A 255,813-nucleotide genomic window follows, 5' to 3' on the forward strand; every position below is an offset into this window, starting at 1 on the left:
GTAGAAGTGTTGCCCAAACCTTAACCAATAGAGCTGGCAGATCAGGAACTGTTTGTAAAAGTCACAAGGGTCACTGTGTTGGTATGACAAATTCAAAGACATGTGAGTTAGGCACAAATGTGAGGTAGTGGTGGTGAGTGTGTATGTTCAGTACTGTGGAGTGTAAAACCAGGTCATGTGCGTGTATGTGTGTGTGTGTGTGTGTGTGTGTGTGTGTGTGTGTGTGTGTGTGTGTGTGTGTGTGTGTGTGTGTGTGTGTGTGTGTGTGTGTGCGTGTGTGTGCGTGTGTGTGTGTGTGTCATGTGTCCATGTAGCTGTATACTGTAAGTATGAGTGAGTGTTTTGATCTGTCATTGGGGAATGGTAGATATGGTGTCTGATCTTGAAGTTGACATTTATAGCTTTATGTTGTCATGAATTAAAGGACAAAGAGGAGAGGTTGAGAGATTTACTCTATATGTCTGTCTATGTAAGTATTCCTCTAGTGGAATAGGGGGGTCAGCGTATGACAGATGTTCATTTTGACTCCATTGTTTCTGGGTCACAGTCACAAGCCACTGTAGGATGTCTTGTAAATGGGCAACATAAATGCGAGGACAAAGTCGGAGAAAGTCTGAGTGGAGGACAAAACTGGAGGGGGGTACTGAGATGGAAAGATGAAAAGAAAGATCCACATTATTTGTAGCCATGCTTGCGACAATGTTACTCTGTCTATTGTTCCGTGCACCACTTTGGTCCACCCTGAAATATCTCAACAACTATTGGATGGATTGTCATAAAGCCATGGTCCCCAGAAGAATCCTTTCTTTGACGATTCCCAGACGTTTCCTCTAGCTGTCCTTCAGATCAAACCTTATTTTTTGGAAGTACCACAACATCTACTAGCTTATTTGACATACATTTATGCACGACATACATTATTCCCAGACAAAGTATCGTAATAACTTTGGTGATCCCATAAATTCTAATCTAGCACAACATTTGTCCATTGTTTTGGTTTATTATCAAATATGTGCGGAGAGCAGCAGGCTTCTGCAAACTCTAAAGTCAGTTTCTTGACTACAATTCAGACTGCAATTGTTTCCCAAATTTGCAGGACAATGACATTAGAAACGACGAAAGCAAAAGCACAGAAGAAGTCAACATGCCAATTGTGAGTATGGGGCTAAACATGAAAAATCAACACTATGATCGTTTAAACTCCCCCATCTGCTTCCATCAGTCTTTGCCCCTTGGGCAGGCTTCAGGTTGGAGGTCATGTACCAAGACAGGGGATGCTGTTTCTGGAAGCCCCCCCTTATGGATTCCCATCTGTCTGACAATTAATTTGTGCCATAATCTGTCCCATGATCTGTAAAAAACCTTCATGTCCTATTTGTAACTCACCTTTTTGTCACATGGAATATGGGATGAATATCGTAACACTATGAAAACTGAGTCAAGGTACTTACAGCGGACTTTAAACTGCTAACAAATATGTCACATACAAATACAATGTCCCGCTGAGTCACATTCTGAGTTTCTCTTTGACCCTTCGGATTGTAGTGGAGAGCAGCAATCTCTCCAAATGTTGCTTCTTATTGATTAAAAGTAAGATAATTAACATTAATGTAAAAAAAGAAACTTAATTAAAAAAAAAGCCAGAAAATAACTGAGATGTAGAAAGTGATGATGGAGGTTACTTGACATTTACTTTACTTGAGTAGTTGATTGATTAATGTATCCCATTCATTTGGTTTGACCTTATATAAAGGTTTTGATTGATTTATTACTTGGGAAAAAGGATTTTGTACTGAATTTAGGACATTGTTATAAGGTGGCAGTAAAATATGTGTTTTATTAAATTTGTCATTTGTTTAGTAAAACAAATGACACGTAGCGACTGAGTTTGAACTGATATTAGTTCAAAAATGGCACAAACCAGAAACAAAAATGGCTAAATCAGAGAGAATTGTGTGTGGCTTGTTGTAAAGTTGCTGACTTTAACATGACAGTTGTTAAGAGAATAGCGGGTGGGGAGAGCGTGAGAGCAGAGAAAGTTTGAGATGGTGTTTTATTTAGAAGTCGGGGGAGACAGTCCTCTTCATCTGTCGACTGCTGCATCTGTTCTCCGTTCACAGCAACCAAACAGGACCGACACTCCACCGCCCCGCATGAAGCCACTGTGGGGAAGGACTGGAGAGAACGTATTGTGTATGACTCTGTGTGAGTGTGTGAGTTGTGAGGCTTGGGTGTGTGTGTTTGTGTGTCCTCCGGTTCTGCCTCAGGACTGTGGTGTGTTGGGTCACTTTAGGTTCAGTCAGTTTGTGTTTTAGAGTGAGGAATCTATGAACTATCGCCCTACATCCACGCAACGCTCACTTTGTTAAGGAGAAGAGCTATTATTGAGCTGCCCTAACATAAGTTACTGTATGTTTGATTTTATGGTTTTCAGCTCGTTTTGTCCTTCGATCTGTCTGTCAAACTGCTGCAGGGAATGAAGTCTTTTTAACTACACTTAAAGATGAATTTCTTAAGGTGTATTTGTGCTCCCCAGCTAAATAATCCTGTTTTTTATTAGGAAAAGTTGTGACAATTATATTTCCACATAAGACATTAAAATCTAAAGCAATAGTTTGCCATGGATTTTACTAAGCACATTTATTCTCACCGGAGGAGGAACCTTTTTTACATTTTGTAGGCAGTCCACAAGTTTTTAAACTAATCGGTTATGACATTTGCTCTATCGTGCTCTCAAGAGGCTGAATTCTTTTAATTTAACAAACTCATTGCCTCTCACAGCTTAGTGTTTTAGTCCTACTGCAGCCAATAGGCTGACATGTTTGTTGAGACCTTTGGACGTGTTTTTGTGCAGAAAACTACCGTTACCCAGCAGCCCGGCGACCATCTTAATGACGATTATGACTTGACAGAATCCCTTCAGCTTGTGGGGGCATTACAACTGGTAATAAGCCCACTTCTCTCACCACTACGCAACAGCGACACACATTTCCTGTTTGGAAATGTGTGAAGATACATTATTTTTGTTTGCATATGTGTGTGTGTGTGTGTGTGTGATCGGGCTCAATCTTCTAGTATTTGGCAGCACTGGAGATGTTTTGGCTGTGAGCAGCCTGAAGAAAGGAAACCTGCCAAAGATAAAAGCCAGGCAGCTGGCGAAACATGGCCACATCTCAGATGTCTGTTTGTGAAGATGGTGTTATTTGTACGCACATGTGTATGTGTGCAAACACTGAAAGTGCTGAAACTTAATCGTACAGGGCCACCCCATCACACCACTGCTCGCTAAATTTGCACATTTGTCGTTTTAGGGATTTGCACATGGTACTTTTTGTAATAGGACTACTGGACTGTGACTGAATTTCAAACTCAAATGTGGTTACTCTTTCTTACTTTTGTCTTATTTATAATTCATGGTGAATGTGGCGAAGCAAAAGACAATTTTGCACATTGTGGACAATAAAGTTTCTAACCCAACCTAACCTCAAGAAAAACTTGGAACTCTTGACACATTTATACAGCATGTCAAAAGTGTGTGTATGTGTGTGAGCATGGTGTGCCAAATCAAGTCATGCCCATTGTATTTGTAAAGCCCGTGATCACATACAATATATTCTTGGCTGCAGCAGTCTAACTGAGAAGTTATCTTTCCTCCAAAAATACAAATAGGTTCATTTTTTTTATTCGCCCGACCCAGATTTTGTAAATTGGCAGCCTGTAAAACAACGGCATACAATTGTGGAAGCGCAGATGTTCCTCTGTTTGGTTGACGAAGTCCCTTAACTCAATATTGCAAAATGCAGGTAGCTATACACTGTTCTGCTTTGTTGCTAGGTGGTTGCTAGGTGGTTGCTTGTGTGTTCAATTAAGGTAAAATTGCAATATGTATGGTATTCTTTAAGAATCTAGTATCTGTACAATATTACTCATCATCCCTCTCGGTGCCCCACCTCACATCTTTTTAGCTCCTCGTCCAATCTCACATCCATTTGCCAGCCTGTGATCGCCTCGTGATCTCTCTTAACTCTGCAAACGCATCTACTGTCCCTGTGGTGCTGCTGTGTGGCAGCTCATCCACACATTGCAAATGTGTTTGACCCTCTGTGGAGCATCAACACCCTTCTTTGTATATCTGTTGCTTTTTTCCTCAAGGCAAAAGCTTTAACCTCGGTTTTCAAACTGTCTGTTATTTTGTAAAGATACAAGGCTGTGAATTTATTTTATTGATTGTGGGTTATTCTCAAATCCTTAAAGCTTGACTGCTTTTTTATTTTGTTACTGAGGTGTTATTTTTTAAAGGAACAAAATCTAAAAATAAATATAAAGATACATAACTTTACTGGCTAAATTGTCAGGTATTATATATTCAAATATACATCTATAATTACTCAGAAAATGTACATTACATCGTGTGAATGATTATTTTTGACAATAATAGTGCAGCAGCCAGGCCGACGAACAGACAGGCAGTTTACGAATGAAGGATTTTACACTTTTTACATTAAAAAGAATGATCTGAAAAGTGAATTGTGAATTTTTTGGTTTCAAAACAAAGTACAAAGTGAGTCTTGAAAGCCAGGAAGCTCAACTCCTGCTGAAAAAAAATATTTGATTGAAGTGTTGGTATAACTGGAGTGAGGATAATGTGAGGTAATGGAGGTGAGAGATAATTACTCCTCGCTATATAAAAATAGATTTGGGTAATAACACATATTTTACCACTATTACTACCACTAACACCACAATAGCATCTGATAATCCAATAGCTTTATTACAACCAGTAAAAACTAGTACCACATTAAGTTCATGAAAACATTCCTGACCTTTTCTTCTCCCTCCCCCACTCTGTAATAAAAACTTTAATTCAATGAAATGGCCAAGGTCGACTCTCCCCTCACTGCGCTGCACTGACCTGTCATGTCCTCTCACACCTCTGCACAAGCAGTATAGCAGCACACACACACGCACACACACACACACACACACACACACACACACACACACACACACACACACACACACACACACACACACACACACACATACACACACACACTGGTCCCTGCTAACCTCTCTTATTCTCCACACGCTCCACAGACAACACAATTGTATGATGACGGTGTAGCATTGGCTTCAAGGTTAAATTGTCCTACTGATCTGAACTGTGAGGACTAACACACCTACTCACTAATTCTTTGTCTATTGTCCTCCATCTTATACAAGTAATACCATGACTTCTGTATTGTCTACCTTTTAATAAAACTGATTGGAATGTCATTAGTTTTTCAGGTATTTGGTAAAACCAAAGTATTTGGACAAATTAACATTTTAACATAAATGTCAACACCAAATGTGTATACAATATACAATACACTTTACTCAAAACCTCAAATGTCAAAAACCTGGATGAAGGCCAGATGGCCGAAAATGTTTAGTGCATAAAGTATGGTGTAGCCTACTGTAGAAGAGTTGTGAGATGTGTTTTTAATGGACACAGTGGTCAGCAAACTTCAACCCAACCAACAGTTGTTGAAATATTTCAATCTGGACCAAAGTGGACTAACCGACTCACCGACATCATGGCATCCCTACATGGCAGCGGAGTAAAAGTCTGCATTCCAGGCTTTACTTCCTGAAATAGTACAAATCAGGCAAACAATGTTTATTAAATAAAACATTTAATAAAATCAGCAGCTCTGGCACTTATAGTCATTGGCACCATTATTGCCAGAAACAATACAGAGATGCAACTTTCAGAAAGAAAAGCTGTGACTGTGTTAACAATCAGGGTAGAGAATCAACACCTAACAGCCAAATGTTGGTAAAACTTGGTGTTGGTGTTACCATAACACCAGGCACTTCTGCACGTGCAATTCCCAGTCCAATAACAACTCTGGACAAATGACAATAAAGTTACTATCATATTTTTTAACTGAAATTGCTTTGAAATAGATAAGTATATGCTGATCATGGTGTAACATAGAGCAGGTGTTTCATAATTCTCATCATTTAGCATGCTATAAATATTCTTTGCAGGCTTTCTGACAAAATAGAGACATTTCATATAATACCAATATCATCTTGTTTTAAATCTCTGTGTCTTTAAGATAATCTAGAAGCTCCATTTATACAAACTTATTTTCACCATAAAAGCTCAGTGCAAGTGTGATTTACAGTAAAGGAGAGTCCGTTCTCCAATGTGTTTTTGTAACCATTGTGTGTGTGCGTTGGTATGCATGTTCACTTAAGGTTGATTTACCAATACAGCCAGCCAGCTCTTCCTTCTCCTCGTTAACCTCTTACTTTTCCCTCTCCCTCCAAGCGAAGCGAGAAAAAGATGACGAACAGAAAAAGGAAATAGAGATGGACGAGTGTTCCCATTACTGCTCTGTTCATTTGAGCCCGGGAGGGTAAAGAGAGAGAGAAAGAGAGAGAGAGGGAGCGAGAGTGAGAGAGTGAGAGTGAGAGAGAGAGAGAGAGAGAGAGAGAGAGAGAGAGAGAGAGAGAGAGCGAGTGAGAGAGAGAGTGAGACAGAGAGAGAGTGAGAGTGAGAGAGTAAGAGAGAGTGAGAGAGTGAGAGTGAGAGTGAGAGAGAGTGAGAGAGAGTGAGAGAGAGAGCGAGAGGATGAGAGAGAGGTGAGAGAGAGTGAGAGAGTGAGAGACAGAGAGAGTGAGAGAGAGAGAGGGTGATAGAGAGTGAGAGAGTGAGAGAGTGAGAGAGAGAGAGAGAGTGAGCGAGTGAGAGAGAGAGAGAGTGAGAGACAGAGACAGAGACAGAGACAGAGAGATAGAGACAGAGTGAGAGTGAGGTAGTAAAAGAGAGAGAGTGAGAGAGAGACATTACAGTTATGAACAGCACATGTATTCAACATGAATTCATAGTTTTCCTATATAATTAATCTGTTAGCATCAGTGTGATCTAAATCTCCTGCAGGTGAAAAATTAATTGCCTTTTTCTCACATCTCTGATTTTGCACTCGAGACAAGACATGACTGGAAGACAGATGAAAGGCTACTTGAAGGACTACGTTTCAAGAGATGCTGTCAAACCTTCTGGTTGGTTTGACAAGTGACCACATACACCTCGGTGTTAGCCGAGTGTGGATCGCTTTTCATGAAAAAAGAATATAGAAGGTACTTTATGTCAGTCAGTCAGCGGAGGAGACAACGCTTTTAAAGCGGGAGGTGTTGGGGTCAAACAGCTTCAAATGGTTTATTATTTTTAGAGGAAATTATGCAGATATGTTTATCTTCATTTATAGTAAGAAGATCTGTTGAATGGTTGACCTGAATGGCCTTGACAAAGCGTAAATTAAAAACCATGTGGAAATAAAGGCGTGTTAAAAAGAGACCAAAGAGTGATCATCAGAAATAGTTACAAATGTGATTAGCTATATTAAAATGAAGTTATTGTGGATTCAATGTAGTACGTAGAACATATGTGTTATAATTATCTTGTATCTTATGATTCTTTTGTGTTGGTCAAAAAGAGGATAACTTGTAATATGTATAATAGACAGAACAGACTAATACTATTAATTATTTTGAAAGAATAGTAGCCTAAACAGATACTCTCACTTTTCAGACTAGACCTGAGAATTGAGGCTATATTATTTGTATTATTTCTTCTTCTAAGACAAAGTTATATACATTATTACAACGTCTACTTGCCATTAAGCTATACGTTTGAAATGGACTTCCCTTAATCACAATTATTGATTCTACCGCTAACTTTCCGGCTTAAAGCAAGGCATTGGCTGTACTGTCTGTCTTCCTGGAACATTTACAGATGCATTACATATCTACTTGACACATGATACACATTGACGCAAAATGATTTCCAAAGTCAGAGAGAGAATTGTCTTACAGTTTAGGAAAAGGAAGGATGGCAGAAGCTATTAAAACAGAGTCGTAAAGAAACACATTTCCCTTAAACAAAACCTCTTTAGTTATTATTATAAACTTAATGGGAACAGAGATATATCAGCAAAAGTCTATTTATCATATACCCATGAGTGTACACACACACACACACACACACACACACACACACATACACACACACACACACACACACACACACACACACACACACACACACACACACACACACACACACACACATATTTTGGTTTAGCATAGTTTTAAGAAATTTATTTAGACCTTGAATTCCCTCCCGGGAGGGGTAGCCTGACCTTCACCCCAATTACTAACCGTAACCTAACAATTAAGACAGAATCCACTTTACATCGTGCTGAATGTAGCCGCAGTAAAAACCAAATGCGGACCCCAATTTTGTTCCCAATTAGACATGCTGTCTCCAGTCAACTGGTCCAAACTACCCCAGAAACCACACGCACACGCACACACACACACACACACACACACACACACACACACACACACACACACACACACATACACACACACACGTATACACACACATTTACACAGAACAACTGAAATGTCCAGGTATATCATGGGAAACCTCCCACGGGCATGGTTTAGTTTGACTTTCATTTTCCAACTATTGCATAGTCCCATTTTTTGTTCCAGAGGGCAGGGCACACGAGATGGGGAGGGTTATAGAGCGTGAAGCCATTTAAGTGGGTTTGGGAGTCACACTGACAGTCGACAAACCTCACAGAGATATTCATTACCTCTCCTCTTCTACACTCTCAGTTAGTGCCATTATTTGACTTGAAAAATATGTAAAACATGTATGATACCCTTTTTGCAATAGAGTTCAATTAGAGACAGTCATTAGGAGAAGGTTTTGTAGCATTTATATAATTTTTTTAATGATGAGTAATAGTTTACTTTGAACTGTGCTTCAGCCTTTTTTCTTTTTATTCAATGCAATTTAATCCTTTAACACCTGAGCTATTAATCAGGTCGATCAATGTCTGTTTATGATGGGTAACTGTCTTTGATAGCCTTTCATGTAGATGTCATTGGGCCCTTTATACAGAGGGTTTGTCTCTAGCCCTACGGGTTGGGTATCATTAATAATTTTCTAGATTAATGCTGATACTGTTACGACTCGGACACAGGGAAGGAAGACTCAATTACAAAGGGTAAAGTAATAAATAAACCAAACCAAAACTTTACTTCCAAAAAACAACAACTCAAAACGTTCACACGGAGGATATACAAATTTCTCTGAAAATCACACTTCATGGAACACTGGTAGTTGCACATGATCTCACAAGGATATTACCAGATGAACTGGCACAAGACAAGGGGAAACAGGACAATTTATACAAGAGGTGAATAGGAACAGGTGGAAACAATCAGGGGCGGGGCAGACGCTGACGATGGTGGAAAACCACACAAAGACAGGAAGTAAACACAAGATATGACACAAGGGAGGTGAACTTAAAAAAAAAAAACGGGAACACAAATCCAGAGTCATGACAGATACCGTATTTTCCGCACTATAGAGCGCACTGGATTATAAGGCGCACTGTCAATGAATGGTCTATTTTCGATCTGTTTTCATATATAAAGCGCACCGGACTATAAGGCGCATTAAGCGAAACAAAACAGTCAGATAAGTCAGTCAGTCAAACTTTATTAAACGTGTTCACAATAACTCTCAACATTGTTCAAACGTTAATGAGCGTATTCACAATAACTCCCAACCTTGTTCAGTTGTAACACGTAAAAAAAACACTCTGATACCGCGAAATGGTCTTCTTTACTTGGCGCAGGTCATCTTCTTGCTTCCTCCACTTCCGTACCATTGATTCATTAATGTTGAATTCTCTCTATTCCCATGTTCTACTGCGTGACTGATAGCCTTGAGTTTGAAGTCCGCGTCGTAAGCGTGTCTCTTGACAGGTGCCATTTTGGGGTCCTTATACACACACACTGTAATATTATGGTGAAGCACAGTATGTATTACTCCGCGACGCGGACTACGGTAGCCGTAATGCTGCAAGCGGTGTGGCTTTGTAGTTTACCAAAGTCGTACTAAAACATTTTGACAGAGCGCCGTGTACCACACAAAATCGCTTCGTGATCAGTAACCACAACCAGAATTAATCCATATATAAAGCGCTCCGGATTATAAGGCGCACTGTCGCTTTTTGAGAAAATTAAAGGCTTTTAAGTGCGCCTTATAGTCCGGAAAATACGGTACTAGCTTTTTAGTAGCGACACACACACATTTTTTATTTTTTGAGAAATATCAGGGAAGACGTGCAACTGAAGAAGGAGTCCTTCCGGGTAATGTTATCCGGGAGGACTCCGGAAACAGTTGCAGGGTATTGAAGGACTAGAAGGGCGGCAGCTTCTGCCGTGTCAGAGGCAAAGCAGTGGGTGTGGGAGAAGTTCGGAGAAGCTATGGAGAAGGACTTTCGGTCGGCACCAAGGTGCTTCTGGAAAACCATCCGGCACCTCAGGAGGGGGGGAGCGAGGAACCATCCAAGCTGTGTACAGCAAGGGTGGGACCCTGCTGACTTCAACTGAGAAGGTTATCGGCCGGTGGAAGGAGCACTTTGAGGAACTCCTGAATCCGACTAACTAACTAACTCTATGGTAGAGGCAGAGCTGGAAGCTGATGGGGGATCATCGTCAATTTCCCTGATGGAAGTCACTGAGGTAGTCAAACAACTCCACAGTGGTAAAGCCGCAGGGGTTAATGAGATCCGTCCAGAAATGCTGAAGGCTTTGGGTGTTGAGGGGCTGTCTTGGTTGACATGCCTCGTCAACATTGCGTGGAAGTCTGGGACAGTGCCTAGGGGTTGGCAGACCGGGGTGGTGGTTCCCCTATTTAAAAAGGGGGACCAGAGAGTGTGTGCCAACTACAGGGGTATCACACTTCTCAGCCTCCCTGGTAAAGTCTACTCCAAGGTACTGGAAAGGAGAGTTCGGCCGGTAGTCGAACCTCTGATTGAAGAGGAACAATGCGGATTACGTCCTGGTCATGGAACAACAGACCAACTCTTTACTCTTGCAAGGATCCTGGAGGGGGCCTGGGAGTACGCCCATCCGGTCTACATGTGTTTTGTGGATCTGGAGAAGGCGTATGACCGGGTCCCCCGGGTGATACTGTGGGAGGTGCTGCGGGAGTATGAGGTGAGGGGGTCACTTTTGAGAGCCATCCAATCCCTGTACGCCCAAAGCGAGAGTTGTGTCCGGATACTCGGCAGTAAGTCGGACTCGTTTCCAGTGAATGTTGGCCTCCGCCAGGGCTGCGCTTTATCACCAATCCTGTTCGTGATTTTCATGGATAGGATATCGAGGTGTAGTCGTGGAGGAGAGGGGTTGCAGTTCGGTGACCTGAGGATCTCATCGCTGCTCTTTGCAGATGATGTGGTCCTTATGGCATCATCTGTCTGTGACCTTCAACAGTCACTGGATCGGTTTGCAGCCGAGTGTGCAGCGGTTGGGATGAGGATCAGCACCTCCAAATCTGAGGCCATGGCTCTCAGCAGGAAACCGGTGGATTGCCTACTCCGGGTAGGAAATGAGCCATTACCCCAAGTGAAGGAGTTCAAGTACCTCGGGGTCTTGTTCGCGAGTGAGGGGAGGATGGAACGAGAGATTGGCCGGAGAATCGGAGCAGCGGGGGCGGTATTACAGTCACTTTACCGCACCGTTGTGACGAAAAGAGAGCTGAGCCAGAAGGCAAAGCTCTCAATATACCGGTCGATCTTCCTTCCTACCCTCACCTATGGTCATGAAGGCTGGGTCATGACCTGAAAGAACAAGATCACGGGTACAAGCGGCCGAAATGGGTTTTCTCAGACGGGTGGCTGGCGTCTCCCTTAGAGATAGGGTGAGAAGCTCAGCCATCCGTGAGAGACTCGGAGTAGAGCCGCTGCTCCTTTACGTTGAAAGGAGCCAGTTGAGGTGGTTCGGGCATCTAGTAAGGATGCCACCTGGGCGCCTCCCTAGGGAGGTGTTCCAGGCACGTCCAGCTGGGAGGAGAACCCGGGGAAGACCCAGGACTCGGTGGAGAGATTATATCTCCTCACTGGCCTGGGAACGCCTCAGGATCCCCCAGTCGGAGCTGGAGGATGTGGCCCGGAGAAGGGAAGATTGGGGTTCCTTACTGGAGCTGCTGCCCCCGCGACCTGATTCCGGATAAGTGGTGGCCGATGGATGGATGGATGGAAATATAAACATGTTTTTATATAAAACCTTTTACTCTTTTAAAGCAGAATTAAAAATGTTTTAGTTTTTGGCCGCCTGGGGGAAGCAGAACACAGAGTAAACACATTAATAACATATTATCATTAAGTTAATATGGCAAATTAGTGGCTTATTAACACACCTCACACACAAAGCAATATATACTTTTATCTCTGTTTTGGGTCTCCACCAACCAATGAAATTAGTCCAAAACTGACAGATTTATTACTTAAACCAGAAACTATCTGAACAAAGAATAAGTAAAAGTATAAGAGCATAAATCTTACCAGACATTCCACTCCAGCTTTTGTCTCTGGACAGTTTTTTTCCCCAAAAAGTATTGATGTCAGAAACCAGCCAGTTCTGGATTAAACAGTTTTTGCTTTAATCTCAGGTCAATTTCTTACAAAGACGTAGAGAAAGTTATACAAGATAAACAGGAAGAAGCCTTCTGGAACCGACCCAGACATACTGGCAGTGCATAATGTGATTACAGTGAATTAAAGAGTATTAAATGCAGTGCTGCAATTACTCCCTTACTGTGTGAGTGTTGGTAATAGATGAATACATCAGGCTTTATTTAAACGCAGCGAGGCGAATGGCTCTCTCATCAAAAAACGAAATCAGCATGAATAAATAAGTAAACAAACTGGAGCAGCCAGGCTCTGTGATGATGAGAAGTGTCTACTTGCTGGATATTAATCGATAGCAGCGGTTTTCATCTTCGACCTGGTGTTGTTCAACAAGACGAGAACAGCAGCAGACGATTAGAGATTTCAGAATAATCCTGCTCACGCTTGCTTTGTACTTCTGTCTGCCGTTCTGTCTGGTTACTTTTTAAGAATTGTTCACTCTCAATTGCTCCCCAGCTTCTTTAATTCATGTCACTTTCTCTCTTTTCTATTCTCCTTGTTTTCTCTCTTTTCCTTGTGTGACCTATTTGAAGTCCTCCTCTGTCTGCTCTTTCTCTTCACTCCACCTTTCTCTCTCCTGTTGTAGCTGTCCTGTCCCTCTTATCACCGTGTTGTTGTATCAGGTTAACGGTCGATGGCGTGAGGTGACAGCAGACGGGTAAAGATGAATGGAGTTCTGGCTCGGCTCTGCGGGCTAAGGCGGTGCTTTGTGCACGGATCACTGCCGCTGCTAATTCAGGCATAAACAGATTCAAAAGCACACAAAGGAAGTAATGAAGCATGGCTGATTGGACAGTGCAGACTGAGTCCCCGGACACACACGCACACACACACACAGGCACACACTAGTGATACCAGAGACACATGCACACGTTAGAGTTGTAGGAAAAGGCTGGCAAGTGTGCAGCAGCTCTCTACTGGGGCGTGTGCATGTTCACCTGTCAGTGCTCCAGGGAGAACTGATGTGTGTACATCTGTCTCAACCTCCGCCTCTCCTTTATTTTTTCTTTGCAATCTTTTGCTTCCTTGTCTCCTCCCTTTTTGAAATTGCCTTTAATATATCCAAATGTTTTCCTGTTGTTTGCTTTCCTTTCCTCTCCTCTCTTTCCTCTCCTTTCCTGTCCTGTTCTTGCCCTCTCCTCTTTCCTCCTTTATTTTATTGTCACTCTCATACCTTTGCTCTCCTGTCTTCTCCCTCCACTCCTTTGTTTCCCCTTTCTTATAACATTTTCCTTTTTTTCTTTCCCTTTCCTTTTCTATCTTCTCTTTTCTCTCCCTTCTTTCCACATCTTTACTTCTCCTTTCTTTTTTTGTCTTCTACCCTCACCTATCCCCTGCTTTCCTTGTTTCCCCTTCTCCTCTTTTCTCCTGTTTCCAGTCCTCCTCTTTTTTTTCTCCTCTCCTCTCCTCTCATTACATCCAAGCCAGTGAGTTTGGTTTGATCTCTGCCTGATGGTGATCTCTCTCCCCAAGCGTTGACAGGTACGATGGGCTTCACATCGTCGGCTCAGCGCCCGATGACTCAGGGAGAGTGATCAGAAAGTGCAATGTTCTCTCCCCTGTAAATGAACGGGTTCAGATATATTGAGAGTGGGAACGAAGGAAGCAAGCAAGTGTAGGTGGAGACATGAGAGCCAAAGGAAAGTGAATACGAGTGTATGCGTGGATACATGTGTGTGTTAGAGAGAGAGGGATTAAAACCTAACCAGTAGAGACAAAGAAACTGAATTACTTCAGCCGATGTCTCTTTTAGTGACTTCAAAGGTCATTGAAGTTTACCACAAGTTGTGTGCATTCATTTTTTACACATGAGTCTCTGTCTTTTTTTGTTACAGTAGCCTACATATAGTTTACATGCAATAAAGCAGCTCCCTCGTTCATTACTACGCGACCTCTGTGTTGCCAATACAGCGGGTCGTATTACTGTAAGACGGGGCACGGACCAGAGGTTTGTCTGCAGCTGTTGTTTTCACATGTAAAAAGCTTTTTCAATGTCTTAAACTGACCTGATTTAGTGAGCAGGTGGATGAGTGTGTTTGTGTAGCAGAAAGTAGAGAGAGATGTTCACTGAGTGAGTCTGTATCACACGCCTGAAACTCACTCTGGAGAAATTGGTCTTGTCTCTACAAGCAGCGATACTATCTTCCCTGTCTTACACACACACACACACACAAACACACACACACACACACACACACACACACACACACACACACACACACACACACACACACACACACACTCAAGTGTACACAAACACACAAGTAGAAAACTCTATCAGTGTTGTCAGAGGTGGTTTGTGCTGACTCAGATAAGGTGTACCCATCTTATCATCTCCCTTAAAGTGCGAACTTGTACACATTTATCTGCTCAGCTCTGAACACACACACACACACACACACACACACTAACACACACACACACACACACACACACACACACACACACACACACACACTCACACACACACACACACACACACACACACACACACACACACACACACACACACACACACACACACACACAGTTGCGTAAGACATGACCTTCCACAAGCTGTACTTATCACCTCCTATGTAGTGATAGCACTCACACTATCAGCTGACTTTGTGATGTATTGATCAATAAAAAGGGACAAAATGTGAGAAATTGGAAATAAGTAATGAAATAATTTACTTTTTTTCGAGTAAGTAAATTACATGTAAAGTCCCTTTATCACTATTAATGTAAGTATTTCCGGTGCCATAGTGTTCCTTATAACTAAAGTTATCCAGTAATTATGTCCTGTAGACCAGAGGGTACAAATATTAAAATTAGATTTCTTTTTAAATAACAATTTGTTTAGAAAAAGAAATCCCAATATTGAGTCATCTGTAACTTGACTTAGATGCTTTTTGATTTTCCTGTAATGCCAGTACTGACAAATCACATGTTAACTTTTTAAAAGTTTTTTTTTAAGAGCATCTCGATTTTACTACTGCTGAAATTCTTCTTCTTACAGCCTTGTTTTGGTGGCACCTTCAATTTAGGAGGAATTTACATGACAACTCAACACATTAGAGAAGCTGCAGAGTGAAAATGTAAGTGAAAGGTCACATGTACATTTTCTGCAGCAGTGGACATGTCCTTCCCCTCTGAATCGCCCTCGCTCCAGAGTTCAACTCCTGTGGTGAAGGAAAGATCCTCCTAACTACTGGTTGTCATATTTAAAGGTTTTGAATGAATAACTATCCAGCTGTACAGAGGAAGCATGTCAAATGCATTGTATAACAGAAAATCAATGACAAACCCGGAGGTAAGAAGTTTCTGATATGTTTGGGTTGACATCAGACTTGTGTGTCAGCCCGGTGTGTCAGAGGAGTCTGTATCCTGTGTTCACTTTCACCTACACAACAATCGCACAAATTTCCCCTGCCATTTATCGACTGATGCCTAAAGAACAATGGATGAGTAAGAGAGATAGTGTGCCTCAGTGTGTCTGTGAGCTGACAGACGATGACTGTGGTCTTAATGAAGGTCGCTGTGCGCCCGTACCCACTGGGATGGAATCATTGTTCCGAATTTCTAATAGTTGCTGTTTCCTCCTTTAAAAAAGGAAAACGATTGATCCGAAGGTACTCGGATTGTAAATGCACCACTGGCCTTGGCCAAAGTCTCGTTTCTTTTGCACCACTTTTAAAAAACATTACATTACAGTCATCATAGTTAAACCTGAAACAACAGATTGTTTTGGCCACTTGGAGGCACCAACAAAAAGCAGTAAACACAACAATGACAAATAATCACCTTTTAGGTCGATATAGTGAACATGCCTACACATCTAGCAGTTATGGAGCAGCATTAGCATTCATTTGGAGTCGTATTTCTCGCTGTCTGTCCAATATAAGTCTAATATTCACTCTCCTTTCAGCGCTGCCTTTGGTATTCAGCAACTCCTGAGAAACATATCTGGCTCTTTACCTGCTGAATGCTGGTTGCTTGTTATGGAAGCATATGTCATTTTAATTCTTTCAACAGACAACCAATGTTGTCTTATTTCTGGTGAGGACAGTCTCAAATGGACACCCGGCACATAACAACTATTTAAAAATAAAACACACATATTTCTTTAGCCTTTGACAGTCAGAAATAAGCTCATAAACAGAGGAAAACACACGGTGTGATAAGTACACTGACATAAATCTTAAACAGTTTGCTGAACAGGTAACAACAAAAGAAAATCAAAATGCTAAATTTGAGTTTGATGGTGGATAGTGAGATGTGGGAATAGAATTCACACAGTTCTTATGATTGCTGGGTTGATAATAGTTTGCTTCCTATGCTTTTGTTTGGTAACATGTAAGAATTTGTGTGCTCGCAAGATTTGACCAACTGAAGCAGCTCTAATCACAGTCTACCTGTTCGTTGTGTTGCCCTCTGTATTCAAGACAAAAACAATAAAACAAAGTAAATGTTTAAGGCAGGAGAAATAAAAAATTTTTAGAGAGCAGAAAATACTTCTCTTCTCATTTGGTGGTCTTCCTCCGGGATATCAAAGGGCTGAACCTCATTTTAGCAGCGCTCAAAGACTCCGAGAGGGGTAAAGATCTGGCTGATAATAAGGCTGCTCTTGGCTACTGGGTCAGTAGGCTGGGACTGGTTAATTAGATGGCTACGGTTATGGCTTCTGTAGCCTGCAGTGTGTGTGAGGGTGTCTTGTTGGCAGATTGGAGGATGTCTGTTCACACTCACATGATATTGCGTATGTGTGTGTGTGTGGCCTGGGTCCTTGGCTGTGCTGTTGGTGGCTCATCGTGGGGTTTTTGTTAATTTGCTGAAGCAATCATTGCCAAAACACCCCAGGAGCTGTCACCTTGGAAGGACAAGAGGAGAGGCGACAGTGTGTGCTTTATAGTGTCGTTCACAGAACGTCAGCAGCACGACACCTGCTAATCACAGCTGCGGCTTTCATCTGATGACCTACAGGATCTTTTCAGGCAGAAATCAAGATCCCCCAAAGAGCTGATTTATTTTACACGAAGTGGCTGTGAGCACAGAGGACTGCATCCTCAGACCAATGATATATAGGCTGTGTACACACAACCCAGACCTGGATGTACCACACCGAAATTGCTCCTCGGAAAACTCATTGAGAGACTGGTGCGCCTCAGGATCGGAGCCTCTGGTCTAATAGAGATTGGTGACAGTTTGGAAGGTGATGAAAAATCAGGATGATCCATATGAGGCCACATGAGGTGCAGGACGTAGAACCACATCATCCGTCAAACCTGCCTCATAGAAATAATATTTATATACTACTAATATGTTTTCAAAATTACACTTTGGTGAGGAACAAAAATAGCTGCTTGGGTTATTTTAAGGCAGCATTTTTGTCCTGCACTGAAACCCTAGAAGTTTGCCTACCAGCACATCTGAATCTCACGACATGCCACTAACACAACACGTGTTGTGTTGCGTTTTTTAATTAATTCAAACAATTATCTTTTCCTAACCAAGTTTTTGAGCCATACGCTTACCTTAATGCAGCTATAGTATCAACGTATCAAATGACAACGTGATAGTGTTCAAGGAGTGATGAACCTATTAGCCTTTCCATCGCCATGTCTAACTACAGAGAGGAGATTCGAGAACTTCTGTCTGTAGTGGCTGACGGCGAAATCGTCAGACAAATTCAAGGAACGGCAAGAGACTCGGTTGTTTATGACCAAGTTACAAGCCGGCTACGTGACCGCGGTGTAATCCGCATCATGTCCTGCCTACTGCATGCTCTATCCAGGCGCCACCCCTCAACCAATGAAGTATTTCCAGGAAGTGAGATCGCGATCGAAGAGTGGATATTGTCGTAAAACAAATCAGAATGCAACATTTCTGCGACATCAGTTAACAGTATTCCCTCGTTATGTTGATAAAAAATAATAATAATTTGAGCATCACTTATCCTAAAGTGGAGACAGGTTTACATTCTTCCGTCATCTGAATTTTGACATAGTTATTAGGCCTTATACGTGAAAGAGTAGCATCTGTAATTTGACTTAAAAATGGCTCCTTGATTTGGTAATCAAGATAGAATCTATCTCATTAAGTTCAAGCTTCTGTTAAAATCTTTGCTGACGACCAAAATTGTCAACATTACACTCAGAAGTGATGATTGACATGAAAGCAGTTATTATGCATCATTGTCCCAGCTGTTTTGGAAAGTGGAAAGTATTTTTTTTTAAGAGCAAGGAGAGTTACTTTTCCATAACGAACATGTTCTGGCCTCCATCTGGATTGTTCTGCCAATTTGATTTCCTTCCTGCTTGAAACAGATTTGAATCGAAGGCTCGGTCTGGATCTGGGTTTCCTCAATGGCCAAGCTCATTCCCTTCCCAGAGATGGGAGCGATTGTGGGAAGTGAGCCTGAAGATTGCTGAAGTAATTAACGTTCCTGCTGGCTGGCAGATCCAATCGTCTCGGATAGGAGCGGAGTTTCTGCACACACACACACACACACACACACACACACACACACACACACACACACACACACGCACACACACACGCACACACACACACAGACTCTCGAATGCAAAGTTTAATTGCGTACTAGCACAATAAAATGTGTCCTCATATGCACAGACAGCTGTCACACTCAGGGTGCTCTACTGCTTTGATGATTTAGTTAATGTGATGGTGGAAGGCAAAACAACCAGCGCGGCTGTCATTTACGTCACGTTTCTGCATGTATGTCAGTGAAATAGTAATGATGTTGTTAGTTTGGTTTGTGCGTCTCCCTTTAATAATGCTATCACTGTAAATAAATTGTACATTTGCACAGTGTGTGGGATCTTTTAAGGTACTCATGGGAGTTTTTCTCCATATTTTCCTGGTTTTCTTCACCATCATCATCATCATCATTGATTTCTAAATCATTTATTTTCTCTCTCTCTCTCTCTCTCTCTCTCTCTCTCTCTCTCTCTCTCTCTCTCTCTCTCTCTCTCTCTCTCTCTCTCTCTCTCTCTCTCTCTCTCCTTCGTCCCTCTCACCAATGAGGGCAGGGCGGGCCGGCCTTTTGTTTCAAGGTGACTCTGAGCATCTGGAGCTGCCACGATATGTGAAGCAATTCATTCGCAGGCGGGAGGTGTGAGAAGACCTGACTCCGGCACTCTGGTGACTCTGGTTGTCGCTGCTTGTTGTTTATATACATATAAACAGCATATGTGTGCTTAAAATCAATTGGACAAGCAGTCTTAATTTTAATTGTTGTCATTAATCTTTATTAAAAAGAGGAGATCGAATAAAGGAGTAAAATATCCCTGGTGGCAAATAATGAGGTGACGTGTGTCAGTGTGTGCACGTAAGTGAATAAATGAATAATGTTTAGCTCGGAGGGTGGTCCTTATAGATGTCCCCCTGACATGAATATTAACTCCCAATGCATGTAAGCTAGATGTTCTTCATTCGTCCTTCGAGTTTGAGCTACTGTATTTCAACTAAGAGTGTGTTTGTGAGTGTGGATGTATGTTAGAGAAAACATTATTTGAATGTGTAAATGTGTATATAAGTGAGTCGTGCTGTTAATATATCAGTCTCTGTGTGTGTGATGTCTGCAGCCTGTCCCAGGTGCTCCATTGATGTTTTCATATGCGTGACTCACATCTTTCATCATTTGGCAAGACAGGCCCTCCATCAATCCTGATGCAACCACCACACACATGTAGCCTGGACTCACACACGCACACACACACACACACGCACACACACACACACACACACACACATACACACACACGCACACACACACACACACACACACACACACACATACACACACACGCACGCACACACACACACACACACACACACACACACACACACACACGATGTACGTGTACGCGGTGGAATAAGTCTCTTATTATTTTCAGGAACATGGTGAAGGAGCTGTTTTTGTCTGGTGCTAGTGCTCTTGCAAGGTTTTCAGTATGCAACAAGTAAAGTTTTTTTCTGTAAATGTTAAACCCTAAACAAGTCTCAGATTCAAATACGTCATCAGCGCACTCTTATGCATTGTTCGCTCCATGTGAAAGCATTTCTTGTCAGGCGGACATAACCCTTTACCTGTTTGTCCCTGCAATGTTACTGCTTTTATTCACAACTGTACCACCATTTTCCCTGAAATGTCACTCGGTCTTTAGGTAGGACAGTTTTCCTTGAATATTGATCCCTGCTCCCATTCACACATAACTCTATGCAGGAACTGTTCCTGAGCATTTCAGGGATAGACTGCATGTGTGAAAGGGACTAAAGGTTCATCCTCTGGGGGTCATGATTGTCAGTACCAAATTCCATGGTAATCCATCCAACATGTGTTAAGATTTTTCAGTCTGGACCAAAGCGTTGGTTTTACCAGTATGTCTAAAAAAGCAGGATTTAACAACCATAACTAAACATTAAATATAAGAATTGTGCATGGATTAAAAACTGGCAGTTGTACAGACATAAAATAGGTGAATGTGACACTTCGACAGAGCCCCCGCTGTAGACTATATTTCCTGTATGATGGCTGTTGAAATGAATGGCTTCCTTTTCTCCCCTGGAGCAGCATGGCTAAGCTCTTGTGGATGATTAGTATGGAATAGAGGGGTGACATGTACAGATCATGAATGCATCCTCTTCCATGTGCCACGTGGATTATGTTTTTTTTTCTTTTATCTGTATAACAATGAAACATTTATACTGAACATGCAAAATGCCTCCAACCTCCACTGTCAATATTTGGTAATGCTTCAGATTACAGCCTGTGAAAATATATTTTTTACTTTCGGGCTACCAGAGAAATACTTATTGGGTACTTATATGTACAAGTGAAGAAGTTTATATGTTTAGGGGGGTAGGAAGTATGCATATTCAATATTACAAGGAACAAACAGACTCAGCCTGTATTTCCTTTCACAGCAGCTATAATATGAATAGAAGTCAACTTAAACTTAATTTAAAAAAGACTTTATAATAAAGTTTAATATATCCTGTCACCAAACTGTAATTGCAAAATTAATTGAACAAGGGACCTCTTTATTTCAAAATCATTTTAAAAACCAACAAAACATAATTTTGTAAATATATAATTATGATAAAAATGATAATATACATGATTCAATTTAAATATCAAGTCTTTTACCACATTGTTCAAAAATACTACTGTAACCCACAATTACTAAATAGGTACTCAGTAAAAAAAACAATTAGTGTAATTTATTTCTAAATAACTCTTAAAAATATGTTTTTTATATCTCTTATGTATTTTATTTATTCCCTGTAAAGACTAAATGATTACACAGTAACTTCTGGGATGTCATCTAAAGCGTTTCCAACATTTTTCATTTGCAATCATATGTGGCCCAACAGTGGATGGAAATCAGAACAATAGTTGCAACACAAAACAATTGTTGTCATCTCTTGCAGGATTTCTCCCTGCAGAATGTGTCTCTTAGTATGCATGTGCAAAAACAAGCTTCATTGCTCAATATTTAATTAACTAATTAACTACTCTGGCTATGTGATGATGGTCTACTGATTTTACTAATTGATAAGCAAAGTGCTCAAGGGAGCCAACACTAACCAAGTTCAACAAGTAATTAGTTTTAAGTGAAGTTAGTTGTATTCTTTAAATAAATGGGGTGATTAAAGCCTTCAGAGTGTGTGATTATCTTTGAAAATAATTTGTTCCAAAAATACTGAGTTGGGTTTAACGTAACTTTCATTTACTCTGTTAACCTTTTAGGAGAGTTTTTTATATTTAATTGCACCTCTATAAATAGCAGGTTTAAAAATATTCCCAACTGTTTCATTTAGAAATCTGTTCAGTTTCTTACCACTAAAAGCAGATGTCAATAATGATGACCCATTTCACTTGATAAAAAAAGCTTTGTAGTGTAAACAGAGACAGATCCTTCTTACTATACTTTGCTTCCTTCAGTCCTAAAAAGAAGATAAAAAATCCATGTGTACCTGTGTAAATCCAGGCTGTATGTCTTGATAAGCGAGACATGCTGAGCCCCTTTTTGCTCTTCAGGGATGAAAAGAAGTCCAATTACCTTGAACTAAAAAATATGGGATCAGTCGCAGAGCAGAGGATTAAATCAATATTATGGTCCAATCAAAGGCAATGCTCCAGTAACAAAGCAGAGTAATGGAAAAATCAAAGCGCTCAATGTTTGGACTCTCCAACATTACTCATCTGGCATCCTGAATGGAGTCTTATCTCGTCATGACAACAACATAGAGAGAGCGAGAGTAATTGCCATGGCAACAGGTCACCTTGAAATAGAGTAGCTTATCTTTACCTAAACTTGCTTCAGGCGAGCGCTTTTTAAGATGTGTCATGACTGATGCACTCAGGTTCCCCAAAACTGACAGAAATCTTGTTAGAAGTTAAAAAGATTGGATATAAAAGAATAATCTCTTTTCTGTTCTGTATTTGTGTCAGTTACCAGCTGTGACCTAAACACCAGAAGGATATTCCACCAGGACGCTGCAGCAGATGACTGACCTCCATATGACAAGATTGGAGAAGGAGGCTTTGATCCGCGACCAGACCGTTCTTCATGTCCTGTGTCGCTTTATTCTTTCCTTTTACCTCCTTTATTTTCCATCATCTGTTAACCCCTTAAAAGAAAAGTTTAGTTTGAGAGTTAGATGAGAAGATCGATACCACTCTCACAACTGTGCAATATGAAGCTACAGCTGTCAGATGGCTAGCTTAGCTTAGCATAAAGACTGGAATCGAGGACAGCTAGCCTGGCTCTGTCCAAAATGAAACAAAAAGTACCACACACAGTCGCCCATAAAACCACAACTTGTCATTCTTACAGATGCAGATTAAACAAACATAGAACGTGTAAATTACCGTTTCCAATCATTATGCTAAACATTAGCTAAAATAAGCTAAGCTAAATTAAGCTAAGCTAAGCAGCTAACCAGCAGGCTGTAGCTTCACAATTACAGCACAGACATGACAGTGGTACCAATTTTCTCATCCTACTCTCAGTAAAAAAAAGTAAATGACGGCATTTCCCAAGATGTCGAACTGTTCCTTTAAGACTTTTCTCTTAAAAACTCTCTACAAAGTAGGCATGGTCAGAAATATAAAGAAAGATAAAGGCTCTACAAAGAAGAGGCACATGTGCAAGTTCATCCAAAAAGGCTCTTTAATTGGTCTAAGTGATTAATTACAGGGTGAGGGAGCTAGGTAATATAGATACTAGAATAGCTTTCATTACCTCATTTAAATTTGATCATTTAATAGTTAGGGGGGATGGGAAAACAGGGATGATGAGGTAATATAAAACATCTTAATATAGGCCAACCGATAGAGTTAATACAGTAATAACAAATATTTAAGTAAATCGGCGACAGTTTCACAAAAAGAAAAATGTGCTAGAAGTGTGATTAGAAATGTTTTAAGAGTGACGATAAATTCCTATCATATGTAGAATACATGAATATGACACTAACCAGCCTCAAATAACACATTTTCTCTGTATTGATATAGTATTTAGATGCAAAATTGATTTATTGTGAGGCCCTGTGTGATGTTGTGCTGTACTGCAGCCTCCACTGAGACTCAGTGAGGAACAAGAATCCATGGTTTAAGACACCTAGTGCTGGTCAGTGCTGTCTCAATACTTTCATCATTTTGTAGATTGTGTTCATATGGACTGCTTTCACAAAGTCTCTGCTTCCTCTGACTCATCATTAAATGACAACTTGAAGGGTTTAGCTCCAAAACATTATAAATCTTTAAAGAAGTTACCTGAAATTCATTAACAGATGTCTCAAAATTATTATTTCATTCTGTTTTATGTTTTAATATTGAATGCGTTATTTTGGAATTAAACTCTTCACATGTTCGTCACAGCTGTCTTCACAAATCTTGCTACAGTGGCTGCTTGTTTTTGGTGGCTGTATTTAAAGAGACAATCCCTTATTCCTCCACTATTTCTCCCTAGCTGTAAACAGTTCATCTACTCAACGACACCCAAGACTTATCTCAACCATCCACAATGAAATATACACAACACACACAGCATGAAAACTCTGGTTATACTTTAACCATGTGCCAACACCGTGACCTGTTGTAAATCTTAGTGCACATTAAAGCACAGAAAACACACAAGCGTCGTAGGAAAGTAGCAAGTGAGTAAAACCTGCCGACCCCAGCTTTCTACAACTTTCTCGAGGATAAATTGGTAACAGTGCAGGCTTCTTATCTCATTGTAGTATACATCAAAAAAGTCCTAAACATCTGTGAAATTTGCAGACCCAAACTTCTATTCTTTACCACACAAAGTCACATAGAAAAATCCACAATTACTTCAAGTTACAACTTCTTCCCCTTACATTAATCTAACCATTTCCCCCTCTCAACGGTGGCCATTTCTTTAAGAGTCCTGTTCTCTGTTACTCCATATATCCATCTTGAAAGGTCCTTTTAGATTCACATCAGACCTCAGACTCCAGACTGGACACCCGTCGCCAGGGACGAAGTACGCAGGGGCTCCCCGCTGGCTGGCCCCCTGCCCCCTGACTTGCCAGCACCTCTGACCCAGTCTGGGATCCCTGATAGACACCATAGGCTCCATACAAACTGTCCTGGTACAGCAGAGCCCGCTGACCTCCACATCTCCCGCCACCACAAGCCAGCAGCTGGCACACTGGGCTGCTGGAGGCCTGGCTGTGGTGCTGCAGGTCTAGAGGGCCGTGGTACAGCGGTAGTCCAGGGTATGAGTTCAGGTAGTGGGCGTACTGTCTGCTGAGCAAGCTGGTGGCTCTCCGTACCATCCCCCGCCCTAACCCAGTCCCATGTCGCACTGCTTCTCCGTACGTGGGGAGATGGGCGGAGTGGGAGTAGCGCAGCCGCTGGCCCTTACGCCCATTGGGCCTTCTCTGGTCCTCCCTTATATGGAGGTAGGCCTGGTTCCGTGGGAGGCACAGGTTGTTTCGAAGGTGGGCAGGGTTGTAGGGCTTTGCAGGTGTGGTTTGTGTAAGAATGCATGGGAACAAGTCCGGCAGGGCAGATGGTGATTGGCTCGACAGAGATGACCGGGATTCGTCCAACTGGCGCATCTGCTCACTGCCCCAAGTCGCTTTAAGGAAAGAGGGGCGACGGTGCCTGCGTCTCCCTCTGAGGACCATGTCCTCTGGGGGCCAGGAGCTGTAGTTCTCTACCCGTGGACACTTCCCCTCTTCTGAGTAGATGCAGTCAACGCTGGGGGCGGAGATGTGGTTTTCTTGGAGGTGGTTGGCCTTGAGCTCACTCAGATAGATTGGGCTTATGTTGTTCTTTTCCTGGTCCCTGTGTTTTCTCCTCTCTACATCCCCATCCTCACACTGGAAACTCTTGGACCTCCTTTTACGTCGGGAGAAGCCTGCTTGGATGTGCTGGTTTTGAGGCGAGGAGACTGAGTGAGAGGCATAGATGTCAGGTAGTTGGAGATCGGTGTATGGAATGAAGGGCGAGTGAGGATGTGTGTCTACGTAGAGTCTCCCTGTGGTCTGGTAGTGGTGCGGGTGCTGATGAGGGAGTGGCTCACCCATAGCCAGGTGGGGGCTGCTTAGGCTGGACACAGGAAGTGGCCGGTCATAAAGACATGAAGAAGAGCGAGTCGGGAGCGTGTAGCGCAGTGGCGTGGGCCTGCTCATTCCCCTCTGCTGTTTCAGAGAGGTAACAGCAGTCAGAGGTGGAGTTATGGGGCAGTGATTATCTGTAATATAAGCAAATCCTCCTGGTACGGCCTCCGTGGCGAGTTGTGGAATACGAACAGGCAAGCTGCCGCCATGACGACTCAAATGCTCTATGGTCTTGGTAGCGTGGTCCAGAGATGTCTCAACATTGGCAGTGGAGACCAGGTCCTTGGCAGTGCGAAGCATCTTCAGCATGTTTTGTTGAGCATAGTTGGAGGTCAGGTCAGGCTTGGCTATACCAGATGAACGTCCAGGTTCCTCCACTCCCTTGAAGCAACTGTAAATACCCTGAGAGATGAAAGAATGATGAAGAAAGAATGAGGTGAGAACAAGAAGTGGGAACACAGACAGGAGAAAAAAGAAGTAAATTATAAATGATCTTATCATTTGAAATTAAATCAATATTTAGCCACAAACTGTTTAACCTTAAATCAACCTAGCGGTCCTAAGGGGACAATTTCACAGACGAAATTTCAATCAATTTGTGCATCTCAAAGTGACGTTCCACCTTCTAACTAATAAAAACCCCACCAGCAGTTAAATAAAAACTGATTTAATTAATATCTCATTTTATCACTGAGGCAAGACTTAGTCACAAATTCATTATGCATTCTCCCGGGACTCAAAGAAAAACAGTTTAAGCTGAAAGGATTGCCTTAACACACACACACACACACACACACACACACACACACACACACACACACATACACACACACACACACACACACACACACACACACACACACACACACACACACACACACACACACACACTGCAGAACAAACCGCCTCTAACTGCACAAACCAACAGATAGACAAATCCCATGACTGCTCTGTGCTTACATTTGGCTGGGAGATCCTAAAAGAGACACATTTAATTTGGCCCTTGGGGCCACCCATACGGATTAATAATCAGATAGTCATTTAGCCGTTAATCTGATAAAACCCCGATCCAGGCACAATGGTGTAATTACACGGCAGAGGAGCACAGAGGCTGGTGTCCGTAGACATTTCCCTGGCTGCAACTTCAGCCAGAGCTTTATGCCTCAATAACCACATTCCCAAACAACAGCATCAACAAACTGGGTACTGATTTAGGCTAATTGCAAATGAACATTAAGCAGTCAAAGTTAAATGCTGAGAGTAAACACCAGAATTAGTGCTGTATTTATTTATTTATCTCATTTTTAACAACAATGCAGTGCCATTTTAGCTAATATTTTAACAAGGCCCTCTAATGATACCATGTAATTACATGCAAATACACATCAATTTGTGCTTATTTATCATCCCATAAAAGCCACTTGTAAAACAGCATATCACACTGCAAGCAAGCCACTTAAGATTCAAAAATAATCAACCAGACAATCTTTCAATCACTCAACCGAGCTGTTACTAATCCAATTACAGGCAGCCAATCCGCTGTTATGAACTAAATAATCAATGTTAAAATCAGTGAAGCAATCTCTCAACCCGACTTCCATTAACCAAGTAACCAACCGGGTATCAATACAAAACGAGCTACCCAGCCTACAAAAAACAACAACAACTAATAAATCAAATGAATAATTTGCCAATCTCACCCTACTGATCGCCAACATGTAGTCAAGTTTGTGAGACTTGCGGAGGGAGTGTCGCAGTTTCCAGTAAAGCAGGTGTTCCCAGGCAAAGACCAGCAAGCTGAGGCCCATGGCCACTAGCAACATGTAGAAGACGCCCGCCATGTTGTCAATGTCCAGCTTGCTGCTCATCACTTCGTTCTTCTCGTTTTGGCAGATGCCCGACAACCACACCGTCTCCAAGCGCTGGGTGTCTCCTGGAGGGATGGAGGTTTAATAGGATAGGGGGAAGAAAGAGAGAGTATTAGATGATTAGACAGTGTTACACAATGCATTCAATAATTCTTTGTGGTTTTAGCTCTGAAAAATCAGGAATTGATGCTTCATGTCAGCCAACGCAAAGGAAATGAAAAGCTAATTTAATGGAAATAGTGCTGTGTTGACCATGCACAGTATGTTCTAACCCTTCCAAAACCAACATTCATACAACAGTCTTTAATTCTTTCTTTAAAAAAAATCTGATTTTATGATTTCTTTATTTTCTATGTTGAATATCCTGGTCCTGCTCCATTGTCCTAAAATTGGGAGAGTCCGTATGTACACAATGTGGTACAGGTCCTACACTGAAAATACCCTCAAACTAAAGCTGAAAGTCAGCACTTAAAACTCTTCCATCCGACTGGTCCATTCAAATGATCACAGAGTTTCCAAAGGTACCCAATATGCTGTTTACGTTTGGGGAAATGTCTTTTCGACAAAACACCTTTTAAATGAGAATAATTTACAGTGCATAAACACATCTCCATTAGCTCTCGCTGCCACATAAGCTACTCCTCCAGGCCTCTGAACAGGTGGCCACCTCTTGAGCTGCGTTCTCCCTAGTGTCCTCCAGGGAGCATGGCCCATTTTCTCTCTCAGTTAGCATATGTTGACCGTAAACACATTGGTTCTTATATCATCCTGGAAAGCTCAGAGTGAGTGTGCGGGGTGTTCTTAAGCTCTCAGAGGAGAGGAGTATATTAATTCCATACCGGCAGCTGTCATGGTGAGTATGTTTGTGAGCATATAGGTTGGAAGTATATGTGTGTGTGTGTGTGTGTGTGTGTGTGTGTGTGTGTGTGTGTGTGTGTGTGTGTGTGTGTGTGTGTATTGGAGATAATCATATCTTTTACACCCCCTGCTGTTCTGCAGGATATTAACTCTTCCCTGTAAGTCCACTTCCCTGCTGACACAGCACATACTGAACTGGACTGACGCCAGTTTCACAGTTCACATACAGCGTATTATAGCATGTAAAGTTTGGATCACCGTCTCCAAGGAACTGCAGCAACGCAAGGTCAATAAGCCGTTTCCAGCGGGAGTCCTTCTGCAGAGCAATGCCGTATCCTGTGGTGGCAAACACTTTCCCACTGCCAATGGTCACCAGCTTGCAGCCCTCATCCTTCCCGGCCATGTAGTTTAAAACAGCAGCGTCGTAGATGAAGGCGTCCAGCTTCCTGCATGTAAATAGAGCATTTTTGTCTGATAAAAGATTTAGCTCTTACATCTGGTGACCATGAATATATTTACCAATTTCTTTGGCATTAATCTAATAGTTGTAAAAACAAAGGAGGCAAATTGTTCTTATTGATGGATTAACTATTCCAGTTTTAGGTTAATGTCATCCCACACTGGCACAAAGAAGTCAATCAAAAGAGATAAAGTACAGTGTACACAACGCGTACTTAATGTGCTCAAAATATGCAACATCACTTCAAGTGTTTTGAGCTTGTTCTTAGAGAAGCTTTGGGTGTTTGACAGCATATTTCTATACAAAGTAAACTAGACTTTAATTTCTTCATCTAATAATACACCCATCACATCGGCCTGAATCACAAATAGTTGCTAAAACACAAAGAACATCAAATCTCTGCCAGTGTCACCCAAATTATGATTATTGTTACTGTAGCTTCTCATATATTAACTGGCAGAAGGGTCAGTTAAATATAATCGCTTTTCTAATTGTGTAACAAAGTTATAATGTTAGTGAAACTGTACCCGGTTTTGAGGCTTTCTAGAGCTTCTTCCACTCCCTTCTGGTTGTATTTCGTCATGTGCATGTGCATGTCGGGGTAGTTGCTGCGGATGTTCCTCTCTGTACTCCCATTTGGGACCGTCCCGAAGCGAAAAGGAGGGTAATGCTCATGTGGTTTCTGGAACTGTAGGGAGACACAGGATGAGAGGAAAGGGAAGGGGGGAGAAGATATGAGAGATGAGGAGAGGGAGACAAGAGAATAGAGGGAAGTAAGAGAAAGAAGTTTGGTAAGGAGAAGGCGGGAGAGAGAGAAGGGAGTAAGGATAAAATGGAAGGAGAGGAGAGAGACTGAAGGGAGCGAGAGCAGAATAGGGGAGGATGGGAGCGAGGAGACAACAGAAAAAAGAAGTGACAGAAGAGGAAAAGAGAAGAAAGAGAAAAGAGGGAGACAAGAGATTGTAAAAAGGAGAGAGGGAAGAGTGTAGAAGAAAGTAACAATTTGAGTTAGATGAAAAGAGGGAAAGAAGAGAGAGGGGAAAGTTGGATAAGATAGAAAGGGGGAGAAATAAGAGGAGAGTAAGGAGAAAGAGGGCAGGAAGAAAGGGCAGAGGGTAGGAAAGCGAGAAGTAAGGAAGTGGAAAGAGAGAGAGAACAAAGAACAAAAGAGAGGAAATGAAAGAGAGGAGATGAGAAAAGAGAAGAAAGGAAAGAAAAAGAGTAAAGAGTGAAAAGAAAAGTCAAAGAAAAGAAAGGAGAAAAGATGAGATGAGAGAATAAAGTAAAAGGAAAGGAAAGAAGAAAGCAAAAAACAGAAGAGCAAAAAGGGACCAGAATGAAGAAATGGGGTGGAGAGGAGTAAAGAGGACGAGGGACTACTCAGTTAAATGAAATCCATTTTAGAGTCATTCCCTTTTTTTCTAAGAGTGATTTAATCAGCAGCCAAACTCAATGCTGTTTAAATGGACAGGACACCATTGGGCTCACCTCCTTCTGATTAAATCTGATATCAGTCAACACACATCTGTTTGAATCATTTCGCTTCCCGCAGATGATTCTAATCCCGTAAAATTTATGCCTGATCGAAGCTGCATTTCACAAGCTGACGCATTAATGCTGGTTGAAGCAGAAATACCTCTGTTAGAGCTCAATTAGACTGTAAACAGGAAAGATCTATTCATCTTGTGTATGGCATTGACCTTTAAAGCCGAGCGCAAATGAATGGACCAATCAAAATGTGAGCGTGTGAGTGCATGTGTGTAATATAATAACTCTTCAGCTGCAACGGATTCAGTTGAGATGCTAATGTACACATCTTTTAGGCTTCTTTTAAGAATCAGCTGTTCGAACAAAAGGAACCATCACCGAGGAGAGAATAGGATAAGTCCTCTTCGATCAAGTCTATCTTAACACAATACTCACATGCAGGTATGCACAATCAAAAAATGATTTGTCGCTATAATTGTTCGTCCTACTGGCGCCAAAGAGATTCCTTCCTAAAGCAATTTCATATAAGTGATGAGGAACAAAAATGACAATCCTTGTTGTATGCAAAAATATCTTTGCCTTACCCAATTCCTGCTTTGGTTACGTCCAGCTGCCACGGCTAAGCATGAAAACACTGTCTGCGTTGGCAAAAGGCAGAATTTCATACTAAAAAGTTAACATAACCAGTGTATTTGAATCATGTTTTAATGTATTTTTAATTTTGGCTTTTACTCCATGTACCATGTGTTCTTACTTGTGAGCCGCACCACAAAACGTATCCCCATTTGACTTGTGATGGACAAATTCTTCAGAATCTGAAATACTCATTAGAGAATCAAGTGTGTATCAATGCATGGCTGAAAATAGTCCCCAACAAATGCATATTTTACGTCCGTTTGAGGAACTGTGAGGCACTTTACTTTACAGTTCCGTAAATTCTAAATAATTTTCTGCTAATTTACAATATTTATAAACAACCCATCCAATTAATGAACGCCGATAGATTGAGTTTTTTATAGGACAGTGAGCAGCTGTCAAAATCGATGTAAATGTACCAGGGTCTCTCAATAGCTCATCTGCACCTGAAGTCCCGACACAAAACCTAAATAACGTTCCCATACATCTAAACTGCATTCTCAATTAAGTTTCCATCGTAACATATTTTCTCCCGGATTACGGTCTCAGTTTTAAACGCGTGGTTAACGTTGTAAATAAAAAATAAGAATAAAACGCAACAAAACTACTTGGTTTGGTTCGGAAGAAAGATGGTGGTTTGGCTTAAAGTAAGTACGTTTTATACATGGTTTAAATTACATACGTAAATTAAACCACATTTTGAATTAGGTCTGATTATCCTCGGCTCCGTTCAGATCAGGTTCTGAATTTATTCAGGTCCCTTATAGATCGAGTCTCTTAAAAAACTTGACATACTTGTCAAGGTTTGAGATGATTTTCCACAGTTGTGCTTCATATCAGGACTTAGTCACGGTTGGGAAGCAGAAAAGTATTGAGACACGGACTAACGCATTGATATTTATCTTTTCATGGCAATTATTGACAATAGGGAAAATATAGAATAACACTTATCTTATCCTTTAAACCTGCGAGATGTGAGCCCAGCAAGCCTACGACCTAAACCCACCTAATCCTCTGTTGTGTAGGATGTGTTGTGCAGGGTAATTTACATTAGTCCCTTATGCTGTGGGACAAAATGCATCTGCATAAAGTTAATATAGTCAGCTAATACAACCACAGATCACTGAGATGGAGCTGCTGATCCCTGCCGGGGAGTTGTTTTTCGCTATCTGTGAAGAATGAAATGCTTTCTTGTAAAGCTCCTCTGAGGCCCCGTTTCCAGGTTTAGTGTGTGTGTGTGTGTGTGTGTGTGTGTGTGTGTGTGTGTGTGTGTGTGTGTGTGTGTGTGTGTGTGTGTGTGTGCGTGCATGCGTGCATGCGTGCGTGAGTGTGTGTGTGTGTTATTAAGTGGTAGAGAAAGTCCGTAGGTGTTGTTTTTCCTCGGTGGCTTGACTGTCTTAATCGCTTGACATTTCGCCATCTTGTTTTAACAGTGTGAGCGAGTCGAGAGATGGAGACGGCACAGGGGGAATATTGATAGACAGACCAAAACAGTGACGGGACAAGTGGAGACTCAAACACCATCTGTATTGACAGAAGGCAGTAATTGATTAGTCATTCATCCCCACTGATAGGGAAAGGACAGAGACTTCCACAACAAAGTGCTTTTACTTGACTTCATCTTGAAGGCCTTGAGCGAGTCTTTTGTCTCTCTTCAGTTCATGGTTTATTAGTGGATGCAGAGTGATGAACAAAGAGAAGAGGAGAGGATGTAGCTGGATTTAAACACAAAGACGAGACTTGCTCCATATTTCACAGCTGAACAACAACAGCCTGCTCTCTGTATGTCTGCATGAACTTTTAATAACGATCCCACCTCATAATCAATGTCAGGTTATTATTCCAAGTGTTGTTTATTCAGTCTCTTACCTTCTTGTCAGAGAGCCCAGACACTGTGTCGATATATTGCTCCTGGATCATGAAGGCAGCCAGGTTGGCAGTGTAAGACGCCAGGAAGATGACAGCAAAGAAGGCCCAGACCAGGACCATGATCTTACTGGTTGTTCCTTTAGGGTTTTCAATGGGGACCGAGTTGTTGAAGACAATACCCCACAACAGCCACACTGACTTCCCGATGGTGAACGTCGGGCCACCAGGAGCTGAGGAAACAGAGGGAGGAGGCAGTCAGAGAGGCTGTTTCTGCATAAAAAGGTCTTCAATATGGCGACATCCCACAGTGAGAAAAGAAGAAGCGCTGTGGAGGAATTTCTTTAAATGACCAGTCTACAATCATCTCTAAAAAGATAGTGGTGTGCTCAAAGTATAAGGGGGGTTTAAAGTTTAAAGGGTTTAAAGGGGACATATCCGTTTTTCCGAAAAAGCCCAGTGTGCTCTGATTGGCTTGTGAGAAACATGGTAAAGGTAGTTCTCAAGCCGTGGGTGGAGATACTCAGATTGGGGGAGGTACTGTGTATTCTAATGAGCCCTGCATGTGACATAGGAAAGGAACCAAATCTGAATGCTTTGTTATATCCCATGTTTTCTGATTGAGGCAGCCCACAGAAAAACTGCCTGGGCTGTCTTATTTCACAGTTTGTGGGTTAGTAGGAACTCCAGATACTCAAATGTATGTACCAAAGCACTGGAAAAGTGATATGTCGAATTTAAGTCTTCACCCGAATACAAGAGAGGTAAATGGAATTCAATTTTTTATTTGCTCAAAAATGACAATAATAAACTGCAGCATCTCTTCCCAGAAACAATACCTTTGTTACTTCAGTGTCTATCCATCAGCAGGACAATAGATAGACATTGTCAGTGCCCTTTCAAAACCATTACAAATGGTAACAATTCTAACTATTTTCTCACAACAACTTTTGCCATGGATGTATTGACTATGAGTTTGATGATTTTAGGTCACATTTGTTTCTACACGTTCTCTCATCAAGCAAAACATGTCTACTGACAATGTAAGTATTCATGAGGCACACCATGCCCTTCTGCAAACTTCCAAACAACAGAACAATTTCACAGCCTCAGCCCATTTCCATCGCTCTCTGCCACTGTTGCTCATGTGCAGCAACGGAGGGTGCTATAGTCATCAATCACACTTCGATTAGCGCAGCGACGAATGCTAATTAAAAAAAGGAAAATGACCTTTCGGACCCGGAGACGAGGCACGGTCTGTCAGCGCTGCATTCTGGGATTGATTAGCCCAAAATCCTGTTAAAGAACTCTTAACGTTGCAGGACATGCAGACGCTGCTGTATTTAACGGCATGCATGCAGGCTTACTGTGACGTGCTTTGTGAGAGGCAATGCTTTGATAATACAAATCAAAAAATAAAATACAAATACCAAAATGTATTTGTGTCCAGAAAACCGCAGACATTGCAAAATATGTGAGATTAACAACATATGATATTCCTGGAACTTCCTTTACTTTTCAACCGTTTACCTCTGTAGTCATTATGTTGTAGTGATCATTCACTGTACTTAGAAGGAATACGTTGTACCGGTAAAAGTGAAAGAAAGAGGTTTGAAACTCACTTTTGGCGCTGACCAGACTGCGGTTGTAGCCGACCGGACTTAAGTATTCGAACACAAAAACTGTCACCGCCACCACGGTCAGGCACATCACAAACATCATGACCCAGACTGCTGGGCTGTAGGGCTCTGAGGAGGAGGAGGAGGAGGAGGAGGAGGAGGAGGAGGAGTGAAGGAACAAACATAAAGGATTAAAGTAAGTCTCTTTTGTACTTCCTGCTTCTGAACCTCGGCCTGTGATGGGGGTCACCATATGTGGTAGGAGGATAGTAAGATGAGAAAATGAGAAGACAGAAATACACTGTAGGATTGTGTGTTGAATTTTGTTGTTTTGGATTTGGAAAAGGGATTTAGGTGTGTGTGCGGCACGTAAGGGGATTTAGTTGTAGGATACAGTTATCGGCGGGATAAAAGCTTAATGGGAAGTTTCCTGAAGCGTCTGCAGAGACAGAACTCGTTTAAGTAGGCCATCCTGAGAGAAAGTGGTGAGACAGAAGATGGCAGCAACATTGGCTGACACTTACGGTATATCAAACTCCAGGATAATGAATGTTATGATCAGTTTGAATGGATGTAGAAGAAGCTGTTGTTTTTTTCTTACCAAGAAAGGCAGATGGGGAAACTGTCCCGTTGCTGCGGGCTACCATGACGCTGATGCCTGTCTCAACAAATGGCACGGAGAAGTCAATGATTTCCGAACGCTCCTCGTTGATAGTGAGAGAGCCAATTGCCATGTCAGCTCGTCTATATACAACCTGAGAGAAGAAAGACAGAGACAGGAAATGAAGTAATGCACTGTAAAGAAAAAGCGAGGCATTGATAGTGGTCAGCGGTATAAAAACATACTTTCCTGTATTTATTTTCCATTTGTACCAAACTATTTTTGGTTACTGTATAACTTTGTTAAATAGACCTGAATGAGTATATTTTATCACAACTTCCTAGTGTCCCAAAGGACACGCTGCCAAACTCCAATTTGCTGAAATGAGAGCAAATTCTGAATTTCATGAGCAATCCTTTGCGAACATGGAAGCCACAATGCAGCAAACACTTTGTGCTTACAGTAAGACATGACTTAAATAACGTCTGTCTGCAGAGATATGAAAAATATCATCCGAGCATCCAGAGATAGAGAGAGCATGCTGCATCTCAGGAGTGCTTACATCCAAACTTGCTTTTCTAAAAAGCAGGAATTTTGCAGAGAGAAATATGTTTTTATAAATGTAGCACACACACACACACACACACACACACACACACACACACACACACACACACACACACACACACACATACACGTACACACACACACACACGTACAGAAACAGACCCAGAGCAAAGCGCCTGCAGGCACAGAAACACAAGCAAGAAGGCTCTCCTGAGGAACACCTGTTCAGGGTGTTTCACTTTCAGATGCAGCTGCGTTTGATGTGGCTTGGCGTGTGAGAGAAAAGTGTGTATTCACTCTATATGTGCATGCATGGCCTCACCCCACTGACCTACCTAAAAACCATCAAAGAAACTCTCTCAGTCATGCGATGCTAGTATCACTAGCGCTGTGCCTCATTAATACCACCAAACAACTGTACAGGGGAGTCACTACAGTAGGTACGTCAAATGCTTACTGTCCTTCTGTACCGCTTTAAAGTACTTACACCGCTGTGTGTGACAGTGGCAACGTTTCTTCATATTTTACCATTAAAACATGAATTAGATAAAATATGACTGTTGTTGGATCGAAACCTTGTATCATCAAAATCTTGACTTTTCAGGAACCAAAACTTAAAATCCGCCCGGATTAATCTTCTAATACATTGCATTTTAGCCCATATCTGAAGAGTTTAAGAACTTATTCTCAGTTTGTAGAGGAGCAAAAAAAAATGTTCACAGTTTATTTATTGTTTATTTGGTAATGAGATACAATATACAGGACTGTCTCAGAAAATTAGAATATTGTGATAAAGTTCTTTATTTTCTGTAATGCAATTAAAAAAACAAAAATGTCATGCATTCTGGATTCATTACAAATCAACTGAAATATTGCAAGCCTTTTATTATTTTAATATTGCTGATTATGGCTTACAGCTTAAGAAAACTCAAATATCCTATCTCTAAATATTAGAATATCATGAAAAAGTATACTAGTAGGGTGTTCAACGAATCACTTGAATCGTCTAATTAACTCGAAACACCTGCAAGGGTTTCCTGAGCCTTGAAAAACACTCAGCTTGGTTCAGTAAACTATATCACAAGTATGGGGAAGACTGCTGATCTGACTGCTGTCCAGAGGACCATCATTGACACCCTCCATCAGGAGGGTAAGACACAAAAAGACATTTCTCAAAGAGCAAGCTGTGCACAGAGTGCAGTTTCAAAGCACATCCACAAAAAGTCTGTTGGAAGGGGGAAATGTGGCAGGAAACGCTGCACAACCAAGAGAGATGACCGCAGCCTTAACAGCATTGTGAAGAAGAGTCGCTTCCAGAATTTGGGGGAGCTTCAAAGACAGTGGACTGAAGCTGGAGTCCAGGTATCAAAAGCCACTGTTCACAGACGTGTCCGGGAAATGGGCTACAATAGCCGTATTCCCATGGTCAAGCCACTTCTGAACTCAAGACAACGGAAGAAGCGTCTGACTTGGGCTATGGAAAAGAAGCACTGGACAGTTGCAGAGTGGTCCAAAGTCCTCTTTTCAGACGAAAGCAAGTTTTGTATTTCATTTGGAAGTCAAGGCGCCAGAGTCTGGAGAAAGGCTGGAGAGGAGCAAAATCCAAGTTGCTTGAAATCCAGTGTGAAGTTCCCACAGTCAGCGATGGTTTGGGGAGCCATGTCAGCTGCTGGTGTTGGTCCACTGTGTTTCATCAAGCCCAGAGTAAATGCAGCTGTGTACCAAGAGATTTTAGAGCACTACATGCTTCCGTCTGCTGAAAAGCTCTATGGAGATGAGGAATTCATTTTCCAGCATGATCTGGCACCTGCCCACAGTGCCAAAACCACCAGTAACTGGTATACTGACCATGGCATTACTGTCCTCGATTGGCCTGCCAATTCCCCTGACCTGAACCCCATAGAGAATATGTGGGGTATTGTGAAGAAGAAGCTGAAAGACACCAGACCCAACAATGCTAATGAGCTAAAGGCTGCTATTGAAGCATCCTGGGCATCCATAACACCTCAGCAATGCCACAGGCTGATTGCCTCCATGCCACGCCGCATTGATGCAGTAATCCGTGCAAAAGGATTCCCAACCAAGTACTGAGTGCATTAATGGACATTTTCAAATGTTTGATTTTGTTTTGCTGTTATAAATCTTTTTTTTTACTTGGTCTGAGGAACTATTCTAATTTTTTGAGATAGGATTTTTGAGTTTTCTTAAGCTGTAAGCCATAATCAGCAATATTAAAATAATAAAAGGCTTGCAATATTTCAGTTGATTTGTAATGAATCCAGAATGCATGACATTTTTGTTTTTTTAATTGCATTACAGAAAATAAAGAACTTTATCACAATATTCTAATTTTCTGAGACAGTCCTGTACATTGACAGACTGAAGACAGCTATCTGATGCATGTATCATAGTGTTTGATAGTGTTTAAGCTAATGTAAAGATTTGATCTGGTGAAATTAAACTCATACAGGTTCTGGAGGAAGCTCTTTTGTTTGTTTTTGTTTTTGTTTTTGAAGGTCGCTTGTAGTGATGTATGCACAGATAATTGTCACCCAACTGTATTTTCTTTCAGCTCTACTGAGCATTTTAGCATCTTTCAACAGGTTTTGTTTTTTTTCGGCCCTCAATTTTACTATTTGGGCTCACGCTCACCGCTCTCATCAACCTCATTTTCAGCGAAAAAGCTCTGATAAACCCACTGTGTGCTCTCTGCCCAGCACTAAACAGCATACTGATGAAGTTAGCAACTGGATTGTGAACACATTTAAGCATTTAACTGTTAAAGAGCCAGATATTTCCCCCATGAGTTGTTGGAGACCAATGCAGAGCCAAAAGGGAGTGAAAGGGAATATTGCACTTATATTCGTCAAACTTTGTCAGAAACATAACTTTAAATTAATAATAATGTTGCCTCGTGCCTCTTGGCTCAGGAAATAAGCAACCATTTGCTCGCACATTAGCCAAAATGACTTTATGTAGTGATAATATATAATATGTCAATGTTACAGTTTGCTGCCCCCAAGAAAGTGTCAATTAATCAGGCTGTTCTCATTCCCTGTTAAAACTGAGAACGGTAATGCAATACAATTCAGCTATGTAATCTTACAACCCTTGTAATCAATTTGTATGTAACCCATGGAATTGTGAGTCAGGACATGCAGGGCTGCCTCTAAGGAAGTCAGGTCATGTAGTATAAAGAGCAGCAGAGTCTGCATACTTAGGAGGTTGGGTGGATGGACAGGTAAAAACAACACAAAACTTTCTTCTAGGTGTCCACTGTTTGTGTCCAGAGTGAAAACAAAAGTCAATGCTGACTTATTTGAACATCATTTTGTTATGTAATGTACATACCTAACTAACGCCAAGTACGTAAATTACGTAACAAATGTAGGCTACTTATTTTAACCCGAACCACAACCTTTTCCTAAACCTAACCAAGTAGTTTTTGCTTGTGCAGGCAGACTGATCACTCGTGTTGATGGACATTCATAGGAAAGCGCACAATGAAATAATACTTTTATGTAAGATATCATGAGTATGAGGATATATTGAATTAATTCAGCTTTAAAATAATGTCTTGCTTTTGTTGTGTGACTTTGCATTTGGACTTCATAATAATAATAATACATTTTATTTAGAGGTGCCTTTCAGGACACCCAAGGTCGCCTTACAGTGCATTTTAAAAGTTAAAACTGCTAAAACAAAGACGGAAAACAATTTAGTCAAACCATCCATACATCGTCTACCGCTTATCCGGCAGACTCAAACTTCCCTTCTCCGGGCCACATCCTCCAGCTCCGACTGGGGGATCCCGAGGCGTTCCCAGGCCAGTGAGGAGATATAATCTCTCCACCGAGTCCTGGGTCTTCCCCTGGGTCTCCTCCCAGCTGGACGTGCCTGGAACACCTCCCTAGGGAGGCGCCCAGGTGGCATCCTTACTACATGCCCGAACCACCTCAACTGGCTCCTTTCAACATAAAGGAGCAGCGGCTCTACTCCGAGTCTCTCACGGATGGCTGAGCTTCTCACCCTATCTCTAAGGGAGACGCCAGCCACCCGTCTGAGAAAACCCATTTTGGTCGCTTGTACCCGTGATCTCGTTCTTTCGGTCATGACCCAGCCTTCATGACCATAAGTGAGGGTAGGAAGGAAGATCGACCGGTAGATTGAAAGCTTTGCCTTCTGGCTCAGCTCTCCTTTTGTCACAACGGTGCGGTAAAGTGACTGCAGTACCGGCCCCACTGCTCCGATTCTCCGGCCAATCTCTCGTTCCATCGTCCCCTCACTCGCGAACAAGACCCCGAGGTACTTGAACTCCTTCACTTGGGGTAAGGGCTCATTCCCTACCCGGAGTAGACAATCCACCGGTTTCCCGCTGAGAACCATGGCCACAAATTTTGAGGTGCTGATCCTCATCCCAACCGCTTCACACTTCAACCGATCCAGTGACTGTTGAAGGTCACAGACCGATGATGCCATAAGGACCACATCATTTGCAAAAAGCAACAATGAGATCCTCACTGCAACCTCTCTCCTCCACGACTACGCCTCGATATCCTGCCCATGAAAATCACAAATAGGATTGGTGATAAAGCGCAGCCTTGGCGGAGACCAACATTCCCTGGGAACGAGTCCAACTTACTGCCGAGTATCCGGACACAACTCTCGCTTTGGGCGCACAGGGATTGGATGGCCCTCAAAAGTGACCCCCTCCCCCCATACTCCCGCAGCACCTCCCACAGTATCACCCGGGGGACCCGGTCATACGCCTTCTCCAGATTCACAAAACACATGTAGACCAGGTGGGCGTACTCCCAGGCCCCCTCCAGGATCCTTGCGAGAGTGAAGAGTTGGTCCGTTGTTCCACGACCAGGACGGAATCCGCATTGTTCCTCTTCAATCAGAGGTTTGACTATCGGCCGAACCCTCCTTTCCAGTACCTTGGAGTAGATTTTACCAGGGACGCTGAGAAGTATAATATCCCTGTAGTTGGCAAACACTCTCTGGTCCCCCTTTTTAAATAGGGGAACCACCCCCTAGGCCAGGGGTGTCAAACTCAAATACACAGTGGGCCAAAATAAAAAAATCGATACAAGTTTAGGGCCGGAATGGTTCAATGTTTATTGCAAAACTTATTGAAATGAACTTATTGCACATATTGAACCTGGAACTAACAAAGCTTAAGTTATTGCCTATAAAAACAACATTAAATATTAAATAAATGAAAAATCAGTTGCATACATTTCTTATGGCTCTATCTGCAGCTTAATTTCTAATGAAAACATTTTTCCACAGGCCAAACAGCCAAAAAATAATTTCCTTCAAAGAAAAACCCTGTAGTAGCAAGAAAAAAGTGCAAAAAGGAAACACATTAAAGCTCAGTTCGCTGCTCTGTGATGCACACAAGTCTAAGCCAGATACCTGGCATCTCATTTTGGATGCAAGTTCATCAATGTTTGGGGTCAGGCTCTGAGCTGAGGAAATCCTCAGGATTGAGTGAAGGTGTTCATCAGTAAGACGAGTCCTGTGTGATGTTTTGTTTATCTTCATCAAAGAGAACAGTTGTTCACACAGGTATGTGCTGCCAAACATAGAGAGCATTTGAGCAGCTTGGGTACGCAGCTGGGGCATTGTGTCCGGGATGAAACGTGGAAACTGTGCAGCGCCCACAGAGTCATACGTTGCCTTGAGTGAGTCACTACATTGGAGTTCAATCAGCTCCATTTGTATGTTGGTTGGTGCGCTTTCCACGTCAGCTGCAAATGGGTTACTGAGCAGTTCAAACCTGCTTTTTTGGGCTTCAAAGTCGACAAATCGCCGTGTGAAGTGGCCACCAAGTATGCTGAGTTTTTCAGCAAACTGTGCACTTGGGAAAACGGCGGTAGAGACCTGCTCTTTCATAGTTTGGCAGCACGGAAAATGGCTCAACTTTTCTTGCAGCATTTGCGTTTCCAACAGGCGCAGCTTGGTTTTAAAAGCCCTCACAACAGCGTACATGTCTGTGATCACACAGCCCCACCCCTGAAGCTGCAGGTTGAGCGCATTGAGATGGCACACAGAAACTTTTGATCCCGAAGCTCTGTTGTGTCTTTCCCTTTACTTTCCATGAACTGACAGATTGAACTGACACGCAACTCGAAACATCTTTGCAGTACTTTTCCTTGGCTTAGCCATCGCACCTCTGTGTGATAGGGCAAGTCACCATATTCTGAACCCAACTCCTCCAGAAAAGACTTGAACTGATGGTGATTTAAACCTTTGGCTCTTATGAAGTTGACTGCTCGTGTTATGGTGCCCATTACATGTTCCATTTTCAAGGCTTTGCCACACAATGCTTCCTGGTGTATGATGCAGTGATAAGTTGTCAGCTCACCTGCGCCGTTTTCCTCCCGCATTTTCTCCTGAATCCTGCCTACCAATCCACTCTTTTGACCGCACATCGCAGGCGCTCCATCTGTTGTCAGTCACACAAGGCAGCCTCATATCATTTACACACCTGAATACCTCTTCAAATAGATCTTTTCCCGTAGTCCACTCCACAGATGAAAATGGACAGCTGGGCAGTTTCAGAAGTGTCGCTGCTCTCATCCACAGCAAGGGAGTATGCGATGAAATCTTTTCCTTTTCCTACCAGCTGTTGTTGTAGATTGGTGGCAAGCTCACGTACACGATCAGCAACGGCGTTTCTGCTCAGGCTCACATTTGAAAACCCTTGCCTTTTATCTGGGCACACGACGTCGCAAACTTTCATCATGCAGTTTTTAACAAATTCTCCCTCGGTAAAGGGCCGGCCTGATTCAGCTACCTCTGCTGCCACAATATAACTAGCCTTTACAACATCATAGTCCTTCGGTACCCTACAACTGTTTCCGGAGTCCTCCCGGAAAACATAACCCGGAAGGACTCCTTCTTCAGTCGGACGGCTTCCCTGACCACCGGGGTTCACCACGGTGTTCAAGGGTTGCCGCCCCTTGAGGCACCTAAGACCTTGAGACCACAGCTCATCACCGCAGCTTCAGCAATAGAGGTTTTGAACATCGGCCACTCAGATTCAATACCCCCAACCTCCACAGGGATGTCTGAAAAGCTCCGCTGGAGGTGTGAGTTGAAGATCTCCAGGACAGGGGCTTCCTCCAGACGTTCCCAGTTCACCCGCACTACACTAGTCAAACCGACATAGATAAAACAGGCAAGACAAGAGTGTGGAGTGACAGAGTGAAAGGAGGATCTGTGATAACAAGTTGATTGTGTTTTAGAGTGAGTAGACTAGGGATTTGAAAGTCGTAAGGGAGTCAGACTGTTTGATGTGTTCATGATGCTAAATTCATGGCTGCAGTAGGTATCTTTCAACAAGGTTTTTTTTATCTCCCTCTTATTTATTTAAACTATGTATATAGATATTTTTATTATAAGTACATTTTGACCCAAACAGGATTTTCTTTTTTTATTTCAGAAGCGTTTCAGCATTAAATAAACTGAACAGATAAATAAAGAACTAGTAATAAAGAAGCTACTATCCCTGTACGCCGTGTTCCTAAAACTACAAGTTTAATGCTTTTTTTGATGATATCTAGCACGCTACACACAACACTTACCTCTAATGTAATTACGGCATGTCATAGCCATTTATTTCAGTTAGTTCTGTGGATGAACATTTTAAAACACCTTGCGCTAATAATTGTCTGTAGATGGTCACGAAGCGACTCAACCCAGCTGCTCCAGCTGCTGCATTCAGGGACTTATCCTTCTTTAAATAGCTCAGCCCTCAGTCTTACCTCCCCAATCATGCCGTTCCAAGTCCCACGGACCAGCTTGCCATGTTTTCCGTTGGTGACTAGGTAGAGGTCATATGAGAACTTGATGGTGCGGGACAGTTTCTTCAGGATGTCTATGCAGAAGCCCTTACAGCACAGTTTGGTGTAGGACTCTGCATGGCCGATAACACTGAAAGAAGGATGAGAAAAAGCAGTGTCACACATAGGAAATGCAGTGTTTGTTTTTAACATCTTGTGATTGAAAATAGCCCTCTCTGGCAGCCGGGACTATATTTAGCTTCTATGACTTAGGCTGTTGTTTTGCTTCGTTTCAGAGAGTGGGTGCTAAATAGTGTTGGGCTTTCATGCTGACAGTGACCATTGTCTACGACAGCGAAGTGAAGGGCAGGCGATGGCTGGTTCATTTGCTAAAATCAATGTCTGTTAAAACTGTGTCGATGGAGACAGAGGAGATGCCGAAAGATTGCAAACACACACACAGACAGAGGCGTGTGTGGCACAGGCACAGTGGATGGTTGAGTGACTGTGATGGCTTCTAATCAAAGGCCATTAAGGTGTGTAGTATGTGAGAGACACTCCCTTCCTCTCTGTGGCCTCGCTACTTAATGGGGTGTAGAACAGAACAGAAGGACAGGAAATGGTGAAAAAAATATGAAATAAAAAATGACGGAGAGACACTAAAAGCAACAGTGGACAATGAAATTTGAAAGCAGACAGATTGAAAAAGACATCGCCAAACTACCTGGAAAAAAAGCTAAAGAGTGGAGGCCTAAAACCTACAAGGGCTGAATCACGTAGCGTGTTTGTGTGTGGTTGAGATAACCTCAGCATCAATGATTCAGCACAAGAGCGATAAAAAAGAGCATGTGAATGAGCGAGTCAATGAATAAAAAAGAGTCAAGCGAGTAATTAACATTCAAGTTGATTATTTTCAACAGCGTAAGAGTTCATTTCTGACAAATTTGAAGTGTTTTTGAAAGGCTTCTTTCACAGGAGTCAATAGTTCTGAAAAACGCTGCAATAATTAATTGCTGCAGGAGCTGGCCACCTGTCTTCATTATACACACTCCACTAACAATACACACAAACACATTTAAATTGGGCCGTGTCTCTCCGCCACACACACACACAAACACATGTAGTACAGTATCCTTGGAGGATTAGCAGCAGTTGTGTTGTTAAGTGTATTCTTCATAAAACTCCCCAAAACTAGTGCAGCGTGGAGGGCAGCACCATGAGGGAGTTAGAGAGAGGGGATTTCTAAGGTGAACGGTAGACAGGAAACACACAGCGAACTACCAGAGGCGGGCTGACAGGGCGGCAGCTTCAGTTTGGAAAAGGAGGGCAAGAGCAAAGGAGGACAGATGGATGAGGAGGAAAAAGAGAAGAAGGATAATTAAAATTAAAACCGCTGCGATCATTTAAGAATGATGAGGGGGAAGTTAATGTCCTACAATCAACGTTAACAGGAACACTGTCCTGTTGCCACAAAGATGCAAGAAAACTACTGTTCAAAAAATAATTGTATGCTATAGCACGATGATTTACCTTAATTAAACCAAAGGGACCAAACCATTATAAAGAGCCCCAGACCAAAAGCAAACAAAGATACAAGCAGTGCAGTACATTCACATGATTTACTCCCAATGCCAAGTGCCAGTACAGGAAGTTATGCACCCTTTATGTAGAAAAGGGTGGAGGTCAAAGTGGTGAATTGACATGTAGCTCACTTGCCATCATCAACCCTCTTGTTTTGCTTGTTTTAACTGTAGTTAGTTAGTTCCCTAACCGTATAGTTAACTTGCCATAACCAAGATCTTTCCTTTGCCTTACCTGTAGTGTCCTAGTGCAGTTATTGTAGAAAAAATTAAACATAGTTTAAAAATATCAGCATAGGCCATTAAAAAACATTGTCATTAATTGTTACACAGGGTTTTGTAAAATATTCCAATTCATTCATTATGCCAAAAGATTTGAGACAACATGTGCCCACATACTTTTTGCAATATGATGTGTTAATTGACAATTAAATCAAATGCGGAAAAGATTTCAGAACCAGCTCATTTTAAAAAATACTTAAGGAACATTCATTGTGTGTTGATTGTGTCCCTGTGGACAAAAGTGGTATTGTTTCTGAGCAACAGAGTCCCTTTAAACAAAAAAACTAACATTTTATTGCAGCAGGGTCTGACAGTCTGTCCCGCTCAGTGCTGATTCTGGTTCGGGCCCAGCAATACAGCAAAGCTTTGCTCCTGAACATACTTAATCACAAAGTCTTTAAAAGTAGAGTTTTAGGTTGGAATTCCTGCTCTTAATCAGGGCAGAGAGGTAGGCTCAGCTTTCTGGCAAATAAGGACATCATCTGTCCAAAGAAAAGATTTTTAATGAGCAAGACAAAAAAGTTCTAATCACGCTAAACATCTGCTCTGCAGGGAATCTGCTCAGACCACACAGCAAGATTAACTGATTTATATGGCAGCCAGTCCTCTCTGCCTCTCTTTCCTTCTCCCTGTTTGTTGGTCACAGTCCAAATGGAACATGCCAGCCTGAGAGAAATGGTAAAAGAGAAACAGAAAGAGGGTAGGATGGGATAACATTGTCCCATGCTATGACAGATGTCTCCATGTTGGACAGATAAATCTTCTTTACTGGCAATCAATGTGCCATCGCACCCAACAACAGCCGCTACATATCGCTCTCTATAATTAATGTGCCAGCGATGGTCAGCTCAGCAATCTGCATAACCGACACACACACACACACACACACACACACACACACACACACACACACACACACACACACACACACACACACACACACACACACACACACACACAGATATGTGGACATGTGATACATGTGGCATTTACAGGCTGAATTGTTTGTTTTCTGTTTTTCAGGTGATTAAAAGGTGATCAATCTGTGCATATTAGACATTAAATCCATAATAATTCAACACAATTTATGGTGGTACATGTGAGACTGGCTGGGTAAAAGTGACCACACAGTCAATCACATTACATTCTACATCAACATTTAATTAAATTAAAGAGGTAGTTTGACATTTTGATAAATACGTTTATTCACTTTATTTCTCTCTTAGATGAGAAGTTCATTACCACTTTCATATCTGTGCATTAAAGGTTCAATGTGTAAGATATGCCAGAATTTAAACATTAAAACAATTAACTAACATTATCTACAGAGTGTGACGAGGTAACAGTGTTGACGCCATCTCAAAGATGTCTAGGTATTATGCCGCTAGATATCTATCTGTGCGAGAGAGACAGGAGAAAGAGAGATCTTCTGTTAGCAGTCAACAGAACTTGCTTGAAGTTGCTGCCGTTACACAGGCTCACACAGGAGTGAGCAGGAGTCTCAGAATTACACATTGCACCTTTACTATAAATATAAAGTTGTAGCCAGCAGCCCTAAACTAAGCTTAGCTCCGTCCTGGGTCCCCTCCTGTTTTCTCTGTACACCAACTCAATTGGCTCTGTCATTCACTCTCATGGTTTGTCCTACCACAGCTACGCAGATGACACTCAACTGATTCTGTCTTTTCCCAGATCTGAAACCCAGGCAGAGGCACGGATCTCGGCTTGTCTTGCTGACATCTCTCGGTGGATGGCTGCACATCACTTGAAACTCAACCTTGACAAGACCAATCTCCTTGTCCTTCCAGGAAAGGTCTCTCTCATCCAAGACCTTACCGTCAACATCGGCATCTCTGTTTCCCCGACTTAGACTCCAAGGAATCTGGGTGTGACACTGGACGACCAACTGTTCTTCGGCGCCAACATTGCTGCAACATCCCACTCCTGCAGACACACTCTGAACAACATCAGGAGGATACGTCCCCTACTGACCCAGAAGGCGACACAGGTTCTGGTCCAGGCTCTTGTCATCTCACACCTTGATTAATGCAACTCCCTCCTTGCTGGACTTCCTTCATGTGCCAGCTGACCTCTACAGCTCATCCAGAATGCAGCAGCCCGACTGGTCTTCAATCTACCCAAGTTCTCCCACACTACACCGCCCCTCTGCTCCCTTCACTGGCTGTGAATGGAACAGGCTATTCCTACATCCAGGCCACGGTCAAACCATACACCCCAGCGCGTTCACTTCACTCTGCGTTGACCAATCGGCTCGCCACTCCCTCACTGCGAGTGGGACCCAGATTCCCCTCAAACAAAACCCACCTGTGTGCTATCCTGGCGCCAAAATGGTGGAACGACCTCCCCATTGATGTCAGGACAGCAGACAGTCTACACACCTTCCGGCGCAGACTGAAAACTCACCTGTTTCGACTGCACCTTGACGAATGAAGAAAACTAAATAACTGTTCTTTGTATGTTGCACTTGTATTGATTTGGCTTATTTGGAGCTAATAGTTGAACTTGTATTCTGTTGTTTCTGTATGTTGCACTTTTGTTTGGATTATTTGAAGCTATTGTTCTGCACTTAAAGGATTGTACCTATTTGAAGCTATTGAACTTGCAAGATTCTTGCTGTTCGGAGTTGTTTCCTCATGATTGTTTGCAGTTTTTGTAAGTCGCTTTGGACAAAAGAGTCAGCTAAATGAACTGTAATGTAATGTAACATACAGACATGACAGCAGTATCGATCTTAAGCTTATTTTGACATAAATCAATATGTTAGCGTTTATTTCTTCCACTCTTTCCCTCTCTATTGTAGTTTGTCCTTAAAATATGATACATTTAGACACTTTGCTCCCATAAAAACACATATGTTACAAATGAAAGGAACATGCATGAAGGTTACATGTGCATGTGCCACTGGATGTATTTGTTGTGCATTGTGTTTGACAATGTGAGGCAATGCCCAAATGTTATCTTCAAAAAAAAATGTTTTCAGTATGATCATACCGTGGTAAATTGAGCTGGCTGTACAACTTTCAGGTTTTGTCTGTTCTCATGTGATTCCTGCATCTCTTGGTATGCTGACCAATATCCTCTGTTCTTTCCATGGATCTATTAATCATGTATGAATGTGAGCACTTTTCTTCTGGTGTGCTGTTCGTCCAACGTGAACAAACCCAATCTTCTTCAAGTTGCAAGCAGCCACACAAAATAGCTGGAGATGTCATTGCATTCATTAAATATTTTATTCTGGGCCTGTTTCATTAAAGTCCATAATTCAAACAGTTGTTCAGAAATCATATCTTAGTTTCTCAGTCGCAGTAAACTATTGTCCACAGAAAACACAACATGAAATCTTTTAGAAACCTAATCTAGATGTCTTTAATGTGCACACACATCCTAAAGAACCCCATAATCAAGAATTAGCATTTCCTTTCATGCGGTCGATAAAAAAAAAACCCACTTGAAATAAATACAAAGATATTATTCATTAACACTATCTTGGCAGATCCTAGCAGAAACAACAATAATGTGTCCATGATCAGAAACATGTGTGCCACCTCTGACTCATTATTCCAACATGAGGAACAACAGGTTTTATGCATTACACTTTGTCTCAAATGCCATTAGCAAAGAACTGACTTTCAAATGCAAATGATGATGAACTGCAGATAGAAAGATCCTGAGGTGTTACTGGCCATAAGGTTATTAATGAAAAATAATCAGTTGTAATGTTCAATTTGAAAACAAGAAAGCCATCCGAATGAATAAGAAAAAGAGCCAGGAGATAAAATCACATGTAAACTTGAAACAACCATTAATCTGAAACAAGGATACAATTCACATCTGACTCCAAAGACCAGACATCTCCGTAACATCAGGGTTGACATTTCCAGAAAAAAAGCCAGAAAGTGGATGTTGAGTTAATATTGATTTTAATCAAATGTGAACCAGTTTGCGACGGCACAGACAGGTTCAAGACACGCATAGCTGAGAGTGTTTTAGTCATAGTCAAAGGATATACACTATTAATAGTGGCAGGATTTCAGAAAATAGTATCACGTTTCCTAATAGTGGTTATAAAATATATGATGTGTTTTGTCAATGTGGAAACAATAAAGCTAAAGTAGTTGACACTAGTTTAACAGTGCAATTAAATTTATGACAGACTTGAACTTGTATTGTCTAAACATAATGAAGACATTGTGTATTCCTGATGTTGTAAGTAGTCAGAGGTAATAGCTGTTTAATGGCTGTCTTCTGCCATGCTGCGCTCGGTGTTTGACACCGGAGGTGTGTTTTTAAGGTGCTTAGACACTCGGCACACACAATTACTCTGTGCTTAATGAAGTGTGGAGGTTTGCAGTGTCGACTCAGAACTAAACTGGGGCAGAGAAGCGCAGGGGGAGGGTGCAGATGTCTGTGAGTATAGTCTGAAATGTTTAAATACTCGTGCTGACATGATAACTAAGTTTTGGAACTTTGTTTTTGACAATAAAAGCCAAAATGTTACATTTAAATTAGAAACAGAGTTTGACAGCTCATTCTTGACCTTAAAGGAATATTTCACCCACACAATGACCATTTATATATCAATTACTCACCAAGTGTAACCTTGAATTCTTGAAGAAAACTTAGTTTTAGCTTACTTTGTAATACACTTCGGACCCGCATGGATGAGTAGCGCACATGCGCAAACGTGAGACTGTCTACTGTTTGGGAAGTAGTGAGCATACGACTGGATAAATGAGACTTGGATTATACTGCACGAGTTGTTTGAGAGTTTGTAAACGAAGGTTTTGATATAGTTTTGCTGTTGTTACACTTCAATTCATCAATACCTTTTTCCATTTTTGGATTCTTCGTTTACCCTGGAGGCATGCTAGAAAAAACAAAGTTTTCTCCAAGCATTCAAGGTAACACGTGGTGAGTACTTGATATACAAATGATCATTTTGTGACTGAAGTATTCCTTTAAAAACAGGTCAACTCAAGGTCCGCTCACTTGCTTGTTTTAGAACTTGTGGACTAAATGGACCTCGAGCTTTGTCGTTGTTTTGTCAGCTACTGTTTCCAGAGTCAAGAGTGAGCTCAACTTTGAAGTCAAGATGGATGAGGGGATGCTCTGAATCATATCTCCATGGCGTTGGTCCCAAAATTGTTGTTAAATCTGACACAGATTGCAACCAAGGCTTAAGTAAGTGGACCTACAGTTTAATTTGTTTCCTCAGCCCGTACTGTAAGTATAAATGACCAGACCTGACCAACATTCAATACCAGCTATGGGTACTTGACAGTTTTCGATACCCCAAAATGTATCGAGGTTCAAAACCCAGCCCCATCAGTCTACATGTTTGTGTTGTGCATCACATTTATGCAGATGTAACAAGCCGTATGTGTGTTTGCTTTGCTGTGCGTACCTCTCTGTGTAATTGGACTGGCGCCTGCAGGGCACTGTGTTGCGGACACATGTTCCAGTTCCCGGGTCCACATTCTCGACCATGACGAAAGGATGCTCCTCCAGCGTGGCCACCGTAAGGTGACGGTCATCTGAAACCTGCTCCAGGAAGCTGCCATATCGAGGCCAGACCGGGTAGCGAACCTGAAGGATCCCTCGGGCGTACGTTCCGACCTGGGGAGGCAGAGTGACGGACAAAGAAACTCAGCGTTATCTTGCACACGTGTTTGAATCTCAGCCTCGACCTGCTCTGCATATCAACCCCTTCTCTCTTCACCTGTCTTGTCTTTCCCTACTTAACAGGATGAATGCTTTTTATTTTATTTAAAAAGGGAAATTAGCATGTGCTGACCTGGAGGAAAAAGGATTAGAAGATGAAAGAAGAGCAGAGTTTATTAATGCATGAGAGAGGAGACTTGAAAGTGTTTGAGTATAAGACATTTTGAAAAAAAGGCAGAATATAAAACAAAGCGCAAACGGACTGCTTCATATTAACAATACATCCCAGCATGTGTTGCCTTCAATCTGTGTTCATTTTGTTGACTGATTATTAAATTATTCATTTATTTCTTCAGCTGAAAAACAAATTGAAATGTCACTGTTCATAAATGTAACCTGTTAAGTGATTAGTGCTATTTATTATCTTTGTCTTTATGTCTTTGTGCTACTTTAATTATTAAAGAAAATAAATATTTTGTGCTAACAAAGCTCGCTGAACTAATGGGAATCGACTAACAGATATGCTGACGGACAAAGAAATATTGTAGCGAGGTAGTATTGAGAAAAAAAAGCAGTAGAGTAGAGTAGAGTTTTTCAAATTCATAGGGAGCCACTTTGGACCTGAATTGCTGTATAATGTCGCATCACACAGAGAATAATCCCATCGATGTCGGCACTAAACTCAGTGAAACCCTCTCTGTGAGAGCCAGGAATGTTTGTCATATCAACCCAACCTAATGAGCCATAGTGAGCTCAGCCAGCACTGACTACTGCATGTGAAGCTCAGTCCCTCACAGCTTTAATGAGAGCTCTTTTTCTTTCTCATGATTTGTTCTTCTGCTCGCTCATACTAACACTCTTCCTTCGTCATACATGTATGATTTACAAATCTGCATGAAGGTACAGTGTGTTGTGCAAGACGGTGATTTGTTTCTCTGCACCATCTGTGAATGACAGAATCGCAGAGACGCCAGTTGTGAAGATCAGTCATTTCAATCTGTTTTTTATGGGATGTCTCTTCCTCTCATGGAGCATCTTAAGCAGAAGCTCTGTCATACGGTGCCAACACTGTTATTGATTTTTTGATATTGGGTTAAAACACAGTATGAGAATTTGGGAATTTCCCCAATACTTCATGTTAGAAATCAAAGTTAATACATTATTAAATGTATTTTTCTCAGATTTGAAACTTCTTCCCAGGGCAGCCAATGATGAACATCATAGAAAGGATTTATAGATTTACTCAAATTCATGTTTTTTAAATACATTTTTCAAATTTCTCGTAACAGTCGTGGTCTCATCAGAAGTCTGCAGCTAATCCTGAATGAACCACCCCTCTTCTTCATTCACTACGCTGGCTCCCCGCTGCTGCTCGCATCCAGTTCTAAACTCTGGTGTTGGCCTACAGGCAGTGAAGGGAACCATTACTCAGAAAAATCTGTGGTTGCTTATCTTGGTCATGGCTCTTCTTAGTGGTGGAATGAGCTCTGAAGTAAGGACAGCAGAGTCACTGCCCATCTGACACCTCCTGCTAAAACTCCACCTCTTCTGACTACATATAGCAAAAAAGACCCATCTCTAAGGACTTGTACTGTGGCACTGAACATACTTTTAGTTATTTGTTTAAAAGGGATACACTCCCCCATGACTGTAACGTAATGATAGATTTTAAAGTCTCATGATACTAAATAAAAGTACAATCATTTTATGTAATAATTCATCTGTACAATATTCTGGTTTACTGGTTTATTGCAGCTTTCAGCCTTATAAAGTATCTTTATTATCTGTGTTGATTCGACGAGGGAGAAGAACAGGAAAAGGAGAAAAGAGAGGACGAACTACAGGACAGGGTCCCAGCAGAGAAAAGTGGTCTTTGCTGCCCAACATGTCAACCAGCAGCACCCTTCAAACACTGCTAAGGCACAACATCATGTTAAACTGTCAGGTTTGTAACAATGCAGGACTAGAAAAGAGCAAATACCAAAAACCTGTCGTCATTACGAATGAGTTACATGACGTGAAGAGGATTGGAAGATTAGCAGTGAGAGATCAGGTTGTAATGAGGACAGAGCGAAAAGGATTCACAGAATTTAGAAGCTTGTTTTGAGTCAAGTCATGTTGTCGATAGCGTGTGTGTGTGAACAACAGCAGTACACCTGGACATGGGGACATAAGAAATAGATGAAGTGTTGGCTGCACAAGTGTGACCTTAAGATCTACACACACACATACAAACCAAAACCCCACTTCAGCACAATTACATGTCTATGTTCATACACACACACACACACACGCAGACATTCGCACTAGCCAGGAGGTGACATTGATAAAGTAGGTTGGTCTTTCCAGGCCAGATATAAATGAGTTCAACTGTAGCTGTGAGATTACGTTCAGGTCTCTCTATTTAGTCGCACTTTTTCAATACACCCTCGGGCTTTGAAAAGTGTGTGCGCGGTTTTTGTGTGTAAAAGGGAGTGAAAATAGTCAAGAAAATTGCAAGGCATGGTGACAATGAAACCAGAGTAAGAGAAGGACACACAACATTATTGATTGGAAATTACGCTTACAAGTTCAGAGTGTTCGAAGAGTTTTTTTTTGTGATCAATTGTTTGAGATTAGATTTTTTTATGTATCTACTTTCCCTCAAACAACCTTTTATTTTCTGCTTGTTTCAAAAATGCATCTTGACATCTGCAATGCAACAGGCATAAACGTGTTGCATCCAGACAGATTATATGTCAGAGGGTATCGAACGGTAAAGTACAAGTTAAAGAGGAGAATGCAGAGGGAGAGAAATGAGGCAAAGAGACTGCGTGAGGGTAAAACAGACATGCTGGTGTTCTAAAAACAACGGGAATGTATTTTTTTGGAGTTAAAACTAAACTCAACTCTAAAACTTAAAGTTCTTTCCGATGAAGGACGTTATGTTTTGGGTTTGGTTTGTTTGGTGTTTTGTTTGTCAGCAGGATTACATGATCACTGCTGGTCAAGAGGCTCCGAATCACCAGGTGGATACACGCAATATTTTCACTTATGGAAAAAGCCATGGCGGAGGTCTGCACTCTCCAAGCGCCGTCTCTCAGTAGTTAATGTTACTCTCAGCCGAAGTAATCTGTGGGTCCACAATGTATTTGAATCCTCTGTATGTGCAGTTTACAAAGCACACAATGGTACAAATGTCTCATTGTTCCTGGGGCATCAGTGCCAGCATGTTTTTGTGATCTAGTACCTTGTCCCAGAGTCTCTCCCGGTCCAGAGCGATAAGGACCATGGAAGGATTGGAGAGGAAGCCTCGGTTGTTGAATGACAGATCTCTCCTTTCCCACGTCACATTCAACATGTGCCTGCAAACATAAAGTCATGCAAAAGTATGTTGCATGCAATCAAGGACTTTGATTCCGCATCATTACACAGATAAACACAGACAATGATCACCTCCTAATTAAACCTAAAGATCCCCTGGAGGGCTTAATCTTACGTGGGAAGCTGGAAGTATCTCATTAGGGGATGAGAGAGGCAGCTGATTGGTGAAGAGTGTTTCTACTGAGTGATTTCGCTGTCTGCTAAAGTATACATCCTTGACAGACAGGGCTTGTGAATAATGAATCCAGGTCAATTTGAATTTCAGAACACGTGAAGAGGCGTGATTTAATTTCTCTTCATGCCGTGTAGCCGAAGTTTAAATTGTGCTCATTTGTCCATGCGCCAGTAATGATATAGGAATATCCTAAAACCCCAAAAGGAGTTAGCATTTTGGACTTTCCTGAAGATTCCTGAAATAGGTTATGTGGTTAACACAATCTAAGAGATATTCATGTTTTGCTCTACGACATAAAATACGTCAGGAAATACCCCACTCCTGAATCTTTAAGCTTGTAGGTGTCTTAAAAAAGGTATATCCTGCCTGAGGTTGTCGGGGACATGAAACGTCATCACACCAAACACTGAAACTCATCGACTCAGTGACTGTGAACAGTAGTTTGTCAATGACCTAATGTTAGCTTTTTACTTCTGTCGATTGCATTTTAGCTTAAATAAAAGTGGTGTTCGTTTGTGTAAATTATCTTGCTGAACAAAACATGAAAGTATTCTTTTTGTCAAGGGAACCAGTGACAAAAGTGTGACTCACCTGAACAGAGTATTATTCTCTGAGTGTTTAGCCAGTTTGTTGCAGTCACCATGTCCCTCTGGAATAAACCCGTACAGCTTCTTGAAACTCTCAGCCCCTTGAGCTACAATGGCGACACCCTCCCTAACCCTCTGCCGCAAGCTCTTCCTCCACTGGTCCGTAATCACACCAATAACACCGATAGGGAAGCTGACAGGTGGAGGGCTGTCGGGGTTGCCCACGGCCTGACTGGGGAGGATCCAGATGTAGCCTGGCCCCAGCAGACCCACCTCAGCTGCCTGACGGAACAAGTACTGTGCCTCCTCATAGGAGCAATACGCCAGCAGGACCTGAGAGTCCACCTGCAGACAGAAAACAAGTCTGTCAGAGAGAAAACAGCCTGAACATGCTGCAGGTCATTGAGAGTCTGTAGCACCAGCTGTTCCTCAAAACTTCAGCCTGCTTATTAAGTTGTTTCTAAGGGGAGATTTTAGCTTCACAAAATGAAAGCGACACAATTGAAACATTAAATGAAAAGATTCAAATCAGACAGACTAAGTTCTAACACAGACATTAGTTCAAACTAAATATTTACACTTGGTCACTGCCACTGTTGCAACTGAACAAACTTACGCAGTTAATGTTAGTTTGCCATAATATAACCCATTTAGACTGAATAGTAAAATAAGTATGGAATATGGTCAACATGTCTGACCCAAGGGGCGGGGGGGGGAGTGCTTTAAACCTGCATGATCTCTAATATCCAGCAGACTCCACTGGTTTCAAAAAGAAGTCTAATTGTAAAGAAGTCTATAAGAAAATGACTCCAGTTCTCACCTCATTTACTACCTCAATAACAAATGTTTTCTAATGAGTGCTGAAACGTAAAAAAAAAAAAGATCTGGTGTATATGGACTCGCAAGTGGCTAGGAATTCTCTACACTGCACGCCAAACAACGCCAAACCAATCTGAATTTAAAATGAGTCGTTCGTCCAAGGATCGTGTCAGAGACAGGCTCAAAGTGTACAGTGTATGCCCAGCTTTTGGGCAGGACAAATTACACCTTTGTCATTCTAATTGGTAGATGGAGATCAGTCAGAGTAACTGTGTAAGTGTTCAGAGGTGTGACAAGTTTTAATGGCGTAACCCCACTTTGTGATGCATTTAACATGGTGCAACCCAATCTGAGATTCTTATAGCTCATTGTACCTGCTGCAGCATGCGCTTCGTCCTCGCGTCATTCGACCCGACAGACATTTCCAGAGACAAGATATCTTGTAGGTTCCACAGGAAATAGGAGGTATCTGTGTAGGACTCAACTATATCCACAAAGGTGTCGTAACCCGGCAGCAAACTGGTGATCACCGCAAACTCGCCCCAGTCATACTCCTCCATGAGCTGAAACATGAATATATATAGAAATAAAGATGTGAAATAACACATAAAATCTGGGAATCAAGAATGATTGTAAAAATAAAACTGAAGGACTCATGTTGAGAAGATCAGTGCTCTCACGTCTGCACAGCAAATATGAAGCTTGAGCCTCCAAAACAGGAACAAAAAGACCAGAAACAGGAAGTTATTGTGTTGACACGTCTGTTTTTGTATGGATTTTTCTAAATTGGTTTAACATTCATTAGTAAACTTTAGAGGTGCTGGAGGGCAGATGTTGTGACATGTGGACAGAGCCAGGCTAGCTGTTTCCTTCTGTTTCCAGTCTTTATGCTAAACTGAGCTAACTGGCTGTTTGGCTCCAGCTACATTTATCGTAAAGACATGAAACTCTTGCTAAGAAGTGTAATGATTCATCTTTTCTAATTTCTCTTCTAAAGATGTATGAAGTCTATTGTTAGGGTTGACCACATCAGTAACAGACAGGAACAAACTAGAAATAAATTCATTTCAACACAAATATACCTCAATTTCACACTGGTTTGTCAGTTGTGGAAATGCTGCCACTAGATCAGGGGTCACCAACCAATACTGAGAGCTACTTCAGGGGTACTGAACAATACGAAGGGCTACTTCTTTGATACAAACTTCCTGAATAACATAGTTGTACGGTTCAACTTTAATATTATCATTAATAATAATCATAATAAATATTTATATATGTGAAGAGACTGTCTGATCACATGTTAATGTTAATTATCCCTCACAATGATTATTAACAATGATTTACCATGGTAGGAAACACAGATATATTTAAACATGCAACATTATTTATTTATGTTCTCAATCTATTTCAACATTTGAAAGTCAGAGTTATCACATCTCTGATAGTTTTGTAAATATCTTTATTGACATTTTTGTATGAATGAGAACATTTGTAGCATTTTGTTAAAGATCACACCAGTTATATTTTAGTACAAAGTATCACTTCTGTAACATTTTATAGGAAATCATTAACTGTCACATCTTCAGATCATATCCTGTTTGTACAAACACTAACTTTGTAACATCGGAGAGTGGAGATCACATCAGAACCTTTCTTCTCGTCTTAGAACAGTGTTTTCAATAACCATCATTGCACCTTTCAAGACCTCTCCGTCCGAAAAGGCTTTCTTCTTCTTTATTAAAAATGTGAAGCTCTAAATGAAGCTTCCGTTGCTTCCTGTGACTTGTTCACCGGCCTCGTGTAAACAGACTGCTGCTGCTCAAAGCTGCCTTTAACTCTCGGCTTGTTCTGCCCGCAGTGCTGCAGCTGGTAGTTAGTTAGTTAGTTAGTTAGTTAGTTAGTTAGTTAGTTAGTTAGGTAGCTTCTGTGACACGTACCAAAGTGTCTCCACAATGTGCCGCTTTGCCGTCGCCCCGCAAATGAGACATACACACTTTTCTTTCACTGTTGTAAAACATAATTCTTCCTCCCAATCATTGTGAAAATCGTTCGTTTTCTTTCGCTTTTCTGCCATGTTTAGCGTAAAAAGTGCACCTAGCGCCCCACCGTAGCTGCTCCCGCTAGCTTGTCTCAGCGAAAAGGTAAATGGAGATTTAGTTTGCGCGTGGAATTGAACTCTGACCCCAGACAGGGTACAGAGTATACATAAAACATTTTTGTTTTTTAAATTCTATATTCAATATTGTCATTTTAAAATAAAGAATAATTCAAGTGTTATTGATTTTTTTTTTTAAACAGCAAAACAATTAAATACATTTTTTAGACGGAGGTTCATGGTGACTAGTGCTATTTTAGAACATGCTCTGCGGGCGACTCACGTTGTCCCTGCGGGCGAACAAGTGCCCCGCGGGCACCGCGTTGGCTACCCCTGCACTAGATGCTGACCATAGACTACAATCTATCATGATGACATAAAGTTGGGGTGTCACAGACTGAACTGAGATTATCCTGTTGACTGGCAAAACATCAGGGACATTAAGCCCCCTGATCTCATGAGAATTATTCTGTACAATCTATCATAAGAACAATTAGTTTAGAATCTACTTTGTTGAAATTGGACCAGGAATTCAGATCAGGGATTCCCCGCTGATTGTTGTCCCTACATGGTGTTAATCAGCCTGAGAGGTCCCAGTTGTCTGGATTGACCCGATAACCATTTGGTATGACAACCTAGATTTTAATCCCAAATATTTGGTTTAAATGAGGTTTGACTGTCACTCTTAGTAACACTGAAATGCTTTTCTGTACCTTGAACATACAGACAATCTGCTGCTCCAGAGACGCTCCCATCTGCAAGAAAGAGGATCCCTCAGCCTGTAGAGAGTAAGAGAGTCACATTTAAGGATTTAGATGGGGGAAATCTTTCATTGGGTGAAAGGTGAATGACGCAGCATCTCCGGAGCTGGTTTTTCTCAAAGACGCATTTTGGATGCTTGCTGTAACAGTTGAAGCACATTTATTTCTTCTCACTATGCTACTATGACGCCTTTTTGTCGATGCATTTCTTTCAAAAACCTAGAAAAATACATATTATTTTATTTTAAACCTGTCGGACATGCATGCTTGAATTGGATATATGGACTAATATCTTGAATAAATCAGCAAAAGAACATCCAAGTACAGTGTTGAACTTTATGCCACAACAGAAGCAAACTGTTTCAAATTAACTCACCTGCTGCTCCTCATTTTAGCAGCACCTTTAACATACATTTGGATGAAACTTTACCACTAGTAGGACACTGCATTTTAATCATTTGTCCTCTTCAATAAGCATATCACTTGTAAAAACCTCACTGGTAAAAGTCATGACTCTTTAAAGAAAGGCCATCTAAAACCAATTAATTTGATGAGAAGTGACAAAATGGGGGAAACGAAAGGACTACATTTTAAGTGGACAATGGCACATGAATAGGCTTTATGAAATGGGTTTTATGAAATGCTTAAAAATCTTCAATAATATCCACAATGTCCTAAAAAGTGTAATTGGAACATTTATATAAACAATAGAGCAACAATTGGATAAAAAGAGTGATGGGTAGAGTAATAAAAACGCAGATTCAGAGTGATGTTTCGTATAAAGGGACGGTTACCATGAATATTTATATTACAGTTTCCATCTTTTTTGTCTTTCACATTGAATGATAAAGCTTTGATTGTCCATATTCTGCCTCAATCTGGAACAAGTGTCTCCAATCTGCAGATATCAGTCCTGCTGCTCTCTTTCTGTCAAGAAGGGGTGGTCCAATGTTGCATGCGTCTGTGTGTGTTAGCATACATTTGCATACCTCACTGTGTGTTGACAGATAAGATGGACGTTATTAGAGTCCACTGAACCCATGTCCTTCAAATAGCATTCAAATAAAGTAGGCTACAGGGATGAGAGGATGAGAGCTATTGGAGACAGTAAAAGGGACTGGATATAGACACAAAGAGCAGAAATCAACTGATAAAGAAACCTTAATTGAGAAGGCAGCTAGCAGCACTAACAACAAAATGTGTATCAAGAGTAACAGGCATAGTCCAAGCAATGATTTAGGGATTTGCAGGTCAAAAGATTTCTCGTTTTATTACAATATTCTAGTGTGAAATAGGTCCTAATGTTGAAAGTCAGTCATTTAAAAAAGCACATGATTAATATTTTCCTAAAAAAGCAAAACAACGTATAGACTCATACAAAAACAATCCCTCTCAATCATCACTTATGACCCATTAGAAGTGTGTGGTGGTGTGTGTGTCTGCAGAGAACCAGCCCTTTGCCTGGATTTTCTCTTTTCTTTTTTGTTTTGCTAAAAACAAATTTAAACAGATTCAACCAATTCTGTCCCACAGTCTGCACGCCCTGTTCCTGCCTCCTTTTTTTTGTTTGTTGATGGAACTGTGTAATAATAGCTTGGATGGGAGATCTAAAGGGCCGTACAGTGCTACAGGGCAAAAGTGGACCTGTGATGAAAGCAGGTGCAAGACCATGCAGGGCTTTTATACAAGTAATAATATTCTGAAATTGATTTAATAACGGACTGGGAGCTGGTGCAAGAAGGTGATGATCAGGGTAATATGTTGTTGTTGTTGTTTTATTACACGTGTACACTGCACATCCTACACTAAGTGGAGACAAGAAATGTGGGAAATGTTCAAATGCAGTGACACACATGCATAAAGAGAGAAATCATGCATGAGAGAGTGAATCAGGAGGAGAGTGAGGGAGAGAGCAGATAGTGTTAAACTGTCAAAAGCCATTTGGGAGCAGGTCTCAGATCTTCTCAGTCTGTTCTTGTCTCAGAGGTGACTAACTGTCATATCTCCTTCCTGTTGCTCTTCTCTCTCCCACAGCTCAGAGGCTCCGCAAAGCCCCAGAGAGCCGTGCAGCCCGAGGAATACCACAGGAATATCACAACTAGACTCTCCTTCACTCAATTTTACCAGTTTTATCAGTGTCTGAGCTTGTTTGAGACTCACCTCTGGAGGACCACTGAATGGGCTGAGTACCAGAATAGCTGTAAAAATAGCAGTACACAACCATGTCATGCTGTCACTGAATAAATAAATAAAAGGGTCTGGATTGGCAGCCTCGGTTAACTATAGTGTCCCACTTCATGTGACGGAGGAGTGGTGCATTATTTGAAGAAGTGTAATTCAAATCCAATTAGTTTTGTCTGAGCTATTAAAACAGGCAAATCATTTAGTGACCTCCGTGGAGCCAGTAAGTGTTTCATCCTCCAATTAGCAGCATCTTAAATTGTGAAAAATCACACAAACGCAGAAGCAAATGTGATGAAAGACGTCCATCTTCCCCTTCAAAATGAAATCAAGCAAGAATTACAACAAAATTACCTTCTTTTCCCAATCTCTCACAATCATACGCTCACATGAGAAGACAGAGTTCACCCCCCCACCCCTCGTCCTCCACTTCCCAGCCGTCTTCTTCTCACCACCTTGGCAGTGTGGCTGTCACACACAGACGTAATTAGCAGTCCTACTGCAGGAGCGTATGGTAATGTGACAGGAAGACGGTTGACATGGTGGTTGCTCACACACTCCCACGAGGAGAACTCTACGCTGTACCTCCCCCGTCGGTGGAGAGGCTGGTGTGGGTCAAAAGGGAAGCAGGTCGCACACACAGATGCTCACTCACATCATATGGGCTCAGATACATCTCCATGTGTACTGTATATGTCATTTGTACTTATGCAAGCTTCCATCTCCAGTGATGGAAAGTATTTTTAATCAAGCTTGTTTTTCTGCTACTTAATACTTCTACTCCGCTACAAATCAGTGGTAAATATTGTATTGTTTACTCTTCTATATTTATCTGATGGCCAGAGTTACTTTGCAAATGGAAGATTTACATGCAAAGCCACTACCCAACAGTATATAAAGTACTTAAAATGTAGCTCAATCAACTACAACATTGAAATACTGCTTACACGTAAATACATAAGTAATAACAATACAGAAAAATAAATACTGTACAGTATATACTGAAAGGGGCTTTCCTGCATAATGACTTCACTTGATTGTTTTTACAATTATGTATTCCTCCACTAGTGGCTCTGTAAAGCTACACACCTTTGAGGCAAACGCTAGCATGCTCACAATAACATGTTTACATGCTTCTGTTTAGCAGGTACAATGTTTACCGTGTTTACTCTCTTAGTTTAGCATGTTAGCATGCTAAGAAGACATTTGCTAAATAGCACCAAACACATACCGGTAGAAAGGCTGAGGAGAAATCTCCATTAATAGTAGGAGGTAGAAAGATATGTTTGTTTTTATCTATTTTTAGCAATTTTGGCAACGTATACTAATACAATGTTCATATGATGTTCATATGAAAATGGTTCATATATCTTAAGAAAGGTATTTCCTCGTATTTTTGTTCTCCGACGAATGTCCAGCAACCCGTGTCAATTTCTGCTCATTAATAAATGCAGTCGTTTCAAAATAAACTTCCGTCTTCACACAAAACAACTTGGTTAGGTTTAGGAAAAGATCCTCTTGGTTGCGCTGCTTCCAGCCTCAGATCAAGATTTGGAGGTCTGGCCTTTATGTTAGAGCTTTTATCCAATCATATTTCAGCCATCATGTGTTGCCAGGGTCCAAGAGATCTGCCCTGAGGCCTTCAGAACCAACAGTGCGGGCGCCTGTCGCTTAAAGTGAACGGAACAAAACTGTAGCGTTGACCAATCAGATTTCGAGTTGGGGACACCGGGGCCAGCTAGCAGGCGTACGATAACGTCAGCACGTCCACGTCTTTTGATTGGATACAAACTATTGAGAGGCAGAGCTATGCAGAGCTAGCAAACTTTGAACGAGCTAATTTGTGTAGATTTCTACAAGCTGGTTTTTTTCAACCCACAATGGCTGAAAGAGGAGAAGAGATCGATTTGGTCGCAGATATAATTACAACGCCATTTTCAAGATGAACTTTTCAAGAAAAGATAGACATCGTGAGAAGAGAACGGCCAACCCCGACGCTAGCGAGCCTATCACAGCCGGGAAAAGGGTTTGTCCGCCACTTTCAAATCACTAACTACGAGCGGTACCCCCGGCTCACAGCCTCCGAGAGGCACTGCACATTGTACTGCTGGGAATTCCTGCTATTTACAACTAAATGTTTCGTAAATATAAATATAACTCTGTTGTTAGGGTGATGCAACGCCCGGTTATACTGCGTTTCTAGAGCCATGGCGTCATAATGATGGTATTAAGAGGTGGAATAATTCAGGTAGGACTGTGTAGGACATCACTGAAGGCCTAGGTGTGAAATGCACGGCCCGCCACTGGGTATAGCTATGAACAGTGTATGAGAACATCATGATTTGGGTGAACTGACCCTTTAAATAGAAACAATCCCATTTGAGTCAACAAACAGATAATGTTGTTCTATTGTGGTGAAGTGAACATTTCGTGTTCTCAATATGTTGCTAAACAGATTCATTTTCAGACGTGGAGGGAAACCATCCCCCTGACTCCCAACGCCACAGCAAAAGTGGTTTGACTGACTATCTTATTGAAATTATTAGGCCATGCTGTGAAGCTCGGAGGTGCCCTGGCTATTAACGTACTTTCATTCCCGGAGATAAAAAAACAGTTTCTAGTGGGAATACTTGGCAGCGAATCTGGGTGTCTCATGACCTGTTTATAGAAAGTCTGGTTTCTGGACCATGAGGCCAAGAGAGACAGAAGTCAGGAAGCGGAGAGAAGAGACAGAAGTACAGAAGCACAAATGGAGAAAGCGGGTCAGTCTGGCCACAGAAACAAATCCCAAAAAAAGAAACTGTGATCCAATGAGACACGTCTGGCTCATTGCATCACTTCAGTCCAATATCACAAACACAGTGTGACCTTAGACTGCAGCCAGGACTGAGACTGTAACTCCAGAAATATAATCTTCTACCGACAGCTTCAAATTGTAATAAATGATGTTATACGCTCCAATACTCAACGTCAACAGTTTCTTTGCTTCAAAAATCTATCATGTGCACACTTAAAAGGCACTTTTGTTCCTGTTTACTAGCAAACACATAAAGCTCTTGGCTTTGTTTTTTCCAGACTTTCGTCTACAACCACGATCACTCCTTATTTGATGTTTGTAACTGTAATGAACAAAAAACTGGTTTGTGAGTGATCAAACATTCACTATGTAGTCCCTCAAAAACAGAGATTTACTGTTTTAGTTCCTTGTCATCTCTGGTTAAATTATGTTCTCACAGCAACTGCATTACTACACCCTCATTATTTAACAAGAACTAAAGAGTAAATCTGACTGGTTTTACAAAAGTCTGTGCTCTGAAATCATTTATCTACAAAATGTCACCTTTCTAAAAACTCAGCCGTATTTGAAGCTCGGTGATAATTCTTTTTTTAGATAGTACAGTGTGTTTTCAAAGGGTTTTAAAATCACAAGTGCCTGTCTGAATGATCTTCGCCATTCATATCAAGTCAGAGCTACACAGAAAGTTATTTTATTGCACTCCTAGCAGCCTTTACTCAGTGAGATACATTAAGGTTTTACCTCCCTAGGACTGGCACGAACAGGTGTGTGAGGTTTTTTACTCCAAGTAGAATTTGGGCTGTTACCTGCATGTGACGGGGGGTCTTATGGTTCATCATTGCTTACTTTCGGATGGCTTTGCTGTTCACGATGGAGATGTCAACCTGTGTATTACAGTGTGTATGTATTGCTTTTATTTTGTTTATTATTTATTGCTGTTTTTTCTATATATGGCCATGTGAGTTGCCATCTAGTTTTATAAATTGCCTTGAAATGTGGTACAGATATATATGTCCAAAGCTTTCCATCTACCGGAGCCTGTCTCTGCATTCATTCACGCTGAAATGTTCAAAATGGGTCACAAATATTTAGTTCTTTTTTTAAAGCAAATTGTTTTTTTTTAACAGCTGGACACTGTTGTTTTTAGCAAATGTTTCTCAAACAGGACTAAGTAGTGCATTTGTTGGGGACTATTTTCAGCAAGGATTAGTGAGTATTTACAGCAGCAGGTTGGTGTTGACTTAAAATAATCTACATTGCCCATGTTCATTATAATGAAGAAACATGTTGCCCTATGCAACAGTGTGGCTCATTAATGTGTTTCTAATAGTTTTTGGATAACAGTGGAGCTCTATGAGCCAGCGGAATGGGATATATCAGGCTGCACAGACAATACTTGTGACTAGGATGAGTTTATTGTTGATTGCACTCTTACATTGGCTCCTTAGGCTCTCATCTAGAGGTTGCAGTGCCACGGCACACAATATTTTAGTGTGCTTGGGGCAACAGTTAAGGGATACAATTTGGTGCAGAAGAACTTCTCTGGTCTACACAGAGCTCTGACCTCAAACTCACCGACACTTTGGGGATGAACTGGAGCACAGACTGTGAGCAACGCCTTGTTGCCCAACATCCGTGCCCGACCTCACTGATGCTCTTGTGGCTGAATGGGAACAAAACCCTTCTAGCATCTTGTGGAAAGCCTTCCCAGAAGAGAGGCGGCTGTTATAGCAGCAGATGACTGCCCATGGTTTTGGAATGAAAAATTCCACTATCACATATGGGCGTAATGTTTTGGTGGCCACATACTTTTGGCCAGCCAGCCAGCCAAGAACACACAAACATACACACACAAAGACAAAACACTCTAAACCTTAGATTGCCAGCTCCTCCGAGAGACACATTGCAGTATTTTGTCTCTTTCCCTCTCAGGCCCAATTGAACAGTCTTTATGCATTTTCTCAGCCACTCCTCGCACTTTCTCATTTCCTCCTCTTTGCCTTCGCTTGATGTGTGTATGTGCCGTCTGACAAAAGACACACTTCCTCTCCTCATTTCAATCTTTTCATCTTTGTCTCATTCCCTCCTTCCTTGTTGTTTGCCATAGAGAGATCACTGAGACAGGAACCATAAATAGGTGGCTCGGGTGCTGCTTCTTTTCAAACCCGCCATCAAAGATATTCATCGTCATCAGGCTATTGATAATCAAGCACTATTGAGCTCTTTTATCCCTTAAGAGAACCATGCACTCGCACATATGTCTTTCTCTGTCCAATCCACCTGTCCCATTGTGCCAGACATCTCTGACAAGCTTTTTCTCCTCCATGCTGACAACAAAGGAGTGTATAAGAGAGAGAAAGAGACCGAGGGGGAGTGTCTTCGACAGGCAGGCCTCAGAGGAGAGTGCTTTACTCTTTGCGCTATATAGAGAACTGTCACTCAACACTTTGGGCTCGTCAGACAAACGGTCGCTCTGTATGAGAGATAATGTCCCATCTGTGCGTTTGTCTTTTGCCGCTGTCTAGCAGAGAGGTTAAATAACCCAGACTCAACACGTCGCAATCGGCACTGCAAATCAAGATTCAGAGATTGTTGATAACTGACAAACTTTGCCCCAAATATTTTGGAAGCTCAGATATAGTTTACACTGTGGAAGAACTGCCTATCAAAAGCACATCTAGGATAAATATGAACACATCCTTGCCAATTTAAGGTGAAGCAGCGACGGGTAGTGGGAAGAAGGAAGTTATGCAAGGCAGCAAAACAGAAAAATAGAAGGGAAAAAAAGAGTGAATAGTTTGAATTTGTGGGTGAATGATGAGCGTTGTCGGGGGCCTCAACCTCCTGAAGGGTCTAATTAACAGTTTAATGGGATCCCGGAGCTCAGAGAACGCAGAAAGGAGAATAGGCCTCTCGCTTCTAGCCACAGCCGTAATGGATTCAGCCAGCACACAACAGAGCCAAAAAAACTGGATTGAAATACTTTGGTAAAAGGTGATGGAGTGGAAGACATTTATGGGAAATATTGAAAGGAGGGTGAAATGAGACATGGTGAGAAGTGGACAGAGAGTAGGAGAAGTGGTAAAACAAATGACTGTTTAACTCATGAAAGAGGAAAGGTAGACAGTGAAACACTGCCTTCAGGCTGCTGTCAGCCAAGCTTCATCGAAGCATCTTTCCCCCCTCACTCTCTCTCTGCATTTCCCACTCCGCCATCAAAATGCAGCAAATCAATCTTCCTCCTGCAGCTACAACTCCTCCTGTTTAATACCCATTTATGTCGAGACATCTTCAGATACCTTTTGATTAACAGGAAGCTGATAACATAGCTATGGTTTCCATAATGTTGCACAGAGCGGTGAAATCGTGGCCACATAGCTACAATTTTCAATTCATTTTGGATGCTTCCTGTGGTGGATAGGAATCTATTTCGCTGTGTGCTCTAATATGTGAGGGTGTTCAATTGCATGTGTGTTTCTATGTGTGAGGAATGGCTCTATAAATACAAGGTGTTAATGATGGCAGTTGAATGAAGGAAGGGAAGACGGGCGTGGAGCATGAGAGGAAGAAAGGATGAAGCCATTTTTGAAACTCAAAAAGTAAAGGGAAAGTATACATTAAGAATCCGTCTGGTGTCATCAATCTCCTCTTTACAATCTAACGACGGAGCTCACTGCTCTCCATCTCCATTCATCAATGAGATACATGCTAAACCATAGCAGGAAAAACCTGCTGCTCTTCAAGTGCGCAGGGATGATTGATTGAGGCGTAGATTGCCCGTAGCACTTGTCTCCCATCGCAAAGTTTCTCTCCCCACAACTCAGACTTTTCCCAGACAGGGATTAGAGGAGCTGATGAGGGTCGATGGTTGCGTGCATCGCTGATAATTCACCCATCTGTACTGCTCATATCCAAATATTTGCATGCAGCGAGTTGCTTGCCAAAGTAGGTTTCACCGCTCTGACCTACTTAAGTTGTTTTAAGCTGAATGACGCCGGCGTAGAATAGTTCTGACTAAGACAGGAGTCTGTGAGAGGGTGCTGCTGCTGCTGCTGCTGCTGTTGCTGCTGCTGCTGCTGCTGCTGCTGCTGCTGCTGCTGCTGCTGCTGCTGCTGCTGCTGCTGCTGCTGCTGCTGCTGCTGACGGCGTTTACATTATAGGTTGTTGTTCATCTTATTACTAAAATCTGTTTTACTTACTTCCTAAATCGCTAATTATATTGTTTGTGGAAAATGTTATATCAACACCTCTGGGACACAAAAAGCATTTTTTGTGTGTGGCATCACTGTGGCATAGCAAGAAAGCAGACTACTCCAGCTCCAGCTCCAGCTCCAGCTCCCGGGTGCTGATGGGCCAATGCTGAAGTGACGTGCTCATTATTTTGACAGTACCTTGAATGGTATGACAACTGCAGAGCCGCCACTGATGCCCACGATTGGCAGAGCTGTCTGTGTGGAGAGGAAGTCCAGGATCTGTGCCACTTCTGCCACCTGAAGACAAAAACAGAGAGATTCAGGATTTGCCTACAGAAAGTAGAATTTATTTCTGCACCAGTGATATAATTTTGATCAGGTTGTACAGTTAGGGAAATTCAGATTCAATTCAGAAACTTGCATGATTGTGGCATGGTGAAAACAACCGAAGTCAAGGGTCTTTTTCTGGAGCTTTCGACCATTTCACAGAATGTCATTTCAAACTTCAAATTTCAACTTTTAATCTAAATTTTTAAGGCAACATGGATAAAAAAAGTCCTTAAAGGTATCCTGTGGAGTTTTTTACCACTAGCAGCGCTGTGGAGCGTTTTTATGAGTGGGTCCCTGTTTTGTTCGTTCTTGTGCACACTCACATGCAGGTGACAGTTAGACTAACCTACAGGTCTACTACTCTCGTTACTGTAACACCACAATTTTGTGTAGTTAAAATCAGTAAAGCATGTTTGTAATAGAACTGTTGTAATTCGAAAGCTCAATGTAACTTTTTTACTCAAGTAATTCTACAGATAAGTACAATTTGTGTGGCAGTGAAAGTGACAGTACGTTGAGCAGTTTCCTTCCCCGAGTAGGAGCCCTGTTTAGGGGACTATTTGCATTTTGCTTTTACGATTTGATATCACTTCTTCTCTCTTTAGAATCATACCATACCAGCACTATCATTTAATTTGAGCAAAGATGTACATGCTTGGCATCTCAATCTTTATTTTTTTTTTGTAAACCCACTTTGTGATTCAAGCTAGACAGTACAAGTGTTTCTTTTCATTAAAAAATGCCTTGTGCAGCTTTCGGAAACACGGATGTGGGTGACTGAACACCGTTTCATCAGAAAACCCCAAAAATGCATAAATGCATTTTTACCTCAGTGTCGGCACCGGAGCCCACATCATCCTCAAACACTACGCCGTGCAGCTTCTCCGTCGCCATGGTATCGCAGAGTCGTGTCAGCAGGTCACGGGGATTGGTGTCGTTGACCAGCACGGTCACTGGGCTGACCACTACCGGCATGTCGACAAAGTTTTCCCCGCTCAGACGACCTCTGACCTCATTTTGGTAGCTGGAGCCGCTAAACACCACCGCCACGTTGATGGACTGCTGGAGGAGGAGCGGCCGGGCCTGCAGGGGGAGCGGGGAGGAGATGAGGAGGAGGAGGAAGAGGAGAAGGAGGAAGAGAGGAGGCCAAGGAGTGGGAGGAGGATGTCCCCTGGATATGGCCATGTTGGCAGCCTACTGCCTGCAAAGGAGGGGATAGAAAGAGGGAGAGAGAGGATGAGAGAACAAAAGGAAAGAGAGCAACAGTCAAACAAACAAGCTGCTTTACTTTTATGATGTTTTTGACATAATTCATCATAATCTGTCTGTACATATATGTCCCTTACTTCTACCTCCTGGTCTCTTTCTATGACCCGTTTATTTGACAGTATTATCCTGAATTTCGACTTGTGTGCTATGAGGAAAACTGTGTGTGTGTGTGTGTGTGTGTGTGTGTGTGTGTGTGTGTGTGTGTGTGTGTGTGTGTGTGTGTGTGTGTGTGTGTGTGTGTGTGTGACAGTGTTAGCAAGCATGCATGCATGTAATCCTCCATAATCCAACCCCCAGTGTCATGACTGTAATCACCTCTCCATCTCTACACACGCACACACACACACACACACACACACACACACACACACACACACACACAAACACACACACACACACACACACACACACACACACACACACACACACACACACACACACACAAGCACACACACACACACACACATACACACACACACACACACACACACAAGCACACACACACACACACACACACACAAGCACACACACACACACACACACACACACACACACACACATACACACACACACACAGACTGCAAGCAGTATGCCAAAACTGCCTCACAGGTCCTCGCCCCTCATCATTTGGATTACATTACATTACTTCAGCCAGCCTCTCTCCACGTGGGTTGATCATCGGCCACAGAATTACAATAAGTGAAAAAGCTGCGACACTAACTGCTGTTGAAATCTGTAAACTTGTATGGCTGGTGTAATGGAAAAATCCCAGTTTTAGTTTTCAAAATAAAGCTATTATAGTGTTGGACTACGATTATTGATGCCTTAATGTATTCATTACTTTATTGTTGCAGCTGGTAAAGGTGGCGCTGATATAATTATTTCATGTACTGCTGGGTAGCTTGTGAATGTCCCTCGGGGGATCAATGGAGATTAATCTATAACAATACATCATCATTTATTTGTTAATTAGTTTTTGTATTATTAATCTGAAACAAATACGAGTACCCCACATGTCCCAAGCATGTCCCACAAATGTTTAAAGGTCTTACTAACCCTCTTTTAAAACGGGTCACTGCCATAATCAACACCTGATTTTTGAAGTGCATTCATCATACAACTCACAGGATGATACATACACCTTCAACATTTGCATCAGGAGCACAACACTTCAATCAAATGTTAGCTATTTGAAGATCTTTCCTTATGAATCAATATCTTTGAAGCTTTGATAATGGCAGGTGGGCTTTCTTATAGCAAATAAAGATCTCCACATATTTTGTAGGGGGTGTTATATAGAGCGTCGGTCTCATCAGACACCCTGATAATTAACAACACCTCTCAGCTTTGATTCAAAGCTCCTTTCAAAGCAACACTGGGTTAAATGTGTCCCACCTCTCCTCACTGTTCATGCTCCAGGCATATCAATCATTCATCTTAATAAGTTTTTCAGCTCCTGGGCTTTAGGTGCCCTTAGAAATAAATATCTAGTTTAAACGTTTGAAAGGCAATCCATTCCTGTTATTAGATGCTACTGATAGATTTACCTTTAGTCAATAAAGGGTTAAACCTGGAAGAGTGTTCCATGCAGCTGCCTTTATTACAGATCGCTTCATAAATATGTGTTGTTGTTAAATGTTTACGTTGTTTGGATGATATTTGGTTCCATAACTCAAATGCATTTTGTTGAAGATATTTGGTAAAAGGTAAATTATTTTGTTTTATTTTGTACAAACAGAATTATGTAATAGAAATATGTTGAGCATTGTCATCTGTATATAGTGTTTTTATTTTTGGCCATTTTAGCTGTAGTATCAAGTCTATATAGACATGGGTTTATGTAAGGTCAAACATAAAACTACATCTTGAATTTGAATATGATTTATATAGATCCCCTGGGGAGTTTATGCAGATTTTACTCACTGCAAATCCTGGGATCACTTTATTTGTATCCAATGAATCATTATGTCTTGATGTGAGCACATAGCAGTCATTAACCCACCACCCACTTGCTAGGTGGAGACTAAAAACAAACAACCCCCCACGCAGCATAACTAAAAAAGGAACAGATCCTAAGTGGCAGACATGAGACAAACAGTATCTTGAATAATTTGTGGAATAAATGACAAACAATTAATACTGTAGATTTCAACATTTATGTAAAGCTAAAGCTGAAAAACAAGGTAACACGTAAAATCCTAAACCCACTGTATAATTTACCCACTGCTATGCTGCATATCATTTTACTATATTTTAAAACCTGGGAAGTACAGAGGTAGAGTAATATTGTAGACAGAGACAACCTGATATCCTCAGGGTTGTGAGATGCGGTTGTTTAACATTATTAAAGTCTGTGGATCAGAATGTGTTCATATTCTGAGGGAGATTTATAACCAAGCTACAAACATACACAAAGTAATTACACTGAATGACTGAATGAAAGAGTTATGTGGAGATGCTTGGGTATTGGATTTTTTTTTTTATTTGATCTTAACTTGAACTTTCTTTTCAATTAAGTGGTGTATGCAGAAATAAGTATGTGGGTGTAAAATCACACTGCACTACAATTAATGAATTATATTTTTATTTAAATCATTTTGTAATATTGATATTACTTGTTGTTACGTGTTACCTGAATGACAGTAAAGCGACAAAAGCAATGAGTTGGGCGATTTGTTCTAACACTCACAAAACATAAGTAATAGTAAAAGAGTCGGAAAAGGTCATTGTGACGGGAGAATGATAGCAAATGGCAGTAACAGCGCGAGAGAACAGACGAATGCTTACTGGGTGGATCATATGACTAGAGAGCAGGTCAAATGTTCATTTAACAGTGTAATCGCTGGAAAAGGCAGCATAATGGGGCCTCAGATTAGCAGTGTGTGTGTGTGTGTGTGTGTGTGTGTGTGTGTGTGTGTGTGTGTGTGTGTGTGTGTGTGTGTGTGTGTGTGTGTGTGTGTGTGTGAGTGGGACTGGGATGGTGGTGGTGCACCTGAATTTAAAATCACACACAAACACGCAACAATCAGCTGATTATCTTTAACAATTAAATAAATGGAACAAAACAACTGACTGGCAAACAGAGAGACAGACAGACAGACAGACAGACAGCAACATGTCCGACTCCATATTATAAACAATTGTGTAAACCTTAAATCCTGTTTGTGTTTGTGCACTTACTTTCCAAAAATATATTTACGAGTACAGATTGCGTGAGTGAGCGTGGTGGTGCATGCACAGGTTTCTCCTATTATTATAGAGATTTCCAGATGGAACGTCGCCCTGCCATGTGGGACAAACTCTCTCACTGGGACCCGTGTCAGACTGAAACTGCGTCAGCATCGAAATGACTACACATCCAAATTCATCCTACAATGTACTGTTAATGAAAATAACCATCCAGCTGCGGTGATACATTTTAGAAGACAGCATGGGAGAAAATAACAACAGGATTACTGTGTGACAGTGCCGACAAATGAGGGAAAGAAAGGCATGACAAGAAAAACCTGTAACATCAAATCAAAACATAAAAATGCTAAATCACTCTTCTATTGAACTGTCAACCTCGCTGCCCATGAGACCTGTAGCAGACCTGGATTACGGTAACCCTAACGTGCCAGATGGTTTGTTATACAGAACCATCTGAGAAGACGTTGTTGGAAACTGTTTGGAAAAGGGCAGGCACCCTTAAGAAACGACTTGGTAGGTGATCGGATGAACCATCTGTCAATCAACTCAATCAAAACATATTTTCTATCAAAAAAATCCTTCAGTCCCGTTCTTTGTTATGCTTTAAATTAAGAAATAATCTCCAATTCTGATAGAACTATGCTAATCTCTTCGGGACAGTCGCCTCTGAATCCCCGCCCGCAGCTGCCACTAGCTCCTCGCAGGACGCTGATTTGCCATGTCACTGGTGGTTCGGACACAAACGCACAACTTAAAGCCTGACAAATTGGATTTTCGTGATCCGGCGATTCTTGCATGATCTAGTGATTTTGTGATGTTTACTGTGCAAGGGAAGGATTAAGTTTTACCAGCCAAAAAAAGTTAGGATTATAAACACAAACTGTTGTTTTTCTTTGTAAATCCTTCGTCATAATGGGCAAAAAACATCAAGATTCATTGCACAATTTACTACATATGCCCAGAATAATGTTAGTCAACATGTTCAGTGGATGCTTTACATCTGTTAAAACACCACATACCTCCTGGATAACACAGTATATATATACAGTAGGGAACATTAAGTCATTTAACTACTTAGCTGGGATATGATGGAGTCCCCGGGGGGTGAAGAGGAAATGAGCAGAGAGGATCTACTTGATGGGATGAGCATCATCACCAGAGAATTATCAACATGTCTGCCTTGAACCTTGATTTTTACACAGCACCTTCGAAGCTGATTTGATTGCATTAATTAGGGAGCTTGAATTAGTGGGCTAGTAATAATGTAGTAGACGGCCTTCCTCTCAACAACTTACTGCAGGCGCTCTGACAGCTGCATGAAACATCAGGATTCTCTAGAGCCTCATTTATGCAGACCTGAGATCGGTCCAAGACATCCCAATGTGAAAACTTATTCTGCAGCAATGATTTAATTTTCTGGTGCTGGTTTTCCAAATGATGCTGGAAATTCCTGATTAATGTTTGATTGTAAGAGTTCACTATGCTTTGCTCTGATGACTGAAATGTTTACATCAAGTGGTGTCAGAAGTACTTAAGTACAAATATATAAGCATCAAAATATACGTAAAGTACCAAATGTAAAAGTAATTATTATGCAGAATGGTGCATTATTGATGCATTAATGTTGACAGCACTTTAATGTTGCAGCTGCTAAAGCTAGGCCTAATTTTGATTACTTTATATACTGCTGCGTAGCTCGAGAATTTGGATCAAGAGAGTCTTATCTTAACTGACATCATAATTTATTTGTTGGTTTAGTTTTGTAGTATTAATCCAAATCTGCAAAGTAGATTATGTGAAATACATGTAGTGGAGTAAAAAGATCAACGTTTGCCTCTGAATTGTAACAGAGTAGAAGTAGAAAGCAGCTGAAAATGGAAATGCTCAAGCAAATCATATCATAATACTTGAGTAAATATACTTTCCACCACTGGCAATACTGATGTAGGAATATATAATATGTTCTATATCAGGGGTCTGCACCCCGCGGCTCAGGAGCCACATGCGGCTCTTCAACCCCTCTGCAGTGGCCTCCTGTAGCTTTGTCAAAAGAAATATGGAAATATATATCATTTATTTTAATATATTTATTGTTGCACAGTGGACAATCTTTCAAAGGGAACACCTCTTATCTTAGAGTTCCAGGTGAAATTGTGACACTAAAATAAAAAATAAAAAAATAATATTTTTATATTATATGCGTCACATTCTCCTGCGTCTACGTGCGCGCCGCCTTTCCCTGCAGGTGGCTAATGTTGAGTTGTTGGTTATGCTAACCATGTATAAAACCAAAGAAAGAGTTTCATTCTGCGTGGACAGATACATTTGCTTTCACTGCCAACGATGCTAGCTTACCTGCATGCTTGATATGTGGCGAGAAATTAGCAAACAACAAAAAATATAATGTTGAAAGACATTTCAAGAACACACAGCGTTTGCTGAAAAGTACCGAGCTGGAGATGCACGAAAACGAGCAAAGAAATCTTTGAGTTGATACCGCTAAAAGGCCAAACATGGGAGGACATTTGTGAGGCTGTTGTGAATTGTTTCAAAGCCAAAGAAATGAACACCACCACCATGGGGATGAAAACACATTGACACATAATTAAATAAAAACTGGCCTATTTTTTTATGTTTACTCTTTTTAAGCTATTAGGCTGCAGCTATATGTTTTATTTATTTCAAAGAGGGATACTTCTTTTATTAATTTTATTTTTATATCGTATTTCTTATTGTTTTGTGTATTTAAAGAGGCATACAAAGTTAATATAGTGGAGCATTTCCCTCAGGAACCAAAAACGAGCAAAAAGGAGAGTGAATATTTGCCTGAAATTCAGAAACACAACCCCATATTAATGCTAATGGCACTCCCTATCTGCTGGATGTTTAAAGAAGTGTTGGAGGATGATAACATGGTGTTGTGGTTACAGCTTGTTTCTGCTGCCCCGAGGAGGCCAACAAATCATAACTTTAGCCTTTAACACAAAAATAAGTGAAAATGAAATGGCAACTCTGATTATCAGCCTACACCTTCTTATTGGTTTGCGTTTTCAACATTCTTCCATTAGTAAACTTTATGAGTAATGATGTGTGAAATGGGAGGTTTCCCTCGGACACCACTACAGGAGATGATCAGCCCTACATTGTCAGTACACCAGGAAAAAAGATTTCAATCACACTCTGGATTAATGAGACTCCACTCAATGAAGCACTTTCATCACTCTTCCCTGAAGTCATCATTAAAACAGTTACATTAACAGTTATGTGACAGTAAACACACCATAGAGACACTCTGTCAACGTCAACCAGCTCAACCGCTCCACCCTTCTTTTCCTCTTTTTATCCCTCCATCCCTCCGTCTTGCCTCCATATGGATGGATAGTGGAAGACAAGTTGATTTGTGATTGCAGCTCTAACAAGTATACGCTCATGTGTGCACACAAGCCACAACACACACACACTCACACACACACAAACACAGCTAATAAATCTTCCACATACAAATTAAACTCACAATATGAATAACCCCAGAGCCTATTATTAAACATATCACATAACGTCTGCCACATACATTCATCATAATAAGGGGTTTTCACTGCTAACATTGCAACCACATCTCTCTGTGGGTTCCTGCTCTCACACATAAAGATCTGACAGCTTTACAGGAAATCGTTGCAGACCGGACGTATCAGTCGAGATGAGTGACGTTGACGGGACGGGGGCATTTCTACATCGGTTTGGCCCCACGTCAAATCAAACGTAAAGCAAACGAAATCTCAGTGACGGCCAATCCTCTGACACACTCACAAGAACATACATGTAGTGATGCAAGTATGCATTCATTCACTCCGTCACAAGCATATTCCTGATGTCTGTCAATAGTTCCCACCCCTTTCTCACTCACAAATCACAGTTTTAACTCCTTATTATTAAAGTTTATTAATGTTTGTGAAGCATTTTCAGAAGCCAGAAGAGGTCAAAGTGGCTAGTATTTTACAACAAGGCAAGAATTAGACAAAAGTCAGAAAAATATATTATTTTTTAATAGGATTTCTTCCCACTTTTAATCATCTTCAGTCCCTTTAGATTTATTTTAGGATCCCATGTGGTACATGCTGTACCAATATGGACAATTCTTCAGTTTTAAAGAGGATTTTCAAAAGCCTCCAGTAAGTCACAATAACACATTTAAAGAAAAATATCTTTGACTTTTATTGTCCCGTTAATCATCTTGTGACCCCACAGGTGTATCTTGTGAGCTCTTTGGGGGGCCCCATACCCCATGCTGGGACCCGCTGATCTATGTTACTGTGAACTATGCAGCTCAAATAAATTGTAATACATTATGCTGCAACATAATATATGTAAAATCGAACAGAAAGTCACTAATGGAGAAAAATGAGAGCTGCTACATGCAGTTTATGGGACCAATCAATGAGCATTACGAGATCACTAACACGACAGTGAAGCACTGCAACTGTAACATCTATAATCCATAAGTCATATTAAGTGAGCGTGCAGGTATGGAAGGATTGTGCACACACACACTTACACACACTCCAAACAAGCAGCTAACCGCCAAACCTCAGAGTGAAAAATGCTAATATGTCCTCCTACAGTAGTTCCTGTTATAGTAACAACTGGCTGCTCTGTTTCTGTCAGCAGCGAGATGGGAGCTTTCTCTCGAGGAAACTCTGCACTTATGAAAACTGAAAGTATGACTGCACTCGTGCTCTGTATCTATACTCATATTGACACACAGTAGTTGTTTTAGTATCCATCTTTTCTGCTTCCATATCACACTTATATATATGTAAACTATCAATTCCTGACAGGATCATATTAAGTGACAGAATAAGTGTGAGGCAGTGTGTGTGTGTGTGTGTGTGTGTGTGTGTGTGTGTGTGTGTGTGTGTGTGTGTGTGTGTGTGTGTGTGTGTGTGTGTGTGTGTGTGTGAAAGACTTACCTGTGCTTTCTGCTGTCATCCAACTTGAACTCCTGCTGCTCCATTGTTCCCCGACTGCTTTCCTCCAAATGTCTTTCTCTCTATTTTTGTTTCCTTCTCACCTGGTTTCACCTGCCTCTCTCAGCACCTGTCGGAGTACGCATTTAGACCAAGTCTCTGTGTGAGAGCGAGTGTGTGTGAGTTATCAGTGACTGTGTGTGTTTGGCAGCTTTGGATGTCTGCACACTCCCCCTGGAGAACTTCACAACGTGACAGCGAGTTATTTTCTCCCAAAAATCTCTCTTTTCTAACTCCTCTCTTTCTTTGCTCCTTCTCGCACTTTTTCTGCGTGTGATTTACAAGTGGTCATGAAGGTGACGACAGGACATCAAAAATGTGGAAGGAAAGTGAGGGAAGAGGGAGAGAGATGAGAGGTGCGGGAGGCTCTAGAAAAGCAGCCAGCCTGTGTGTGTGTGTGTGTGTGTGTGTGTGTGTGTGTGTGTGTGTGTGTGTGTGTGTGTGTGTGCGTGTGTGTGCATATGTGCATAAACCCACTGTGTTTAGCTCTCTGTCTGTATGCCTCGGGCTCCCTGCTGGTCGGATGAGGAGAGGAGCGAAAGGGGGGGGGGAGGAAGAGTGATAAAATGCCTCTTCAGCGGAGGAGCACAGACGCCGGTAACACTTCAGCAGCAGCGGCGGTGACGCTTCCCCGCCGTCTCCTCCTGTCTCCCCCTCTCCACCTCCTCTGTCTCCTTTTCCCTCTCCCTGCCCGGGGGTAAGAGACACCACAGATCCATGGAAAGTTAGAAAATCTCACAGAGAGATAAAATAAGGGTCCTGTGCACGCCTCTGCATGTTTGGAAGAAAAGTTTTTCCCTCCTCTGGTCCAGTTATCAGCCCCTGAGGTGATGGTACTCCGCAGCAAGGGATCCCCCTGGTGATGATGTGCCTCCTCAGGTCCTGAGTGATCAAAAAGGATGAGGGGAGGATGAGATTTGGGTTTTTTGCCCCCCCCTCGCCCTCTTTCCCATATGGATGCAAGGTGATCCAGATGTTTGTGGACGGTGGGAGCGTCAGGAACGCGGAGAGAACAGCGGGACAGATGGCAGGTCTGCGGGGTTGGGCCGGCTGTGCACTAGCAGGTCCTCATCCTGTTGCACTGATTTGTTTTTTTTTTCTTTTTCCACCAGAGTTTCTCTCTCTCCCTCACCGCTGCGCTGCCGATCATCTGCCGGTGCTGTCACACCAGTAATCCTGCTTTCCATTTCCTCTTTAACTCCATCTTTTCTTTATCTCTTTCTATCTCCTCTCACTCCATCACAGGAGGGGCTGCATGTGAGTCCTGATAATAATGGTGTGAGGATTTAGTCAGCCTCCCTTCCTCTCCTCCCTCTCTCCCTCACTTCAGAGCAACCCCTCCTCCTCTCCCAGCCCACTTTTGCTCCTGTTTTCTCAGTATTATTCACCTTCATCCTGTCACGTATCCTGCCTTCTTTTCCTTAATTCACCTCACTGTAATGCTCTGCTGTTTCATTCCCTATCTTTGCCTTTTTGTTCTCTTTCCCTTTACCATCAACAGGTCCAAAATGAATCCCATTAATAGCATTGTTTTTCCAGTCTGGACCCCTCGGGCTCTGTCCATTGCTTATTAGTGTGAATACATTTTTACAAAGTCACTAAGCTAACACACATCTCATTTACCTTAGGCTATTGCCAGAAAACACACAAGCCAGTTACAAAGAGACAAACGTTGCGATGATCCTGATGAAACATTAAATCCATTAAATGGGAATTTCCGCCAACACACATGAAGTTCAGCTCACTCATCATAAGGAGTGTTCAGAGTGAATACGAAGCACATCTCTTGCCTTGTGTGATTTGCATGAAGTTGACTGGGACTGTTTGTATAGTCTGTGTTTGTTCGGACAATATACCAACTGTGCAGACATTTGCTAAGCCTAGCTAGCAACATAGGCCGTGTGTGTATGTGTGTGTGTGTGTGTGTGTGCGAACGTGTGTGTGTGTGTGTGTGTGTGTGCGTCTGGCAGATCTCAGAACTCACCAAGTGGAAAACATGTTAGAACATTTGTTTTGTTTCAGTTAGCGCGGCCTAGTGAAGCTCGTTTGTTTCTATTGACTTTTGTATACAATCATGTCAAGTCTAAATGTGTCTGCACACACTTTAGTGAGTGATGCTATCATTTTGCATTATAGGACATGTGGGATTTTTCCAAATTTGTGAAACTGTAACAATAAATTGCTGAAGAATCTTTTAATTCAACAACAATATTGATAATCAATTGATGTTCAAGCAACGGTGTCATATATTCACTCGTTACAACTTCACAAACGTGAGAATTTGCAGTTTTTCTACATTTCATATCATTTTAAAATGAATATATATAGATTTATCACTACATTCGTTGATTTTTATATTTTATTTAAATGCAGCAAATAAAACACAAGCAAATTAACAAACCCATTCACCAATATGACAGCACACAAGCTGCATAACAAAATACGTTGCAAATAGAGAAACTGTCCAAGTCGAACACAAAACGCTTCTGGACGTTTATTCCAGGATTTGCAGTCCTACAGTACGAATAGTCGAGCTGAGGGTTGTTGGGAAATGATGGAAGACTTTTTCTATCATCATATGATTCTGGTATTAATGGAGACATTGGAGATATATACTTTAAGTTAGCCTTGAGCTAATTAATAGCATGTTCATCATCTTTTGTGTCCACTGGAAACTGCTTTTGTTCTTGTGTTATCTACTTGCAGAATTATTTTCTAAACGGAGTGAATCGATAAAGTCGAGCCTACAAACATCACATTTACCTTGGGTTATCGACGGGGCAAACACACAAGCCAGTAAAGCCAGAGAGACAAAGCAAAAATGGCAATGAACCTGGAAGTGCTACACACATACAAATGTGTGTCTCAGTTGTGTATGCTGTCCGTCTCATTTAGGATCAAAGTGCTCATTGTGAATGTGCCTAAGAGGAAACATAAAACAAAAATCATTCCGTCATAACTCTCTCTCCTTTCGTTCTGCAGAGAGCAAACACATGGTGTTTAAGTAATGTTTACTGGAATCTTGTTGACATGCATAAATGTGTGTCTCTGCGCTGAGAGGAGAAAGTAATGCTGAATGCAAGAGAGAGAAAAAAACTCTGATTGCCTCTCACTCCCCCCCCCCCCCCTCCCCCCCTCTCTTCATGGCTTACTTGTGACAGTAATTTTGCGGAGGAGAGCCAAACAATTCCACTTTGCACTCCTCCTCTCTTTCACTCACATTGCCAGACAGGCGTTTTATAGTTTTAAAGAGCACTGTCTTTTGTAGGTTGCTATCACTCCTAATAAAAACAGTTTTCTTCTTTTTGCTCACTCGGCAGCTTGGTCAGGTGACAGGCCTTTTAACACAGCGCTATAAATACAGACGAGTGTTAAAATAGAGTGTTTGAGATGTGAGACATGTGACTGAGGCGTCTATATCTGTATGGGATGTGTGTAGTAGATACAGCGACACTTCTGATGAATGGAAACAGACAATAGAGGACAGATGTTTCAAAGGATAGTCTCTCTCAGCAGCTGGACACTGTGTACAGCAGCCAGCAGAGAACATATGTTCTCCGGCCCGGAGCTCGATCCCGTCCACAGATTAACTCAGACTGATTCAGCAAAAAAATTGAATTATGTTTAGCTCGCTTGCTAGCTTTTGAGTTTTGTTAACGAGGATTTATTTTACATATGTCTTGTGAAATGCGGATTTGGTGAGATCAAATTATGTGTGCTGATACAACATTAGTTCTTCTGAGATTGTTCACAAATCCTCAGTACATGCAACTCCTGCTGGGAACATCTGCAGCTTTACGCATTACACACTCATTGTATAGTTATATAGAGTTCATATCTGAGGATGTCATGTGAACAACTTAATTACTTAGTTCAACAACAGAACATTTATAATATTGATAATCAATTTATCGTTTAAATCACTTTTTCAAGCCAAAACGCCAAACATTTGCAGGTTCCAGCTTCTCAAATGTGAGTATTCTTTGATTGATTTTTCAATGTCAATTGAATATATTTGGGTTTTGGACAAAAGAAACAATTTGAAGATGTCATCCTGGGATCTGTGATCACTTTTCACTACTTATGACACTTTGAGACTGTCCTCCAAGGAAAAACAATAGCATCAGGAGGAATAGGAATTAAAATGTAAAAAAGAATAGCCATGACACTATTGATTCTGCTTATCGGTAGGGTTCTTTATTGATTCTTGCTCATTTTTTCTGTGTAGAAAAAAGAAACTTACACAGGTTTTCGGCGTCAACGCAGCAGTTTTATTATCTCTGAGTCTGCGCAGAGTGTAGATGCCTGATAACATGAGAACACATTAAAATAAACCAAGTTATTTTGTTGCTTAATTTGGAGAACTTGGACGACATTTTAACAAAATAAACTATTAAGTTAACCAGAAAATCATCAACATATTATTCCATTGTGAAAATAAACTTTAGTTGCAGACCTAATCATGTGTAAAGTAACCTGGCAACGGATTCAGCATGGACACTCAAAAGACTTGAGGCGAGACACAATTCCCCGAGGTCTTGGCATGTTTGGTGAATCATCCTCCTAGTTGACAATTCTGTTATTGTGCCAGAGGTCAGGCTATTTTTTGGGGTTAGTTGTGCAACTTGTTTTTCAATTCAACTCAAGTTGTTCTGATACATTCATACTCCACTCGCTGCAACACATTTCCAGTGCACACTTTACTATTTGGGGGACATTCACCTCAAATCTCTCAAATCTTGAGAGTGGCATCAATCTGCTCATCGAACCCTCTGACAGAATTCAAACAAGCGTATTTCCCAAAATGTCAATGTTTTCCTTTGAGCTTCTCAAATACCAAAAAGTCCTCCAAACTAATCCACCAAATATGTTTAAGGACAGACTCCGATGAGAAAAGGTAAAAAAAAAAGGTTTTCCTTTATCCATGTGCTCCAGTATACTTTGTACCAAATATCTGAAATCTCACCACATACTAGATTGCCCTACACTGAGAGCACCGGACAGGCCTGCAATTTCTTATTAGGTGGTCGAAGCGAGTTTAACCTCTTTCCACAAAATATGTTGTTTGTTGTTGCTTTCCAAAAAAGCATATATGAGTGTTTTCTGATCTGACTCCTTTATCAGCAGGACAACTGTTTTTAAACTGTTTAAAAAAATAAAATAAAAAGATTCATATGAGCCTTTAATCTGACAAAGCAATGATAAAGTTTTTGTTAAATTTAGACACAAAAAAACTTTTTTTAAATTACTGTCCTTTTTTGAAATTCGCACATGTTGTTGGGTTTGTTGGCCAAACCTTTCAGTTCGACCTTCAGAAGTCCCAATTCTCTAAAAACACAGGTCATTTTAGTCATTTGAACAAACAGCCCAATGCTGTGGTTTTTCTTGGGAGGACAGTCTCCAACATGCTTCTTTCTCATTCTGCTCTGTCAGTGCTGCCACTACTTCACTGCTCTCTGCAAGTATCTCTGTCACTTTGCTTTTAAATCAGTCCCACCTCAACCAAGCATCCACCTGTAAGCTCTGACTCTTATATCTTCTATCATCACTCCCCGATCTCTCCCTGTGTCGGCTGCAGGGAGTGATGAAATCAGAGCTGCTGTGCTGTATTCTCATATCAGCATTCTTCAGTGTATAAAGAGACAGAAATGATCGGACTTATTGAGTTTAACCTCAAGCGAGGGAGCTAAGGGACCACAGTTTTTCACAATAAAAGATTGTAACCGTAAAACGGTGAAGTGGCGCAAAGTTGGTGATCAACATTACTGAAATAAAGAACTAAAACAAAAATGAAAAGAAGTGCTAAAACAGAACAAAACAAAAGAACTAAAAGATAAGGGAAACATTCTCCTTTCGGTTAAATGAAAAATCTGCTTTTTAAAGAATTTTAGACAAAACTTTGCAAGAACGAAAAGGAAATACTATAATACCCTGACTGCTAAAGCCGGTTTCTCTCCGGCTTTAAACCACAGAAGCTCTTAAATGGCAAGACAACCAGTAAAGGACAGGCAATGATGCAGATAATATGATCCATCTATGAGTTAGATAAAAGCCCCACAGGGATGAAATAGCCTTGATAGTGCAGGAAGTTAGAATAGTCTGTGATTAAAGAGAAAACAGAGAAAACTTTCAGAAGTGCGGCCTAAGAATGAAACTCTAATTTCAAAGATGGTCTACAGCTAAGACAAAACTGAACAACCGCCTCGCTCTGACAAATGAAAGACAGCTTCAAGCCGAGACAAGAGTCTCAACCATTGAGACTGTGGTGGACCTTGTTGATGATAATGGTGTTAAAAATGACAAATTAAACCATCTTAAAATGTAATATCACCGAGCTTGTGGAAGTTCTAAAAAATACATGAGGAACAACAAGCCTGCACCACTGTGCATCAGTTAGACACAAAGCTGTGTCATCTGCATAACAATTAGAAACAATTTTATGCCTGCAAATGTTCATGCCTACAAATGATGTGCCCTAAAGGAAGAATGCAAATTTAAAACAATGCATCCTAAATTTGGGCCCCGGGGAACAAAGCCAAGTGCAGAGCAACAGAAATGAGCAAATATTTCCAAAACTCTGACTCATTCTTACGGGAACAAATCCACAACAGCTACACGTCACAGTCTGTGTTGCCATCACATCGTTTTCCCAGGCAGTTGATTAGGATTGTAAGGTCAGTTGTGTCAAAGGCAGAGCTATGCTTTAGTAACATTACAATGTGTGAAGAATAAACAGAAAGACCATAAACATCTCTGTAGAGCTGAGTGAGGAACCACAGAGATGGGTGATAATGCTCTGGGAGTTTGTCACTGCAAGTAACCACTTTTACATTACATTATTTGTCATTCCTAAAAATGACACTGAAGGTCGTTGTTGTTTGTCCACTCGCAACAATTTGCTTTGACTTTAATCGCTTGACTAGCGAAACATAATGAAATTGAATATCCAGTCTAAAAAAACAACATTACAAGTTCAATTTGCAGGCAGCATGCAGCTAAAACAAATTCTCATTTGATTTAGAATAAATTCAGATTAAAGGGTATATGCATCAAATATATAATTCCAGGGTTCAAGAGCAAGTAGACACTGATGTTACTGGCTGTACTGGGATACTATCAGACATGACGACGCTGTGTGTGTGTGTGTGTGTGTGTGTGTGTGTGAGTGTGTGTGTGTGTGTGTGTGTGTGTGTGTGTGTGTGTGTGTGTGTGTGTGTGTGTGTTGTGTGTGTGAGTGGCTGTGTACACTGGTGTGGACAGATGTTTAAACAGGCAATCATCACTCAATGAGTAAACAGCTCTGGAGATTGGACTAATATGTCTGACTGTGCAGGTGAATACTAAGAGGAGGAGGACAGAGAGTGAGAATGAGAAGACAACGGGAGTAGACAGAGGGAAGAGTAAATAAACTCCATCGGCTTATGTTAGAAAGCATCAGGGCTGAATGCAGATTTGTGATTAACCCACATTTGTGGTATTTTTATCACCCAATTCAACTCTTTGATCACAGGAATGTGTCAGGAATGTGTCAGGAATGTGTCAGGAATGTGTCAGGAATGTGTCAGGAATGTATCAGGAATGGAGGAATCATCCTACGGGACATTTTACCCCAAGTGTGGTTTAAAATATCAACTCCTCAGGGCTTCACTGGCTGATCTCTTTGGCTGCCGACACACATACACTTTTCCCAGCACTCGGTCAGTTTGTCTGTCTGCATCTTCATCAACGTCCCTCCTCCTTCTTCTAAAGACACACTTTGAAAACAAAAATAGCTTGAGAGCAGAAGACATGAGAAGTGTCAGATCCATAAATAAATTGGGTCTTTGTGCACCTTGTTTAAGACTGGCTGACATTTTAAAGCCTGCCAGGTATTAATACCATTTCTCATGAGACAAAGATTGTATGCGTGGGCGTGCATAATTGTGTGTGTGTATGTGTGTACGTGTGTGTGTGTGTGTGTGTGTGTGTGTGTGTGTGTGTGTGTGTGTGTGTGTGTGTGTGTGTGTGTGTGTGTGACGGAGAGAGAAAATGGTTGTTTGGTTTGTTATTCTGGTGAAACTTCACCCTCCGGCATAGCTGACAAAGATTTTACTGTTTTATTCTGGCTGAAATTCACCGAGCATCCTGACATGGTCTCTCTCTCTCTCTCTGTCTCTCTCTCTCTCTCTCTCTCTCTCTCTCTCTCTCTCTCTCTCTCTCTCTCTCTCTCTCTCTCTCGATCAGGATGTTGATATTGCACGTTGATCGTTATGTGCTTATCCCTATAAAATAACCATTAAAATAGGTCTCAGTCTCTCAAGGTCTCACCTCATTAAACCTTATTAAACATTGTATATGAAGAACAAACTCAGCCTAAATGTCAATGATGATAATACCACTTTGTGAGTAGCAGTGTTTAGAGGGTTGGGCAGGCTGACAGGTTTATGGCTGACTTGAATCAGCAGAGTAGGAAAGGGAAGAAGAATTAAAGGAGGTTAAAGGCCAACACAAAGGGAGAAAAGTAAGGAGGTGCGAAGCGGAGGCCATAAAAGGTGACCTAAATATAGTTTCAAAGTAATTTCTCCTCTCCTCTTCATCGCCACTCTCTTTCTCACCTTGGTTAATTTTACAAGGTGGGGGGTCACTGGTAATTATCTGCTCTTGTCAAACCTAGGTCACCTGTGATTCTGATTGAGGTTCTGGGCACTCTCTCACACACACACATACGTAAATGCATACATAGGGAAGCAGCAGCAGCAGGTGAATGTGCAGCGTTTCATTACACTTCTGATTTGGTCATTCATCATGTTCCAGCGAGGTCACACACGGCGGCCGACACATGTTTATGTCTGCCGAGACAATGCCTGCAGCTGTGTGTGTGTGTGTGTGTGTGTGTGTGTGTGTGTGTGTGTGTGTGTGTGCGTGTGCGTGTGCGTGTGTGTGTGTGTGTGTGTGTGTGTGTGTGTGTGGACATGAAAGGATGCTTTCTTTTCCTGTTTGTCCCGGTCCGGTTTTCCATTCAGGTCAGACAAAGAGGAGGTGGACCTACTATTGTTCGACTCAAATCAAAAAGGGGCAGGGGCAATTGCAGAGAAACTTTGACAGTTACGAAGCAGTGTAACTGTACAAATAATCTTTAAAATGACATGTAACTGTAAAATCCTAAAATCAGTGCAAGCTAATTTGCTTTATTGGTGAATAAATTGTACGTCGTCTAAAATCTTAAGACTCAGATTTAACATTCATCAAGTGGCCTACAACACAACTCCAATTGGATGATTTTGTTGCTCTGTCTGCTGGATGTGTAAATATGCTTTTTTGTAATAAGGTAATAATATGTCAGTAGTATTGTAGCTTTAAACGGAATAATGGAAGTGTACATAACGTCAAAGGTTGACCTCAGGAAGCAACGCCTCTACAGATGTATCCAGACAGATTCTCATCTTGTGGTGTTTATGCTAATTACACTGCATTTCTATATACAGACTAAACAATGTTAATTAGTGAGCTTTAGGGGGGGTGCTAGGTGAGCTCTTCTTCCAGTGTTAATGCTAAGCTACAAGCCTGAGAGATGAGAGTGGTATCGGTCTTCTCATCTTATTGTCAGCGAAAAGGTTCATTAAGTGTTTTTCCCAAAATGTTTAACTTTTGCTTTGATGAAGGTTAGGGGGATTTCTTAACCTTTTTGACTCATCCTTTTAGTGTCTAACCAGATATTTACGTCATAGAATCAGATATTCCTTCATGCTTTAAATGCAATTTCCTGCTTAAAATGTTAATTTATTTTATTTTCTACTTTGCATATGCAGTTAAATAATTCCAGCCATTGGTAACTGTGAAATCAAGTCAAAGGCAGAAAACAGATAATGGACTAAATGTACAAATCAAACGGGGTGACAGAAAAACACTAAAAATGTGAAAACAACTAAATTAAAGCCATGATAAGAGTGCATATAGCCTACCTTTTGAAAACTCATTCAGGTCTAACACCAAAGACCAAGGGCTTCATTAAAAGATGCTTGCACACAAATGTATTTTAATATATGCACACCTCAAATGAATGTTAAATGTCTTGCATAAATTTCCTCTGCCTTGGTGAGCTAATGTATGAACGGCCTGTTTGTGGACGTCCCTGTGTGGATATTGTGAGACAGCTATTGGACGGTTCTGCTCAGAGACACTAACCTAACACACACACACACACGAACACACACAAACACACACAGATCAAAGCTGTGCTCCGTCCTCAGATCAGTAACCCCGGTGATGGCAGAAATGATGTTGACTACAAGCACACATGTTTGTTTTTATGTATTCTGCAGTAATATCTGTGATCATTGGAGCAATATGTCCTGTTCATACTTTTAGTAAAAGTATTGACCGTCTTCTTGGTCAGGTTTATGTGGAGTTTTAATATAAGGAGATCTGGTTAAATTCACTCAAATCTATAGACTGTTTAAAATATTTCACATAAGTAAAATAATAACGAGGAAAAGCTGTTTAAAAATGTTCTGATAAATGGTAAATGCAGATTTTCTATTTTAATATTTCAGGTTTCAGTGAAGTAATGCACCTGGATATTTGATTCCCATCTACCAGCTTATATTACATACAGGTAAATGTCGCCTTTATCCCATTGCCGTTGCTATAATGCCACATTGTGGTCAATCACTGTCATCACTACTTACTGAGGCTGGAGAGGAATGTTTTTAAACATAAGAGAAACTATTTTTAGTTAGTATGTTGATTTTTTTAGTATACTAACAGAAAATTATACAATATGTATAATTTGGTTGTTTTACATTGTTATTTGTAATTATAGATTTCTTTGAAACTGTCTCACCACCAATTTATTTTAATTTGTTCCAGCTCTGAGCAGCTCTTCCATTTCCTTTGTGCAATGCATTGTGGGGGAATAGTTTGCATTTACAACATACTTGTATTTAGTTTTGCATGTCATCTGCTTGGAGTACCCGTATAGATGCATTTGTGACTTGTTTTATGAACATACTTCATACTAAAAGCGTGCTCTGATTTTATACGCGGCTGCAGTTTGATTGACATGTTCCGGAGCAAGTCTTCCTACCCAACAGTAAACTATGTTTTTTTATATACTAACTGCAAAAAGAATATACCAGGACAATTACTATAGTACTTAGTGTGTGTACTATATAGTAACTGGGACATATACACAGTTAAATCAAATCATAACAAAAGCCTAATTTCTCACTTCCTGCGTTTTCATCCAAATACAATGGAGGTGAAAGGAATTGTTTTTGTTTATTTGTTTAGTCAGCATTGAAAAATTACATTTAGAACATTTTACAGCAATGTCTCTTGTCCAAGTCACTCTGGATAATTTACACCATGAACAGTTTTCCTTGAAATATACTTTCTATAAAGAAAAAGTCCCTCTCAAAAAACTTCTGGATTGTCTGGTAACCAGGAAAGAGACACATCTATTCCCCTTCTTGGGCACATGAAACCAAAACGATCTGCATGTCCAGATATTTGAAAAGTGTTTTTTTTTTTTACAATTTGGATGAACTGACCCTTTAAGTGAACATGTAAAGGCAGCATCTCATTAAGAAGGGGGACCTTTTTGTGTTAAGACAGTCATTTATTGAGGCACTTCACACAAGCCGTGGAATGTACATATCAAATACAACAAATTTAAGGTATTTTTCACATTCTTGCATCTGTAAACATGGTAAAGATAATACACTCTGACAGATTCATTCACATTGTACTGTTCCCCCTCAACGGAGAGACGCATGAGAAAAATATCAAAACATCGCTCAGAGTAGTGCACAGTATACGACAGCTACAAAACAGCAGTGGAGCTAAATACAAAACTATTACACCCCCCCCCCTCCCCCCTCTCACTTTACCTGAACTGCATCTACTCAGTGATTTTCACATAATGTTTTGTAAGAGGTAAGTAAATTGCGGATGCGGCATCTAAATCTATTGAGCAGCACAAGAACACTTCTCTACTTCAGAAAACTGATCATTATCCAATAAATATATAAATACATTATCCATATTTTTAGCAGGCATATGCACAGACAGAGTCCAAATATGTCTGTCTGCTTTGGCTCATCACAGTTTAGGAAACATGAATGTATTTTTTGTAGAACTTTTATTTACGCTCTTTGGCAATCACAAAAATAATGTATTTCTCTTCAGTTATAGTTTTTGTTATCTTGTGGCCCTGAATGTCTGTGCACATGCCTGCTTTGTAGAAACGCCAAAAACAACACAAATTAGTTCAGGTATGTGACGGTGGATAAGGCTGCTGTCGGGCTACTGTTCATTAATAAATACAGAATGAGGTTTGAATGTCAAAGCTACAGCTCAAGTTTCCAAAGCGTGTGGATGTGCGTTACACCCTGTAGTCCTCTAGTGGAGCTGCGCCTCACAAAACTAAGCAACCAACCTCAACAGCTGGCTCAGCTGGTGCTCACATCAGGAAGGGTTAAAGTCAATAAGGCTGTAGCTAAAGGAATACTCCACCAAAAACAGGTTCTTTTTACATTTTGAGTAACAAACTCTTAACTGTCTGTTGGCTTGTAAGACGCAGGTTTGTTCCAAACACCAAATGTGCCAAAATATGGTTGAATGCAACTTCTGCTGCCGTGCCATAGGACACCAAGATTATGTCTTCTGTAAGAGCCAAAACACAATGTAAAGAACATATCATTCACCAGTTAAAGGAATAAACCAGAAGGGCTCTTGGAGAGTGCAGAACCTTCGCCAAGGACATGCCCTATCTTGCAATGTTAACCGAAGTGGGGGAAATAAATTCTATACTATACGTGATTTGTATCCGCTCCAAAGGTTTGTGGGTTCTTCCTTGGCAAATTCTACACCCTTCCACCAAGTTTCATGATAATCTGGCCAGTACCTTTCCCGTAATCCTGTTGACAGAAGGACAAACAAACCAAACTGAAAACACAAGCTCCTTGGTGGAGGTAGTAATACACAACGAGTCAAGCATTTCTTAGAGGGAAAGAGTTGCACTGGAGGAATTAAGGCTCAATGGTAAACAGCTGAAAACACTGTATTTAGCCATATTTTGGAGAAATATGAATGTGGTGATTTGTTTTTAAAATGTGGACGGTGGAGAAGAGGATTATGCTGCAGCAGACATGACACTGGGTGCTTTCAAGCATACACACATTCAGTGTGCGTCTGACTCTCTTAACATACAGTAAGTTTCCTTTAAGGAGTTAAAACTTGATGCCAAGTCTAAACAGCCATCTCTGGAGTGTTACAGAACCTTATGCGTCATGTTGTTTGGTATTTACGTTGTGGCCTGGTGGTGAGAATGTGGCCACATTTACACAGGGATATAACCCCTTTATGCTCTGTATGAGGTCGTGTATCTCTGTCACTGTTCATGGGAATATTCCGCCTGCTAAAACACAGATAAAAAAAATAAAAAAAACATTTTCTTTTTTTGATACATGTGTAAATGCAACCAATTAACCCGTCCCGTTCTGTGGAGTAAGGCTCTCCCAGGGGCAGATGATCTCTTTGGCTCCGACTCCTCCCCGAGAGGCAGATCTGCTCTCCTCCTCCTCGTCCTCAGACTCTATGGGGTAGATACGGCACTCTGGAGGAATATCCACTTTAATCTGGAAAAAACTGTGCAGGGTTTCAGAAAGGACTTGGTAAGACATGTCTGACATCCATATTCTGTTCAAATACAGTGCAGATAGCTCACAACAGTGGATTTGAAATGTAAAAATAAGTATGACCTTAAAAGGGCCAATGTTCATCTTTAATTTGAGGGTGTGGACATTCACAGGAGACACCAGGAAGCCTTTTTGACATTTTCCTGGATTCATCCAAACTTTCTCTTTTCCAACACAACATAATTTCTGTCAAATGTTGTATTTGTACTATGTTGTTTATCCTGTACACACGACATCTATTGCACGTATGTCCGTCCTGGGAGAGGGATCCCTCCTCAGTTGCTCTCCCTGAGGTTTCTTCCATTTATTCCCCTTTAATTTTGGGGTTTCTTTTAGGAAGTTTTTCCTTGTGCAATGTGAGGGTCTAAGGACAGAGGGTGTCATAACTTAATATATATAATTTATATTTATATTTATATATATATATATATATATATATATATATATATATATATATATAATTTAAGTACATTTTGATATGTATACTTTAGTTCTTTTACTTAAGTATTATTTTTAATATGTTATGTAATATTTATACTTGGAACAGTATGACAGAGTAAATGGATTGTCTGACTGCACAGTAAGTGAGAGGACTGTTTGTTTGTATGACTGTCTTTGTCTCACACTCACTTGCCGATCCGTCTCGGTGGAGGCTGACTGGGTTGATCCGGGCTGATCGGCTGAATGCGGCTACTTGTCCCGGCAGCTGAGTGGCATTTGGGCGACAAGCTGGCGAACATGGTGGCGGGGGTGCAGCCGCGCTTCAGCAGGCGACGCAGGGACAGAGCCATGCGAGACTTGGACACATTTCCACATACCGGGGCTCGAGCCGCAGGGTTCCCCTCGCCTTCTCCTCCACCGGCCTCCACTCGCCGCTCAGAGGCCGAGGTGCTGTCCAAGGCCACGCTGATGGGGGACGGGCAAGCCGGGGTGTGGGCCAGGAAGGTGAGGGAGGGTGAGGTGGTGGCAGTGGGGAAGTCAGTGATGCCAGAGTAGACGGCGAGGTGGGGGATAGGAGTGGTGAAGCGGCACAGCTGTGAGGTCAAAGGTCAACAGACACAGTCAGAGAGAAAAAATGTGTGTGTGCATTTTGTAAAACTTTCAGCAGGCATCGTTTAAGATGTTATACTTACTTAAACATCACGGTGTTCAGAACACTCCGTACAAAAAGGACAGAGCAATTATAAGCAATGCCTAACCTGGTATTAGAATCATACTTTAACACACATTAGGCTTCAACCTACTATTGTCGGGCTACACGACAATCAAATGAGAACAGAGAATGAATGACAACTCAAGACAAACACATAAAAATGAGGTGGTTTGTGGGTGTTTTATTAGTTCATGACTGATGACAAAGAAAACATACAGTACAATACAGAACACTGTATGAGTGGAGATGGACAGTACAATATGTGTATTATGAGAAACAACATGACACACAACAGTTATAGCTTGTATGGACAGAAATGTAACAGATGTCTCAACATGGACGTTTGTCTTATGCCTTTAAGTTCTAAATGTGACAATTTTGTTTAGACGTGAGAAATTTAGGATGAGTTTAAAATCTCAGTTCAGTAACGTCTTATGTTGTATGTACGGAAGAGTGTTAGGGCGGGTAAGAGGGGAAATGAGAAGAGGAAGATTGTTTTTTATTTTGCATTTTGAGAATTAAGTTAAAATGTTGGGACTAAAACCGAAATGGTGAGAATAAAGTTAAAATGTAGCCTTTAGTGCATATACTGAAAGTTCAACTTTATTCTCCACATTTTGACTTTATTCTCCACATGCTCCTGGCCCTAATACTCTTCCATACATATGAGATATTTGTCTGGTAAATATATTTATTTTCATTTCAAGTCTGAGTGAATACATGTAAAAGCACGCTGTGCATGGCCAGATACAGAGAGAGACATGTTGGGTGAGCTGACCCTTTAAAATAGTCTTATATATTAGTTTACTATTTATACTTCTAGAACCTAATGTGCATATTAAACACTGGCTTTAATACCATGCAACTAAATTACAACTGCATTTTCAGTATTGCACGTTACCCATTGACTAATAACTTCACTTTTCTAAAGAAAGTGACTTTGTGCAGCACGAACAAACACGACAACATGGCAGCGGTTTGCAGGGTCGGGTTTGGATAATGTTGATCTCTTTTCGTTGCATTTTGAGTTATTGAATCCTGAGGAAAATATCTTGCTCTTTAACGGCTAAACGCTTCACTATGTTCACCAGCTAGATGCTAACTGCGTCTGTTTGCAGTTTGGTGCTGATCAAGTAGTGTACAGGGGATTTTTAGTTGCCAAATACAATGCAGTAAGAGCGGTGAGAGTGCACCAAAACGTTGCGGACCGTTAAACCAGAAAAAACTAACTGACTAACCCCTTTCACATTAAACATGATCAGTTGATCCATTATTATTATTATTATTATTATTATTATTATTATAACAATATTGATTAGTGCACGTTTCAATTTATAGCGAAATGGGATTCAAATGTAAACATTATCATTTACAAACTGCGGCATCTATTTAAATAGTTCCACTATATAATTCAATACAATCACTGAATGTTTATTTCTTAGGAGGAGGGGGTGCCTCCTTGCCCTGCTTGCTGAGTTTGCTCATGACCTGTGTGATGTCAACATTGGCGGCCATCTTTGCCCTCTGCTCCTTCTCCATCTGCCGGAGGATGATGGGGCTGAGACTGGGCCGTCTCTTCTTTGCATTCTGCTCCAACTGGGCAACGCTGGGAGAGAAAAGATAGTGAGAGAGGAGAGAGATGAAAATGAGAAAAGAGATAGATCAGCAAAGAGAAGTAGGGGGGAGGGAAGGACAAGGTGAAAATTACGTTTTGGAGAGTGATGGATGTGATCATCAGGAAGCTACAGGGTCACTTATATCAGCCAAAGAGATGAGAGACATAAACGTTGTTTTTTTAGATGAATGTCACTCCTAAAAATCAGTAAGTACCACTGCTTTCGTGATGCACTTGTTCTTTAATCGGACTGGTTGAGATAATCACATCAAGATTCTCCAATTAGAGTAGATTAAAGCTCAACATCGTCTAACAAAGTGGCATTAAATAAATTCAAAAACTTGTGAAATAAAGGCTGTCGCTTACCTGAAATTGTGCTCCTCTGGACAGATGGCTTTCTTCACGGTATCCTTAAACACCGGAGATTTCTGATATCGGCCGTACGAGTCCTGCAATATACAGACAAAGTGGTCATGAATCAGGGCTTATTTGATGATGGTGAGTACAAGCGTGTGGGAACTATAACACCACCATTATCATGTGTTTAAAAACCCAACTACTGGTGTGTTCACTGACCTTCTTCATGAGCATGTAGATGTGAGTTTGGGCGGGGTCCAGGACGTATCTGTGTGGGTGTTTCAGGCCTTTCACCGTGACTTCCATCGTCTTGCCGTCGATGTTGATCCACCGCGGCGCACCACGTGCCAGGAATGTCCTGGGGGGGGGGGGTCAGGTAAGAGGAAGAAACTAAGATGAGGTACTTTTAATTTACTAAATTACAATATAGTTTAGAGAGAAATATTGTACTTTTTACTTCATTACAAATATCTGACCGCTATAGTTACTAGTTCATCGTCAATTAAATGTTAAAAAAAGAAAAGAAACGTCCAAAATATCTTGTTTTGTCTTAACAGATATTAAGTTTACAATTATTTAAATCCTCACATTGGAGAAACTGCAACTGGAGAATGTTGAAATCATTAATGGATTATCACTCGACTAATTGTTTCTGCTTTATCACGGACCTCCATCAACAATCACCAAAGAAGAGTAATATATTCTACACAGAGAATAAAATGAGACATTACTTGTAGATATGTTCTGCTTTCTCTTTGATTGTCGCGGCTTCGCCCCACTTCAGATCTTCACAACCCTCCCAGAATGCCAAGTTCTCACCTAAGACGGTTCAGAATAGAAGAGAAAACTATTTAAAAAACGATTCTGAGCCCGTTCTAATGGCTGTAATATTAACATTGTGTGACCAAACATGCATCTACAGTGCAGCAATTGTGCAACAACAATCCTTCTGTAATCAATGCTATTCCACTTCTTCCATCTTTTTTTCCATGATCTAATTAAAATAACACATTTTCGTACCGCTGAATTCTTTCTTCAAGAAGAGTCTGAAGTCATCTCGTCCTCGAGGATCTGACAGCAGCTCTGCGAAGCTGAATGTCCACCTCTCCACACGCATTTTTGTTGGTATTTCCACACTGTTACACGCACACAAAATAATGACCAAAATGAAGAAGTTATTTTAAATGATTCTCTACATTTAGATTATGCACTCACCAGGGCATGTTCAAGTTCCAGTATGTGACATCGTCAGTGAGCCAGGGGTTGCTGGGAAGACACTTGAAGAGGAAAGGGTCGTGGTTGTTGTAGGTGCCACAGTATTTCACCAATCTGCAAGAACGGGGAGAAATAATATACGGTCTGTAATGTGTGAAAGAAAGAACTTCAACATTACAGACAATGATGTAGCCAAATCATTCATAAAAGCAGTGCCACATTACATCAGTATAAAGGGAATTATTCCCGTACAGTAGGGGCCAACTATGTTGATCACACCACTTAATGTTAGCCAGAATGTTACGTACAAGAGTCCCCTCACTAGCTGGATCACGAAGTCAATTAGTGACCAGAGCAACTTATCCTTTGGGCCAAAAGTAAAAATATAAAATATATGACCTTCTCTATGAAGTTTATGGGTTTGATTTGATTGTCCCTTTGTTAGAAAGCAGGATATATTTACCCTCATTATAAGGGACATTTTAGGCTTTTTAATATTTCAATGAGAGAAAATCTATGTTGTAATAACAATTGACATAATCACGAGCATTTAGTGAACATAAAATAATTGAATTTCTTTCATAACAAACTAAAGCAAATTTACGTAAACCAACATTTAAACAATTCTGAAAATGACTGAGTATTTGGAAGTGATGATCAGGACTGAAACTTGGTTAAAAGAATGATCTCAGTGAAAGTGGAAAATAATATTGAAAACATGTTTGGCAGTTTTTTGATGTGAAAACTTTTGAGCATCAGAGCAACTTGATATGTGATATGTGTTGCAAATGTTAAGAAATATATTTGACATATGAAGTTACACTGTATATTCCATGATTGTCCATCACTATGCATTTTCATGCTAACCACTTTCAAATATTACAATAGATTCTGATGATTGTGCAGCCTCTAAGTACTTACTAATAATAACATGATAACAAGTCACTGCACCTACAGTTATTGTATCCATTTCATCTTTGAATGACTTTCTCCTCTCTTACATCTGCAGGTCAGCCAGTGGAGATGCTATTTTGAGACCAACACTATATGAATGAAACCAAACTAAAGCGGTTTGTCACAGACACAAGCAGACTGGGAATATGAAGGAGTAACTTACGCGCCAATGGACACAGATGACTTCACTCTGGGCCTCATGATGGACTGCTGGGTAAAGATCATCTACAGGGAGGCAGAGGAAAGATGACAGCTATTAAAACGTAAAGAAAACACACGTGTCTCTGTGGCTCACTAATGGTTAACAGACATGGTTAAGAGGAGACAATAAAATCTCACTCACGATTCTCTCATAGAAGTCGGGTGTTTTAGCCTGGGGGAAGAAAATATATTAAATGTTACATTAAAGATTGTATATCACAAAAAGATCTAAATATAAATCTACGTAGACAAAGAGGGATGTATTTGGGTATTTTCTGTGTTTGTTTACGTGCTCTTGTATTCTTTCTTTGAGGGTTAAGACTTAAGTACTCCATCAATTTAGCCTTGCACTCCTATACATCCATAACATTGTCAGATTCACAATGGACAGTTAAAACATGTTTTTTTAATCAAAATTGATGCTGAAGAACCAGTAATGTTAAAACCTGGCGCCAATATTACCCACAGTGCAACTCGACCACCAAGATGTGCTACTAACAGCTAACGTAGCTTCGAGCTACAGAGGCCTCACGTCTTTCTAACTCCACTCATTATTTTCATTTTCAATCTCATCTTCAACCACAACCCGAGCTGACTCAGTGTCCTCACATCACATTCATCAGACTTCACACAGCTCCCTCTGCTGCCACAAAAGGCTTTAGACAACCTGTTATCATACAAGCAGTAAACATATTTCGATGTGTAAAATTGAAGGAATTCCCCTTTACAGTTGGAATTAGGTTTAAATCCAGGTGACATTAAAGGCACAATGAGTAGGATTTGTCAGTTACAGTTTGTTAACACAAAATTCAAAGTTGGCACCTCCTCCCTGGTTGTTTGCAAGTGGGTGAAAGCCAACCCTAAGCCTTTCGCCTCGCTATATTAGTGTTTTTCCGGCACTGTTTCCGCCATTTTTGTAGCTTCCTCTTGGATGCATGATTACGATCTGGCATCTGGTCGCTACATTTGTATAGAGGTTGACACTCTATCCAGGTTTTCTACAGATACACACACCGCCACACAAGTCTTGGGTCATAAGTTATGATTGAAATGGGTTATTTATGAGTCTATACATTGTTTTTTTAAGGAAACTTGCTCATTGTAGCTTTAAGGGTGAAGCGTGAAGTTGTGATGTTCAAGGTTAGGGATAGGACATAGGCAATGTGTCAAGTACAAACATGGGGGTTGTGTGTGCGTGTATGCGTGTGTGTGTTCATAACCAGATAACCAGTTTAAAAGTCAGCACACACAAAGAGAGCCATGGGAAATGCCTGCAGAAGAGAAGAGAAGAAAAGAGGTGTACGGTTACTTTTAGTTAAAGAGAAGTTAAATGATGGAAACAGTCAGGGGAAGGAGAGGGAAGACCAGCATCCTTTGCTGCACCCAGATCCATGCATTAAAGCCTCTTATTGAATATAAGCTGATTGGCAGGAATTATGTTCCTGCGGTCACACAGAGACTCACCTGTTACCTCGTCTGAGTTTGGATCTGTAAGTCGATCCAGTCCATAGTCCATGGCGCTCACTGTCCCTGGCTACACGCAATAACAAGACAAATAGTTCACAATTTGTTTTTTAAAAAGGGCTCATTAAAATAGGAGATGGCTGTTTTATAATTATAATCACAGGATGCTAAATAAATATAGATATTTAGAAAAGTAACCGATACATTATTAAAGAAAGTGCTTTAAAGGTTGTCTTTTAAACGAAGTCCACGTTAGAATGTTGTTCACTACCGAGCCTGTGTGTAATCGGTACCTTAACTTCACCTGTCCTCTGCTCCGTGTGTGTGTGGAGAGGCTAAGACCCGCACTCGGTGAAACACGAGTGCAGAGGATATTAATGATCGTATCAAATTTAACCAGCGCTCATAATTCTGCAGTGCACCGCTGCAGAATAAATATAATAAGTTCACCGACATTATTCGCTACTACTTCTGTTACACTGTGTTTTCAGTAACTGCCACTTATTGTCTTGAACTTTTGCAGTTTAGCAAAAGTTGCATTTAAAAAGTTCTCATTTTAAGTGCCCATTAAGCACAGTGCAAACAACAGACTACTTATGGCAGCTTCATTACATTATGCCTAAGTGCTGCGGCTGAGCTATAGGCCCCAGGTTTCCTTTGTGTCAATTAGTTTGAGATAGTTTCATAAAATACAAATGTATTTAGGAATATGCATCATACGAACACAATTTGACCTGAAATAATAAAGTCTGGGCCTCAAGATGATGTCATGAAGCAGGACCTGCATTACCATGTCCGTTGATCTTTGCTTTAGTTGGTTAAGAGGTTAGTCTCCTACCTAACCTGGTCAGTAATCATGACACACAATACTGCTAGCATGAGGTGCAAACCACTGCCCCACATTACATCACATTACATCACAGTTCATTTAGCTGACGCTTTTGTCCACACAATTTTCCATTCTCTTACGCAGTGTGAAATATTAATCAGCGGTGGCCTTTACCTCTGACTGGACATATAATGGTAATGAGGCATCATGGGTAGAGATAATGAGATACCCTGGGAAGTATAGTGGTGGAGTGCAGATTATTTTCAGACGTCTTGGCCTTCATACACATGAAACTGTATCCTGTGTGTGTGTGTGTGTGTGTGTGTGTATATGTGTGTGTGTGTATGTGTATGTGTATGTGTGTGTGTGTGTGTGTGCGTGTGGGTGTGTGAGTGTGTGTGTGTGTATTCTCACTGGAGGTCTGTGAACCACCCAGTAGGCTCTCTCCTGGCAGTCAAACACCACACGGTCCGGTTTCTTCCTCTCCTTCGCAGCCCTAATGATAACAAACACCGAGCATCGTAACACTTTCTTGTTCTTAAAACTGAGTGATATCTGTGTGCTTCTCACACACACCTACCTGTACTGTTCTTTAGCTTGCATCACTATGAAATCCCATTTATGATTCATCCACTTGTGAAGACGGTTATAGTGCTCCTGTTGAGGACATAAAACAACACCTCAGTAAATGCCAGCAGACTAAATTAATCACTCTCATTTACTCTTGTTCTCACCTGCTCATGCAGCTCCAGGATTCCCTTCTTACGTATGTTTCTTTTTGCCAGGTAAATTGCTTCGATAATGAAAAGGAAAATGTGAGTGTTGGTCACAGGAAGTGAGATAAAACGTGTATGACTTCAGTCGCACTCACCATAATCTGTATCCTCAACAGGCCACTGCTGTGTGGGCCAGAAGTACGGTGTCTGGAAAGGACAAAAGTCAGAAGTGTTACTGTGATCTGTTTGTTACAGACCAGAGGCAAAGTAAGATTCATTATCATTGCTCAGGAAAGCAAAAGCAAAAGCAAATCAATTTAAGGTTTTGCATCACAAAAAGAATACGGGCAGAATATCTTTATGTTTTGAGCTGTTAGTTGGACAAGACATCACTTTAGTCTCTGGGACATTGTAAAGGCCATAACAACAAAAAGTTTTATAGACTTAACTATTAAACAATTAATTAAACAAACTAATCAACAGTTTAATCAATAATGAAAACAATCATTAGTTGCAGTCATAATTATCTCCTAAGAAGCTACTGCGTCAATGAAAGATGTACTGTGGTCCCTTCCCTTACTTTGTAATTGTCAAGTCAATATAATTATAGAGCACATTTAAAGCCAACACATGTGTGCTATGTGCATTTTCATTATCATTCAGCTTTGACCGACTCGGATGAAAACGCGCATTGAATAGAAACTTTAGTCCTTGCACCTAATAAAGTGAATTCATATTTAAATGTAATAAAATCATAATGGTACATAATATAGCTCATCTTTTTTTTTTAATGTCAGTTAGTGAGATTAAAAATGGATGTCCAGAGCTGCATTTAATATTTAAAAAGAGTCCCTGGAGCTTTGAGGTTTTTTAAACAAAAAGAAATGTCTCTCTTTCTCAACAAAATGTGTCCAACAAATGTGTGGAAGGTTTTTCCTTCCATAACACATTTAAAAAGCCTTTTTTTTCCCTTAAATATATTTTGAATTGTGCATTGTTTATATGAGGTCCTCTTCCTTACTGCCTTTGTTGGTGCATTCCTATGTGATTCTGCACATTACCACCACCAACTGTTGTGCATCAACTTGCAAATGCACGATACAACAAAAACGGGGACCCACTTGGAAAAACATAGTTTAAAACATTTTAGTGGTTAAGAACCCCAGACGGCTGAAGAAGTGAGCTTCCCTGGGTCTAAGGTGTTTAAATGTGGTGTGTTTACCTGGAAGCGATAAAGGGACACGTCTGGTTTGATCACTAAGCGTTTGTGGTCTTGTAGAGGGTAGATGTATCCCAACGCCACCAGCATAGAGCCAAACGTCCTCGCCTCTAAAGACAACGTGCAGAGACGAGCAGGAATTTAACAAGAAAAAGACACTTTCAGCTGACGTGCTCTGTATTTCATGAATATAATATGAACGCTGCCTCAGCTCTCACCTTGTGTGTCTACTTGGAATCTGTCCGCTAACCACGCAATTATGTCTTCACCTGAAGAGGAAAGATGGAAATGATAAGTCAGAGGTGACAAACTATTCACCACCAGTTACAAAAGAAGCTATCAAAGCAAACATGGAAAAATAAGTGTTGTTTGTGTGTCAATAGGTAGGTGGGCTTCTAAATGCCAGACCTCTGCTACAACAATACTGAATGTGAGCCTCTACAGCCTATGTGGAGGAGGACGCACAGCAAGAAACAAGGAGGACAAGAGAGACAGCAAATACAATGAGAGTAAAGGAGAAAAGGAGGGGAAAGGAAATAAAGGAGGAGATGAGGAGTGAGGAAAGAAAATGAGGAGAGGGATCGGAAGGAGAAGAAATAAAAGGTAATGGGAGGATGAAATGAAAGAGGAGAGGAGAGATAGGGAAGAAAAGGGGGAGGGAAGGAGATGAGAGAAAAGAAAAGGAGAAAATAGGAGAGGAATGAGAAGGAGAGGAAAGAAAGAGGAGCAGAGCGGAGAGGAGAAGAGACAGAAAAGGAAAGGAAAGGAGAGAAAAGGAGAAAAGAGAAGAGAAAAGGGAAGGAGAGGAGAGACAGGTTAGGAAAGGAAGATGAAAAATAAAATGAGATGGGAGGAAAGCAATAGGGGAGAGACAGGAAAGGAAAATAAATTAAAAGAGATATAACGGAAAGTAAAGGAGAGGAGAAGCTGTTTGCTCGGTTTCATTCAGCTGTTTTAACCAGCCTGGATTCAAAGCTTGCAAATGACGTAAAAGTCGAGGTTTCCTCTCTTCTCCACCACCTCCTCACTGTGTCTGTCTTTCTCTTGTTTCTGTCTTTGTTACTTGCTCTGTTCCTCTGGCCTGCTCAATCATCATCCTCCTCCTTCACCTCCTACTTTTTCCATCTCCCCGACTCGGAGACGGCGGGGGTTGTCATGGAGATTAAATCTGTAGCTCTCCACTTTGGTATCCTCCAGTGAGACTATGTAGGCACAATCACTCAACCAGCTGCTGAATAACATCAAGTGTGTGTGTGTGTGTGTGTGTGTGTGTGTGTGTGTGGTTTACCAGTAATAGCGTGTGGTATTGTGGTGATAACCAGTCTCTGAGGCTGGGACCTCACTCCTGTTTTGGGGTCCTGCATCTCCAACAGCACCTTCTCCGTCTGCAAAGGAATATTGTATATATTGGAATATTGTATTTTATTTATATATATATATATATATATATATATATATATATATATATATATATATATATATATATATATATATATATATATATATATATATATATATATATATATATATATATATATATATATATATATATATATATATATATATATGCTTATTATATAGGGGTGATAGGAGGTTACCACGACAACTGATTGTGAGTTGCAGGGGGAAGGGGTCACCATGCCAACAGGTTGCTTTGACAACAGGTTGTGGGGGCAGCTGTTATGAAGGAAATATATTGAATAATTTGTGGGTAAAAAAAAGCAGGTTAGATGGATTTCCAGTCCTTTAACAACCTCAACCTGGCCTTTTGATCATTTATTAATATGAAATAAATATATAGATTTATTAATATGAAATAAATAAATAAATATATATATATATATATATATATATATTTATATATATGTGTATATATATATATACATACATACACATACATATATACATATATATATATATATATATATATATATATATATATATATATATATATATATATACACACACACATATATATACATATATATATATATATATATATATATATATCATATTAATAAATGATCAAAAGGTCCGTAATTAATACTTCCAGCTACAGCATTATTTTGTAACTCTCTCAACACTACCATTACAATTAAGTCTGAACCTTAACGCTGCATTCGAACAAGGGGAGAGGTGAGATGAGAGGCTTGTTTCATGTCCTGATCTCATGGCTTTTCTTTGGCTTGTGTGGGAGGTTTGCGATGAGTCACTGCCCTCTAAACTGTCTTTTTGAGTTCATATCATCTGATCCCACAGCTTCCATGTCTTAGGTGTGAACTGGAAAGCAACAAATCATGCAGTACATTAATTTGGAGTGTGTGTGAGTGTGTGTGTGAGTGTGTGTGTGTGTGTGTGTGTGTGTGTGTGTGTGTGTGTGTGTGTGTGTGTGTGTGTGTGTGTGTGTGTGTGTGTGTGTGTGTGAGAGAGAGAGAGAGAGAGAGAGAGAGAGAGAAAGTGTATGCGGCTGACTCCCAGGCCTGTTTGAAGTGGCTTTGGGCTTTGAAGTCATCCTGGAGAGGTTATAAGCCGCAGACTGAGGCCGGACCAAAGTGGGCTTTCATGGACTAAAAACACAAAGTTCTTCTGGAAATGAGTTATCATTCCCCTGGAGAGCAGGACATTGTGTGTGCTGCATCTGCGATCAATAGGAGAATATTCTGCTAGTGAAAGAGATGTTATTGAAATTAATTATTTCCACCAAAATGTTTCGAATGCTTGTCAGTATCAAAGTTATGTCAGTGTGATAAATATTCAGCTCCTGAAGTGGATGAAATTGTAATTGTGAGATGATGAATCAAGACCCGCTCTGGCCACATTGTTGTTGTCCAATGCCTGGATTAACTTCTCTCCAGCGACTGGTTGGTGTAGATGGAAGCACTGATAATGATCCAGGCTTAATGCTTATTAAACTGAATGACCTTATCACTGTGAAAAGGTTGCAACAAAACAAAGTCTAACATTTAGTGTAACAGACAGATAAGAGTGCCCACTGAAACCAAGATGACATTTGTTTGTTGTTTTGATGTCATTTATTTCTGAATGCTTGCTTGCTTCTTAATGAATGTTATTTTCTCCCCTACTAATTCTGATCAATCAGGTATCTCAAATTCAGAATTACATACATAATTAAAACATAGCATATTTGTTATCTGTTGCATTTCCTCAGAGCATTCTGTAGTCCAAATGACACCTGTGAGATTCCTCTAAGGACCTGTGGAGAATACAGTTGTTCTAGGCTAACGCAGTTTATAAGAGCAAATGCCCATACAGTCGGGGTTTACCACTACACCACTACAGCCCAAACATTGCGTTGGAGAATTTAATTAAGTGACCCATCAATAGGTCACTTAAATGAGGTATTGTCTACAAGCCTGAGCAGGGGTGTGATCATTATCTCTAAAAGAATAGCCTACCTTCTTGAGACAAGCCATCCGTGGTCGATACCTCTGTCCATGATCCCGGAGAGTGTTTCTAATGGTCATGGTGTCTGATAATTACTCACTCACACACATATACAATGCTACTGTCGCCTGTGAGCCCTGTGTCGTGTGGGGATGCTGGAGAGGGGAAGTGAAATGATATACACTGATGCTGCCTTCATGTGTTCCCCATAAGCTCCTGTTTAGAAGGTTGGAAATTGTAAACATGCTGCTAATTTTCGCATTAAGTGATGATTAAATTAGTTTCTTGGCACTTCTGGTAGGTGATTAAAATCAGCCATGCAAATGCACAATATCAATTAATGTTGTAAAATTATAGGTTAAATAAAAGTCCAAAATAATACAAATGTAGCACTTTATTCAACACATATTGACATTTATTATGTGATAGTCACCTCATAAATGCCCAAAAGACTCTTCTCACTCACTACTGAAACTCGAGGGTTTTCCTGTATGCATTTTCCCTTTTTATTGACCCTTTGAAGTGCGTTCAAGTAAAACTTTTCATATTCCCAACAGTCTTTAAATGCAGCATAGATAAAGAGAGAGGGAATCAACCAATCAGACCGCTGCTTTTCTATCAGTTATGCAGTTACCAAAAAGAGCCAACAGGGGGCGACATGGTACCGCCAGTGTTTTACATTTCTAGCGTTTTACAAAGCTAACTCTTACATTTTAGATGATTTTGTCAGTTAAACATCGTACGGAACATTTAGATTTAGTTTCATAGGTCCATAGAGCGTTTTAATTACAAGCTGTGTGATAGCGTCGTTCAGACCGCTACGTCTAATTATTCATACTTCAACTGACATATTCCTACACGAACCTTATGTATTTATATTTGTGTGTGCCAAGACAAGCGTACGATAACATTGTATGTGTGTGAGTCAACAATGCATACATAACAAAGCATAAAGTGATTTAAGATTGATAGTAAACTGTCAGCACCGCCACTTCCTGAGTTTAGGGAAGGGGCTTGGTCCCGTGCCTGCGCCCCGCGAACGCGCATCAAATTAGCATCGATGAAGTTTGTGCGAACATGGCGGATTTCCTGCCGACCAGGTCCGTGTTAAAAGTTTGTCTACCCGTCTGCTTGCTAAACGGCGGCGAGGTGGAACAGCTTCGAAGGTCCAAGGAGATCGACAGATGTCTCTCCCGGGAGAAAACGTACGTGAAACGGCTGGTGAAGATCCTGCTGCTCGGCGCTGGCGAGAGCGGCAAGTCGACTTTCCTCAAACAAATGCGGATCATCCACGGCCAGGACTTCGACCAGCAAGCCCGAGAGGACTTCAGAGCCACAATTTACAGCAATGTTATCAAAGGTAACCCCGCTGCTAACGAGAAGTACAGTAGGAGGCGAGATAAGCCGTGTTTCTGCGACAGAAAGGCGCTTAAAATGTGTGGGAAAGTTTCCACATCTGTTTAGCAGCGCTGGGCTGGGTGAGAGGACATAAACAGTCTACATCTGCTGTCGGCACACCCATGAACCGTGTCTCTACTGAAATATCGCTTTTTTAAAAGAGTTTATTGCCGTGTAGCCATCACGTAATTTAAATTGGTATTATAGCTATGGCCTACACACGCCAGCAGTTTCAAATAACGATCGGCAAGTTGTGTTGCTCAACAACTAACAGGGATGTAGCTAATGGAGGGTAAAACCCACCACTGTGTTGTAAGGTGTTCCTGTTTTTCCACTCTATGTATGTACAGGGAGTACTCTAAATAACATGGACAACTTACAATACGAAATCATTTAGTGTAAACAAAACGACCTATAAATGCAGTTTACAAAATAAATTCTTCTCTGACTTTTACAAAATAACTATTGAATGAAATATATGACATATTATAAGCTTTAAAAAAGTATTTATTTGCGCCGTTTGCCAGATCAAATGTTGCTGTAACTAGGGCTCGACAATTAATATGTATTTTATCCAAATCACAATATGAACTAGTGCAATATCCAAATCGCAGCAGGCGCAATACTAAAGGGAACATGTGTATTAAAATACCATTCTGAATGAAGTATGGCTCCAGAGATGTCCTAGCCTACTACTTGTATTCTACGGATTTAATAATAATAATATATATTTGGTACAGATCCTCTAAAACAATCACGCCATGGTCAATTTAAACATTTTTCCAATGAGAATAAAGATGCAACAATATTTGTCAAAATAATCTCAATTAGATATTTTCTCCAAATCGTTCAGGCCTAGCTGTAACTGTGTGCAACCCTTTACATGTTTTATGAGGTCAATTATTATTATTACTGAAGCAGTTTCAAATTAAAGTAAATCTTTGAAAATATTTCTGTTATAGGTTAATGTTAATCTTGTGGTTGTGATACCTGCAAATATCCGTTTTTCACATTCCGCTACATTCCCTTGTCATATAAAACAGGTTTGTTGGGCACCTGTTATTTGTGTTCACCTGCTCTTGTAGTCTCTCTTCCACTTTAGGTTTCATTCACATGTGGCCTGCTAGATTTTAACATATGGGCCTCTCTTCACTTCCTCTCCAGGTGTACGTGTGTTGGTGGACGCCCGGGAGAAGCTGCACATCCCATGGGGTAACCCGGACAACCAGAGGCACGGGGACAGCCTGATGGCGTTCGACACCCGGTCGGCCAAGATGGCCAGTGGGCAGCTGGAGACGACCGTCTTCTTGCGGTACTTGTCCGCCATCACAGCTCTGTGGGCCGACTCGGGTATACAGTACGCCTATGATCGTCGTAGGGAGTTTCAGCTGGTAGGTGGATGTACATGCATTGATGTAGCTTTACTGAAAGATAGTGATGCCGTTTTTTGTACTTTATGTGGCTCTAAAACATTTTTGATAATGTCAGAGTTGAATGGCGGTGGTGAAAATAGAAAGTGAAACTAGTTTTCTTCTTAATTTATCCTCCCTTTCCTCTCTCCATTTAGTTCTTGCTCTGGGTCTCTCTCTCTCTCTCTCTCTCTCTCTCTGTCTCGCTGTCAGACATGTGATTGACTCAGCTTCCTGTTTATACCTCTCCCTCCTCCTTATGTCTTGGCTGTCAGCATGCATGTTTAAACACACTTAACATTTTAACCACGAATAACAGCTGTGGTCGCCGGTACGTTCGCGCGGGCTTTACTGGGACCTTCCTGTGCTCTTATTTGGCCTGGTATTGCTTTCACGATTTTATGAAAGAAACAAAATGTGTTTAATCTTATGTGAGCTGTCGGCTCATGTGATGTAGGCCTACTCTCCACATTATCCAGCTGAGAACTTCTCCAAGTTGCTTTCAGTAATGCCACACAAGCAGAAAATGTACATTTTCCTGTCTGTTGCGTAATGCTGAACAGTTCTCAATGGCGTTTTGTTAACAGCCTCACACACTCGGCTTGTTGGTGTGAGCTTGTTTTGCAGACAGAAAGGGGAATAAGAGTGATCAGAGCTGGAATGTTGATCTGTAGTTAAACAGCTTTATGCTTACAAACAGAGCCCTGGCTCTCCACACTCAGCGATATGGGTGCACAAACACGAGTATCACACCTCTAGTTACACAAGGACACACACACACGTGTACATCCTGTACTATTTTCTGATATAGATATGTCTATATAGATATAGATATCAGAACAAGTTGACTTCTTCAAATTGCTTATTTTGTCAAACCAACAATAGTAAACGCAAAAATATTCAACTTACTATAATAGAACATAATAAAGAAAACGCATATATTACATTTTGGGAGCTTGAACAAGTGATTTCTTTTTGTTTGTTTTTACTTGAATGGCAAATGATTAATCGATACACTTTTCAACAATTTTTGGTCAATTTACATACATACGTACTGTCCTTTCCAAATCTGTCAACCCGGATGTTACTGATCGTTTATTAGTCCAGAAAACAATTAGTCAATTTGTTTAAAATTATAGAGATGGTGATACTAAATTAGTCATTTATGAAGCACAAATACCAAACATTTGCTGTATTTTTATTCTAAATGGTAATGGTGATGTAGAGCCGCTCCTAAATGTAATGGTTTCTTCCTTGGTCCATGCTACATCCTGCCATCAAGTTTTATGAAAATTGGGTCAGTAGTTTTTCCATAATCCTACAGACAAACAATACAAACCCAAAAACATTGCTTTCTTGGTGAAGGTAATTAAATATCTTGATTTTTTTTTTTTTGTAATAAGCAAATTAAAAAAAACTGAGATTTTAGATATTTTGATAATTTTTATCTTTTGATCAGAATTTACCAGTATTATGTTTGTTTGAAGAAAAGAAAATCATAATACTTAGTTACAGTCCATTGCAGGCATAACAAAGACTAGAACTATTTTGGTTAATGTTTGTGATTTATGTCACGGTTCCAGCTTCTCAAAAGTGAGAATTGCTTCTTTTTAAGTTTTAGTCAACTGAATATTTTGGGGGATTTGGACAAAACAAGTCATTTGAAGATTAGACATCTCAAACTATTTTCTGAACAAACTATTGAATGATTTAAATAAATTAAAAAAATCACCAGATGAATCGATAATAAAAATATTGATTTAAATATTGATCTAAAACCTGAGGGCCTCATCTCTCCAGAACGCAAACGTTCCCATTCAGACAATAACACATAAACCCAGAAGCAGCAGCTGAAGAGTTGTTCTGTTGGGGGCTGTTAAAATCTTCCCAGCTCTTGTTTTGCGAGAACTAATTTGTTTTTCTGCCAGCAGATACAACCCATTGTGTTTTGAACATGCCCTTTTTTTAAGTATTTGCATCACAAATCACACGCGCCCCCAGGCGTGCTTGTTAATTAACATTAAAAACACATGTACCGACTGAAAGCACTCATAGATCCTCTTGCTTTGCGTACTATCAAGTTAACAGAGCTGATCTTTACAATCACCAAAAAACATTTCCTCTCCCTTCTTACTTTATATTTTTTTCTCAATGTAACAACACAGACTTATGATAAGATGGTAAAACATATAAAATCTGCCAAAATATGAAGTGTCATGTGGCTACAATTCAAATGACACACTGACATTGTTATGTAATCTTATGTTTCAGTTTTGCTTTTGCTGTATAATGAACAGAGCTCAACATGATTTGCTCTGGTTTCTCTTCTACTTTTTTTCCCTTTATTTTATCGGACTGATTTAAAAACCACCTCCTCCTCAGATTTGAGCTTCTTTACTCAGGCGAAGCCAGAAATGTTACCGGAATTAAAATTAGCTTCACAGAAAGGTAGCTCTTTTTTTCTTTTGGCTTTTAGCGGAGCACCACACCATTCTACACCTTCCCCGCTTAGTCTTAGCCTTGCACACACACACACACACACACACACACACACACACACACACACACACACACACACACACACACACACACACAGGTTTTTCAGGTCAGGTTAGTTTTTTAAAAGATCAAAAGGTGAGTACAGAAGCTTACACGGGGAGAATGAATGGTGCTAACATGAAGAAATAAAACCCAAACAATCACTACCACTGATAAAATTTTAATTTTATAGCAAGGGTGTTGGTCTACTGTGTCATTAATGCAAAATGCATGCAAAACAGTCCCCTGAAAAGGTGTATCATGCTATAGTAGAGACACCGTGGGTCACAGGAAATATGGCAAGTAAAATCTGCTTTTCTTTTTGCAGTCAGGTTTTGGTTTAGATTGAGTAAAGGACACACTCAGATAAAGGAATGCATCTCAGTCTTGGCAGCCTCGTGTCTGGGCTTGCACTAATTACGCATGAACAGCGTCAGAACAGTTGAGAAAAAACAACCCTACATACAAACACACACACACACACACACAGTCGTGTTTCCATCACTTTAGAGTATCTTACACTGACTTACATTCATTTCCTCTGGACTTACCCTAAACCTCACCTTAAACCAAGTCTTCACACTAAAATCTAATGATTTACGTTATGGGGACTTACATTTTGTGAGGGAAGGCCAGCCCCCACAATGTGACTGTATAAACAGATCCATGTCCCCACAACATGAGTAACACACGCCCTCACATGCAGAGGTGAACACACTTCTGTATACATGAAAGTCACACTTACAAACTAGCATCCTGCCTCAGCTTCTTGGTGTGCGTCAGCTAAAGAGATAGTTAGTCCTGCCTCTACAACCACAATACTTCTATTTTATTTAATGCAATATTAGCAGTTAGTAGAAGTGCATTGCATGCAAACTGTGCTGTTTATGATTTAAAATGAGTGAATCTAATAATTTGTGTAGAATGAACAGAAATTCCTCTGTCCTGTCGCAGGGTGAGTCAGTGAAGTATTTCTTGGATAATCTGGATAAGCTTGGCGAGCCGGTAAGTTGTTTCTGCCTGCTCTGATTGTTACAATGAGACTTATACATGTTATAGTTTATATTGCAGCATGTCTAGACAATTCAAGGTTTGCTGACGAGCAACTACGATGGTTGTTTGCCAAATATATTGCTGACGTTTTGCCGAAGAAGCTCTGATCAGCTGGACAGTACATAGAAACTCAGATGTTTATACAAGGGTATCTGCAGGTCCCGTTTATAAATCACTAAATTCAGTTTCTTCAAAAAGGTATACCTTTACCTTACTGGGAAGTGCATAATAAAATGGCTACAATACAAAATACATCGAGGTCATATCAGCCCTGCTAGTTTAAAAAAAAAAAATCATACTTTAGGTATTAAAACCTTTTAGCATTGAAAGGGTCTTAAAAAGTCTTATTTAATTTGGTAAACCCTACTTTTCTTTGATTTCCCTCAAATTGCTGCCCAATAACCACCTTCTATACAAACACCCAAATTATAAAAAAAAGAGAGAGATATTTTAACAACAACAATCATCCTTTTATACTATAACATTTATATTCAAGCATCATATAATCATACATACAGCAGAAGTTCCATCTTTTGTTTCTCCAATGGAACCAGATATAAGACGGTTATAAACTAATGATGTTGAACTTCCACCAGTGCCATTTTAATGATGATCTGATTGATTTGTTTCGTGCAGGATAAAAAGAAAACCACCGGCATCTTCAAATATTTAAAATAGGGTTCCCTTGTAATGTTTTTATTTTCTGTGATTTTTACTCGACTCAACTCACGGCTTAATAAATGTGTAATAATCATAAAAGCCCTTGACCGCGATTGAAAGCCGACATGAAATGTACCCGGCTTGTATAAAATGTTGCCCAAATTGGATTTAAAAAAAATTCTATGTGCTTGTTATTATTCATATAGACAAAGTCGTTTTGTATTACGATATCTCGTCGTATGATTTCATATCTATACGATTCCATTGAAAGATGTTAAATTATCATTCTGAATGATCTCCCACCCGTATCTTTATTCTATATCCACCTTAATAGCTTAAACAAATGTTTCAACAAAAGATTTCCTGAGGACCTTAATAATGTAAAGACGGCTCTCCTCATCACAGGTCTCTTAATTCAATGCAAAACAAACTTTCAATACTTTCAGCTGTTACGTTTTTCTTATCGTCTACAAACTCAATCTTTGTCTTCATCTTGAGATTATTTTTTTTGCTCAAGTTGATCATGAATATATTAATTTGTTGTGTTTTCTCATCTCCCCCAGGAGTATCTTCCCACTCAGCAGGACATCCTGCTGGCTCGTAAACCCACCAAGGGCATCCACGAGTATGACTTTGAGATCAAGAGCGTTCCCTTCAAGATGGTGGACGTGGGAGGGCAGCGGTCAGAGCGGAGGCGCTGGTTTGAGTGTTTTGACTCGGTCACCTCCATCCTCTTCCTCGTCTCCTCCTCTGAATACGACCAGGTGAAATCATGCCGCTGTGCCGAACGCTGGCCTGAGACTCATTTCAAATACAATAACAGTACTAGCAGCAGTAGTAATTGTACTTAATCCCTCCGTGGTCTTTAACAGGTGCTGATGGAGGACAGGCAGACCAACCGGCTGCGTGAATCGCTCGACATCTTCGAGACCATCGTCAACAACCGCGTCTTCGTCAACGTTTCCATCATCCTCTTCCTCAACAAGACGGACCTGCTGGAGGAGAAGGTGAAGAGCGTTCCGCTCAAGGACTACTTTCCCGAGTACACTGGGCAGGAGCACAACCTGCCAGACGTCCAGGCGTTCATGGTGGAGTGCTTCCGGGCCAAGAGACGCGATGCCACCCAGAAGCCCCTCTACCACCACTTCACCACGGCCATCAACACGGAGAACATCAGGCTGGTGTTCCGGGACGTCAAGGACACCATCCTCCACGACAACCTCAAACAGCTCATGCTCCAATGACCCCCGTCAACCTGTGAAAATAGACAAACCAGCCCCTCGCTCCTGACGAGGACTTGGGAGAGACCAGCCTCAGAAGAATCCGATGGACATCAGCATTCTTCTTCAGCCGTTTTTAGATTAGTTTTTACTCTCGTCTTTGAAGAGTTAGCCTTCTTGTTAGTTTGGTAGGGGAACGAGTCAGTATGGCAGACTGTCTGTGGTTATAAAGAAAGACGAGCAGGCGGGTTGGATAACATCTGATCTTTGCTGCTTCGTCTTGAGACTCTCTCCTCTGGCCTGAGCGCTGCCTTACAGCACAAGACTCGCTTTTCCACTCGCAAGGTGCCGGCAATGTCAGCGCCTGGCTGTGGAAGCCAGCAAAACTTTTTTACAAACCGGGCATATGGTCTCTAAACCAGATACACAACTTGCGAAGCAACAAATACAGGAACAAATGTTTAAACATGTAAGCAAACGACAGAGTAAGATGGTCAAAATGTACCAAGATCAGCTGTGCCAAGGTGGATTTGCCAGTCTGTGTCCAAGCACTGAATTTATCTATTCCAAAAATCACTCCATTATTTCTGTTGCACCCTCCAGTACTGCTTTGTGAACGTTGTTTCAAAGCCCCTGTAGTTTATAGAAGGGTTTGCCAACTTCCTGAGGATCTGGAGACTGCACAATTGTCCTTTTTTTCCTCATATTTCAGAATCGTTCCTGCCGTCCCAGTCATCACTTTTTCATGGCCTCGAGAGTAGCCGGTTGAAAGTGCCGGCACAGAGCCATTTTTGCCGGGGCAAGGACCAGATCATTTTTGCACGGAACGGTTCATAGTCGATGTTGAAAAGGGCTCCAGCACTGGCACCTTGTCTGTGGAAAAATGCTAGAAAAGGGCCGCAAGACTGAACCTACAATGCCTTTCCATATAATGTCTTATGTAGACCTAATCACTGTTCAAATCCTGCGTTTGTGCCTCTATAGAAGTGAAGCCAATCTTAGCTGTCTTCAACAGATAATTAAGACGCAAGTTGTCCTTTTTAGTTTTTGGTTCTTTAGGACAAAATTACCTTAAATGGCACATTAGGCAGGCGCGCCATCAAGTGAACATGCAGTCCACTGTTTTCTCAGGTTTGAATCAAAACCAGCGTTAATGCTGATATTGTTGTTGGTGAACTAACTGAATAATTTAATCTTAATCTGGGTGGCAGAGCGATGAGACTCAGCCGGGCCTCAGTACATTTAGCTGGGTGGTGTTTGGTACTGTATCCTCCTGGCTTTGACCCCTGAACGTTGACCCAGAATCCCCCCCTCTCTCTCTTTGTTTTCATCTCTGATTAGATGCCTTGTAAAGGGACACACCTCCCCTGTTTGCCTGAATTATGAATGTCTGTTAATAGATGTACAGAGATTTACTCTAGATTGTCTAAAAATACTGTAACCAACATTGTAAACTGTAATTTACCAAGTTGTGACTCCAGGCGTCTCTGAAAAATCCTTTAAGGTTTGTTTGTGTTTTACATGCCATCTTGTCCCGTTTAGAAATTCCCTTTTTAAAAAGAAAAAACATTTTGAATTTGTTGAAAACAAATGTAGACAAAAAAAGCCACTTTAGTCAGACTATTCTGTGGGGGGCCGATCTTTGTTAGAGGACAACTTCCAGGCACTGTTAAAATCTGTTTCTCTGCCAAATCACCCCACGCTTTCACATCGACAGTCTCTAGCTTTTCTCCTAAAATAATTAAGCTCCTGTGAGCTTCAATTTGCTTCCAGTTCTGGCTTTGTACATACTGTAATCTGTTGCCATGTAAATAATATTCAGGTTTATGTCCGTATATGTAAATGGTTGTAGAAATGGAGTATGTTTTTTCCATTCTGATTGTGTTCCAAATCACTGCTTTTCCAATGAAGATGGCCTTTTTTTGATTTTGATGTATTTTTGTGTAATTCTTTTCATCTCCTTCTTGAAATTCATTCCTGTGCCAAGTCTCATGCCACTCTAACCCTATCAATAAAATACACTTTTCTAATGAGAGTAGACTTTGTTTTCTCTTAATTTTTAAATAATATGATGATGTAAATATAAATGATACAAATGCAGTTGAGTTGACATTTTGAGTGTTTTGCACCATATCCTCTCTGACATTAGTTTACAAATCTATTTGTATTTTGCTGTACATATATTCATGTTTCATTTATTATTTTCATCTTAGATTAAAGATCAAGCATGGTTCCTGTTCTACTTAACACAAATACTACTTGATTCATAAAACTTTAGGACACATCAGCAACTCATTTGCATAGGAAGGCCGTGCGATGAGTCAATTAAAAAGTAAGTGGAGTTTTTTTTGTCTATTAAAACATGCTCGTTTCAGATTATGTAAGGAAAGGGCGCTAATCTTCTACTGTTTAGTACCACCGAGATACAGTTCTTATAATTAAAGTAGTAAGTAAGTAGGCCAGTAGCCTACTGAGGAAAACTCGTGTACCTCTGACAGAAGTATCAGGGTTTAGTGGAAATCTTGAACGACTGCGGTCGGTTCGGGGATTAACGCGAAACCGGAAGTAGGCCGGAGTGAATCATCTTAATTTAGTCGACGCGCCACACCCACAGAAAGGATAAATACGTAGTGGTATTTAATTATCTATTCACTTATAACCAGTTATAACCAATCTCTTATGAATACAGTTTGAAGTTATTTTTTTATTTCCTTTTTCTTTTTTAGCAATTTACACTCAGGCTTTTAACGCGGTGCCTAAAGGGTCCTTCCCGGCAACAGCAACATGTGAAATGTGTTTCTAGGTTTCTACTTGACTAAACGTGTTTAAAAGTTGGCACCACTGTGTAATAATGTGATAATTTATGTCACTTTACATTTTTGTTCGACGCTGTTACGACTTTCCCGTTCTAACTTCTTGGAGCATGCTTAAACCTGATTGGCTGTGTTTACAGACGCGTGCAAAATGAGCTCTGGTAAGTGTCATAATATTGTTCTGTCATTCAGAAAAGCAGAAACACCACGTGACCTAATGACAACTAATATTACATGCGTTTGTAGTAACTTATTATTTGTATTGTGACTTACTGCACTGCTGAAATACAGTCTGCAGTATAATTGTACTGTAAGTACTTTCCCTTCAAGGTCAGCCTATAAAGCAGTGCTGGAAGAAGTATTCAGATTTTATACTTAAGTAAAAGTAGCAATACTAGGCTACAGTGTAAAAAGGATCTGTTACAAGAAAAAGTCATGCATTCAATATCTTACTTAAAACTAGTGTCAAAATATACAACGTACTTAAAGTACCCTAAGTAAATGTACTCATGACGCATGCCAGAATAAAGTTCATTATATTATCAGATTTTAATTTAGTTGTGCATTAATGTGTGCATCACTTTAATGTTGCAGCTGGTAAAGGTATATCTTATTTGAATTACTTTATATACAGCTGGGTAGTGTAACCTTTAACAAGTCATTGTCATTTATAAATTGATTTATATTTTGTATTAATACAAAGTGACCAGTAACTAAGGGTGTTAAATAAATAAAGGCCTAGTCAGATCTAATATTATTAGATAGTTAAATACGACGTACAATATTTGCCTCTGAATTGTAGTGGAGTAGAAGTACAAAGTAGCATTAAATGGAAATACTCAAGCAAAGTACAAGTACTTTAAAATTGAGTAAATGTATTTAATAGTTACATTCCACCACTGCCATAAAGTAAAGAAAATGTGCATTAGTGGTTAATAATACACAATATTCCTGTAAATGTCATTTTAATCTGATATTTGTCAATATTTAGTAGTAACTAAGTACATTTAAGTACTGTACTTAAATCATTTTTTCTACTCCACTACATTTCAGAGGTAAATATTGTACTTTCTGCTTCACTACATTTCTTTGATACCTTAAGTTACTTTTCACATTCAGATTGATGTTGCAAAATATAATCAATAAGCTCCACCTTGACCAGCTGCAACATTAAATTAATTTACATACGGTATTAATGCATGACTACTAATAATCCAATGATATACAATATTCTGAAATGGGTCTGTATAATGAGTACATTCACTTTTGGTACTAATTTAATAATGAATTTATCATTTCAGTTTTTATAGCAGAAATGCCAATCATAGTGTTGATGCTTTTCTTTGAAATGTGAAAGATAGTAAACCAAATATAGTTTCTAACGTTTTATGGACAAAAACAGTTGTTAAATCAAGAAAATGATCAGCAGATTAATAGATAATGTGAATTACTGTACATATTGACTACATGTACACATAGAAGTGTTAGTCTACTTGTTTTAACCACACTGTTTTTTCCCTCAGAGGTGTGCCCATTCTGCGGGAAAACTTACAAAAGGTTGAAGAGTCACCTGCCACATTGTAAGGCAGCGGCGAGCTCCAAAACACCTCTGACCAAACATGATGTCACAGTGAATCAGACAACATCTTCTCAGCTGGCCGCAGCATCATCAGGACCAATAGCAGAGTTCACACAGACATTGTCAACAACAGCAAGTCCACAATCAAAGAAGAGTAAAAAGATGTCTGTGGCATCATCAGCAGAAACACAGTCATCGTCCCCGAGTTGTGCATCACTACCACCATCAGCCAAGAAGAAGAAACAGAAGCTGCCTGACCAAACCAAGACAGCCGTCATGCCCTCCTCTACCATCTTTTCCCTCGCCTCCTCTACATCGCTACCTCCGTCTCCCACCATCTCTAAACCCAAAAAGAAGAGTCTCCGTGCTTTGACAGAAGCTGCGAAGTCCAAACCGGTTTCTAAGGCATCACTGGGGGGAATCAGATCTGCCTCGGAGGACCTGCCTCCAGGTTCAACTCCATTTGTGGCAGATCCTGTAAACTCCACAGCCATAGGTGAGAACAAAACTAAACCCGACAAAGACTCAATAAAAGACGGGGCCAAACCCACTAAAATGAAGACGTCAAAGACGAAGAAGAAGGCTGCACAAGCCCTTCCCACAGCCAAAGATACCTCTATCTCTCTAGGCTCTAATGTAAATGAAAGTAGTGTGAGAGCCCATGTCACAGACAACTTCTGGACCGACACTGAAGGAGAAGTTGAGGATTTATCTGTGGATAAAATATTGTTGAAATCAGAAAGCGGTCACAAGGGCAGGATTACCCTCCAGGATGTTAAAGCCACGTTAGGCCGAGCTCACGCCGCCCGTCAGTCCAGCAGGCCAAGCATCCGGAGCCAGATTGAAACTGCTGATGATCTAAGCAGCAAAATCAGACTTAGTCTCAGTCCAGTTCCACTCCCGACGGGGAATAAAGATAGCTGCTTGGTTACAACTAAAACTCTGTCAGATCAGCTGCCCGGCATCAGTTCACAACACACAGAGCTACAATCAGTTATGAGAAAAAGTTCAAATTCTAAACAATCAGCTTTAGTCTCCCTGCAACAGCTTGAACTAACCTCCCCTGCACCTCCCCTCCTTCCTGGCTCTCTATTGTCTCAAGTGAGCAAAGCCACGTCCCCTCCACGTTCCGTCAGCATGAAAGAGGGGATGAATGTGACAGGACTCCTCACAATCTCACCATCACTCACAAAGTTTTCCAGCCCTCTGATGGCGGCGAGGTTGGAGACATTTAGAGTTGATGATGGGTCGAAGTCTCGGCTCGAGGTCAGGAACCAAAACACTGCTGATAATGGAACTAAAGGTCAGTATGACGGTAAGAAGTACGGCCGGGTGCCAAACCTCAAAACAGTTTTGGTACGGATTGAAATATGTCTGAAAGGGATAGTTTGGATGTTTTAGCAGTGGGATCGTATGAGGTAGAACAGCAACTTCTGTGTTCTGCGCGGTAAAATTACTGTTTTCGTCAAAGGAGTCTGGTGGCTTTGAAAAGAGCATAGAAAATGGCGTCAGTTCTTACAACCCCAATTCAAGACTATCCCTTTAAATGCCTTAAACTGGTCTTGCTTACTTATTCTTTGATTTCAGTTTCTGATTGATCATGACACATGGTTACTTTGCTGACAGTAGACTGAATTATTTGGGCAACGTTCTTGTTTACCTGAACATTTAAGGCTTCTTCAGTTAAATATTTAAAGGGTTTTGTAGTGAAACATGTTTGTATTCCTCAAACATAATTTTTGTATCTGCAAGAATATGTTTTGAGTGTATCATCTGTGTCAGTGCGTTGATTCTTTATGGGTGTCATCATTTGAAGGTGCTCTGACACAGCGGAGTCTTGGGCAGGTGAGACTGAGGGAGTTGTCTGAGTGGCTGTTCTGCAAAACCCCCAGCCGTCCAAAAGAGGTGGTGGAAATGGTGCAAGGAGGTGCAACAACACACACATCTCACACACAAACAAATATATGCATCACACACAAAACACACAAGTGGCTGCTGGCTGGAGCTTCGTATTTAACGGACAGATATGAGAGTGGTATCAATCTTCTCATCTAACTCTTGCAAGAAAGCAAATATTCACTTCCTTCAAAGGTATAATATTTAACATGTCCATATTGAAAATAGCTCCTGAAGGATGAAAGAAATCCTAACCGGGAGAAGCTGACTGCAATGACAGTAATGTTGGTGAAGACAACAACTCCCATGATTCCTCTTTATTATAAGATTGTACATGTATATTGTTCCTCTCTGTGCTTCCCTCAGGCTGGCAGTGGTATTACAAGAAGTATATTGACGTGAAGAAAGGCGGTATAGGTGGACTGAGCATGATGTTAGCCGGGTACTGTGTGCTCAGCTACATCTGGAGTTACCCTCGTATAAGTAAGTGTGTGGATTGCTGTCAGTGTTGCTTTATGTAATGGAGATTTGGAGATAACTGAGTGTGTCTATGGGTGTTGTTGTTTTTGTGTTTTCAGAGCACGATCGCTGGAGGAAGTACCACTAATGTCAAGGGAAGATGTTCGGACAAGCGTGACTCTGTATGAGCAAACAGCAGTTTTGGTTCAGCACTTTTAGGCTTCTATTCTCTTAATAATATATAAATAATCCAGATGTAAACATTTTCACAGGATTTATGTCTGAGAAGTTGATACTGGTTTCTGTTCAACATGGTAGCTCACCCTGTAAGCCCAGTGTGTTTTCTTATACGACTCTTAATATGGAACTACAGCCAGCAGATGGTTAGCGTAACTTAGCATAAAGACTGGAAACAGCTAACAGCTCAAATGCTAACAAAATCCACCTTTCAGCACCTTTTTAAAGCACCTTTTATTTTATTTGTTTAATCCTTACAAACACTGAGGTGGTCACAGTGACCTTTGAACTTTAACCACAAAATTCTAATCAGTTCATCTTCGAGTCCAAATGGATGTTTGTGCCAAATCTGAAGAAATTCCCCCCCGGCGTACCTGAGATGTCGCGTTCACGAGAATGGGATGGACAACCTGAAAAGCATAATGTCTCCGGTCCCAGCATTTTAAACTAGCTGTTTCCAGTCTTTATGCTAAGCTGCTGGCTGTAACTTAATATTATAATCAAATATGGGAATATGGTATTTATCATCTTATTTATCTCTTTACCTGAAAGTGAATAACCAAATTTCAAACTATATCTTTAACAATTGGAAGAGTTGTGATTCTGATACCAGCAGTTTTATTCACCTGTACAGGTCATCTGAAATGAAAACTGTGGCCATTATTATTTATTTATTTATGTTAATATTACAGGTAGTTTGCTTTGAATCTTGTTTTACTTTAAGAAGGAAAAATGTTCACCAGAGAACTACTGAAGATTCGTTTTTATTGGGATTTCTTTGAGTACTACTGTGTATGTCCTTAGGGCTCCACTAGGTGTCATTGTTGTGTTGTGTTACCAAAACCAAAAGGGCTGGACAGTCAAATGTTTGCTATGCAGAGTTTTCTTAGCTCCTTTGTGCAGGGGTCCATGAGGGGATTAAAGGGAACCAAGAGATTTTTAAACTTGATTAAAATCTTACTCCGGCATCCCAGATGTAGAGAAACATTCAAATGTCCTGACTTCAGAATCTGTAAAAAGATCTTATCTGTGCAGCAGAGGGTTACAAACCTGTTTTTCTTTAGGAAATGTTTCCCCTGTCACATGTGATTATGCATGCTTAGTCTGCCAGACACTCACAGAATAGTAATGGAGGGACGCTGAAGGAGGTTCTGGTCTGGACTGCACCAGTTTGTTATTGTATTCAAAATTAATTTATTGTTGACTCTCTTTGCTGCTGTAGTGAACACACATTAGCTACAAATGAAGAAATGACAGTATTTTTGTAACGATTTTTCTTGACTCCACTTCTTAGCCAACACAATAAAAAATTTAATTTCCATTTTCTCGTCTTTTTTTCTTTTTTTTTACATTCTTTTTTTCTCCATACAAAAATTATAAATATTTTGTGTTTCACTTTTCATTTTTGTACAAAACAACAAACTATACAAATCAAGTGAGACAAAACAGCAGTGAAAATGGAGGAAGAAAAACATTTTTGAACTGAAAACGGGGGTAAAAAGCACAGTATGTTCCTACCAGGCCCTCAGACACTGATATGCATCCAGATAACGTGAAGCAGCACTGAACACTTAGTTTGGACTTTGTGTAAGTCCAAAACTAACTTTCTTGTGAATATGAGTGCTATAGAGGCACAAAGTCTTGCAGCAGAAACTTGAAGGAGCAAATGTCACATGACCCTTACATGACATTAGGGATTTGCTTCCAAAGCTGTAGTTTTCTACGGGTGTACTGGTAGATATAAGATTTCTATAAGGATTGAGGCAGAGATACAGGCGGGCTGTGGCACTCAAACACAAAAAGAAGACGCGTGTTCTCTATCACCCCGTATAAAAGGCCTTCAGTCTGAAGATATTTCACAGACTTATAGGAGAAAGGTGACACTATCCAGAATCAGCTTTTAACACATTTAACCTAAGCTGTGGTGCTGTGTTGGGTTTAACATAAACTGCCCTTTTCTTGCTTCTACCATTAGTGCAATTTCTGTAGATTTTTAAAATAAATGCCCTTCCAAAAACATGACCATTATTTCTGAATGATTCTTTATCATGATGAAATATCACAGTAAGTTTTGACTGTAAAAACTAAATGAAAAACTCAACAATACTCAGACAAAACTGGAACACAGTGGGAGCTTTAGGGGCGCAGCTTCAGAGGAACACTACAGAGCTGTTCAGCACAAAGACGTAAAGATCTGACGGTGATTCTGGACAATGCCACACTCTCTCCTATTTTGAGTTTTGGTTGCGCTGCTGAGGGAAGAAAGAGGAAATGTGTGAAATGCTTGAAACCAAACACTGAAAAGTAATGAAAACATCCTGGGAGACTGCGCGTGAACATTTGGGAATAAAGTCAAGAGTATGGCAACCAAACAACCAAACTACATGAAAACATAGTTGTATCCCAGTGTGTATGTGTGCAGATTAACACAAACACACTGACATGACACGGTAGTAAAGCATAGATAGCTGGATATGATCATATTATATGCAGAAGGCAGACCGACATACGTACAATCAATGACCCTCCAGGATCATTTAAACTAATGACGATATTGTCGTCTTCACAAAGTTGGGGAACATGTCACAACAAACAAAAACAGTCATCTTTTTTTAATGTCATAAAAAAAAAAAAGGAAATAAAAATCTAAATAAAAAAAGATAAACATACTGTAACATATCTTCCTCAATCTGAGGACTAAGCTCCCCTTGACACAAACACACTGTGAAATGATAAAAGTGGTTGAGATTGAGTATTTGTCCTGTGTCTGTGTCGGGGCTTGCATACCTTTAAGGTACAAAAGAAAAAAATGCCAAAGAAAATGTGACTTGAGCACAAGAAATAAAGCATTGCAGAGTACAGTAACTCTATATAGTAAGTACTATATATGTCTATGTGACTAGTTTGACTGGTTGCTAGTGTGATTAAGAGGTTATCCTTATTGCAGGCAGCTGAAAGCAGGAATAGATTTTGGTTTGGTTCCAAATATTCACATTCCGTTCAGCCTAGCGTACGCAGGATATCAACGAGCCACATATCCATAAAGTTCCTGAACGTTTAGTGCAATTTGTCTATGTGAATGTGTCTCTACTGAGCTGACCTTTAAGGAATCCGACGCCTCTGAACCATGAATCTACTTAGCACGTTGTACTGAAAGCATGTGTGCATGTTTGTAATGCAGGAAGGAACTGAGTCAGTGGATATTTTTGAATAGAGCTCCTTCATGTAAACACTTCAAAATAAAAACCTAACATTAGGCACAGAGTCGTTATTGTGTCCCTCCTATTCAGCATAGGTAGTGGGGGTAATCAACTGGCACAAAATATCAATGATGTGTGTGATAAGAGGGACTCTTATATTCACGTTACTGAATCTGCAGACTCTACCTCTTTAAAATAACCTTAAAGTAAACAAAAACAAGAACATTTTCCATCTGTGCGTACATTGCATTGCACACATTCCCGGATGTTTTTAGGTCATTTTAAGTGCCTCAAAACCCCCGAAAGAAATGAATCAAGACAAACTAAAATACATGCTACATGGCCGGAGATGGTATCATAAAGATGAAGAGTTAACCTCTCTTCACACAGGGTTGTGGGGGAATACAACAAAGGTTACAAAAGGGGAGATTGACAAAAAAAAAAACCGTATACACACGATAAAATAAACCATACATTAGGGATGATATCAGTCTTAACATTCCAAGATGCTGTTGACTGCTGCCTCGAGAGCAGAGTCTGTGTCGGCATGAGGGGGTGAGGTGCGCTGAGGGGGGTACTGGGGCTGGATCGGGTGTGAGGACAGGTGGTGAGACACCTGGTTGTGTGTCTGTCCTCTTGACGTTGCTGTGAGAGGTGAGGGGTTACCTTGGGGATAACTGTTGACAGCGGTGAGGCTGTTGTTACTCTCGCCGCTCGACCCGTAGTGTTGCTGGGATCTCTTCAGTTCCAGGACACTCTTGTTTTCTAAGAGCGGAGGGTGGAGTCTATCTGCTGCACCTGGTCCTACAGCGCCACCCCCTCCCGGGTCTCCATACCCGGGCTGGGAGTCTGTCCTGTGCGGTGGCTCCGTAGAGCCTCTGTCTGACGGATTCCAGCTTGAGCTGGACGACGACTGAGTGCGGAAGGGATCTTGGAAAAGTTTGGATTTCCTCCCACAACAGAAGTCTTCCAAGAACGTGTCTAAAAAAGAAAAAGTAGAAGAGAGGATGAGTTAAATAAAACCAAGGATGCTATATGACAAAAGATGACGACAATGGTATGAAATGATTCCTGAAACACGTCTGTCTCCTAAGTGGGCGTGGCCTAATGTATTTATATATTCACAGCTAACAGCCATATTGACCTTTTACAAAAATGACTAAGCGAGGGCTTTTGCGAGCGCTAGTTGACATTCGCTTAACATTTATGACACTGTTTGGCTAACATTAGCGCTAGATTAGTTGCGTCCCTGGACCGACGTTTTTAGCACTGTGTTGCCAGATCTAGCAGTAATGTGTTGCAGAGACAGGTCTCAAACTAAGTTAATTTTCTCCTGATTTGTTTGTCTGAAAAAGGCCAATTTAGTGTAAGAATGTCCCGAAGACATGTGGCTTGTGAAAAATGGGTCCAATATTTACTTTGGTGATTATGGGGCGAAAGAATCGTTCATAATCTGTGTTCATGTTCACGTTGTCTCCTAAAGAGGCGTGGCAGTGGTGGAACCCACGTAGCACAGACATAGGAAATGACTCTCTGTGAGCTGTGTTGGTTCTAAACTGTCTCTCAAATCCTTCTGTCAAGAAAATAATTTGCTTAACTCTTCCTTTTGTTTTTTCTTACCTGGATCCACTAGTACCATGCGTTTGTCTTGTGTCAGGTTGCTGCGCTCCTCTTGGTTGAAGGTCCTGTCAATCATCACCATTTCTGATGACGGACTGGATCGCTGCAGGGAAGGGAGAGGCATCCCGTTAGCCCTGTGCATGTTATAACATGAAACACCTGTGTATGCGAGTATTTGCTCGTGTGTGTGTGTGTGTGTGTGTGCCTACCTCAGCTTCCACCATTAGTAGCCGTCTGTATTTGTTTACCATGACATGAGTCCTCTTCAGCACTTGAGTTGCAACTACCTCAAATTCATCATCCACTGTAAAATAAAAAATAAAAAATGATGTACAGAGTGGATACTTTGATTCTTCAAACACAATTTGCCTTTCGCAGACAGATGCATAAACATGATATACTTCTGCAGATTTAAGGTAAAGCTAATAAATTCGAGGTTGTACCCTGTGAGAACTCGTCCTGGCTGGGTGGAGCCCCCTGGAACACGTGGTACGGGAGGAGTCTTTGCAGTGCATCATCGATTGAATTGAATTGACGCAGATCTAGGGTCTGAACTCCAGCATGATCCTTCCTCAACTGTTGCAAAATCCTATAGAGATCAAAAGAAAAAGAGACAGGCTCCTTCAATGGCTGAACGACAAGCTACACAAACACAAGTCAAGATTTGACATAGGAAGAAATATCTAAATAAAACTCAGCAAGTCGTATTCTCACATTTCTCCTCTTGTGAGTGGCGGAAGAGCAGGTCTCTTCTGAGCACTGACCTGTAAAGAGAAAGTGTAAAGTTGTCATAATACCACAGATATCAGGATAATCCACTTTTAATATACACCATATACAGAAGTGTAAATCAAACATAGTGTAGGATGGGGCTGCAATGACTATATTTTCATTACCGATTCATTTACGATTCTTATCTTGATTGGTCTAGAAATCTTTAGAAAATAGTGAAAAAGGTCCATCCCAGTTTCCAAGCACAAGGGGATGTCTTTTCAATATGATATAAAACAGAGAAAAGCTGGAAATCTCCATATTCAAGAGGCTAAAAACAGCAGCTTCTGACATTTATGCATGAAAAATACTTTAACAATTAATTTATCATGAAAATAGTTTTTGCAGCTCTAGTGCAGGATGAGCGACATACCTGAGAGTTCAGCTTTGAATCTTGACTCATTGTTGTCATGGCTAAAAGAGATCATACAAAACAACAAGGAAACATCTTAAGTTTAGCAGACTACATTCAAATATATCATACGATGACAAAAAGAAAAGTCAGCCTTTGTTACCATGGATGCTGCTGAGCTGCACCTGATTGAGGGCAGGTGATGAAGAGTTCTGAGAAAAAGAAAATGAAAGTGATGTCAGTCAAATAAAGGTTTTCAGGAAAGAGAAAACAGGTGATGATGAATAACTTGCGATTATACCTGTCTGTAGTCTTCCTGTGTCACAGTACCGGCTAAAGGGGACAGAGAAGTGAAATTCTGAGTTTGAGTGACTAGAAGGCGCTGAACGTGGCCAGCCGGCACTTGGCCTTGACAGCCGATCCCCGCTGACGCTGGGCCAACCAGAGTCAGCCGCCCGGCACCGCACGATGTCTGCACAGGATTCGCACAAGAAACTCCGGTCCATGTTTGAGTTACACCCCCTCCAACCTGACTCCTGCTGACTACTCCCTGATTCAAAATTAGCTGGCCTCCTTGTGGTGCAGAGAAGTTCTGTCCCTGAACAATCTGCACCGCGTTCTGACTGGTAATCAGGGTGTTTGAGTTGGGGTCAGCGGGGCCATTGTGGAGGGTACTGGCCGGAGTGAGTGCCATGGAGCTGGGCAGTAAAAACTGTCCAGGTGGTATATTTGTCTGGGCTTGATGCTGCTCCAGGGATGGCTGCAATACTCTGGAGCCATTGGCTGTGTACTGCCCCCCAGGAGAAGCAGTGTTAGCGTTGACCACATTAGCCATGGCGGTGGGAGTGTGCTGAAGACCAAGGCTGTACATAGTCTGAGCCCCAGTTTGAAGGGGTTTAGGCTGGATGGGTCTGACAAGAGTCTGGGTCCCTCCCGGGCCTCTCTGGATGATGATGTTTTGAAGGGGAATGTTTTTGAAAGGTAAGCCCACCTGCCCTTGGGTCGGGGCAAACACCTGCCCCCCTGTCGCGGCCCCCGCTGCAGCTACAGGTGCCCCCGGCCTCAACACAAGCTGAGGAGTTCTCTCCAAGCTGCTCAGAGTCATCACACCACCACCCGCCCCGAACGAGCCCAACACCTGGATGTGCTGGGCGTTGCCATTGGGCAGCGGGGACACCCCTTGCAGAAACTGGCCTGTGGGGAACGCAGCTGTCGCCGTGGTTACTACTCCCCCGCTATAACCCCCCCCAGAGACCAGCTGGGAAGGGAAGGGAACAGGAGCCTGCACCAGAGTGGGAGCGGGCTGGGAGTCCAGTAAGGCCTCCTGGGCCAACGTCTGCTCCGTGATGTCGGCCTCCATGAGAGACTTCTGTAGGATGTCAAAGGGCTGGTCCTCTCCCCCAAGATCCACCCCTCCAGGGGAGTTCCCAGGCCCCAATTCATCCTCGATAAATGAAAGGCTGCTGGAGAGCTGGAGGCCTGCCCCTGTTGAATCCTCGCCGAAATCCCCCATCGTAGAAGAACCATCCTTGAGGCCAGAGTTGGAGCCAGCCTGAATGACGCATTTAGAGAAAGTGAGCAGAGTTAAAAAAGACTGTTTGCATGTGAGCTTCATATAAGGCAGCCTTCCTTGTAGGTCTGTCTCATACAACTGTGATGCTTTATATAACCTGTACAAAAAAGTGAACTATTTCATAAACATTTTATTAGGCTGAACAATTTTTTTTTAAATAGGTAATTGCGACTATTTTGACTGATATTGCAATTGCAATATGATTTGTGATATTAGAGGGAATTATCATTTTCATATCATTATTCTCATTTTCATTGAAGAACATATAATATTACGGGAGGCCATATTGCGATTTCTCTTAAATTTTGATTAATTTTATAATATAATTTTTATCAAATATTTAGACATTTAGACATTAACAACAACTTTCCTTGGCTCTTGCCTCCATACAAAGTGAGTTATAACAATTGTGTCACTACTCAAATTTTGTTTTTGGCTTGTTTGATCAAGGTGCACTCACCGTGTCACTAGAAAAGAAGGATCCATCCGACCCATAAGCTGCATTTGTTACATCATCCTCCTCAATCTGCAGAAACAAAAAAGACAAAGTTTAACAGAGGATCGCTGAATTCTGTATGCAATTAAGTGACATAACGATTATGAAAAACTCTGGGAGGAATGACAGTGAATACATTATGAGAGAGTCACTCACAGACTTGCTGTTGCTGCCATGGAGATAGTCATTCAATGCATCCACATCTCTGAAAAGGGTGCAGAAGACATTTCAAAATAACATCAATTTCATTTCACTTTAAAAATGGCTTACCTGGTCCAGAAAATACTATACAAAACATCTCTAATTCAAGTATTGCACATACTTGGGGCTTTGATTTCAAAGAGGAACCGTAGCAATATTACCAAACTTAAGGACAAATGTAAAAATGTGTGGCCACACTGTGAATTGCATGGTGACAACAAATATCAGTGCATCCATTCATAAAGTCTGTCCTTAATATAAATACCAGTTTTAAAAAGGGGGTTTTTACCCTAAAATATCCAGAAGATGGCGATCGTCCTCATCATCCATGACACCTGAAAGAAATATTGAGATAGAATGAGGCAGGTGGGGAGATGACTGATATGACTTTCAGGTGAGGTAATTCATGTTGCAATGATTAGTAGCTTCATTAATCATGACAATAAACCTCAATTGATCACTTAGTTTTTATTCTGAAGTAATAACATTATGTTCGTAGTAAGGATATCTCACTCACAGATTTCCAGCAGGAAGCATGGATTCAGTCATTTAACACCCTTTGTTTTCTGGGCTGCAGGGTGAGAAACTGCATTTAGTAATATTACATAGGCAAACGTGTGAGATACAGGTTGAGGGAGCGAGGCAGGTGAGATTACGAAATAATATGGGTGTATGAAATGTGGGAGTGGAGAGGGAGACAGATATGTTATTCAGAGCTGTGGGAGATCTGTATGCAATTGAAGGGCAGGATGGCCTTCATCCCCTCCTACAGATGTTTGTCTGACAAAACTCCCACCCATTACCCTTCTCTGCTGTCCCACATTGGTTGTCTGCACAGACTGAAAATGACAATTAGAGTGTGAATAACTCCACCCTGCTGCTCCATTTATATCATGGTTGTTTGAGTGTCTACATTTAAAGAGGTGTTGGCTTTATGTTGTGTCAGCCATCAAAGGTATTTAGCTATCTTGGTGCTACATTATAAAATGGGGACTACTAAACCAATCCCATGAGTAGTCAATTTGTTCCTGCAGAGTAATGGGTAATGAGTGTTTGGATATCTGTCAAGTTACTATTTTAATGTAATAGTTGAATTTAAGCAATGTGGAGCACATGGTGAGGGAATATATGTGAAAGAAAATGTAACATTCCTTTAGCAATTGAATAAGATGGTTTTTTTTAAATCGTATGTTGTTATTGTCATGGAGAAATGTAGGCTGTGTTCCTGCGTAGATGCAACTGCAATGCAACAAAATGGCTGTTACCATGCCATATGCTGTCTTTACAACAGAGCCACGTTCAGCCTCCATCTTTGGTTTACGGAGAACAAAGAAGGACAGGGCTACTGTTCAAACTAGACTCTACACTGGCTGAACCATGCCTTTAAAATGCCAAATAAAAACACTACACGCTAAGTATATAACAGAATATTGTCATTTATTTAATTTCCACACTATATAGACTACATTGTTTAGATAAAGATATGAAACCACATGTAAAGGGGACACACTGCTACAAAAAAGGAAGCAATGTTGACCTTTCCCAACAAAAAACGGAAACCAAACGATTAACACAGTGACATTTTATTTCACAAAATAAGCTCCAATTGTGGACTGTTTATATGTAAAAATAAATAAAACACTCCACTCCTTTCTCTTAATTCAATGGGCATTAAACCAACACAAATCTAATGTTAATACCAACATGTTACCAACGTTAACAGTGAAGCACTTTATATTCATCTACAATTCAACTGTTAGCTAACGTTAGTTTAAAAAAGACAGCTAAAAAGTACCTATCAAAATGAGCGTTTTAAGTAGCTCAAGAGCACTGGATTTGCAAATGTATCGCCAATTTTGATTGGGGTGGTCGAAATAAAGACAACTTTAACGAAACGTTGGAACAGTTTGTATAATTTGGAGCTTAAATTCGTATCCTCCGAAATCAGCACTAGCATGCATGCTTCGACGCAGACCAAGCTAGTCCCTGCTGTAGTCCTGCTATTGCTGCCGGATGGTACCGCCGGTGGTTTAGTAAGCCAGCTAATGTACAGCTTGCAAGTTTTATTTCCAAAAATAGACTGAATCGACAGAATGATAATCGCATTCAAGCAGCACAAAACGCCCGTCGTCCAGCCTGTGGCTGGTCGTCGCTGACGTGATCTTCCTTTCTCTGTTGGGGAGGCTTTCATTTGTCCTCAATGTGGCTTATCTGCCAGCATGAAAAACGTCACATTTGTCTTGATATACCGAATCGACGCGTTTCAATCGGGGGATTCGGTAACAGCCCGTGTTCTGGTCGGGTAGCTCTCCGGACTGGACGATCCGTAACATTTTAACGCTAAACACCGGCCTGTTCTGGCTAGCTAGCCGCGATGTTGACGACGCCTGTTTTGAAAACGTCGGGTGGAATTCGTCGAAATTGCCAGAGGACTAAACCGTGTCGCGCCGTACACATTTATCCCGATTAGCACAACATAAAGACGACTCAAAGAGGCAAACCCTTTACTCCTGTCTCACTCCTCTTGAAACCCAATATCTCCATTTGGCAACTTTTAATTTGCTCCCCCCCTCCTTCTCCTCCTCCTCCTTCTCCCTCTCCCACTCATATATTTTTCTCACTGTCCCTGTTCTGTCTCAGATAGATTTTTCTCTCCGCTCAAACTCTCTTCCCTCCCTGAAGGAAGGGAGGAAGGAGGTTGTGTGTGTTTTTTCCTTGAAATTTTTATCACAAAATTATAATACACTCAAAGGGAAACTCACCGTCATGAAAAAGCAGTGCCTTGTCAACGGGGTTTCCTCGCCATCACCGCACGGGTTGTTGGGGTAGTGCACAGAACAAGGCAACCCAAATCATCAGTCCACGGTGTTTACGAGTCTCTAAAATTTTAATCGAAAAATATATATATAAAACAACGACAAATAATTAGTAGTCATCTTTTTATATTAATATGAATTAAAATAACATATATCACTGCCCTAATGAATTGCAGATACATTTTATAAGACTTAATCATTACCAACGGTAGAGGGCGGGCCTCTGATGTGTGTGCCACACCTTGACGTTGTGCAGGTATGATGATATGCTGTATATGAAAGCGTACTTAGTTACCTACGTATACACACATTTACATCCAGGCAATACTTAAAAGTTAACTTCATACTGTGAACGTTTTCATATTCCTAGTACAATTTTGCACATTACTGCACAAAACTACCACTTCTATAAATATATAGTTCATTTGTTTGCTTCCTTTTATTTTTCTCCGTCTATGTTTATGTTATTCACCAATACACCTAAGCAAATTCCATTAATGTAAAAACCTACTTGACAATATTCTGGATTCTGATTCTAATAAAATACTCAATTTGTAGTTGTCTCTGGAAGAGTTGTCTGAAATACAGGTAAAATTATATTAACATATTTTTGTATTTCTCCCCTCTGATATGCCAGCACATACGGTATATATGTAATATAAATAAATAAATATTACATGTGAATGATGTAATAATGTTATGAATAAAATAAAGCTTAAAAGGTTACTGAGTGTATGTCAAGGATGAAGGGACATTTTTTTCTGTTGTGGAGACAGATAGGATTTGATTTGATTTGACATAATTTTGCTTCTGCCATAAACCAAATACAAATAACACACTTGTCCAGATATACACAAAGCCAGGAAAAAGTGTTATCTATAAATGGCACGGAACACATAATAGGTGTAAAATAAATGACATACAGAAACCTACTTAACCCTATTGCCTTATTGATGGTTATAAAGAGTCTGCAATTTTTTTTAAATAAATGTTTATTTATTTATTTATTTCATCCATACACCGTACTGGTTTCTCCATGATACGAACAAATATTTTCATACAATATATAAAAAACAAGATATATACAAATCCAAAAGCAGTATTTTAATGTGATAATAATAATATAATAATAGGTACATAAGTATATTGAAATATTAATAATAATCAAAATAATAAAGGGAAAAAATGATACAATAAAATACGTACTAACAAATGAAAATGTAGATGATACGAACAAAACTGTAAACAGATAGAGAAAGGGGACATTCGAGTATGTCATCATAATAGTTCCCCTTACTCCACTTAACATAAAAACATACGTCAAATACCAAAGAAGAGAAAGATACAACAAAATACATTTTAGACAGGCACCTTAACAGTTACCAAAAATTACTATACACATTTTGATTCAAATATTTTTATTTTGGTGGGATAAAGAAAGGTTACTAAAACCTAAATAGATTTAAGGTTTAGTTTGATTTCTAATATTAATTTACCATCACTCTCCAGGTGATGCACTGTCATGAAATATCCGATACAGTAGGTGGCGGTAAGCACCTTTAACTTTGGATTGCAATAGTCCCGAAGAAGAAATTGTGCCGTTCTCACTTCCGAAACAACCGACAGTGCAACAACATGGACGCAAAGGCTGAATGTACGCAGGGAATTGGGGTTGCCGGCGAAAGCGGCGCCTTCAAGATACAAGAGCGACTTCAGAAGCGGCACCAGGAGAGGGCAGAGGAAGCCGAGCGGAGGAAGGAAGCCAAAGAGAGCCGGTCAGTCGCGGAGGAAAAGGGCGAGTATTTCTCCAGCACTTTCGACACAGAGCGAGCGTCTATCGAGGAGCTGCTCTCCAGCTGCACCGGAGCTGACCGGGCTGTGGTGACCCAAACACTGGAGGAGGCGACGGTCAAAACGCTCCAGCTGCAGAAGTTTCTGAACGACAGCATGTTGTTTCTAACGCAGTACGAGCTGAGACGGGCTCAGGATGCTCTCCAGAAACTCCAAACCTCCTCCGCTGAGATCAGAGAGGAGGCCCTGCCCAAGAAGAAGTTTGCCTTTCGAGCTCGCAGTAAAGCCACAGATAAAGTGTCTGCACCAGAGTCAGACACTCCTGCAGCTTCTGTTAGCACCAAGGTGGCTGTAGCTCCTGCAGTGTCTGTGCAGTGTGGCTTCTCCAACATGAACAATGTGTGTCTGACAAAGACAGCTGAGGAGATCCATAAACAAGATGTGCTGTTGACTCACCTGACTAACTGCAAGGTCCGTCTGTTTGGGTCCCCCAGCACACTGCACATGAAACACATCGACAGCTGTGAGATCCTGTGTGGGCCCGTGTCCAGTTCAGTATTCATTGATCACTGTAGAGACAGCACTCTGGCCATCCCTTGTCAGCAGCTGCGGACCCACAACACCACAGGACACACGGGTGTATCTCCACGTCACCAGCCGAGCCATCATAGAGGACTGTCATGGAGTCAGCTTCGCCCCGTTCTCCTGGTCTTATCCCACCCTGAAGGAGGACTTTATTGTCTCTGGTTTAGACCAGAACAGAAACAACTGGAGCCAGGTGGACGACTTCCACTGGCTCGCTGCAGGAACGCCTTCCCCTAACTGGACAGTCATCCCAGAAGAAGATAGGAAAACCAACTGGGAACTTTAGAATTTAACCTTTTTGATTTTCCAAAGTATGTACATGCCAATCAAACCACACGCACAGTTTTTCTTTTCAAGTCGGTTCATTCTATATTCTGGTTTGGGGTATTGTTGGATTATATTCTTCTGCTTACGCTTCCCAAACAATTGAAACTAAAGGGCAAAATGCAAAACTCTTAAAAATAGCAGTGCAAGATGCTTCACACAGAAAAAGCTGGACTCGTCAACATTAGATTAATGCCTTTTTTCTGTATTATTCAGAAAGTGGTATATGTTTGAAGTTTGCACAATGTCTGGTAGATCCTATTGTAAATAGGCCCATATTGGTAATGTTGTATATGTCGGCCAATAAGTAACAAGAATTTGTTTAATTCTTTCAGCAGCTTTTATCAACTTTCAAATATTGATATCAGTCTCAAAAGTCCAGTACTTGTCTGGCTCAAATTTCTGGGTACTCCATATTTTAAAACTGTGAACCTCCCGCTGATTTAATTCTTACAGATTTCACCAGTGAGAATTGCTGCTATGCCATTCTGCTAATGGTTACGGTTTTGGAACAAATTTACATAAATCGCTAATCTTGCACTCATGAAGAAATTAGAATAAAGGTCTGATAATGATCCCTGTACTAAAATGCTGTGCATTTATGCTGTTGGCAACCACCTACTCTGAATAGCGCTCTGATCTACTGAATGCATCTAAATCGGTTCTGTACTAAAAAATTAATTTAAAAGTAACTGCAATGGAAATGAGACACAAATAAAGATTATTCCTGCTCAACAACATGTGTGTTTGTTTCTGGTGTTTCCTGATGATGAGGAGTTTCTTAATTTTTCTGACAAATGTACCTAGCCCACTTACAAAACAACCCAAATGAATAGGAAGCAGATCCAGAATGCACTTAATACAATCTTCAATGACACTACAAAAAGTAAAAAAAACAATACCATGTATAAGTTATTTAAATAGATTTTCAGACTTAATCATGCTTCTAAAGCAAAGTTGGTCAACTTGGTAACACTTTACTCTAACCCTCCCTATTATATATACTTTTCAGAAATGGTTTATGACACTATAATGTAGTTGTAAGCAATTATTAGTGTTTATTAATGTATTTTTAACTATAACTCCTCCTGTGGTGACTCATAAGTGGAGGCTGCTTTATAAACAGATAAAGAAGGACAATAGTAAAACGCAGTTGTCATTGGAGAAAATATAGTTGTTGACAAATGTTGTAAATTAATTAACACATATAGGTGTCAGAGAGGCCGTCAGGGAAAGGCCTGGCTTTGGTCAGCATAAGTATCTAGCTCGCAGTGTTGATTCTACCTGCCAAGATAACAAGTAACAATAAGAAAATAAGATCATTGAGAGCATTTAAGAGATTATAGAGATTATATAAGTGTGTTATATAGAGATTAAGAGATTATACTTAGATTTCTTAACTTGTAAAATGACGTTTTATACAACTATCATATGTGCGTATTTATTGTTGCGTGAACATGAGTGTTATCCATCCAATGTGTCTCAGTTGTGTGTAGGTAATAATGAATTAATCATATATTCAGTCATACCAGAAGGGTTGATGTGTGAGCCTGAAAGCGTTATAGTATCTGACAATGGGTTACTGGGGCTTGAGGAGCACAGCCTATTTGCTTCACTGTGAACTCGTGGCCACCTAACCGTGAATGAGTATGTTCCACTATTAGCTTCACTTTCATGTCCACGGTCTTTGTCAGGCGTCGTCTGATGCCATTACAGCTCAATGGTGTGTTCGATCAAGGCACCCATGACCACGTGAATGCTCAAACCAATTATAGCCCCTGGCAGCGGCTTACGATCAGGCTCATCTTGTGTGGAGGGATTTCTACAAATTGGATCAGGCTGCTTACAGGGACTTAGCATGACGTACTGAAACTTTGAGTTTAATCATGAGGATCCTCGGCAATCCTCCACCTTTCCAGGAGAAAGCAACATCACAATTAGCCTCACCTGCGTGTTAAAGAGGAAAAAAACGGTAAAAGTTGGGGGAAAAAAAGGCTATTGAAGTTTTAGGTTTCTGTCACAATGGGAGAGGAGATAGCTTTGAAGAAATAGCACTCCTGCACCGCTCCCTGTGCCTCCTGGGTTCTTCGTCTTTGCTGTTTTGCTGTACGATGGATTACAGGCTGAGCTGACTCTCCTGTCCTGTTGGACCAGCCAGAGGAGACCCTGATAGCAAAGGAACCAGGAAACAGGAACTGTTCAAGAACATCTTGGAGCTCCTGCTGTTCTAGATCGTCATTTTGATTAATTTCTTCACGGGGCAAGGACACACCACAGGTTGAACAATGGTTTTAATGTTGGTCAAGTTTGACCTGAAGAAGCGGGTGAAGCTCGCTCAGACGGTCTGGTTCATGTACTGGTTCGCTGTAATGGCCGGCGTGCTGGTATTCAGCATGGGCCTGTTCTTTAAGATCGAGCTGCGAAAGCGCTCAGAACTTATGGACAACAACGAGAGTCACTTCTTGCCCAACCTGCTTATATTTATGGGTCTAATACTCTGCGGCATCAACGGCTTTGGAGGGAAAGTCTGCTACGACTCCCTAGACCCTGCTAAGTTTGTGAAGTGGAAGCCCATGTTGAAAACCTTCTTGATGTTCTGCGTAGGCTTCAACGTCCTGCTGCTTTTGACGGCACTGCTGTGTTTCTTGATGAGGATCCCTCTGCAGTTCACCCTGGCTGAGGGGCTGAAGAATGGCATGAAGTTCTACAAGGACACGGACACACCGGGACGCTGCTACATGAAGAGGACCCTGGACCTGATGCAGATTGAGTTTCGATGCTGCGGAAATGACAACTTCAGAGATTGGTTTGAGATTCAATGGGTTAGCAACCGCTATCTGGATTTCAGCGCAAAGGAAGTCAAAGAGTAAGTGACAAGGATTCAAAACTAAATTCCGCTTGATAAACCTTTAAAAGTTAGAAATGAAAGCAAGATTTTAATGTCTGAGGTGACCGTGAAATGGCTTTAAGAGGTTCTCATTTAACCTGAGTGGATCTCAGTGTATCTATAGGACCCCACCTCACCATTGGATAGTTTAGGTGTTGGTATAAATGGATTTGGTGTGAAGGTCATAACAGGTGAGAATACCCTTTCGTCCACTGAGGATTACCATCACAGAAATGATGACAGCATCGAGGACATGGCATCGGGAGCCTTGCGGGCAGTAGAGGTTACTAGGCAGTTTTATGGATAAAGTTGAGGAGGAGGGACTGGAGGAGGTGATTAGGGACAGAAAAAGATTCACAGGTCAAAAAGCCACAAGCGGGATTAAAAGAACATTGTTCCACTGCAGTGATATGTGGCCTCTTTGAGACAACATGTTCATGTCTACATTGATTTTTGGGCAACAAGTACCAGTTAGGGTTGTGAGGACAATTGTGGAGAGGGCAATTGTGAAGAGGAAAGTTTTGAGTGTTGGTATGTAGTTAGTGTTTAATCTTAAGGATTACAGTGTCCTCGTCTTTCAAGAATCAGTGTCCTGTTCAATCAGCACAGGACCTGGCAACACTCCAAGGGCAGCACTGCACAATAAAACATTGTTGAAGCTGGGGTTTTAAAGGGGTTTGTCAGCAGGGTTACGTAAAAAACCACTGGCTTGATTTTCATGAAACATGGTGGAACGGTGTAGCATGGGGCAGATAAACAAATTATTGTTCACTTTCGTTACCAGTGTAAGATAGGGCCTTTGGCCTTGGCAGAGGTCTGCGCTTTCCGAATGTGCTTCTACTGTAGTTTATAATGCCGTGACTTGTTGCCAGAACCTATCCTTATCCTATAAATGTAATATGTCCTGTATGTTCTGTAGAATGGACCAAAGTGTTATCTGGGACGTTATTTTGGGCTTGATTAGGATTGTTGATGTTTCTAGAAATCACTGATCCATTTCTGACATCTCACGTCTTTCCATTGATCTAATACCATCAATCACAGTTGACAAGATTTGTGTCAAGCCATTCCAGCAAACCTTTATTGATTGTACTTCAAATATTCAAATTAGACCTATAGAGATGTCATGTTTTAATGCAGAACTTTACTGCTTATTAGGAGAATTTAATTTAATTTAGTCGTATTCAGTATCTAAAAAAATACTCTTGACAATAAATACATTGTGTTGCTGAGCAGGAGCAGTGTGTGCGGGAATTTCTTTCCCACGCACCTGCATCTGGAATAGTTGATTGTGAGAATGTCTCCTTTGAAAAAAGTACCACAATACAACAAACATCACAACTCATAGTTGTTTTGATAGGAGACAAGTCATAGCTAGTGATAGTTCAAGTAACTTTAGTCCACACATACTACACATACAGTTCATGGCCTTTAATCCCACCTCACTTTCACCTACAACCCATCATAACGTGACATTAACGTGACACTTTGCCTCATCCTCTTAGCCGCATTGGGAGCAATGTGGACGGCCAGTATCTGATGGATGGAGTTCCGTTCAGCTGCTGTAACCCCAGCTCCCCCAGACCCTGCATCCAGCTCCAGATGACCAACAACAGTGCATACTACAGCTACGACCACTACACAGAGGAGCTCAATGTGTGGAAGCGCGGCTGTCGTGAATCCATGGTGTCCTACTATGGAGGCCTGATGAACACCATCGGAGCCTTGGTTGTGCTGGTCACTATGTTGGAGGTCAGGGCCAGTGATACATTCAACACACATATTCATGCAAATGTGATTATGTTAAGTTTCAAAGAATACCTACACCATCCCTTAGCCTTGTTTGGGACTGTCTCACCCACGGCGTTGGGGAAATTAACCAGGCTGGCATTTGACAAACCAACCAGTTAGTCTTCACCATTAAAGTCTTTTCTCTTGTTGAACTGAGAAATACTCTTTGAATGCACTTGTCGCAACAAACTTCGACAAGTAACAGAAAGGTGAGATTTATGCTTTAGAACAGTAAAAAAGAGAGAAGAATTTATTATTGATTGATTGGTTTCCTTGTTTTCGTGTCATGCACGCAAAGTGCCAAAAGCATTGGTATACAAGACCAAAATGTAATTCCATGTCAAAATTACAGGTTATTTTACTGGTCAGTCTCAAACTAAATATTCTGCACTCTCCTCCAAACTCTGCAAATGCAATCTGTTACAAAAAAAGTTCCTGAAGCACAAATCGAGTTTTTCATAGTCATCCAGTCAAAAGAAATCAACATAAATGGAGGACATGTTACTAAAAAGTACATCCCTTATGTTCTCATAGACAGGACAGTAAAAACAAAAAGTGAACCTCATACTCACTTTCACATAGATCACACCAAAAGATTAAAGCATAGGTCTTCAACAGGGTTTTTTTAAAACAATTCTTTTAATAAAAAGAAGAAAAGAAATTGCACATTCACATCCTCCCCGTCACAGCCTCTTCCCCCCTTGCATAGCCCCCCCCCCCCCCCCCCCCCCCCCCAGTAGGGGGTCCCTGCTCCACGCTACACCATTTTGGGGGTCCTTGGCCTGACAAACGTTGAAGACTCCTGGCTTAAAGGATGAAGAGTAACTGTTTGTTTTAGTCTGGTTAAATTCCACACCCACAAGCTTTTCTATGGAACCATCCAGGATTGTCTCTAACAGAGTGGATAAGACAGTCCCAAAAATATCTATGCATCACTTTAATATGAAATGTGACACATAAAGGGTATGTTTAAAAACACGTAGAAATTATAATAATAAAAAAATGCCTTACCTTTAATGAATATGCAAATATTTCTTCATTTCAAAAGTTTAACTGCTGGACACATACATGCTAAATACGTTACTGGAAATTCAATTATCAGCATGTGTGTGCCAGAGGTTTGCAAGTATCCTCGTGAATCAAAATGTCACAAAATTACCTCATCTTAACTCAGAGAAACTTTGTGTCAAACTTCTGCACAAAGAAGCTCAAAGTGAAGTAACAATAAACAAAAACTTACTGATAAATAAATAACTTATCCAGGAGTCAGGTGAGGACTTTGGTGGCCTAGTAGCATCGAGTGAGCTGAAGAGTTTGTGTATAAACTTGCAAAGCCTTGACCCAGTTGGAACGTCTGTCATCTATCACCTCCTTCCTTTCCAAACTCCACCCCCGCTATCATCTATTACTGCATCTTCCCAAAACACTCTATCCTCTTTACCTACGGTCAGGTTACCCTGCACCACCTTTGGCATGTACGTACATGCAGCTTACCTACAGCATCCCACCTGCAACTCTCTACCAAAATGGTAATCCTATAGCTGCCAAATGGCTCCTTGCCTCTTGCCTGCGCATCCGCTGCCAACCTCTGTTGTTGTTGTTGTTGTTGTTAAGGTCCAATAATCTGAACACCATTATACAGAAAAGTGACATACATGTACAGACAAATTCTAGAAGTCATTGAGACTCCCTGTATGACCTCAAGCAGACTGGTTCATAACTGTCCCAGAAATCCAGCAGACAAACCATAGCTCTAAAACATTGTATTTAGGCGACACCCTGGAAGCTCATCAGACGCACAGTTGGAGAACAGTTAAGAGTAGTTATGCAAGCGTCTCTGTGCTGACACAGATAGTGGGCTCAGAGATGAAGAGATGGGTTAATCTACGGGAGGTGACAAGGACAGACCCACTTCCTGGAGCTTCAACCTTTAGGCTGTAGATCACTTCATATTCTTTTTGCAATTATTTATTTGTATCATTTAACCAACAGAGTAGAACAGAGAAAATTAGGGTAAAACAAAAATACAGAAAAAGCAACTAAAGTAGAATAAAATACAAAATAATTCATAATAAATTCATAAAAACGTCCAAAAAAAGATAGAGAAAGAAATTAACTATGATCACATTCTTTTTAAATATATTTTTATTTATAAATGTCCCTCAAATGTCCCTCTGAACACTCAGACATACACACCACACTGACATTATACACTTTCACGCACAGAAACATATACAAACAAATAACAAACAACTCATAACCTCTGTTTTCTTTGTCCTTTTGTTGATGTCTGTACATTTTGTCATCAAATTTATGCCATCTCTTTGTATTATTAATTAAGTTAAAACACTTTTATATTAACACACGATGAATATACAGAAAATGACATGATTACATATTCTCTTTGTATTATGTCACATTGCACTAATAACAAGATATTTGAAGGATATTCTAAATAGAGCTGCAACTGCATAAATTAATCTGCTGATTATGTTCTCCATTTAAGGATTCATTGTTTGGACCTTATGCCTTAGAAAATAAAGAAAAAGTTACAATTCCCTCGAGCCCGAGCTGCTGCTATCACCAAATATCTTATTTTGTCCGGCTAACAGACCAAACATTCTCCATTTACTATAATTTAAGAGCTAATAAAATCAGCAAATGCTCACCTTTGAAAAGCTGGAAACCAGAACATGTTTGGCAATTTTGCTTTAAAAAAAGTGACAATTAATTATTAATTAATCAACTAATCGTTACAGCTATAATTAAAAACCTTTATGAGTGATAATGAAAATTATAAAATATTTTAATATATTGTTCTGATATCTTGACGATTTGTTCCTTAAGTCAAACATTTGATTTATTTAAATGCAGTTTAGTCAGTTTGTAAGTCATTCTTTCACCTATATGTTGTAATCCATTTTGTCCTATGAACAAGAGCAAGACTAGCAAGACTCTAAAACATGTTTCCAGTGATCATCCTTATCGATGATTCTGTGATTTCTGAGGGTACATGTTTTTCTGATATGTGTTTCTGTCCGTCGCAGGTTGCTGTGACCATCGGCCTGCAGTACATCGACAGCTCCCTGTCCACCCTGGTGAACCCGGAGGACCCGGAGAGTGAGAGCGAGGGCTGGATCCTGGAGAAGTCGGTGAAGGAGACGTTCACCGACATAATGGCCAACATGAAGGCCATGGGCAAAGGCGGCAAGGTGGACGAGGGGGGTGAGGCAGGGATCGCCACGGTGAGCTGAGCCAACCCCTCTTGCAAAAACTGACACCACTCCCACCTGAGGAAGAGAGGAAGGGGACGCGTGAGATCACTACGTTTTTCTACCAACACTCATTATGTAGACACTACCACACACAAACATCCACAGCTATGAACTCTTTTTAAATGGACTCCTTTCAAATGGACTCCTTGCATAAATAATTATATATTCATACATAGAGAGAGATAATGTGTAGGGCGAGTTATGTTGTGATTTTTCATTTTGGTTTTTCCCCAACCAAACAAATCCATCTGTGGCTCCAGCTTTGCTTCACAGCATACTTTTAAAGAGATTTTGGTTTCCAACACTCGGTGGGGTTTGGATCTTTTCAAAATAATAAGTCAAGTAAATGTGATATGTGTTGATAAATGTCAGATGCTTTCCAACCACAAGTAAATATGTAATTTTTTCCCCCTTTTGTTGTTGTCGGATAGTTTGGCGGGGATGGTGGTTGCTATGCAACCCCCCCCCCCCCTCTCATGGAAGCCAGAGGTGCAGATGGGAGATATTTACAGCCCAAAAAAACGTTTTATTTTTGTTGACCTAGTACTTTGGCTTGTAGCTGATACTGTATAACAAACAAATTAAACTCCCCCACTCAGCTCTTTTTATACTCCAGTCCACCTTTGTCCCCATTGAAGACTGGATAATCTCCTGAGATGGAGTAAAATTATGAATTGAATGATAGCCTATTGGTATGAATTATGCATGAATGTTGCGGCACATGGTGGAAGAGTGTGGCTGTGAGTCCTGTAGAGAGGCAGGGCCAACTCCAAACCTGTGGAGGGCGACTGAAATTGGCAGCTAAATCTTGGCTCCTGACCCCTGCACTGTAATCTCAGACCCTCTTTGGTGTTTCCCTTGTGCATTCAGTATCTGTATATTGACACTCATGTATGTATATTCCAACAACTGGGTTACTGTCTTTGTACATAGTGTAGAAATGATGACAAAAATGTAAGTTTTATAAAAAAATTATGTAATTAAGCTAAATCTTTTATCCATCCATGTAAAGTTTTTCCATTTTTTTCTTGGCTTTGTGTGTATGTATAGCAGAAGAATTGTATAAAGGAATAAAGGATCTTAGAGATGTGATTCGACAGTGAAATAAGGACGCTGTGTTGTTTCGACCTTGAGTCACTCAAACCTGAGATCAAGAGGCAAGGCATGCTGTGAGTGCCACAGGGTTCCTGATTAAGTCAATAGGATAAGGGCAATTATGGCATTACTGCTTTCACATGGACATCGGATGACTCTTCACATGTCCAATGTAAGGAGGGGGGGGGGGGGGGGGAACACCAGGTGCATTCACAGACAAAATAGTATATGCATGTGTTTGCAAGCGACATTACTTGGTAAACAGTTATCTGGAGTTTTGATTTCACGTACAACCTGATATTTTTATCCTTTGAATCTGAGGATGCAAGTGACAAATCCCTTGATCCATTCAGCCCATATATTGATAAATAGCAACCAGCAACTGTTAATCCACTGTCTTGAAACACATACCGCTATAAAACATGTACCTCCACATATTCTGCAAATACCACCTGTGAGGAGACACTATATTGAAGCCAGTGAGTTTTAGTTAGAGCAGATGGGGGGCTGTGAAGAGTCAGCAGGAATGGCAAAGAGGCCAACTCTGTGCGTTATTTTTGTTGGACCAAAGCACATAACCAGCGATGAGTAGATAAGAAGCCTAATCGGCTTTAGATTAGCATGAGCCCCTCAGCCAGGTGAGTAGGTGATATCCTGCTGCAGGACTCACGTCACGGAGACAGAGACACAGAAACAGAGATAGAGAGACAAACGAGACAGTAATGATGCAATAAAAGGGTACGTTAAAGAACAAATTAAGGAATCACTTTTGAGCTTTTACAAATAAAATATGTGAGATACTGTATGTATAAACAGCGCAATACCACAATGTACATGTACTCCATTACAAGTAAAAGTACCGAGTGAAGTATGTTCTGCAAAATAAACTATAAAAAATAAAGTAAAAGTATTCATTATGCAGCAGTGTAATATTACATGTAATAATACATTTATTCTTTTTATTGTTGGTGCTTTAATATATTAACAGCATTTAAATGTTGCATTTGATTGAGAAGGTGCTAATTGTGACAATATTTATATATTTTAAAAATATTATTAGTTTGATCTGTAACAATGCATCATATCTAAAGTTCACATAGGGTTTCACACAATTTTTAATCTGCAAAGTAAATATTAACTAAAGTTATTTAATAAATGCAGTCAAGTGAAAAGTACAATATGTACTTCAAAATTGTAATTAAGTACAGCACAAATATTTTCAAATATATTACATATCAGCTCAAAATGTTCAAATCATTTACTTTAGTAAAAGTACAAAAGTATTAGCATTAAAATATACTTAGTACGGAAATTAAAAGTAGGCTAATCATTATGCAGAAAGCCATAAAGTAGCAGGAAATGGAAATACTCAAATAAAGTCAAAGTAGCTCACTTCAGTACTTGAGTAAATGTACTTGGTTACATTTTACGTCTACTTTCCACTACTGACTACTGACAGTTTCATTGTTGGAAGAAGTATTCTATTTATTTACTTAAGTAAAAGCAACAATACCGGACTGTGAATTTACTCTATTACAAGTAAAAGCTGTACAAAAAGTTCAATAATATAAAGTAACATAAAATGTCTTGAGTAAATGTACTTCTGACAGTCGTGGCAGACACTTGTTTTCATGTCCGCATAATTATTTCATGATAAAACAGCCTCTCAACTACCATCAGAGCTACTTCTGTTTGATAGTAAAATATTTATAGGAAAAACAAGTATTTACACAAATTAACCAAATAAAACCTTGAATCTGATGTTCTTTCCAAACAATTCTTTCTCACAAAAAGACTGCAGCTTCTCCCACAGAGCCAACATCTGTTAACTATCCTGAAAAAAAACACAAACAAGCTGCAGATGGCATCCTGCGTGTCTTCTGTATTCTGCTGCTCTCTGTTGGTCAATGCAGGTAATAAAAATAGACAAATCTGATTGTGAAAGTAATCCATTAACTTCTCCAACAGTAATCTTACATGTATTTAAGTTTCAGTTGAAACTCTTTCTTTTCTCTGACAGTCTAATCTGTGATTTCGCCAACACTCCCACTGTTCTTGCAGTTAGACGTTACACTAAACTTCTCTCTAGATGTGATGTATTTTGACTCCAAATTTATTCTTAACTTCCTCTGTGTCATTGACAAATGTGCTGGCATGCATCAGCACTTTGGGCCTCTCACTCTGAAAGGTTTTAGTTACATTAAAGGTCCACAAGAGGGTATCTTTCCATCAGTGATAATATAACCGGGGTGGCTCCCCACTGCTGAAAAACCTCAAAGATGCTAATTAAAAGGAAACACATATGAAACAATTGCAAAGAAGGCCTGTTTATATGAAATGATCGGAAAAACCTTAATAAGACCGATTTTACTGACACTTCCGCAGCAGAAACCTCTCTACAAACATTTTGGAGAACACAAAATGGATTCAGGCTGGAAATAGATATTATTTTCATCATTGATTGATTATTGTTGATTATTTGTATGGTTAATCCAGTCATTGTTTTGCGAATGAAATGACCACATGATCCAGACATCTTCAGTTTCTGCAGTTTTATGCGACCAACAGACCAAAACCCTGCGAAACATTGTGTCATAGTGTCATGCCATGGAGATACATTATATTAATTAGACTGTGACTAAAAACTATTTTCATTATTTATTAATCTGTTGATTATCTTTTTAATAATAATTCTATGATATGTCAGAAAATGGTGAAAAATGACCACAGCTGTAGCTAACAGTTAACTTCACTATTAATTAGTCTGCTAATTATTACCTCGATTAATCGATTAACTGTTTGGTCTATAAAGGGAATCCAAGTTAACATCTTCTATTGTCCGACCAAGACTCCAAAACCTTAAAATATTCTTGTTTAAAATGATATACAACAGAACTTTTTGCTTATTCAGTGTATTAAACGATCATCTAAATGTTTGCCGCTTCGTTTTTTGTCAATCGACTAATAATTACAGCTCTTTTTCAGAATCCAAGGTAATGTTTTAAAATGACTTGTTTTGTCCTTCAAAGAGTCCAAGACAAAAACTTATTTAATTAATTATGATTTAAGACAGAGAAAAGCAATAAATCCTCACATTTGAGAAGGTGGAACCAGAGAGGGTTTGGCATTTTTGCATGATAAATGATTAATCAAAATAGATGCCAATTAATTTGCAGTGGATATACAATATAAAAATAAATAACTGTTGCAGCTCTAAGATGTACACCACCAAAATATTACATTTGCAATAATTTAAAACAAACAAAATCAGCAAATCCTCATATCTCAGAAGCTATAAAACCAGATCATTTGTTTAATAATTCAGTCCACCAATTAATTAAACAACTGTAACTGTTTCAGAATTCATTTATGGGTGAACAGACACATGAATGCAGTACATTAGCTAATATCGCTGATTGCTATGCAACCAGAATGTGACTAATAAATGAATGTGAGCTGTGACTTCATATCCATAAAGGAGCGGCAGTGATGAATATAAGACAATACAAAGCATGTATTGATCACCAGATCAAAATGCAGCTTTTGCTTCTGCACACAGTCAGAAATAAGTACAGTTAAATAGAGAAGTGAAAATAATAATATTAAAATTAGAGGTATAAACAACTAAAAGAGTAGAAACTGTACAAGAGCAATTAAAGACAAAGTTTCAAGGTAAGTGACGTATATGCAACATTTGAGGAATTTATTAATGATTTAATGTGTCTTTATTGTGATGCATGCTCTCATATTAACTGGGGTTACGGGTTGACCTTGACGTTTAAGTGAAAGGTCAGGGACAGTACTATCACATCTCACTCTACACTTCACTATGGGCTGAATAAATATGGCAGACAGAAAAAAAAGCAGAGGCCGAGAGTGAGAGAGAGGCCCGTGACTGGTAGATGTGTGGCCTGCTCAGAGGGGCATTGTTGGAGCTATGAGAGGACAATGCACTGCCCCCGCCCTGAATACTCGCCATACCAGCTGATCAGCCATTACCAACGCTGCTGCTGTGGCCTCGTTACAATTCCTGATGCTCTCACACACACACACACACACACACACACACACACACACACACACACACACACACACACACACACACACACACACATACATACACATTGCATCCCACCCTCAATCATAAGTTTAGTCTTACAAGGCAAAACTTCACTCTGCGTATAACAGTGGACGGAGGAGAGAAACCAGGTGGGAGGCCAGCAGCGCCGGACAAAAGGCTTAAGTCAAGGCATGCATGGGTACACATGTTGTCTCGACTGTGTGTGTGTGTGTGTGTGTGTGTGTGTGTGTGTGTGTGTGTGTGTGCGTGTGCGTGTGCGTGTGCGTGTGCGTGTGTGTGTGTGTGTGTGCGTGTGTGCGCGCACATAGGTGTGCACATGTGTGTGATTTACAGCACGTTAAGTTTAGCCACTAGCACCTATCTGTTCCTCCTTCAGCAATAACATTTCTCTTCCAGCCACCCAGGAGAGAACCAACCCACACATCACACCTGCTTATTATTTCAGGATCCTTGACAAAAGTCCTGAAAGTGTAGGGTGTGTGAACAGGAGAGAGGAGGGGTGTTGTGTTGTGTGAAAGGCAGTGGTGGAAGAAATATTCAGATCTTTGACTGAAGTAACCACATAGTAGGCATCCTTCATCACAAGTACATGTACAATACTGCATTTTACATCTAAAGTAAAAGCACAGTAGTAGTATCAGCAAGAAGTACTTAAAGTGTCATGATTATTGATACATGTAAGAAGTACTTCATGTTTCAGCGGATTTTAACTGCTGAAACATTTAGTTGATTAATTGATTAGTAGTAGTGATTAGTCATTAAATTAATAAATTACTAACTAACAAACAAAACATTTGATAAGTTTGTCAAATCTAAAAGTTAAACCAGTTGTTCACAACCTTGTTTGACTTGTAACTCCATTCAAAAAAACAATGTGGGTCAAAGAAACATTTCCCCCTAAACTTCTCGGATTGCATAGTTTAAATAACTGTCCGAGGTCCAAAGAGGTGAAATCGTCCAATATTTCAGAATAAAAGCACAGATTAGAGAAAAGCTTTTTATTTTTTTTTAATGAATACAGAGTTGTGAAGCAAAGCTTTTTGTTTAGTATGTTTTGTTCTTTCCTCTCCTATTATTCAAATAAGAAACCCTCAGATTAATCTTGTGACCCTTTGGAGGGGCCCGATCCCTAGGTAGTAACTAGTGTATGGTCCTTGTACATTGATGCATCCATGTTAAACTTTTAATAATCATATATATATATATATATATATATATATATATATATATATATATATATATATATATATATATCAGTGTCATTTCTTCAGCAGAACTAATACTTTTGAATCTTGAGTACAACTTTAATAGCCTACTTCTTCTTCTTTTTACTCAAGCAGGATTTTGAATAGCTTGTATTTCTACATTGTTATATTGATACTTTTACTTAAGCAGAGAATACTTTCTCCATCACTGATAATGCATTGCGTAGTTGCTGTCAAATAAATGTAGTGGAGTAAAAGGTTTTCTAAATATATCCTACTGAAATGTAACAGAGTAAGTATAGGCCAAAGTTGCATGAAATTGAAATACAGTACAGTACAAGTGGCCTACCTGTAAATCAATTGTGGAAAGTAACTAAGTACATTTACTAAAGTACTTAAGTGCAAATTTAAGGGTACTTTACTTTCAACTTCATTTTGGAAGCAAATATTGTACTTTTTACTCCATTATGTTTATTTGACATCTTTAGTTACTAGTTACTTTGCAGATTACGATTATAATACAAAATATAAATCAACCAATAAATTATGATTTATTATTATAAGATACCCAGCAGCACTAGTTATTGGCTTTCATACTATATTTGCCATTGTGCTTATTTATTCTAGTGACTTTTTAATTATAAAAATGTTTAGTCTTCCAGAATTATATTTATTGTTGTCTATTTTTTCTTCTTTGTCTGACCTGATTATTGTTGCTCTGTTAAGCACTTTACCAGTGCATAATGAGTCATTTTACTTTTGGTACTGTAAGTACACACACACATACACACACACACACACACACACACACACACACACACACACACACACACACATTTACGGTCAGATAGCAAGGTCGGCTGGGTTAAACTAACAAATATCATTAACCCTTCACACACACACACACACACACACACACACACACACACACACACACACACACACACACACACACACACACACACACACACACACACACACACACACACCCCTCAAGTGATGGACAGTAACAGGTGTGCATACCTAGAGCCGTTATATTGTTATTCTGCGGGCGTAGGGTGTGTGTGTGCGTGCTTGTGCTTGCGAGAGAGAGAGAGAGAGGCAGGGGCTCTGAGGGGACGAGCACGAGCCTCCTCCCTGGTGCAAACGGTGACGCGCGGCGCGCCCCTGACAGCCCACTCGTGCTGCTGCTATACTGTAATCATATGATAGGGAGTTGATCCCCGTTGCAGAATACCGACACACCGGGCGGACACCAGCAGAGCAACCGGGGCGGAGGACACCAGATGATAGTAGGTTTTTATTGTAAAGAAGTGCGTGGAGTCTGTTCAGAGTGTCGCCTGAAGTGTCAAAAAAGAGCCAAACTCCCCCCACAAAAAAAGGAACTTTTTCAAACTCTGGAGAGAGTCGGCACAGGGGGGAAGAAGAGAGGGCACACAGACGAAACGTTAACCAAAGGACAGTCGATTTAACCGGAGCTGAGATTTGAGTTTGAACCGCTATCAGAGAGGCGGTCAGCGGGTCGCGGCCGGTGGAAACCCCTGGGGTCTTCGCATCGCTTGTTGGGGCGTGTGTGTGTGTTTTTGTGAATTTCCCTCACAAGTTTCTCAACTAGCCTATAGGTCACTTTATTGTAGAGCTAAAACCATGGTCGGGGAGACAGAGGTGAAGGAGAGACCCAAGTCCAACCCGGACTACCTAATGCAGCTGATGAACGACAGGAAGGTGATGAGCTCCCTGCCCAACTTCAGCGGCATCTTCTCGCATCTGGAGCGGCTGCTGGATGAAGGTAACTCGACTTCTTTTTGTTTTTTTTAGCCCCCTTTATTAGATACTCTAAACACTTGTCACAGTACAGAGACAATACTCTTTTTCTTGACTAGTTTAATGGTCAGTGTTCATCATAAAAGTGAGTATTATTGACTCACTTTATTGAATAGTCATTAACTGCTTGAATTCCTCTCTGGCTCCTAGGAAACAAATGTGACCCCATCAAACCCTGAAAGATGCTAACGATTAATTATTAAACTCTTACAATTGTATCTGTTGCTTTTCACTGAATTCCTTCATAGAGATGTGGTAGTAAATTTAAAAAAAATGAAAAGTGTGAAAAGGATGTGTAACTTAGGGCACATTTTTAATTTGTGGAGAGCAGCAGATGAACACACACACACACACACACACACACACACACACACACACACACACACACACACACACACATAGACAGGCAGTTGGTGATGGGAACAAACAGACAGTTGTTAGTCTTTCCCAGTGACCTAATGCGCAGGCTTATGTGAATGCTGCAGCCCATCCCTGTGCAGGAACGAGAGCATGTCACTCGTGTAAAATATTTGATTTGAAGCTACTTTACATGCTGTCTGTACAACTAATCTATGCCCTTCACTTGTTGATATCCAACTTTTTTTTGTTTGTTGCAGTTTTGAAATAACAATAAAAGATTGGGCGTCACAGCATAGCAACAAATGCTTTATAAAATAAATCTTTAAAAGTGCCATCTAATTTGTTAAACATCCACATTTTTTAATGTCAAGGCCTGTTGTAGCTACTGTTGTTGCACATCAGGATCACTGAGATCCTGACTTTGTGCTCTGTGACAAGTCTCATGACGCAGCAAGGTTGTTCTCATACCAGACGACCTCTACAGCCTGACAAATAGGTCAAGTTAACATCTCCAGTCGTGTTCATGTTGAAGACTGACAGCCAGGCACATTCATCCCTCACCCTTGATAATGTGACACCCTCGGTTAGAATGAAAGGCATTGTACCGTGCTCATTTTCAGCCTGGCTGTATCTTCTGCCTGAGTAATGTGGACAAGGGCACAGTACCAAAAAAGTTTGTGCCGGGTAATAAGAAAGCCTGCCAGTCACACATATTGTCCGGGTGCATGTTTGTGGCATATTTGGAAACACAGTGCGTTGGAGTCCGGTTTATATATAAACCAATGACAGGTTGAAGTGTTAAGATAAGACCTGCTACAGCTCCCCCTTTCTCTCTCTCTACTTCTTCCACTCTCTTGTTCTTCTTTCACTTCTCATTTTTTCTCCCTGCTTGAACTGTGTAGTGTGACAAAAGCCCTTCTTGCGTGTGCAAATTTGTTTGTGTATGTGTGTTGCTTTTTAATTGTCACTTTTGGTCTGTAGCAGGTCAGAATGGGTTATTAGAGGATCATCATTGTCTCTGTAGCTGTGGCTGTAATTATAGCATCCTACTGTAGTTATTATGGTCAGACTTATCAGAGCAGGGAGACATGCCTGTCAGCCTGCTTAGGTCAGATGATATTTGTGCCTCGAGGCAAATATTCTGCCGTGAGTGTGTGTGTGTGTGTGTGTGTGTGTGTGTGTGTGTGTGTGTGTGTGTGTGTGTGTGTGTGTGTGTGTGTGTGTGTGTGAGTTCAAGCCGGGGGTCTGTTGGTATGTGTTGCGTATGTGTTTGTGTAGTGCAGTAGTCAGTTATTATTGTGCCAGCGTGTCATTACAAAGGCATCAGAGGCTAGCATCGGTCATTGAGACAACACTAAACAAGCAGACAGCCAGACAAACATAGTCTCATTTATTTATGATGGAGCTTCTGCACCAAACCCAAGGCAATAATTTGACCATTTAAGTAATTTTTTAAGCAGAAATGCCAACAATTCTGTGGTTGCAGCTTCTCTTATGTGCTTTTAAAAAAAATAATTTAACTGATTGATGAGTAATAACACTGACTTTTAGACTGTCAGACTAAAAAGACATTTGAAGGCGTCAACAAGGACTTTGGGAAAATGTGATTGCCTTATTTTTTCAAGGGATGCACGATAAATTATCGGCCTGATTATGCAAAATATATAATATTATGTATTATTCCGATAATAAAGTACAGACGATAATATCTTGGTCGATTATAATAGAAAGCCAATTTGCTTTCTCAGACTTAACAAGCGCAGCATCAACACACTTATATACAGTAGGTGGCTCTTTGCACCTTTAAAGTTGGATTGCTATTCGCCAATAAACACAGAGAAGAAGAACAAGCGCAGCATGCTAACTAGAGAGCAAACATGTCGACGCCTATTTGACACGATTGCGATTTGCAATACAAGACTTTTGATGTACATCTTAGCCTTTCTTAGCTTTAGGTGTGCATAAACTAGAGGTTACGAACTTCTTTTTAAAATATAAAATTATCGGCTATCTTATCGGTATCAACCATGAGAAGCAGATATTTATCACTTATCGGTATCGGCTAAAAAAGACATATCGTGCATCCATTTCTTTTCTTGCATTTTTTAGACCGGAAGTTTGATCGATTAAACCTGAAAATGGTTTGAAAATAATCGCTCGTTGCAGCCCTATTGCTTTGTAAGAAAGTCAACGGCGTATCTGTATGGTTATTGCATAACTGTCCTGTACGAGAACTTCATAAACACTGGTGGGTCGAGTAGGTCACTGTGACCCCCACTGACTTGTGTGTGTGTGTGTGTGTGTGTGTGTGTTGAACACTGTTGGAGATAGAAATAGAAAGAGAGAAATTGTCTGTAATAGAGGAGGCCTGATTGCAAAGCATTCAGTGATTAGATTCTACATTGGGGTGCAGAATGCTTTCAACTGCCTTCCTGTCTGTCTGTCTGTCTGTCTGTCTGTCTGTCTGTCTGTCTGTCTGTCTGTCTGTCTGTCTGTCTGTCTGCCTGTCTGCCTGCCTGTCTGTCTGTCACTCTCAGAGCTCCTGTAATTCTGGTGACAGTGAGTCATCGTCCTGAGTAACGGACGACGTGAAGAAATGTGACACTTGTGGTTGCTCATTCACACTTTTATGGGCATCCTCACTCAATTACATTGACTCAACTTTACTCTCTCTTTCTGTCTCCCAGAAATCGGCAGGGTACGCAAGGACATGTACAACGACACAGTGAACGGCGGCATGTTCAACGGGCGGGACATGGAGGAACTTCCCGAAGCTATCGGCCCTGTGGCTCAGCTGCAGGAGAAGCTCTACGTGCCTGTCAAAGAGTACCCCGACGTGAGTGGACAAATCCGTGACCTTTGACCTTTAGGAAGAGTTTCTGTTTACTTTATCAGGTCACTTCATCTCCTCTTAGTGACAGAAAGGTCTGCCAGAGAGTCAGCGTGACTTTTAATTACAGCTTCACATTTCATCTAAAAGCTGATTTCATTCTGACATCATCTCTGCTCACACCCGGTGATGTAATCCAGATTTAAAATAGATCAATAATGAACCTTGGCCGGTGTTTCCACAAAGATAAAAAAACAAAATATTTGCAGTAAGATTCAGATGTGTTTACTCAAAATGCCAATATTCCCTCACTGCGCCACAATTTCCAGCCATTAGTTTACACCATAAATATTTATAAGAGCTTAGAAAGGTGGATTAAGTCTTTCCCTAAAATATAAAGATAAGTAAACCGCAGTGAAGAGACCAGTACATCACTGCTGCCGCCAAGCACAGTTAAGCGCTTCAATATGAGTTGCGTTGATCCAGATTGAAATGGCTCACATGATATTCTCCATGCATCAGCTCGGCAATCACCGAATACAATGACAGGCTGTCCTCACTCACATGACAGGAGACTAACAGGACACACACACACACATTGCAAAACGGTTGCGATCAAGGTTAAATTTAGAGAGCAGTTCCTCTTTCTGGATCTGTGCTTGTGAGTCGAGGGTCATCAGAGACCAAATGTGTTGCAACTGAAGTGAACATTAGGTTAGACATTAGTAGTTTAAAAAGTAGGAAGAGGCTAGATGAGATGTCAGACATGAGAGACAAATGTTAGAGACAGAGGGATAATGGCAAAGAAACACACCCACCCACACACACACACACACACACACACACACACACACACACACACACACACAGGGGCAGCTGTCTAGTTAATCACTCAGTCTTAGTGACAGATAAGGTTAAGAGAACGGCGCTGTCCTGTTGCCACCAGCACCAGCCAGCACCCATATAATGATCTATTTTTGTCTATCTTAGTAACACATCACATATGCACAAACACTCACCCACAGCACATGCAAATACACACACATTGTAAATAGACAGTCTTTGATGGGAAATGTGTCCGTCTTCCCTCGGACCTCTTTCTTTTTTTATCAATGAGTGTTTTTGTTCTTTTGTGAAGTTTAACTTTGTAGGGAGGATCCTGGGCCCACGTGGACTGACGGCCAAACAACTGGAGGCAGAGACCGGCTGCAAGATTATGGTGCGAGGAAAAGGCTCCATGAGAGACAAGAAGAAGGTATACACACTGAGAGACACACTCACAAGAACACACAAGACACATGCTTTCATTTTCGGCTTCATTCGCGTGGCTTTGTAACAGACCACGCAAATGTTGTCGCATGATCTCATCACATTTATTTAAAGGAAAAGTTTCAAATTCTCGCTTTCTAGTCGAAGGTTAGAAGAGAAGTTCGATACCACTCTACTGGCTGTATGCTAAATATCAACTTAAAGCCAGGCGACAATTAGCTTAGCTTAGCATAAAGACTGGAAACGGGGGCAAACCTGGCTCTGTCCAAATATAAAAAAAGGTCCTCTCTTAACCAGAGACTCCAAGTGGTAGAGCTGCAACGATTAGTTGATCAACGGAAAAATTATCTCCAACAAATTTGATAATCAAAAAATTTGTAGATACAAAAATGGAAGAAAATACAGTTTTCAGCCTCTCAAATATGGAAATCTCCAGATTTTCTCTGTTTAATGTCATATTAAACTGAATATCTTTCAGTTTTGGACTGACAAACAAGACATTTAAAGACGTCACCTTGGACTTAGATAGATATTGTTCTCTATTTTCTGACATTTTATAGACCAAAAGGTTATTGGAGAAAATAATCGGCAGATTAATCATTAATGAGTACAATCGTAACCCGACCAGGAGGTCACTGCACCCAGGTTTAGAAATAATCTCACACATAACCCAGTACAACTGTAATATGTTATATTTAAACAATAGTTATATAAACATTGAGATATAACTGTGTTAATTAGTGTGGATCAGTGACATTTAGAGGTTCTGCTCGTTAGATTAGCTTCAGATAGAGCCAAGCTAAGCTAACTCTGGCTATAGGTTCATATTTATCCATCAGATATGAGAGTGGTGTCACTGTTCATATAACTCTCTGCAAGAACGAATAAGCGTCTTTTACAAAATGTCAAACTATTCCTATAAACAGCTTTTGTACTTTGCCCAACATCTTGGCAGCCATGAGTTCTCAATCATTTCAACACGGTCTTAAAAGTCAACTTGCAGAAAGTTTAGGTTAAGACAAGTAATCCGTCACGCTGCACATTATGCGTACTTTCATTACTGTCAAAGTTACATTCTTGATGTGCTTCAATTTGATCTCAGCAATAACACAACTTTAAAGATGAGGACATGGTGTTCAGATGCAGTTTAGAGGACTTCCTATAGAGGAATAGCAGCCTGCAGGCTGAGAAAGCTACAATCAGAAATGTAAAATAATCCGGATCTGCTTTGGAAAATAATATCTAACAGTTGAACCAGACACATAAAGAACCATGTTATTAAAAGCACGAATAATCTTCAACACTAATGTTTCCCACTGATGCAGAAATGATTTGAGTTTGAGTGCTCTGACATCTTTGAGAGTTGCAATTACATGAAGGTACAAGTTTCTGTCTGCCTGTCTGTCTGCCTGTCTCTCTCTCTCTCTCTCTCTCTCTCTCTCTCTCTCTCTCTCTCTCTCTCTCTCTCTCTCTCTATCATCTATCTATCTCTCTCTCTCTATCTATCTCTCTCTCTCTCTATCTATCTATCTCTCTCTCTATCTATCTCTCTCTCTCTATCTATCTCTCTCTCTATCTATCTATCTCTCTCTCTATCTATCTATCTCTCTCTATCTATCTCTCTCTCTCTCTATCTATCTCTCTCTCTCTCTATCTATCTCTCTCTCTATCTATCATCTATCTATCTCTCTCTATCTATCTCTCTCTATCTATCTCTCTCATCTATCTATCTATCTCTCTCTCTCTCTCTCTCTCTCTCTCTCTCTCTCTCTCTCTCTCTCTCTCTCTCTATCTATCTATCTATCTATCTATCTATCTATCTATCTATCTATCTATCTATCTATCTATCTCTCTATCTATATATATCTATCCGTCCCAACCTTCTCTCTCAAAATGAGTTTTTGGTAGTCAGTTTTGCTGTCCTGGTGTTCGGTCCATCTGTTCCCCCTTCCTCTCCCCTGGTGTTTGCTGTTGGACGGAGTCGGCTCAAGCTTTCCAAACGGCAGGTGGAGCAAGTCCAGCATTCCTCCCCCTCCCCTCTCTCGGTTTCTCTCTATCTCTCCAGAACATTCCCTACCCCGCACGCCCCTCAGAGAGAGAGACACACACAGAGACAGAGAGGAAGGAAAACAGAGACACAGTGGGAGGCAACGGGGGAGAAGAGAGAAAGATGTTGACTTTTGGTGTTTTTCAAAATGATACATCTCACTTGACAAAACATAGAGGATATGTCCCAGCACGCAATACTGACACAGAAGATAATGATTTCAGTTAGAACTGGGGCTGCAACTTAACACTTATTCTCATTAGATATGTTTTGAATAACTGATAGTTCAGGCTATACAATGTAAAGATGTACTTAAAGGTGACATTTAGGGAAGTATGTGTATTTGCTTTCTTGCTGAGAGTTAAGTGAGAAGATCGATAGGACTCTCATATCTGTCTGTTGAATATGAACCTGCAGATGGGAGGAGATGGTTAGCTTAGCATAAAGACTGAAAACAAGGGGAAACAGCTGGTCTGGCTTTGAAGTCACTGCGCCCAGCCAAGAAATAGTTCCAGCACATAAACATTCGGGTTATGCTCAAACAGAAGGTGTTGTGTTGTCCAACCACGATATAGAAATGAATAGTGTTCAGAAGTTGTTCGGAGCGTCCACACTCGAAAGCGGAGTGAAAAGCCAGCCGCCAAAGAGAGGGGGACGGATATCGTTTAAACATGGGGCTAACTCTGCACATTTATAGACAGTCTCTCCTGGAAGATTTCATAGTTATGCACTCACATGAAAAGTGACGAGAAGAGCTGAAGAGACGTTTACAGTAAATCCATCTTACGTTCACACCTCTGCACAGCTGACCAATCACGTAACCCCCTGATTTGATGTTAAAAAAGGTGTGTGGGGGGGGGGGGGGGGAGTAGGTTTCCCAGGCTTTTAGACCATCCAACAACCAATTCTGAAGAAGCATACTGGCAGCTTAACCCCACATTAAAACCATGTTTTTTGCACAAACAATCAAGATTTAATTTGCTAATGGGTGAGCTTTGGAGGTGCAATTATATATATATATATATATATATATATATACATACACACAGTATACATATATACATATATTGTGGACTTTTGTTAGCAATGGACTGAGAAAGGCTATGTATATGAGAGTGGTATCAATTTTCTTATTCAACTCTAAGCAAGAAAGCAAATAAAACTTATTTACTAAAATGTCGAACTTTCCCTTTGAGCACTGCAGTGCTTTGAGCAATTATTTACTATGGTCACAACTTAGTTACTTACATAGACAAGGGGATGGTGGCCTACTTTTTCTAATTAGCACTAAACACAAAGTACAGCTGAGGCGGATGATTTTAGTGTTGCTGGTATTTCATAAAGAAAGTAGTGGGCAAAGTGTGTTATGAAAATTCAGAGGAGAAATGAATGTCTGAACTAACCTTCATGGTAATCTATCGAAAACATGTTGAGATATTTCACTCCAGATCTGAACCGACTGAACCTCCATCTGTAGAGTCCCTGGAGCTATAATAATAAGTAATGCCTCCCAGAAGTTCCCAGAGCCCAAATAGACTTTCTTCAAATTGCTTTCTTTTTTGGATGAACTTTAAAAAATAAAACAAAATACTATACCAATATGATATATAACAGATCTGATTTTCTTTGTATTTGGAACACTAAGTTATCCAAAACAGACTTTTACAATAGTAACCATGTACACCTGTTTTGTTCTAAGAACAAAAGGGAATAAAACCAGCAAATACAACCAACAACAGGTCATCATTATACATTCATTATTTCCTATTTTCTACTTACTAAACGAGTATTCAGTCATAAATGCTGTTAATGTTATTGAATCAGTTTGTTGACTATCTATACAGCACTAGTTTTGATAGAATATCAGTGAGAAAAAGAAAAAAAGAAAAGAATGGTGTGATTTGAGAAGTGCCTCCACATAAAATGCAACATTAAACTTGTGTAATCGCTGAAGAGCAGCATGTTTATTTCATGAGTTTGATAACGCTTCCAAAGCTGCATTACACGACCTTGAGCATTGTGTGTAGTTTGAGGCCGATCCAAAAGCAGAGCCAAACTAGAAGAAAAAGTGAAATCCTGTTCCCTCTGTGCCCGTAATGGGCCGAGCTTGTGTGCTGCATACAAACAGAGCTTTAAAAAAAAGTTTTTTGTGTTTCAGGAGGAGATGAACCGAGGGAAGCCCAACTGGGAGCACCTCAGCGAGGATCTCCACGTCCTGATCACAGTGGAGGACACACACAACCGGGCCAAGATCAAACTCCAGCGAGCCATCAACGAGGTCAAGAAACTTCTTGTGCCAGCTGTGAGTATCAGTCCGAATCCCTTCAGCGTCAAATATTATGGTCTGGACTGATGGAAAAGCTGCGTGTGACTGGATGAGAGTTCACTGTGTTGGTATGCATGGAAGGGGGAAGGGGATTGTCAGTCCAAAAACTGTGTGTGTTTGTGTCCTTTTTTGTGTCCCTGTGTGTATGAGAGAGTATGTGTAAGGGGTTAGGGTAATTAGGGAACACGCATAAAGGGGTTTCCATGGTAACCCCGGGTTGTTTGAAAGGCTGCGGGAATGAATGGAGAGTCTGTTCACTTGTTCTCCCCACTCCATCACTCCTTTCACTCGTTCACAACTCACTTCATTCCCAACTACTGGCTACAGTATTCCTTTTTCTCCCTGTTTTTTTTTTACGTTCACACAAGAGGACGTTTTGATTGCACTCCTCAACATTTCTCACATTCTCCATCCCACCTCCACCCCCCCCCCCCCCCCCCATGGACACACATGCATACATAAACGTGACGAACAAATAAAAAACGCATTGCACATATAGACACAGGGACTCGCTAAATTATCCCGTTTGATGCACAAGGACAAAAGCTCATATTGCAAAAATCACAAGGCTCCTTCCGTTTTTTTCCCTCTGCATTATTTACAACAATAGAAACAGAGTGAAAAGACCAGCAGGGGGATTTCTATTGCAGCAATCGGCCGTCACTTCCGCTCCAATCACAGCACGGTGTCGGCCAACCCTAGAAGTTAAAGGATGTAAGAAGTGTCTATAGGCAATAAGTAGCTGAACACCTGTTAATCCCTGTTTGTGAGTGAGTGAGTGTGTGTGTGTGTGTGTGTGTGTGTGTGTGTGTGTGTGTGTGTGTGTGTGTGTGTGTGTGTGTGTGTGTGTGTGTGAAGGGTTAATGATACTTGTTAGTTTAACCCAGCCGACCTTGCTATCCGACTGTAAATCAGTCAAGCTTTTCACCGAGCTGTAACTGGAGCTAGAATATAAATATGCCCTGTGTGGTGGAGTGGCTGTGTACAAAGTCTGACCAGCTTCATTTCAGACAATGACTATGTTTACATGCACACTAATATTCCACTATTATTCCGAATATGACACCTCTGCGCGTACAAAAAAAACAACTAACAAACAGTTTGCAAGGCTGGGGTAGAGATGCATGCCCAAAAGAAAAGCCCACATTTCATGCCAACCTTTTCAAGAAGGGGGTTGAAGGAATGAAAGAGGGAGGCTGTGTTTGCACGGTTGAACAAGTCGGCCACAGGTGGACACCTTTGAAATAATCGGAGATGTGCATGGCTGCATGTAACCGAGAATATTAGTGCAATATTCATTTTCGTTGGACGTGTAAATAGAGCTGCAACGATTAGTCGACTAATCGAAATATATCGGAAAACAATTTTTAAATCAATTAATTGTATTCATGCAAAAATGGCAGACAATGCTGTTTTTAGCCTAAGAAATATGGAGATTTTAAAGAGAATATATTTGGGTTTTGGACTGATGAAACAAGACTTTTTAGACATCGAATAATGGAGGAAATAACAGGCAGATTAATCAATAACGAAAATAATCATTATTTGGAGCCCTACATGCAAACAGTAGGAATATTGTCTTTTTTGGAATAAGGGCCAAACCCGGAATATTTAGTGCATGTTGTGTTATTGTCATAAAGAAACTAAAGTGCAAACAAAAGTTAGTTTTAGCATACTGTAACATTTGCTGACTTTTTGACTCCCACAGTAGTTTGTTCATTCACTTGTCAAATGGCTGAATGACTGTACTCGCTAAGTAAGCTGATTGTGCTGTTCTGCTCTGGTGTAGGCTGAGGGGGAAGACAACCTGAAGAAAATGCAGTTGATGGAGCTGGCCATTCTCAATGGGACCTACAGAGACGCCAATGTCAAGATGGGTAAGGATGACATCATAGTTAACATGTGGAGGAGGGTTGGTGGGTCTCGGTACAGGAGTCCACTGTACATATGAACAATGCCTCTGTTTCTGCTGTTAAATAGACTGTTTGTCCTCTCCTCTTCTTCCCTGTCTATTGTATGTGTGGGTGTGTGCATACTTGCATTATTGCATGTTCGTGTGCCGCACAGCCACCGCCGGCTTCCCTCTAGGGACACCTCAGGCGCCTCGTATCCTCACAGGTCCGACGTCGGTCCTACCTCCCTCCATGCGCAACCCCAACCCCGTCTCCACGCAGACCATGTTGCCTCTGATTCGTCAGATCCAGAGCTCCGCCCTCATGCAGGGAGCCAATCCGCACCAGGCGCTGGTGCAGCAAGGGCCCGAATCTGGAATCATCTACACGCCCTATGACTATCCCTACACACTCACGCCATCCATATTGGAATACCCGATTGACTCAACTGGAGTATTAGGTACTTAGACTTAAGACGTTTGTTATTCCATACAGAGTCAATGGATGTATTATGAGAACTGGATACTGGACTCCAATGAAGTGGCTTCCCAATCGTATATGTCAGAAACACTTGTCATTAACCTCTCTGGAGCCGCCCGCTTGTCCCATAGGCGTTCACGCACAAATAAATAGAATTTCTAGATTCTAAGAATAAAATATATAAATATAAAACCTATGACATCGATTTATTATAGGTATCGTCCGATATTCACTTTGTTGACTGCCATCGGCATATCGATAAATAAGACATTCGTATATAGCGCTGGCAAAATGTTGTTTTAGTGATTTGTAGTCAGACTGGAACTGACCCAGTTGCTAATTGGTAGAAGTAGCCAATGACTGGACACGACTCTGGCATCATATCAGAGCACAACGGGTGCCGACTTGCCACGTACATGTGTGGTTTGTTTACAAATAAAAATGAAAGAGAATGTCGGACTATTACATCGTCTCGGAGCAAGATCAGCGACATGCAGTTTGTAAGACGGGCTTTTCCAGAAATGCGATCGCACTCGGGTTTCGGAGAAATAATCAGCGTCGTTTTCCAACACTCTGTGCTTCATGCACAAGACCGACAGTTAGCGGCTGTTCAGCTCTGCGTCTCTCATCTTGGATGAGAAAAGAAATAAACTGAGCTTCAACAAGGCCGAGATGCTTACAGTATAGCTTTAGTAGGAGGTATAGTTATAGGTAGTTGTATAGCGGACAAAAAAAGGCTTATTTAAAAGAAGAAGAAAAAGAAATAGTCTTCTTCATGTGTAAAAAGGCTATATTAAAGTTATTTCCCAAATTTGTATTATTGAATTTGTTATCATTCAAAGTGACTTTAAAACACTTCAGTTTTTTTTTTTATAATGAAAATGTCTTGATAACTACTTTTGCAATTCTTCTCACAAGCCAATCAGAGCAGACTGGGCTTTTTCTGTAGGGGTCTTAAAGAGACAGGCACTAAAACAGAGCGATTCAGACAGAGGGGGAAGACAAGTATATTCAGACAAACAGTATGAGAAAGATAATGTGTTTTCTGAACATTAAAGCATGTAAACATGTTCTAGTAAAACCCCAAATACAAGTATAACCCTGAAAATAAGCATAATATGTGACCTTTAATGTAGACAGATGGCATAAATGCAGGAAAAAAAGTGCATTTTCTTTACTTTGAACATGTGTTTTATGTTAACTTACACTAACATTGTGCATTTGTTTTTTTGTTCATTAATCTTTAAAATGTAAAACTATTTACAAATTTTAAATGGAAGTTAATTGCCCTTTTTGTGAGGTTCGAGCAACAGCCTAAGGGGCTGCGTACGACACGGAGCATAGCTTCTGTCACAGATCAAAACTGAGACATTTCTTCGCAAAGTTCTTTTGAAAAATTGCAAGCGACGCCCGAAGCTTTACGTGTCTTAACTTCCCGAACTCAACCAAAAACCTGACATTTTCTTTAATTGTCGGGTTAGGAAACAGAACTTGCGGACATGTTTCTTGTTTCCGTTGCAGTACCGCGGTTTGCCACTGGGAAATATTGGCATCCATATCCAGCTCTTGTAATACATCCAAAATGCATATATAAATGAATGATGAAGCTAATCGTTGGGTTAACAGTCCCTTCTTCCTGTGTTTTTGCAGGTATGGCTTTCCCAACCAAAGGCTAAGCGATAGCAACCCTTCCTAGCACACACACGGACTGGCTTGCAGGACCCCCCCTCCCCCACATACTTGTCCCACAGAGCAAACACTCAAAGTTTGCTCATACTTTAGGATGACAGACAGTCATTCTGTAGTCAAGTGTCCATTCCTGTTAATTTCCTCTTTGTATTAGCAGACTAGTGTTGTGGTTTGACAGCTATTTAACTTTTTTTAATAGTTCAGCTTCCGCTTGTAATTTTAACACATTTTAGTGAACCCATAGATATTTTAGTGCTGCTGTTTGTGATTTAATATAAGCTTATTTTAATCACAGAGCTATAGAGTGACTTTGCTTACAGCTGATGTTGAATCTACTAGTAAAGCTTAGTGAGAAATTAGTGGTTTGGATTAATATTTTTCTTTAGAGAACAGAAGACCACAAAACAACAAGAATTCTGTCTCTCAGAGAAGCGAGATGTTTTTGACTTATTTTCACCCTCAGCCTTGAACACTTTGTAAATTCCTGGTTTCACTGATGTTGGTGCCATGGGTGGACTGTTTGATGTCTTTCTGATGAGTAACCTTCTGTGTTCTGTTTTGGCGATGTCAATGGCTGTTAGCAGGTGCCATGACCACTAAGCTACGACGCCACGACAAGAGAATCCATCCTTACCAAAGGGTAGTGACCCCAGACAGAGGTTAGTTAGCTCACCAGCCACTTTATGTGTATGTGTGTGTGTGTGCGTGCGTGCATGCGGACCAATGGACCAATCTCAGTTTACATGTGTCTGTAATACGGCATGCCTAAAAAAAAAGAAAAGAAATATCAGGCGCAAAGGTGACACGCTGAAGCAGCTTCAGTGTAAAATGTGAAACGTGAAAGTGAAACATGTAGATTTGGGAGGAACTATGTGAGGGGTGACAGCTGCGGCGGTTATCTTTGCTTGCCTGGTAGATAAACTGGACGGCTTGCAGGCCGGGACCCTCTTAATTAGAATGGATCGCTCCATTCATGTGACTCAGTCCTTGTGACTCTGGATTTGGAGTCCTCTCTCAGAAACCTTTTTTTGTTGTTGTTGTTTTTATCTCTTCAGTACTTTTTAAACCCTACAAATAACTGTGGGAAGTTTTATTTATACCCAACTTCATTCCAGTAGATTTCCACAAATGTTTTCTTTTTAATTATTATTAATTAAATCCTGTGTTGTGCCCAATGACTATATGACACTTAAAGTAACAGTGATTGTCTTTTTTTTCTGAAGGTCATTCAATTCAATATGATCTTTGGTCTTTACTACTAAAACACAGCGTGTGATAACTACTGAAGTCTGTGTTACAAGCTCTTTTGTATGAAATACTGTTGTTTGTGGTCTTATCAGTCGCCCACTGGACTTTATCATTGGGGCTGTTTACATCTTTCATATATTTCCTAGCCAGAGTGGTGCTGTTACCATGTATTTAGCTGCAAAATAAATTTGTATATAGGGATTTTAAGGATTTAAGTGCTTATATGAAGCTTATGGAACAAGATCGCTTTGGAAATACTTGTAGTATTCTTTTTTTTTTTTTTTTAGTTTTTTTTAGTTTGTAAATTTTTATTTTTGTTTTTACGATATGCTTTTTATAGATGAAGTGTCTCCATGTAAACTTCAAACTTTTATTCAAGGTGTGTAGCTACTACTGTTTTAGTCACCACGAAAGGTGGCAATGAAGGCAGTGTTTTGCTCTGTCTATTTAAGACGAGGTGACCTTCTCGATTCACGGGCCCTCATGACTGTTTTATGCAATAGAAAATGGACTAGCTAGCTACGATATATGTGTGTGTGTGTGTGAGCGGTGGTGCTCTTGTTGTACATGATGGACAAAAAACACTAAAAGGCAATAAAGATGACTATTGAAAAAAAATCTCTAAAGAAAACCAAAGCCTCTAAATTCTTGTAGCTAGTCTGTCTATTGTTAAATTGTTTCTAAAATCACCATCTCTTAACCTCTCATCGCTATCTCTTATGGTGCCTCTTTGCTTACTGTAGTCTTTACGTGCTCCTCTAATACTTCATAGCAAATTGATCAAACCATAATCAGTTAATCACAACTTTTAATCATCCAGATCTTACGCCTGCTGCTAAACAATAGCTCTACTTGTCAGTAAGCGAAAGTATTTCTGAGGCCCAGACACTTTTCTTTGGACATAAAGGTCACTCTCTCACCCACATGAAACCATGCTGTCTCCCTCTCTGTCCATGGTTTCACTGTCTGTCTGTGCTAGACCAGCTAGCATGAGTAGTATCACTATAGCAGCGGTCACACGACAGGAGGGGCATCTCCTAAAACTTAACCCTGCTAACACCTTCATGAGCACACGTGAGCATCGCTAACCAGCCATTCCTCGTGTCACCACCCGGTGGTTGATGTGAGCTCTTCTGAATGGTCATGCAGGGCTCATGAAGGTGTTGCGCAGCTCTCTCTCTAGCGCCCCTCATGCTGTGTGACTGCCGTAGATCTGCCTTGTTGTCATCCTGACGCCACTAGCTGACACTAATCTCTCTTCTATCTTTTTTTCTTTTTATGTCCCCTTTTATGTGCCCTTTTTGTTTCCTTTCCACGTCTGTCCGTCTGTGTCTGTCTAACTCTAGCTGCCACGGCAACTAACCCATGACCCCTTGACCTTCTGACCTTTCCGCCCACTGATGACCCACCCATCTCCGCCTGCTGGCGTGCTCATTGGCCCACGGCCCCGTCACTCCCCCAGCTCAGCCAACCAGACCAGCACATTGGGAACAACCCGGCTGCTTCTGTCTAACCAGCCAACCAGAGGACAGCGATCATGGGAATAAACCTCAGGACCCTGCCCATCACCAAGTCCTAACCTAAACTTTACCAAACGTGCCTTCCTTCCCAAAGTCCAACGCCAGTCTGAGAATGTTTTATAACCAGTCGAGACCCCAATCTGTAACAGCTGTTGCCGTGCATAACAAGTAGACTTTACTGGGGACGGGCTGCTAAACCAATCCCTGGCCGTGCCAAACTGCCCTGCCATCAGTCCATGTGATGCTATAATAATGACTCTATTAATAACATGGTAACTATACTGATAATAATGGTACTTATCCAGCACAGACACTCTTCCTAAAACTAAAAGAGATATGTTGATATTTGGAAGCATCATTTCCTCAGTGGGCACCTCTTACTTAAAGGAATACCCACAATATGATCATTTGTACATCTCGATTACTCACCCCGTGGTTCCTTGAATTTGTAAAGAAAGCGTTTAGTTTTCCTCTCATGCCTTCACGGTGAACAAAGGGTACAAAACGGAGAAAGGTCCTGATGAATTGAAAGTAAATGGGGGGCCGCGTTCAACAATAGCAAAACTTTTTATACTTTAACTTTTCTTCACACGCGTTAAAGGGATTCCTTCTTTTCTGGGCCAATATACATTCATTCATTTACGCATTATAATTGCTGTTAATATGTTAATATATTAACACGCTTTCCCTTGAATTGTCACATCAATGATGTGTTTAAAATGTCACTTTTTCGTCCAGATTTTATTATTTTGTGCATCATTTCCTTTAAAGAGGAGAGATTTCCTTTTCTCTTCGACACGTCTGAACGGGCTAAATAAAAACAAAAAAGCCGTCGGTCGGTGAGGTAAAGTGCCAGCGCAGAATCTTTTTCACCGTCAAAAGAAACAAGTGCTCAGTGAGGAAAATGAACAAATGCCAAAGTATCTTTTGAGTTTTTCCTTAATAAGTAAATCATCCCAATACTGAGTCAACATATGCAGTATAAATGCCATGTCTGTAGTACAGTGCAGATACACACACAGAGGGAAGGTTGCACGTCTTTTGTCCAAATGGAGAGGACTTACACAACGATGCCTTTTTCACACTACAGTATTGTATGAGCTCGAACAACAGTGCCTTTATTTATTTGAGAGCGATGGAACAATGTTACACCTAAATCTTTTATTACTGCATTGTGGTTTGTGCCCAGCTTGAAATGATGTTCTTTGGGTTTATGCAGATTAATTGTCATCATCTACATTTTATGGCCCACATCCATAACTCTTCTCAATTCAGATTTTAGTGCCAAAAAAAAAAGAAAGTGGCTCATTTGAATCGGAAGTGCAATGCAGTATTGAAGCAGCAGCTACGATGTCTGAAATGTTTATGTGTGAGGTTCGTATACCTCGAGAGAACAGTGTTATATTTTATCTTTTCTTTTTGTGTTGTTTGTGTTTTTGATTGTTTTGTTTGAGATGAAGTCGTCCATATTTCCTATATTCATGTGTATCCGCTTTCTCCGAAGGTGTGGTACAGTTACGCACACACACAAGCCAACTGAGGCCTTGACATAAAAAAAAAAGAAGAAAAAATCATAATAATTGTAACAAGTTTATAATGTATTTTTATATTCTATTTTGTACGTGAAAATAACATTAAATTACCTTTTCAGATAAAAAAACATGCCTTATTACGGAGAGTAATTTGATTTAACTATCCTTCATGTGTCATTATTAGTAACCAATGTCCTGATATACTGGAGTCTCTGATGTCCTCTGTTTTAACTTGAGCCTTTGAGATCAACATTGCTTGCCCTCTGTGCCTTTTGTATACTATGAGTGTGACAATTAACAGTGTAGTGCAACATTAATCTACTCTTCAGTGCCAAGTGTAGGTTACTAACTGTTACCCCACTTCTGTGATTATTAACCACTTTAATGGTATCTGTCTCGGCTTTGATTTTCTTTAAAAAAAAAAAAATTACATGTGTGTCTAAAAAAAATGAAGATATGTGTTGAACTTTTAACTTTTAAAGTGAGCAGAAATAACTCTTTGTACACTATTAAACTCATAGTTGTAAAACTAACAAACGTTGTTGCTTTTTCTCTGTAGCACTTAATTATGCAAATCAGCTTCCTTTCTGCATACTAATCATCAAACACTCCTTAGATACCGGGGCGGCGGGGGAAAGAAAAACCCTGGCAGATACTTGAGACAAAATGCAGGGAAAAGGACACAACATGTTTTTCCCACTTCTCCTTTTCTGTGCTCGTTCTCTTGTTCTCCTCCTGCCATTTAAGTAGACATTACACACATCGATGTGTGTAATAAGAGAGAACAAAACACACCCAGCTCACCATGGTTTCTCTGAGGCATGCACATGTATAACAGAAAAGAAGGGAAGAAGGGGGGTGTTCAGGTTTGGAGGACTCGATGGCTGGGGAATTAAAGGGAAATTGATTGTGCTAGCTCGCCCTCAAACATCTGCAGAGTAAATATTACACAGGATCACAGTCTGTCCCTGAAGTCTCTGAAAGAATACAGCTAACATGTAATGGTAGCTACATTTGTTTTAAACAGGCTCTTTTTTGTCTCCCTCTAAGGGTGCACTTATTAAAAATCAAAACATAAAGAGGGTTATTTAAATAAAAGAAAGGGTCATTTGAGCCTTTGACACTCGAAGTTCCCTTTAAACTGCACATGTAAGGTTTCACACGCCAGGAGAGAAAAAAAGAGGTTTTCTGTGGTGAATGCAGCAGTGGGTGGCTCATTCGTCCTCTCCCTGCCCTTCCTGCCTTCATTGTGGAGTTGAGGGGTGATATTGAACTTCAGGCTTGGAGTTGAGCCTGCATGCTCAGTGGCCGCCTGATCACAGAGAGAGAGAGAGAGAGCGCGAGAGAGAGAGAGAGAGAGAGAGAGAGAGAGAGAGAGAGAGAGAGGGGGGACATAATGTGACCACTGCTGACAATCCTCTGGACAGGAAGAAGCAGAGAGAGATTGCAAGAGAGAGAGAGAAAGTACAAGAAGACACTGTGTGGAAATAAATGGGTGGGGGTGCATGTGTGTTTGGATGGATGGGTGTGTACTCTCGTCTTCTGTTTTTCCTGTTTTCAGTCAAGTTTTGTGCTGTTTAGTCTGGTATGAAACACTCTTCAAGCATCTGCTAATGTATTCTGCAGTCAGCTCTTCGCCGTTGCCAACACTGGGGCCCAGAGCTCCCAGCGCTTACAATCAAAGTGTGATTGTGTGTGTGGGAGATAAAGAGAGAAAGTGAGAGGAAAAGACAGGTTGATTTACATTACTATGTATGCACAGCATTCTCCACATAATGAACAGCTTCAGATTCTCTCTCTGCTTGGTAATATTTGATGGCAGCATGATTTTTAGCCGAAGAACAGGATTCCTATAAGCTGCTTTAAAAGTTGTATTTCAAACCCTTCTCTCTCTCTCTCTCTCTCTCTCTCTCTCTCTCTCTCTCTCTCCTCCTGTCTGTCCTCTTCCTCTCTCTCTCCCTCGTTCCTCTCCCCCTCTATCTCTCCTCTCCTCTCTCTCTTCTCTCTCTCTCTCTCTGTCTCACCTTCTGTCTCTCTCTCTCTTCTCTCCTCTCTCTTCTCCGTCTCTCCTCCCCCTCCTCTCCTCCTCCCTCTCCTCTCTCCTCTCTCGCTCCTATCCTCTCCTCTCTTCCTTCATTCCTCTCCCTCTCCTCTCTCCCCTCTCCGTCCTCTCTCTCTCTCTCTCTCTCTCTCTCTCACTTCTTGCTCTCTCTCATCTTTCTCTCTCTCTCTCCCTCCTCTCCTCATCTCTCCTCTCTCTCCTCTCTTCTCTTCTCTTCCTCTCCCTCTCTCTCTCTCCTCTTCTCTCTCCTCCTCTCTCTCCCTCTCTCTCTCCTCTCTCTCCTCTCTCCTCTCATCCTCTCTCTCTCCTCTCTCCTCTCTCTCTCTTTCTCCTCCTCCTCTCTCCCCCTCTCTTCCTCTCTTGTCCTCTTCCCATGTAAATAAGGCCAACTCCCCCTAACTCCACACACCCCTCTGAGGCAGTTTAAAGACCCAACACTGTCTCCTTGTCTCCTTGACACAAACCATCCATAGAATAAAATAAATTACATACAACTTTGGGTTGTTTCTTTTGTTTGTTTTACTTGGGCTTTTTTTTTTTCCCCTGTCTTGCCTCTCGTCTTTTGTGATTTGGGAGCTCATAAACCGAAGAAAAGAGAAAGAGAGAAGATAGAGAAGATAGATCAGCTATATCTATCGCTTAGCATCGCTCCTCTTATATCGATCTCTACGCTCTGCCCTCTCGCTCTCGCCGCTCCCTCTTCCCCTGTCCTTCTGACCCCTTCCCACCCCCCCCCCCCCCACCCACCCCCCCCCCCCCCCCCCAAACCCCCCCCCCCACCCCCCCCTTGATTCCATTCACCCACTCTCTTTTAGCTATTACTTTCACTCCAATCTCCATTTATTATATAAAATATAATCTACCTCCCACAAACTGAAAAGTAGCTTGACGATGATGATGATGATGATTATTAGCTAGAGGCACAAAATGGGTGTCAGCTTAGTCTGAGAGTGTGTGAGCTGAGAGAGAGAGAGAGAGAGAGAGAGAGAGAGAGAGAGAGAGAGAGAGAGAGAGAGAGAGGAGAAGAGAGAAAGAGAGAGAGCGAGAGAGAGAGACAGTCAGACAGACAGACAGACAGACAGACAGAGAGAGAGAGATGAGAGAGAGATGAGAGAGAGAGAGAGAGAGAGAGAGAGAGAGAGAGGCCCATGGCTGAATGGAGCATTGTGGGAAAAGACAGTGGGCACACTGGGCAGAAACACAGAGAACACTAACTCACAGATCATGCCAGAGAGTCTGAAAACACCCACACTGGGCGACAATGGCAAACTTCATCGCTCCACTTGGCCCCGTCTGAATACACACATACAATGGCAGAATCCAAATAAGATGCTCTGTTATTCGTGAAATTCAGCACACTAAATTCCTTCAGTGCCTCTGTCCCTTTGACCGGCAGCAGATGGCCCGAGGCCGCGCGGCATAAATGTGCACGTACGTGTGCATGTGTGTGTGGTCTTGTCTCCCCGTGTTGCATCATGGGTGAGAACGCTGTACGTTTGAAAGGTGGGGAATCATGCATTTAAAGGTCTGACAGGTGTCATATTTATTTAGCTCTAATTATTTACTTAAAGTGATGCAAACAGTCCAACAAATCCAACTTGTATCTGTTGTGACCGAGAACAAATTTCACTAAATCAGGCAATTAAATCAGGTCTAATTAGAGAGAGGACTAGGGAGGACCACAATCAACAGGTTTGACCTTCTAAAGCTGTGTTTACTGTCATCCCTCTGCTGCCACCCTGTGGATCTTGTGAGGAACTCCACCCTTGTTTTCTGACAAGATTTACAATGAACTGTAACAGGTGAGCAGCACAAAACTGAGAGCTGAGACAATGAGTTGGTCAAAGGGAAATGCAGACACTTCAAAGCATTTCCTCGTACAAGCTTCTTAAATGTGAGTATTATCAATGTTTCTCTGTTATAAAGTATTTTAGGGGGAATTTTGAGTGTTTATTCAGAGGTGGAAGAAGTATTCAGGTATTTTACTTAAGTAAAAGTATCAATACCACAGTGTAGAAATACTGTTACAAGTAAAAATACTGCATTCAAATGTTTACAGTACAAAAGTATTGGAATCAAAATATACCTAAAGTACCAATAGTAATCAAGTACTCATGCAGAATGGCCCATTTCAAAATAATGTTTATTATATTATTGCATTATTATTATTATTATTATTGATGTGTTAATATATTCATAATTTTCCCGTTACAGCTAGTAAAGGTGGCACTAATTGTAACTACTTTATATATGTTAATTGCTGGATAGCTTGTGAATTCCCTCACGGAGATCAAGAATGTTATAGCTTATTCTATAATATTACATCATCATTTATTTGTTTATCGTATTATCTATAATTAATCCATATCTGCAAAGTAACTAGTTACTAATTTAAGTGTAAAGTAGCAGATAATGAAGAACTTAAAATAAAATACATGCTACTTGAGTAAAGGATAGTGGGCTGGAAAACAAAGAGAAGAAAATATCATCACTCGTCTGAGAATAGTCTCAACCATAAAATATATAAAATATGCAAGCGCCCAACCAGAAAATGTACACACTGTAGTAAATCCCATTCTTCAATAAGAAGGGCAAAGCACCATGACCTTTTGTCAGTTCTCTAGAGGAAAACATTATTCTGGAATGTGTGGGGGGGAAAGACCCTTTAAGTCATTATAATGAGACACCTTCTTGACATCATGAGTTAGTATCTTAAAATAATAAGAAACTTTCTCAAAAATAATAAGAAACGTTTTTCAGAGTAATATATAATAATATGTTGAAGTACTCATTAATATAATATATAACATATTAAAATAAGGTAGTCATTAATCTGAGAAGATTTCTCATTATTTAGATTTAGAGGTAGGCTACTAACTAATTGTTTTGAGGGTTAAAAGTCAACTTTTTATAATAAAAGTGTTTTCCCCCTAGTACTGAGGGAAATACATTTTAAAGTGTTTATAATAAACTGATTTAGCTCAAATATTCTAGGTTCTTTTTTATTTTTTCCTGCATTACTCTCTTGTCTCACCACTCCGGTCCAGTATGCGGCGGTAATGCACCTCTAAGATGGTTTGCCAACCGCCATTAAACACCACAGAAGAAGAAAACAGAGCGTGCTTCTGGAGGTCAGGGGTTTGATAAGAAACCTAGTTGAGTAGTCTGTAACGAAAATCCTGTGTTTTCACTTGTAAAACCCACAGAGGATTAATTATACACATTAACACGACATCGTTTCGTGGTATCGGGGAATCCAGCAGCGTGTCTTTGATCAGTTTGTCTTGGATTTTTAGTATTACGACATAGCTAGCTAGCATTGGCTACAGGCTAACAGCTCCTGTTTTCATCAGGTGACACCTCAGATCTTCTAACTTTACAGCCATGGACAACTCACAAGGCTCGGGAGGAATGAAAGGAGGTATCGGGGGTCTCTTTGGAGGAGGTGCATCTGAATACTCCAACACAGAGCTCGCCGGTGTTCCCTGTAAGCTTTCACATTGTTTTAGCTAGCTAAAACCGGTCAGAACTGTACTGCAAGCCAGCTGCATGCCCTTTTTAATGCAACTTTCTCAATATAAAAATGTAAATAGTGAGCTAATATTTCCGTTTGTAATGTCATTTCAGTGACTGGAATGAGTCCTCTGTCTCCTTACCTCAATGTCGACCCTCGTTATCTGATTCAGGTAAGTAAATAAGCTAAAGCTAAACCTGTTTTAGGTGTTAAATTCAGTCCAGTTTCAATTCATTCACAAACTGTCAAAATGCAAGTACAATCATAAGCCATAGTTGAGATATGTGAAATGAGACACCCCGATAAGTTATCTGAAGTTTGAGAATAGGAGCTCAGACACTAAGCAGATGGTATTTGAAATATTCACTAGCACGTCTAGATTTTAAAAAGTGCATGTATTATACAGTAATATTTACAAACTACAAAACACCTACTACTAACCAAAGATATTTAAAACTAACTAACCTAACCCTAGCTACTAAATGGTCCCAACACATTTATTACAACAGTCTAAACAGTGGTTAAGTAGGTATTGTACAATAAATAGAGACTTGTGGTAATAATAGCACAATTTAAATGGTTTCATAGTGGAGTAACTAGTTTAGGAAATGAATGGGTTTTTGTGTATTTTTCTGACTAACAGATTTTTTATGTTGTGTTTCAGGACACAGATGAGTTTATTCTGCCCACAGGCGCCAATAAAACAAGAGGGAGGTTTGAACTGGCTTTCTTCACCATAGGAGGATCCTGCATAACTGGTAAGACATGATGAACAACTGTAACATCATATGTATATATATTTATATATATATATAGCCCAATATACTATATAACTAGTACATTCTAGTTTTTTTTTACTACAAACAACCCCTATGGGTATTATACTTAATAATACTTAATTAAAGTTTTTAAAATAGCACCTTTTACACGGGGGGGTGTTGTTCAAAGTACTGTACAAGAAAGTGAAAAAACAAGAGAATAAATAAAAATAGGCACATCAAAACAAGTGCAACTACCGTGCAAACCATGTAATCAAATGAATAACTTTAAATAACTTGTTTTGACTTCAGGAGCAGCATTTGGAGCTGTAAATGGTCTCAGGGTGAGCCTGAAGGAGACTCGAGGCATGGGATGGTCCAAACCTCGTAATGTGCAGTGAGTATGGAGACAGTAGTATTATTCCTGTTATTACACCTGGATCACTTGAGCTGTCCTCTAAATGTTTGCTTTGTCTCCCAAGGATTATCAACATGGTGACCAGACAGGGTGCTTCATGGGCCAACACGCTGGGCTCTGTTGGTAAGACCATTATAATGTATGTCTAAAAATAATATTATCTAATCTCATGGATCAAAATCCCATTGCAACATGTAAGAAAGCATTACTTATTGAAGCGTATCAGGGTTTTTATTGCCACCACTGCTTGAGAACACGGATGTGTTATTAGCTATCGTTTTGCCCCCTTTTATAAAATGTTGTGCGTTTTTCTTTGCAGCCTTGTTATATAGTGTTTTTGGTGTGGCGATAGAGAAGGTCAGAGGAGCAGAAGATGACATCAACACAGTGGCTGCTGGGACGCTAACTGGGATGCTCTTTAAATCAGGCAGTAAGTGTCTTTTCTGCCTGTATGTCTGCCATTAATGTGTTATTGACTTTAACCTAAGAGTATGATGCATTTAATTAGATGAAGATAACTGGATTTTAACATTTATTATGTCCATATAAAATCCTCCCGTTATCTCAGGGGTCGGGAACCTTTTTGGCTTGGAGAGCCATAAAAGCCAAATATTTTTAGATGTATTTCCTTGAGAGCCATATATTTAATAAAATTGAGTTTTAAGTACATCACGTCTCCAAGTACTAAAAGCGCTATCAGTGTTTCCCCTACCATTGTCTCTACCAAGAGTCAATGTAAGTCTTTTCCTGAGGAGATACATTCTGAACATGGCGGTGTGATGGCTGAGTCGAGGGAAAGTGCTGAATTTTCGAGTTGCGTGAGGAAATCTGCAGGAAGCAAAGGGAAACACACCACAGATCTCTGGGACGAAAAGTGTGGATGTGAGCTGGACTGTTTGTGCGACATAACGAAGCATCTCACTGTTAAACCTGCAGCTTCAGGGCCGTGTGACCACGGACATGTATGATGTAGTGAGAGCGTTCCAAGCCGAGCTGCTTGTGAGAGACTCGGATGCATTAAGGAAACTTTGGTCACTAAGTGTTTCCAAACACTGACAAACATCTCCACCGCTGTGTTCCCGACTGAGCATGAACTGCTCAGCAATCCGTTTGCAGTTGACGTGGAAACAGCACATGTGAACATCCAAATGGAGTTGATTGACCTCCAGTGTAACGACACACTCAAGGCAAAGTGTGACTCTGTGGGCGCTGCAGTTTCCAAGCTTCACCCCCGAAATGATGCCTTAATGTTTGACCCTCTCTGTGATTGAGTTTGACACCCCCGGTCTACTGCTTGCTTTGCGCGAGCCATAGGTTCCCGACCCCTGCGTTATATTGTGGTTTCACGAGTTCTCATCTAAATGAGTGATGACTTTAATTTTACAGTGTGATCACAGCATACACAATTTAACTACTATTAGGCTTCAACAAATGATAACTGTCCTTATTATTAAGCTGTGGGGTTATATCTTTTTATTTTGTGGTTAATTTATTGAATTGATATCGATACCACTTTGCAAAAACCGTGAGTTAATCTTCAAATTGCTGTTTTTGTTTGACAAACAGTCAGATTTCCTAAGATATTCATTTAAACGGAGAAAAGCAGAAATCCTCACATTTGAGAAACTGAAACCAGAGATGGTTTAGCATTTTTGTTTTGTAAACGTCTTAAACAATTAATGAATTATCTGAATATGAAAAATGTTATTGCTGAAATTTCTGTCAATGTACTTATTGTCTGATAATTTGAGCGCTAATAACTATGTGATTCAATGTAAAGATAATTTTTGCTGGAATAATGAGGTAAATATTTGATTACTGATATCAAGATTATGTTAAAATAACTATGTTTTATTTATCTTATGTCAATACTCTGTAGGCAGGTTGGGACACACAAAGTGCAGTGCAATAGGCCTATTTGCTGTTTGACAGATATTTGTGATGTATGTTATTTTATGTTCATACACAGCATTAGCATTCATTCTGTTACGACTTTGTGTTTGCAGGTGGCTTAAAGGGTGTAGCCCGAGGAGGACTGGCTGGTTTAGCTTTGTCTGGTGCCTACGCTCTCTACAGCAACTGGGACCGACTCACCGGCTCCTCGTCCTCGTCCTCCAGGCTGTACTAACCCTCTCCCACAAACATCTGCTTCTACATTAGGGCCAAATATCTCTCCAGAACACAGCCTTTAACCACAGCGCTAAGAGGAATTAGACTCTGGTCAAATGCAGTGTGCTTTTCAGAGACATGTGGGTTCGTACCAGGTCCCTGGTTCACTTTCCTTTCCAGGAGCATTCTGGGGAATGTGTTTGAAAAAAGAAGATTGGACTAAATTCCACTGGGAATCCAGATGTAGGCCGTCCTGTAACACCCCTCTCTTCATTTATCTTTATCCTCGGAGGTATTCCTGTCACTGATCTGATCAGTAATAAGAAATTGTATAGAGTGGTGTCATTTGTTATATCATTGTTTATGGGAGACGTATGAGTCTTCTTTGATCCTAGTTTTGAAATCAATGAACCCGTGATATGTGGGTTAAATGAGCCAAAAGTTGACATCTGGTGTGTGTGGTTCACCAGGTGAACAGCAGTGGATTCATGTTCTGGACTGAAAGACTCTTCTGTCGAAGAAGAGCAAAGAGATTTTCACTTAAGATGTACAAACACAGAACTAAGCCTTAAGGTCAGTTCTACTCTTGTATTTATTGAATCGTATCTGCAGTGGTTCCTGTTTTACTGTGCAAGAAGAAATCACTGTAAAGCTGTTTATTTGTCTCCATCAAATCCGCTCTATTAAAAAAAATGGGAAATGTTGACAAGCCAGTTTTATTGAGCAAATGTAGACTGGATGTAAAAGTTACTGGTAGAAGTGTACACTATGTTCTGTCACAACGTGCTGCTGTTTAAAAGAGCAGTGCATAGTATAGACTGTACAATGTATGTGTGTTAGAAAACAATCATTTGACATTCAGAACATGTATTTACATCGTGTAGTGGTTGATGAATGAACTGTGGGACTTAAAAAAACAGATTGTAGTCGTCTGTGGACGCCAGACATGAAACGGAGCTTATGTTTGCTGTCAGCGCTGAGTCAGGCAGTCTGCTTAGTGCAGGAAGAAGTCCCTGATGCGTGTTGCCTCGATCCAGGGGATGTAAGCAGCGGTGCGGGTGAAAACGCTGGGTTTGTTCTCCACGGTGCAGCCGATGGGGCCGAAGCTCACCACACCGTGCACCTCCCAGCGGTCCTGCCCCTGCTGGCACAGCAGAGGACCACCAGAGTCACCCTGGGAGAGGGAGAAGAAGAGAGATGGTGGGAAGGACTTTTAAAAAATGATTCTCATTTTTAGCGCCAACATTATGTGTAAATCTCAGTCCTACCTGACATGCAGCAGGTGGGCCCTCAGGTGTCCCTGAACCCGGCACAGATCATGGAGTCTCGGACTCGATCGCCCCAGAATTTCTTCTGCTTGCAGGTCTTGAAGTCGATGATGGGCAGGCGGGCTTGATTCAGGGCTTCTGCCAGAGACACATTCTCCTTTCCGCCTAAAATTAGTTTATAGTTTAACTTAGTTTATAGTTTATTGACCTTTCAGCATTATCACAGGTTCATTAAGACAATTGTCATTAAAAAGAGTGAATTATTTTACTGTTACAATATGTCAAGTCTTATCACAAATATAAAATCACGTTTCTTGACTTTTTAGCCACTAGCGACTGTTGGTCCATGACTGAAGACTAAAATATCTCCACAACAGTTTGTGCACAGTCAGGATCCCCAGAGGATGAATCCTATTGATCGCCTACTGTTGAACAGTGAGCTAAACGCGCCCCCCATTTACTTCAATTCATCAAGAATGTTGTTTTATTCTTCATTCTCATTGGAGTCATGGAACAAAAGTTTTCTTCATGAATCCAAGGTAACATGGGGTGAGTAATAATAATAATAATAATCTCAAGGCGCTAAGTCATTTATATACAAATGATCATTTTGTGCGTGAAGTATTCCTTTAATATCCCCTCTCCTCCACTCACCCCGGGTGTCTCCCCAGCCTGTGACCCAGCAGTAGTGTCCCGGATTGAGGCTGGTCTGCTTGCGCGGCAGGCAGGCGTAGCGGATGAAGTTTGTAGGGACGATATCTGTGGCAGCCTTCACCAGGGCGATGTCGTAGTCCAGCTCGCTGTGAGCCGGGTAACGGAAGTTCTCGTGTCGGTAGATTCTCTTCACGGGGAAAGTCCTCTCTGCCGTCTCTGAGCGCTTCAGCTGGTGCTTCCCCAGGACGATCCTCCAGCTCCCAGCATCCTCAGCTTTACCCCTGAGAGGCCAAAGAAGCAGTTAAAGCAAGGCCCTTGTGGTTCTCAAAGTGTTTCTTTGTTTTTTCTTTACTAAAATGTATTCAAACATCAAACTCATTTTCTACTCTGTGTTTCTTCTTCTGTGTTTATGACTTCTTACTTTTGGAAGCAGTGAGCAGCAGTAAGGACCCAGTTCTTGTGAATGAGAGTTCCTCCACAGACGTGAATGTAATGTTTACTTCCCCTGGGACGAACCTGCGAGAGACGGACAGACAGCCTCCTCAGTGATTTGAGAATATTTGGTAACATTTTATAATAAGAGTACAATTCATACACGTAAAGTAATGCTTAACTAATGTATGACTCATGATGATCTAATGCAGGATGTTTAACAAATTGTGATTAGCTCACATTTAATAGATCAGCAATTTCTCCTGTTTGTACTGCTTTACTACTAGTCCTATACTATCTAATTATCATAGAAATATGAAGATACTTTTTTGTTTGTTGGTGCAGAACATGATGACTGAGATGGTGAGAAATCCAGACACAACTGCACACAGATGATCAGAAACCTGGATACTGTTATGATGAATAACCAGGTGTTTCATGTTCCATGTAAATATCTCATCCTGAATATGATCAAAACCAGGAGACTAGTTCTGCACCTACAATGCACTCATTGTTTGTTAAGAGTTGAAGTATATAGTATATTATTTAGTAAAGTTATTTAGACGGTAATATGTCCCAAATGATTAGGCAATTAATCCACAAGCGATTGACACACAATTCACTGACAATTTGCCTAGCTGAAATATGTCCCAAATGTGTGTGAAGAATATGTGCAAAGCATCTGACGGATGTGCGCAACGTGCGCTGGTTCCTTCTAAAACGGGAGAATCTGCTGATTTTCTCCGTTTAACATCTATTTTAATTAAATATATTTGGTGGTTTTAGACGGTTGGTCAGAAGTGACAAGTAATCTAAAGACGTTGGCTTTGGGAACTTGTCATGGGAATTTTCAAAAGTTTCTGACATTTTATACACTAAAGGATTAATCAAAAATTGATAATAAAAACAATTCATAGCCGCAGCCCTAAAAGGGAAACGATTTGTCCGGTGGTAAGTGTACTCGAGTTTTGTATGTAACATTTTTATGCATTGAATACAAGACCTCCCGATATTGACACACGTCAATACAAAGGCACATTTACCTGCAGAGAGACCTGCCAGGGCCAGGAGTGAGGTCTGGCCTCGTTCCCAGACACAATCCTCTCAGCTACGTTTGGCTTGAAATGAGCCATACCACAATCCCTAGGCCAGTCTGAGAGACGTGAAGAAAATAATAAAACAAAGCTCAAAGAACAGTGAGCAGACATTCAAATAAAGAAATGTTGTAATCGGAGCGTTGGAGGTGTGTGTTTCTGTATGTGTTTGCACTCACCCAGGTGGAGGAGCTTGTGCTGTGGCTGTCGTCCAGGGGTGAGTGTGTATGCAGCTGCAGGCAGAGATGCCTTGCTCAACAGCAGCGGCAGCAGCAGAGAGAGAAAGAGGAGCAGAGGAGGTCCAGGTACAGCCATGTCTATCACAGAATCACCGGCCGGCACACATCCAACGCTATTTATACCAGGCAGCAACCGCACGCAGATGTACATGCACAGGTACACATACAGTACACACACGCATAGGGACAATGAGCTGTGTCGCAACAAAGGCCGAGCACTGGATTGTTCTCCTCTAACTGTGAGTTTCCACTGCCGCTGAGAAAAAGGGGATTTTGGGGAGTCCCATCAGCACTTTCACATACATATAGTATGCTCACAGTACACCAACATGCACGCAGCACAAAGGCAATGCAGCACTGTACACAAACAAATATCACATCATGTCACATGACTTACAGCAGTGACATAGTGACCTGAACATGACCTTTATCTCCGATAGCCTAAATCTACACTATAGTTCATCCTGTGTAAACATGACTCAGTAAAAAAGATGTTGTTTACCTCTCCGGATATTTAAACCTGGAGTAAGAGGAGCCCAATGAGAGAGGAGAGACCAGAAATTAAAGGTCAGTCCGAGAGTTAGAACAATAAATTGATTAGGCTGATATTAGCTTATGACGGATATTATACTGTATGTTGGCGATAAATAATTAGAAATGGCAGTACAGAAATAATTCCTTTCCTTCATTATATAGTACTAACATACATACGTATACTTGCATAACTAGCAACATGGCTCTAGAGATGTTAATCTTAGTTGATCTTAAACTATATACTTTAAGATATTTCTAGAACCTAATTTTATTTACTTTATATTTTTGCTTTTAAAGTAGTTTTTTCTTTTTTCTTCTGTGTTACATTTCTTAATCAAATGTATGTATACTACTGTTATTGTTATTAATGTTATTACTTTTTGTTGGCATCGGTGAGGTGGGAGGGATCTACAGTAGCTAATATGAAGTTGTTTGATACTTCTCCTTTTCTTTATTTGTTGAGAAGTAGCTACTGTAACAATACAGCAAATAAAGAGTGTTAAAATAATATATAAAAGATCTCAGACTATTGGATGGATTACCATGAAATTTGGTACAGACATTCATGGCCCCCTCAGGATGAACTGAATTAACTTTGGGGATCCCTTGACTCTATCGAGCACCACAATGAGGTCAAAATGTCAAATATCTGTAACTAACAGAGCTTTAGGTGTACCTTGTATTTAATGCTAATGCATGCTAACATGCTAAACTAAGATGGTGAACGTGATCAACACTATAACAGCTTAACATCAACATGTTAGCATTATTATTGTGCGCAGGTTAGCATGCTGACGTATGCTAATTAGCAGTTAGCTAAAAGCATTAAGCGTCACAAAGCCTCTAGCTTAGTGTTGTTTTCCCCTGTATGATGTATGATTCAATAGATATCAAGGTCAACATTTTTAAAAGAAAAATAATTCAAGGGACTCCAATAAAAAACATTTTTGGATTATGTTTAGGCCAATACATACTTATCATGTTATCATGTTTTAACTCTAATATGTATGTAATTTAATATTGATAGTGGTATCAGCCTAAAAAATCCATTAGTGGTCGGGCTATAGTCGGGTTATACAATAACATTTTTATTACTTCTACCATTTTGTAGCATATTTACAGTTGCCAGATGTTGACAGTTGTTAGTGGAACTACTCAGCTGAAGACAACATTGTATGTTTTGGATTATACAAAGTGACAGCAACTGAGACCCTAATGCCCGCTCTACACACATCTGTGAACATATGACAACTGCAGTGGAAGCCACTGGTGAGTTGAGCTTTTTTTCTGTGGTGAATGAGAGAGAATGTGCCTGCTCATCTGAATGGCAGTGCCTGAATAGTCAAACCTCACCACTGTGGTTCACCAAGTTTACATACAACTCAACTTTGTGTATGTTTTCCACAGTTAATGAGCTGAGAAAGTGTGGGAAGAAAGGAAAGGAGAGTTTACTGTGTTTTAGTGTTTATTAAACAACAAACATATTTCAGCTGAGTCACCTCCTGTATAATTATCTGAGTGAATACTTGAGAGTAAATCCTGACATGTGCTTCCACAGCACTTCCCTCATTTGTCAGCTGTAAAGAGTCGGAGATCTTGGCTGTTTTTTCTTCTTCTTATATCTAGAAGAATAAGTCGTGTCGGGCTTAAAGATTTATCACAAACTGTAGAAACTCGTTACAAAAGCGTGCAAAAACAAAAAGTGCACAAAGAGAAGTGGTGACAGAAGTATACAGGTCTTTTACTATAGTAAAAATACATAATCATTGTCAGTATTGGCCAGTATCGGTGAAGCTCAAGTAAAGTACCGCTACTTCAAAACGGTAGTAATGATAGTAATAATAATACTTTTTTAACTGCCATCTGAAAACTAACATGTCTTTTAGAGCAAGAGAGATGCATCTCCTTGAATGGTGAATCCTTTACTGTCTTCTTTTTGATTAATGTTTTATTCAAGCATGTTTTAGGAGAATATTAACTTTAATTATAATACAATTTTCAGTATTATTCCTTTCAAGCTGCATACCGTCCTAAAGAAACAGACACAGTTAGCGCAGTCTTTATGTACAGTAGTGCATGGTAATAATTGAACCCTGATGCAAACATCAACATGTTTATTGACTGCTCTCTTCCTGCATTGATAGGACTGGACAGTAAGAGGGCCATACTAAGAGAGATTTTAGTATTTTAGTAAGCCCTTGCTAAACAGTTGATGAGAGGAGGAACAAGGTTCATCTACACCATTTTACCAAATGACAAAAAGACAAGTCTCGACAACAACAAGATAAAACCACATGAATGTGAGAGCTGCTAGTTAGTTTCTAATCACTCCACAGAAGGCCATGTGAGGAGGAGGACGGGGGGGGGATGGGTGGGTCTAACAAACACAGGACGTTCACACAGGGGTTGGTTGTTTGTGTCCCGTGTGAAATCAAAAGTCAACACTGAGTTTTTTTAATTCACATCCGTATCTTAATTGACGTAACAAACATAATTATTTCAAACCAAACTATGATCTTTATTCTAAACTTAACAAAGTAGTTTTGTTGCCTAAACATAAACTAGTGGTTAAAACTGCAACCGTAACCTGGGAGAAAATAATGTAGTTAAGAATGCAGTTAAGTTGCGTGGGAATGTAATATTGTAGTAGACAGGGTTGGTCAAAGTCTCTCTGAGCTTCAGAGTTTATTAGTAGTGCTTTTGTGCAAATTGAGGACTTGATCAGCTATGGATAATCAATATTCAATCATTGGATTTGATCTAGAGGATCACTCTTCTTCTTCCTTTTTGGAGCCTATGCACCACCCAGGCCTCCTCAGTGACTTCTTCTTGCGGCTTTGTCCACTCCCATGTGAGGGTGATTTAGGATGTACGCTGCCTTCATCTCCGTAAACCTCATCATCTTCTTTTGCATAAGCTGCATCTGCTCTGCTTAATCTCCGAGCAGCTTCTACTGTTTCCTCCATGTTGCCTCCCCCTTCCTCCTCCACCTCCCTCCTCTCTCCATCTACCTCTGGTGTCTCATCACTCTCACCCTCCCTTGTACAAGCCGGGGTAACAATCATCACAGGTGGATGAAGTTCTGGGGCCATCGCCTTCACCGTGTTCGATAAGAGAGGAGGCTTTGGCGCTTTCTTCTTCTTCTTCTTCGAGGTGAGTCTTGGAAATAGGGGGCTGTTCTGAAGATCCAGGTGTTTCCGTATGGCTGTGCTCAGTTCTTTCGGGTCCACCGAAGCTCCGTGAACATCCCATGTCATCCCGTCCTCGTCCCACTGCACTTGCTTCATGCTGCCCCTCCGCCCAAACCCGTCCCTCGTCACCCCCTGGAGGATTTTCATCTTTAGACATGACCTCCTCCTCTCCAAATCGTGCGAGGAGGGGGCAGAGTTAACGTCCCACGTCGGGTTGTCTCCTTGCCTCTCCTCCTCCTCCTCCTCCTCCTCCTCCTCCTCCTCCTCCCCCTCTCTGCTGTTTGCTGGGAACATGCTGGCGGACGGGGACACCAGGTTGGAGTTGGACCCCACTGAGGACTTCAGGTTCAGTCTTGATCCAGGCGGCGAGCCCAAGAAGGAGTGTGAGCCCATGTTGGAAATGTCCCTTTTGAGGCCCCACAAGGAGCCGTAGGGAGAGATCGTCTGCACCGCTGCGTCTACCAGTTCCCGCTGTGACGTCATTGTACCTTCCTCCCTGAACTCCTGAGCCTTTATAATACTCTCTCTGCTGTTCAAGTTGCACCTGCAGCAGTCGCCCAATAGCGAGTCGCTCAAGGAAGAAACCAGGGGTGACTTCCAACCTCGGCCTGTTGGACAGCGTTGCCCTTGTTGCCACGGCAGCTCAAGATGGAAAACTGAGGCTCCTCTTCCTAATTCCTGTCTGTCTGCGGGAGACTTAGGCGATTGGTAGCCTGACATTTGCACTGGGCTCATCACTCCACCACCCGATACCTGTGAGCCTCCAGGACTGTGCAGCTCTTCTATCACGTCATCGTCAAGCCATCCTGGATCTGATGACGCTCCTCCTTCTGCTAAACTAACAGACGACGGGATCGGGGATGGGAATGTAAAAGAAAGCGAGTTGTTCTCCAGGAAGCCCTCATCCTCTGTGCTGGTGGGCTGGAGGAGATTGGGGGAGTTGGACGGCAAGGGTGAGGCAGTGTGAGTATGCAGGGGTGATCGCAGCAGAGATGGCGTGGGCGAGGAAGCAAATAAGTCTACCTGCTGATGGGGGCTCAGCGTTAGTGTTGAAGAAGAAGAAGTTAAAAGATCTTCAGTTGGTAACGTTGGTGTCTGCAAGGGGGAGATGAAAGGAGAGGGCGAGGTTGGTGGAGAGGTCATTTTGGAAAAGGGAGAGCAAGAGGTTTCCTGGGTTAGACTCGAGGGGCGTGAGGTCCCACCTTTCCACACAATTGTGTCAGGAGTGCTGCTGCGGCTGTGTGTGCTGGTGCTGGACGCACTCCAGCGATGCATGTTGGCGATCCAGCGCTCGCTGAGGGCAGGAGGGCTGGTGTGCATGTCCACGTTGGAGGAATTGTGCTGCCATATGCGAGGGTGCATCTTCTGGAGCGTCACTGAGTTCTGCTCAGAGTGTGTGTTGGTGCTGGAGCTGCGTCTTAGTTCCATGTGGGTCCAGGCCGGGTCACGCTTGTGCGGCGGAACTGTCGCCATGACCACATCCATGGAGCTCTTAGAGAGGGATAAAATGGCCGTCTGATCATCCCCATCCTCCGACACTAGAAGCTTTGCTCCACTGGAGTAGGAGACTGACTGACTGACTGAAGACCAGACTGGCTGGAAGTTCTCAGACGCAGGGCGCCCGGGCCTAGCCATGGCAACAGCACCAGCCTGCGAAGAAAGACATATCTTTGAGTTTTATTTGCTCTTTCTCCTTAAACGTTCAAAAACAATAACCTGCTAACTGTCACCAACGTCTGTCTTGAAATGGGAAAACACTGAACAGAGCCAGGCTAGCTGTGTCCACCTGTTTCCAGTTCTTATACTAAACTAAGATGACTGGCTGCCTGCTTCTTATTTAGCTTACAGACATGATCTTCTTATAATAATAATAATAATAATAATAATAATAATAATAATAATAATAATAATAATAATAATAATAATAATAATAATCTGCAATAAAGCAAATAAACGTATTTCCCAAAACATCGGAATTATTCCTTTTTTCTTTCTTTCTGACTGATACCCACCTTCAACTCAGTAATACAATTCAACTACACAATACAGACACGCACGCCCACACACTCACAGGCACTCCCAGATTAGCCTAATGGGATTACACAATCCAGATTATTTGATTGTTGAGACAAAATGTAGTTTGATAAAGACAGATTAAAAGAGCAGGGAAGACAAAGAAAGACAGGGACAGCGAGAATGGATTAGAGAAATTAAAATTAACTTTTTTATTTTCTCTTGTATTTGTATTTATGCTTTTACAAGACAATTATAGCAGTTCTGCAGTCCCTCACGTACTGAAAATAAATGCTTCTCTGTCTGATTTAGTTGCACAAAAACATGTATTCTAAAACTTACTATCAAACTGTCAAATCCACAACCCCTGTTCTAAACTGACCTCGCAGTGTTTCCTCCACAAAAGACTATTGTCATATAAAAGAAAAAAATAAAGTCTTACCTTTAACTTTACACCTTGTGTCCTGTTTTGCCCTCTGCCCTGCCACAGAGCAAGGAGTGCTAAATGGCGTCTCTCCTTCCCCCCATCATTCCTCTACTCTTCCTCCCTCAAACACATAAACTGTTGTGACTGGTCTTCAGTTTGATCTTCTGCTCTGTCTCTTCTCTCTCTCAACTGGACCTCGTGTGAAGTTGAGGATTTTTCTTTGTGCATGTGCATATGCGTGCGCAAAAGAGAGAGGGCCATTACTCTACCTTTAGCTCTGAGGATTAGCTGTCATCGCATTAGCTGCTGTCCTATCTCTGAACAGATTGTGTGTGTGTGTGTGTGTGTGTGTGTGTGTGTGTGTGTGTGTGTGTGTGTGTGTGTGTGTGTGTGTGTGTGTGTGTGTGTGTGTGTGTGTGTGTGTGTGTGTGTGTGTGTGTGTGTGTGTGTGCTGATTCTGAGTGAAGATCAGTGTTAAGAGCAGTCAGATTACATGTATATTATTTAGTTATTAGCATGTGCAATATATATATATATATATATATATATATATATATATTTGAACTGGGTGTCGTTTCGTCACATTAAAAGCATTTAACTGCCGAAACACGAGTTGACTTTTATTATGAAGTCACAGGAAACGCAATGTGTTTGTCAGTGAGCGTCAGTGTTTTGCTGCTCCCAGTGTTCTGGGAGTATTTGTTGTTACCACTAGTAAATATGGTGTTTTCAACCAAATCAACCAGGACTCAAATCTTAAGGATTGCCACTTGAACTCTAAATCATGTTCACCATGTAATGTATGTAACGCATTCTCCCTGTCAGACAACCATTTGTTATATGTGTAAAATTGAAGGACTGACCGTTTAATGAAATCAAGATAAACTGACGGCTGCCTTGAAGATCAAAATGCATCAAGAATCTAAAACACAACAGCATAGTTTGCAAATGATTGGCTCTAATGTGAAGCACATGTCATTTGTAAATCACAAATGAGCGGTATGGTCCTTTAAAGTGGTGCGAGTGTAACCTCCAGATAACAGCATGACATGGTGAGAATCATCCAGCTGTTTGATACTTTCTTTGCTCACATACAGTACATACTTCACACACACTCCACACACACTTTGTTGCTAAACTCTCAACTACAGGAGACAAAAAAGTAGCTTCAGCTTCAGAACTGCGAAATAATCATGGCAGGTAAGCTGTTAACTGCGTTAGACCCATACATTAGAATATACTTTTGGGCTTACTATCTTTGTCAATGTGGTTGTTTAGACCAGGTGTTACTGTTGGCTCTTGGTCTGTCTGGGGGTCTCCTGCTGCTGCTGGGTCTGATGGTGTACTATCTGTGGAGGAGGAAGAAGAAGGGTCGGAGTCAGTACGAGGAGCTGCTCTCTACAACGCCTTCAGTACCAGCATGCTCTGCTCCAGTGATCCTGGTATCTCAGGGCTCCTGGGCCAGGTTAGTAAAAAACATGAACATATTTATATATTGAGTTTTATTTTGAAGGGTTAAAAGCTATATTTTTCCTTTTATCTCTTGTTGTATGTTTTGCCTTTTGTATTACGTATTGTACAGTAAATGAGACGAGAGAAAGGGCGTTTGACATGCGACAAATGTCCCCAGCTGGACTTAGACTGGGGACATTATAAATACATGGTCAGCATCTTAAACCTTTAGACCACCACTTCTCAGAAAAAAGTATCTCACTGTAGAACAGCATCCATTTCTTAGAAGCATCATAGTATATGGGACCTGTACTGCTGATTTGAGTTGCTATTTAAAATACTGCAAAGGCCACGTGTGTGTGTGTGTGTGTGTGTGTGTGTGTGTGTGTGTGTGTGTGTGTGTGTGTGTGTGTGTGTGTGTGTGTGTGTGTGTGTGTGTGTGTGTGTGTGTGTGTGTGTGTGTGTTAAATGCCCAGTGAGATCCCTTTCACCCTGCCCCCTCGCTTCACATCACAAAATCATGGTGACCCGAAAAATGAGGAGGAGGAGATCGAAGAAGAGGAGGAGATAAAGATGGAGGCTAGGAGGGACATACTGGCCCATCGTGGGTCACTCTCAGTAAGGAGTAGGTCATTACTACCTTTATTTGACACTGGATATAGTCCCTACAGTAATTTGGATGATACTGGTAACTGAAGTGATCTATTCATAGAATTAGACGTTCTCTATTGTTGTTAAAGATGTTTCAGTTTCTGCCAAAGTGACATGCTAACGCTACATCTCTCCTCTGTAATCTCTCTATCACAGACATATCACTAAATTTAAAGGGATAGTTTGGATAGTTGGAAGAATGCCATGTACTGTAGGTAATATACTACCATAGACGATGGATAATTACATCATACAACCCCACATCAGAAAATCTGAACTATCGCTTTAAATAACCTTTGGATCCTACACACTCCCTAACACGTCCTTACATCCGACCTCAACTTGTCCCAATCAGGGTGGTACCCGGTGGGGACGGTGCTGGCCGGTCTCTACTCTGTTCCTCCTCTGAACGAGGTGGTGGCACCTCCTCCCGGCATGGCCACCCGTCTCTGCTTCTCTGTGGAGTACCGACACAGCAGCGAGCAGCTCATGGTCTCCTTGCTTCGCCTCGGCAACCTCCCTCCCCTTTTCCACGGCAACGTAACGCTGGTGGAGATCCGGCTTCTCCCTGACGACCGGAGGCCCCGCCAGGCCAAGGCCCGGGGCACAGGGCCCGACCCGGAGTTCAACGACTGCTTCGTTTTCCAGGCGAGGACACAAAAGTCTTTATTTTGCTTGTTGCACACACATAAATACAAATCACATGGAAGAAATATGAAGTACATCTGAGGATGTGGAAGAAACTTGTAATGGTTTATATTAAAAAGAAAACACCCAAAGGACAAAAGGTCAAATGTAAACATCTAAAATCACCAGTTCATGTTAAATATTAGAGTTAAAAAACTACAATAAGTGTACGATTATATTTGAGAATAGAAAACAATTAAATAAAATCACAGAAAAGGAAGTATTTGCAGTATATAGTATAAACAACAGTTTCTAACAGTTTTTTTTTCCCCAAATCAAATGTTTTTGACAGAAGTGCATTTCAACTATATTATTATATTTCTTACAAAAACTGCAATTTTAAAAAGAGTCGTGCATTTGGTATAACAGCTTTGGAAACAGTTTCTAATCTAATAAAATGTTTCTGCAGCAGGATTCTTTTTTAGTTTTAATGTTGAAAAAAAAGTTTTTATCTCAATTTGTGTCTCACACACTTTTTGTATGTTTCCCTCCACAGGTGTCAGGTGTGCCTCAGAGCACCCTGAGTGTGTGTGTGCTGAGTGTGAAGCAGGACGGCAAACGCCACGCGGTGGGCAGGGTGCTGTTTCCTCTGGAGGGGGAGCTCGGTCAGGCCGGCAGGGTGCTCTGGAGGGATCTGGAGACGGAGGAAAACACACAGGTACCAGAATGTAAATAATTACATTTACTCAAGAGCTGTACTTTAGGTAGTTGTACTTGAGTATTACAAATGCATGCAACTGTATACTTCTACTCCACTACATGTGTCTTGCAGCTTTAGTTACTTTTCAGTTTACAATTTTTCATACCTGCTGAAAACCATTTATCTCCAGAGGTTTTGACTTTAAATGTTTGTGATAAACTGAAGGATAAAGTCTTCCTTTATAGGTTGAGGTTCTTCTTAAGCTTAAAGGTTCAATGTTTAAGATTAAACTTAAAACATTAAAACAATGAACTAACATTATGAACAGAATGTGAAGCGGTAACAGTGTTGACGTTTTGTCAAAGACGTCTATGTGTTGCAGAGATATCTACTGAACTCAGCATCTGATAGTGAGTCACTATAGCAGAGAGCAACAACTCAGCCAACTCCCACCTGATCGTTACACAGGTTGGACCCATCAGCCTGTTCCTCCCGGGGCTGGGATATTCGCCGGCCGTATCCGAGCCGCCGGAGCCGCTGCACACTCCCCTCCTGGGAAGCAGTACTAAGCCAGCATACAAACTATCAAAATATAACTTTACACGGACCGTACAGCCACAGTGCCACAGTAAACACGCACATATCTCTAATTAACAAACTGACTGACAGACAGACACAGGAGTAAAAATACACAGTAAATATATCAGCACTAGAAGAGAGAGATATAGCTGTAGAATACAATACAGAATATAAAGAATAGTGTAAAACTTAGAATACATAAATATCACAAACTACCTCAACTAAAATATAAGCAGGTTAACATACTATAGTTGTTATTTTTAATAACGGATGGTTTTGATTAATGCATGGACCCAGTAGAGGTGAAATACTGCCCCCTATTTGTTTTGATCAGGTGGCTCTGAACTACACATTGAACCTTTAAGCTGGAAGACGCAGCGTCACAAAGCTGAGTGCATTGTACTGATAATACTTACATACTTTTACTTTACAAGGTTTTGAATGCAGGACTTTTACTTGTAGTGGAGTTGTTCACTGTGTGGTATTGTTATTTTTACTGAAGTAAAGGATCTGAATACTTCTTCCTCCACTACTAGGATGACACAGAAACACATTGTACGTCTGCATGTGCACAATTATTCATGAAAGCTCATAATCATTGTAATCTCAGTGTTCAGAGCTGGGTGATGTGCAGATATCTCTCAGCTACAGTCCGTCTCAGCAGCGCCTCTCTGTGTTGGTTCTGAGGGCTCGAGGCTTGCAGCTGCTCACAGACGCAGGTACGAGTTTCAGATTATGGAAAAGTTTATGGATGTGTGTCCGAGCTCCGCATTGTTCCTATGGAAGCCTAATTCTGACACTAATAGAAAGAAAAAAAGATAATTAATGTCATTATTACGACAAACTTTCTCTATTGATATATTTTGAGATACTAAGTCATTACTTTGACATTTGAAGTCATTATCTTTAGAACGTTTCTCATTCTTTTGAGATACTAAGTCGTTATTTTGAGTTTTTAAGTTATATTTAAAATTTTGAGATACTAACTTAATATTTCAAGAAACCCATTTATCTGACGTCTTCACAGGAATGAAAATGAGGCAAATCTACCGAAAAGTCTAAACTCTGTCAGTGGAGTAACTTTGCAAGTTTTGGTAATACAGCATGTTCGGATTTCCCAGGTGTGTGTGTCCAGGTGAGCTTACAGATACACACTCAGGTGGTTAAGATGAAGCGCAGCTGTGTGGCAAAAAGTGAAAACGACCCCTATTTCGACCACAGGATGACCTTTAAACTGCGCTCACAGCACCTGGACGAGGCCTGTCTGAGATTTGAGCTGCAGCAGCCAAACGACGTCCGCTCAGGTGAAAGGGTTACCTTAATGTGCATGTCATCTTATGTCCCGCTACATAAACTTCAGTATTAGATCAGCTGTGTATTTACCTCGGCTCTGCTCCGTCTGTATTGTTCTCACAGAGCTTCCAGCCCTGCTGGGAGTTTTGGTGTTGGGTCCCTTCATGTACGCCAGGGGCCCGCAGCTGCAGCACTGGATGGACATGGTCAACACACCACAGGTGCCGGTGCAACTGTGGCACGGACTGGGCAGGGCCGCTTAACACACAATTCACACACACACAATGTATATTCACAAGGTTTGACATAATAAAATCATCATTTGCAAAATCCGTCCAGGCTCAATAAAGGATCTGAATCAGGAATTTGGGGATTTTACAAATAGAAACAACAAGAACAATTCTTCCACCTGTACTTATTACAATTTCAAACGATGTTTACGTTTCCCCATTATGTAGATTGCCTCTACTGTCTCTTTCCATTGTTCCAGGGACACTTGAATGTTTCTTTAATCGAATTCTGAATCCTTGTAGCACACGCAAAACCAAAACTTTGTCTTGAAGGATCATCAGATACACATTCCTCAGAAGCAACTTTAAGCCATAGTTTTTCATGTATTCATTTTTTGAGTCATTACCTCTAATCTAGAACCAGATCCTTTAATAACCCCCCTCTCCTGAATCATAGATGAACCTTTCTACAGCTCTTTCTTATTCCCTAATCACAGCAAAACAAATATATATATATATATATATATATATATATATATATATATATATATATATATATATATATATATATATATAAATTACATACTCACATGTGGGAAGCAAACTACTGTTTACTGACAATTGTAAATGTACTTCTTAATGAATACCCTTAATATACAGAATATTCATTTTTTAGACAAGCTCTCTCAATTTAATATAATTGTGCAACTGCTAATTAAATATCTTGAAACTTTAAAATGAAAAATATGACTAAAAGTGACAGGGAGAGATTATCTGGGTTTTTTCTCTTTCTTTTTCAACCTTATTTTTTTACTATTTTCACTTACAGCACAAGTTGAGTGTAGAAACTAAATCAAAGTCATCTGTATGTAAAATAAGCTTCAATGAAAATGTACATATATTATTATCCTTAAATAAGATAGTAGATTGGGGAGGAAACTGTGATTGCCCTTGTGGAAAACATAAGTAAAGAAATTTAAGAATTTTGTTATAAGAAAACAAAAGCATACATTAAAATGTTTTAATTTGACATTGTTATACCTTTTTAGAACTGGGAGAGACTGACACAGCTAAATTGAACAATCATTTTTAGTCTTCATTTCTTTTTTTTTAATATATATATTTTTTTTTTCTGTGATGTGTGTCTTTATCTACATCCAAACTTGAATTTAAATATATATATTTAATTTATTTTTCTTCAAAGAATTCAGAAGAAAATCTGAAAAAGCGAACTCGGTTCTTTTTAATGTTGTCCAGCAGGTGGCGACCTCCACCTTTAGATCAGTGTGCGCAGCCGCAGTTTGAGTCTTAAACCGGAAGTAAATGATGCGCTGACATCATGGATGTGAAACTGAGTTAAACGTTATTTTATCGGTCATATTGGAGGTTTATTCCTGGTTTTAACATCATGAAGATAAATGAGAACACTTTACTGGAGGGACAAAAAGTCGTGTTGGTTCCTTACAATGCAGAGCACGTGCCCAGGTAAAACCAACAACATGCTTTCTTTGTCTATTAGCTTTAATAATTCATTCAGTGTCTCAGTTATTATCCTTTTCTGTTCATTTCTTTTATGGTGTTTCTCTGGGCCTGTCTTGTTGTTAGCGGAGTGTTTTTATTTTACCTTCATGTTAACATATGGCAGTTTTTTTCTTTTAAATTGAATCCTAAATATCAGTGGTAGATGATGCTACATTTTCTTGTAAAAGGCGATTTCTATTTTTAACAAATTGATTAAATGCTTTGTTCAATTCAAATTCAATTTAAAACACGTTATTTGTCCCCGAGGGGCAATTTGTAGCGCGTACATTAGAATATAAACAAAATATAATACACATATAAAATAAAAATACATTTCAGATTTCGATTATTTATATAAAAAATAATCAACTAATACATTATGATATATTATTATAGCGACCCAGCAGTATAACAAGTAATTACAATGAGCTCCACCTTCACTAGCTGCAACATTAATGATGTAACGGTAATGCATCGATAATTATAATCCAGTGATGCTAATACTCATGAACCCCCGGGCTAACTCTGTCTATCTGAAGTCTGACTTAGTTTGATCTAAACCGTAGTTGAAGGCTATTGTTTCAAAAATATTTAATCAAGTCAGGTATAAAATAAAAATAAAATAACCATTGTTCTAATGATTTCACACACATGAAATATATTTAGTACAAAACATGGTTTGAATGTGTGTTTGGGCTTTAAATGTTAGTCTTCATTTGAATACATATATTGTATTTTATTTTTATATTTCTGTGAATCATCAACCAATTTTGTTTTTTTATATCCCCCTGTTTCAGGTATCATCAGTGGATGAAGTCTCCTGAGCTGCAGCAGCTGACCGCCTCAGAGCCGCTGAGCCTGGAGCAAGAGTACGACATGCAGCAGAGCTGGAGGGAAGATGATGACAGTAAGGGGGCATATCGCACCACCCTGAGGTCATGCACATGTAAAATATCTCAACCTTTACTCAAAGAAAAGCTGTTTTTAATTTGTTTTTATTCTGTCTTTCCAGAGTGCACGTTCATCATCTTGGACAAGCAGCAGTGGGCGGACAGCAGTGTGGGAGAGGAGCAGTGCATGGTGGGAGATGTCAACATCTTTCTGACGGACCCCACAGACCTGTCCCTGGCTGAGCTGGAGGTCATGATAGCAGGTGATGCCCAACGTGTTAACCAAAAGCAAAGGCCTATCAAACTTCTACAATCATGTTTTTTACTTGTGAACCATTTCCTACATTCGTCTTTTGGTTGTTGTATTTTTAATTCCCTGACACTTATGAAGTTTCTTGTTTTGAACAGAGCCCGGTCACAGAGGTAAGGGCATCGGGAAAGAGGTGACGCGCATGATGATGAGCTACGGTAAGAAGCCTATACAATATGTCAGAAGGCTTGTAAACATGTTTAAAAAAACTGTAGAATAAAAAGAATCTGACTTTGGGTACCCTCCTTGGCACGTTTCAGACCTCTTAAATCGCTGCCCAATTTTCTAGGTCTTGTGTTGCGCTCATTGTCAGCAACACATAAAGCGCAGCGACGTCCACCACAATAGTCTTGAGTTTTCAGCAAACAAAAAGTTAATATTTTGGAATAATTGAAAGCCTGAAATTGCCTAAAATATTATTTGACATAGTTTAAGAAAAACATTTGTTCTGCTGCTGCAATGCGTACATTCATAAAACGTTCAAGTATTTTTCACTTCAGATTACTGTGAAGGTAACTCCAGTTACAATTTGTGAATGATAGTCTGTGAATGGAGGTGGATCAGAGTGTTGTCTTCCAACAGGAGTCACCAAACTTGGGGTCAAAAAATATGAAGTGAAAATTGGGCTGGACAACCAGGTCAGCATCGCCATGTTCAAGAAACTCCACTTCCAGAAGGTAATAACATCACATGATCATTGTGTGCGATGGCCCCAGAATAGGAATGCTCTGTAAGTGAGTCCAACCATCGTCCTCGTGTCTGCCGCAGGTGTCCGTGTCCAAGGTGTTCAAAGAGGTGACCCTGGAGATGGCGGTGGACGAGTCCGTCCGGGCGAGGCTGCTGGACGACACGGCTGACATGAAGGAGAGAGACTACAGACAGACCTGCAGCAACAGACAGGAGCTGGTTTCACAGTGAAGTGCTGAACTGCACTCACACGTCCCACACAACACAACCAGCTGTGAAGGAGATCATTCTAAAATCTGGTGTGTGCTTTAAACTTTTTAGAATTTTACACACATCTGCAGAGGTGGGAAATACATTTGCACAAGTACAGTTTGGAGGGACTGGTTGATTATGTAAGTAATTTAATTTTGGGATATATTCTAGTTTTATTTTTCAACTACTACATTTCAGAGGGAAACATTGTACTTTTTTTACATTGTAGTTATCGGACACCTGGAGTTACCAGTTGCACAGTATGGCCAAAAGTATGTGAATACACCAGCATTGTTTATTAGATTGTTAAACATGTCATTACAAAACCATGGCTACTAATCCGCTGCTATAACAGCCTCCACACTTTTAGGAAAGAAGTACAAAAGTACATTGGCTGTGGTCAAAGGTGATGGATGGGGTTGAGGTCAGGGCCCTGTTTCTTTATGTGCCTGGCTTTATGTACAGGGGCATTGTCATGTTGAAAGATCTTCCGCACACAAAGTTGGAAACACTATTGTCTAAATATGTTGCATGCTGTAAAATAATCCCTTAATTGAAACTAAGGGGCCTAACCCAAACCGCAAAAAAACAACTCATGTACGTATACTTTTGGTCATGTAGTGTATATTGCAGATTCAGATTTTACTTTCAACATGAGATGAATGTCTCATATTTTAAATCTTGTATCTCATAAAAGCAAAGTGTTCAAGATCCCGGAAATACGTACTTTCTCTTTTCCTCCTCCTATCTTTCCTTTTTCTGTAGCTCATTCCTCTCTGATCCGGAGACATTAAACTCTGCTCTTCTCTTTAATCGATCTCTACTTTTTTGGATATGTCACTACATTTTACTGCTGATACTTAATACTTTTACTTGAGTAAAACATCTGATTGTAATGGAGTATTTTTCCATTTCTGTGTTGCAACTTCTTCTGATTGCGTCTTCCACCACTGTGCAGATTAACAAAAGATACAACGTGTTGAGAAGTGAGCTTTAGAGGTACGTGGATGTTGTTGCCTCGGAACAGAGGCAGGCTAGCTGTTTCCCCCGTTTCCAGTCTTTATGCTAATATGCTAAGCTAAACTAACAAGCTACCGTCTGTAGCTTCACGTTGACTGTACGGGGTTCTCAGTATATCGATCTTCTCAGGAAACTCTTGGCAAGGAAGTTAATAAGTGCTTTTTTTGTCAAACTATTTCTTCTCTTTAACTCTAAAGTGCAGAATAAATCATGTGAGAAAGAGAAACATTTCCATTTTCTGGTGCACAGTAATGACGAGTCGGAGTGAAACGCATCTTTCCTACATTACAACAAACATATTGTCTCATGTTGCTCCTAATTGCCACATTAGTCCGCTGCATTTCTCATAATCTTCTCGTTTAAAACCGGAAGGTTGGTGGTTAAAATCAAATGCCAACTGCAGGAGCTTTATTGAACAGCTTTTATATCGCACCACATGACCCCAAATGTGAAATGGAAGCATATCATTCTAATTTTCAAACCTCAGTGTGCTTTTTCCTCATCTTCCCGTCAAGTACTTCAAATGTTTTTGACATCAAGAGAGAGATATTTATTTAGGGAATCCAGAATATGGTTTTGTTTTTTTAACTTTCTTATTTAATGATCATCTCACCCCAACTGTCAAAATCCAGTTCAGAGAATTAGAGTTGATGATGCTTGAGCCTGAGAGGGAGACTGCAGACGATACCCAGGGCTGGAAAAATCTGCCTCACTAGCATCAGGTCAACAATGGTTTCTAACATCCTAAACTAACATGGTAATAATTATATGCCAAACATCTGCATGTTAGCATCAAGAGCATATTAGTATGCTGACGTTAGCATTTAGCTCAAAGCCGTACAGCCTCACAAAGACCAGAACTGTAGACTCTCGTTTCGTTAAACTACCATTATTATAAAAGGAAATCAAAATGTGGGATTTGCTAGATTGATATAAATGTATAAAAATACCTTCACTTTTTTTGTTTTTGGTTATAGAACCTCTGACTTATTTGTGTCAACATTTTAGCTTTTTGTCGCTTTGGGAAACACATTTCTTTAAAACATGAATCGGCTCGAACGGCAGTTTTCCACAGATTTGTTTATCACTTCCTGAGGAGGCTTGAATATGTCTTCACTGTACGTCCCTCTGCTCCACTGGACATGTTACACGTATTAGAGGAAAGCTTCATCAGGCTAATGGCTTTGACTGTTCTGTCATTAGTTGTTATTTGAGCTCATTCACATGTTGTGTAAAGTTTGCAGTATCGACTGTGGATGTTAAATATGCAGTTAAAGTGATGAACGGAAATGGACCTCATACATTATGCAAATAGATTAACTTGGAGCTTAGCTCTTATATTCAGCTGTTAAAAACAAAAGTGGTTTTCCTTTGCAGAAGTCCTTGTTTAAATTAATCATGTGTCCAGTTCATCTTTTTAAAAAGCAGGAAAAAAATACTTACATAAGTTATTGTTGAGGATCAAAGTTCTTTGAAACGGCAGCTGAGAAAACAGTTTTGTTCTGGAGCTCTGTCACATCACATGATCTTCATCACCCGAGCTTTCCAGCAAACACGAGGACGACGACAAGTCTTTTTTTAAAGTGCAGAAATGTTAACAGCCACAGTTCTGTGACAACTGATGATCATGTAATACGATCAAAAGCTCCAGAGTAGCTTCTAAATGTACCTTGTGGTGATAGTTTTCATTCACTGCAAGTCAATATATTTCTGTCCCCAAATACTTGTTACTAGCTTAGTTACATTACTAGCTTAGCCTACTTTTTCAATGGTTTTCCGTCCCATCCCGCAGCATCCTCATCCCCATTGGAAAGATTATAGGGGACGAAAACTTCCAAGTTGGCATGAAATCCAAATAATTATCTTCGGCATTCTTTAAAACTGCAGTGTGTTGCCAAGCAACATTTACTCAGTTTGAATTTGGACACAACTCTAAGAAACTGAAAGGAAAAGTTTGACATTTTGGAAAATACTATTCACTTTCTTGCCGAGCTTTAGAGATCGATATGTTTCTACCTCAACTATACGAGCCTGGCCAAAGTTAGCAAACTCAGTATGTGCCGTTTAATTACTTTTACATTGTAGATTCCAAAGTCCTAACTCGAGATGTAGTCACCACCTTTCTGCTTCAGTTACACAATCAGACGCATATGTTTTGCAGTGCATAGCCATTTATTAACGCTGACAATGAGAACATGAACAAAGCTGTACAAGAACCGCAGCAGCAGCAAAGGCAGCCTTTTTGAAAGAAGATTTCCCGACATATGAAAACAAGTTGCATTTTAAAAGTCACCAGTTTCACTCAATGAACCACAAAATAATCTGCCAGTTGCCTTTTTATTTTCTTTAGTTTAAAGATTACAAGAACAAAGGCATTTTAGACTTTGGACCACTAGTTGCTCTTGGTCCCAATTATACCATTCTGAGTGAACTGTAACAATACATCGGTTTTAACAAGCAATATCCCCTTAACAACAAAACATGTATACTTTATACTAAAGATGACCCTTTGTTTGCTCATTTTGCTGCCTTTTTTTGTACTTTTCCTACCTTCCATGCAGCTACTGGTTTCCATTTAGTCTGTGCTGTATTAACAATCAAATGGGCAGAGTCTTGAAATGTAACACGTGTAATCCATCCATCACAGTGAACATCAGGTCTGAATATCTTTGTGTCGATTCTGATATTTCTGTGTGGTAACGGGTATTATGTGCAGATCTGAGTTGAAAGTTCTCATTACACTAATTTCACTTTGATGAAATACTGTAGTGTCTTGATGTATAGTGTGATGGATCGAATGGAAAGTAGGTAAAATAGTGCCAAAGGTGTAAAACAGCATAATTAGTAAAAATGTATATTCGATGTAGACAGCATTTGTAGCAAACAAGCATAATTGTTGGTATGAAATGCAGTTTGTGCTCTGGGAAGAGCCGAACTGAAACCAGATTGAGGTCAATACACAAAACTATTTAAGAAAAATCGGACGATATTGTTTTTTTAAAGCATAAATTAGAGTTGAAACAATTAGTCAAGTCATTAAAATAATAAATAACTACATTTGTAAATTATTTAATCATACAGTGAGCGGGACATTTTGCTCTCTGCTGGACAAAGTTTGTAAGAACTAAAAGCTGCAACGATTAGTCGATCGACAAAGTAATGTTTCATGCAAAAATGGAAGGAAATGCATTTTTCAATCCCACAAATATGGAGATTTCCATTTGTATCCCTGTTTTATATCATTAAACTGAATATCTTCGGATTTTAGACTAAAAACTAAACTAATGTAATCACCTTGCACTTTGAGAAACTGGGAAGGCCATTTTTTTTACACCAAACGATTAATCTAGAAAATAATCGGCAGATTAATTGATAATGAAAATAATCGTTAGTTGCAGCTCTAATGACAACACTGTTTCTAAATGACTTCAAACATCTTTGGCATTTCTGTCCTGCTGTAGGTTCGCCAATATTTACTCACATGAGATCGTTATACCGTGATGATAAAAGTCCACTCTATAAAGTTGGGCTCTAGTTTGCATGCCACACATTGAGCCTCACGCAGCATTGTTCTCTTAAAACTCTCTTGTATTTTTGAATGATTAATCTGCTTGATCATAAATTGGAGGTGTGTGATGTTGTGCCGTGTGCAAACCCTCTGGCACAAAAGACGACACTAAATAAAGGCTGCATGAGGTCCTGTTAAATAAACCTAAACAAAGTAAACATGGGATTTGTCAGTACTGGTGTTACAGCAAACTGAGCGCACGCAATATCATCTTCCAACAGTCTTTAAACTGCTAACTGGGATCAACATTTCTTTAGCCCACAAATGTAATAATCCAATCACAAACATAAATCTAAATGTGATAGGATATTCATGGGCTTTTTATGTACCTCAAATTTACAACATATGTTGGACAAACACTTTGTGCACTTACACAAAGTGTGCTCTCGACAACTCGTAAAAATTGTCTGTAAACAAAAACATTGCTGAATCCCAGAAATCTATGGCTACGAACAAAATAAGAACAAAAATAAGAGGAAAGTTGTTTGTTTATTGCTTCCTGCATGAGGCCCGATGTGTATTAGCTGCAAGATGGGAGAGCTGGTTCGACTGATTTAAGACTATAAAAACAGAGGAGGCCACAGACGAGTGCGCTCTACATTCACACAGCCTTCACTGCACATGCTCAGATGTTCCACATCCAACACCAGCTTATGCACAACTCTGACCGGCAGCTAACACGTGACTCAGCACTCCAGTGTAGCACAGACGGGGCCACCTGACGTTTCTCTGAACATCTCAAATGCACCCCACGCTCCACATAATGCACCCTAACGAAAAACCTGGTCGGGGAGACATTTAAGACGCTTCTTTAAAAACAGGCTGTATTACAAAGAGGGTACAAGAGCGACAACAATTCCATAGGAATTTAAGATGATTTTAAACACATCTGTCAATCCCCCTTTTGTCTATCTGAACAGACTCGCCACCTCCCAGCAGGGTGAGGGGATGCAGGGTTGCCTATGAAATTCTTAATTTCAGCATATAAAAAAAAAAAAAATCCCAGGATTCACAGGTGGGAGTGGAAAACCTGCAGCTCTGGAAGGTGATGGTGGAAGATGAGTTTAGTTCTTTGACGCCCGTGTGGATTCAACAAACTCCTTCGCCGCGGACGACAGATTCTGCACCATTTGTCTGACCACGCCCTCCTGCTCTTTGGCCCAGGATAGGACGTCGTCCACGGCGATGTTGACCGGCACACACATGGCTTCCTTCTGCAGGTCGGTCAGTCGGCAGGCGGCGGCGACTCCGGCCAATCCCAGTAGCAGCAGGAGGAAGAGCTTGAACATCAGGCCAATGAGAGAACGGCGAGGTTTAGGCGCCGATTCCACAGCAGCCTTTTTATCTGCCGAGATGAAGCGAGTGACGTTAGAACTCCTAAAACACTGAAAACAAAACTCTAAGAGGCAAGGGGGGCTCTAACAGAACTAATCCTGTGTTTTGCAAAGAAACAACTTCTCTAATCAAGGACAGTTCAACAACTGATATGAGACAGCTGCCAAACACCAACATTGTCAATGCAAGAAATTACAAAATGATATTTAGATTTTCATTTAAATACAGAAACGCCGTTCTGTGGTCTTCAAACTTCTGTATTGTCCATCGTTTACTTTGAAAAACATCTTAATCGAACATGTTTAACTTCCCTATTACAGTGTAGACTGTTGGACAACGACAATGAGAATATATGTATATAATTAGACTAAATAATACAGCCACACGTTTTTACGGCATACTATACTATGACTTTTCTGACATCATTTTATACAATTACTTTTTCAACAGCTTATGAGATACTTTATTATGACACTTTTTATGGCATGTATGTAATATATGGCTTGGTGTCAGAGTGGTTACAGTGCATGCCATATAACCGCAATTCCTTCGGTGCGTGTCATACCCCTTTCTCTCTTGTGTACGGGAAGTCTCACCTGCTGCCTGTCCGTTCTTTTTCTTCTTCTCCTCACTCTTCTTCTTCTGTTGTTCCCGTGCAGCCACGGCCGCCTTCTGAGTGTTGTACTCTTTCCTCCTCTTCTCCTTCTCCTCCGCCTTCTCCCGTTTACGAGCCTCCTTCTCTTTGGCCTCCCGCTCCCTCTGCTTCACCTCCCTCTTCCTCTCCAGCTCTGATGGAGGGATGTGTTTAGAAGAAACTCTATTTCTGGTTTTCTGCCATCAATAAAATGCACTTACTCCTCTGCAGATAAAACTGCTACGGGACCACAAAAGCACTATGATTACTATCCCTGCCTACTTACCTCTTCTAGGTAGAGTAAGACAGCAAAACTACAAATCTGACCACATTTAATACCAGTTTGAAAGCATAAAAGTAAGTAAAAAGGTACTAAGGTTATATATGATTTCGGCTCAATAAAAAGACGCTCAGATACCAACCTTTTTCCCTCAAAAGGCGTTTCTCTCGTACACGATCGACCTCATCCTGAAGTTCTCTCATGTGCTGCAGGACCTGGAAGAAAATGTTCTTTGGTTTTAGATACTGAAGACTGCTTAATTAATCTCTTCTCCATCGTTCATCTCTCCGTCCCTCACCTTGGAGGCACACTGTTTGCACTGCTTCTCATCCAGACAGTCTCCTGCTGCCTTGGCCAGGCCGGCCTCCAGCGGGTTATCCTTCAGATCCAACCACTTCAGACTCTGAGAACAAACCGGAAACAAACTCACTAGTTCATTTTGTGTTTTCTTGGCGGATTAAGTAAATGAGATAAAACGTAATAAATCAGTGAGCTTCAGAGGTGCTGGTAGGAGGATATTTGACCTTTGGACAGAGCCAGGCTAGCTGCTTTTCCTTGCTCCCGGTCTTTATGCTAAGCTAAGGTTGCTGGTGCTACCTTAATATTTAACATAGATTTGAGAGTGGTATCAATGTTCTCATCCAACTCTCAGGAAGAAAGTCAATAAGCGTATAGAAATGTCAATCTATGCCTTTAATGAAACAACAAGATCATCAGCTCATCCCTTTTCTCTAACAAACAGCCTAAAATAAATACATTTCTATTTCATCCTTACTGACGGCCAGAGGCCGTGCTTAATACTGAATACCTTCCGTCTCGCACATGTGCCGGTCGAATATATCAACAAAGTCACGTGTGACCCCGGTCATGTATAAGATCCGGTGTCATCTTCGAGATCAGTCCTACAGAATCTTCCGAGTGACTAAGAACTCTGGCGGTCATCCAGGATTTATAGAACCGTAGTTACATACGTAACTTTCGTTTTACATAATCTCGTGGTTTCCAATAAAAACAACACACACACACACACACACACACACACTGTAGCTTCGCGTTGGTGCAATCTGTACATACAAATGTAACATGAGCAACAGCGCTCGTCGTGTCTGGCACCCACCCTGAGCTGAGAGAAGCTGACCGGCAGGACAGTCAGCTTGTTGTTGTACAGGTCCAGATGCTGAAGGCTGACCAGGTTCCCCAGGTCGTCTGGCAGACAGGTCAGCTGGTTTTTACTCAGATCCACCTTCATTAGGTGGGTTAGGTTGCAGAACTCTGGCTACAAGAAGGAAACAGAGCCAAAGAAATAAGAACTCAAGTCTTAATATTTGTACTTCGTTAGTGCCAACGTTGGGAAGTCTGCAGGTAAAGTTCAGGGTTAACATGCTAAGTGCTCTAAAGAGGGTTAAAAACATGTACATGCAGAATGTCAGTATCACATAGCAATCCCAGAGTTTGCTTAGGTAAGATGTCGGAGATCATATTTCCTAAAAATAGTACAGTCAAGTCACTTTTAATGTTTAATGTTTAATCCCACATTTGACTCTGTAGGCTTTAAAACATACAACAGTTACATTAAGCTTTGCCATGAAGCAAGAAGTAATAGCATACCTTTAATTGTCAAAGAATTTAAGCATTTTAAAGCTTTTTAAGCTGTAGAAACTTCAATGACATTTACATTTTTGAAATATTAAGCACATTTAAGGCAGTAGTTCCCAACCCATTGGGTCACGAGATACATATGAGGGGTTACGGAATAAATAAAAGGGATAAGAAAGAAGAGGATTTAGTGTCACATTTCCTCCTGACTTTCGTCTGGATACTATTACCTCTTCAGGCCTCTCATGATCCTTAAATCTCAACAATCAGAACGCTAATATCACTCTATGGTCCATTTTATCCAAATTTCCTGCATGATTCTTAAAGGAGAAACTCAAGTTTAATCTATCGGCTAAATCCAACAATAGTTTAAATCATGCACACAATGTACACATTACTTCATTTTAAAAAGGTTGTGGACAATAGATTAATTTGTGTTTGTACTTACAGGAAGGGAGGTTATGTTGTTGCAAGACAAGTCCACAACAGTTACTTTGGTGAATAAAGCCTGTTGGGATAAATCATAGTTCAGTTTAACTTCACCAGTAAATGTACATGTAATAAACATTTCAAGCCAGGAAACCTGCAACCACAGCATGGCAGCCTTATGTTTAAAGTTACATTACATCCATATAATGCAATTCATGTTTAATTTTACAATATTTTCACACACACAACTCACCAGCTCTCTGACTGGCACCTCGGTGAGGTTACACAGACTCAGGTCCGCTTCATTACCGTCGATTTGATCCTTCAGGTTCAACACTTTGCTGATTTTACTCATTCTGGAGTCTGTGAGAAAACACTGTAGAGTTAATATGAAAAATAAACACTGACAAGAGGGGATTTTGAACACAGTTTGTACTGCAGATACTTGACTAGCAGAGAGCAGGAAACCCTATCTAACCTGAACGTTTTACACGATGTGCTCACCTGTTATGAAAGCGGTGACAAAACTGTACTGAAGTGGGACAAACGAAGGAAATAAAATGAGTGGTCCCAACTTCTAAATGTAAAGAAAGTTAGTGGAAAAGCTCTGAGACGTTGGTAAGTCTGTGTTTTCTGGCAGCACTGACTGCCTCAATGAAAATCCACGTCACTGATTGAACGACAGCGCGGAGACGTTGAAGCGAACAGCGCCACGTGCAGCACCGGCGGACCCAGCACACACTGCAGCACATGCACCAACACTGTATAAATATAACCAGATAAATACACAATACACAAATAATATACATGCATATACATATGCACACTTGCACCTTATTTATATTTTGTATTTGCACTTTATATATTTGCACTCTTTCCTACTGTGTACTGCTGCACAATAACTTTTATAAAGTTCTATTTGTATCTTTTAATATCTGATGCATTTTCAGTCTTTTTTTCTTTTCATCATAATAGATTCAGCTTTACTTTACTGGGACAACTGAGACAACACAATGCAGTTTAGCATCTAACCGCAAGGTCAAAAAGCAGTAAAGTGCAGAATAAACTATGGGGAAAATGGAATGAGGAATAAACAGTAAGGGGTATAAATACATATGTACATAAACACGATATATACAGTATTAACAGGGTAGGCAGTTTAGATATACAAGCATACAATATATAGTGCAGAGGGCAATAACAGTAATGCTTATAGTAAGATATTATATATTTGGTCGGCTGTGGCTCAGGAGGTAAAGTGGTCATCCACCGGTGGTTCGATGCCCGGCTCCTGCAGTCAACATATCGAAATGTCCTTGGGCAAGATACTGAAATCCAAATTGTGTGTGAATGTTTATCATTACTGAGCATGTGGCACCTTGTAATGAGCCTCTTACTCTGTATGAATGTGTGTGAATGGGTGAATGCTGAAATATGTTGTAAAGCTTTGAGTGATCGCAAAAAGATTGGAAAAACGATATATAAATGCAGTCCATTTACTGAATAAACAGCTGGAGGTATGATATGAATACAGTGAATAAACTATGTATCTGATATGTACAATATAGAAATATGTATAAATATGATTACTCTATTATCTATTAGGTTTGGAGTCGTCTTATGTCTTTTTATAAATATGGATTTCTCCCATTAATAAAAAGTAGAAACTAAAATTTCAGTTTCACTTGTAATTGCGATTGTAAAAAGAGATGAGAGCATTCTGGATCAGCTGCAGTTTCTCAACTGAGGATTTATATGAAGCATCTAATCCATAGTGTTTTATTAACAATACATCTCTTGACTAATTATGTGAAAGGAGTTGCTCGTAGTGATGAACCCACAGAGAATTATTCCCCGACTATGCAGCACCGTTCGCTCTGAGGAGCATTTTAGTAGCTTTCAGCTCATTGTTTTGGTTTTCCAGACTGTAACTGTACTAGTTTGGTTCACTCTCACCGCTCACACACACACACACACACACACACACACACACACACACACACACACACACACACACACACACACACACACGCATATGCAAAGAAAAACGAAGAGAATAGGTTTTGTTGTTATCGTTAATTCTTGCATTACAAAGAGTCGTATACATCTCTTCAGAGCCAGTATATCAGGACATTGGGAATACCTAAAGCAGACAGAGTAATGCAGATATATGGAACACCACAGAAAGACAACAAGATGATAATGAACCCATATAGAAAAACACCTTTTATATACCCAGAATATTATAGATGTGTTTTAAAATTGTTAAAAGGACACTGGACCAGTTTTACATGTGAAATTCAAATATAATTTTGTTTGCATTCCAAAAAACAAATTGCATTATGCAAAACATGCCGGTCAAAATTGATGAAGAGCGCATTACGACTTGTTTAGGACTCGACACTCAACTCGACTTGGGACCTGACTTGGGACTCGTATTTGTGACAATGACTTGTCACTTCTCCTTCTCATCTTTCCTAAACCCCATGAAGTTTTTCATCGAGGTCAAGGAAAAGTAGTTAGGAAAAGACATAGGACTTGATTCTTTTGGTATTTGGACTATTCGACCAGAGCCAAGGTCCCACCTCTGTCTCAGCCTCTGCTGCATCGATTTTGAAATTTTAATTGTTAGCGCCTAGGGAAGGCAATTTTGTGAATAGAGCTTAGATACGATTCACGCAGGAATAATGTTATGTACATATTTTAATGTATGTTAGATAGAGATAGATATATTTATGTAGGACAACATGCAATTTTGCGACTAAATTCCTTATTATTATAGACTTAAAGCAAAGACCTACGTGTACCGATTGATGGCATTTCAGTGTTCTAGAGTACTACAATAAAATGTGTTTGATGTGAACATTTGTGTGGAACATGGAAAAGGGAAGATGAGTGTAGTTGTAACACTAATGTAGGATTAAATACTACCTGAACAGCCAAATATAGGCTACCTTTGTCATCAGCTTTGCTAAAGCAGCAGAACAAGAACCCGATTGTTAGGATTAGGTATAGGCCAGGTAGGAGTAAGTGTAAGATTTGTGGTTAGAGACACCAAAGCTGTGACGGCAGAGACTTTGTTTTCACCACAGCTTCGGTTCTTCACAAATTGACCGGCAGCATGACTTCTTTGTCAGTTATCAGAATCATTTTAACTATTATCTTCTGTACTATTCCAACTGAAATGCATACAGAGAAAAAACACACTGGCAGCTATGATATAGAAAACAAAGAAAACTTTGTTGATTGTTTTAGCCGCTCTGGTCCAGTAGCCAGGCTTCCCTTCTTCCCTTCTGCTGCTGAGGAGCAGACTCAGGGTTTTCACCGCCTCACTCAGCTCATCTGAGAGCTTTTCAGAGTCATTGGACCCCTCGGTCAGTTGGCTGCTGTTGCTCTGAAAAAGTAGTTAAATAAACTGTAGTTAATTAAATAATGTGATTATACAAATACAGCTGCTACATTAGAGATTCACATTTTTGTGTCAGTTGTAACCTGAAAGGTATCTAGGCATGCCAATTTCTTTTCAACCTTAGCCACAAATACAAGTCATCGATAATAACAAGTTTCAGCATTATGTCGGTCGGGATGTAAAGCGTATTTTAACAAATAAGCTTTAAATTGTGAAGCAGTCATAAAGCAGGAATTTCAGGCTACCATTACTTTCCTACTAACACCTGTGACACATGTGTCGGGTTACTAAAAGGTCATCACTGAGAGTGAATGGAGTCTGTGACGGTACAAAAAAAAGAAATCCAGTAGATAAAAGCTGAAATTTCACCAGCAAAATCTTTTTTGAGAAACACAAGCTCCATCACTCAATAATCCACAGAATACTACGTCAAAGCAGTCCTTATCAAACAAACAATTGTATTACTTTTTTTTAAAAGTGCTACTTAATACTAACCTCTTTGGCTACTGACAGCAGTTCAGATAGCGTTTCACCAGTGGATGAAAAGTGGGTCAATTTATTAACCCCTGAAAAGTTGTATTCGACACAAAACATGATTAGTGCATATTCAAAAAATAACACAAATAACGATTTTATTCTGAGAAGTGAATCTCACCTTTAAAACAGTTGCAGGAGCCGGCTTTTCCCTGTTTGTCCCGATAGTCTTCACTCAGACTTTGGTCTTTGTCTGCCTCAATGTCTTTTTCTACCAGATACATCAACAAAATCGTCTCCAGGAGGCTGAGCATCATCAAACCAAAAATTCCAATGCAGTAGACCACTGAAGGGAGAAGGCAGCACCATTAATGTGGACAAATAACCACAAGTAATAAAGTAATGACCCTGAGCTACTTTACCAATAAGAGGGATACTCTCTGAAGAGGAAGGCAGAATCTCATTGAGAATAAGCTGCATCAAGGTGACAGCGAGCAGCACAGTGACCTTGAAGCTGAGCTTCTCGCCCCCCCTGTCTGAGACCAGGAAGGAGGCCAAATCCAGACAGAAGAAGAACAGGACGGGTACCAAGAAGTTGGCGATGTAGAGGGCAGAACGCCTCCTCATCTTGATCTATGAAATGGTGTTCAAGGGTCTGATGGTTAATGTTTACGTTAGTCAAAGGGTAACCGAACACCTACAGGTATGTAATACACATCAGTGGAATAACAAGGTCAAGTTAAATATATTCCAGAGTATCCATGTTTAATATTTTCCATTAATGTATATAATAATAATAATGTATATAATAAAGACTCACAAAATGGAAAGACTTCAGTAAAGTACTTTAGTAATTGAGACACACAGAGGTGAAAATAGAAAGTAGAACGTTGACTTTCCACCTCTGCGTGTCTGTGTCCAGAAATACTTACAGTGTAAACCAACATGCTTTGGTGGAAACCAAAATTGTCGACAGTTTTTCTGTAGATTGTCATATTAAGATACATCCACTCGGACTGGGTCCGCATCATCTTGCGAGACAACTCTGAGATCCTTGAGGAGCTACCTGCCGAAACAAGCTGCATATCCGCGACTGAGGTGGGAGATAAAGATAAAAGGTGAGGCTTCCTTGCAGGTCAACAAAGAACGAATGTATAGTATGTGTGTTCAGGTGACAGTAAACTGTAAAAATCATTACACACACATGCATTCAAACACACAAACAGCTTCCGTACTCACCATTGTACACGACAGACTTGAAAGACAGGGTGCAGGTCTGGACATCAAAGGGAAATTGGTAAATGTGCAACTTGCAGGTGCTGACCACCACCATGTCATTCCTAAGTATGACCTCACCGATACTATCAACGGAGAGATGTGGACTCGGAAGAGTCTTATCCTTGTCTGTCCTGTATGAGAACAAACATTTATGTGAAGTGAAATTCTTATTATGTGTCTATACAACATAACTTCATGTCAAACATACTTAAAGTATGCATAGAACTGTACCATATACATATAACTGTGAAATCTCTGGCTAATACTGTCTGGGGACATTTGTTGCATATCATAACAGACAAAATCTTAATTTCTCCCACTGTTTCTTTCAATAGAGAAAACACTATTCACACATGTATGATAATATCACATATCTGCTTGTTCACACATTTATACAATGAAGCTCACACTGGTTAAATATTTGGTAACATTTCAAATACAGCCTGGAAATTACACCTTTAAATATTTTGTGCATATGGGGAACAAATTAATTACTAGGCAGCAACTGGTAGATTAAGGAGCACATACAGACAAAAAAGGGAGTAACACATTTGTAATTAGGATGGACCTATATATAAATTACACTCTAAATACTTTTTAAAGTGAGACTAAAAGTTTATTTAAAAAATAAGCATGTGCTCATACTTAACCTAATGAGGCTTAACCTGTTCTCCTTTAGTCTTGCTTACCTTACTCCAAGACTCTATAGTCTGCGACTAATTAAGCTAAATTTAAGACACTTTTATGCTAGTTACTTAAATGTTTTAGATGAACTAGTACACATTAAGGCCTATTCCTGGCTTAAACTAAGCTCTGTCTGTGAAACCGCCCCTAAATCTCTAGCATAAAAGTGGCTTGAGTTTGGCTTAGTTAGTCGCAGACTATAGAGTCTTTTATAAAATAATATTTGCTTTATCTACAAACAGTTTTGCGACCCCCCTGCTGTACCCATAAATCTTTATTTATGGGCTAGACTTAAGCAAATATATTATTTACAATGCATTTTCCTTGTACATTCTAAAGCGGTCTCGAAAAGTTATTTCATCATAGTAATTTAATGGATTACTCCTATCAACAAGTATTTGTCTGGCTGGCCTCTGCTTTGCATGTTCATCTTCATTTAGGTAATCCAAGTATTCCATGCTGCCTCACAAACAAACAGTTGGATTTAAGCAGAGGTTAAATCTGCCTCCTTCAAATCAAATCATCAAATTTATTTGTATAGCCCAATATCACAAATTATACATTTGTCTCAGTGTGCTTTACAGACTGTACAGGTTACGACACCCTCTGTCCTTAGACCCTCGTATCGCACAAGGAAAAACTTCCTAAAAGAAACCCCATAATTAAAGGGGAAAAATGGAAGAAACCTCAGGGAGAGCAACTGAGGAGGGATCCCTCTCCCAGACGACAGACGTGCCATAGATGTCGTGTGTACAGGATAAACAACATAGTACAAATACAACATTTGACAGAAATTATGTTGTGTTGGAAAAAAAAAGTAGAAAGTATGGATGAATCCAGGAAAATGTCAAAAAGGCTTCCCGGTATCCAGCAGGACCAGGTCAGCAGGCGCTGTCACGATTAAACATTATCAGTGGCAACCTGCCACATGAGAGACAGACACTCTGGGGGTGATACCCCGGATGGTGAGTTAGTAACATACATTTACATAAATGCATACAGATAGAGAGGGAGAAGAAGAGAGGGAGGGGAGGAGAGAGGAAGAGAAGGAAGAGAGCAGGGAGGTGTCCCCCGGCAGTCTAAGCCTATAGCAGCATAACTAGGGGCTGATCCAGGGCAAACCTGAGCCAGCCCTAACTATAAGCTTTATCCTTGAATCCTTGAAGGATTAATTTAGGATTCAATTTAGTCCTAGAGTAGCTCTAATCCTCCCCCTTGCAACCAGTTTAGTTTAATCCAGAACAAGCTAAATCTAGGACTATTTTAAGATGAGTCTGTGCAGGTCGCTTAGAGTTAGAACAGCTTAAACAGGCATTTTAGTCTGGGACTAGGTTTAAGCTCTGTCTGTGAAAACCACACCCGTATCTCTCGCCCACTCTACTCCCGGTGGAGTAGCCTCCCGCGAACGTTGAGGATTGGGCGATGCTGTGAGTTGTTTTCTCGTTTCTGCCACTTTGGATTAAACCCAAACAAACTATCAAAACGTGCAGGGATCACGGTAATATTGACATGCCCTGAGTCAGTCAGCTAGTCAGTAGACGGCTGATTTCAGTAGATATCTCTGCAACACAACACTTAGACATATTTGACATAACCTCAACACTGTTAACTCTTCACATTCTGTTGATAATGTTAGTTCATTATTTTAATGTGTTAAGTTTAAATTCTGGCATATCTTACACATTGAACCTTTGAAGGTCGGACTCCATCTGCGTTCTTTTCCATGTTTTTTCAAAGGAAACACTCACAGTCATTAGTTACGGCGCTTATGCACAGAAGCCAAGCAATGCAAATATCTGTTATATTTTGAATAGTTTGACCACTTTACCTCGCCGTCAGACAGCCCTTTCTGACAGGGAACTGAAGCCAAATATAGCTCTTTTAAAAGACACCAGACTCTATGGACAAAAACAGTAATTTTACGTTGTGGAACACAGGAGTTACCCCTGCCTTGATTGATTAGTTTGTTTGTATTATTGTGTGACTTGCGGATCGGAACAAGCGTGGCGTCCACAGCAGTACATTGCTTTGCTCCCATGATGATACTTCTGTCCGTTTTTCCAAACTGGGTGCATATTATAAATGAGAGTGTACAGGCAGGGAAAATAAATAAAATTACAATCCTATTGTTTGAAACTGTGATTCATGGAAAATAAAACAAAACATCTGGAAAAAAGTGTATTCAACAAACAGTAACATAATGCTCTATCACTAGTTACTCTTGTTTAGTGTGTGTGTGTGTGTGTGTGGCTTAGTGAGTGTGAGAACATGCACGTACATCCAAACTTACATCTCTTCAATAGTTAGATCTGGCTTCCATAATAATTCAATAGGAAGATAAATCCTCTCAATACCACAGAAGTCATCAGGATTCCAAAAAAGGTCATCATTCTGCCACCACTACAGAGGAAAACAAGGTGGAAAATTAATTTAAAACAAAATCAATTTTAGTTTTCCAACAGAGTAAGAAGTGGGAATTAATTCAATCAGAAAGTGCCTTCTTCCTCATATGGAACTCACCGAATCAATCCAAATATAGGAAACAAATTTCTGGTCCTTCTCGTTCTATAAGCAAAGAAATGTGTGAAAATCTTTCCAGCAAGACAAACGGGCGACTGGCAAGAAACTGAGATCACAAACATCAGAATCCATATGACACAGTTTTGAACGGGCTCACCAGAGTCAGGGATACTATGATTAAACACACTTCAGTTAACACGTGTCAAATCTAAATTAGAAAGCAATCAGACAGAACAAACCTGCAGCAAGTCTGCATAAATATATCTATTTATAATATACAGTATCTATAGTTTAGAAAATGTTTAACACCATTTGAATCTGCCACCAATCAGCACGATTCCAGACAATCAGGCTAAATGACTGACTAAATGGACAGTAATGAGGTAACTAATTGCCCCTTGGGGAATTAATACATTTGCTTTGAATTTGAATTGATATGATTGCTAAGCAGGATCTGGGATGACAAGAGAAAAGTCTGAGGGCATCTGGTAGACGAGTAAAGAATAATGCAGAATGGGTTTGGAGGAGTGAGAATGTGGCTGCAGGGAGGGACAGAGTGACATAATATGACAGGAATACACACAATTAAGGCAGACATTGTGACACGGTTAGGGCTTAGTACAAATATGAACAGTGCAACATTTTAAATGAGTAATTAAATACCAAAGACAGTAAAGTGCAAGTATTATTAAAGGGTAACTGCAATGCATTATATCTAATGTCCACTAAAAGTGCTTGTTTTTGCCACTGACAGGCTCAGATTGGTATTATAAGAGTCGGACACTTATAGGACCCTACAGAGAAGAGGGTTCACACGCATCCTTAAAAATCCTAAAGAGGCTTTAATTGGTATTAAAATGTCTTAAATCAATCTTTTAAAAGTCTTGAAAATGCTAAGACATGGGAAGAAAGCTTTTAAGAACCTTTCTGCACGACATGAAGAAGTGCAAATTCAATGAAATTTGGCTATTTCACCAAGATTTTGAGGAATGACTTAAACCGGTATAAGGAAATGCAGGCAATGCGTATTTTATGCAAAAAGATTTAAATGCTGAGTTGTTTATTTACTTTTAGCTTGACCGTTTGGTATTGTGTGAGACGACTTGACAGTGGAAACAGTGCCGGTGTTTAAATAGTTTGTTTGAGTACAGAAAGTGTAGCTTAGTGTTATGTAAAATATTATCAACGTCATGGCTAAATTATAAACTGACAATGTGGAAGCAATGCTGTATTTCAGAACAGGTCTTCTCTGACACTTGGTTGGACACAGCCAACAGGCAAACTGAATGGGGTACAGTGTGGCTTCCGTTTTGTTAATGATAATAAATCTTATAATTCTCTCATCACTGGTCGTTCAGCATTTGGTTGGGTTTTCCACTGGAGGAGTAAATCCTGGTTGTATTGATCCTGTAGTTCTGCATGGTTTGCAGGAGTAGACCGCAGGTAGGTTAAAGCATAGTCCTGAGAATCAAAATATCGATCCACTTCATGATTGTTAACAAAACAAAATATCTCAAAAACGCGAATGGCACAGAAGAACTGCTAGTGGGCAGCCAAATCTCTGTAATATCTTGTTATATCACAGACAAAGAGAAAAATGGAGCCAACTTGACACGAAATTATCATTGTAATTTATAATTATAAGCAACCACTTACCACATCTAGAATAGCATAGAGTAGTACATCCAGTGTTATGTTTAAGGGTGATTCCGCAGTACCAGGCCGGGCTATGGCGTACATCTCATTTTTTTGAGTTAAGTTCAGGTACTGTAAAACATCCCGGTGCCTGCAGCTACCATTGGAGGACTTCCCATCTACAGCTAAAACATCAAGACACATTCTCCATTAGAGGGTTTACTCTCAAATTCTACCATGCTAAACTAAGATGGTGAACATCGTAAACAGTATACCTGCTTAGCATCAGTATATTAGTATCGCCATTGTGAGCATGTTAGCATGATGATGTTAGCTTTTAGCTCAAGGCTGTGTTGGGCGCAGGAGCAGCTTCACAGACCCTTTAACATTTTGTGAATCATTAAATATTAATCCATTTCACAAATATTGGCAGTAATATGCAATGGTTGTGGTCACGCGGAGGCCATTATGAGCTGGGTGTTGGTCGGCATTTGGACCAGTACTATTCAACCACTAAATTATTTATTAGTAAGCTCTCCATTTGAGATCCATCTGCTATATACCACCAAATGTATGTTGATACAATCGTTGGATGCAGCACTTAAAACAGCACTTAAAACTGTGTCTTAACTAATTGAGTTGCAGTAATTGTTGAGGTACACCTAGCTAAATTCAACCCAGTGTAATACAACATCCCAATAAAAGCTACTTACTGTACAGTGACAATACTACCCTTAGTGTGGTGTGCCATTGAGTTGTATTTCAAATATTTTGTCCAACATGTTTATATCAGTGACTGGCTCAAATATTATAAACACCTCCCAATATAGACCAATGCTATTCAACAGCACCACAAACTACATCTTCCAAAATTATCATAATTTATCAAAAAATGATCACTGTTTACAGTGAGGTCTGTGGATTATCCAGAAAACTTACATTTGAGGAGGAAAAGAAGGAGGAAGCCAGCAAGCATCATGACTGCAGGACCAGTGAGGATCCAAAGTCGGTGAGAGGTGTTTTCAGCAAATGTGGTGTTCAAGAAATACTAGCCCACACTTATCTTCATACTGGAAGAGGGCTGGACAAACTGAAGGACCAATCCATTGTTTTTTTTCAATCTCCGTCGGGTAAGGCAACGATTCCCAACCAGATGTCCTCCAAGATATACTTCTGCGGTTTCAATGGAATATGTGGAAATATTTATTGGTAGCTCAGTCAAGAGAAAAAAAATAGTAGAGGGTGTTCTGAGTGTCTACTATGTACCATGATTGTGCAAAATCATGTAGTCTGGTTGTTTCCATCAAGATTGCCTTCAAATGCACAAGCAATGCACTGGTAATGGTTGATAACAGCAACTTTACTGCGCCCCTCCCCACCATCCATCCATCCATTATCTACCGCTTATCCGGCGTTGGGTCGCAGGGGCAGCAGCTCCAGTAAGGAACCTCAAACTTCCCTTCTCCGGGCCACATCCGCCAACTCCGACTGGGTGATCCCGAGGCGTTCCCAGGCCAGTGAGGAGATATATTAAATATTAAAATAGATAGTATAACATCACAAAGCTTTTTATTAATATATTGTGACACTCCTACTACTTTTCTTTGTCTAAATTCTGTTTTGTGGATAATCGTAGCATTAGTTTAGGGCAGGGGTCTGCAACCCTGCAGCTATATGTTTTATTTATTTCAAAGTGGGATATTTTTTTATTAATTTAATTTCTATATTATATTTTTTATTGTTTTGTGTATTTTTATGTTATATTTATTTGATTTGATTCAACAAATATGTTGAGGACTCAAATAGGCCTGCATAGTTCTGTGTTCCATTTATTTCAAAGTAGGCTTACACATGCCAGTGTATTTCTTCCTTTTCTTCAAAAGAGTTTGGTGTTTTCCTTTGTTGAAACAGGTAAAAATAGCAATACTATCTCAACAGTTTCCTTTATTGTCATTCTGTAATTTCATAAAAGCAACAAATATAGTATAACTATATATAAAACTTATAAGATGGGTTATTAAATAGGTTTTGCGGCTCCAGACGAATATTATTTGGTAGAAGAGGTGGAAAATGTCTCTTCTGATAGCAAAGGTTGCCGACCCCTAGTTTAGGGGGATGTAAACAGAAAGTATGACTTTATTGTTCCAGTCAGTTATGTTATAGGTTACAACTTGAGCCCCGTTTTTTAGGCCATATGTGTTTACATTTTGGCCCATTGTCACCATTGAAAGTATGCAGATCTAGCTATTTTCAGTTTCTGATTGAAATGTAAAACGTGAATATATTGATAGGCAAGTTCTGTGAAATAAGTATTTCACTATTTTAAAGACTATATTAAAGACTATAACAAAACACCTCTGGATATGATGCAGCTCAAGCCACCAACTATAACTTCATACTAGGGACATTCAGCATAAAAAAGAAACAACATTATAGGCATCATAAAAGTAGAATTTATGGCTGAAGTTTAGTATTGGATTAAATAACATTGTACAAGTGTACCTAGTACCTAATAAAATGGGCATTGTGCGTTTGTGTGTTTTGTTTATATATGTCTAATATACAGTATATGTAGATAACTACTTTTTATTGTGGGAATAAGTCCACCTCCATTAAACGCCGTTCACACTTGTTCAAAACAAATTTCCGGCAACATAAACACACATAATGTAGCTTACAGTAAAAATAAAGAAGGAAATTGTTTTTATTTCTGCTTTACAAATACTGATGCATGTTTTCAGAACCAGATGACATGACAGTTATTTCATCAAATCAATTAATTATATATATATATATATATATACACAGTATACATATATACATATACATATATATATATGTATATATATATATATATATATATATATATACACATATATATGTATATATATATATATACATAGATATATATATGTGTATACATATATATATATATATATATATATATATATATATATATATACACATATATATATATATATATATATATATATATATGTGTATATATATATACAGGTAGGAACCAAAATTAAAGTGCAGTACAACTACATAAACAGGGAAAACGTGAAGACAGTTACATATATAATATATATATATATATATATATATATATATATATATATATATAATATATATTATGATATTAGCATGTAGCCTATCCTACTTTGTTCAATGGGCAGGTAAACAAGAACAATTACACAGCATGCATTAACCCCTTTATACTGCAACCCCATTATACACGTGCAAGCTTTATTTGTTAATTTTTTTTTCTTTTGTATCTGGTGGATTCATTTAACCTTAGCATTGAACTAATTACAATTTAAATGTATATACATTAAATACAGGGAAATGTTTTCTACTGTAGGTTGCAATTTACTATGATAATAAGTCTTAACTATATTTTGTCATTATGTAGCGCCATTATTCTTGTACATTACTCCAATGGAAAAACATACAGACTAAAAACAGACTGGCAGCTATGATATAGAAAATGAAGAATATTTTGTTGATTGTTTTAGTCACTCTGGTCCAGTAGCCGGGCTTCCCTTTCTCCTTCCTGCTGTTGAGGAGCACAGCCAGCATTTTCACCACCTCCTTCAGCTCATCTGAGGCATGGGACTCCTTCGTCAGTCGGCTGCTGCTACCCTGCAGAGATGGTTTTGAAGTTGGTGGTTAATTAGCATGATTACTACCCAAATAACACTGCCAGCAGCTATATTTAGCAGAAAATATTTCTGCTTAAAGTGATTAAAGAGTCGGTTCACTCTGGAAATGTTTTCTGTGTTGTAAGCTTTTGAATAAGCCGGCAATTTTTTTGGATTTGCTAGTGTTTTCTGTTGTTGTTCTGTTTGTATGTTTACAAATTGGTGAATGTGTTTAACCCTGCAGAAATACATTCTGATACAACTAAACTGCATTTTCAATTACGTTTCAAGGGAAACTGATTTTCTTCCGGATTATGGTTGCAGTTTTAAACACTTTAAGGTCGTACATTTAGACCAAAACGCAACAAAACTACTTCGTTATGTTTAGTAAAAGATCATGGTTTGGCTTAAAATAAGTAAGTTTGAAGTTACAGACATAAATGAAAAAAGGTCAACATTGACTTTTGGTTTACATGAACACGGGTTTACTGGGAGTTTGTTTGACCAATCTACCCCGACTTCCTCCCTACGCGGACTTCCACAGACTTTGATTAGTCAAAAACAAAAGTAGTCTGGGTGAAAATACGTAGTATTGGAACGTAATATTTCAGAGACCAGGATAAAATGGTGCGTATATTTGGCTCGTGTTTTGTCTATTTGCAAATGCTTTCTTGTTGTAGTTTGCTGAGCTTTTTAAGCCACTGCAGTATTGAGGTCACAATAGACATTTCTAAGATGAAATCTCAAAACCTTGATGAGTAAAACCAAAGGTAGTACCACTACCTTGACAAAATATGAACCAGCCCTCTAAAGTGCAATTATATCCGACCTTCAGCAGTTCAGTTGATGTTTCATCGGCAGACGAATCACAGATGCACGCAATCCATTTCTTCTCCTCTGGAAGGACATGTTAAATACAAAATAACCAGTATGTATTATAAGTTATATATTTTCAGAGTATTCAAGAAGTAATACAAGTGGACATTATAATAACAATAAAGTAGCTTCTGTACCTCTACACTCGCTGTCCTGGGATGCAGAGTCTTTCTCCATCAGATGCATCACCAAAATCGTCTCCAGGAGGCTGAGCAGCATCAGAGAAAAGATCCCAATGCAGTAGACCACTGAAGGAAGAAAGGCAATATCATTAATGTAGACAAATGACCACACAGTACAGGTTCTGCTGTTCCTGTTCATATGAAGTACAAGCTTATTTACCTATAAGTGGGCTCCTCTCTGAAGAGGAAGGCAGAATCTCATTGAGAATAAGCTGCATTACAGTAATAGCGAGCAGCACAGTGACCTTGAAGCTGAGCTTCTCGCCCCCGCTGTCTGAGATCAGGAAGGAGGCCAAATCCAGACAGAAGAAGAACAGGATGGGCACCAAGAAGTTGACAATGTAGAGGAGAGGACGTCTCTTCATGGTGATCTGTGACATGATGTTTAAGGGTCAGGTGGTTGATGTACTCACACATCTGAGAAAGGCTAAATTACAGCAACCATGTATCATACTGCAGGTAATCTGCACTGATCTGCTCATGTAAAAGGGACAATTCCAGAGTTGAAAAGTAAAATTTGAATTTAGATAAAAAGTCATTGGGTGACAACCATGTATCTCTTTACATATTTTGAGATCAGTTCAAGCAAGAAATTAAGAAAAAAAAACATGCAAAAAAAAAAAAGGACATAAAGAAGGAAAAGATTAAATTAAATAGAAAATAAATAGAAGGGAATATGGACAATGAATAACACAAATTAAAAGATCAAGGCAGAAAAGAAGGAAATAAGATATTGGCAATGAGTTATGAGTTTTCATCTTTGAATCTGCTAACTGAATAGTAAGTTGTCAGTTAAATCTTGTGCAATAGAAAACACAATATTTCCTCCTGAAAAGGAAGATGGGCCTTAAACTTGTGCTTAAAGATTGGTACACACTAGAGCAGGGGTGCCCAAAAGGTAGATCGTGATCACGAGTGTAGTGCGTGTAGATCGCGCACTGTTAAAAAAAAGAATATATATATATTCCCCCAACGGAGAGAATGTTTTTTGATTGTTTTTTTGTTGCCTTGCGCATTCATATTCCCTCCTCCGCTCTGAAGGAGAGGAGTGAACTACGCACCAGCGTACCAGGACGCACCAGGACTGTTGTAGTCAGCTGGTTGCACTTCTGTTTCCCACCGTAAAACAAAAAAAGAGAAACTGTGTATAATGGCTGAGAAGACGGAATGAGCATAGCATATACATTTTGCAGTGCAAGCTTGAAATAACATTTCATTGATAGTTTCAAATGGGGCTAGTTCAAGTTACTGCTACAAGCTAACTGTATATCAGCTCGCTTTCATTGGCTATTGCAAGTTTCTGCTCAATATACCATCGCTGTTCATTTCACACGACAGGATTTCCAAATTATGGAAACTCTGATCCCATGAGTAACATTAAGATTATGTCTGTAAACACCTCACACTTCTGTAAGGGTTCCTTCTGTCCGTTAAATGTTTATTTTTGTTTAGTACTTCCTGTTTTATTTTGTGTTACTTACCTCTCCTCTTGTTTCAGTGTGTCTACTTCCTGCCCATGTGTTTTTCAGTAGTTCGTTAGTACTTCCAACGGTGTCTCGTTACCCCTCCCACTTCCTGGTGTATATTGTCTGTGTATTTTGTCCGCCTCGTTGCCAGTTCGTCTTCGTATCTTCGTGTCATGGAGTTCCAGCGTTGTCCCTTGTGTATCCTGTTCCTGTTTCCTGCCTTCGACTTCTCGGTTTCTTCCCGAGACTCGGAGAATTGTAGGGCTTTCTTGACCCAGTGCGGATTACATTTTGAGCTGCAGGCAGCCTCCTTTCCCACGGAGCGCGCCAGAGTAGCATACGTGATTTCATATCTCTCAGGTCGAGCAGAGGCATGGGCTACGACCAAATGGGCCAGGGACTCTCCGATCTGTCAATCCCTGGGGGTTTTTACGGAGACTCTGCGGAAGATTACACAGAGACCATACAGCTCCGGGCCGAGAGGCCGGCAGAGCCCTCACGGGCATTCAACAGGGCAGACGGCAGGTTTCCAATTTCGCCGTGGAGTTCTGGACCCTGGCTGCGGACAGCGGTTGGAATGATCAGGTTCTTCTTGGCACCTTCCGGCATGGACTCTCCAATCCCATTAAAGACCTGTTGGCTCCGCTCAAGCTTCCATCTAATTTGGATTCTCTCATCGCCATTTCTATCCTCATCGACAACCGGATCCGGGAGAGGGAATGGGAGAGATCTGGATCCACAGTCTCTTCTATCAGGCAGTGGGGTCAGTTAAGATTACCCCATTCATCCTTGGGGCCTTCTTCCCGTCAACATGCTCAGTTGCCGGTTTCTCTGATGCTGACAGCTGGAATGGAGGAGCTGATGCAGCTTGGTCAGACTCGGATGTCTCCAGAGGAGCGGCAGCGGCGGCTCCGTAAGGGCAGATGTATCTACTGCTCTGAATTGGAACATTTTATCACCTCAGCTTCCATCTTTTTGACTCATCTGCACATCCACTCATCCTGGGGTTTCCGTGGCTGGTTAAGCATAACCCACATATGTATTGGGCCACGGGGAGAGTACTAGGTTGGCACAAGGGGTGCTCATCTACATGTTTTCCGGTCAGCTCTACGGCTGGAATTTCACTCACCTCAATAGACACTTCAGAGCGACTTTCTCTCTCCACCACCGTCGCTAACGAGTGTGGTAGGACCCCTGATTCTGACTTCTCGGATTTATCCGGGGTTCCGTCCTGTTACCAGGGACTCAGGGAGGTGTTCACCAAGACTCGAGCTACAGCCCTACCTCCCCACCGATCATATGATTGTCCGATTGATTTGCTTCCCGGGACTTCACCTTCGAGAGGACACCTGTATTCCCTGTCAGCCCCGGAGAGAGAGGCCATGAAGGACTACATTGACTCTGCCCTCAGGGCCGGGATTGTTCGTCCTTCGTCGCCTGCAGGCGCAGGGTTTTTCTTCGTCGACAAGAAGGATAAGACTCTTCGACCCTGTATTGACTTCCGGGGCCTGAACAGCATCACCATTAAGAACAGGTACCCACTTCTTCTTATCTCATATGCTTTTGAGCTCCTACAAGACTCAAAGATTTTTACCAAATTAGACTTACGCAATGCGTACCATTTGGTAAGGATAAGAAAGGGGGACAAGTGGAAGACAGCATTCAACACTCCTAATGGTCATTATGAGTATCTTGTAATGGCGTTTGGCTTAACCAATGCTACAGCTGTGTTACAGGCCTTGGCAAATGACGTTCTTCTTGTATTCGTTTACCTGGATGACATCTTCATCTTTTCTCCCAATGAGGAATCCTACATCATGTCAGCCAGGTTCTACAATGTCTCCTAGATAACCTGCTCTTCGTTAAGGCCAAAAAATGTGAGTTCCACGTTCCTACCGTATCCTTTCTGGGATTCATCATAATGGAGAATAACATTCAGATGGACCCATCCAAGGTTAGTGCTGTCACCCAGTGGCCGACCCTTACTATTCGCAAGCTAGTTCAACGTCTTCTGGGGTTTTCAAATTTCTATAGATGATTCATCAGGAACTATAGCTGACTGCCTTCCCGCCAAGAATCTCCTGGTGGTCAGACGGAGAGGCAGGGGCCACCGTTTTCCTCGATCCTGCTTCCGTGACCTGACTCTGCCTTTGCCTACTCCTTGTCTGTTTTTGTTTGCTATCTGACTGCCTTCCCGTGTAGCAAACCCGTTTTTGCTGTTTGTAAAGACTGTTTTGCCGACACTAGATCTGTCTCTGAGTTGTGCATTTGAGTCCCTTTCCCTGTGTTCTGGTCGTATTGTTAATTCAGGGGATGCCCTGTTCCAACCAATTGTCCCAGTACATCATGACAGTAGTCCAGCATGCACAACAACCGGACCCTGAAACCAAAGCAACTAAACGAAATTCAGGTACATTGATTTGACTATTTACACCTGTGCTTTTCCTACTGAGACATGTAGAGCAATACATTAATACTTACAGTGTAAATCATCACATCTTGTTGGAATTCAAACATGTTGACAGTTTTGTTGGTGACTGTCATGTTGATGAAAAGCCACTCATATTGGGTACGCATCATCTCGCCGACCAACTCTGTGACGTGCGATGAGTTGTGATGGCGAACAAGTTGTATTTCCTTGACTGATGGGGAAACAATCAAATAAACAAACAATCTGAGGTTTCTTGCAGGTTAACAAAGAAGGAATGTCCAGTATGTGGTATTATCTGGTGGTGAGTGTTCATGGAACAATAAACTGTAAAAGTGAATATACATGACATTAGAACTTAGAACAAGTTACAGGCTCACCAGAGTGGACGACAGACTTGAACGAGAGGTTACAGCTCTGAATGTCGAAGGGGAATTTGTAAACGTGCATCCTGCAGGTGCTGACCAGTACCTGGTCATCCTGAGCACGAACTAAACCAGTATGGTAGAGGGTGAGATGAGGACTTTGAGGGGATTTATCCTTTTCTGTCCTGTGTAATAATGCACAGAGATATATAAGCAAACACACGTACACACATTATACACAGCAATAGCAATTCACTATTGGGTTTATTTGGGATTAAAACCAATAAAAACACTGAATATAATTCATGTTAAAAATCAGCGATTCTCCGACACTAATGTTTGGTCAGCTTGTTTCTCTGATAACTGACCTCTGATGACTAAAACCCTTCGTCTGGTTAAAATATATAGTTAAAATGGACGAAGATCTAAAAAGTGTATCGTAAAAATGTGGCTTTAAACTAGATATAAAGTTATTTTTTTCACAGCTTTTGGCAGCTTTCTAAAGGTTTGAAAATTGCTGGAAACATTTGGGTGTAGTCATGTTAAAACAATTTAATCTGGAAAAGTTACATACAAAAAAGTTATTATACCTTTAAATACTGTTGCATATGTCTCGAGTAGTGTCTTCAATTGCTTTAGCTGTTATTTCTAAACATTTCCAAACCGTAACATGATTCCCTATTTCACTAATCATTGTATCTATGTGGATTTGTGAGTTAGTGCATTAATATACATTTATACTTACATTTCTTCAATCATTAAATCTGGCTTCCACAAAACGTCAATTGGAAGAGAAACAGTCTCAATACCACAAAAGTCATTTGTATCCCAGTAAATGTGTTCATTCTGCCAGCTCTGCCGAGAATTAGAGAAAGTGAGGAGGGGCAAAAGTCAGAGGAGTCTGGCTAAGAACAAAAAGTTATTAGAAACTGAAAAGAAATACAAGTTTCCCAACAGAGTAAGAGATGAGGATTAAACCAAGTGTTGTTTTTCTAAGAGAAAACTCACCGTGAAAATCCAAACGTAAGGAACAAATGTCTGGTCAATCTCTCTCTATAAACAAGCAAATAAATATGTGTAGCATGGCGGAGCTACCAACACAACCAAAACTGTGAGAAAGCTTCAAATACATTTAGAAAACACTTTATGAAGGTCATGTCTATAAAGTATTATAAGAACTATCACACATGACAACTTATAACAAGGTTTATAAAGAATTATAAGTGGTGGACATAATGTATTATAAGTTCAGCATTCATAATGCTTTATACCTCCATGCCAAATTGACAACAGTGTTTGAACGAAGAATCTCACTCTTGGGTTACAGAGCACATTGTAACTGTAACTATAACTTTAGCCAGTTATAAGACAAATAGAGAGTTGCTCTAATGTATCAATAAACGGTAAACATTTTCTGAATGTAATAATGTCTTATAAACATCAATAGCACACTACAGCATGACCTTGTGAGCTTTTAAAGCTGCAGTTGGTAACTTTATTAAAAATAACTATTCTGTCGTCCTTTTTCCGAAACTGTCACTATATCCTGACATTAGTGCATGATACATATAATATGTGAAACAATGTCATGTTCCTCTGCATCCCCTTGTTCTTATGGCATTTCAAGATTCCAGTGTGCCTCAAGGAAAACAACCAATCAGAGCCGAGAAGTCACTGCTCGTGAAGTCCGATTAAACTGACAATGGCACCATGTAACCATGCACTGCAGTCAAGGGGACAAGACTTGGGTAGTATTGGGCAATCACCCAGGACAGGTGTGAATGTGCAGAAAGTGAAGCAGGGTGTTGGCATTATAGACATGACTTTCATATCAAGTGTTACTCAACTTTCATATGAATGAAAAAACAGCACGTATGTCAAACTTACTTACCACATCTAGAATTGCATACAGCAGTACCTCCAGGGACACGTGTGTGGGGTTTTTGTAGCTTTTAACAGGCCGGGTCATGGAGTAGAGCTCATTGTTTTTGGACAAGTTCAGGTACTTTAAAACATCCTGATAACTGCACACTGTCTCAGAGGATTCCCCATCCACAGCTAAAAACATCAAGACACATTCACTAAGAGAGAGACGATCTTAAACAGAAAGAAATACAGACACTGATTTCCAGGCATTAGATTATAACTTCCGAGCCCTAACTGTACGTTTGTCTAGTTAGCCACTAGTAAGCTTATGAAGTTTTTTCATTTTTGATCAGTCTTTCAGTATCAGACCGTAAACAACAGCTCATAAAAATCTGTAATAATATCCGGTACTTGTGGTCACAGATGGATGTTGGCAGGAGTACTAGCTAACCTAATTGATCACTGAATGTTAGTTTTTTTTTTTGAGTCTTTCCATGTGAGATCCATATATACCACCAAATGCATGATATAATGCAATTATGGTCAGCAGCACTTAGAACTGTCTGAAAACCTGATTTACATGCAGCAACTTAAAGAGAATTTCTTGCAGACTTTTGCAATCATGTGTCTAAATGAAGTAATAAACTGTATTAAGCTATATCATCAGTCTGCCCAACAACAACACAAAATACACTTAACTCTGCAGGCAGTTTTTAGTTGTCCAGGCTTTGAGATTCCTGTTATGATATATTTCTGCTTCTGTTTCAGTTAAATGGAGGTAGATAGGATTTATTTTGTGGCACTTGTCGTAGAAAAAAGTGAAGAGGTGAAGTTCGGACCTCTTCCTTTAACACTTTAAAACTAATAAGCTATAGACGTTCTGGTTGTTTTACAAGTTATAACAGAGTTAAAGAAAATCATTTGAGAGAAGCAAAGTCAAATACAAAAGAGTTTATTCTTGTACAAGTACAGATCAAAACTCAGAGGACCCAGCTGGCTGAGCTCTGCTAAAGTAATGATCTGGCCCCTCTCTTTATAACTTAGTTCACATGCTAGCTCTTCATCCTCTGGATTTAGCACCTTGAGTGCTAAAACATTCCCTGATATCAGGCCTTTACCAAGGATGTCACTGGGTCTTCAACATGGTTTAGGTCTGTCATGCCCTTTCCACAGGCGCATGTCACTCCTTATCCCCTCCTCGTCATGCTAAGGGTTCTTCCCCCCTCCTCTAGGGCCTCATAAGTCAAACATCTGAACTTACACTGAACTATGACATCATATCTGCACCTCCTCACTATGCAAATGTCCATGTGTAGATGTTTCATAAACCAGACTGTGTATATTGACTATCATGTACATCATTGTAATTTTACACACTTTCATCTTATATGTTTAATACAAAGTACTCGCTGGACACCACGAAGCATAACGTTAAAAAAATTCAACAAGTCACACATCTTTTGAGAATCTGTGTGCACACCACTCTTAATTAGCCACAGTCTTCACTATGAATAGTTGTAATTGAGATCATTTTCTTGGTAAAAAGGAATTCCATTGAAAACTGTTCACAGTGAGGTCTGTGAATTATCCAGAACAGGGACGTCGTGAGGACGAGAGAAACCTTACCTTTGAGGAGGAAAAGAAGGAGGAAGACAGCGAGCATCATGACTGCAGGACCAGTGAGGATCCAAAGTCAGTGAGAGGTGTTTACAGCAAATGTGGTGTTCAAGAAATATTACCCCACACTTATCTTCATACTGGAAGAGGGCTGGGCAGACTTAATGACCAATCACTGATATACACCAGACTGTGGGCAGATTATTTTGCGGTCAAACCAAATGCACTTTACTGCTTGCTTCCATTGTCACAAAATATATTTTTACTGAAATGATCAAGGGTAAGGGCTGTGACCTTTGGGTTAATTTGCATAACAACGTCCCTGTGTCTGTAATGTTTTTGTCTTCAAACTAAAACCCTTTCACAGTGTGTTTTCAGTTCACAAAAGAAATTCAAGAGGACAAATGGCTGTTTATAGATCTCGTAGATTTCTTGCACCCCTGAATAGTCACTGCAGAACACACATACAAAGAAAGAAAAGAACAAAGTTTGTCATTATTGTTTATTTTAGTAGCATAAAGTCTAACATGTTTTAGAACCAGATGACAGGACTTTTATTCTATCATATGAATATATAATGTAGCTTAAATGCAAATACAATGTGGATAAAAAACTGAAAAAGACAACATGAAACTACTCACACCACATTTACAGGTCTTTAGATATGAACACTTGGTATTTATATTATACATGCTCAGTTGGCATTGACTACATTGTATTTCCACAAAAGAAGATATGATTCTTTAAGAAGCTTGATGTATTGGATAGACTCATTGAACATAGAATTGTGCATATTACATATCAAAGGCATATATTATTAATACTAGAGCTACAATACAACTTTCTTTGCTTACACCGTGGTCGTTCAATTGATCCGTACAGTGTGAGGTGTGAACATAAGAGTTGCAGGTTCTGGCCGTGCAGGAAGGAGGATTAAAATGTGTTGTGTTAGTTAGCACAATGAAAACATTAATAAGATAAGATAACATTAATCGTAGTAATAATTTGATTTCAGAGGCTCTGTAATAAGCACAGCAGAACTTGCTGTCAGTCATCAGAAATAAATTATGATTAATGTTTTCCCCTGTGGGTCCCTGTATTAATTCATAAGAAGTCAGTTTGAACCCTCAATCGCCTATATAAAATAGAAATGGCATTGTCTTTTCTTTTTACTTTGGTTCAGACCAATGGAACTAAACTACAGGCGTGAGACGGACTACAGATGTGATAATGACCATGTTGATTGGAGCATTGTCATAATCGTGTTTTTAAGCCCGCCTCCAGACACGTTTTAAAGTATGTAAAAAAAAACACTTTAATATTAAATGTATCATGGTTTTCCAACATAAAAAGTAAAACAATTCTGAAAAGGGACTCAAATCACATCTACTCTTTCTCACTCATTGAGAAATTCTGGATCTGCACAACCTACCATGTTTTCTGTTAAAACTTTCACTATGGTAATATGTTTCTTTGCCGGTGTTGTGTGTCCCCGTCCATATGTGTCGGCATTTGCGTATTAGACTGTGCTTGGCTTTCAAATTTGTGACATACCTAATCTAGCTTGTCCGGGTTACGTTTGAATCTCAGACAGTGCACAGATATCTCCTCCCTTCAGTAGACAAATGTGAAAACACCTCTAGTGAGTTAAGTAAAGGTCAGATATTTTAGGGGCAAGAAAAAAAACTTTTTTGACTGGAGGGGATCTTTCAACTTTACTACTACTCGTCGTTTGCATTGATCCATACTGTAAAGATAACAGCTAAAAACAGACCGGCCACTGTGACATAGACAACAAAGAACACTTTGTCAATTGTTTTAGCCACTTCAGTCCAGTAGTTAGGCTTCCTTGCTTCCTTCCTGCTGTTGAGGAGCAGAGACAGTGTCTTCACCGCATCACCCAGCTCATCTGAGAGCTTCTCCAAGGCATTGGACTCCTCCGTCAGTTGGCTGCTTTTGTCCTGCAGGAGTGTTTTAGTGGACTGCTAATCAACAAGATTATGGTACATATAAAATTGCAAACTATTACATTTGACATTCCTGTTTTGTGTCCTTTGTGATGAGAATAAAAGTTTTGGTTCATCCAAATTACAAACAAACATATTTTCTCACTTAAAATGGAATTTAGTTCATTGTGCTCAAATAATAAAACAATCTCATAAAAAAGATTCAAAGTCAACCATTTTTATACTTTTGTATTTCTTTTTGTATGTTTTTTAATTTGGGCAAACCGACCCTTTAAAGTGTGACTCAATTCTAACCTCTTTCACCGACAGCAGGTCAGATGGAGGTTCATCAGCTGACACATCACAGACACAAGAACAGTGAGTCCATTTCTTCACCTCTGAAAGGAAATGTTTGACACAATGACAGCATTTCAAAATGATGTCGCTATTATTAGTTGTAAAGGTTTCTGAGTATTAAAATCACAGCAGTAAAATACAAAATAGCAGTAGTGAGCTGAACTACAATAGATTGAGTGGAGATCCACAGGTTTATAGAATTTTTGTTCAATCTCACCTCCATCATAGTTGCCCTGTTTGTCTTCACATTCCTCACTCATGATTTGGCCTTTGTTTGCCTCGTTGTCTTCAGATGCAAAGTCTTTCTCGATCAGATACATCACCAAAATCGTCTCCAGGAGGCTGAGCATTATCAAACCAAACATCCCAATGCAGTAGATTGCTGAAGGGACAAGGCAGCACCATTAATATAGACAAATAATCACAAATTGACTCAGTACATATGTGCTGACCCAGCTACTTTACCTATAAGAGGGATACTGTCTGAAGAGGAAGGCAAAATCTCATTGAGAATAAGCTGCATCACGGTGACAGCGAGCAGCACAGTGACCTTGAAACTGAGCTTCTCACCCCCCCTGTCTGAGATCAGGAAGGAGGCCAAATCCAGAGAGAAGAAGAACAGGATGGGTACCAAGAAGTTGGCGATGTAGAGGAGAGGACGCCTCCTCATCTTGATCTATGACATTTTTTAAATCAGAATTCAGAACAAGAAAGTAAAGTGCCGAGTACCATCCATCCATCCATCCATCGTCTACCGCTTATCCGGGGTCGAGTGGCGGGGGCAGCAGCTCCAGTAAGGAACCCCGAACTTCCCTTCTCCGGGCCACATCCGCCAGCTCCGACTGGGGGATCCCAAGGCGTTCCCAGGCCAGTGAGGAGATATAATCTCTCCACTGAGTCCTGGGTCTTCCCTGGGGTCTCCTGCCAGCTGGACGTGCCTGGAACACCTCCCTAGGGAGGCGCCCAGGTGGCATCCTTACTAGATGCCCAAACCACCTCAACTGGCTCCTTTCAACGTAAAGGAGCAGCGGCTCTACTCCGAGTCTCTCACGGATGGCTGAGCTTCTCACCCTATCTCTAAGGGAGACGCCAGCCATCCGTCTGAGAAAACCCATTTGGGCCGCTTGTACCTGTGATCTCATTCTTTCGGTCATGACCCAGCCTTCATGACCATAGGTGAGGGTAGGAACGAAGATCGCCCGGAAGTTCGAGAGCTTTGCCTTCTGGCTCAGCTCTCTTTTTGTCACAACAGTGCGGTAAAGAGAATGCAATACTGCCCCCGCTGCTCTGATTCTCCGGCCAATCTCTCGCTCCATCGTGCCCTCACACATGAACAAGACCCCCAGGTACTTGAACTCTTTCACTTGGGGTAAGGGCTCATTCCCTAGAGAATAGACAATTCACCAGTTTCCTGCTGAGAGCCATGGCCTCAGATTTTGAGGTGCTGATCCTCATCCCAACCGCTTCACACTCGGCTGCGAACCGATCCAGTGACTGCTGAAGGTCACAGACCGATGACGCCATCAGGACCATATCATCTGCAAAGAGCAGCGATGAGATCCTCACGTCACCGAACTGCAACACCTCTCCTCCACGACTACGCCTCGATATCCTGTCCATGAAAATCACGAATAGGATTGGTGATAAAGCGCAGCACTGGCGGAGGCCAACATTCACTGGGAACAAGTCCGACTTACTGCCGAGTATCCGGACACCACTCTCGCTTTGGGCGTACAGGGATTGGATGGCCCTCAGAAGTGACCACCTCACCCCATACTCCCGCAGTACCTCCCACAGTATCACCCGGGGGACCTGGTCATACGCATTCTCCAGATCCACAAAACACATGTAGACCGGTTGGGCGTACTCCCAGGCCCCCTCCAGGATCCTTGCGAGAGTGAAGAGTTGGTCCGTTGTTCCACGACCAGGACAGAATCCGCATTGTTCCTCTTCAATCAGAGGTTTGACTATCGGCTGAACCCTCCTTTCCAGCACCTTGGAGTAGACTTTACCATGGAGGCTGAGAAGTGTACACAATAATTAAATAGAATAAAATAGAGTAACAGTAGTATAAGTACACAGTCGTTGATAAAAGTTGTAAAAGTGAATATTGCACATTGCAGTGGTAATTGCACGACAGTGGTGGAATAGTCTGTTCTTGGCGTGGAGGTCCACCAGGGGCCGTGGTGATTGTACAGTTCGACCGCTGCAGGAAGAAAAGACCTACGGTATCTCTCGATGAGACACCGCGGGTGAAGCAGCCTGTCGCTGAAGGAGCAGCACAGTGCGGACAAAGTGGTTGGGTCAGGGTAAGGGTCAGGTGGTTTATCATACTCTTATACCTTTTTCAAAGGAAACTATGTAGTACCCAGGATGCAACAAAAGGTAATCTGCTCACTAGAGCTGCAACGATCAGAAATAAATCTCCATCTATTTTGATAATTGATTAATTGTTAATTTGTAATTTTGCATGCAAAAATGGCAGAAAATGCTGTTTTCAGTCTCTGACATATGGAGATTTCCTGTTTTCATATTATATTAAAAATGATTATGTTTTGGATTGAAAAAACAGACGATAATCAAATAATTTATCATTTAATCTAGAAATTAATCGGCAGATGAATCGATAATGAAAATCGTTACTTGCAGCCATACTGCTCAAGTCTGCAGTGGTTAACAAAGCCTTCAAATTATTTACTGGAACAGCAACCTCAAAGTGTTATTTTCAGCTGCAGCAGGCAGCAGTTTTCACCAAAATGGCTCTAAAAACACTACCTGCCCAACACAAAACAGCAGACTAACTAGCATCTAGCAGGTGAACTTAGTGAAGCATTTAGCAGCTAAAGAGACAGATATTTCCCTCATGAGTCGGTAAAAAAAGAGCTAAGATAAGCGAATATTGGTCTTACATTTGCAAGGTGTTCAGAAAACACGACTCTAAATGAATTATAATGTTGCTTCATAACTTCTGGATGTGTAAATAAGCAACTGTTTTCACAACTTGTTTCAGCTTCCCCCGGGAAAAAATAAATGCTGTTATTGCAGGTTTAAGTAGAATAAAATACTCCGGCTCACTGGCAGAAGGAGTCTTTTGTTCTGCTTTTTATATTGCAGGTTAAAGTAAAAGTAGCAAGTGGAACTGCAGAAAGTCTACATGAAGATTTCTGCTGAAAAAAACCTGTTTTGGCAGTAAAATGTAATCAATACTTACGGTGTAAACGATCATGCTTTGGTTGTATATAAAATTGTCGACGGTTGTGTTGATGGCTGTTATGTTGATGAACAACCACTCGTACTGCGTCATGTCGCGAGACCACCCAGTCATCATTGAAGAGTCGAGGATGGCTTCAAACAATAGTTCTTTATCTGAAGTGAAAGTAAAAATAAAACTTTGAGATTTCTTATCAGGTCAACAAAGAAGGAATGTGTGTGCTGGTGTGTGCTCATAGGATAATTAACTGTTAAAGTTATTACAGCACACATATACATTCAAACACAAAACATACAAATATTAGATGAATGTCTATAAACCTTTAAACACAACAGGTTACAGGCTCACCAGAGTATACGGCAGACTTGAAAGAGAGGCTGCAGCTCTGAACATCGAAGGGAAATTTGTAAATTTGCATCTTGCACGTGCTTATCAGCATAATGTCATTCCTAAATTCAACACCACCTTCGTGTGAAACGGTGAGATAAGGACTCGGGGGGGCCTTGTCCTTCTCTGTCCTGTATGACAACAAACATACACATTATGCCACAAGCTTTATGTTTCAAACTGAATTTCACATTGTGTACTACTATTATACCATAAAACAAATCTACATAATCTATGATGTACTATTTAAGTCTTCGTCTTTAAACATAGAAAACAATATCCACAGGGTATGACAACATCACATATCTCGACATCTCAAATATGATTAACAGTCAGTTAAGGAGAGTCTGCTTTATTATTCACGGCATTATCAGCACTGTTACCTTATTTTTACCACTTTTCCTGTCTTGTTATTTAGCAACAATATGTCAGTACCATGTTGTTTTAGTACTCAGTAGTTCAGAAATACTTGCAGCTTAATTTAAGTTCCCTGAAAAAGCTCTTACAGCTTTGTTCCCTAACCTCCCCAGTGTATGTACCCAGTAAGTGTTTATATTCATTCTCAATGTACATAATTACACTGTAATTTATGGGCCATATTATGAAGTGTTACCAAATATTCAGCAAGATGCTATATAATCTATGTGTGCAATATTTCATATTTCTCCAAAATGTAGCCTGAGATATCTTCTCAAAATGTTAAAAGATATCTTTGAATACCTTTCAGATGTCATTATATAGTAAAAATACAATACATATGTGCAATCAATGATGTTGTAAAAATACAACATGTTTAATACTTGTTAATAAATGTTTTGACATCCAAATGCTTTAGTTTTTGTGTCATTTCTAAACAGTAACATGCTCTGTTACCAGTTACTGTTGTGAGTGTGTGGATTTGACTACGACAGGATGCACATACATTCACACTTACATCTCTTCAATCATCACATCTGGCTTCCACAACACTTCAGCAGGAATTACTATCTGTTGAATTCCACAAAACTTATTTGGATGCCATCTAATGTGTTCGTTTATCCATCTCTACACAGGAAAACGAGGGAGGAAGGTGATCAGGAAGCAAGGAAGAAGGGGAGAAAGAGAAAGAAAGAATGAAAAGATTGAAATATTTTGAGTTTCTACTAATAATGAACATGTGAAGATGATCAAAAACTGCTGTCTTTCTCAAAGAGAACTTACCAGATAAACCCAAATGTAAGCAATGAAAGTCTGGTCAACCTCTCTCTATAAGCATAAGAAATATGTGAGAATCTTTCCAGCAGCACAATTAACTATTTCATATTTACTATAGCTGACCACACAGAAAACATAGCACTATGGGAGTTTTAATACAAAATACAAGTTAACATGCTGACCAGCTTCAAAATATACTTTAACCAGACAAGTTGGAAAGAAGAAAATGATATGCACCTGTTTAAACCCAATTTAGGATAGCGCTGCATTAACCTGATGAGACTATGAAGCTGCATTTATTCTTCTGAGTCTAAGGGTGACGCCACACCTACGCCTTCCAGTATTTGATGTTGCTCACTATTCAGACCACTAAAGTAGGCCACAATGCACACTAACATGATATGCTGCAGTTTGGCATGTACAGAAAGTGTTGAGTTCAGCTGAGTATACAGACTGGTAGTACTGAGCGGGCTCAGCAGGGTAAGCCCCAAGGGGAAAACATTTATCTGTCGGTCACAGTGTTTGGGAAGTAGTGAGCATACGACTGGATAATAGAGACTTGGATTGCTTCCATCAATATGGCTGTATAGTGGTAACCTATAAAAGTAGAGTGTCAGACATTAAAGTGCTAGAATATGGCTATTAGAAAATGTAATTTTCAAAAGTATCAGTATAAAATAATTGTATGCTCTTTAGAAATGTATGCAGAGCTGTTATTTGCGAAAAATACGTTTTTAGGAGTGTTTCGTTCTTATTAAACCAACTTACAAAAACAACCTACATTTAAATTTGATGTCATATATCACTGACACCTATTGCTTTTTTGCTTTCATGTATATTACTATCCATGTCAAATATTATCACTTGCTAATGGGCACAAGGCTTAGATTTCCATAGAACAAAAAAAGACATACCCTCCTTGGCAGATGAAATAGTGATTATCACTTAAAGACAACTTACCACATCTAGAATGCCATAGATCGCCATTTGGAGGTATACCACTGTAGGATTTGTGTGGTTTTCAACAGGTCGGGCCATTGTGAACAGCTCCTTGTTTTTAGTCATGTTCAGGCGCTTTAAAAGATTCAAATAACTGCAGTTCACCATATCTATTGGAAGAATATCAAGACACATTCCCTATCAGAGAGTTTATTCTTTAAAGAAAAAATAACAAAGAAATGCCGACTTAAATGCTTTTATTTTTGCTTTTAAATGGGAACTTAAGAACTATTACGTTTGTCTGGAAATCAGATTTAGTGTATGTGCTCTTAATTATGTAACATTTTGAATAAATTACAAACATTAGTCGATGTCGATAAGTATCCAATGCTTTTGGATTTATTATCAAACCTTAAAAACACCAGGACAGCGTAAGTTCATTCAGGAAGATCTTTACGCTTCATTCAATCATTCATAATTCTATCTCCTCCCACTTCCTTTATCAGCTCAATAAAGGCGTTCACTGTTTAGATAAACCAACCAGATGTTGCCATGATCTCCATCAGCCAATCATGTGGTTGCTGTCAGTTTATACAAAATCGTTGCGGCCCTCCTCCACCCTGTTTACCTTAAGTCATTATACGTAGTGCCCAGGTGGAGCTCATCAGAGGTTCACTACTCATCACATCCAGATCTTCAGCATTCTCTTCATCTCACCACCACCAGTGTATAGACTCCACAGGGGGCTTTATTATTCTACTTACAGCTTCACCAACCCCCTAAAATATATGATATCACAATAGGGTCTAATTGACAAAGACTATTCCCAATTCTCATCCTTTTGTGCACATCTCAGTAAAAATATTTGCCACTCAGAATGACGTCTCACATGTTTGACATATCTGCAGTAATATCCAGTGGTTGTGGTCACTGAAAGGTCTTTATGAGATGGGTGGTGGCAGGACTGCAAGGTGTTATGTCAATAGGCTCTCCATTTGAGTTCCATCTGCTGCACATTGTCCAAAATTCATCTATTGTCAGCCAGCGTCATGCATTCACAACAGACCATGTTTAATATGTTTAAATACTTGTCTGTTTGCTGTTTACACCAGTAAAATATTATTTTATTACTCCAAACGAGTTAACAAACAAGTGTCTTACGTCTAAATATTTAGAATTAGAGTAACATATAATAACTGTGTACTTGTGTTACCTTCTGTGATACCTTCGCTAGTGCCATCATCATAGTCTGAGTAATTGGAGGTACTTCCACCTGACAAAAAAAAAGTATAGTTTACTGAAAACATATTTTTCTCACTTTGTCACTGGTTTTGAAATTTCATAATTAAGAATAAATATTTATACATAACATTTCTGTGCACTTTTTTAAAGTTTACATACTTTCCTCAAATGTTTTATCATCAAGAGGCTCTGAGTTATTGAAGGTACTTCCACCTGACAGAAAAGAGTTTACAACTTTTTAGATTCAATATTATTTCCTTGCACACAAACATACTGCTTTCCCACACAGCATGATTAAATGCATCTGCAGATAGTTTTGTAGTTTTGGTTTTAACTTGTTTTGAGATATCCATCTCCGAGATGTTTGACTCACCCTGAAACAATGAAGGTAAATGGGATTCTGTTTGTGGAGCTCACAGTACTGTGAAATGACAATTAAAAAATGTAAAGAGCAACGTCTCTTTCCAGGAACAGCATACCTGTTACTCTGTATGATCCACATACCACACTGTGAAGAGTTTTGGGAAACGGACATTGCTTGTAGTATTATTATCTTTTGTTTCCTTTTTAATGCTGAATCAGAAACAGAACTCCATTCACCTGAGTTGTATAGAGGTGGCAACAGAAATTTCCCACCTGCATGCATCATACAGAATTGTCCCAGCTTACCTGTGAGGAGGAGCAGAAAGACGAAATCTGCAAACATCATGTCTGTAAGAAGTCTTCAAAGTTAATGAGCATCTCTGCCTTCTCTGTGTTGTCTGGAAATGTGTGTTGGCGTAATAGAGATAATATCCCTACTAGAAGAGGGATGGGCAAAATGAATAACCAACCCTTTTAGTTTTTTGTCTCAGTTGAATGATAGAAACACGCCCAGGAACTCCCAGGAACTGTCAACACCCTCGACACTTAGCCGCCTGTGGCCAAATCAATTTAGCTGTCAAAAACAAAAGCTGTTTGATTTTTATGTCAGTTTGTTTTCCCAAGTTAAGTAGTTCAATGTCAGAGCTTTGTCTGAATGGAAACAAACTACAATTTACAATAAATATACAATTAATCTCAGGTGTGACTGATCACTGAGCCAAACTTTCCCCTCCCTTCCAGGGCACAGCAGTTATTTTCTCTGTGTTCCTGAAAATCACTTATTTTGATACAGTTGTTTAAGTTTATTTTATGGCCATCACCATATATCTGGATTGATATAAATCTAAATGGTTTAATGTGTAATACCCAGTCACCTGCTCAAATGAAATATGTGCCAGCATCTCCTACTGGGTCCATAAAATCTAAATGTATTCATCAGTTAAAACATTTTTTCATATAAATATATATAGATATAGATATATATCTATATCTAAATATATTATATATATATATATATATATATATATATATATATATATATATATATATTAAACAACCAACAGACAGCAGGGCAAGAATACGCAAAATTGGACCAAACTGCTGAAACTCTGGGAGTCGTCAAAATAACATTGCTTTCTTATAACGTTCACGTGGAGTCGGCCCCTTTACGTTAACCATCTTTGTGTTTGTGCCACTAACCGTTTACTGAACGGTCTGTGTACGTTTCAATAGTTTGTTTATTGTTTATTGTATCTTTTTAAAATATTTTTTAAGATGTAGCAATCACATACACAGCAATTCCATTTAATTAACAGAGAAAAGATGAAAAATCTGATGAACTTTATATTTAGTTTAAAGCATACCAGAAACTGTGCCTATCTAAATATGTTGTCCTCACAAGTGATTTAAAAAAAAACAGTGGTCCCCACAACTAACAAAAAACAAGAATTTGTGTGTTTGTATAAGGACAAAAATGAGATGTAGTTGTTTATAGATAGATAATCTTTATTTGATCAGAGGAAACACATTTAAAGCAAAATTGTCTTTCACAATGGTGCTGAAAATACATTAACAATGCATTATACAATGAAAAGTGTGAAATCAACATTCTTATACAGAACATACTTTAAATACAACACAGGCATAAAGACAAACAATCTAAACAAACAGTAAAACATGTACGTTTCCCTGCTACTAAGCAGACACAATCAGCAAAACAGGAGTATTCATTGTTTTTGTTATTTTATATTATTTATTTATGCGATATAAAGAGTCTGATATTTTTTCAAAGCCAATACTGTACAAACAACAGATCACAGAACTGTTCCATCAAATAAATACGTCATGAAATAATGTGGGCTGAAGCAAACAATATTAACTACATTGCACTGTATTGCCTCAAAGTGATCTTTACATTTCCTGCAAGAATCTAGACAACCTGTGATACATAAAGATTGTGCATATAACACGTTAAGGACATGTAAATATTAGATGTCATATTGGTGTACTTGAATTTACAATACACCCGGAGCAGTTCATACATAAAACATGCAAAGAGGAGTTGCAATAAACTGAAGGACTAGATATAGACACACAAATGTGTTTTCATTATGTAGCAATGATCTATGCAGTGTTCCATTTAATAAAGATAATAATTAAGAACAGACTGACCACTGTTATATAGAAAATAAAGAAAACTCTGTTGACTTTTTTCGCCACTCTGGTCCAGTACCCGGGCTTCTCCTCTTCCTTTGTGTTGCTGAGGAGCAGGAACAATGTTTTCTCCATCTCCTTCAGCTCATCTGAGAGCTTATCCAAGCCATGATACTCCTCAATCAGTTTGCTGCTGTTGCCCTGCAAAAGTGATTGTGTTGACTGGGTTACACAATTATAGATTGTAACATTATCATTTTTGAGATTTGGCATTTTGTGCCAAAGTGCAGTCCATGTCTAACCTCTTTGGTCACAGGCAGCAGTTCAGATGGAGTTTCACACGTAGACACATCATAAATACACGCACATTGTGTCCATTCTTGCTCCTCTGAAAGGACAATTTCCACCAAATGTAAAATATTACATTAAACAAACATGTACAAATTAGAAAAAGACTAAAAGACATCATAACTAAAGACCATCTTGCATTGGGATCTCACGAGCCGAATGGCCTAATCAGGCCAGGGGCATAAAGTAGAGGGGGGATGCCCTTAGTTTTAATCACAAAGTTTGTTTTGGAGAGGAGGAGACCTCTGTGGATTATTCGTCTCTAGGTAAAAACCTCCTGAACAATTAACAATCAAAGTCAGCTTCTCCCTAAACATTGCCGTCATCGGCATTGGACGCAACCAAACACCGCCTTTTGTTATTGTTTTGAGTTGGAGACCCCTAGTGGCATAAAATTACATATTGTCGTTTAAAACCTCTTACAGGGTGGGGGAATTTACCCGGAAATACCTACAAACGACATACCCAAAGTAAATTGAAAGCTGCTCTTCAACCATTTGCACCAGCTGCATGATTTTGGTGGGTATCTTTTTACCGGAAACGAACATGTGGACATCTGGCAATGTCTTAGGAGCGTTTTTTTTTTAAAAATATTGCTGAAAAGAGCATATTTATGAGGCTTTATAGGGAAGTGGGCTCAAAGTTATGATTTTGATTTTGAGTGTGCTTGCTAGTTTGAGGAGCTGATTGTACCTGCTGTTGTGATTTTCATCTCAATATCTAAACAGCTTTCCAAAACATATTTTTTCAGAATTATAAAATGTACATGTACATGGCACAATACAACTCCTCGGGCCGTCCACCCGTTAAGAGGTATTTATGTTCTACCTAGTTTACATCATTATTAAACAGGTTGTCGATCAAGCGTCTTCAACAATCTCCCACCTGCCGTAAATATGTCATATATACACAGTCTAATTTTGTCCATTAGTTTAGTCAAATATTTTGTAACAACCTACCTCTACATAAGGACTAGTAAATGGACACTTAAGTTCTTCTGAATGTTGAACTTTAAAATAGCTGGTGCAACTCGATCTTGGTTTTACCTCTGTGACAGTTGTTGAAGTTGGCCTTGCCTTTTTTGTTACAGTCCTCCCTCCGGCCTTTATCTGCCTTGTTGTCTTGGGATGCTTTGGAGTCTTTCTCCATCAGATGCATCACAAAAATTGTCTCCAGGAGGCTCAGTAGCATCAGAGCAAAAATCCCAATGCAGTAGACCGCTGAAGGGAGAAAGGCAACATCATTAATGTGGACAAATCATCACACATTGACAGTCCAATAAAGTAACAACTCTGAGCTTATTTACCTATAAGAGGTATCCTGTTTGAAGAGGAAGGCAGAATTTCATTCAGAATAAGTTGTAACACGGTGACAGCAAGCAGCACAGTGACCTTGAAGCTGAGCTTCTCGCCTCCGCTGTCTGAGATCAGGAAGGAGGCCAAATCCAGACACAGGAAGAACAGGACGGGTACCAAGAAGTTGACAATGTAGAGGAGAGACCGTCTCTTCATGGTGATCTGTGAAATGATGTTCGAGTCAGATAGTTGATGGGCCTGAAATACTATGTAGTACACACCCTGCAACAACAAGGGTATCTGCACCAATGTGCTCAACTATTAACTGGATTAAAATAATAATTATATATATTATTATAATAATAAACCTTATTTTTATAGCACCTTACAGCATAGAAAGAACATAAAAATAAGGATATAATGCCAAGTTGATGTTAACCCATAGATGCGGCCTGCACATATACCTCATAAACACTGCAGCATCAAAAGGTCTACATGTTCTTCTACTCTTTTCTTTTCTATCAGTGGTGGAAATTTTAATTGAAGTATTTGATGGACAGAACAGTATGGTGGAAAGAGGGAAAAAAGGGAAAGATGGATGGACAGGCCGATAGATATAAATCTAAAACTAAATCAATCTGTACTTAAATTAAGTACATGATGCCACAGTTACTGTCTCCCTGTGTACATCTGTATACGTACAGTGTAAATGATAATGTCTTGGCTGAGCAAATTGCTGGCATTGTTGGCAGTAACTGTCATGTTGAGGAACAGCCATTCGTACTGTGTCCGCATCACCTCTCGAGACCACTCTGTGGCCTCTGAAGAGTTGTCGCTTGGCTGAAGCCGAATGTCCTTTGCTGAGGTGGGAGAAAATAGAACTGTGAGGTTGTGTTAGTTGAGAGAACAAAGAAGGAATGGATGATAAGTGCTCGGTTCTGGTGGTGTGTGGTGGACAGTAAGCTGGTGTAAGTTCGATTCATAAGCCAGTAGGGGACATGTTATGTAAAGGCCCTGTCACACAGTTCCGTATGGCAGAAACGTATGCTGGCGCATAATTAGCATATACAACGTATATGAACGTATACAGAGCCTATCTTTTTTGAGCATGTTCAAAAATGTTTCACGGCCTCAGCGTTCAAAAATGTACACCAGCGTATTGCCGATATTCCGTATATGCCGGCAAACATTTCGGCCATACGGCGAAGGAATACTCTAGGAATGTACATCTGTTGGGCATTCGTCGAATACGTTGCCCATTCGTTTTGTATAAATACGTGATACGCTATTGATAGGCTCTGTATACGTTCATATACATTTTATATGCTAATTTTCATATGCGCCAGCATCAAATCAAAATATAATCACATTTATTTATATAGCCCAATATCACAAATTACATATTTGTCTCAGTGTGCTTTACAGACTGTACAGGTTACGACACCCTCTGTCCTTAGACTCTCGCACCGGACAAGGAAGAACTTCCTAAATTGAAAATTGGAAGAAACCTCAGGGAGAGCAACTGAGGAGGGATCCCTCTCCCAGGACGGACAGACATGCAATAGATGTCGTGTGTACAGGATAAACCACATAGTACAAATACAACATCCATTTGACAGAAATTATGTTGTGATCAAAAAAGAGAAAGTATGGATGAATCCAGGAAACTGTCAAAATGGCTTCTCGTGTCAGGCAGGACCAGGGAAGTAGGCGCAGCCACGATTCATGATCCTGACGTAAACTTTATCAGTGGCAACCTGCCACATGAGAGACACAGAAACTCCGGGGATGATGCCCCGGATGCTGAGTTAGTAACATACATTTACATAAATGCATACAGATAGAGAGGGAGGGGAGGACAGAGGAAGAGAAGGAGAGCAGGGAGGTGTCCCTAGGCAGTCTTAGCCTATAGCAGCATAACTAGGGGCTTATCCAAGGCAAGCCTGAGCCAGCCCTAACTATAAGCTTTATCAAAAAGGAAAGTCTTTAGCCTGCTCTTAAATGTGGAGAGGGTGTCTGCCTCCCGAACACAAACTGGAAGCTGGTTCCACTGGAGAGGAGCTTGATAGCTGAAGGCTCTGGCTCCCATTGTACTCTTAGAGACTCTAGGAACTACAAGTAACCCTGCAGTCTGGGAGCGCAATGCTCTAGTTGGTTTATAAGGTACTATGAGATCTTTAAGATATGCTGGAGCCTGACCATTAATTGCTTTGAAAGTCAGGAGAAGGATTTGGAATTATATTCTGTATTTTACCGGGAGCCAGTGCAGAGCAGCAAATACAGCATACATTGCTGCAATATGGAACTGTGTGACAGGGCCTTTAGAATGAGGAATAAACTCTTTGACATCCAAACCCACTGATCTTAAGATTTTCAGGTTCAATTTCCGAGACCTGACGGCTAATTTCTGTTAGTTACCTCGCTCGCCTACCATCTAGGGCTGCATGATTTTGGAAAAACAATGCAATGGGTTTTTTTCTCAGATTAAAAAAAATAAAAGGAACTAAAAGTGTGAACATTTTGAAATGAATCTGGTGCACTTTGAGAGCAAAATGAAGAGGCTACATCTATAGACAATTGTGTGCACTAGTAAACACAAATATAAATAAAGAAATAAACTCATTGGTTGTATAGATATAAATTGGCACTTTAAAAAAGTAACACCTAAAAAGCATGGTAAACAAGAGGTCCGTGTCTCAAGACAGGTCGGGTTGGTTTCCATCTCGCAGTGAGGACAGTCTGCCCGGTAACGGTCGTGCTGCTCCCCGCACGGAGAGAAGGAACAGCAAGAAGGTCCACAGCCCCGTGAAGCGTGTTTGAGTTAATTTACCGACATTGTCCTGCAATGTGAGTAATGCTTTGTTTTGCATGTTATTGCGATAGCAGCATCTCGGCTGCTGACAGGAAGAGACTGAACAGACTGGTTAAGAAGGCCAGCTCTGTCCTGGGGAGCCCGCTGGACACTGTGGAGGTGGTCGGTGACAGGAGAATGACAGCCAAGCTGTCATCTCTATTGGACAACATGTCCCACCCCCTCCAGGACACTTTGTCCGCACTGTGCAGCTCCTTCAGTGACAGGCAGCTGTCAGACTGTACGATCACCACGGCCCCTGGTAGACCACCACACCAACAAAAGTCTATTCCGACAGTGTGCAATTACCAATGCCTTGTGCAATATTCACTTTTTATAACTTTTGCAATTACACTATCATGTGCAATATTCACTCCTACACTTTTTTTTTCTCCAATGACTGTACTTATATTACTTATATTACTGTTACTGTATTTTTATTCTATTTAATTGTTTCTTGTCACTTTACTCTATTTGCTGTAGCAACGTAAATTTCCCCGTCGTGGGACAAATAAAGGATTTCTGATTCTGATTCTGATTTATGGTTCAAAGCCTGTGGCTCTCTTTGTGAAGGGTGCTTGGTTGCTGTTTGGCTTTTACTGAATGTAGAGAAGAAATTGCAGTTGTATGTATTTGATCGGACAATGCAGTCTATTGCAGGAAGATGCTAGCTGCATTATGGTGTAATAAAAGTTACAAATACACCGACTACACAAAGTAATCCCATATTCAGTAATGAAACAATGCTGACCTTCCCAGTGTCGCACATATCACAAAGTGAATTAAAAACGTACATACATTTTGAAGCATGATGATGTGCAATACATCTGTTTAGTGTTTTGGTGGTGATAAACGGTAAAAATCTGACAAACTATAAGTCAAAACACTGTAGGTCTCTACGGCGGGACTCATATTAACCCGTTAAATTAACCATGAATCCTGCTTTCTCAGTGTCACTATCAGCCAATGACAGGACGGTGTTGATACTGCTCTATGCAAAATGAAATGATTCTCTATGACAAAATATTTTTTGCAACTTAATTCTAACCTTTATTTGCTAACTTATTTCCTACACTCACTTACTTTACTTCTGCACTTACACAACACGTTTATCTAATGTATTTACTGTGCGTTTTCCCTTGATGTTAAAAGAGAAATGTGTCACTTTTCTCAGTCAATACAGCCCAACCTGAGGAATTGATTGCTTCAATGGACTACATTTACCATTAACATTGACGTGTGCTTTAAAGGGGAAATCCGGCACCTATGTGGATGTCCAGTTCATTTGTGAATCAACCCCCGACATTAGTCCCCCGTGAGACAACCCATCACGCTCTCACCGGTGTGTATGACAGACTTGAAGGAGAGGTTGCAGTTCTGTATGTCGAAGGGGAAGTTGTAAATGTGCATCCTGCAGGTGCTGACCAGCACCTGGTCGTTCTGGACTTCAACATCACCTTTATCATTGATGGTGAGATAAGGACTCAGAGGGGCTTTGTCCTTCTCTGTCCTGTAAGAGAACACATAGAGACAAGTGAAAACAAAAAACACAGATGATGGCTTGAGGTCGATTCAAAAACAATGGAAGCACTGATATCGATCCAATAACAGGGCTCTATTTTCACCAAATTCTAAATCTGTATGCCTCACTATGTGAAACTCACTGAAACATATTTTTATGTGGAGTAACTTTAACACGTATTGCTTTGGTGCTTTACAAAGAAACGTTAGTGTGGACCAGTCACGTTATAGTCTAATTATTAATTATTAATAACAAAAGATTATGGTATGCAATTAATTCCAATCCTAGTGTGTATTTAGTTAAACATGATCTATCAATAATGAACTTTGTTATATCTACCCATGAAACTTATTCTTCAGCCTTAATTTTGTGATACAGTGCATTGGTGGAATAAAAGCATGTATTGATTATTTAACAAACAGTTGATCACAAAAAAGAAAGTATGCAATCAACGATTGAACAGTACGTAAAATATTGATGCTTTACTCCAGGGGTGTCAAACTCATTTTAGTTCAGGGGCCACATTCAGCACAATTTGATCTCAAGTGGGCCGGACCAGTGAAATCATAGCATAATAATCTATAAATAACGACAACTCCAAATTTTCCCCCTAAAAATGTTCAAACTTAATCTTTTTACAAAACATTATGAACAACATAAAATGTCTTAAGAACAAAAGGTGCAATTTCAACAATAGTATTAGTTCATCATTTACACATTGGCATTTACAGATCACAGTGTATCTACAAAGGCACAAAACATTTTGTCACAGGTATCTGGAACAGTATTTTACTTTATGATCAAAACAACTTGTTTTTACACTTTGCAAAGTCATCCCGCGGGCCGGATTGGACCCACCTGTTTTGGCCCCCGGGCCGCATGTTTGACACCCCTGCTTTACTACAAAGTGAAATGAGTTAATACCGATACGTATCAGTAATAGAATTTGCAGAAGAAAGTGCAAATTTCCATCCACTACTATCCTTTACTCCATTCAGATGAAGAAAACGCAGCAAGGTGACGACGTCAAGAGTGCCAGTCAAATTTCAAACATTGCATTTGTTTCAGTCTCTTCATCGGTCCAAACATACTGTACCTAAGTAGTGGAAACTTGAGTCACATTTTCTTTTTTACCGATTTACTAACGTTTACACCTCAGCCAAACCTAAAATCTTTTTGTTTTTTATTATTTCTTGCTTCCACACAGGGTTTTTTGTGCACAAATTCAAAATGTGCATAAAAACAGGTGGATGGAAACGTATAGTTAATATGCTCTTTTAATAAATGTAAAGTGTTTGAGTGCATGTGGATCTGTGAAACACAACAAAGCACTCATAAAATGGATATAAGTGAGGAAAATCGGGAAATGGGATAATGACGTTCATTTTTCTCTCAATTAAGCTTCTGAGAGACATTACGTCTGTAGACTTCAGAATCAATTATTTGTCATTTGAACAAATCAATATATGCACTGCAGTGTGTGTGTGTGTGTGTGTGTGTGTGTGTGTGTGTGTGTGTGTGTGTGTGTGTGTGTGTGTGTGTGTGTGTGTGTGTGTGTGTGTATACATACACACTTACATTTCTTCAATAGTGATATCTGGCTTCCACAAAACTTCAGCAGGAAGAGAAACATTATCAATTCCACAAAACTGATTTGGATCCCAGGATATGTATTCATTGTGCCACCTCTGCAGAGGAAAACATAAACAGGAAGATAAAGGGAAAGTGAGAGAGAGTAATAAAAGTGTAATTTACCATTTAAAAAGAAAAAATATTCCCAACTAAAGTTCAGTCTCATCACAGAACTCACCATGACAGTCCAAACATAAGGGATGAATTTCTGCTCTTTCTCAACCTGTAAACAGAGACATGTGTGTGAACATCTTTGCAACACTTCAGGAACAAGATAATGTCACATCTAAAGTAAAAACCTCTCAGGGTCCACACAGTCTGCACAATGCTCTGAATTAATAGGTTAGAACATAGGTCTGTGACCCCCAGGGGGTCCGCAGAGGTACTGCAGGGGGGGTCACAAAATTGTTTGTAGATAAAGCAATTTTTTTTTTTTATAATAATAATATCTTTTCTTTTTTTACAATTATACTGGCGACACACGCCTACAGTCAGAGACAGAGTGGAGGAAAGGAGAGGGGTGAACTAAAATAAATTTCCGCCATGCACCCCCCACCCCCCACCCCCCCCCATCCTGGCTAATTCAAATTTCTTATCAATTTAACTGTGTTAATGCTGATATGGCATACATTTTTGCAAGGGAGCTGTTTTTTTTCGAATTTTGGAAGTTCAACCCTCAGCTTCTATAATAAGTCTTGAATAAACTGTGGTGCCCTTAAACGACACAAATCTCCCCACTGAAACCCATTACAACCAAAATGTTTGATACCACGGCCTTTACAGCAGAAAATCATTCATTCTTTTTTATCAGGCTTTTAATCTAGAGCCATTTTGAAGGTAACCTGAGCAAAAAAAATAAAATGCCTCACAATTGATGTTGTTACTAATCATTGACACCCCCTTTTCATAAAAACAACACTGGCATTATGTAAACAATGAATGAATACATGGTAGTGATGATCAGGACTGTAGTTGGTTAAAAGAGTTAACTCAGTTAAAGTGGAAAATAATAATACATGATATTTTAAGTTATTTGACGCAGACATTTTTGTTCTTTAAAGACATCAGAGCAACTTTTTAAAGTCGGGCACAAGAGTTAAACTGGATCTGCATTTACAATAAACATATTGACAGACAGATGCTGATTGGAAAATGGCTCTCTGGGAAAAAATTTTTAATAAATCCTGTCTGGAAATCTCTCTGTGAAACCAAAATGTGTGTATCTGGCCAACTAAACGGCCAGCTAAAGCAAGAGACTAAAGCAAGCGAGCAATGTCAAGTTAAAGCTGCTGCAATATATAATAACTAATGCTAATATACCTTTTTATATCCACCTCTTAAACAAACCATCAATTATGATTAACACATATTTGTAATGCAATTGAGTTGTACAAGAACAAACAAGAAACATTTATAAATCAAGGCATCATGTGCATCCACATACAGAGGAATCTCCCTAAAAAAAATGAAAGTTAATAAAATACCTTAAAAGAAAAATATGTTAGTTTTGGCCAATATCACAATAATATCAAAACAGCACCTTATCACATTGGTATTCTAAAATAAGCAATTACAGGAGCCCCATTAGTATAACAAATATGTCCGCTATACATGGAGTTTTGCACTTTCATTAACACAAATATTTTTTCTATACAAGCTTTTTTTGCGGTTTAAAATATTGAGCACGAGTTTCTAGTTTTTGTTCTGTTTCATCGGTTTTCCTATTTTAATTGATCTTTAAGTACTTTTATATTGTTATTGCTGTGGTTTTGTTTTTTGTTTTTTAACGTGAAGCACTTATCGAACTTTCTTTTGATATCTACATATATTTGACACAGTTTGTAGTTTCTGCTGTCTGCCTTTGTAGTTCAACATTAGTGAAACACCATTGATCGTGTCATTTAAAATGTGGTTGCCCAATATGCTCAAGAGTTGTGGCAGTTTGCTACATGAGTTTGACAACTCAATTCAAATAAAACTGAAAGGAATATAAATTAAAATGACAAATAAATATAATAATTAGCATTGGAACTTTTGACCCAACAAAGCTTTAACCACTTACCACATCCAGAATGGCGTAGAGCAGCACTTCCAGGGAAACCCGTGTGGAGCGTTTGTAATTTTTAACGGGCCGGGTCATTGAATACAGCTCATTGTGTTTGGTCAGCTTCAGATGGTTTAAAACATCCTGATAACTGCAGTTACGCTCAGGAAACACCCCATCTACAGCAGAAACACCAAGACACATTCAGAAAATTACTCTCAAGAAGAGAGAAATCATGAAACGTGCTGTGGTTAACTTTTCTTCAAGATTAGAACTTCTTACGTTTGTTTGGACATCAGATTTACTGTATGTGCTCTAAATTACAGTGTAGAAAAGGAGACATCAGTCTTCTATTAGGTATCCATTGCTTCATAATGTGTTATCAAACCATGAAAAACCAGTTCACAAATATCTACAGTAATATCCAGTGATAGTGGTCACTGAAAGGCCACAAGCACAATTATGAGATGGGCGTTGTCAGAACTTTCAGTTTAAATGGGGCTCTCCATCTGAGATGAATCCGCTATTTGTCGCCCAAATGCATGTTGTTCAAATCAAATCACAAATTTCAGCTCAAATCTGGGTAAAAAAACTACTAATTACAATTAGTGTTTACTAATTACTACTAAAACACTGTTTTGTTTCTTTTAATGTTCCTATAATAAGCCATATTTTAGATACTGTTATTTTAATATTCATATGCTTCCCTTTTTTGTTATTTATTTGTATTTTGTACATTCTGATATTACTCTGGAAACCCAGGAAATCATTTTTGTCAGCTGCTCCTTCATTCCTTCACAATAGACACCAAGCCGCCACAAGTGAGAAAATAAACTAAAAGGCAGCTCAGCTTTCATTTTACTCTGGAAGTTAAAAAAAGACAAAACATTTTCTTTAAATTAACAACACCACAGGACTGTAAGGAAATAAGTTTAGTCTCTATACAACCTGATTTCTCAGGATGCACCTGAACACATCATGCAGAACATTGTCCAGGCTTACCTGTGAGGAAGAGCAGAAAGAGGAAACCAGTGAGCATCATGACGGTAACACCTGTGAGAATCCAAAGTAAGTGAGCGTCTGCACAGTTAATGTCCTCCTCTGAGTATTGTCTGGAAATGTCACCACGTCTACCTCATACTGGAAGAGGGCCGGGCAAAACAAATCGTTTATGTTGTTTTTTTAATAATGTCATTAGTCTGATGGGTCTGATGTAGTCTCAGATGTGGTCACTCCCACATCACAGCATTCCTCAGGGGTCTTTGAGGAGGGGTAAAAGAGGCGGAGAGGCCTCTGGTGGAGACAAAAATGGGCTTTAATGATGTTCGGTGGTAAAAGTAAGTACAACTAATAAACATTTTGTACAAACATCGAGACAAAAGATACATTTGAGTCAGTAACACCTTTGGAGCAGCCAATAATGTAATAAATACAGTTAATGTAATAACTGCCAATAACTTGATATTTTTTCCTTTTACTAATGTAATAACGTCAATAATTTAATAAAGTTTCTGAAACTGTTTACTTGAAACAGTCATTTTATAATTTATAATTGAAGATTACATTTTTTATGAAAATAAATGGTGGTCCTTGTATTCGAGGACAAAGCATCTTTATAAATAGTTACAGATTTTATATTATACAACATAATTTTTTTTATCTGTGACTGTCTGACACTTGATAATACATTAAACATGGTGATATAGAAAATAAATTATTAAATGATCAGCTAAAATTATTATATTTTTTATGTTTTTTTCAAAGCCAGCTAATAATGTAATGACCGAGCCTAATAACTTATTACAGTATGTACAACATTTTTTATTACATTATTGGTATTTACATTAGCAGTAGTCACTATATGATTGGTAATTACATTAATATTAGTTATTACATTATTGGTAATTTATAACTACAACCTGAAACTCTTGTCTGAATTATCAGTATGTTATTGTTACAGATCTTTAAAAATGTATATAAAGTAACTGATAGATTATTCTCTTACAGACATGTATAATTGATTAATTTTATTAAATGCCTGTTATCACTTTCTTTATTGACAGAAGCATCATATATTAAAGGTTATAATAATACATTTTATTTGGAGGCGCCTTTCAAGACACCCAAGGACAGGTTATGGTTAATGAAGTTTAGTTTTAGATCAAAGTTTGCATTTATTCAATGTACATAAAAAAACGTTAACAAAACAATACAAATAATAAGATCACAATACTTTTTTTTCCTATTTTATATTTATGTTTCTTGTACTCTTTAAAGTATTTATAGACTGTCTGGTCCAAAAAGAGTGAAAATGTGGAGCTGCCATTAAAGTAAATGAATGCTTTATATCATCAACTTTGATCTCACTCTAACTATTAAGAAGAATGTGAAAATTCTAAGCATTAAAACAAAAAGCAGACCTCACCACCTTGTGGCGGCACAAAGACGCAGCCAGAGGACGCTGTTGGGATCAAATCTGGTGAAGGAAGGCAGGGACACACTGAAACAAAAAATAACTAATAAATAAAACGTTTTAATTCATAAAAGTCCTAGAAGCATATTCAAATATATAAATATATATATACAGTATATACATATATAACTATACATATATATAAATATGAATATAAATATGTATACAATAATAATAATAGGTCGGGAGGCTCTGGAGAGGCCCATTAATGCCACAGCACTAGATGGTCGTCTACTCTGCAGGGTTACACACTGCTCGACTCCACTCCAGATGACCTTGTCAGGTAATCACAGCGAGAGTCTCACCTTTCACCTTATCCATGCTCCACATCAGCCTGTAATTTTGAGGTTTCCTTGGCTAAGGAGACATAATCCACACATAGACTGGTTTTCAGGAACTATATTACAGTAGAGTGCTCATTGTCATGCTGTCTGTCTTAAGTCTGCAACCCCATCTACTCCTAGTCTGCCTGTCACCTCTGAGTTTCCAGATCTTTCTGGAGTTCCCAAGGATTATCTGGATCTTAAGGAGGTGTTTAATAAGACCCGAGCCACCACCTAGACACCACATCGAATCTATAACTGCGCTATTGACCTGCGTCCAGGTACTTCTCCTCCCAGAGGTCGACTCTTCTCGCAATCGGCTCCTGAGACCAAGGCCATGGAGAGGTACATCAATGACTCCTTGGCTGCAGGAATCATCCGACCATCTTCGTCTCCAGCCGGAGCTGGGTTTTTCTTTGTGGGAAAGAAGGACAAGACCCTGCGTCCATGCATCGACTACAGAGGACTCAATAACATCACCATCAAGAACCGGTACCCTCTCCCTTTAGTTTCCTCTGCTTTCAAACTGTTACAAGGTGCTACTATGTTCTCCAAGCTCGACCTCCGCAACGCTTACCATTTGGTGAGAATCAGGGAGGGGGACGAGTGGAAGACGGCCTTCAATACTCCTAGTGGACATTATGAATATCTAGTCGTGCCATTTGGTCTCACCAATGCTCCTGCAGTCTTCCAGGGATTAGTCAATGATGTTCTTCGGGATCTGCTCAACGTATATGTCTTTGTGTACCTGGATGTCATCCTGATTTTCTACAAATCTAAGCAGGAGCATGTGACTCATGTACGCCTAGTTCTCCAGAGGCTTTTGGAGAACCGTCTGTTCGTGAAGGCTGAGAAGTGTGAATTCCACACCTCAGAAGTATCATTCCTGGAATTCATCGTCAACGCAGGTAACATCCAGATGGACCCGACCAAGACCAAGGCTGTCACTGACTGGTTGTCTCCTTCCACACGAAAGGAGCTTCAACGTTTCTTGGGTTTTGCCAACTTCTACCGGAGGTTCATCCGTAATTACAGCTCGGTGGCAGCTCCCCTCACCGTCCTCACCTCCCAGAAAGTGCTCTTCCGATGGTCCCCTGTGGCAGAGGAGGCCTTCTGTAAATTGAAGTTACGTTTCACTTCTGCTCCCATTCTCATATTCCCAGATCCCACTCGCCAGTTTATCGTGGAGGTGAATGCTTTGGACACCGGTGTGGGGGCAGTTCTTTCTCAGCGATCGGCTGAGGATCAGAAGGTTCATCCTTGTGCCTTCTTCTCCCAGAAGCTGTCTCCGGCAGAGAAGAATTATGATATTGGGAATAGGGAGTTGTTGGCAGTAAAACTGGCACTGGAGGAGTGGAGACACTGGTTGGAGGGAACAGAGCAGCCATTTGTGGTCTGGACAGACCACAAAAACCTGGAGTACATCCGTTCAGCCAGGCGGCTGAACTCTCGTCAAGCAAGGTGGGCTCTCTTCTTTAACCGTTTTGACTTTTCACTTTCCTACAGACCGGGTTCAAAGAATGTGAAACTCGTCGCCCTTTCCTGTCAATTCCAGTCGGAGAGTTTTCCATCCAGTCCGGAAGGTATCCTTCCTTCTGCATGTGTCATCGGTGCAGTAACTTGGGACGTGGAGGACAAGGTAAAGCGCTCCCACGCTGAACATCCTGCTCCCAGTGCTTGTCCAGATGACAGTTTGTTTGTTCCTGCCAGTCTCTGTGCTCAGGTCCTCCAGTGGGGTCATTCGTCTCGCCTGGCTTGTCACCCTGGGGTGAGACGCACCCTAGCGCTGCTTCGTCAACGCTTCTGGTGGTCTTCCATGGAGGCGGACACCAGAGGATTTGTCGCGGCCTGTCCGGTCTGCTCTCAAAACAAGACCTCTCACCAGGCCCCCACCGGTCTTCTCCATCCCTTGCCAGTTCCAGCTCGTCCATGGTCCCACATCTCATTGGATTTCGTCACTGGCCTACCACTCTCTGACGGTAACACAGTCATACGTTGATCGATTTTTCAAGTCTGCTCAATTCATTCTACTTACCAAATTGCCTACTGCCAAAGAAACAGCGGAAATTATGCTCAAACAGGTGTTCCGACTTCATGGTCTGCCCTGTGATGTGGTCTCTGACCGTGGTCCACAATTCACCTCTCTCTTTTGGTCTGAGTTTTGCAGGCTGCTGGGGGCCACTGTCAGTCTATCATCCGGTTTTCACCCCCAATCCAATGCTCAGGCAGAAAGAATGAACCAAGAGATGGAGACAGCTCTACGCTGCCTCGCTTCCTGCAACCCCTCCTCCTGGTCTAAGCAACTCTTGTGGATCGAGTATGCCCACAACACCCTTCCCAGCTCTGCCACTGGTCTCTCACCCTTCCAGTGCTCTCGGGGTTACCAGCCACCACTCTTCCCAGAGCAGGAACGTGAGGCCAGCATTCCCTCTGTGCAGGCGTTCGTAGGTCGGTGTCGATGCACATGCAGACAGGCTCGCCTCACACTCCTGCGTTCTTCAGAACGTTACCAACGACCCGCCAACCGATGTCGCATTCCTGCCCCCCTGTACACGCCGGGGCAACGGGTCTGGTTATCTACAAAGGATCTACCTCTCAGAGTAGAATCCAAGAAGTTGGCTCCACGTTTTGTGGGTCCATTCCCCGACTCGAGGGTCATCAATCCTGCTGCTGTCCGTCTTCGTCTACCGCCTTCCATGAGGGTTCACCCCACATTCCATGTATCCAAAGTCAAGCCTGTTAAAGAGAGCCTGTTTCCTCACCTGGTTTCCACAGCCCATCTCCTCACCTGCTTCTCATTCCCTCATTAGTTCTCTCAGAGGATATATGCCAGTTCTCTCCCACTTGTTCCCTGCCCGTTTTGACCCTGCCTGCCTGTTTCTGGACCCCGATTCTTCTGCCTGCCCCTTACTGGATTTGTTTGCCTTTTGGACTGATTTACCGGTAATTGACCCTGCCTGGATTACTGAGTAAACTGAACTATATTGTATTCTGCCTGTCTCTGTGTCATGCTTTTGGGTTCAGTTCTGTCGGTTCCAGCGAACCTTACACCTCCCAAGGATACATATTCTGTTCTTTCAGAGAGGTAGAACCAGAACCAGCTCAGGGCGGAGTCAGAGAGACCGATGGTGTAGTGGAGGCGCTGAAGGAGGATCTGATGGTCGACCGTGTTGAACGCTGCAGTCAGATCCAGGAGGATGAAGAGAGATGGGGAGCCAGCGTCAGCCACCATCAGCAGGTCGTTTGTGACCCTGACCATATATATATACATACATATATAATGTTGGACCAAATGGACCACTCGGTAGATGTTGAGATATCAGGATAAGTAAAAACATTTACCTGCTGGTGGTGGTAGAGGATCATCAAAGTTATTAGGATTCATCCTCTGGGGAACATGAATGTCTCTCTGGCAATCCATCCAAAAGACCCATTTCACCACAGACCTTTTGACATGCCAAAGCAGGAAAAAGCAAAAGTGAAATTAAAAACATATATAATGGCTGGATTCCCTTTAGGTGAGCCAGATCCACGACTCTGCATGCTCATTCATTGATATGGCTCACTTGAACAATTTGATTATTAACACTTTTTTTGACAAGCCAAAATGTCTGCTGTGAAAAGGGTCTGGAGTTGTTGAGATATTTCAGTCTGGACCAAAGTGATGGACAGACAAAAAAAACACCATTCAATGTGACTCGATGTGGCGAAACAATCAAACATGTAAAAGTCCTGAGGGCACTTTTTATAGGCAGCCTGAGTGATGATTGTGCACATGTTTTTGTCTCCTTGTTACTGAACACCAGATCCTCCTTTCTGATGATGTGTTTATAACATAAAGGATATCAGGCTCGTGAGGACGGACATGATTGGTTTAAAGTCTGAGTGACAAATGAGCTGTGAGGTAAAAGTAGACAAACAGGACAGGAGGGAAAGATCCATTGGTCTGTGTGGAGAGATAATGTGAAATATTACAGTGTAAAAAATATGACGTCAGTGAAGGATTGAATTGGAGGCAGTACAATTTCCTCTTTAATCTACAATATACAATCGATTGTTCTGATTGGATTACATTTCTCTTCACTCATATTGTACACATGCTCTTGGGAGGTGTTTGTGACCACATCGAGGTGCATCACTGGACACAGCTGCACTTTAATTTATACAATTATATCAACCTTTTTATTTTATTTTTACATCAAGGCAACTATTGATGTTGTCACGATTTGTAGTGCAGGAGAAGGACCCAAACGCAGATACAGAGGGGGAGGCAGCATGGACAATTCAATGATTTATTAGAAATGGCCAACAGACATGGAGTCCAAAAGGCAGGCAGGGAACAGGGAACAGGGAACAGGGAACAGAAGCAAAACCCCAAACAAATGATGCAATGAAGACGAAGCGACAAAGGAGGTGGACGGTATATGCAGTGACTGACTAATGGGGAAAAGGGAACAGCTGAGCAGACTGCAGGGCTAACGAGGAACAGGTGAAACTAATCAGGGATGGGTACACAATCGAAACTGGTGGGAAAACACACAAAGGCAGGAAGTGAACTGAAACGAGAGAAGAGGTGATTAAGAAAATAAAACGGGAAGCACTTAACATGAATGAATGCAAACAAAAGGAACAACATGGAGCAGGGAAGATGTATATGTGGATTAACCTCCAATGAAGACTTATTTCTCTCCGTTATAAAATATTTCCATTATTCTATTATTCATTAATTTTAACTAACAAATCGACATTTTATTGTCAAAAATTCAAGTAGATTTAAAGCAGCCATTTTTTTCTTTTCTCTTTTTTCGCAATTATCTTTTACTTTACCCTGGTATCTGTGGCTGTGAATGAACATGGATTATTCACTTCACATTGTTATACAATCATATTCAAAGGCAATGCATTATACTGGCCTCTGCAGGTA

At 40.4% G+C, this 255,813-nt stretch overlaps 17 protein-coding genes across 28 annotated transcripts; 8 read left to right on the forward strand and 9 right to left on the reverse strand.

Annotated features, from left to right (window-relative positions):
* Positions 1–23,728: 23,728 nt before the first annotated feature.
* LOC115025035 (glutamate receptor ionotropic, NMDA 2C-like) lies at positions 23,729–78,879 on the reverse strand. 3 transcript variants are annotated; one of them, XM_029457005.1, is made up of 17 exons: positions 78,726–78,879; positions 78,192–78,318; positions 69,595–69,967; positions 68,635–68,733; positions 59,218–59,283; positions 56,781–56,969; positions 55,592–55,932; positions 54,692–54,806; positions 51,206–51,417; positions 43,901–44,069; positions 35,559–35,712; positions 34,961–35,086; positions 33,342–33,571; positions 29,876–30,036; positions 29,147–29,334; positions 27,863–28,095; positions 25,035–26,564 (listed from the first exon to the last, which is right to left on the reverse strand). In XM_029457005.1, the coding sequence occupies exons 3-17, from the start codon at positions 69,949–69,951 to the stop codon at positions 25,035–25,037; spliced, it is 4,170 nt and encodes a 1,389-aa protein (XP_029312865.1). In that variant the 5' UTR covers positions 69,952–69,967; positions 78,192–78,318; positions 78,726–78,879. The 3 variants fall into 3 exon arrangements, with proteins under 3 accessions (XP_029312866.1, XP_029312865.1, XP_029312867.1); XM_029457006.1 differs by lacking the exon at positions 78,726–78,879 and having other exon boundaries at positions 23,729–26,564; positions 78,192–78,481; XM_029457007.1 differs by lacking the exon at positions 78,192–78,318.
* Positions 78,880–89,488: 10,609 nt separating this feature from the next.
* LOC115025026 (regulator of G-protein signaling 9-like) lies at positions 89,489–105,135 on the reverse strand. 3 transcript variants are annotated; one of them, XM_029456990.1, is made up of 19 exons: positions 105,067–105,135; positions 102,939–103,035; positions 101,869–101,919; positions 101,654–101,760; positions 100,587–100,638; positions 100,450–100,508; positions 100,296–100,372; positions 100,130–100,211; positions 98,894–98,956; positions 97,565–97,594; positions 97,385–97,446; positions 96,268–96,381; positions 96,073–96,188; positions 95,784–95,871; positions 95,272–95,410; positions 95,062–95,144; positions 94,569–94,686; positions 92,558–92,961; positions 89,489–91,867 (listed from the first exon to the last, which is right to left on the reverse strand). In XM_029456990.1, the coding sequence occupies exons 1-19, from the start codon at positions 105,133–105,135 to the stop codon at positions 91,825–91,827; spliced, it is 1,854 nt and encodes a 617-aa protein (XP_029312850.1). In that variant the 3' UTR covers positions 89,489–91,824. The 3 variants fall into 3 exon arrangements, with proteins under 3 accessions (XP_029312850.1, XP_029312849.1, XP_029312851.1); XM_029456989.1 differs by having other exon boundaries at positions 89,489–91,877; XM_029456991.1 differs by lacking the exons at positions 89,489–91,867; positions 92,558–92,961 and having other exon boundaries at positions 93,016–94,686.
* A 574-nt stretch (positions 105,136–105,709) lies between these two features.
* LOC115025027 (guanine nucleotide-binding protein subunit alpha-13-like) lies at positions 105,710–115,368 on the forward strand. Its single transcript, XM_029456992.1, has 5 exons — positions 105,710–106,415; positions 107,618–107,844; positions 111,355–111,405; positions 112,677–112,877; positions 112,986–115,368. The coding sequence occupies exons 1-5, from the start codon at positions 106,133–106,135 to the stop codon at positions 113,355–113,357; spliced, it is 1,134 nt and encodes a 377-aa protein (XP_029312852.1). The 5' UTR covers positions 105,710–106,132; the 3' UTR covers positions 113,358–115,368.
* Positions 115,369–116,067: 699 nt separating this feature from the next.
* On the forward strand, positions 116,068–121,458 carry si:dkey-21c1.4 (uncharacterized protein C17orf80 homolog). Of its 2 annotated transcripts, none has more exons than XM_029455623.1 (5): positions 116,068–116,307; positions 117,670–119,040; positions 119,542–119,652; positions 119,988–120,104; positions 120,200–121,458. In XM_029455623.1, the coding sequence occupies exons 1-5, from the start codon at positions 116,298–116,300 to the stop codon at positions 120,226–120,228; spliced, it is 1,638 nt and encodes a 545-aa protein (XP_029311483.1). In that variant the 5' UTR covers positions 116,068–116,297; the 3' UTR covers positions 120,229–121,458. The 2 variants fall into 2 exon arrangements, with proteins under 2 accessions (XP_029311483.1, XP_029311484.1); XM_029455624.1 differs by having other exon boundaries at positions 117,670–119,028.
* A 128-nt stretch (positions 121,459–121,586) lies between these two features.
* On the reverse strand, positions 121,587–131,340 carry bicral (BICRA like chromatin remodeling complex associated protein). 2 transcript variants are annotated; one of them, XM_029455620.1, is made up of 13 exons: positions 131,293–131,340; positions 129,048–129,101; positions 128,820–128,865; positions 128,486–128,534; positions 128,294–128,359; positions 126,562–127,812; positions 126,424–126,472; positions 126,282–126,322; positions 125,852–125,901; positions 125,581–125,726; positions 125,347–125,441; positions 125,138–125,240; positions 121,587–124,498 (listed from the first exon to the last, which is right to left on the reverse strand). In XM_029455620.1, the coding sequence occupies exons 3-13, from the start codon at positions 128,858–128,860 to the stop codon at positions 124,011–124,013; spliced, it is 2,379 nt and encodes a 792-aa protein (XP_029311480.1). In that variant the 5' UTR covers positions 128,861–128,865; positions 129,048–129,101; positions 131,293–131,340; the 3' UTR covers positions 121,587–124,010. The 2 variants fall into 2 exon arrangements, with proteins under 2 accessions (XP_029311480.1, XP_029311482.1); XM_029455622.1 differs by lacking the exon at positions 131,293–131,340 and adding an exon at positions 129,796–131,260.
* Positions 131,341–132,902: 1,562 nt separating this feature from the next.
* tbcc (tubulin folding cofactor C) lies at positions 132,903–134,523 on the forward strand. Its single transcript, XM_029455625.1, is given in 2 exon segments — positions 132,903–133,761; positions 133,763–134,523. Coding segments are annotated over 2 exon segments (1,026 nt in total). The 5' UTR covers positions 132,903–132,981; the 3' UTR covers positions 134,009–134,523.
* Positions 134,524–136,331: 1,808 nt separating this feature from the next.
* On the forward strand, positions 136,332–141,978 carry prph2a (peripherin 2a (retinal degeneration, slow)). Its single transcript, XM_029455626.1, has 3 exons — positions 136,332–136,912; positions 138,439–138,685; positions 141,772–141,978. The coding sequence occupies exons 1-3, from the start codon at positions 136,332–136,334 to the stop codon at positions 141,976–141,978; spliced, it is 1,035 nt and encodes a 344-aa protein (XP_029311486.1).
* Positions 141,979–149,561: 7,583 nt separating this feature from the next.
* On the forward strand, positions 149,562–167,897 carry qki2 (QKI, KH domain containing, RNA binding 2). Of its 6 annotated transcripts, none has more exons than XM_029455593.1 (9): positions 149,562–150,169; positions 153,252–153,400; positions 154,533–154,649; positions 158,869–159,012; positions 160,826–160,913; positions 161,104–161,388; positions 163,035–163,058; positions 163,679–163,756; positions 165,692–167,897. In XM_029455593.1, exons 1-9 carry the CDS (start codon positions 150,028–150,030, stop codon positions 165,712–165,714), a joined length of 1,050 nt encoding a protein of 349 aa, XP_029311453.1. In that variant the 5' UTR covers positions 149,562–150,027; the 3' UTR covers positions 165,715–167,897. The 6 variants fall into 6 exon arrangements, with proteins under 6 accessions (XP_029311453.1, XP_029311454.1, XP_029311455.1 ...); XM_029455594.1 differs by having other exon boundaries at positions 163,682–163,756; XM_029455595.1 differs by lacking the exon at positions 163,035–163,058.
* A 4,621-nt stretch (positions 167,898–172,518) lies between these two features.
* timm23a (translocase of inner mitochondrial membrane 23 homolog a (yeast)) lies at positions 172,519–176,964 on the forward strand. The gene is made up of 7 exons (XM_029457009.1): positions 172,519–172,946; positions 173,087–173,145; positions 173,638–173,731; positions 174,044–174,128; positions 174,214–174,272; positions 174,469–174,579; positions 176,156–176,964. Exons 1-7 carry the CDS (start codon positions 172,844–172,846, stop codon positions 176,275–176,277), a joined length of 633 nt encoding a protein of 210 aa, XP_029312869.1. The 5' UTR covers positions 172,519–172,843; the 3' UTR covers positions 176,278–176,964.
* A 288-nt stretch (positions 176,965–177,252) lies between these two features.
* On the reverse strand, positions 177,253–180,021 carry LOC115025036 (chymotrypsin-like elastase family member 2A). The gene is given in 7 exon segments (XM_075074160.1): positions 177,253–177,432; positions 177,527–177,553; positions 177,555–177,691; positions 178,181–178,461; positions 178,602–178,696; positions 179,656–179,765; positions 179,886–180,021. Coding segments are annotated over 7 exon segments (966 nt in total).
* A 7,426-nt stretch (positions 180,022–187,447) lies between these two features.
* Positions 187,448–191,675, forward strand: syt15 (synaptotagmin XV). Its single transcript, XM_029456700.1, has 7 exons — positions 187,448–187,572; positions 188,030–188,187; positions 188,569–188,861; positions 189,397–189,558; positions 190,730–190,838; positions 191,241–191,423; positions 191,536–191,675. Exons 1-7 carry the CDS (start codon positions 187,448–187,450, stop codon positions 191,673–191,675), a joined length of 1,170 nt encoding a protein of 389 aa, XP_029312560.1.
* Positions 191,676–192,943: 1,268 nt separating this feature from the next.
* nat9 (N-acetyltransferase 9) lies at positions 192,944–196,115 on the forward strand. Its single transcript, XM_029457217.1, has 6 exons — positions 192,944–193,127; positions 193,961–194,070; positions 194,176–194,316; positions 194,462–194,521; positions 194,946–195,040; positions 195,132–196,115. Exons 1-6 carry the CDS (start codon positions 193,051–193,053, stop codon positions 195,279–195,281), a joined length of 633 nt encoding a protein of 210 aa, XP_029313077.1. The 5' UTR covers positions 192,944–193,050; the 3' UTR covers positions 195,282–196,115.
* A 3,506-nt stretch (positions 196,116–199,621) lies between these two features.
* Positions 199,622–204,879, reverse strand: lrrc59 (leucine rich repeat containing 59). Its single transcript, XM_029455545.1, has 8 exons — positions 204,669–204,879; positions 204,418–204,527; positions 204,184–204,243; positions 203,257–203,415; positions 202,438–202,542; positions 202,282–202,354; positions 201,822–202,013; positions 199,622–201,235 (listed from the first exon to the last, which is right to left on the reverse strand). The coding sequence occupies exons 2-8, from the start codon at positions 204,517–204,519 to the stop codon at positions 200,955–200,957; spliced, it is 972 nt and encodes a 323-aa protein (XP_029311405.1). The 5' UTR covers positions 204,520–204,527; positions 204,669–204,879; the 3' UTR covers positions 199,622–200,954.
* Positions 204,880–208,053: 3,174 nt separating this feature from the next.
* On the reverse strand, positions 208,054–214,368 carry LOC115024842 (5-hydroxytryptamine receptor 3A-like). The gene is made up of 8 exons (XM_029456701.1): positions 214,186–214,368; positions 212,530–212,574; positions 212,300–212,409; positions 209,287–209,456; positions 208,980–209,140; positions 208,470–208,680; positions 208,229–208,393; positions 208,054–208,139 (listed from the first exon to the last, which is right to left on the reverse strand). The coding sequence occupies exons 1-8, from the start codon at positions 214,366–214,368 to the stop codon at positions 208,054–208,056; spliced, it is 1,131 nt and encodes a 376-aa protein (XP_029312561.1).
* Positions 214,369–215,280: 912 nt separating this feature from the next.
* On the reverse strand, positions 215,281–226,657 carry LOC115024843 (5-hydroxytryptamine receptor 3A-like). Its single transcript, XM_029456702.1, has 11 exons — positions 226,618–226,657; positions 225,017–225,183; positions 224,134–224,178; positions 223,871–223,980; positions 223,141–223,310; positions 222,814–222,974; positions 219,027–219,237; positions 218,822–218,932; positions 218,638–218,705; positions 217,687–217,809; positions 215,281–215,337 (listed from the first exon to the last, which is right to left on the reverse strand). The coding sequence occupies exons 1-11, from the start codon at positions 226,655–226,657 to the stop codon at positions 215,281–215,283; spliced, it is 1,263 nt and encodes a 420-aa protein (XP_029312562.1).
* A 1,672-nt stretch (positions 226,658–228,329) lies between these two features.
* Positions 228,330–234,837, reverse strand: LOC115024844 (5-hydroxytryptamine receptor 3A-like). The gene is made up of 9 exons (XM_029456703.1): positions 234,664–234,837; positions 233,710–233,754; positions 233,444–233,553; positions 232,471–232,640; positions 232,123–232,277; positions 229,377–229,587; positions 229,129–229,293; positions 228,870–228,952; positions 228,330–228,569 (listed from the first exon to the last, which is right to left on the reverse strand). Exons 1-9 carry the CDS (start codon positions 234,835–234,837, stop codon positions 228,330–228,332), a joined length of 1,353 nt encoding a protein of 450 aa, XP_029312563.1.
* Positions 234,838–238,177: 3,340 nt separating this feature from the next.
* On the reverse strand, positions 238,178–251,136 carry LOC115024845 (5-hydroxytryptamine receptor 3A-like). Its single transcript, XM_029456704.1, has 13 exons — positions 251,043–251,136; positions 250,519–250,569; positions 249,096–249,194; positions 248,112–248,272; positions 246,228–246,272; positions 245,996–246,105; positions 244,236–244,405; positions 240,743–240,904; positions 240,056–240,310; positions 239,796–239,969; positions 238,704–238,789; positions 238,456–238,602; positions 238,178–238,186 (listed from the first exon to the last, which is right to left on the reverse strand). The coding sequence occupies exons 1-13, from the start codon at positions 251,134–251,136 to the stop codon at positions 238,178–238,180; spliced, it is 1,563 nt and encodes a 520-aa protein (XP_029312564.1).
* Between the last annotated feature and the right edge of the window lie 4,677 nt (positions 251,137–255,813).

This window comes from Cottoperca gobio, chromosome 19 (genome assembly GCF_900634415.1).
Source record: "Cottoperca gobio chromosome 19, fCotGob3.1, whole genome shotgun sequence".
Taxonomy (NCBI): domain Eukaryota; kingdom Metazoa; phylum Chordata; class Actinopteri; order Perciformes; family Bovichtidae; genus Cottoperca; species Cottoperca gobio.

Coding starts and splice junctions, on each gene's coding strand:
- LOC115025035 (XM_029457006.1), bottom strand. CDS start 69,951: ATGGCCATATCCAGGGGACATCCTCCTCCCACTCCTTGGCCTCCTCTC. Junction 30,037..33,341: donor CTGGGCTCTCTGACAAGAAG/GTAAGAGACTGA, acceptor GTCTCCCTACAG/TTCCAGAAACCACATGAGCA. Junction 26,565..27,862: donor ACATGTTGGCGATCAGTAGG/GTGAGATTGGCA, acceptor TTCATCTCTCAG/GGTATTTACAGTTGCTTCAA.
- LOC115025026 (XM_029456989.1), bottom strand. CDS start 105,135: ATGACCATTAGAAACACTCTCCGGGATCATGGACAGAGGTATCGACCA. Junction 98,957..100,129: donor GGGTGGTTCACAGACCTCCA/GTGAGAATACAC, acceptor TATTGCGTGTAG/CCAGGGACAGTGAGCGCCAT. Junction 91,878..92,557: donor CCACCGAGACGGATCGGCAA/GTGAGTGTGAGA, acceptor AACCCTGCACAG/TTTTTTCCAGATTAAAGTGG.
- LOC115025027 (XM_029456992.1), top strand. CDS start 106,133: ATGGCGGATTTCCTGCCGACCAGGTCCGTGTTAAAAGTTTGTCTACCC. Junction 106,416..107,617: donor TTACAGCAATGTTATCAAAG/GTAACCCCGCTG, acceptor CTTCCTCTCCAG/GTGTACGTGTGTTGGTGGAC. Junction 111,406..112,676: donor TGGATAAGCTTGGCGAGCCG/GTAAGTTGTTTC, acceptor CATCTCCCCCAG/GAGTATCTTCCCACTCAGCA.
- si:dkey-21c1.4 (XM_029455623.1), top strand. Junction 119,041..119,541: donor AACTAAAGGTCAGTATGACG/GTAAGAAGTACG, acceptor CATCATTTGAAG/GTGCTCTGACACAGCGGAGT. Junction 120,105..120,199: donor CTGGAGTTACCCTCGTATAA/GTAAGTGTGTGG, acceptor TTGTGTTTTCAG/AGCACGATCGCTGGAGGAAG.
- bicral (XM_029455620.1), bottom strand. CDS start 128,860: ATGGATGATGAGGACGATCGCCATCTTCTGGATATTTTAGG. Junction 126,473..126,561: donor CACAGGAAGACTACAGACAG/GTATAATCGCAA, acceptor TCTTTTTCTCAG/AACTCTTCATCACCTGCCCT. Junction 125,727..125,851: donor CCACTCACAAGAGGAGAAAT/GTGAGAATACGA, acceptor TGATCTCTATAG/GATTTTGCAACAGTTGAGGA.
- prph2a (XM_029455626.1), top strand. CDS start 136,332: ATGGTTTTAATGTTGGTCAAGTTTGACCTGAAGAAGCGGGTGAAGCTC. Junction 136,913..138,438: donor AGCGCAAAGGAAGTCAAAGA/GTAAGTGACAAG, acceptor TCATCCTCTTAG/CCGCATTGGGAGCAATGTGG. Junction 138,686..141,771: donor TGCTGGTCACTATGTTGGAG/GTCAGGGCCAGT, acceptor TGTCCGTCGCAG/GTTGCTGTGACCATCGGCCT.
- qki2 (XM_029455593.1), top strand. CDS start 150,028: ATGGTCGGGGAGACAGAGGTGAAGGAGAGACCCAAGTCCAACCCGGAC. Junction 150,170..153,251: donor GGAGCGGCTGCTGGATGAAG/GTAACTCGACTT, acceptor TCTGTCTCCCAG/AAATCGGCAGGGTACGCAAG. Junction 154,650..158,868: donor CCATGAGAGACAAGAAGAAG/GTATACACACTG, acceptor TTTGTGTTTCAG/GAGGAGATGAACCGAGGGAA.
- timm23a (XM_029457009.1), top strand. CDS start 172,844: ATGGACAACTCACAAGGCTCGGGAGGAATGAAAGGAGGTATCGGGGGT. Junction 172,947..173,086: donor AGAGCTCGCCGGTGTTCCCT/GTAAGCTTTCAC, acceptor ATGTCATTTCAG/TGACTGGAATGAGTCCTCTG. Junction 174,129..174,213: donor TCCAAACCTCGTAATGTGCA/GTGAGTATGGAG, acceptor TTGTCTCCCAAG/GATTATCAACATGGTGACCA.
- syt15 (XM_029456700.1), top strand. CDS start 187,448: ATGGTGTACTATCTGTGGAGGAGGAAGAAGAAGGGTCGGAGTCAGTAC. Junction 190,839..191,240: donor GCAGCTGCTCACAGACGCAG/GTACGAGTTTCA, acceptor CGGATTTCCCAG/GTGTGTGTGTCCAGGTGAGC. Junction 191,424..191,535: donor GCCAAACGACGTCCGCTCAG/GTGAAAGGGTTA, acceptor TTGTTCTCACAG/AGCTTCCAGCCCTGCTGGGA.
- nat9 (XM_029457217.1), top strand. CDS start 193,051: ATGAAGATAAATGAGAACACTTTACTGGAGGGACAAAAAGTCGTGTTG. Junction 193,128..193,960: donor AATGCAGAGCACGTGCCCAG/GTAAAACCAACA, acceptor CCCCTGTTTCAG/GTATCATCAGTGGATGAAGT. Junction 194,071..194,175: donor CTGGAGGGAAGATGATGACA/GTAAGGGGGCAT, acceptor CTGTCTTTCCAG/AGTGCACGTTCATCATCTTG.
- lrrc59 (XM_029455545.1), bottom strand. CDS start 204,519: ATGAGTAAAATCAGCAAAGTGTTGAACCTGAAGGATCAAATCGACGGT. Junction 202,543..203,256: donor TCAGCTTCTCTCAGCTCAGG/GTGGGTGCCAGA, acceptor GTTTGTTCTCAG/AGTCTGAAGTGGTTGGATCT. Junction 201,236..201,821: donor AAAGAACGGACAGGCAGCAG/GTGAGACTTCCC, acceptor TCATCTCGGCAG/ATAAAAAGGCTGCTGTGGAA.
- LOC115024842 (XM_029456701.1), bottom strand. CDS start 214,368: ATGTGTCTTGATGTTTTAGCTGTAGATGGGAAGTCCTCCAATGGTAGC. Junction 212,575..214,185: donor TCTATGCTATTCTAGATGTG/GTAAGTGGTTGC, acceptor CTTTGCTTATAG/AACGAGAAGGACCAGAAATT. Junction 208,394..208,469: donor AGAGAGTATCCCTCTTATTG/GTAAAGTAGCTC, acceptor TTCTCCCTTCAG/TGGTCTACTGCATTGGAATT.
- LOC115024843 (XM_029456702.1), bottom strand. CDS start 226,657: ATGATGCTCGCTGTCTTCCTCCTTCTTTTCCTCCTCAAAG. Junction 224,179..225,016: donor TGTATGCAATTCTAGATGTG/GTAAGTAAGTTT, acceptor GCTTGTTTATAG/AGAGAGATTGACCAGACATT. Junction 217,810..218,637: donor CATCAACTGAACTGCTGAAG/GTCGGATATAAT, acceptor CCATCTCTGCAG/GGTAGCAGCAGCCGACTGAC.
- LOC115024844 (XM_029456703.1), bottom strand. CDS start 234,837: ATGTGTCTTGATATTCTTCCAATAGATATGGTGAACTGCAGTTATTTG. Junction 233,755..234,663: donor TCTATGGCATTCTAGATGTG/GTAAGTTGTCTT, acceptor TTATGCTTATAG/AGAGAGGTTGACCAGACTTT. Junction 229,588..232,122: donor AAAGCATGATCGTTTACACC/GTAAGTATTGAT, acceptor AAAATGTCATAG/ATCAAGATGAGGAGGCGTCC.
- LOC115024845 (XM_029456704.1), bottom strand. CDS start 251,136: ATGTGGTGTCTAGGTGGTGGCTCGGGTCTTATTAAACACCTCCTTAAG. Junction 246,106..246,227: donor CTTATGTTTGGACTGTCATG/GTGAGTTCTGTG, acceptor TTTCCTCTGCAG/AGGTGGCACAATGAATACAT. Junction 238,790..239,795: donor CTTCAACAACTGTCACAGAG/GTAAAACCAAGA, acceptor TTGTCCTTTCAG/AGGAGCAAGAATGGACACAA.